The 288,358-nt window shown below is 45.6% G+C and overlaps 2 protein-coding genes across 5 annotated transcripts in view; one reads left to right on the top strand and one right to left on the bottom strand.

Moving 5' to 3' along the window:
* Positions 1-50,316, top strand: part of TRMT1L (tRNA methyltransferase 1L) — a 313,438-nt gene extending 263,122 nt beyond the window's left edge. For 2 of the 4 annotated variants that reach the window (XM_082272087.1, XM_082272089.1), the window contains 3 exons: positions 6,469-6,522; positions 38,091-38,217; positions 49,951-50,316. In XM_082272087.1, coding sequence (XP_082128213.1) covers positions 6,469-6,522; positions 38,091-38,217; positions 49,951-50,182 — 413 coding nt within the window. In that variant the 3' untranslated portion in view covers positions 50,183-50,316. The remainder of the gene's footprint in view (positions 1-6,468; positions 6,523-38,090; positions 38,218-49,950) is intronic. The other 2 variants (XM_082272088.1, XM_082272090.1) reach the window with 2 other exon arrangements.
* Positions 50,317-120,091: 69,775 nt separating this feature from the next.
* Positions 120,092-276,154, bottom strand: NBR1 (NBR1 autophagy cargo receptor). Its single transcript, XM_082271980.1, has 22 exons — positions 276,002-276,154; positions 260,891-261,002; positions 237,667-237,729; positions 228,684-228,702; positions 223,479-223,501; positions 221,953-222,156; positions 200,689-200,763; positions 193,806-194,014; positions 183,804-183,953; positions 183,533-183,721; positions 173,219-173,378; positions 171,775-172,062; positions 171,484-171,612; positions 164,298-164,373; positions 164,097-164,189; positions 161,344-161,502; positions 151,713-151,886; positions 141,011-141,365; positions 136,568-136,659; positions 129,523-129,598; positions 123,108-123,213; positions 120,092-120,738 (listed from the first exon to the last, which is right to left on the bottom strand). The coding sequence occupies exons 1-22, from the start codon at positions 276,031-276,033 to the stop codon at positions 120,565-120,567; spliced, it is 2,958 nt and encodes a 985-aa protein (XP_082128106.1). The 5' UTR covers positions 276,034-276,154; the 3' UTR covers positions 120,092-120,564.
* Between the last annotated feature and the right edge of the window lie 12,204 nt (positions 276,155-288,358).

Genomic DNA, 288,358 nt, shown 5'->3' with positions numbered 1-288,358 from the left:
CCGGCGCCCGCTCCGGCCGCATGGTTTACATGCACGGCGGCCATTTTCTTGTAGCCTCCATAGGCTTACATAGAGCGCCCTGGCAGCATCACTTCCTCTCTCCTGGAAGCACCGATCGAGGCAGCAGCAGCAGCGGAGTCTCCTCAGGTTTTATCCTTCTATTCCTGTATTCCATTGCCTGTATTCAGTCTGTATATTCCCTGTGGGGGTCTCATTGTGCCTGAGTGTGGTGCGGTGGGCTGCGCTTGCCGCGCTTGCTGTAAGGGGGCAGTTAACCCTTGGTTGTCTGGCATACAGGGGCAATGGATTCTCAGGAGGGCAAGTTTCCCACAGTATTGGTGGAAAGCCAGGGGACCGCTGTTTCCCCCCCAGGGGGGGATTTGGCCACTATTGTGGCTGGCCTTGCTGCACAGGTGCAAATGCTGGTGGCTGCTCAATCTACTAAACGGCCCAGAGTTACTCTGTCCTCTGATTCTGAGGGTGAAGGTGATGGGGCTGTTCTGGCGGGGACCCCCCTATCGGGGTCCCGCTCCTCTCTTGATCTAGTGGGGTCTGAGGTAGAGGCTGAAGTTGAGGGGGTTGATAATTCTCCCCCTGGCTCGCCTGAAGAGCTTGCTATCATGGATGAGTTGATTGCTTCCATTAAGCAGACGCTACGTTTGCAGGACGAGGTGTGTCCCCCAGCTGCCTTGGCGGCTTATGGGACGCAGAGAAAACGCAGGACGCCGCAGGTTTTTCCCTGCAATGCTGATTTTCAGCGCGCTGTTAAGGACCAATGGCGCGATTTGCGCAAGCCTTTTGCGGTACCAAGTAAATTTAAGCTGCGTTATCCTTTCTCGCCTGCCACTGATGAACGGTGGTGTGTGCCTCCGCCAGTGGATCATGCTATTGCGGTTTTGAACAAAGCCACTGCGATCCCTGCAGAGGGATCCCCTGTTTTCCGTGATGCCACGGATAGGAGACTGGAGTCTCTTGCCCGTCATACTTATTCTGTTACGGGTTCTATGCTTAAGGCTCTGTTTGCTTCTCTCATGGCGGCCCAGGCGATCGCAAGTTGGACGCAGATGCTTAGGCGCGTCCTAGTGGCCGATTCGGCCTCGGCGGCGACCCTGGATATGGTGGATCAGATCCACCAGGGTGTCATGTATCTGTGTGATGCGGACCTGGACCTGATTCCGTTGGCCGCGCGTGTGCACAGCGTGGCGGTGTTGTCTCGCCGCCTGGTTTGGTTGAAATGTTGGTCGGTGGACCAATCTTCACGTAAAACCTTAGCCAATCTGCCTTATGATGGGTCTCGCCTTTTTGGGGAGTCCCTGGATGTGTTGATTAAGGGGATTACCGGGGGTAAGGGCACTCTCTTGCCCCATTTCCCCAAGGCTAAGGGGGCTTCTGGGAAGAAGCATGCTCATTTTCGGCCCCCTCAGGGGTCCTTTCGTGCCTTTCGGCCGCACTACAAGGGCAAACCGTTCAAGGGCCAGGGCTCTCAGAAGAACCCCTGGTCTGGGAAACAGAAGTCCGGCCAATCCGGACCTGCGGCCCATAACAGTTCGGCCTGAAGGGGCGCCCTCACCCAGTTTTGGGGTGGGGGGACGCTTGCTCGGTTTTCTTCAGCCCTGGTTGGCCCGTGTGCGGGACAGATGGGTTCTGGAAATCGTTCGATCTGGTTACAAGATCGAGTTTCTCTCTCGGCCAGAGAGCAGATTTTTTCCCTCAAATCTACAACTGTCTCCAGAGCGCCTGCGGGATCTGCACCTGGCGGTGCGGGACCTGAGGGCTCAGGGAGTGGTGGTTCCGGTGCCTCATCGGGACAGATTTCGGGGGTTTTATTCCAATCTGTTCACCGTGCCCAGAAAGGAGGGCAAGGTTCGTCCAATTCTGGACTTGAAAGCTCTGAACCGCTCTGTGCGGGTTCGCAAGTTCCGCATGGAATCCCTGCGCTCGGTGGTGGCTGCCCTGGTTCCGGGGGAATTCATGGCCTCCATCGATTTGAAGGATGCGTATCTTCACATCCCCATATTCGAGGGTCATCAGAGATACCTTCGATTTGCCATTGCGGAGGATCACTACCAGTTCGTGGCGTTGCCCTTTGGGCTCGCCTCGGCTCCGCGGGTCTTCACCAAGGTGCTTGCACCGGTTCTGGCATTATTGAGAGCCCAGGGCATTTCTGTCCTGGGGTATCTGGACGACATTCTGATTCGGTCTGCGACCAGTCAGGGTCTGGAGAAGGACCTGTCTGTCACGATGCAAACTCTGCAGGAGTTCGGTTGGACGATAAATGTTCCAAAGTCGACACTGAGTCCGTCGGTTCGTCTTCCCTATCTGGGAATGATACTGGACTCGGTGCAGGCGAAGGTCTTCCTGCCGGAAGACAAACTCAGGAGGAAGTCAGGTCCCTCAGGGACGTTCCGAACTCGTCTCTGCGGACGTGTATGAGATGTCTGGGATTGATGGTCTCGGCTTTCGAGGCGATTCCTTTCGCGCAGTTTCACACGCGGGGTCTCCAGGCGGAGATCTTGTCCAAGTGGGACGGGCGACCTCAATCTCTGGATCTTCAGATCTCGTTGAGTCATCGCACCAGGGAAAACCTTCTGTGGTGGCTCCAGTCCCCGTTGGTGTCCGGGGGCAAGTCGTTTCGTCCGATCTCGTGGACGATAATCACCACGGATGCCAGCCTGTCGGGCTGGGGTGGTGTTCTGGGCGTTCTGTCCGCCCAGGGGACCTGGTCGGAGGGGGAGTCTTCCCTCCCGATCAACATTCTGGAATTGCGTGCGATAAGGCTCTGTCTTCATCGCTGGACGGACCGGCTGCAGGGCTGCCCGGTTCGGGTGCAGACGGACAATGCCACGGCGGTGGCCTACATCAACCACCAAGGGGGCACCAGGAGTGCCCGAGCGGCTCGAGAAGTGGCCGACATTCTGTCTTGGGCCGAGACTCATGTCCCGGCGATAACGGCGGTTCACATTCCGGGAGTGGAGAACTGGCAGGCGGACTATCTGAGTCGCCAGACCCTGGATCAGGGGGAATGGTCTCTCCACCCGGCTGTCTTCCAGATGTTGTGCGCGAAGTGGGGTCTTCCAGATGTGGACCTGTTCGCGTCTCGCCTCGACTACAAGGTGAAGAGGTTCGTGGCAAGGACGCGCGACCCTCGGGCAGACGCGTCGGACGCGTTAGTGGGCCCGTGGCATCAGTACAGGCTGATGTACGCGTTTCCACCGATTCAGTTGCTGTCCCGGTTCCTTCGCAGGTTACACTCGGAACGCAGCACGGTGATTCTTGTGGCACCGGACTGGCCTCGCCGGTCCTGGTACGCAGACCTCGTGAATCTGGCGGTCGACGCCCCCTGGCGTCTGCCTCTTCGGGACGATCTACTGTCTCAAGGACCGATTTACCATCCTGCTTTACAGTCGCTGGCTTTGACGGCCTGGCTGTTGAGACCGAGGTCCTGAAGGAGAAGGGTCTCTCTCCAGAGGTTGTTCATACCTTGATCAACGCGAGGAAGTCTTCCTCGGGAAAGGTTTATTACCGTACTTGGAAGGCCTATTTTGCCTGGTGTGAGTCCAGGGGGTTTTCACCCCGCACGTACTCGGTTTCCCGTGTGCTGTCTTTCCTTCAGACGGGTGTCGATCAGCGTTTGGCGCTGGCTACGATAAAGGGTCAGGTGTCTGCGCTGGCCGTTCTGTTTCAACGTCCCGTGGCTTCCAACTCCTTGGTTGGCACTTTTATTCAGGGTGTGCGGCATCTGGTTCCTCCTAGGAGGGATCCTTTGCCCCCTTGGGACTTGAATCTAGTCCTGTCTGTGTTACAACGTGCTCCTTTTGAACAGATCAGGGAGATATCGTTGTCTATGTTGTCCAAAAAGGTCGCCTTTTTGGTGGCGATCACTTCGGCTCGCAGAGTGTCGGAACTGGCGGCTTTGTCCTGCAAGTCTCCGTACCTGGTTGTTCATTTGGATAAGGTGGTCTTGCGACCTAATCCTTCTTTTCTGCCGAAACGAGTTTCGGAATTCCATCTTAACGAGGATATTGTTTTGCCTTCGTTGTGCACGAAGCCTAAACATCCAAAGGAGGTGAGACTACATTCTCTGGATGTTGTTCGGGCGATTAGGGTTTACCTTAAATCGACTGAGTCTTTTCGAAAGACGGACTCCTTGTTTGTTCTTCCAGAGGGTCCTCGGAAGGGCATGGCGGCTTCCGCCTCTACCATTGCCAAATGGATCAGGCGGACCATTGAACAGGCCTATGCCTTGCAGGGGAAGGTTCCCCCTGTGCCTGTGAAGGCGCACTCTACTAGATGTCTGAGTACGTCTTGGGCCTGTCGTCATGGGGCTTCTGTAGCCCAGGTGTGTAAGGCGGCGACTTGGTCGACCGTACACACTTTCACAAAATTCTACAAAGTAGATGTTCAGGCATCGGCGGATGCTTCCTTTGGCCGCAAGGTTCTTAGTGCGGCTGTTCCCTAGGGTCCCTTGTTGGGGACTCCTGGCTGTTGGGATAAGTTTTGTATCCCCTGGTTTTTTGTCTTTTCCTGGGTTGTTGCTCCTGTTGAGCACTTATTTTTGCTGTTGCCCAGCTGGTTTCCTTCCTTTGGTAAGGTTCCTTTCTTTGATGTGGAGACTGCGTTGCCTTTCGGCGCGGATGCGTTTCCCACCCCTCATGTTTGCACTGCTTTGGGACGTCCCCATATGTGACGAATATGAAGAGGCGGCGACTGTCGGAGGACGTAAGAGAAAACGGAATTTTTGTAAAATCTTACCTGTAAAATTCCTTTCTCTGAGTCCTCCGACAGTCGCCGCCCCCGCCCCTCTTTTGGGGTTTGAATGTATACTCTACTGCTATTCCACTAAAACTGAGATATGGTTGCAGGAAGTAGGAGGGTATTGACTGAGGGGACCACCCCTTGAGGGTGGGATATGTTAAAGCTTTATTGTTAACATATTCTGTTGCCTAGCTACTCCTTCGGAGCAAAGTCTAATACCCCATATGTGACGAATATGAAGAGGCGGCGACTGTCGGAGGACTCAGAGAAAGGAATTTTACAGGTAAGATTTTACAAAAATTCCGTTTTTTGTCTTACCGTAAAATCCTTTTCTCTGAGGTTCCATGACAGACACAGCACCCGCCCCTCTTTTGGGGTTGTGTTATTTGTTCTTCTGACACTGATTGTTATAAACTGGAAGTCCTACAGCAGGAGGTGATGGTATACCCTCTGGGACTGCCCCAGGGGCGTAACCAAAAAGGTTTCCGTCTAGTCCTACTCCTGAAGAGTGACAGTATAATACCCAATGGTCTGAAGACTTGAAGCTGTGTCTGTCAGTGAACCTCAGAGAAAAGGATTTTACAGTAAGTCAAAAATCCAGTTATTTTTGAAAACATTCCTACTTTACAGCATTTCTTTGCAACTTTTGCACAGTGTACAGCACTTACATCTGAGAGCTGCAGAAAAAAAGGGAAATGGTTTGCGTAATTTTTTGTATTTACGGCCAGAAACATAAATGTAAACTATTGTGGCCTATTCTTGTCTGCGCTGTTTGTTTGGTTTTAGGGGTAAAAAACTTTTGTTTAAACTTTTTTTTTTTTTTTACAGAATTATTTTTATTTAGGTAAAGGAGTAGCATTCAATTAGCTTAAACCGTAACTGTACATTGAATATCAATGAAACAAAGTAGCGTAACAGATGGGGTCTGGTTGGCCGTGCATAAACCTTACTGAATTGGATCTAGTCATGTTTCATATGGTAGGGTAAATGAACCTTCGGTATAAAGCAACATGCAAACTAAACCAGAGAATTTGTTCATGGTTTTGAAAAGAAGGTTGAGTTCTGAGTGTTTATAGGCATTGTTATGATATTAGAATTTTATGAGCCACTGATAGTTTTAGCTATAAGAAAGGACCATAAGTTGTGGTTCTCATGATGTGAATGAGGGTAAAGTGAGAGATGGGATGAATCCAACAGTAGAAAGGTTTCGCAATAGATTGGGTAAATGCAGACAAAAAGTAAGATGATCAGTTGTGTGGTTTATACTTTTATCTACCTTTTATCTACCTATGACTAGTTTCTTCAACAACTGGAAGAAAAAAAGTTTTCATGGTGGGTTTTTTTTTTTTACTTTGTGTAATGGAACTGTTACCGATCATGTGAAAGGACACTTACCTGTAAAATCCTTTTCTTGGAGTACATTACAGGACCCCTCCCTGTTCCTTATGATTTTACTCCTTATTGCTTGCTACCAAATGCAGGCTTACTAAATGTGGATGGGTTATGCTAGAGCTGTCCTTACAGATTTGTTTTCCAGTGTCAATTGCCTAAAGATTTCTGCATAACACATGGTCAAAGCCTAAGATCCTGTGTTTTGTGATGTACTTCAAGAAAATAATTTTACAGGTATGACAAAAAAACAGTTTTCCACTGTTGTGTTTTCTATTACTTTATATTGAATGATAAAGCTATGTGACCTATTATCTTTTGCAGAAGAAAGTGGCGTTTTTATTAAAGTTCCAGGTGCAGATGTACTGTCAGACCCTGGTATGTAACCTACACATTTTTTAATGTTACTTTGTTATTGAAAAATACAAGATGTTCCTTGTTCATATATAGTTTTATTTCCAGGATACTTGTTATCGCATTCAGATTTTTTTTTATACTTGGTGATTGTAAAGTTTTGTGTTTTTCCCCCCCTATAAAAATAATAAACATGCATTATCTCCGTTTATCATCCGCAAACGGATGGGATGATAAATGGACATACGGACCGGATGAAACAAGTGTCATAGTTACATAGTTACATAGTTACATAGTAGGCGAGGTTGAATAAAGACAATAGTCCATCCAGTTCAACCTGTGTAGGTGTGTGTGACTGTAATCATCTAACATAGCCCTCAATCTCCTGATCCTTGAGATGTAAGTCTAAGAGTCTTTTGAAAGTCACCATACTACCCGCAGAAACCACCTCTTGTGGTAGACAATTCCACAATCTTGTAGCCCTAACAGTAAAGAACCCCCCACGTTGCCTGAGGTTAAAACGCTTCTCCTCTAATCGCATTGTATGTCCTCGAGTCCTCATGCAATTCCTTCGAATGAACAGCTTTTCTTCTAAGCTGAGATCCCCATTAAGATATTTATAAATTGCTATCATGTCCCCTCTCAGACGTCTTTTCTCCAGGGAAAATAAATTGAGCGATTGCAGCCGCTCTTCATAGGTAAGGTCCTCCAACCCCCTAATCAGTTTAGTTGCCCTTCTCTGGACTTTCTCCAGCTCCAACACATCCCTCCTGAGGACTGGCGACCAGAACTGGACAGAATACTCCAGATGCGGTCGGACCAGAGTTTTATAAAGTGGAAGGATTATAGTCTTATCTCTGGAATACATCCCTTTCTTTATGCATGCTAATATTCTGTTGGCTTTGGAAGCTGCCGCTTGGCATTGCATGCTGTTGCCTAATCTATCATCAACTAAGACTCCCAAATCTTTCTCCATTTTTGATTCCCCCAAGGGTTCCCCTCCTAACGTGTATTGTGTTTTTATGTTTTTGGTCCCCAAGTGCAAAACCTTACACTTCTCCACATTAAACCTCATTTGCCATGTCGTTGCCCACTCCGTAATTTTGTCCAGGTCATTCTGTAGGATATCTGCTTCATGCTGTGCAGTTATTGCCCTGGCCAATTTTGTGTCATCTGCAAAAACTGATAACGAACTACTGATCCCTTCCTCAATGCTGTTTATGAATAAATTGAACAAGGTTGGTCCCAGGACTGAGCCCTGGGGCACCCCGCTTACTACCTCAGACCAGTCTGAGTATGCGCTGTTTATTACTACCCTTTGGACACGGCCTTTTAGCCAATTCCGTATCCAAGAGCAAACCCTGCTGTCGATACCTGCAGACCTTATTTTATAAATTAAGCGCTTGTGGGGAACTGTATCAAACGCCTTAGCGAAATCCAAGTACACCACATCCACTGGTCTCCCCCTATCTAGCTCACAGCTCACTTCCTCGTAGAATGCTAAGAGATTGGTTTGACAAGAACGCCCATTTGTAAACCCGTGCTGGTTACTACTGATGATGTTGTTGTCTTTAGCATACTCTACGATATAGTCCCTTATCATCCCCTCCAAAAGTTTACATATTATTGATGTCAGACTGACAGGCCTATAATTTCCCGGGATATGTCTCTGGCCCTTTTTGAATATCGGAATCACGTTAGCCTTCCTCCAATCCCCTGGTACATCTCCTGTCCTAATACTGTCAGCAAAGATCAGGAACAGTGGTCTAGATATAACCATACTGAGTTCCTTGAGCACTCTCGGATGTACGCCATCCGGGCCTGGTGATTTGTTTGTGTTAAGTTTATCCAGTCTTTCCCTGATTTCCCCCTCTGTTAGCCATAGTGGCAAGTCCTGTGTATTACTACTAACCATACAGTCATGGTCAGTGTACCCTTCCTTTTCCTGCGTAAAAACTGACGAGAAAAAAGAATTCAGCACGGTTGCTTTTTCAGTGTCCTCTGTAACCATCCTCCCATCATCGTTAATTATGTGTGCAATATGCACTGCCCTAGTTTTTTTGCTGTTGATATATTTAAAGAATTTCTTTGGGTTTTTTTTACTATCCTCCGCTATTTGTCTCTCAAAGTTGATTTTAGCCATCTTGATTTCGTGTTTACACTTCTTATTTTCCTCCTTGTATTGCTGGAAGGCCGATACTGTGCCCTCTGATTTATATTTCTTGAAGGCCAATTTTTTTCCCCTAATAAGTTTTTTAACGCTACGGTTTAGCCAGCCAGGTTTGGCTTTGTCTCTTCTAAATTTATTCCCCATAGGAATGCACTGCAAGATGCCTTTGCTTAATATTGTTCTAAAGCATTCCCATTTTTCCTCTGTGGTCAGTGATCCCAGGGTTTGGTCCCAGTTTACCCTTTCCATCAATGAGTACAATTTTGGAAAGTCTGCCCTTCTGAAGTTTAGGGTTCTTATGTTCCCCACTTGCCTTTTTATATTGTTATTTATACTAAATGTGATCATCCTGTGATCGCTAGAGCCCAGGTTGTCCTGGACTCCTACCTCCGAGATTATGTCTGGGTCATTAGTGATCAATAGATCCAGGATAGCATTCTCTCTAGTAGGGGAATCCACCAACTGCGACATGTAGTTATCCTGTAAGGTTTCCGTGAATAGCCGGGCCTTATGCGAGTGTGCAGTCCCCTCTTCCCAGTCAATGTCGGGATAATTGAAGTCCCCCAATATGATGACTGATCCTAGTTTTGCCGCTTTACCTATTAGTGCTAAAAATTCCAGCTCTACCTCCTCCCCTTGGTTAGGTGGCCTATAGCAAACCCCCACAACTACTTTTCCCTTATCTTCTTCCCTATCGAGTTCAACCCACACAGATTCTAAATCCATGCTCATCCCATCCGTAATGTCACTCCTTTCTAGCACCTTTATATTGTTCTTGACATAGAGACATACCCCTCCCCCTCTTTTACCAACCCTGTCCTTCCGGTACACCGAATACCCTTGGATATTGGCCAGCCAGTCATGTGAGGGGTCGAACCAAGTCTCCGCTATTCCCACAAGGTCTATGTCTTCCTCATGTACTAACATTTCCAACTCATCCATCTTATTAGCTAGGCTCCTGGCATTAGCATATACCCCTCTTAGTTTTACGGAAGTTAAACGTGATTGGCGGTTTTGTTTATTTCTGTTTGGTCTGCTGTTCTCCCGCACAGACCCGCCAATTGATGTTGTTGACCTACTGTCGCTGTTGACCCTACAACTGCCTTCAGTCCTCTGCTCCCTCCTGACTGATTCTACTTCTGAGCCCTCCCCCCCGTCTCCTAGTTTAAAAGCCCCTCCAACTCGGTGGCCATCTTTCTCCCCAAAAGAGCTGTACCGTCCCCATTAAGGTGCAGCCCATCCTTACTAAAGAGCCGGTAGCCGACTGAGAAGTCAGCCCAGTTCTCCAGGAACCCAAACCCCTCCTTCCTACACCAATTCCTCAGCCACTTGTTAACTTCCCTAATCTCCTTCTGCCTCTCTTGTGTGGCTCGAGGTACAGGCAGTATTTCAGAGAAAACCACCTTGGAGGTCCTTTTCCTCAATCTATTACCTAAGTCCCTGAAATCGTTCTTAAGGATCCTCCACCTACCTTTAACTTTGTCATTAGTGCCCACATGCACCATGACCGCTGGGTCATCCCCAGCCCCGCCCAACAATCTGTCTGCCAGATCTGCGATGTGCCGAACTCGGGCGCCCGGTAAACAACAAACTGTTCGGTTCACGAGATCTTTTTTACAGATTTCCCTCTCTGTCCTCTTGATAATTGAGTCCCCAACTACCACAACCTGTCTAACCTTTCCTGCGTTACGGCCCCCCTTCTTCCTGGAGCCGTCCCTCCCCTGGCAGCTGGGGGAGGGCGCATGCTCCAGCTCTGCCACCCCTGAGTTGATATCCCCCTCAACCTGCAACTCGGCAAACATGTTAGGGTGTACCAACTCAGGACTGGCCTCCCTGACTCTCCTCCCCCTAACATTCCTAACAGTCACCCAGCTGCGTACCTCTGCTGCTTGCGTCTCCTCTATTCCTCCCTCCTCTATGCTGACCCCTGCCAGCGCCTGCTGGGTAATGTCCAAGCTCCTTTTCAGGTTGTAGATGCCACGCAGTCTTGTCACTGTGTTCTCTAGATCCACGATGTGGGCTTCCAGAGCAACAAGTCGCTCACATCTTGCACAGCAGTATTCGTCCTCGATTGTTTCATCAAGGAACGCATACATGCCGCAAGAAGTGCACTGAGTGGCATCCCCAATCCTGTCGGACATTATTACCCACTACTCTATGGGGATAATATTAACAACCTGCTCTTCCTTACCTACACTACCTCTAACTTCCCTGGTACAAAACCTGGGGTACCCACCAGTCGCTAATACCCTCACCAGTCACTAGATACTCACCAGTCGCAAGGATCCTCACCAGTCGCAAGATACTCACCAGTCGCAAGATACTCACCAGTCGCAAGGATACTCACCAGTCGCAAGGATACTCACCAGTCGCAAGGATACTCACCAGTCGCAAAGATACTCACCAGTCGCAAAGATACTCACCAGTCGCAAGCTACTTCACCAGTCGCAAGGGTACTCACCAGTCGCAAGGATACTCACCAGTCGCAAGGATACTCACCAGTCGCAAGGATACTCACCAGTCGCAAGGATACTCACCAGTCGCAAGGATACTCACCCGTCGCAAGATACTCACCAGTCGCAAAGATACTCACCAGTCGCAAAGATACTCACCAGTCGCAAAGATACTCACCAGTCGCAAAGATACTCACCAGTCGCAAGGACACTCACCAGTCGCAAGGACACTCACCAGTCGCAAAGCTACTCACCAGTCGCAGGGATACTCACCAGTCGCAAGGACACTCACCAGTCGCAAGGACACTCACCAGTCGCAAGGACACTCACCAGTCGCAAGGACACTCACCAGTCGCAAGGACACTCACCAGTCGCAAGTTACTTCACCAGTCGCAAGGATACTCACCAGTGCAAGGATATTCACCAGTCGCAAGGATACTCACCAGTCGCAAGGATACTCACCAGTCGCAAGGATACTCACCAGTCGCAAGGATACTCACCAGTCGCAAGATACTCACCAGTCGCAAGATACTCACCAGTCGCAAAGATACTCACCAGTCGCAAGGATACTCACCTGTCGCAAGGATACTCACCAGTCGCAAGGACACTCACCAGTCGCAAGGACACTCACCAGTCGCAAAGATACTCACCAGTCGCAAGGACACTCACCAGTCGCAAGGACACTCACCAGTCGCAAAGATACTCACCAGTTGCAAGGACACTCACCAGTCGCAAGATACTCACCAGTCGCAAGGATACTCACCAGTCGCAAGGATACTCACCAGTCGCAAGGACACTCACCAGTCGCAAGATACTCACCAGTCGCAAGGATACTCACCAGTCGCAAGGACACTCACCAGTCGCAAAGATACTCACCAGTTGCAAGGACACTCACCAGTCGCAAAGATACTCACCAGTCGCAAAGATACTCACCAGTCGCAAGGATACTTACCAGTCGCAAGGATACTTACCAGTCGCAAGGATACTTACCAGGTACTCAGTTGCAGAGACAGTCACACAGCAGTCAGTCGCAGTACAGACAAACAGCTATTGATTTCTTACAGAGTACAGTCACACAGCTTTCCCCCTGTTTGCAGCTGCTGCTCTACTCACAGCTGCTGACACACACACACACACACTGGGACGGATGTCTCCTCCTCCTCACTGGGCACGGACGGTCCTCCTCCTCCTCTTCTTCCAGGCACTAAGGAAGGCGGGTTCTGACCTCCGCCGCCGCCGCTCTCTGCCTCGGCTCCCGTCCTCCACCTCCGCTCAGTTGCTGGTCCCGTGTCCGTAAAAAAAAAAAAAAGTGCCGGAGCGGATCAAAAAAAGGTCCGCTCCATGTGAAAGGACCCTTATACTTGTATCTGCTCTGTTGCAGTGGATTTGTACAGAGCAGCCCAGATCCTCCTTTTCTCGGGTCCCTCTTCTCTGATCCTGCCCCCTCCCTCCTGTTAAGTGCCCCCACAGCAAGCAGCTTTCTTTAGGGCACCCGAGCCGAGTCACAGCTCCCTGTGTCCATTCAGACATGGCGCCCTCTCTCCCCTGATTGGCTAACTGACTTTAATTGACAGCAATGGGAGCCAATGGCGCCACTGCAGTGTCTCGGCCGATCAGGAGGGAGAATCTAAGACGGCTGAGACACTCATGGACATCGCTGGACAGAGAGGGACCTCAATTAAGTGTTTGGGGGCTGAGGGGGGCTGCTGCACACAGAAGGCCTTTCTATGCATATCATTCTATGCATTATGATACAAAACCTGACTTTACAACCCCTTTAAAGGATAACTAAACCCAAGAACAAAAATGTGTTACATTACAGCTAACCAGTCCTAAGATGCAAGCACAAAAAAAAAAAAACTGTTGATCTTGCCAGAAATACTAAACAAAGCCAAAACAATCTTATTTTTGTTCTGTAATCCCATCACCCCCTTTTTCCACGTAATAGAGATGAGCGAAGACAAGAATGTTTGATTGAATAAGTAGCTAAATTAAAAACAATACGTGAAATGAATCCAAAAAAACAAAGTACAAAAAGATAATCGCATATCTACATCATATCATATATCTACATCAAATCTGGCAGTGGTGGGCTTTCATTGAACACCTAGTGAATTGCACACTCACCAGAAATATACTACAAACACAGCTTGATCAGTAAAGTAATTAACACTATAGCCATCTCTGTCTGCTCCATTGGGGAGCTTCATCACTAGCGCCCACATTGGCATTCTATTGTGTGGAGAGATGAGGATAGAGTCGAGGCATCCATTAGAAGGCTGGAGCTATGCAGAGGGACCATTTCTCCCTTGATTGATCTGTATTTCTGGTAAGCATGCAATTTACTCGGTGTTCAGTCAAACACGCTGGCAAATTGGATGGTGGAAGACACTTCACATTTCTCTATCCTTAACACTTGGTTTTGGACTTTAATAGAAGTACTTTTCTCACCATGAACTTGTTTTATACACGTGTCTTGTGACACATTTGGTAATATTGGTATAGTATTTGGTGTATAGATGCACTCATATATTTAACTTTTTTCTTTTGGATCTATTTGCTTATTCATTCATTCACCCACCCACATTTATTTTGATGGCACTGCAATTATTTATACATACCTCATACTTCAGGATTTATACCAGTCCTTGTTAGCAGCCAAAGAGGCAAAGTAATTTGTGCCTTAATTGATAAGGCTGTGTTTGCCGCTCTCATTGTAGCATCTTTCTGGTGAGTATGCAGTTCACTGGCCCACAAACTGACAGATTTGATGCAAATTGGATGGTGGAAGGCAATTTACGTTTCTCTACCCAGAACACTTTGTTTCTCTTACGTCCTCCGACAGTCGCCGCCTCCTCTAAGTCATCACTGTTGGGTATTGTCTTCCCATCCGCAGGAATAGCTAGGCATATAGACTTAGTCCAAAGACAAAAGGCATTAGCATATACACACCCATGGGGGCTGTCCCATCTGGTCAATACCCCCCCTGCATCACCACTCCCAACTCAGTTTTAATCTGCCTAGCGTCAGGAATAGTAAGGCTTCCCTTGTGCTGGGGCTTCAGTCTCAGCCTTCCTAATCTTTTATTTGATTTTCTTTGAAAATGTCAGTTTTTTTTACTAGCTGTTTATTTTGTCAGCTTCTAGTGTTAGTCTTCTCTTCGGATGAAGATGGATCATGCGGTGCTGGGATTCGGACTGGCCGCCCTGGTTCTCCAGAGCAAAAGGGTCAGATGGACCCCCAGCTCGCCATCGAGTGTTCAGCTATGGTTCGCCCTGGCATTACGAACGACCCATCCCTGTTCGCTACAGGGATGCAGCCGTGAAGTGGCTACCTCACAGGACTCGTCTGCGGTGCTGCAGCGTCATGTCCCTGGCTCACGGCACTCCCTGTCAGATGAGGACAGAGGTTTTCCGTGCATAGAGGCTCCCCACGCCATCTGGTACAGGTAAGTACTTTTCTGTGTGGGGCCTCTGTCTGGGGTGGCAGTCTGTGTTGCTGTGTGTTCCCCGTGTCTGTGCCTGTGTGACTCCCTGTGCGATCCCTGAGGGGATCGCTTGTGCAGATCTGTATGTTGCCTGGGGGTCCCTGTCCCTGTGTCACCTAGGTGCATTGTTGGGGGTGCAGACGTTTATGATTGTGCGGCGACCGCAGCGGTGCATTTTCGCGCGGTCCGCCATCTTTGCTATGGGCACACATGGGTAGCTCCTCTGGGGCGGTCCTGCATGTCATTTTGGCACCATCCGCCGCCATTTTGTGGGCGGTGGAACGATCGGTCCGGCCGCATGTCGGCGGTCATTTTGGCGTAGCCTCCAATGCATCCCTATGGGGCAGCCATTTTCCCAGGGTCTGGCATATAGTCCAGCCCTCTCCAGCAGCACTTCCTTTCCATCAGCAGCAAGGACACTGGTAGCAACGCTCTGCGGGCTCTGCAGGTTATCACTATCAATTTCCCTCTGTATATCGCTTCTGGCTCAGTTTCTTTCCTCCTTTGGGGGTCTTTCATCACTGTAGCAGTAGCAGTGGGCTGCGCACACCGCAGCGTTCTTAAAGGGGACAGTACACCGTTTTTGCACTGTAGTTTCTTCTGATAACTTGAGCCATGGATTCTCAGGAAAGCAAGTTTCCTCCAGCTTTAGTGGGGGGCCCCAGTTCTCCTGTGGCTCTGCTGCAACTGGATCTGGCTGCTGTAGTAGCAACTTTGGTGGCAAATATGGAAATGCTGATGTCTGAACGGGCTGCGAGAAAGAGGCCCAGGTTGTCTCTCTCTTCTGATTCAGATGGGGATATGGCTGCTGCGAGCGTGCCCTTTTCAGGGTCCTGCTTATCCTTAGACCCCCCGGGGTCTGAGGGGGAGGCTGAAATGGAGGGTGTTGATACATCCTCCCCAGGGTCACCTGAAGAACGGGCGACCATGGATGAGTTAATTGTTTCTGTTAAAGAAACCTTGCATTTATAGGATGAGCCCTGTCCTCCGGGCGTTGTGTCCTCATTTGGGACGCACAGGACCCGCATGTCTGCGCAGGTTTTTCCCTGCTCAGCGGATTTCCATTACACTGTTAATGAAATGTGGCGCGTTGAAACTGTCCATTCCTGGTACCTAGTTGGTTCAAATTGCCTTATCCTTTTGCGCAGGCTACAGAATCACGATGGTGTGTGCCTCCACAGGTGGATCACACTGTGGCCGTGTTGAACATGGCTACCTTGGTTCCTACTGAGGATACCCTGGTTTTCCGGGATCCCACGGACCGGCGGTTGGAGTCTCTTGCTCGCCATTCCTATACGGTGGCGGGTTCGTTGCTCAAACCCGTTTTCGCGTCCGTTCTGGTGGCTCAGGCGGTGGCTGATTGGACTAAGATGCTTAGGAGCAATCTCGTGTCTGATGACGTGCCGCCTGCCCGGCTGGAAATGGTGGATCAGATCCACCAAGGAGTCATGTACTTGTGTGATGCAGCCTTAAATGAGGCTCTCTTGGTGGCTCGCCTCTCTAGTGTTGCGGTACTTAACCGGCGACTGATATGGCTGAAGAGCTGGTCAGCCGACCAGTCCTCGAGGAAAACTGTTGCTGATTTCCCCTATGCTGGCTCTCGCCTTTTTGGCGAGGCGTTGGACATCTTGGTAAAAGGCGTCACGGGGGGCAAGAGCACTATGCTGCCCCAGAACCCGAAGAACAAGTCTTTCCGAGGCAAGAGGGGTTCTGCGCCTAGATCCACTCAGGGGTCCTTTCGTGCCTTTCGGAACCAATCCAAGGGCAAGCCCTTCAAGGCTCAGGGCAACCAGAAGAAGCCCTGGGCGGGTAAGCAGAAGGCCGGCAATGCCGGCTCAGCGGGACACTCCGCCTCTGCCTGAAGGGGCGCCCTCACCCGTTTCAGGGGTGGGGGGACGTTTGCGCGGTTTCCTCCAACCTTGGCTGCTCCGGATATCGGACAGGTGGGTTCAGGAAATCATTTGATCAGGTTACAAGATCGAATTCCTCTCCCGGCCGGCGGACAGATTCTTTCCCTCCAATCTCCATCTGCTTCCGGGGCGTCTGCAGGACTTGCATCAAGCGGTGCAGGACCTGCTTGCTCAGGGAGTGATTGTCCCGGTGCCTCATCGGGACAGGTTTCGGGGGTTTTATTCGAATCTGTTCACTGTGCCCAGGAAGGAGGGCAAAGTGCGTCCTATTCTGGACCTGAAAGCGCTGAACCGCTTCGTGCGTGTTCGGAAGTTTCGAATTGAGTCTCTCCATTCGGTAGTGGCCTCTTTGAGTCCAGGAGAATTCCTGGCTTCGATAGATCTGAAGGATGCAGACCTGCACATCCCCATTTTCGAGGGTCATCAGCGGTACCTTTGGTTTGCTATCGCAGAGGACCACTACCAGTTTGTGGCGTTACCATTCGGTCTCGCTTCAGCACCAAGGGTGTTTACCAAGGTGTTGGCGCCGTTTCTGGGCCTGCTGCGGGCCCAGGGCATTGCGGTCCTGGGGTACCTGGACGATCTGCTTCTGAGATCACGTGCCAGCCAGGACCTTGTGCGCGATCTGTCCATCACGGTACAGACGCTCCAGGAGTTCGGATGGACCATCAACGTTCAAAAATCGGCGGCGTCTCCATCGCTTCGCCTTCCCTATCTGGGAATGGTTCTGGACTCTGCTCAGGCAAAGGTGTTCTTGCCGGAGGACAAGCTCCGGACTTTGCGGGACGAGATCAGGTCCCTCAGGGACAATCCGTCCTCATCACTCAGGACCTGTATGCGGGGCCTGTTGTTGATGGTGTCGGCCTTCGAGGCGATTCCCTTTGCCCAGTTCCACACGCGGGCTCTCCAGACGGAGATCCTGGCCAGGTGGGACAGACTACCTCAGTCCTTGGATCTGGATGTCTCCTTGAGTCGCCAGACCAGATTGGCTCTTCTGTGGTGGATCCAGTCCCCGTCGGTGGCGGAAGGCAAATCCTTCTGTCCGTTGGTGTGGACGGTGGTTACCACGGATGCCAGCCTGTCGGGCTGGGGTGGAGTCCTGGGCAACCTGTCTGCCCAGGGCACTTGGTCGGAGGAGGAGTCCTCCCTCCCGATAAATGTGCTGGAATTACGAGTGATCAAACTCTGTCTCTTCCAGTGGTTGGACCGTCTCCGGGGGCCTGCCTGTTCGCGTACAGACGGACAATGCTAACTCGGTGGCTTACATCAACCACCAGGGGGGCACCAGGAGTGCTCGAGCGGCCCGGGAGGTGACCGACATTCTGTCTTGGACCGAGACTCATGTCCCGGCGATCTCAGCAGTTCACATTCCGGGTGTGGAAAATTGGCAGGCCGACTATCTGAGACGCCAGACCCTGGACCAGGGGGAATGGTCCCTACACCCGGAGGTCTTTCAGATGCTGTGTGCGAGGTGGGGATCCCCAGACGTGGATCTGTTCGCATCCCGGCTAAATCAAAAGGTGGAAAGGTTCGTGGCAAGAACGCGCGATCCGTTAGCGGACACCTCGGATGCGTTGGTGGCCCCTTGGCATCAGTATCGTCTGATGTACGCCTTTCCTCTGATTCAGTTACTATCCCGGTTCCTTCGCAGATTGGTCTCGAAACTGCACATGGTGACTCTGGTGGCGCCGGACTGGCCTCGCCTGTCCTGGTACGCCGATGCTGTTCACCTGGCAGTGGCGCCTCCGTGGCGTCTGCCGCTGCGGGAAGATCTCCTGTCTCAAGGCCCGTTCTTCCATCCTGCTTTACAGTCGCTGGCTTTAACGGCCTGGCTGTTGAGACTCATGTCTTGAAGGACAAGGGTCTCTCCCCTGAGGTTATCCCTACCCTGGTCAAGGCTAGGAAATCCTCCTCTGGTAAGATCTATTACCGTACCTGGAAAGCCTATTTCGCCTGGTGTGAGTCCAGGGGGTTCTCCCCCTCGTTCTCACTCGGTGTAGAGAATCTTGGCTTTCCTCCAGTCTGGAGTGGATCAGCGCCTGGCGCTGGCCACGATAAAGGGCCAGGTGTCTGCACTGGCTGTCCTTTTCCAACGCCCTGTGGTGTCTCATTCCTTGGTGCGCACCTTCATTCAAGGTGTGCGACATTTGGCTCCTCCCAGGAAGGAGCCTTTACCCCCATGGGACTTGAACTTGGTTCTGTCCGTGTTACAGCGTGCTCCCTTTGAAAACATCAGGGAGATATCGTTGCCTCTGCTGTCGAAAAAGGTTGCTTTTCTAGTGGCGATCACTTCGGCTCGCAGAGTGTCGGAACTGGCGGCGTTGTCTTGCTGCTCCCCTTACTTGATAATTCACAAGGATAAGGTGGTTTTGCGACCACCCCCATCCTTCCTTCCCAAGGTGATCTCTGAGTTCCACCTTAATGAGGACATTGTCCTGCCTTCGCTTTGTACAAAGCCTAAACATCCGAAGGAGATTGCCTTACATTCCTTGGATGTTGTCAGGGCGATCAGGGTTTACCTGTCATCTACGGAATCCTTTCGGAAGACGGATTCCCTGTTTTTCCTTCCTGAGGGATCTCGGAAGGGCAGGCTGCGTCCACAGCGACTATTGCCAAATGGATCAGACAGACCATTGAGCAGGCTTATGCCTTGAAGGAACAGGTTCTGCCCTTCCCTGTTAAGGCGCACTCTACTAGGTCTTTGAGTGCATCCTGGGCCTATTGGCATCGGGCCTCGGTGGCCCAGGTGTGCAAGGCGGCGACTTGGTCGTCGGTGCACACCTTTTCCAAATTCTACAAAGTAGATGTTCTGGCATCAGCTGATGCTTCTTTTGGCCGCAAAGTTCTCTGTGCGGCAGTGCCATGATGGACCCTTGAATTGTTTTCTGGTTCCCTGGCTGTTGGCATTTGCTTTCCTGGGCTGTTGCTCCTGTTGAGCATTGTTTTTTTCTGTTACCCAGTTGGTTCTCTTACTGTGCATGTAAGATTCCTTTCTCTGATGTGGGTACTGCATTGCCTTTTCTACGGTTGCGTCTCCCACCCCTCATGTCTGTACTGCTTTGGGACATCCCAACAGTGATGACTTAGAGGAGGCGGCGACTGTCGGAGGACGTAAGAGAAAACTGAATTTTTGTAAAATCTTACCTGTAAAAAATCGCTGCCCCCGCCCCTCTTTTGGGGTTCTTATTACCTACTGCTATGCTACCAAACTGAGTTGGGAGTGGTGATGCAGGGGGGGTATTGAACAGATGGGACAGCCCCCATGGGTGTGTATATGCTAATGCCTTTTGTCTTTGGACTAAGTCTATATGCCTAGCTATTCCTGCGGATGGAAAGACAATACCCAACAGTGATGACTTAGAGGAGGCGGCGACTGTCGGAGGACTCAGAGAAAGGAATTTTACAGGTAAGATTTTACAAAAATTCAGTTTTTGTTCTATAATAGAAAGATTTATTTGACCGTAAACTATTTTTATATATTGTCTAGATTGGAACAGGGAAAAATGGACTTTAATGGCACACCAGAACCCGAATGCCATTAAAGGTTAAATATTTTATTTATACATAAAATGATTAAAAATTCCATCACATACACCAACACAATTGCTGGTAACCACTATCAGCACCAGTATAAGGTGAAACCCCCCAAGCAAGGTAGGTAAATATAGGGGTTGTGGGGGAATGAAGCCCAGACCCACTGTTTTACGGGGTTAACCACTTATTGGAATGATGAGACCCAGCTTGAACCCGTGCTCAATATATTTTGCGAAAAATGCGCTTCTTTAGGAGCTTAAAAGTGGTTGTAAAGGCAGAATGTTTTTGTCTATGCATTAGGATAAAAAAAAGCCTTCTGTGTGCAGCAGCCCCCCCTACCTGAGGTCTATCTAGCTCCAGCGATGTTGCACCAGACACAGTGGCTAAGACAACAGCGTGGCGACATCTGCTTTCAATTTAATTGATGAGAGAAAGGGGGCGTGGCCAGGCCGCAGCTCCATGTCGAATGAACACAGAGCCACAGCTGGGGTGCCCCAATAGCAAGCTGCTTGCTGTGGGGGCTCTCAGCAGGGAGGTGGGACCAGAGGAGAAGAGTATCTGGGCTCCTCTGTGCAAAACCACTGCACAGAGCAGGTGATTATAGCATTTTTGTTATTTTAACGAAAAAAGGGAAGAATAATACAATCAGTGTCATATACCTGGTGGTAAGTACTGTACGCAATGGCTATTAATGCCAAAAGGGCTATACTTACAGTATAGGAAGGCAGGTGGAGAAAGGCAGCCAGGCGAATGAACACCCCGGGTCCCTAAATGGTGGATATGGGGCGCATCTTTGGACTATGGCAGGGAATGGTACAGCAAAAAAAAAATGTATTTTGTATTAAAGAAACTTCCACGGTGTTAATTGTTACTTACATAAGGTTCTAATAGTGTCTCAAATTTAGGAGAGGTATAAATCGGAATCACCCCAATCATGGAATGTGTCCTGAAAGCAGTAAGAGGTAACCTGTAATTTTTAAAAATCAGGCGGCAAATGATGTAATCCTTCCGTATTTGGTTTCAGGTAACACATAGGTTATATGCAGTGGTGGGATTCAAAAATTTTAGTAACCAGTTCCGACTTTCCCAGCAGAATGACCAGCGTGCCCCCTTTTAATGCACAGTGACCAGTGTGCCCCCTTTTAATGCACAGTGACCAGCGTGCCCCCTTTTAATGCAGAGAGACCAGCGTGCCCCCTTTTAATGCAGAGAGACCAGTGTGCCCCCTTTTAATGCAGAGAGACCAGCGTGCCCCCTTTTAATGCAGAGAGACCAGCGTGCCCCCTTTCAATGCAGAGAGACCAGCATGCCCCACTTTCAATGCACAGTGACCAGCACTGTGTACCCCCCTTTCAATGCACAGTGACCAGCGCAGCGTGCCCCCCTTTCAATGCAGAGAGACCAGCATGCCCCCCTTTCAATGCACAGTGACCACAGCATTGCCCCCAATCATTGCAGAGTACCCACAGCATTGCCCCCAATCATTGCAGAGTGCCCACAGCATTGCCCCCAACCATTGCAGAGTTCCCACAGCATTGCCCCCAACCATTGCAGAGTGCCACAGTATTGCCCGCAATCATTGCAGAGTGCCCACAGCATTGCCCGCAATCATTGCAGAGTGCCCACAGCATTGCCCGCAATCATTGCAGAGTGCCCACAGCATTGCCCGCAATCATTGCAGAGTGCCCACAGCATTGCCCGCAATCATTGCAGAGTGCCCACAGCATTGCCCGCAATCATTGCAGAGTGCCCACAGCATTGCCCCCAAGTATTGCAGAGTGCCCACAGCATTGCCCCCAATGATCATTGCAGAGTGCCCACAGCATTGCCCCCAATGATCATTGCAGAGTGCCCTCAACCATTGCAGAGCGCCACAGCATTGCCCCCAATGATCATTGCAGAGTGCCCACAATCATTGCAGAGTGCCAGCGTTCCCCCCACGAGACCCCTTTACTTACCTCACAAACGGTAATCACAGCAGCTTCTCTTCGGTCGCCGGCTCCCCGCGTCTCCTCAGTCTTCCCGCCTCCTCGGCCAATGGCACGGCCTTTGCCTTTCGGCCAATCAGGAAGCAGGAGGACCCGCTCCCTGATTGGCCAGGAGGAGGATCCATGTGACAATAGCGAATTTTCATTCGCTATTGTCATAGAATGGGCGGGCTCGGCCTCGGGGCGCACTGCTCTGCTGCTCCCTGGCCGCCAGCTTAGAGGGATTCAGCTGGCTCTGCGAACTTGCAGAAAGTTTGCAACCGGTTCCATAGAACCGGTGCGAACCGGCTGAATCCCACCACTGGTTATATAGGTCAAGGGCTTTTCATGACCATTTCAGGTGTAAGGCTCCATTCACACGAATGTGTTTTTTCATGCTTTTCGCAGAAATGCATTTAATTTTTTCAACCTGGGCTCCTATGGAACATGTTCACATCAATGCATTTTGGTGCATCTGCGGTTTTGGAAATGGTCAGACTTTTTTTCCTGCTTAATGCAGAGTTTTGCATGTAATAGTCTTCAATGGAGTCGCATCCAAAATGCAAGTATTGCAATTTTACCACGTGTTTGCGATTTAGATTTTTAAATCTGTCCAACAACAAATTTTCCAAAAAGAAACAAACACAAATCGCAGCAAAATCGCTGTAAAAAAAACTTGGAAAGCACCGCAAAAAGAACTACAGAAGTGCTCAAAAGCAACATGCATAGCCTAAGATGCTACTTATACTTGTTCTTTGGTGCCCATCTTGATTTGTTTGTTGCAAGGGCATGTTTACTTTGCTGTATTGTCCATCGCATACTAGCTCATTCTGAAATACTTACCTTAGAACGAGCCCCCGCCGTGCCGCTCTCTTACCTGTATGACGAGCGACATGTACAGTCGCCCGTCTTCCGGGATCGCGGCATCCGGCCATCTGATTGGCCGGAGCCGCGGTGACGTCACTCCCGCGCACGCGCGCGGGAGCCGACGGTCACGGCACGGGGCTCTGAAGGAACGGCACGATCAGCCGTTCCTTCAGAGCGCATGCGCCAGTGACGTCACTGGCTGCATTAAAGGTAAATATCTCCTAAACCGTACATGTTTAGGAGATATTTACAGTACCTATAGGTAAGCCTTATCATAGGCTTACCTATAGGTACAACTTCCTGAGGAGGGTTTACTTCCTCTTGAAATGAGCTCGGTACCAGACCAGGCGGAAACTCTGGGTTACAAAAGATGGGAGCGAAAGCACATCTTGTTTGTTTCATTTCAAATCCATTGTGGTGGTGTATAGAGCCAAAAAGATTAGAATTGTGTTGATGTCCCAATATTTTTGGACCTGACTGTACATGATCCCAATTAAGAGAGTTGCCAATTCTTTCCAGCCCCTTGTTAAGCCACCACTGAAATGAGCTCGGTACCAGACCAGGCGGAAACCCTGGGTTACAAAAGATGGGAGCGAACGGTGTATGTGGGCACGATGAAGAGTTGCGGTGACCTATTCTGTCCCAAACTGCTAAAGAATGCGATAAAGAGGGACCTAGTATTGGAGGACGTAGCCAGCTAGGAAGCCACATTAACAATCCTATGGCAAAGGGATGGCAAGAAAGTGCCTCAATAGAGACCCACAGAGGAACAGAGCCTTAAGCAGTAGTGTAGGCTAATTGGGCAATTAGAGCTGCTTGAAAATATGCATTGTAGATTGGGAAGACCAAGCCCACCCCTAGATTTTGGGGTATATAATATTTGTTTCTGCATCAGAGGTCTCCTGTTACCCCGTATGAAGCGTAGAATTTTAGCTTGTAGATGTAAATCTCCCCTGATGACCGCCACAGGCAAAGCAGTAAAGTATTCTGGGTAAGAACGTCATTTTAACTGAGTTGACTCTGTCAAACCATGATAGGGAACAATCTACCCAATGACCAAGGTCCTCCCTAAGTTTTTTAAACAATGGGGGGGGGGGGGTGGTAATTTGCCTTAAAGAGAGTCTCAATGGAGGATGTAAATTGAACCCTTAACCGCTTTCGGACCGCCCGCCGCAGTTTTACTGCGGCAGGCAGCCCCTCCTGCGCGAACCGACGTAGGTCTACGTCAGTTGCGCGCCTGCAGATAGGGTGTGCGCCCCGCTGGCCCCCCACTCGTCAGCGGGGGCTTTGATGCACGGGGCAGGTGGCTCCGATTGCCGCCTGCCACCTACAATCGCTCCCCGCTGAGAAAACGAGAAGAACGGTCAGCTGCTGTAAACACAGCTGATCGTTCTTCTCTCTGGAATGATCACAGAATGCCTGTGATCCTTCTACGTAGGATCACAGGTCTCTATGATAATTTCAAAAGCCCCGCTCCCATACAGTTAGAATCACTCCCCTAGGCTTACATTTAACCCCTTGATCATAGTGTTAACCCCTTTCCTGCCAGTGTCATTATTACAGTAACAGTTCATATTTTAGCACTGATTACTGTAGTAATGTCACTGGTCTCCCCCCCCCAAAGTGTCAAAAATGTCAGTTAGGGGTCTCTGATCTGTCCGTCTCAATGACGCAGTCCCGCAAAAAAAAACGAAGATTGCCGCCATTACTAGTAAAATAAATAAATAAAAATGACAAATCTTTCCCGTAACCACTTCCATACCGAGTCATAGTAATATGACGTCGGCATGGTGGTTGTACGGATCCGGGCGGGCGTCATATGACGTCCGCCCGCTCTAGCTGCTACTGCGCGCCCCCGGGGGCGCGCAGCGCAGTGATCGGGGGTGAGGCTCGTCCCTCGGACATAGCCCATCCCTGATCAAGGTAAACTGCCATAACCCTGGTATTTTTTTAAACGGTGGACGGTTGGCTTTCCGATAAGGGTGGTCCCAGCGGCGGATTCGCCGTGGGATCACCCTTCCGGGGTGGCGGAAGAGGTGCCCCCCCTCCCGCCGCGTCCGGTTCTTTTCCCCGCTTACCGGACCCGCCGACAGCGGAGAAAAAGATCCGGTCCCGGATCCTCACAGACAGGATGTCGAGTGAGGCCAAGCTTGCCCTCACTTGACTCTATGGTCTTGGAGGACCGGAGCTACGGAAAATGTTGTTGCCTAGCAACCGGTTTAAAGGTCCTTTTTTTTTTTTTTTTTTCATTTTATATAATTTTTTTTTTTCTTTTTTTTTTTCTATCTTTTAGTGTACTTGTGAGATCTGAGGACTTTTTGACCCCAGATCTCACAAAAAAGAGGTCCTGTCGTGCCTTTTTCTATTACAAGTAATGTTTACATTTCTTGTAATAGAAATAAAAATGATCCATTTTTTTTTTTTTGTTAAACGGTGTAAAAATAAAAAATAATAAATAAAATAAATAGTAAAAAAAAAAAAAATTAAAGCACCCTGTCCCCGTTAGCTCGCGCGCAAAAGCGGCGCATACGGAAACCCCGCCGACATATGTAAACGGTGTTCAAACCACACATGTGAGGTATCGCCGCGATCGTTAGAGCAAGGGGAATAATTTGAGCCCTAGACCTCCTCTGTAACTCAAAGATGGCAACCTGTAGAAATTTTTAAATTGTCGCCTATGGGGATTTTTAAGTACCAAAGTTTGTCGCCATTCCGTGAGCGTGCGCAATTTTGAAACATGACATGTTGGGTATCTATTTACTCGGCGTAACATTATCTTTCACATTATGGAAAAAAATTGGGCTAACTTTACTGGTTTCTTATTTTTTAATTAAAAAAAGTGAATTTTTTCCCAAAAAATTGCGTTTGGAAGACCGCTGCGCAAATGCGGTGTGATAAAAAATATTGCAATAATCTCCATTTTAATCTCTAGGGTCTCTGCTAAAAAAGAATATATAATGTTTGGGGGTTCTAAGCAGTTTTCTAGCAAAACAACTGATTTTAGCTTGTAAACACCAAATGTCAAAAATAGGCCTAGGCAAGTGGCTAGGATGCATGATGATGCTCCTTGGATGTTGGGCCCCTCTATATGGCTAGGCTGTGAAAAAGTCTCACACATGTGGTATTGCCATACTCAGGAGGAGTCGCAGAATGTATTTTGGGGTATCATTTTTGCTGTGTACATGCTATGTGTTAGGAATATCCTATAAATTGACAACTTTGTGTAAAAAAAAAAAAAGTTTTCATTTTTTTCCCACATTTTCCAAAAACCTGTGGAAAAAAATATGTTCAAACGACCCATAATGCCTCATAGAATATACGTTGGAGTGTTTGCTTTCCAAAATGGGGTTATTTTGTGGACTTTTCCATTGTATTGGTGCTCTAGGGCCTTGAAAAGTGTGATAGGTAGTAAGAAAGTTTTATGTGTATTTATGCTCCTAGAACGCCTGAAGGTGCTTCTTGGATGTGGAGTCTCTTTTTGTGGCCAGGCTGTGTAAAAGTCTCACACATGTGGTATCGCCATACTCAGAAGGAGTAGCAGAATGTATTTTTGGGTGTCATTTTTGCTGTGTACATGCTATGTGTTAGAAATAGCTTATAAATTGACAACTTTGTGGGAAAAAAAAGAAAAAAAAAATTTTTTCTTCATTTTCCCAAGAATTGTGGGAAAAAATTACAACTTCAAAAAACCCACCATGCCTCTTACTAAATACCTTGGACTGTCTACTTTACAAAAAGGGGTCATTTGGGCGGTATTTGTACTGTCCTGACATTTCAGGGCCTCAAGAAAGGAGATAGGCAGTCAGTACATCTGGTGTGATGAATTTTCAGTAATTGGTACCATAGCTTCTAGACTCAATAACTTTCACACAGACTAAATAATATACACTAATTTGGGTTAATTTTACCAGAGAAATGTAGCAGTATACATTTTGGCCCAAATGTATGAAGAAAAATTAATTTTTTGCAACTAAAAAAAAGTGTTTTTTTTTCAAAATTTTTGCTCTTTTTTTGCATATATCACGAAAAAAAAAAAAACCCCAGTTGTGATCAAATACCACCAAAAGAAAGCTCTATTTGTGTGAAAAAAAATGATAAAAATTTTGTTTGGTTACAGTGTAGCACGACTGAGCAATTGTCATTCAAAGTGTGAGAGTGCTGAAAGCTGAAAATTGGTCTGGGCAGGAAGGGTGTCTAAGGCTGGCCATACACCATACAATTTTCTTATTCAATTTCCTTTAGATTTACCTTCAACTATGTAGTGCAAGGGCCTGCCTGATTGCATACAAATTGAAAGTGTTCAGGTTTGAACTTATTATATGGTTTTGGTAAATCTAAAGGAAAGTTGAACAAGAAAATTGTATAGTGTATGGCCAGCCTAACTGCTCTGTATGGAAGTGGTTAATAGACGCGATAACTTTTGTGCAAACCAATCAAAATACGCTTATTGCGATTTTTTTATTTATTTTTTTTTTTTTTAATCAAAAATATGTAACAGAAAACAAATTGGTCTAAAATGTTAATATATTTTGATTTTGATTTTTTGGGGGAATGTTATATAGCAGAATGTTAAAAATATTGTTTTATTTTTTTCACATATTTTGTTTATAGTGCAAAAAATAAAAAAAACAGAAGTGATCAAATACCATCAAAAGAAAGTTCTATTTGTGGGGAAAAAAGGACCTCAATTTTATTTAGGTACAGCATTGTACAACTGCGCAATTGTCCGTTAAAATAACGCAGTGCTGAATTGCAAAAAATTGCCTGGTCATTAAGGGGGCAAATCCTTCCGGTCCAGAAGTGGTCAAATATGGAAAGGAGTTCAATTGAACCCCTAAATATGTAAGGGAGTGCCCATTGAAAATTAAAAGTATCACAAAGGGCCTGTACCATTGCAGAGAATAATGAAACATTAAGTGCCGTTGTTTTTTAAGAATTCAGGTAAAGACCAGAAAGTTGCGAAAAATGGTCCAGAAGGGACAGCAAGTTAGGTAGAGTCACTTGAGGATAAGTGATCTACATAAGGACATCATCGGACATCATCGGCAAATAAAGCCCATTTATGCTCCTGTTGTCCACAATTAATACCGTAAACGTTAGGGTGTGAGCAAATCACCATAGCCAGGGGTTCAACTGCTTATGCAAAAAGTAAAGGGGAGAGTGGGCAGCCCTATCTTGTGCCACGTCTAGTAGGAAATGGTGGTGATTTATATCCTCTAATGGAAACCTGAGCTAACGGGAACTTTACAAGGTTTTCAGTAAGGAAGGAAATGTAGGGCCGAAACCCAAGCTCTCTAAAGTAACAAATAAGTAATTTCAATTTAAGCTATCAAAAAGCCTTATTGAGGTCCAATGAAAGAAGCAAACGTTCCAGAGTGAGGGAAGCATCCCAATTGGTATGTACAGCTGATACGTACAGCTTAAATTAAAGTTGTAGACCTGCAAATCTGATTTGCGTTTGATGCCCTACAATAAATCCAGACTGATCCTTATGCATATACTGCGCCAAAAAAGTATTGAACCAAGAGGCCAAAAGTTTTGTAAGGATTTTTAAATTGCAGTTTATTAATGAGATTGGGCGGTAATTATTGATGTCAGTAGTATCTTTGTTAGGTTTAGGAATAACGCTAATGTAGGCCTTATTTTCATCCAGAGAGACTGCTTCACCATCCCGCCAGGAATTAAAGTAAAGAGACCTATGTAGGACCAGCTGTTCAGAGAATTTTTTGTAATAAAAATTAGGAAGACCATCTGGGCCAGGTGACTTATGAAGTTATAATGTTTTGATAGTATTACAAATCTCCTTACATGTGGAGGGCTGGTCCATAAGGTCTCCATGTGCTTCCGCAATAGATGGGAGAGGCAGGTTCCCCAAAAAGTCTTTAATGGATGGGGGAGCAGCATCCCGGGGTTGCCCGTATAGATCAGCATAAAATTTGTGGAACTCCTGAATGATTTTTTGGGGCTCTTGGGAGATATGACCTCCCGAAAGTCTAATTTTAGGGAGTGCCATATGTGAGTGTCTAGGGGTGAGCTTGTGTGCTAGCAAGGATCGTGGAAGATCACGCTAAGTAAAAAACTTCTGATTCGTCCAACGCAATTGTTTTTTCGGCTCTTATGGTGAGACAGATGTTAAGTTCACGACGGGATTGTTAAAGTTTATTAATTATAATAGATTAGGGGCATTTATGTTGTGTGACCAGGGTTTCATACCCTCTAGTTTTGGCAGAGATCAACTCATTGTAAGCTTTTTTTAAGCCTAGAGGACAATTGAATAAAGAAACCTCTGCAGCCTCTAGCTGCAGGCATCACTCCTGTACAAGCACTTTCCCAAAATATCAGCAATATTGGTAACCTCCAGGGCCGATTCCGATACATCGGGGAAAGTGCATATCAGGCCTGCCGGTCGATCCCTACTATATACTATTCATGCTATATGAATAGATTATAATCTACAGTAACTAGCCATCTAATGAAGCTCTCGGCAGCTTTTCCTACTTTCCTTTGTTGAAAAAAGCTGTGGTTTGTGTAAATTTGAACTCCGTAAATAAGTGAATGAGTCCGTTATTTACTTCATCCTTATCCAAGGACTTTTTTATTATTGTCAGTCTCCTTTTTGGTTTTTAGATATGAGGGGCAGTCAATAGGAGGGAAGTGCTAGAAGGGAGGGGCCCGAGAAGAGGAGGTTTCAGGCTGCTCTGTTCAAGACCAACTGCACAGAGGAGTTTAGTATACCATGGTTGTTATTTAAAAAAAAATGAGACTTTACAATAACTTAAGATTGAAGAATGTACCATGTATAGACAGCTTCACCCTTCACAATAATTAAATTCAGAAAACCATTCAGAAGGCATATATAACAGGCTTCCTAACCATCTGTTTAACCCATGTATGCCTGAGGTTGTAATTTTTTGAATTTGTGCTTGTAATTCATATATGTGAAAAAATCAAAGAACAAGAACTTGGAGAGAATTTTTTTTTTTTTTTTTATTATTCCATTGTTGAGTTATGTAGTGTTCCAAAAATTGAACACTAGGCAAAACTACTGCTACATTGTACAGAGGTTGATTTACGAAAGATGAATAAATTATGCACTTTGCAAATTACAGTTGCATTCTGCAAGTGCAGTTGCCCCAGAGCTTAGTAAATGAGCAGAAACTCTTCTGACTACCGTCATCCAGTCATGTGCAAGCAAAAATGCTGTTTTTTTTTTTTTTTCCCTACATGTGATTGGTTATTTTTTGCAAAGCAAAGTTTTTATCTCCTTTACTAAGCTCTGGAGCAACTGTCCTTGCAAAGTGCAGTTTATTTTTTGCTTTTAGTAAATCAACCCCAATGTATAAAGTCATTTTTCTTGTCTCCGGAGGTGGTTACACTTGCTGTTCAGTGCAATAGTCAACATAACACGTCACATGTATGGCAACATCACATTTTTCACATCAAGAAGTGGTGTTCCAATGACATTCTTTCTCTTTGATGGAGGAGGTTGCTGCACAGTAGATGGAACTTCAGTGTCCGGAAAGTCATCACATACTTTTACATAGTGAGGTTGAAAAAAGACATTAGTCCATCCAGTTCAACCTATGATGTGTGTGTGTGTTTGCTGTTATAACCATACATTGTATACCCCTGTATGTTGTGGTCTTTAAGGTGCCCATCTAATAGTTTTTTTAAACTATCGATGCTCCCTGCTGGTGCATATGAGGGATCATCAGGTGCATATGAGGGATCATCTGAGTCAGGCTCAGCTTCAGAGCCATCATAAATGAGATATGCTGGTGCGTGCAACAAGGAACCTTGCAGATTATTTATTGTCCCACCTTCCTATCACCTGTTTCCAAGTCCTCATCATAAACAGGTGCTATAGCATTTTCAGGTGGTTGTACAGTATCACTGTAGCACTTCTATGCTGTCATCTGTCTATACTGGAACAGTATAATCGAGTGCATGAAAATCTCAGTGTGTGCCGAGCACACCCAGTCATAAAAAACTGGTATCTATTGTCTAGATAAGCACTGCACCAATAAGTCCGAAAAAGCATAATAATGGCGCCCTCTGCAGGAGCAGGCTAGGTAGTGAAACTTCTTCAAAAAAAACTTTCACTAGACACACCTTTAGGGGCTGCCCCTCTCGACGTTACCCCCAAACACACAGAGCTACTAATCAGTTTCTTGCTGCCTAGCTCAGGAGTAGGATCTAGGATACCCTGCTGGGACGCCGTTTTTTTATTTTCTTTGAAGAAATGTTTAATTTTAATTTTTTTAACTCACTAACGCTAGCTAGTCAGAGGGATCCTCCTGGCGAACTACAAGCGACAGCCGGGCTAGGCTTCGCACTGGATAATCTAGATCCTTATGGTACCCCAGCCTGGCCTACGAGCGTGCGCATGTTATGGTCCGCCCAGTCCTCGCCACGACGGTTCCCCCGACGGATGGGGACGAGCCTGCAGAGATTTTTCTTCTTCCTGGGGATGTCAGAGCTGCGTTCTCTGTGAGGTCCCCCCTGGCCGGTCTGAACTGATCCTGTCTCCCTACTCCTTATGGGGGCGCTCTAGTGGCATCCACTGCGTGGGGGGGTGTAGGACTACTACCTTGTCCTGGGGGGGCTTCCTTTAGTGGAATCCCGCAGTGGCCAGGGTCCCTGGGCTCCTGCTTGGCGGCGCCATTTTCGGACGCCATTTCGGGGGAGGGCAGCCTGGCTGCATCGGATTAAGGGCAGCAGCCATTTTATTTGCTTTTGGCGCCGTTTTCTGGCGCCATCTTGGATGATGTGGGCAAGCCGCATTGTGAGGGCGGCAGCCATTTTCCCTTTGCTTCCCTATACTTTCTATTGGCAACCATTTTTGGGTGGCTCAGGGCACTTCGGCCTCTAGTGATGTTTGGTCACTTCCTTCAGCCATCTTTCAGCTGCCAGAGAAGCGGTTTGTCTTTCTCTCTGACACTGTGTGGAGGCTTTTTAGTCTTTTGGGGGCATTCCCTCACACACTTGTACTCATTCAGTTAGCTGTTTCTATTAAGAGGGACTCCAGCAGCAGCGCGGGACTGTGGTGTGGACCGCAATCGCTGATTTAAAGGGCCAGCGCTCCTTTTTTTTTTTTATATATATATCTGCCTAAATGGAGTCCCAGGGTGAAAATTTCCCCACTGATCTTGTATGTGCATCGATCGCCTTCCCTAGCTTCTCTATCTGCAGCCATTAAAACATTGGCGTCCAAAGTTGATCTTGTCATGTCACAAGTTTATATTCAAAAATGGCCGATGCCCTCTCAGTATTCTGATACAGAGCCTGATATGTTTGCCACGAACAACGCCCTCCCTGAGGGATCCCAGTCCCAGCACTTGTTCGCTCCGTCAGGGAGACTTTGAACATTGATGATGAGCCCACCCAGTCACATAAGCGAGCTGTCTTCGGCTCCCGCAAAGCCCGGGTCAGGTTTTCCCCTGCCCCGAGGAGTTTCACGATATTGTAAACGAATGGTGGCGTCGCGTTAAGCCTGTGCCCAATCGTTTTCAACGCCGTTATCCCTTTTGCGGACCCGGTTTCCAATCGCTGGACGGTGTCCCCTAAGGTGGACCACACTGTTTCCAGGTTGAATAAATCCACAGTGGTACCCATGGAGAACTCCCCGGTCTTTAAAGGCCAAATGGACAGGCGCGTGGAGTCACTTTCCCACCACATGTACTTGGTGGTTGGCTCGCTCCTCAAGCCTCTGTTCGCGTCCGTGCTGGTTTCTCAGACGGTTACGGAATGGATCAAGGTGCTTAAGCGCAACTTGCTGGCGGAGTCGGTTCCCCCGACTCATCAAGCTCACGGACCAAATGGCCCAGGCCATGGTGTATCTGTGTGACGCGGCCCTGGACGAGGCTCCCCTGGTCGCACGGTTGTCTGCGGTGGGGATTGCCCTCCGCTGCATGGTTTGGTTAAAGAGCTGGTCGGCGGACCATACCTCTAAGAAGACTGTATCTGAGATCCCCTATATGGGGTAAATCTTTCAAGGCCTCTGGTGGAAATAGAGTCCTGGTCTGGTAAGCCTGAGGCCGGTCAGTCCGGTGCTGCGGCTCAGTCATCTTCCGCATGAAGGGACACCCTCACCCGTTTCAGGGGTGGGGGGCAGACTTGTATAAAGTACTCGAAACCCATACTTGAGTAAAAGTACAAGTGCTCGATCAAAAAGTGACTTGAGTAGAAGTGCAAGTGCTCTATCAAAAAGTGACTTGAGTAGAAGTACTAAAGTATTCAACATTTTTTGTACTTAAGTATTGCAAGTAGTTTTTTTAAAACATTTTGCTACTCAAGTACTGAAAGTAAAAGTACCAGTAGTTTTGAAAAAAAAATTGCTACTCAAGTACTGAAAGTAAAAGTACAAGTACTGTGTTATGTAGTTATTAAAGAAAGAAGTCAAAAGTTTGAACATCATATTGTTTTTTTATTATTTCAAATGCAGCTTTTATTTATACATACAGTAGCATTTATTTTCGTATGCGCTGACAATACACGTTTTGAGCTTCATGAAACCTGCCATCTACTGTTCTGGCAGTGGTAATTTTTATAATTGTAACTAGTAACTATGCAGCACAAAAAAAAATATTGGAGTAGATGTATTGAAATCATTGAAAAAATGTAGTGAAGTAAAAGTGGAAGTAGGAGAAAAAAATTCTACTCTAGGAAAGTACAGATACCGCCTTTCGGTACTTAAGTACAGTAGTGAAGTAGTTCTACTTAGTTACTATACATCTCTGGTGAGGGGACATCTGCGTTACTTTCAGGAACCCTGGATGTCTCTAATTCAGGACAAATGGGTTCACAAACTGATTCATTCAGGGTACAAGATCGAGTTCCGATCTCGCCCCGCAGACAGGTTCTTTCCATCACATTTCCTTCTGTCTCCCGGCTGTTTAGAGGATCTCAAGGGGGCAGTGCAAAATCTTCATGCTCACTGCGTTATTGTTCCGGTTCCTCAGTGGGACAGATTTTGCGTTTTTTATTCAAACCTGTTCATGGTGCCCAGGAATTTTCTCCTGGAGGAGAAACTTCTGACTTAGCAGGGAGAGATCAGTTCCCTCAGGGACAGCGATCTCTCCTCCCTACAGACCTGCATGAGGTCCCTGGGGTTGATGGTTTCAGCTTTCGAGGCAATCCCGTTTGCACGGTTTCACACAAGGACTCTGCAAGCACACATTCTTGTCAGATGGAACAGGGATCCACAATCCTTGGACAGGATGATATGTTTGAGCCGTCTCCCGAGGTCGGAGCTTTCGTGGTGGCTTCTGTCGCCCGCTTTGAGTCAGGGCAAAATCTTTTCTGCCCCTGTTGTGGATGGTGATCACCACGGATGCCAGCCTGACGGGCTGGGTGGGGAGTACTGGACATACTGTGTGCCCAGGGGACATAGTCGACTGAGGACTCCTTGCCGATAAATGTCCTGGAGCTCAGGGCGATCAAGCTCTGCCTGCTCCATTGGGCGACTAGGTTGCATGGTCGCCCAGTTTGGGTTCAAACCGACAATGCTACGGTGGTGGCTTACATCAGTCACCAAGGGGGCACCAGGAGTGCCCAAGCGGCCTAGGAAGTGGCTGAAATTTTTACGTGGGCCGAGGCACACGTTCCAGCTATCTCCGCGTCCCTGGAGTGGTGACCTTGCAGGCGGACTATCTAAATCATCAGTCCTTGGACCAGGGGGAATGGTTCCTGCATCCGGAGGAGTTTTGTCTCCGGTGGGGGACTCCGGGCGTGGATCTGTTTGCATCCCGTCTTAACAAAAAAGGTGGAAAGGTTTGTGGCCGGTGCCTGAGATCCTCTGGTGGACACCACAGACACGTTGGTGCCTTGGCACCGATATCAGCTGATTTCTGCCTTTCCCCTGATTCAGCTGTTGTCCAGGTTCCTCCGAAGGTTGGCGTTGGAACGGGTACGGGTGATTCTGGTGGCCCCGGACTGGCCTCGTCGGTCTTGGTATGCAGACCTCGTAGAGATGGTTGTCGAGCCTTCCTGGCGGCTGCCTTTTGAGAGCAGATCTGCTGTCTCAAGGACGGATCTTCCATCCTGCTTTACGTTCCTTGGCTTTAACGGCTTGGCTGTTGAAAGCCAGGTGTTGAGAGACCGAGGTCTCTCTGAAGCTGTCATTCCTACCTTGCTGAGAGCTCGGAAGGCTACCTCCAGGCTGATTTACCATTGTACCTGGAAGGCGTACATTGCCTGGTGTGAGTCGCAAGGGTTGCATCCTCGCTCCTTTTCGGTGGCAGGGATCTTGGCCTTCTTACAGGAAGGTGTGGAACAGTGTTTGGCGCTGGGTACTATTAAAGGTCGGGTGTCGGCCCTGGCCATTTTCTTCCAGCGTCCCTTGGCGACTAATTCCCTGATTCGCACCTTTATTCAAGGGGTGCGTCATCTGGCTCCTCCACGGAGGGCTGCATTGCCTTTGTGGGACCTGGATTTTGTTTTGTCTGTTTTGCAACGGCCTCCTTTTGAAACTATCAGAGAAATATCTCTGCCTGTGTTGTCCCAGAAGGTTGCCTTTCTGGTGGCTATCACCTCTGCTCGCAGAGAGAGTGTCTGAATTGGTGAGAGTGTCTGAATTGGTGACTATGTCCTGCCGCTCGCCTTATCTAGTTGTTCATAGGGATAAGGTTGTTCTGCGATCCAACCAGTCTTTTCTACCAAAGGTGGTGTCTGCTTTCCAGCCCAAGCATCCCAAGGAATTTGCTTTGCATTCATTGGATGTAGTTCGGACGATCAGGGTTTACCTGTCGGCCACGGAATCTCTTAGGAAGTCTGATTCTCTGTTTGGCCTTCCTGAGGGACCTCGGAAGGGTTTGGCTGCATTCCAAATGGATCAGACATACTATTGTTCAGGCCTATTCTCTAAAGCAGGGGTGGGGAACCTATGTCCCGGGGGCCGTATGCGGCCCTCAAAGTCATTTGGTCCGGCCCCCCGTGCAGCTGAGTCTGTGTCTCTCAGCTGATCTGTCATAATGGAGCCAATGCTTCCTGTATAGTTCCGGCTCCGTTGTGACTGTCTGAGTGAGTCACAGGCGGTGTGATATCAAATGCACTCCGCCTGTGACCAATACAGGAAACATCGTCTCTTCCTCCAGCGCGGCACCGCTGCTAGCCAGCATTGACCCGCCAGCAGCACACACAGCAGTACCAGCCAGAGCCAGCAGTACTCACAGCAGTACCAGCCAGAGACAGCAGTACCAGCCAGAGCCAGCAGTACTCACAGCAGTTCCAGCCAGAGCCAGCAGTACCAGCAGTACTCACAGCAGTACCAGCCAGAGCCAGCAGTACTCACAGCAGTATAAGCCAGAGCCAGCAGTACCAGCCAGAACCAGAAGTACCCACAGCAGTACCAGCCAGAGTCAGCAGTACCCACAGCAGAACCAGCAGTACCCAAAGCAGTACCAGCCAGAGCCAGTAGTACTCACAGCAGTACCAGCCAGAGTTAGCAGTACCCACAACAGTACCAGCCAGCAGTACCTACAGCACAGTACCAGCCAGCAGTACCAGCCAGAGGCAGCAGTACCCACCAGCAGTACCAGCCAGCTATGCCCACCAGCATTACCTGCCAGCAGTTCTTTTCAAAACATACCACCATAAAGTCGACTGCGCTCCAGACTGACCGACGCAAACCTGGAAAACCAGTTGCGAGTAGCATCATCATCAATACCAGCTAACATCACACACCTCACCAAAGAGAACCAGTTCCAGCCATTACACTAGGGGGTGAGTTAATTAAATGTTTGACCAAATATAACAGGCACATTTTTAAGTTGATCATTTTGTACGGCCCCCGAATGATTTTATAAATATCCAAATGGCCCTTGTCAGAAAAAAGGTTCCCCACCCCTGCTCTAAAGGGTCAGGTTCCTCCTTTCCCTGTGAGGGCACATTCTACTAGAGCCATGGGTGCCTCTTGGGCTTTTCGCCATCAGGCTTCTGTGGCTCAGGTGTGCAAGTGGCGACCTGGTAGTTTGTGCACACTTTTACAAAATTCTATAAGATTGACGTGATGGCCTCCTCGGATGCTTCCTTTGGCTGCAAAATTTTACACGCTGCGGTCTGTTGAAGGGACATGTTTGTCTCCTCTTGGGGTGAATTTTTGTTCTGGGGTTAGCTCCTGTTCAGCTTCTGTTGCCCTGTTGACTGAGTTTTTTTCTGGCCTGGTTGACACGCTGCCGTACTGTTGGTTGTGTCTCTTCCCACCCCCCACTATTAGGACATCCCAATAGTGAAGAAACTTGGAAGGGCTGCATCTGTCAGAGGACGTAAGAAAAAATAAAGTTTTTGTAAGAACTTACCGTAAAATTATTTTCTCTTGAGTCCTCTGACAGACGCAGCCCCCGCCCCTCTATCTTGGGGTTGGTTGTCTTCCTGTACTGCTTGCTACGAAACTGATTAGTAGCTCTGTGTCTGGGGGTAATGTCGAGAGGGACAACCCCTAAAGGTGTGTCTAGTGAAAGTTTTTTGATGAAGTTTCACTACCTACCCAGTAGTGAAGAAACTTGGAAGGGCTGCGTCTGTCAGAGGACTCAACAATTTTACGGTAAGTTCTTACAAAAATTCAATTTTTCTACAGTCAGATTGTATCGAGTGCCCATTTCTCTTGCTCTTCATCACAGCTGCTAAGCTCTGAACTTGAAAATGCAAAACCTACATCAAATTCCAAGTAACAAGATGCTGAATAAAGCATTATGTTTTTACCATTTCTGTGGTAAACAAGTAGGATTGTTAACCAGTGTCCTATGTTATCTGAGGTTTTCTAAAAATCCTGAGCGCTTTAGATCATAGTGATAGCAGAAATTTTATTATACAAATATATTTCATTTTGAATGTTCCCGCAGCTGTCAAAATACCTTAACAGTAACAGCATCCCATTAGCTGCTCTTGGGCTAGAGATTTTCCATCTGACTCTTTCAACTATTAGATCAAAGTTTGTCAAGACCGGTGGTGCCAATAGGGCCACCCATGGCTTAAAATTCAAGCTGTGTATGGTTTCTTCTTAAGATCTAAAAAAATATATTGTTAGGCTAATTAACTTAGTCATCCTAGTGTGGGTTTATATCTGTATGCGACTGGGAGGGTATGGTTGGTCATTTGTGTCTGATGTTCTCTTGTGGCTTATGACATCTTCCTCTGGAGCTTATGTACAATGTTTTTTGTGTGCGGTTGCCTGAACTTGAAGGGTTTTTTGTTATCTTTTTTTAGGTAAAAGAAAACGGCAGGACATGAACACAAATGTTCCTAAACGTCTAAAGAATGATACTCGAGCAGAACATCCTCCATTTTATTACAGCATTCACAGACATGCGATTGGTGGATTAAACATACCAAAGTAAGGTTAAAACTGAACTCCATGCAGATATAGAAGACTCAGTTATATAGCTCTGTAATCATCAATACATTATTAATGTACCGGAATTTGACCTGTATCCACCTCTTGTAGTGCACGTACAACAGAATTTGGGTGTGAGAGCCAAAATGAGTACAAAGATTAAAAAAATGTGCATGCTGTTCAGATCAGAAATCAGATGGACAGTGAGATTAGCTCTTCACTGTGCTGCTTCTTTTACAGTCCAGCCACAGGCGGGGCAGGTTCGGGGTGACCTTAACTCACAGAATGTGGATTGAATTATGCTGGGCATCTAGAAACAAAAAAAAAGTATTGTACTTCTGGACTGCAAGTGAATATTGCAACAAAAAACTGTTTTTATCTCATCATTATCTTAAAGTAGAACTATAGGCAAAATGTGTTTTTGTTTTGGTTTTTTTTTTTTGTTTTTTTTTTGGGATAGAGCAAGGGAGAGTTAAAACCTATGTCAGATTTTTTTTTTTTCTTATTTCACCATCTGTGTCCAATTGCGAAGATTTCTCTTCACTTCCTGTCCCATAGCCATTCAGGAAGTGAGAGGAACTGCCTGCAAAGTAAGGAAATTCCATGGGGACTTGCAGTTCACCAGAAAAAAATGTCCCCATTGGAAGATTTCCCTCTATTACTTTTCTGGGGACAACCCAAAATGTGGGATATTCTTTTACTTTTACATTCAGTGATAATGGTAAACAGGAAAAATAGAGAGGGTGAACCTCCTTAACAGGGGCACAGACTGCAAAAAAAACTGGTGTTCTAATCCCTTTCAACTCTATCCAAAACTAAAGTCTCTCTTACGTCCTCTGACAGTCGCCGCCCACTCATACAATCTGCACGTCTGGGTATTGGTCTTATCCACAGGAGTAAGCTAGGCAGATTTTGTTAGAAAACATTCACAAAACCTTTGTATAGACACACCTACAGGGGGCTGTCCCTCTGGTCCAATACCCCCATGTAGCTGCATTCCCAATTAAGTTTGTCTCTGCCTAGCATAGGAGTAGGCTGGCTTTTCCCTGGCTGGGGCTGCAGTCTCAGCCTTTTTTCTAATTATTATTTTTTCTCTCTGAGAAAGTGTTTTTCTTTCATAAGATAGCTTTTTCTTTGTTCCTGTGCTTAGTTTGTTGGGCTTCAGATGACTACAGCATTTGCGGAGCTGGGAATAGCACTGGTTGTCCTAGAGCCTTATGGAATCCCAGCCTGCCATTGAGCGTTAGCATGCTATGCGTACGCCCAGGCCTCGCAAACGACCATGTCCCTGTCCTCAGGGATGAGCCTGCGAAGTGGCTACTTCGCTGGGATGTCTCAACTGCGGTACGCCGCGTGTTGCTAGTGTCCTTTTCGGCTGACGGCACCACCACCCAGAGTGGGAGGCTTCCTGTCACAGAGCGGTACCCACGTTTTTCGCTGGAACGGTGAGTTCCCTACTACCCCTTTGTCTATGGCAATTGTCTGTCGGGGTGTGTATGTGGGCCCTCTGTTTTGTGGGCATGGCAGTTCAGTGTGGATCTGTAATGTCCCCCTCATGTCTGTCAGTGCGATCCCTGTGTGTCCCTTCCCGGTCTCTGTGGGGGCGCTGTGGTGGTTCTACCGCTATATGGGGCGTTGCGGGAGTCCCGGATAGCCCTGAGGTGCTTAGGCAACTATTTGGGGGTACAGACATGGTGTTTGGGAGCCGCAATCGGCGGGAAACCATTTTAGATGTGGGCAGGCTGTTTGGCCTCATTGTGAGGGCAGCAGCCATTTTCTGCAATGCTGTTGGCGCCATCTTTAGTGTGGGCACTATGTCCTTATGTGGACAGCGGCCATTTTCCCAGAGCTTTTCTCCATAGACTTGTATTGGCAACCATTTTTTTGTGGCTCAGGGCTGTGTTCTGCCTCTAGAGGCGTGAGGTCACTTCCTTTCTTCTCACATGCAAATCGAGCTGGCAGCGTGTGGCAAGTATAGATCACCTTTGGGGGGATTTTATGGTGTTTCCTGGCCTGCATTCCTGCTAGCATTCATTTTCCTTCAGTTTCTGGTAGCACAAGTCTGGTTCCTCATTGCGGTGCAGTTGTGGTGGGAACCGCGGAAATCGCCGATTTAAAGGGCCAGTGTCATTTAATTTGAGATTGCTCAATTAGCAAATTCCCCCCAGATCTGGTGGAGGGTTCAGGTACTCCTGAATCCTCTGCTATAGTCTCACTTACTGCTGCACTTGCGACTTTAGCGTCAAAAGTACATTTGTTGATGTCTGACCGGGCTTCTAAGAAAAGGCCTATGCCCTCTCAGTCTTCTGATTCAGAGCCAGATTTGGTTGTCACGGACAGTGCACCCCCTGAGGAGTCTCAGTCTTCTCAGTCGGATGTGGAGGAGGAGGAGGATTCCCCCTCCGGATCAGCAAGAGAACGCGCTGCAATGGCTGCGCTTATTAGCTCTGTGAAAGACACTTTAAATTTGGATGATGAGCCCCACCTTTGGGGTAAGCGGTCTTCTTTTGGGACCCGCAAAGCCCAGAAGTCGGGTCAGGTTTTTCCCTGTCCCGGGGAGTTTCACGAAACCGTGAATGACCAATGGTGCAATTTAAAATGTAATTTTGCGGTGTCCAAGAGATTTCAGTACCGTTATCCCTTTGCGGAACTGGTGAATTCTCGCTGGGCTGCGGCTCCTAAGGTGGACCACACTGTGTCCAGGTTGAATAAAGCCACTTTGATGCCCGCGGAGGATTCTCCGGTGTTTAAAGACCCGGCGGATAGGCGGGTGGAAACTTTTACCTGCCACATATACCTGGTAGCGGGTTCCTTACTGAAACCCGTGTTCGCTTCCGTAATGGTCTCTCAGGCTGTTGTGGAGTGGGCCACGGCGCTTAGGCACACTCTTATTGCTGACTCCACCCCTCCTGCTACTCTGGAGATGGTGGATCAAATTGGTCAGGCTGTTTTATACCTGTGTGACGCGGCCTTGGATGAGGCCCCTCTAGTCGCACGACTGTCTGAAGTCGCAGTTACGATTCGTTGCATTGTTTGGTCCAAGAAGACGGTGTCTGACATCCCTTATGCGGGGAGTCGTCGACTCAGTCCGCCTCGACCAGAAGGAGCGCCCTCACCCGTTTCAGGGGTGGGGGGACGTCTGCGCTGCTTTCCCAGACCTTGGCTGGCCAAGATTCAAGACAGGTGGGTTCAAGAACTCATTCGGTCAGGGAACAAGATCGAGTTTCGATCACGCTCAGCAGACAGATTCTTTCCCTCCAATCTTCATTTGACCCCCCAGATCATTTCCGAGATCTTCATCGGGCGGTTCAGGATCTCCTCGCCCAAGAGGTGATTGTCCCGGTTCCAAATCGGGACAGGTTTCGGGGTTTTTACTCAAATCTTTTCACAGTGCCCAGAAAGGAGGGCAAGGTGCGTCCGATTCTGGACTTGAAGTTTCTAAACCTCTTTGTGCGGGTTCAGAAGTTCCGCATGGAATCCCTCCGTTCGGTGGTAGCCTCCCTGAGCCCAGGAGATTTCCTGGCTTCCATCTACCTCAAGGATGCGTATCTACACATCCCCATATTCGAGGGTCATCAGAGGTATCTCCGATTCACAATCGCGGAGGAACACTATCAGTTTGTGGCATTACCTTTCGGTCTCGCTTTGGCTCCAAGGGTGTTTACCAAAGTGTTGGCTCCTGTTCTGGCCCTGTTTCGGGCGCAGGGAATTGCGATCTTGGGTTATCTGGACGATCTCCTGTTAAGATCGAGTGCCAGTCCGAGCCTGTTACGCGACCTGTTGACTACGGTTCAGACGCTCCAGGAGTTCGGGTGGACCATCAACGTTCAGAAGTCGACTTTGTCCCCTTCTGTTCGACTTCCCTACTTGGGGATGGTCCTGGATTCCGCCCAAGCCAAAGTTTTTCTGCCGGCGGACAAGCTCCGGACTCTACAGGACGAGGTCAGGTCCCTCAGGGACAACGAATCCTCGTCGCTCAGGACCTGCATGCGGTCCCTGGGATTGATGGTGTCGTCTTTCGAGACGATACCATTCGCAAAGTTCCACACACAATCTCTTCAAGCGGAGATCCTGGCCAGATGGGACAGGCATCCTCTTTCCTTGGAAAGGAGGATATCCTTGAGTCGCCAAGCCAGAGAGGATCTTCTGTGGTGGCTCCAGTCTCCGGCTCTGACGGAGGGAAAACCCTTCCGGCCGTTGTTGTGGACGGTGGTCACCACGAACGCAAGCCTGTCGGGCTGGGGTGGCGTTCTGGGCACTCTGTCTGCCCAGGGCACTTGGTCGGAGGAGGAATCCTCCCTGCCAATAAACATCTTGGAGCTGCGAGCGATCAGACTGTGCTTCCTCCGTTGCTCGGATCATCTTCGTGGCCGCCCTGTGCGGGTGCAGACGGACAACGCCACTGCTGTGGCTTACATCAATCACCAAGGGGGCACCAGGAGTGCCCGGGCGGCCCAGGAAGTGACCAAGATTCTGTCTTGGGCCGAGACGCACGTCCCGGCGATTTCGGCAGTTCACATTCCAGGTGTGGAGAATTGGCAGGCCGATTACCTGAGCCGCCAGACCCTGGACCAGGGGGAATGGTCCCTACACCCGGAGGTGTTTCAGATGCTGTGTGCGCGATATGGGCTCCCCGGATGTGGATCTGTTCGCGTCCCGGCTAAACAGCAAGGTGGGAAGGTTCGTGGCAAGAACGCGCGATCCTCCGGCAGACGCCTCGGATGCGCTGGTGGTACCTTGGAATCAGTATCGTCTGATTTATGCCTTCCCCCCGATTCAGTTGTTGTCCAGGTTCCTTCACAGGTTGGTCTCAGAACCGAAGTTGGTCATTCTGGTGGCCCCGGACAGGCAGCACCGGTCTTGGTACGCGGACATCATGCAACTGGTAGTCGAACCTCCATGGCGGCTCCCGTTGCGAGACGATCTACGGTCTCATGGGCCGATCTTCCATCCTGCTTTACAGTCACTGGCTTTAATGGCGTGGCTGTTAAAAGCCAGGTCCTGAGAGATCGGGGCGGCGGTCATTCCTACCCTGCTCAAGGCTTGGAAGGCCTCGTCCGGTAAAATCTATTACCGTACCTGGAAGACTTATTTTGCCTGGTGTGAATCCAGGGGCGTCCATCCTCGCTCTTTTTCGGTGGCGAGGGTGTTGGCCTTCCTGCAATCTGGTGTGGACCAGCGTCTTGCGCTGACCACGATTAAGGGTCAGTTGTCTGCACTAGCAATCCTTTTCCAGCGCCCCCTTGGCGTCAAACTCTTTGATACGCACCTTTATTCAATGGGTGCGTCATTTGGCGCCTCCCCGGAGGGCGCCTTTACCTCCTTGGGACTTGAATTTGATCCTGTCTGTTTTGCAACGTCCTCCCTTTGAGAACATCAGGGAGATTACTCTGCCTATGATGTCACGGAAGGTTGCGTTTTTGGTGGCGAGTGTCGGAGTTGGCGGCCCTGTCTTGCCGCTCCCCTTACCTGGTTGTTCATAGGGATAAGGTGGTCTTGCGAACCTAACCAAGCGTTCCGTCCTAAGGTGGTTTCCGAGTTTCACCTTAACGAGGATATTGTCTTGCCTTCGCTATGTGCGAATCCTAAGGAGTTTGCCTTGCATTCCTTGGATGTAGTCCGGGTGATTAGGGTTTACCGGTCGTCTACTGAATCCTTCAGGAAGTCGGATTCCCTTTTTTTCCTTCCAGAGGGCCCTCGGAAGGGTATGGCTGCATCTGCGGCAACCATTTCAAAATGGATCAGACAGACGATTGTACAGGCCTATTCTATTAGGGAACGGGTGCCGCCCTTCCCTGTCAAAGCGCACTCTACCAGAGCAGTGAGTGCGTCCTGGACCTTCCGGCATTAAGCTTCGGTGGCCCAGGTGTGCAAGGCGGCGACTTGGTCGTCCGTGCACACATTTTCCAAATTTTACAAACTTGACATTATGACATCGGCAGATGCCTCCTTTGGCCACAAAGTCTTGTGCGCGGCCGTGCCTTGAGGGGGACATGGCGTTTGCCTGTCTGTTAGGGTTGTTTCCCCCTTTGTTTGATTTGCTTTCCTGGGTTTGTTGCTCCTGTTGAGCTTTCTTGTTACCCAGAGTTTACCTTTCTGGTTCAGATAAGGTTCCTTTCTTTGACCTGGGTGCTGCGTTGCCTTGTGATGGTTGCGCTTCACACCCCTCATGTCTACACTGCTTTGGGACATCCCATTGGTGAAGACTATATGAGGGTTGGCGACTGTCAGAGGACGTAAGAGAAAACAGAATTTTTGTAAAACCTTACCGTAAAATTCCTTTCTCTGAGTCCTTGGACAGTCGCCACCCCCGCCCCTCTTTTGGGGTTTTTGGACTATTTACTGCTTGCTACCAAACTGAGTTGGGAATGCTGATAGCAGGGGGGTATTGGACCAGTGGGACAGCCCCTACAGGTGTGTCTATGCAAATTGTTTTGTTTTTAACAAGTCTTATGCCTAGCTTGCTCCTATGGGTAAGAGGTCAATACCCATTGGTGAAAACTATATGAGGGGCGGCGACTGTCGAGGACTCAGAGAAAGGAATTTTACGGTAAGATTTTACAAAAATTCAGTTTTCTTCCTCCAACATTTTAGCATCAAGCATTTGTTGCTCAGCTTCTTAAGGCCATCGCCTGATCTAGGTTACACTAGGTGAATATCCAGGCCTCTGCAGATGCAGCTTTCTGCTGCAAGTTTTTTTTTCAGTATCACTCTGTGGTGGGTTCTTGACCCTTATCAGATTGGTTGGGTCAATTGTCATGGTTCTGTTGTTTGTTGCCCACCTTTCTGATTCATTGCTTTTGGAGGGCTCAAGGTCTATGAATATACAGCCTGCATCCTGTGCTGTACTTTACTTACCTGTAAATATCCTAGAATATAGTACAGGACAAAGTCCACCATCCCATTTGTTCCAGTGTTAATCAGCATTGATTGCTATAAAACAGGGGTCTCAGGGTTATGCTTAGGGCAGGGCATATCCAAAAGCCTTTTTGGAGTAAAATCACCTAAAGGTAGCAGTCTATAACCCAGGGTTATATCCTTTGAATATCCTTTGTCTTGTACTGCACTCCAAGATATATAATTAACAGATAAGTCGTCATTCTTTATATATATATTTTTTTTTTTTTTATAGAACTGTTTTTAGGGCAGATGTAAATCAATATTAGGCTATAAGGCTTTATTTCCTGTTATACCAAAGAAGCTTTAATCAGAGCATGGTTCCATCAAATGAGCATGTGTGTTTTTATATAGGACTGCAGTACACCAACAGATTGGATCAATTGTGGTTGTTTATGGCAATTTGTACGATTTCTACATTTGCAGTTTGTTTTATTTAATGTATTATAAATTATAGAATTTATTTTTGGCATGAAGAAACCCACTGGGTGTAATGCAATATTGTATTGGGTACATATATGATATGGCATTATAAGGCAAGGATAGGTCCAGGTTGATATAAGTTAAGAAATATTGTCGCTCAGGATGAATATAACGTGTGATTTAAAAGGAACAGTGCCTTGAAAAAGTATTCATACGCCGTGAAATTTTCCACATTTTGTCATGTTACAACCAAAAACTTAAATCTATTTTATTGGGATTTTATGTGATAAACCAACACAAAGTGGCACACAATTGTGAAGTGGAAAAATGTTGATAATTGGTTGTCAAAATTTTTTACAAATAGATTTCTGAAAAGTGTGGTGTGCATTTGTATTCAGCCCCTTTTACTCAGGTACCCCTTACTACAATCTAGTGGAAGCGGTTGCTGTCAGGAGTCAACTTATTAGTAAATAGTCGACCTGTGTGTAATTTAATCTCAATGTAAGTACAGCTGCTCTGTGAATCCCTCAGAGGTTTGTTAGAGAACCTTAGTGAACAAACTGCATCATAAAGGCCAAGAAAACATACCAGACAGGTCCAGGATAAAGTTGTGTAGAAGTATAAAGCAGGGTTAGGTTATAAAAAAAATATTCCAAGCTTTGAACATCTCACGGAGCACTGTTCAATCCATCACCTGAAAATGTAAAGAGTATGGCACAACTGCAAACCTACCAAGACATGGCTGTCCACCTAAACTGACAGGCCAGGCAAGGAGAGCATTAATTAGAGAAGCGGCCAAGAGCCCCATGGTAACTCTAGAGGAGCTGCAGAGATCCACAGCTCAGGTGGGAGAATCTGTCCATGGGACAACTATTAGTCAACACTCCACAAATCTGGCCTCTATGGAAAAGTAGCAAGAAGAAAGCCATTGTTAAACGAAATCCAGTTTGCGAGTAGCCATGTGGGGGACACATGTAGAAGGTGCTCTGGTCAGATGAGACCGAAATTGAACTTTTTTTGCTTAAAAGCAAAACGCTATGTGTGGCGGAAAACTAAGTGCACATCACCGGGAACACACCATCCCCACCCTGAAACATCGTGGTGGCAGCATCATGTTGTGGGGATGCTTTTCTTCAGCAAAGACAGGGAAGCTGGTCAGAGTTGATGGAAAGGTGGATGGAGCCAAATACAGTAAAACCTTGGTTTGAGAGTAACTTGGTTTGAGAGCGCTTTGCAAGACGAGCAAATTTTTAAAAAAAAATTTGACTTGATATACAAGCGATGTCTTGATATGCAAGTAGCGTCATGTCACAACTGGGTATAAAAGAAAAGAGAGGCGCCTCTAAGTGTAGCAATATTGTTACATTTAATGACGGTTCAATATTTAGCAGCTCACATGGTTGATGATTAAAACAGGCACATCTAAGTATGCAGGCATCCGGGCTAAAGCTTTCCACATAGACCATCCTCTGCACTGCCATCTTCATCACACCCTTTCACGCTGCACTCCAAAGTCTCGCTTTCAGATCACTCTACTGCAGAGTAGTCTTCCCAATCACAATTGCAGACTGACATCGGTGAGAGCCAGTGGTTCAGAAGATGGTCTATGTGGACAGCTTTACCCCATATGCCTGCATACTTAGATGTGCCTCTTTAATCATCAACCATGTGAGTTTCTAAATGTTGTACCTTCATTAAATGTCCCCATACTGCTACACTTAGAGGCACGTCTCTTCTCTTTTATACTCTTTAGCTCCTGCTGGATTTTGCTTCTAATCCCCTTGTGGAGGCTGCCATTTGTGGATGGACATTTTATGATGACCCAACCTATCACATTGCTATAATCTTTGTATATGGACTATAAACTGAAAGACTTATAAATAGTTGTGGAACGGATCATCTGAGTTTCCATTATTTCTTATGGGAAAATTTGCTTTGATATAAGAGTGCTTTGGATTACAAGCATGTTTCTGGAACGAATTATGCTCGCAATCCAAGATTTTACTGTACAGGGCAATCTTAGAAGAAAACCTTTGAGACTGGGACGAAGGTTCACCTTCCAGCAGGACAACAACCCCAAACATACAGCCAGAACTACAATGGAATGGTTTAGATCAAACAGATTCTTGTGTTAGAATGGCCTAGTCAGTCCAGACCTGAATCCATTTGAGAATCTGTGGCAAGACTTGAAAAATGCTGACAGCAATGATTTACACTAGATTGTAGTAAGGGGTACCTGAGTAAAAGGGGGCTGAATACAAATGCACGGCACACTTTTCAGAAATCTATTTGTAAAAAAAAATGTGAAAACCATTTATCATTTTCACAGTTCCATAGTTAGTCAGGTTGAAAAAAAGTCCATCTAGCTCAACCAATAAAAAAAAAAAAATCCCATATACACAATCCAATAACCGCAGTTGATCCAGAGGAAGGTGAAAAAACCCCAGCAAACCCAGCAGTTTACTACAGCAGGGGAAAATAAATTCCTTCCTGATCCCCCGAGAGGCAATCGGATATTCCCTGGATCAACTTTACCTATAAATATTAGTACCCATTTATGTTCTGTACACTGAGGAAAGAATCAAGGGCTTTTTTAAAGCAATCTAGTGAGCTAGCCAGAACCACCTCTGGAGGGAGTCTATTCCACGTTTTCACAGCTCTTACGGTGCAGAAACCCTTCTGTATTTGGAGACTAAATCTGTTTTCCTCTAGATGTAAGGAGTGTCTCCTTGTCCTCTGTGTTGACCTTAAAGTGAATAACTCAACACCATGTTCACTATATGGACCCCTTATGTATTTATACATGTTGATCATTTCCCCTTTCCATTTCACAATTATGTGCCACTTTGTGTTGGTCTATCACATAAAATTCCAATAAAATACATTTACGTTTTTGGTTGTAACATGACAAAATGTGGAAAATTTAAAGGAGTATGAATACTTTTTTCAAGGCACTGTATATGGTGGAAAGAATGCATTTATCAGTTGTCATTTTAAATAAGGTGGTGCATTATTTAAATAGTTTAAATGCATTTATATGTCAGGTGATTATTACAATTTTTTTTTGTTTCTGAGCTTTGGTCCTTCGGTTTTTAAGTTCTTCTAAAACGTCCTGCGTTTAATTTGGTCTTCATTCTTCTGGGTTGAGTGGTGCTAAGCATCATTCAACTTCGGTAACTGAGTGCTGGGGTTGGCACTGAAGAGGTGAACATTGCAGCCAGAGTGCTTTTTCTTTTTTTTTCAAACTTTCAGGGACTATTGAAAAAATAAAAAATGTAATTTAGCCTAGAGTTGGGCTTTAACCACTTAAGCCCCGGAAGATTTTACCCCCTTCCTGACCAGGGCCTATTTTGCGATTCGGCACTGGTTGACTTTAACGGACAATTGCGCGGTCGTGCGACGCTGTACCCAAATTAAATTGACGTCCTTTTTTTCCCACAAACAGAGCTTTCTTTTGGTGGTATTTGATCACCTGTGCGATTTTTTGATCATGCGCTATAAACAAAAAAAGAGCGACTATTTTGCAAAAATAACAATATTTTTCACATTTTTTATATATGAAATTCCCCCAAAAAAATGTAAAAATCTAATTTTTTTAACATTTTAGGCCAATTTGTTTTCTGCTACATGTTTGGAAAAAAAAAATTGCAAAAAGCGTATTTTGATTGGTTTGCGCAAAAGTTATTGCATTTACTAACTAAGGGAAAGATTTTTGTCATTTTTATTGTTTTTTTTAACGAGTAATGGTGGCGATCTGCAATCTTTTTTATTGCGGGACTGCGACATTGGGGCGGACAGATCGGACCCTTGATTGACATTTTTGACACTTTTGAGGTTACCAGTGACATTACTACAGTAATCAGTGCTATACATATGCACTGTTACTGTAAAAATGAAACTGGCAGTGAAGGGGTTAACTTTATTTGAGAGGGAGGCGTTGTGTGTCCCTAGGGGCGTGTTTCTTACTGTGATTGGATGTGGCTAGTGGTGTAACAGCACAGATCAACGGTCCTACATAGCAGGACCGTATGATCTGTGCTGTTACACTGGGGAGAATGACAGGCGGCTTTGTTTACATTAGCCGCCTGCCTTTCTCCCTCTGTAACCGACTATCGCGAGTGACCGGCAGACATCGGGTCCACCGGTCACTCGTGCGGGGGGGGGTCCGTGACCGAGCAGGAGCGCGCCTCCAGCGGCGCGCGCTCGCTCCCTAGACCCTCACAGGCTAGCAACGTAGACCTACGTCGCTTTGCCTGTGAGGGGCTGACTGCTGACGTAAATCGTCGTTAGGCAGTCGGCAAGTGGTTAAGCAAAGGTACTTCTAAGTCAAAAATTCTCAGCTCCCGTTATTGTAAGAAAAGCCCTGTTAAAGATTATTTTAAGGCTAAATAAAATCTTATTTTCCTATTGCAGATTAAATAAAATATTGCAGTATCTCTCAGAAGCTGGATTTCTGGTGAGCCGGACCCATTTTGATCCAACAGGAATCCGAACAAATGCTACATTGGCAACACTTAAAGCAATTCTTGAGAAGAACAGCTCTCACTCCCACACTTCACAGTCCAGTAGCTGCAAAGATACCTCAGAGACAATAACAGAAGAATTACACACTGAAGAGATGGCCTCTGCGTCCGATGTCAAATAGCATCCACATCTTTGAATGAGGAAACAATCCTTTATCCTTGTAGAATGTTTTCACACATAAGACTACGTGATGCAACTTTCATACTTTCTCTTATTGCTGGTTTTCATTTAGACCAGCCTGTTGACCAACAAAGCTAATAATAAATAGCTGTTTAAAAATAAGGTCAATTGCTTCATTTTCTAAAACATTGTGTGTGTGCTAGAAAAAGATCATTGGGTACAAGGCAACAATTCAGCACTAGAATATTCATTATATTAGGAGTTGACCTCTAGGAATCATCTGGAGAAATGACATTGGTGTAGTAGTAATGTAAGCTCTACTAAGTTCAGTCAAATCGCTAGATTTTGAGCAATTCTGTTGTATATAACATTTTTGCTCACTATGAGATAAACATTTGATAAATTTGTGCCTTAAAATAACCCCTGCAGTATTTAGTTTTAAAAGTAGAAAGAAAAAAAAAATAACAGCTGTATTAAATATTTTTGTGATATCGAACACTTTAATTTAGTACATTTTAACGCCATTTTTTTTTTTCAAAGGCTAACACCGGACCAGAAGGAGATTATTCTGTGAATGCGGATGCACAGAAACATTGTGACACTAAGAACGTTTTAGTTAACTATGAATACCCACGCTATATGTTGAAAGTAAAAGACTCTTTCTGTTTTTAGTTAGCTGCTGTTATACTGTGTTCTATTGAACATCAGATAGTAAAAAAAAAAACAAGTTAAAAGCGCTGCCTATATATCACGTATAATATAAGTGCAAAACTACCATATATAAGTCCACAAAACAAGTGTCCATGTGATTGTGATCATAGTGCTTCAAAGAAAAAAAGCGCTTCCACAAAGGAACATTCCTCTGAGGAAAAATCTAACATGGATTCACACCTCACTCACCGGATGGAGTTGACGTGCTTTTAGCAAGCAAGTCAAAAAGACTTGTGTGTAGAAGAACAGAAATAAATAGCTGTCAGTTCTTTCACAAATATTCCTTCAGCTCTATGTTAAATTGTCCCAAAACAGTTGTTCTCTACATAGATAATACAAAGGAAAGGATCCCCACATACTTTCTGACACTTCACTCCTTCATGTAAAAATCTACTTATCTATTACGTCCTCCGACCGTCGCCGCCCACTCATACAGTCTTCACCAATGGGTATTGATTTCCTCTCCTTAGGAGTAGCTAGGCATAAGACTTGTTAAAACAAAAGCATTTACATAGACACACCCATGGGGGCTGTCCCACTGGTCCAATACCCCCCCTGCAATAGCCATCCCAACTCAGTTTGTCTTCTGCCTAGTCAAGGAGTAGATAGGCTTCCCTGTGCTGGGGCTACAGTCTCAGCCTTCTTCTTCTATTTTATGTTTTATTTTCTGCAAAATGTCATTTTTTTCTTTGCATTACTAGCTGTTTATTTTGTCAGCGTTAGTCGGATCTTCGGATGAAGATGGCGTTGCGGAGCTGGGAATCGGACTGATCGTCCTGGTTCTCCAGGACAGAGGGTCAGATGGAATCCCAGCCCGCCATCGAGCGTTTAATAGGCCATGTGTTCGCCCTGGCCTCACAAACGACCCATCCCTGTCCTCAGGGATGCAGCCTTGTGAGGTGGCTACCTCGCCGGACACATGCACGGTTCGTCCGTGCACTCCTGGTGTCCTGCGTTTTTGGCTGACGGCACTCCCCTGCCATTTGAGGGTGGGCGGTTTCCCGTTTTATATGAGGCACCCCACGCCATTGGGTACAGGTAGGTACACTCTGTGTGGGGCCTCTGTCTGGGGTCGGCAGTCTTGTATGTCTGTAGTGTCCCCTATGTCTGTGCGTTTTTGGTCTCCCTGATCCCGGTCCCTGCGGGGGGTTTTTCTCTCACAGCCAGCGCTGTGTGGGGTTTTGGGGGATCCCTCTCCTCTGTCACTTTAGGGTGCTTGGAGGTACAGACACGTGCGGCGACCGCTGCGGGGTTAAAAACCGCCGGTCCGCCAATTTAGGTGTGGGCAGCATGTCTGGCTTCACTATGGGTGCTTATACAGCATTGTTTGTAGTGTATTTTGGCTCCTTGCGGCGCCATCTTGTGTGTGGCAAACGATCGTTCCGAGCACATGTCGGCGGCCATTTTGCAGAAGCCTCTCATTACTTTGCATAGGCATCCATGTTTCCTTAGCCTGCAGCCTCAGTTCAGTCTCTGGCGATGACATGACTTCCTTCCTTCACTCAGGAGCGACCGACGGCGGTGGTAACACACTTGTGGGGCTCTGTTCTGCTGTCCTTTCTTTCCTCCCTTGTGTAATCTTCCTGGCTTTCAGTTTGTCCCTGCGGGGGGTCTGTGTTCCACTGTCATTGTAGCGGGGTGCTGCGGGGTCCGCGGCGCGCTTAAAGGGCCAGTACCTTAAAGAGGAAGTAAACCCTCCTCTGCAAGTTGTACCTATAGGTAAGCCTATGATAAGGCTTACCTATAGGTACTGTAAATATCTCCTAAACATGCACCGTTTAGGAGATATTTACCTTACATGCAGCCAGTGACGTCACTGGCGCATGCACTCTGAAGGAACGGCCGCTGGTGCCGTTCCTTCAGAGTCCCGTGCCGTGACCGTCGGCTCCCGCGCGTAAGCGACGTCACCGCGGCTCCGGCCAATCAGATGGCCGGATGCCGCGATCCCGGAAGACGGGCGACTGAACATGTCGCCCGTCATAGAGGTGAGCGGGCGGCACGGCGGGGGCTCGTTCTAAGGTAAGTATTGCATAATGAGCTAGTATGCGATGCATACTAGCTCATTATGTGTTTCTCTTTCAGGGTGAAAAAAAAAATTGCGTTTACAACCTCTTTAAAAAAAAAAAAAAAAACCTTTTTTTCTCTAGCGCTCATTGACAGACGTAGTCCTCGGTGATACACCACCTTCGGGTTATGTTGCCTCCACAGGAGCAGGACTAGACAGGAAATTAAAAAGCTCTGGCCACACCCTAGGGGCAGTCCCAGAGGGTATATCCTCTCTCTCTCTGCCTCAGCAAATCAGTTATTTTCTGTCTAGTTAGGAGTAAGGACCTAGATACCTTGCTGGGATCTTAGGTCCTGGCAAGATTTTTTTCTTAAAGGATTTTTTAGACAGCTTTTTTTCTCCAGTTTTCCTGTGAGATCTTCAAGCAAGAAAGCTGAACTGGGCGACGGGCTGGATGTTGAGATCCGGTGGTCACCCCAGTTCAGCCTACGAGCGCGTGCAGGCCATAGCTCCGCGCTGGGTCGGCCGCGACAAAGTCCCATTAAAGGACTGACCCCGCGAGTTAAACGTCTCGCTGAAACGCCAAAGACCATGAGTCACGGCGTCCATATCGGTCGACAGCCCTCCCGCCCCGGTGGAGAGGGGTACTGTCAGGAGTTGGTGCCCGCCTGGTTCCGGTATGGTGAGTAGTATGTTCCCCCTTTTCCCCTGACGGGTCTTGTGGTGAACGCGGGCCCCTCTCTGTATGGTACGACAGAGTCCCTCTCTATCCTATAAATGACACAGATCCTCCTACTTTGAGTGTGATTTTATGTGCAAAAAGCCAGGAGGCTTGGTTTGGGAGCTAACAATCTAATTGTATACATGTTAAAAAGATTATAATCTGTGGCATTCTGGGAATCTTACGGTGATAAGAATAAGCTACCTACCAGTCAGAAGCCACGGACATGTAGACTGCCTTCCTAATCAGATCTCCAGCTATTAGCAGGCCTCCCGAATGGCCATGCGGTCCGCCAGGGCCGGTACCGCCAACCACGCCAAATCCCCATGCAGAGAGAGTGTTGTGTGCCCTGCAGCACACCGCTATTCAGTACAGGCCGCCGCCATTTTTTTTTTTGCTGGATCACACGAGCCGCCATTTTGGCGTAGCCTCGTGTCTCCAGCATGGGGGCGGCCATGTTTGAGGTGATCCAAACACCTCGTGGAGCTAGGGGAGGCGCCGGAAGGCGTGCAGAGGGGCGGAGCCGCCTCCTTTCTTCATGGGCAGCCAGCCAAAAGACTTCCTGTTTGTCAAGACAGCGCTGTAACCTGTTGCAGTTAAACTCTGAGCATCAAGTGGTGAGCCTGGGGGTCTATCTCTCTCTCGATCGATAGGGATCCCTAGCAGGTAACACTAAGGGGCTTTTTGTGTCTGGAAAAAAAAAAAAAAAAAAAAAGTTTTTTATTTTTGAATTATATTATCCAGGAAGTGACTGGAATTATCATGGACCCTGCCACACATATTCCCCCACCTGTTTCCCTCGAGGGGGCCACGGGACCCGCCGGTGCACAGAGTGTAGAGTCATTTACAGCAATTTTGGAGTCTATGGTGGCTCGGGTGGAGGCGGCCTGTCAGGGACGGGGGTCAAGGAAGCGACCCCCGCCTACCCCTATACTATCTGACACCTCTGACTCTGATTCAGAGATGGTCACTGCAGTTGCAGGTTCCTCTGCAAAGGCTGTTATCCCAGGTAAAGCCCCCTCAGACAGTGAGGAGGACGCTTCTTCTCCTGCTATAATTCAGGAAGAAGCATTGGTGGACGCACTAGTTGTGGCAGTGCAGGAAACCTTAAAACTTGAGGCTTTACCGGCAGAGGCAACTGAAACAGAGATTCCTTTTGGTACTAATAAGCCCATCAAAACGGTGAAGGTTTTTCCTGTACCCAAATGTTTCGGTAATCAGATTAAAGGAGAATGGGAGCATTCTAAACGTACCTTTACTATTTCCAAGCGTATTGCTAGATGCTATCCGTTTGAGGAATCCATCATTAAGAAATGGACGGTACCACCAGTGGTGGATCCACCTATTTCCAGGCTGAATAAAGCCACGGTTATCCCAGTGGAGGACACTTCGTCCTTTAAGGATCCGGTGGATCGAAAGATGGAAGCAGAGTCCCGCACCATCTTCTCTCTGATAGGGTCAGCATTTAGACCAGTAATTGTTATTGGTCTAGTTTCCCAGACACTTACGGAATGGGCGAAAATGGTACGCCAAGACCTTAGGGGAAAAGATATTCCCCAGGAGACATCTGATTTGATGGAACAGATTATACAAGGGCTACAGTTTATCTGTGACGCAGCCTTGGACACTACTCCCTTATTAGGGCATGCATCTATGTCAGCGGTGATCCTCAGACGTGTGCTGTGGTTAAAATGCTGGTCAGCTGACCTAGGTTCCAAAAAGACCTTGACAAATCTCCCTTTTCAGGGGAATCGTCTATTTGGGGCCAACCTAGATGAAATCATCAAGGATGCCACTGGGGGCAAGAGCACTTTTTTGCCACAGGCTGCTAAAGCTAAGGGACCTCGCAACAAGCGAGGACCTTTCTTTACCGCCCATAAAGGGCGCCCGGCTGGTACTAGCGGGAAAGGCAAGACTCCTCCAGGAGGGTTCAAGAAGGGCTGGTCGGACAAGCAGAGGACCAACCCAGCCAAACCCGAAGCAAAGGAGTACACAGCCTGAAGGTGCGCCCCCACCCGGTTTCAGGGTGGGGGGACGTTTTCACCGGTATTCAGGACATTAGATCGAGCTTCAACCACTACTACCGGTGCGATTCTTCCCTTCCAACATTTAACCGGTTGCCGACCGCCGCACGACTATATACTGCGGCGGTCAGCCCCGGCCAGGCAGAGTGACGTATCGGTACGTCACTCGCCTGTCACTGACTTGCGAGCCTATAGCGAGCGGGCGCGCGCCCGCCGAGGCGCGCGCCCGCCGCGGCTCGTTCACAGGCAAGTCAGTGCGTGTGACCGGCGGACTCGATGTCCGCCGGCCACACTACGATCGCTCCTGTGAAGGGAGAAAGACAGAGCAGCTTGTGTAAACAAGCTGCCTGTCAGTTCTCCCTGTGTAAAAGTAAAGATCTGACCGTTCTACTATGTAGAACGGTTGATCTTTGCTTTTACACCAATAGCAATGTCCCTACACAGTAGAAAGCACGCCCCTAGGACACACTTAACCCCTCCCTTCCCAATAAAGTTAACCCCTTCCCTGCCAGTGTCATTTTTGCAGTAACAGTGCATATGTATAGCACTGATTACTGCAGTAATGTCACTGGTAACCCCAAAAGTGTCAAAAATGTCAGTCAAGGGTCCGATCTGTCCGCCGCAATGTCGCAGTACCGAAAAAAAAATCGCAGATCGCCGCCATTACGCGTTAAAAAAAAAAACACCAAAAATGACAAAAATCTTTCTCTTTGTTAGTAAACGCGATAACTTTTGCGCAAACCAATCAAAATACGCTTTTTGCGATTTTTTTTTACCAAACATAGGTAGCATAAAACAAATTGGCCGAAAAATGTTAAAAAATTTTGATTTTTACTTTTTTTTTTGGGGAATTTCATATAAAAAAATGTGAAAAATATTGTTATTTTTGCAAAATTTACGCTCTTTTTTTGTTTATAGCGCGTGATCAAAAAATCGCACAGGTGATCAAATACCACCAAAAGAAAGCTCTGTTTGTGGGAAAAAAAGGACGTCAAATTCGTTTAGGTACAGCGTCGCACGACCGCGCAATTGTCCGTTAAAGTCACGCAGTAAAAAATCGCAAAAAAACCCCTGGTCCTTTAGCAGCCAAATCCTCCGGGGCTTAAGTGGTTAAGTACTACAGGAAGCGGTAGTTACCGTTCCCTGAATAGATCTTTTCCTTTATCTTTTCCTAAGATTAGTCCCTATACCTCACAGGAATCAGATCTGGTTGACCAGATAGGCCAAGTAGCCTCTAGTCGGGTGACTTCGGTCCCTGAGGTTCAACCAGAAAAGATCACCCTTCCTGATAACAATCAGGTATCTGATAAATGTGTGGGAACAGAAAACGACCAGACTTTCTCGGATGGTCAGGGCCAGATACCTCTAGGGACGCCTGGTTCAGATTCTATCAGCGCCAGTGGTCCTAGAAATTCTAGGCTGGCCTCCTCAAGCCGGCCTGGCCGACTTGGACATGCTAGTCGCAGACGTTCCGTGGGAACTTCGTCTCAGGGAGTGTCTGTGGTCTCAAGGACCAATTTACCATCATGCTTTACAGTCGCTGGGTTTAATGGCCTGGCCATTGAGACCCAAGTACTGAAGGACAGAGGTTTGTCTACTTCAGTCATTCCTACCCTTATTAAAGCAAGGAAAGCGACTTCCAGCAAGGTCTATTATCACACATGGAAGACTTATATTGCGTGGTGCGAATCTTTAGGATTTCCTCCACGTACCTATTCGGTGACTCGAATATTGGCCTTTTTGCAACAAGGGGTTGAGCAGAAGCTAGCCTTGAGCACCATCAAGGGTCAAGTTTCAGCATTAGCAATCTTCTTTCAGAAACCTTTAGCTACCAAGTCCTTGGTGCGGAATTTCATCCAGGGGGTGCGGCACCTGGCTCCTCCAGTCCGCGCGCCCTTACCGCCCTGGGATCTTAATTTGGTTTTGTCGGTTCTACAGAAACCTCCCTTTGAAAACATCAGGGAGATTCCCTTGCTTACTTTATCCCAGAAGGTGGCCTTCTTGGTGGCTATCACTTCTGCTCGCAGGGTGTCAGAACTGGCTGCATTATCATGCCAGTCCCCATACCTAGTGATTCGTAGGGATAAGGTAGTACTTCATCCTAAGCCATCTTTTCTTCCTAAGGTGGTTTCAGATTTTCATCTGAATGAAGATATTGTACTACCTTCCTTGTGTCCTCAGCCCAAGCATCATCGGGAACATGCGTTGCATTCCTTAGATGTGGTTCGGGCAATCAGGGTATACCTGAAAGCTACGGAATCATTCCGTAAGACGGATTCACTTTTTGTGATCACGGATGGCCCCAGAAAGGGTTTGCCTGCATCTGCCGCGACCATTGCCAAATGGATTAGACAAACGGTGGTACAGGCTTATTCTATTAAGGGTCAGAGTCCTCCGTTCCCTGTTAGGGCGCACTCCACTCGAGCGCTCAGTACTTCCTGGGCCTTTCGCCATCAGGCGTCAGTGGTCCAGGTATGTAAGGCGGCCACCTGGTCGTCGGTACATACCTTTACAAAATTCTATAAAATTGATGTGACGGCATCGGCGGATGCCTCATTTGGCCGCAAGGTTTTGCAGGCCGCAATTTGAGGAGACCGGTGGTCTACCTCGAGGGTTTTTTTCTGTTTGAAAAAAAAAAAAAATTTTCTCTTTTTTGTTGAGTCTCATCATTAAGGATGAGCATTGTAAACTTCTAGTTGGCACCGGTTGGGCCTTCTAGATTGGGATTTGATTTCCATTTTCCCACCCCTCATTTGTGATACTGCTCTGGGACGTCCCGAAGGTGGTGTATCACCGAGGACTACGTCTGTCAATGAGCGCTAGAGAAAAATGGATTTTTGTAAAATCTTACCGTAAAATCCTTTTCTCTTAGCTCATTGACAGACGTAGTCCCCGCCCCTCTGTTTTTGAGTTGGGTTGGGTTAAAATCTCTAAAGACTGCTTTTTCACATAACTGATTTGCTGAGGCAGAGAGAGAGAGAGGATATACCCTCTGGGACTGCCCCTAGGGTGTGGCCAGAGCTTTTTAATTTCCTGTCTAGTCCTGCTCCTGTGGAGGCAACATAACCCGAAGGTGGTGTATCACCGAGGACTACGTCTGTCAATGAGCTAAGAGAAAAGGATTTTACGGTAAGATTTTACAAAAATCCATTTTTGCAATGGAATCCCAGGACAGCAAATTCCCTCCAGCTTTGGTGGGGGATTCAAGTTCCTCTGAATCCTCTACCCTGACTAATTTGGCTGCTGTAGTGGCGACTTTGGTGTCCAAAATGGATGTGCTGATGACTGAACGTGCTGCTAGAAAAAGGCCTAGGATTTCTTTTTCTTCTGATTCTGAATGTGACATGGTTGCTGTAGGTAGCGTGCCCCTTTCAGGGTCTCGCTCTTCTCAGGACCCACTAGAGTCTGAGGGGGAGGCGGAGGTCACGGGGGTGGATGAATCCCCCCCTGGGACGCCCGAGGAACACGCAGCTATGGATGCGCTGATTTCTGCCATTAAAGAAACACTACATTTAGAGGATGAGCCCAATCCTCAAGCATTGTGTCCTCTTTTGGTACACACAGGACCCACAAGATGGCGCAGGTTTTTCCTTGCCCCGCTGAGTTTCATCACACAGTGAATGAGCAATGGCGCAATTTAAAACACACCTTCACGGTGCCTAAAAGGTTTCAACTTCTCTACCCTTTTGCGTCTACTACGGTTGCACACTGGTGTGTGGGCTCCTCAAGTGGATCACACTGTGGCCAGATTGAACAAGGCTACTCTGGTTCCCACCGAAGATTCTCCAGTGTTTAGGGATCCTACGGATAGGAGGCTGGAATCTCTCCATTGGTGAAGACTGTATGAGTGGGCGGCGACTGTCGGAGGACTCAGAGAAAGGAATTTTATGGTAAGATTTTACAAAAATTCTGTTTTTCTCTTACGTCCTCTGACAGTCGCTGCCCATTCATACAGTTTTCACGATTGGGACGTCCCAAAGCAGTGTAGATGCGAGGGGTGGGAAGACGCAACCTTAAAATAGGCAACGCAGCACCCAGGTTAGAGAAAAAACTGAACTGAACCAGTTGGGTAAGTAAAGCTCAACAGGAGCTAACCCAGGAAAAAAAATGAAATAAACCCCATGACTAAGAGACATTAAAAAAATAGCATGTCTCTTTAAACCACTGCCGCACTCAAAACCCTGCGGCCAAAAGAAGCATCCGAGGATGCCAACACATCAAGTTTGTGGAACTTAGAAAAGGTGTGTACAGGCGACCAGGTCGTCGCTGTGCACACCTGAGCCACCGACGCCTGGTGGCGAAAAGCCCAAGATGCACTAACCGATCTAGTGGAGTGCGTCTTAATAGGGAGGGGAGGAACCCGATCCTTAATCGAATAGGCCTGCACAATCGTCTGTCTGATCCATTTTGAAATGGTTGCCGCAGACGCCGCTGTACCCTTCCGAGGTCCTTCAGGAAGGACAAACAGACAATCCGACTTCCAGAAAGAGTCAGTGGTGGAAAGGTAAATCTTGATCGCCCAGACCACGTCCAAGGAATGCAAGGCAAATTCCTTTGGATGCTTAGGCTTCGCACAAAGCGAAGGCAACACAATATCCTCATTGAGGTGGAAGGCTGAAACCACCTTAGGAAGAAAAGACTGATTTGGGCGCAGGACCACTTTACCCCTATGAACAACCAGATAGGGGGAGCAGCAAGACAGAGTCGCCAACTCAGACACTCTGTGAGCAGATGTTATCACCACTAGAAAGGCAACTTTCTGTGACAACACAGGCAGAGGGATCTCTCTGATTCTAAGGGTAGTGGTGCGCTTCAGGGATAGGCTCTAATGCGTTTCTATTTGGGTTGATGGCAGTGATGTGTACAATTCTTGCTATCAAAGTGCTCCGTGAAATAAATATAAAATATATATTTTTTAAATAATTAGGTCAACCCAAATAGAAACGCATTAGAGCCTATCCCTGAAGCGCACCACTACCCTTAGAATTATATGATTTACTGCCTTAGTAACAGTCCCAGTGGTGCTGCAGCAGGGAGTCTCTAACCATCTCAGACAGCGCAGGGATCACACACCCCCCGATCTCTCTGATGTTCTCAAAGGGAGGTCGTTGTAAAACGGACAGAACCAAATTCAGGTCCCAGTGAGGTAAGGGAGCCTTCCTTGGGGGGGAGCAAGATGACGCACCCCCTGAATAAAGGTGCGAATCAAGGAATTAGACGGCAAAGGGTGCTGAAAAAGAATGACCAAGGCCGATAACTGGCATTTGATTGTGGTCAGGGCCAGGCGCTGATCCACCTTAGTCTGTAGGAAGGCCAAAACCCTCGCCACTGAAAAGGATCTGGGGTGAAGACCTTGTGACTCACACCAGGCAAAGACCAAATATGCCCTCCAGGTGCGATGATAAATCGTCCCAGAGGAAGCTTTTCTAGCTTTTAGCAAGGTAGGAATGGCAGCCAACGGGGTACCCCTGTCTCTCAAGACTTGGCTTTCAACAGCCAAGCCGTCAAAGCCAACGACTGTAAAGCAGGATAGAAGATCGGTCCCTGAGACAGGATCGTTTCTTAGTGGAAGCCGCCAGGAAGGTTCGACAACCATCTGCATAATGTCTGCGTACCAAGACTAACGCGGCCAGTCTGGAGCTACCAGAATCACCAGCATCCGTTCCGAGGCTAACCTGAAGAGGAACCTGGACAACATTTGAATCGGAGGAAAGGCATACATCAGCCGATACCGATCCGCCAGAGGATCGTGAGATCGAGCCACGAACCTTTCCACTTTTTTGTTGAGATGGGATGCGAACAGATCCACATCCGGAGACCCCCACCGGATACAAAGAAGGCGAAACATCTCCGGATGTAAGGACCATTCCCCCTGGTCCAGGGTCTGGCGACTCAGATAGTCCGCCTACCAGTTTTCCACACTTGGAATGCAGATGGCCGAAATCGCCAGGAAGATGCGATTCGGCCCAAGACAGAATCTCGGCCACTTCCCTGGCCGCCCGGGCACTCCTGGTGCCCTCCTGATGATTGATGTACGCCACCGCTGTGGCGTTGTCTGTCTGCACTCGTACAGGGCAGCCCTGAATCTGAGCCGACCAACGGAACAAACAGAGCTTGATTGCCCGGAGCTCCAGGACATTTATCGGTAGGGAGAACTCCTCCCCCGACCACGTCCCCTGGGCACAAATTGTGCCCAGAACTCCACCCCAGCTCGACAGGCTGGCATCCGTGGAGAGCCCTGTCCACAATAACGGCCGGAAGGATTTGCCTTGTGTCAGAATCGGTGACTGGAGCCACCACAAAAGATCCGATCTCACCTGGTGGCTTAGAGAAATCCTTCTGTCCAAGACTGAGGATGCCTGTCCCACCTGGTAAGGATCTCTGCCCCGTAGCAGAGCCAACACAGGAGCCAAAACCTTGGTGAACATCCTTGGAGCCAAAGCGAGACCGAAGGGCAACACCACGAACTGGTAATGCTCCTCTGCGATTGCGAAGCGAAGATACCGCTGATGACCCTCGTAAAAAGGGATGTGCAGATATGCATCTTTTAGGTCGATGGAGGCCATGAATTACCCTGGACTCAGAGATGCCACCACCGACCGGATGGATTCCATCTGGAACTTCTGTACCCGCACGAAGCGGTTCAGTAACTTTAGGTCCAAAATCGGACGCACCTTGCCCTCTTTTCTGGGCACTGTAAACAGATTGGAGTAAAACCCCCGAAACCTGTCCCGCGGAGGGACCGGCACGATGACCCCTTGGGCGAGAAGATTTTGAACGGCCCGTTGTAGATCCCGGAAACGATCAGGAGTCAGATGGAGATTTGATGGAAAGAATCTGTGGGGCGAGATCGGAACTCGATCTTGTACCCTGAACGAATGAGCTCGCGAACCCACCTGTCCTGAATGTCGGACAGCCAGGGCTCGGGAAAACCAACGCAGACGTCCCCCCACCCCTGATACGGGTGAGGGCGTCCCTTCAGGATGGGGTGGACTGGGTTGCCTGCCCAGCTTGACCCGTTTTGGGCTTACCCATCCAAAATCTCTTGTGACCACCGGAGGCCTTGAAGGACTTACCCTTTTCCCGTGCCCCGAAGGCACGAAAAGACCCCCGATTAGTCTTAAAGGAGGGACCCCGCTTAGCGTAGGGAGATTTAACTTTCAAGTCGTGAGGCAAGAGAGTACTCTTACCCACAGTAAGCCCCTTGATCAGCTCATCCAGAGAGTCACCAAAAAGACGATCCCCCACATAAGGGATGTCAGACACTGTCTTCTTAGAAGCGTGGTTGGCAGACCAGCTTTTCAGCCAAATAATGCGGCGGATTGCAATCTCGACCGCAGATAGACGTGCGACCAAAGGAGCCTCGCCTAAAGCCGCGTCACACAGGTACATCAAGGCCTATGCCATTTGATCAAACATGTCCAGCGCAGCAGCAGAAACCGACTCTGCTACCAGAGTGCGCCTAAGCACCTTGGCCCATTCTGCAATAGTCTGGGAGACCATCACTCAGGCGAACACCGGTTTCAGCAGGGAACCCGCCACCATATACATGTGGTGGGAAATCATTTCCACCCGTCTGTCCGCCGGGTCCTTAAACACCGGGGAGTCTTCTACGGGCATCAAGGTGGATTTATTTAGTCTGGAAACAGTGTGGTCCACTTTAGGAACCACAGTCCAGCGAGTATCAACCGAATCCGCAAAGGGATAACGGTACTTAAATCTCTTAGGTACTACCAGCGTCTGCTTAATGCAATGCCATTGGTCATTTACCGTTTCCTGAAACTCCTCGGAACAAGGAAAAACCTGACCCAACTTCAGGGCCTTGCGGGTCTCATCATCAAGATTTAAAGTTTCCTTAGCGGAGCTAATAAGTGCCTCTACTGCAGCGTGGTCACGTGCTATCCCAGAGGAAGAATCCTCCTCCTCATCTGACTGAGAAAATGGGGACCCCTCAAGGGGGACGTCGCCCCGTGGCAACCAATTCAGGCTCTGAGTCAGAAGACTGAGAGGGCATAGGCCGTTTCTTTGTAACTCGGTCAGACATCAGCAGATCAACTTTTGACGCTAAAGTCGCAAGTGCAGCAGATAAAGAGACTAAGGAAGTGGGATCAGGAGTATCTGAACCACCAACTAGGTCTGTGGGGAATTTGCTATCCTGGGACTCCATATTCTCAAAGTGCAACAAAATGACACTGGACCTTCAAAATGGTGGTTCCCGCGGACCCCTATCGCAAACTACAGGTGGAGACCCTTCTCTTAACTAAAGCTAAACTGACAAAAGTGTGCTAGCAGAAATATAGTCAGAGAAAACCAGTAAAATCCCCCCACAGTGTCCCTATACTTGCCACGCTGCTTTTGAGAAAGCTGATTATAAAGAGGAAGTGACCTCATGCCCCTAGAGGCAAAAGCCAGCCCTGAGCCACAAAAAAATGGTGCCTGATAGAGTCAAATGGAGGAAAAGCACTTAGAAAATGGCCACTGTCCAGACAGGACATCCGCCCACACTAAAGATGGCGCCTGATAGGCGCTGGGAATGAGGATGGAAAATGGCCGCCCTTACCAAACATGAAAGAGTGCCAAACGCCACAGAAAACGCCCGCACTGGCCCCCACCGGGATCTGCACAGAGCACCCCTGGGGAGAAGGAAGCCTCCACACCCCCCGTATGGCGGTCTGCACCGCAGGAGCGCCCCCCCCAGGGGCAGGGAAGGTAAGACGCAGGGGGCCATCCCACGGCCATGAGGGGGATATTACAGCAAACTTTACATGTACCGCCATCCTCAGAGTGGGGCCCACTTAATACCCCCTCAAAAACCTGTTCCCAGGGACAGAGGGGTAGTAGTACTCACCATACCACGAACATGGGCACGGCTCAGACACGGGACACCTCCCACCTGGGTGGGGGTGCCGTCAGCCAGAAAGGATGCTAGCAACCCCGGGCGTTCCGACGTTGAAACATCCCAGGGAGGATAGAAAAACTTTGCAGGCTCCTCCGTGCTTCTAGGGGCTCTGTCGTTGCGAGGCCTGGGCGTACCAAAAGCCTGCAACGCTCGATGGCAGACTGGAACTCTATTAAGTTTTATATTAACCAGTACGAGGCCCAGTTCTGTTGACGCTTGTAGTCCTCCAAATTCTGACTACCTAGCGTAGGTGAGAAAAAATAAAAAGCTATTCTTAAAAGAAAAAACACTTTTCAGAAATAAAACAAGAAAAAAATGGAGACACTAGGTCCCAGCAGGGAAAACCTAGCCTACTCCTGATGCTAGGCAGCAAAGAACTGGATTAGAGTGGTACTGGCTGGAGGATATATGCCAGAGGGACGGCCCCCTGCGGGTGTGTCTATATGTTAATGTTTGTTGTATTAACATAATTACTGCCTAGCTTGCTCCTGCGGAGAAGGCCAATACCCCAATCGTGAAGACTGTATGAATGGGCAGCGACTGTCAGAGGACGTAAGAGATATCCCATTTTCTCTTTCATTCATTGATGGCCATAGCAACTGATCTTAACCTTTGGGACATCCCAAAGCAGTGTTAAACATGAGGGGCAGGAACAGTGAAAAATACATTTCCAAAGCTAACTATAGCCAACCAGTTAAACAGGAGCTCGACCAAAACAACTGGAGCTCACCTTAACCACTTGCCGACTGCCTAACGCCGATCTACGTCGGCAGTCAGCCCCTCACAGGCAAAGTGACGTAGGGCTACGTCACTAGCTTGTGAGGGTCTAGGGAGCGAGCGCGCGCCGCCGGAGGCGCGCTCCGGCGTGGTCACGGACCCCCCCCCCCCGCGCGTGTGACCAGCGGACCCAATGTCCGCCGGTCACTCGGCGATCGGCGGGGGAGAGGGAGAATGTCAGGCAGCTTGTGTAAACAAGCCACCTGTCATTCTCCTCGCTGTAAAGACACTGATCACACGGATCTAGTATGTAGATCCGTTGATCAGTGTCCTTACAGCTCAAGCCACAGCCAATCACAGTAGAAAGCACGCCCCTAGGGATACACACAGCCCCTCCCTCCCAAATAAAGTTAACCCCTTCACTACCAGTGTATTTTTACAGTAACAGTGCATATATATAGCACTGATTACTGTAGAAATGTCACTGGTAACCCCAAAAGTGTCACAAATGTCAGTCAAGGGTCCGATCTGTCCGCCCCAATGTCGCAGTACCGCAAAAAAAATCGCAGATCGCCGCCATTACGCGTTAAAAAAACCAAAAATGACAAAAATCTTTCCATTTGTTAGTAAACGCGATAACTTTTGCGCAAACCAATCAAAATGCGCTTTTTGCGATTTTTTTTTTTTACCAAACATAGGTAGCATAAAACAAATTGGCCGAAAATGTTAAAAAATTTTGATTTTTACATTTTTTTGGGGGAAATTTCATATAAAAAAATGTGAAAAATATTGCTATTTTTGCAAAATTGACGCTCTTTTTTTGTTTATAGCGCGTGATCAAAAAATCGCACGGGTGATCAAATACCACCAAAAGAAAGCTCTGTTTGTGGGGAAAAAAAGGACGCCAAATTTATTTAGGTATAGCATCGCACGACCGCGCAATTGTCCGTTAAAGTCACGCAGTGCCGAATCGCAAAATACCCCCTGGTCGGAATGGGGGTAAAATCTTCTGGGGCTTAAGTGGTTAAAAAAAACAATACAAGCTCAGAGAGGACCAGGTCCTCTAAATATTGGCCTGCAAAACCTTGCAGCCAAATGAAGCATACGCAGATGCCAACATATCCACTTTATAGAACTTTTTGAAAGTGTGCATTGACAACGAGGTGGCCGCCTTTCAAACCTGCATCACTGACACCTGATGATGGAAGGCCCAGGAGGCACTGAGCGCCCGAATAGAATGCGCCCTGACAGGGAAAGGAGGAACCCAACCCTTGATGGAATAGGCCTACATCACTATCTGTCTGATCCATCTGAAAATGGTCGCTGAGGAAGAGGACAACCCTTTCCAAGGCCCATCCATAAGCACAAATAGGGAGTCTGGCTTCCTAAAAGACTCTGTAGCTGCCAGGTACACCCTAATCACCCGGACCACATCCAAGGCATGCAAAGCAATTTCCTTCAGATGTTTTGGCCTGGGGCACAGTGAAGGCAATGTATGCATGTTGAAATACAGCGCCTACCCTCTAGTTCTCTATATATATATATATATATATATGGTAATTTCGACGTCAATTTAAGTATGTGCTTAAATGAAGTGTTGTATATGGTGAGGAGATATTATCCTTTAGTAAACAAACATTTCGAACCATACAATGAATAAAATATATATAAAGTGGCTACAGTATTGAAAAAGTGCAGAAAGGTGCTTCCAACGCACAATGGGTGTGTGCAAATATGCAATGGTTTCCAAAGTGCAGAGAGTAAAGTAAATGTGCAAAATAAGGTATCCAAATATCTTAAAAATTCACATATATTATTCCATTGTTTGGCAAAACACTGTGAAATCTATATGCAATGCATTCCAAAGTGCTCAGAATAAATGTGTAGAAGGCGGAAAGCACGCTACGAGCGGTGCTTCCCGAATGCTTCACAGAAACCCTCCATAGTTAGTGCTACTGGAAGCACTATTAAATTTGAGTTTTATGCACTTTGATTGTACCATGCACCTTTACTTAATAAATACATCTGCACAATGACACTTTTATTTGTTTAATATCCCTGAGCATTCATTCCATTGGGGTTAACCCATATGACGGGGCTTTATTACACCCAAATCCAAACCTCATTACCTGGTAATCTAGGAGACATATTTACAGCTCTGTAGGTCATGGGGGCCTGAATAACTGGTAAGTGGCCAATACTTACCAAGGTGGAGGAGCACAATATACCCACATGACAGCACCTTTTTGAAGCACGGATCACTTTATGGGGGAATGAGGAGACCACAAACCCGTTTTGTCTAAAGAAATATGAACTTTATTATGAAGTCACAATACTTTACACTTAATGAATCTAATTTATCTCAATAGTTCTTTGGTTTTTGATATGAAATCATTTTAACACTTCTACATATTTATTCTGAGCACTTTGGAATGCATTAGTTACATAGTTAGTGAGGTCGAAAAAAGACATCCGTCCATCCAGTTCAACTTATGATGTGTGTGTGTTTGCTGTTAACCATACATTGTATACCCCTGTATGTTGTGGTCTTTAAGGTGCCCATCTAGTTTTTTGAAACTATCGATGCTCCCTGCTGATACGACTGCTTGTGGAAGAGAATTCCACATCCTTACTGCTCTTACAGTGTTAAAACCGCCTTTCCTCTAGTTTTATTGAGTGGCCACATGTCTTATTGTATTCCCTTTCTCTGAATAGTTTGTTCCTTATGCTACGGTCGCCAGTACAGTATTTGTACATTGATATCATATCCCCCCTCAATCGTCTCTTCTCCAGAGAGAATAAGTTCAGTGCTTGTAGTCTTTCCTCATAGCTGATGTCCTCCATTCCCCTAATTATTTTTGTTGCCCTTCTCTGGACTCTCTCCAGTTCCAGCACATCCTTCCTGAGGAGAGGTGCCCAGAACTGGACAGCATACTCCAGATGTGGCCGGACCAGAGTCTTGTAGAGAGGGAGAATAATCTCTCTATTTCTGGAGTGAATCCCCTTTTTTATGCATCCCAGTATTCTGTTGGCTTTGCTTGCAGCGGCTTGGCATTGCATGCCACTGCCAAGCCTGTCTACCAGTACCCCCAGGTCCTTTTCCATCCTAGACTCACCCAGAGGTCCCCCCCCCTAGTGAGTAGCTTGCTTTCTGGCACCCAAGTGCATTACTTTACATTTTTCAACATTAAACCTCATCTGCCATGTAGTTGCTCACCCCATTATTTTGTTCAGGTCCGCTTGTAAGGTTTCCACATCCTGCATAGAAGATATTGGCATGCTTAGTTTAGTTTCATCCGCAAATACTGAGATTGTACTAGATATCCCCTCCTCTAGATCATTTATGAATAAATTAAACAGGATTGGTCCCAGGACAGAACCCCGGGGGACCCCACTTTCCACACCCGCCAAATCCGAGTACTCCCCATTAATCACCACCCTTTGCACTCTCCCCTGGAGACAGTTCTCTATCCAGGTACTCACCTTATGGTTCATACCTACCTTCCTTAGTTTGAACAGTAAGCGTTTGTGGGGAATGGTGTCAAAGGCCTTTGCAAAGTCTAGATACATCACATCCACAGGCTTATCTTTATCTAGGTGGCAGCTCACTTCATCTAGAAGGTTAATAGATTGGTTTGGCAAGAACGATTTTTCATGAATCCATGCTGATTACTATTAATAATACCATTTTCTTTTTTTTTTTGTAAATTCGTTTATTGAAACAGAGAAATAAGGCACATAACAAGCCACCAGATAAACACCGTAATCAGTAACAGCGTAAATTTAGGAAACATAGCTCTCGATTGATACAGACATCATGGAGTAACGGGATAACAACATAGTGGAACTTGGGGGCATACAGCCCCTGATATTCAAACACAAGCATTCCGACCCCCTAGAACCCAGCCCATACGGGAATATGATACTAAGTGTATAGTCAGGAGCCCAAAGGCCATCACGGGGCCAACCCCGGGCACCACCGGCATCTAACACATGGCCGGCATCAGGCGCGCGGGGTCCGCCCCCCAACAGTCTCTCAGGAGCTCCCCAGGGGCAGGGGGGGACGACACCAGTACGTCCGTCCGGGAGCAAGGTGTGGATCTCGACAGAGAAACAGGAAAATATGCCTGTAAAAGTAAGCTAGACAGAACCATAGAAAATAATAAAAAGAGAAGAAAAAAAAAGAAAAAAAAAGGGGGTATAGAAAAGACAGCAAAAAGAGAAAAAATAAGAGGAAAAAGGAGGGGAAGGGAGAGAGATAAAGGAGGGGGGGGGGGGGCGGGGTACCGTGCGGCCCATCAGCACCATAACTACAGAGCATCAAAGCAGCAGATCACGGTACTCTGCCGAAAATGTAAATTCGTGCCAGTAGAACCAGCGTTTCGTAAATTTCTCTCTGGTTCCCCTCTCCGTCGCCATCAGATCTTCCATTTCATTAATGGATTTGACTTTATTAAGCCACATGGCCACGGTCGGGGGCTGGGTCTGCTTCCAAAGGGGGGGGATGCAACTTTTCGCTGCCGTGAACAATAACGGCAAGATGGATTTCCGATAAGACGCCCTCGGGAACTCGTGATGGTGGAGCAGGAATAGCGCAGGGTCCAGTGCCAGAGAATGGTCTGTGAATTTTTGGGCAATGAGGCGCACCGATGTCCAGAACGGTTGAACCCGTTCACATGACCAAAAAATATGGAGGTATGTCCCCCGCTCCCTGCCGCACCTCCAACAAGTGTCAACACTGGACGGGAACATCCGACTCAGCCGCACCGGGGTATAATGCCATCTGGTCAGGCATTTATATCCTACCTCTTGGTAGCGAGAGCATATCGAAGTTTTGTACGTGAAAAACAGTAGGCGTTCCACCTGCTGATCAGTGAAGGACAGACCAAGATCACGCTCCCAACGTGCAACGTAGGGAGGTCGGAAGGATGCCTCAGGGGTGACCAGAGTCTTGTACATGAGGGAAATAGTGTGACGTAAAGGAGACAGAACGGAGCAAAGTTCCTCAAAGTAGGTGAGACGTCTGGCGAACTGGGACGCCGCTGGAAGAGACTGCAAAAAATGCGAGAGTTGGACCTGTTGCCAAAATGTCAGGTCGGAGAAGGCGGCGTCTGATTGAAGGTGAGACCTAGTGATCCAGGATCCCTCCCGCACAAAGTGGCGGGCCTGACCACGTCCCGCGTCTCTCAGGGACCTAAATCCCGGTTGGTCCACCCCAGGAGGAAAATCAGGGCTGTCAACCACCTGGAGAAGGGGGGACGGCAGGGTAGCTAAGAAGCCCCCATGACACAATCGCCTCCCCACTCGCAAGGTGGGGCCAATAGTGGGGTGCTCCGACAGTTCCCTCTGGACGGCTGAGGGAGTCCACAAAGAGGCCTCAGGAGGGGTCCCCACCAAGCTCCGCTCCAGCCGTACCCACTGTTTCAGGGGTCCATGGCGGTACCAGTCCAAAACACGGGACAAGTGACATGCCTCATAATATGCGATAGCATCCGGTAGTGCCATGCCGCCGCTCAATTTAGGCATGCGCAGAACGCGCAGTGCCAGCCTCGGGGAGCCCCTGCGCCATAGAAACTCCCGGAACACTCGATTAACCTTCCGGAGGAAGGAGGTCGGGACGGTCACCGGCACCGCCTGGAACACATATAATAGGCGGGGCATCACGTTCATTTTTATGATATTGCATCGCCCGAACCACGAAAAACGGCCCACATGCCAGTCATCGAGATCTTTTTTAATTCGGGTCAACAAAGGAGGGAAGTTGCAGTCAAAGGCTCCGTCCAGTGAGCGTGGCAAGGAAATCCCCAGATATCGAATATGGGTCGATCCCCACTTAAAGGGGAAATCCGCCCTGAGAAGAGCAGAGAGAGCGGGTGAAATTGCCACCGGATTTAGATTGATTTATTTTGTAGAACGAAAGGGATTCATAAACTCGGAACTCCCTCAGCAAATTGGGTAAAGAGGTCAAAGGTTTCGTAAGAAAGAAGAGGAGATCATCCGCGTACGCCGCTACCTTAGGGGAAAGCGTCGGGGAGACCGACACCCCAGTAACATCTGCATTGGCCCTCACCGTACGCAGGAAAGGCTCGAGGGTCAGAACAAAGATCAGCGGGGAGAGCGGGCAACCCTGCCGGGTCCCATTAGAGATTACTAGAGGGTCAGATAGGTGACCATTGACCCTCACCCTCGCAGAAGGGGCTGAGTATATAGCTCGAACCCAAGACAGGAGCCGCACCCCCGCGCCAACGTGCTCCAGTGTGGCAAAGAGGAATTCCCAGTTCACCCGATCAAATGCCTTCTCCGCGTCGGTGGATAAAAGCAGAGTCGGGATTCGGCGGGTATTGGCAAAGTGCACCAGGTCAAGCGCTTTGGTGGTGTTGTCCCGGGCTTCCCGAGAAGCGACAAAGCCCACCTGGTCGTCGTGGATCAATTGCGGAAGCAGCGGGGTCAACCTGGAGGCCAGGATCTTAGTAAAGAGCTTCAGGTCGACGTTCAAGAGCGAGATAGGCCTGTAGCTGGCGCAGACCAATGGGTCCTTACCTTCCTTCGCGAGAACCGCGATGTGTGCCCTAAGTGAGTCCGTCGGGAACGCGGATCCTTCACCCGCGGCGTTATATGCAGCGAGGAAATGTGGAGAGAGGATGTCATTAAAGCTCTTGTAGTAACGGACGGAATAGCCATCCGGGCCTGGAGCCTTCCCCGACTGTGTCGCCTTCAGAGCTAACAGCAGCTCCCCAGGGCGCAAAGGTTCATCTAACTTCTCCGCCTCCTCCATCGGAAGGGAGGGGAGGCCCGAAGCACTAAGATAAGATCGGATTGCATCGACACGCCCAGCCCCGGAAGGGGGCGGTGAGTCCGGCGACAAGTTGTAAAGAGACGAATAATAGTGACGGAAGGCTTCAGCGATATCTATTGTAGAATGCACCCTGCGACCCCCCGGAGTCGAGAGCTCAGGTACGAAGGTGCGGGCCCTCTGCGTACGGAGCGCTCGAGCCAGCAATTTTCCACATTTGTCTCCATGCTCGTAAAAGGTCCGTCTGCACTTAGCCAGCGCCGCCTTTGCCCGGAAAAGGACTAGAGTTCGCAGTTGCTCCCTCAAAATAGTCAGCTCCTGCAGTGCAGCTTGAGCCAGAGAGCGCTTATGTGCCAGTTCCAGAGTACTGATTTTAGAGAGGAGATCACTCAATTGCTGAGTACGTTCCTTTTTGCGGCGTGACCCTATCTTGATGAGAACGCCACGCATGTAACTCTTATGCGCTTCCCACACCATTAGGGGAGGGCTCTCGGATGTGGCGTTAGTGGCGAAAAAACCCCTGAGCTCCGAGCACAGTTCCTCTACCACAGCGCTGTCATGGAGGAGACTATCATTCAGCCGCCACTGCCACTGCGGGCGGTCTGAGGAGCTTAGATCCAGATCCAGAAGGACCGGGGCATGGTCGGAAAATGTAATAGACCCGATGGAAGCCGCGATGACGCGCGGCAGCAAGGCCTGGGGCAACAAGAAAAAGTCAATGCGGGAGTAAGAGGCATGTGGGGGGGAGTAGAAGGTGTAGTCCCGCATGTCCGGATGGAGGACACGCCAAGGGTCAACCAGACGGAACCCCTGGTACAGCAGCTTGAAACGCTTCAAGGCAGCGTAAGAAAGGTGAGAGGACCCCCTAGAAGTGTCCACCACCGGATCCAGAGCAAGGTTAAAATCCCCACCCATGATGATCTGACCCTCCGCAAACTCCTCCAGCCGCGAGATCAGGGATTCCATGAAAGCCACCTGACCAGTGTTCGGGAAATAAAGGTTGACCAACGTAACCGGCAGGACCCCCAGTCGCCCCTTAACAAAGAGAGCACGCCCCGCACCGTCATTCCACGAGTCCGAGAACGTCCATGGGGCACGACTATTGATCAGTACACATACCCCCTTAGATTTGGAGTCAGAAGAACAGCCGTGATACACCGTGGGGTAGCGTCGGTCTCCCAATTTAGGAAGCTTGTCCGATCTGAAATGAGTTTCTTGTAAAAAACCTACCTGCGCCCGGAGACGGTGAAGATCAGAGAGAACCACAGAACGCTTTTCGGGCGTGTTTAACCCTTTGACATTCAGGGATACAAAACGTAGCGGGTCCACCCGCGGGGAGGCCATCGTCCCTCGCCCCCAAGGCCAAAGGCGGGTCTGGAAGGAGGGAAAGAGGTAAAGGGAGGGGAAGGAGAAGGAAAAAGGAAAAGTGGGAAAGGGAGAGAGAAGAGAAGAAAGAAAAGAGAGAAAGAAACAAACAAAAAAAAAAAAAAAAAAACTCAGAGAGGTGCACTTCAGTTGCACGGAGGGAGGAACTATAGTGCCAAACGCACTAAGGAGACCAAGTCTCAAGGTACCAAGAGGCTCGACCCGTGCCGCCTAAACCGCGGGCAGAACAGGTGGGACCTCAAGGGACACCCTACTGGGGGAACGAGGAGGGCCACAGCAGATAGGAGAAGGTGACCACTACCCAGAACCCCCCCACACCGGCAAGAAAAATTAAAACATTAATAATATCAAATAGGTAGGCATAACAATGAACAAAGTGCAAAAGCTGAGGAGCAGCAAGCGAAAAGCCCGTGAAGGCAAAGTGACCGCGCAACCATGGTCATGAAAGTACATACAAAAACAGTAAACACAGAAAAAAACCCCCATGTGAGAAGGATATGGCCCCCCAGTGGGGGAAGGGAGAAGGGGAGGGGAGGGAGAGAGGTGGAAAGGAGAGGAACACAGCACACCAGGAACTCCCGCCAACCCGCACATAGAACTTTGCCAAGCCCCTGCAGCGGCATGGCAGCCGACAGATTCCCGCTCCCGGGACCCAATGGGGGGGAGAAGGGCAGGGCAGGGAGAGAAGGGAAAGGGGGAAGTGGAGAGGGGGGAGTAGAGATGGGGGAGAGGGGGAAGGAGTGGGGGAGTAAGGAGGAGGGGAGTAGGGAGGGGGGGAGAGAAGGGAAGGGGGGTGGGGGGAGGGGGGAGAAGGGAGGGGTGGGGGAGGGGAGGTGGGGGGGGTAAGGCGGGAGGGGGGGGGAAAGACGGGAGGGGGGGGAGAAGGGAAAGGGGGGAGCAGGAGGGGGGGGGAGAAGGAGGCTGCGATCTATAGCAATTGAAGCAGAGAGTATGTATCAGCTAAGCATAACAGCATAATGAAAGTGCAGAGCCACATCACATATGTAGCAGGGCCTCTAAGATCCCACTAGCAGCACATCTATCCTGAAGCAGCAGTCATCAAGTCCAGCAGGAGGGTCCCAAGGCGACATTGGGCAAGGAGTACCCCACAGAGCTTCAAGGCAGGAAGGGATAGGGACCAACCCGCGGAGTCCATGAGCAAGGGGCCAGCGGGAATAACAGCAGGAGGGTCACTTGGCATCAAGCAGGACCGGGCAAGCAGGTAAAAGCAGGGAGCAGCCAGGGAGGGGGATGGGCAGTTCAGAGCACCTGCGGGACAAGGCTATGGGGCAGTGCATGGAACACCTGGGAGGGGAGGGAAGGAAGCAGAGCAGAGGGGTACCACAGGGCCACAGTCAAACTCACGGTTGCGGGCAACAGTAGGCTAATCTTCTGGGGAGGCTTCCGCCGGACCGGTGGAGCCAGAGTTCAAGGACCCATGAGAGCGTTGCGATCCCCGCGATCGAGCCCGCGAGGGGCCACCGCCCGGGGGGCGAGCCGCACGATCCGGGAGCCTCGCCATCCAATCCGGTAAGTCCTGGGGAGCCAGGCCTGCGAATCGATACAAGGCCGGGAGATCCGCATGTCTACGGAGGGTGAACGAAGATCCGTTCCGTCGGACTGTCAGTTGCAGGGGGAACCCCCAGCGGTAGGTGGCGTCTTGAGAGCGGAGCCTTTCCAGGAGAGGTTTCAGCATAGCCCGGCGAGTCAGGGTACCTCTGGAGATGTCCGGGAAAACGGCGACCTGCGCCCCATCAAAGTCCACCGGGCCGTGGGACCACGCCGCCCGCAGAAGCTGCTCCTTCACCGAGTACCTGTGTAGGCGGCAGATCACGTCCCGCGGTCTGTCCGCATCCATCGAGCGGGGGCCCAGAGCCCGGTGCACCCGGTCAAAAAGAAAGTCCACTGGGGGGTCCTGCGGCAGCAGTCTGGAGAAAATAGCTTGGACCGTCACTACCAGGTCCTCTCGCCCCGTCGCCTCAGGTAGGCCCCGGAGCCGCAGGTTATTACGGCGGCTCCGGTTCTCCATATCCTCCATCTGGAGCTGGTGTTCCGCCAGGGCATCAGCGTGGGAAGCCTGGGTCTTCTCCAGGAGGGCCACCCGGGATTGGAGATCCCCAAGTGCGGATTCACCCGCCGCCACTCGCCCCCGGACTTGAGTCACCTCAGCCGTTATGGCCGCAAAATCCCGGCGGTGCTGTTCTGCAACCTGGGCCACGATGTCCTCCATGTCCCGTTTTGTGGGAAGGGAGCGGAGTAGCGCCCAAATGTCTCTCTCCTCCTCCGGGGGAACCAGCAGGGAGGACTGTGACGAAGGGAGGGTGTTCCGAGACATCGCTGCGGAAGCGTGGAGTCCGGGAGAAGCAGGCAGCCGTGTAGGCGAGGCGGCGGTCCGGGCAAGGCCGCTGCTGAGGCCTACTGTCGGAGATAGCGGTCCCGGGGTCGGGGAGCTCTGGAAAAAACTGCGGATAGGAGCCGATGGCGTGGCCCGTGAAGCAGCCCTCGTCCTCCTCCATTTGTGGGTGCTCATGACAGACTAGGAATGCCAATATAAGCCGGTTAGGGGGGCCAGGAAGCGGGAGCACCAGGAAAGCACGTCTTCACACCGCCATGACCTAGCCACGCCCCCGACTCAATAATACCATTTTCATTACTAAAGTCTTGTATGTGGTCCCTCAACATCCCCTCCAAAATCTTGCAGACTACTGATGTTAGGCTGACCGGCCTATAGTTACCCGGGATATATCTCGGCCCTATTTTAAATATTGGTACCATGTTGGCTTTTTTCCAATCAGCTGGCACCATACCCGTCTGTAAACTATCCTTAAAGATCAAGAATAATGGTCTGGCAATCACCTGGCTGAGCTCTTTAAGAACCCTCGGGTGCAAGCCATCCGGTCACGGTGATTTATTTATGTTAAGTTTCTCTAGTTTAGTTCTCAGGATTCTATCCCATTTGATATTTTCTAGCAGAGAGCGCAGTTTTGGGAAATTGGCTCTTTTGAAATTCAGTGTTCTTATATTACCCTTATGTTTCCTATTACTATGATTAATACTGAAACTAATTGACCTATGGTCACTGTTTCCTAAGTTCCCCTGTATTTCTATATCCGTGAGCAGGTCTGTATTGTTGGTAATCAGTAGGTCAAGTACCGCATTGTTTCTTGTCGGTGCATTCACCATCTGACCCATGAAGTTGTCCTGCAAAACATTTAGGAACTGCTGAGCCTTGGCTGAATGCGCGGTTCCTTCTGCCCAGTCTATATCTGGATAATTAAAGTCCCCCATTATAATGACATTTCCCATCCTTGCTGCCAATCCTATCTGTAAAAGGAGGTCCGCCTCCCCCTCCTCCTTCTGGTTGGGGGGGCCTATAGCATACGCCCAATATTACTTTCCCCACAGTGCCTTCCCTTTGAAGTTCTACCCATCGGGATTCTACCTCGTCCATAGCTCCATTATTAATATCATCCCTCATATTTACCTGTACACTGTTCTTAATATACATACATACCCCTCCCCCTTTTTTACCTTCTCTATCTCTGCGATAAAGGGAATACCCCTGAATGGTCGCCATCCAGTCATGAGAGCTGTCAAACCAAGTCTCTGTTATTCCCACAAAATCTAAGTCCTCCTCAAACATCAGCAGCTCCAGCTCTCCCATCATGTTGGCCAGGCTTCTGGCATTGGCATATAAACCTCTTAATTTTGACCAGTTACATATATCCTCATCCCCTGCTTGAGTCACTCCAGGCTGCGGGCCTCACCTACCGCTGGGGCTTCCCCTTCTACCTTCAAGCTACTAAAGGTGATGTCTCGGCTACCCTACGCACCAAAGATGATCTCCCGGAGTTCCTGTCTGCCTTGGGCCTGGGTCCTGTGGACTTTCCGGACTGGAGGGCCCTGCCCGAAGTGTCACCCATCCAGCTACCTCAACCCTGGCAACCGGCTCCCCGCCGGCAACGCAGACGTAATCGCCCTCGCCATGCTGAGGGGCCTGGTGTGGCCTCCTCTCCTTCTGGCTCCTAGTTGCCCGTGACACTGGTCCACTGCACTTTTTTTTGGCCTCTGGCACTTCTGACTCTGTACAGGGATCCCCCCCAGATCTAGGTTCTCCCCCCCCCTTTTTTTTTTCTCTTTTTCTCTTTTTTTGCCTCTCCATTTGGGGTGGCACACTCGGCCTGGCCTTTAGTTCCCTCCCCTATTGGGGTCAGGGTGGTTGATCGGTCTCTCGGTCAACCTTTGTTTTTGTTTTTTTATTTTATTGCCTGTGGTATTACTGTCATGCATGCTGTGTTTTTCTCACCCTCCTTTCTTTTTTTCCTTTCCTCCCTTGTGCCTGCGCATCCGGAAGCCGGTCCTCCTCATCTCTCCACATCGTCCCTGCCGCCTCCTAGCTGGCCCGTCGCGACCCTGGTCTCAAGATGTCATCACTTAAGGTAATGTCGTACAATGTGCAGGGCCTGTGCTCCCCGCACAAACGCAACAGATTATGGTGGGAACTGAAGAAGCTCGGGGCGCAGGTGGTTCTCCTACAAGAGACTCACTTCACCCCCGCTCCCTCCCAAAGCTCCCTACGCACCTCTATAGTCAATGGTATCATAGTCTTTCCCCTGTTAGAAAATCCCGAGGTACGGCTATTGCTATACACCGGGCCTGTCCTTTTCAGCGACGAGCGTCGACCACGTGGTTGACCCTCAGGGACGCTACGTGTTCCTTAAGGGGACGCTCCAGGGCAAAATGGTTACGTTGGCGTCACTCTACGCTCCCAATACGGGGCAACTCTCTTTTTTAGATGACACTCTTTCACGTTTAGCGGACTTTAGGGAGGGGTCCCTGGTAGTAGGGGGTGATTTTAACGTCTGCTTCGATCCCCTCCTGGACACTTCCCATGGCAGATCCTCCCACTCCTTCGCTTTTCTCGAACATTACCGCAAGACCCTCCAATCTCTCCGCTTGGTGGACTCATGGCGGATTCTCCACCCCCAGGACAAGGATTTTAGCTACTATTCCTCCTTGCACAATGTATATATACACGTATAGATGTCATTTTATGTTGATCAGCTTTCCTTGGAGTGCTTGCAGAGATCGTCGATTAGTAACATCACGATCTCTGATCATGCACCGGTCCTGATGGAACTCGCCCTGCCTGCTAGCACCCATAGGTCCTGGACGTGGCGGTTGAACGAAAATTTGTTAGATGACTCACAGGTTTTCTCTAAAGTTTCGGAGGTCTTACGGTACTATTTTGCTGAGAACAGGTCAGACGGCCTGCATGAGGGGGTGGTGTGGGTGGGCCATAAAGCGGTTGTCCGAGGGGAATTGATTTCCCTTGGAGCCAAACTTAAGAAGGAACGACAAGGCGGACTTCGCTAGAGTCCTGGCTTCCCTTCAACAGGCCGAGCTTTCCCATAAACAAACTGGTGACCCTGAGGCCTTGACCCGCCTGACAGAACTACGAGTACTCTTTTCCGCCTCTTGGACCGCGGCATCCGGGCTCGTCTTCGCCACATTTCCCATAAGTTCTATGAGCATGGTAATAAATGTGGGAGGATGCTGGCCCGGGCGCTGCGTAGACAACGGGCCCGACTTTGCGTGCCTAAAATGCGGACCCCCTTGGGAGGACTGGTATACAGGCCTTCGGATATAGCGGACTGTTTCCGGACTTACTACGCTGACCTTTATGACCTGACCAGCCGTGACTCCTCTGCCGCTCGCCGCGCTAAGACCGTTGCGATACAGAGATACCTTTCTGATCACGCCTTTCCCTCCTTGACGGCTGAACAGCGCTCCGATCTGGAGTCCCCGATCACTGCGATCGAGTTGGAAAATAACTATCCTCTCCCTGCCCAACGGTAAGAGCCCGGGCCCGGATGGCTACACAAAGGCCTACTACAAAACATTTCTTCCGTTGTTGCAGGTGCCGATGTGTAATTATTTTAATTCCCTGGCCACGGGTGGGTCGATCCCCTCTAAAGCGTTGTTGGCGCATATTACGGTGCTCCCTAAGGAGGGCAAAGACCCTACCTCCCCGCAGAGCTATCGCCCCATTTCGCTGTTAAATACCGACGTGAAGATACTTGCTAAAATTCTGGCCAACCGCATGAAATTTTTAATGCTCCAGCTCATCCACCTAGACCAGACGGGTTTCATTGCTGGCAGAGAGGCCAGAGATAAGGCTATTCGGGCGGTGCAGTTGATCCACTGGGCCAATTCGCACCCTGATTTTCCGCCATTCCTGATCCTCTCGACCGACGTCGAAAAGGCGTTTGATCGGGTGGACTGAAATTATATGCGGGCGGTGTTGGAGTCCCTGGGCCTAGGCTCCCATATGATGGCTTGGATCCTGGCACTTTATGCAGGCCCCAGGGCTAGGGTTCACGTTGATGGCTGCTTGTCGGCGGAATTCCCAATCAGGAACAGTACCAGGCAGGGGTGTCCCCTTTCACCCCTTCTTTTTGCCCTTGTTCTGGAACCTTTTCTGAGCAAGGTCCGGGCGAACGGTGATATTAGGGGTGTGACGGTCGGCAACATGGAGCACAAGCTCTCGGCCTATGCTGATGACGTATTGTTCCATCTCACTGAATCCTTGCTCTCGTTGCCGGTCCTGATGCGGGATCTGGAGCGCTTTGGCGACGTTTCCAACTTTAAAATAAATCTTACCAAATCTGAGATCCTCCCAGTATCCGTTTCCCCATCTCTCTCTCCGGGTCCCTTAAGGCTGCCTTTCCCTTTACGTGGACCACCACATCTTTGACGTACCTCGGCATCAAACTTGCCAACAGTTTTGACACGCTCTATGCCTAGAACTACCCCCGACTGGTATCTAACATTAAACAGGACTTCCTACATTGGACTAAGATGGCTTTTACATGGCTGGGGAGGGTTAATATTGTTAAAATGACTGTCCTTCCTCGGGTGCTGTTTTATTTGCAAATGCTACCCATCCCACTGCCCCGCAGTTTCTTTACCCACTTGGACGGCATGCTTATTGACTTTGTTTGGAACGCGAAGCGTCCCCTTATAGCACTGACTACTCTGAAATGCCCGAAACATCTGGGAGGCCTCGGCCTGCCGGATGTACGCCGCTATTATAGGGCAATTGTTCTTCAACGTATCCTGAACTGGCGCTTCCATACCCACTCCAAGCTTTGGGTCTCCCTGGAAAAGTGCATGGCGGGTAGGAACCTGTCCTATGCTCCCTGGCTGTCCCGGGAATACAGGGGGCTTTTGGCTTATACTTCTCCTTTGACGACCCAGGTCCTGGATACCTGGGATCGCATCAATAAGCTCTTGGACCTGGCGCCCCCTGTTTCCCCGTTGGCATCTCTGGGGGGTTTCCTCTGGTTCCCTCCGGGAGAGGAGATGTCGTTCTTTGACCCCTGGGTGGATGATGGGAACGCTAGTTGTGGTAAGCTGTTGGAGGGGGGCAAACTGCTGCCTTACGAGAAGCTGGGGGGCCGCCGTGGTGGTTCTCCACTGAACTTCTGGAAATACCGACAACTCCATCACTTCTTCCGGGTTCACGGCCCCTCGATTCGCCCTCCTGCCTCTCTCAAACCTTTTGAACGCTTGTTCATTCAGGATGAGGCTACCCCTCATCTTGTGTCAGAACTCTATCAGCTATTGGGAGAGGCGGCTCCTGTTTCCAAGCCTATATTTGTCCGGGCATGGGAACGGGATTTGGGCCAGGAATTCTCTGAGACGCGGTCGGCTCATCTCTACCAGCTTACGCACTCGAGCTCCATAGATTCCAAAATGCAGGAGACGAATAATAAAGTAATGACTCGATGGTACAGAGTCCCTGCCGACCTTCATTGCATTTTCCTTCCGTTCCTGATACTTGCTGGAGGGGCTGTGGTGGCCGCGGTACTCTCCTCCACATTTGGTGGGAGTGCCCGGTCATTGCCCCTTTTTGGTGTGACGTCCGAGACCAGATTAGGGTCATTCTGGACATTGAGGTTCCCTTTGACCCTCTCCACTTCTTGCTGCACGTTCCATGCCTGCCGATTGGCCTATACAGATGCAGTGTACTGCCCCATCTCATCAATGCTGCCAGGAGACTGATCCCTATGTACTGGAAGCGGCCGCAGGTGCCGGGCGGCTCGGAGTGGAGGCGGGTGGTTGACGGCATCAGAGACGCGGAAGAATGGCTTGCTAAATGCAGGGGGACCGTAATGCTGAGAAGTGGAGACCTTGGCTGGATCACGTTGGTGACCCTGCCCTTGTACCCTCCAGCCTGGATAGAGCTTTATTGATGCTTGCCGATCCGGCCTTGGCTGACTTGGCCGGACCCTCGCCCCCGGCCCAGCCCCTGGGTCAGGACCCCCCCCTAATCTTGGGTTACAGCCGGGCGCTGCTTGCCGTCAGCAGCTGGTGCGCGATGGCCGGGACATGTGGTGGAGATAGGTGTGCTCCGGACGTCAGCAGGTACGATTCCCTCCCCTTCTCTTCCCCACTGTTCCCCCTCTGTTTTTTCCCATTTCTGCTATTCCTTCTCTTTCTCTTTTTGTTTCACTATCTGACTGTATAATGCCAACCGCGTGTGTTGTATGTGCCCTGTGACAGGCATGCTGCCGGCGCCGTGTCTGTTGACCCCCTGGGTCGTGGGTGCCCTATCTGGTACCAGTATTGGGTGCTACGGTGCGCCGTGTACCTGGCCCCCCCCCCGCCGCCCGGCTTGGGTGGTGGGCTGAGGTGCGGGACTGTCCTCTGCTGGGGTGCTTGCCCGGAGAGCGGTCTGTTGGAAGCTTTTTTGGCCCCCCTCTCTCTGGGTGTACCCCGCTGGGGTGCTGTTCCCCATTTTTTTTATTTTTATTTCCCTTTACACGCCTGGCAGCCTGAGCGCTCAAGTTTTTGTGTTTACCACTGGCGCCCGGTGGCATGCCTCTTGCCCTGGGCTATGGATCACATGCCCTTGTTGTTTAACAATGTTTATATACAGAGCTACTGTACTTTTGGATGCTTGGGATTGTTGTTCCCCACACGCGACACCTGTTACCTTGACTGTTGGTTACTTCGCTGTTTCTATTATGCCTTTTCTCCCTTTTTTTTTGTAATGTGTGTTTTTGTCATACGTTGAAAATAAAGATTGTAAAAAAAAAAAAAAGGTTTTTAATCTTTAGGAGTTTTTTAAAATAAAGATAAGGTTTTTATGATCCTTTTAAACTATACCAGATTAGGCGCACCGACAGTGGAAGGCTCTTTTTAATTCTCCCAAGAGCCTCTCTGTGTGGCCAATCCAAAGAAACCTCCTATGCTCTTTCTAATTGACAAGGCATCAATACACCGGAAAGGTAGTGAATCTACTTCCGGTTCAACAGTGATGTCATAGGAAGTGTAACCTCGTATTAAGTCGACCGCTGGTAGCTATAGGTAAAGCACCGGAAGTGAGTCATTGCACTTCCAGGTCCCCGCCATGGCTGCCCCGGAAGTCTTCATTCGGACAGTCATTTAAGGAGAGAGATTAGCAGCGCGGCTTTTAGCTCCAATCCCAGAAACGGACTGATTGTTTTGGTAAGAGGTTAGTTCACCTATCACCAATCAAGTTGGTCCGTTTTACATGCATCACCTTGGGAACACTCCCCTTTAGATGGGATAGACTCCTCATTGTTTTCTGCATTGTTTTTTGGATTTTTTCACATATGGACAATGTTTGTTTTATTGTTTAGTAAAAGCGCACTTTTGTAATTTTCAGTTACAATTTTTTTTCACACATTCACTTCATCACAGTGCTGCTTTTACACTTTCATATTGGTTCGCACACCTTTTTTCATTATCATTTCATAACAAGGAATTCATTGAAAGGTGTGAGTTTGGAATAAGATTGAGACAAAACATGTTTGATGACCGAGATGCCCTGTTGGTGTGGGATGGAGCTGTAAAGAGCTTCCACATCTACAGCCACCTACAGGGCATCCGGAGGTATGGTAAGGTCTTCAATGATTTGCAATAGGTGGATGGTGTCCTTGACATAGGACTGAAGGTTTTCTACATGGGGTCTTAGTTTCTCATGAATTCGTTTTCTCAGGTTTTCAGAGATGCTACCCCTACCTGATACAATCGGTCTACCTGGCGGCGTTTTGAGATCCTTATGTATTTTGGGTAAACTATAGAAAGTCTGAATTTTTGGGTGGCTGGTGCGAATAAAGTCCTAACATTGTTTGTCATGATATTGTTGAAATATGCATTATCCACTAGTAGATAGAATTGTTGGTGGTATTTTTCAATAGTTGACTTAATGATGGGTCGGTACCAGTCTTTGTTCTGTAAGATGGTGTTACAGGAGTCTATATTGGTTGTTATGCATAATCACAATATTGCCGCCCCTGTCTGAAGGTTTGATGGTGAGTTAGGATTTACTTAAGAGTGTTTCAAGGGCTTCTTTTTCTAACGTAGATAAGTTGGAACAGGGTGCTGACGTTTTGATTTTGTTTATTTCTTGAATGGTCCTAGTGAGAAAAGCGTTAAGATTGGGGTTGAGGGTGGGAGAAGGAAATTTATCAGATTTCTTTTTGAGTTTGGTTGTGCTGTCAAGTTTTTCTACAGGTGAATCGACATGCGCATTGAGGAGGGCTTCGAGATCGATTTTATCGATTAGGTCGAGGCCTTCTTGTTCCTCGAGAAGGGAAATAAGTGTATCGAGAGCCACGTTCTCAGTTGATTGAGGGTGAGTGTACTTTTGAGTAGTAGTTTTCTAGCGAAGATTTGAAGATCTTTTGTCAATTCAAAAATGTCGGTATTGGAGTCGGGACAGAAGCTTAAGCCTTTGGTCAGTAAAATCAATTGGTCATCAGATAAGGGATAGTCAGATAGGTTAATGATGTTGAGAGAGTTGTCAGTGGACGTGTTGGGGAGTGTCACGTGTGATGTGATAGTGCCGGAGGAAGTGGGGAAAAAGACCCTTCTATGTCATTGGAACATGCACTGGGGGGTGCCACTGTGCTCGTGTTTCTAAATATAGGTGCTGTGGTTTGTCTACTAGAACCGTTACGTGAAGTACCTGAGTTACGTGAAGTACCTGAGTTACGTGAAGATGAGATTCCTGTCGGTACAGGTGCTAGTGGTTGTGAAGGGACGTGAGATTCGGTGATGTGTTTCTTGAGTGATTTATCATCGTTGCCTGGAGATGTCCTTTTCACTTTTTGTTTTCTTCCACCATAGGATTGCTGTGAGGAGGAAGAAACAGAAGAATTAATAGAAGAATCTGAACTGTAATGGTGCTGATTGTATACCTTTTTGTTGTCTCTACTGTTGCGTGTTTGGGGGTTTCTGGTTTGCCATTTATAGGCCTTTTGTTCACAAAATGCTATTTTGTCCCGCCAAAATTTACGTTCCTTAGTGGTTACAGTTTCCTTAACTATATGATCCAAGTGGAGTTTGATGTTCTCCTCTTGTTCTTTATATTAAGAAAGTTGTTGAAAGGGGGAGAGTTTTTCATAGATTGTGTTGGTTTCTGAATCTAATATAATGATGCGTCTACGATATTCTTCGATCAGCAGTTGCATCATGGTCTTAGTACATTGTTGGAGATTTTTCTCCCACTTTTGTTTGAATTTCTCATCAAGGTTGTCTAAGGTGGGGAAGATTTGATATTTGTAGACCAAAGGGGTTTATATTCTCCTGAATATATTGGTCAAAGCTGTCTATGTGAGGGGGCATGGATCCGAGCTATGTGATGGCTGCTTAACCACTCTACAACCGCTCACAGTAATACTACTGCGGCAGAGTGGTTCGTTATCGTCCAGCCACGTAGTATTAACGTCGTTGGACACTCCCCCTTCTGGGCGGCGCTTGCGCGCCGCCGGAGGCTCGCTCCCGCTGTTTTCATTCACAGCGGGAGTCGGGCCAGGGGAGGAGCAGCGGCGATCGCCGCTGCTCTTACCCGATCGTCGGGGATCGAGTCTGGAGATCCGCCCGCTGTGTGTAAACACAGCGGGCGGATCTCCATAGTGACAGGGAGTGACAGATCGGACTGTTCAGCATAGCTGGACATCCGATCTGTCCATGACTCACACAGTCACCTCCCCCCCTACACGTCAGTAAGCACCAGGCATACATTAACCCCTCCCTCTCCAATAAAATTAACCCCTTCCCTGCCAGTGTCATTTTTACAGTAACAGTGCATATTTATAGCACTGATTACTGCAGTAATGTCACTGGTACCCCCAAAAGTGTCAAAAATGTCAGTCAAGGCTCCGATCTGTCCGCCGCAATGTCGCAGTCCCGCAAAAAAAATCGCAGATCGCCGCCATTACGCGTTAAAAAAAAAACACCAAAAATGACAGAAATCTTTCCCTTTGTTAGTAAACGCAATAACTTTTGCGCAAACCAATCAAAATACGCTTATTGCGATTTTTTTTTACCAAACATATGTAGCATAAAACAAATTGGCCAAAAATTTTTAAAAAAATTGGTTTTTACATCTTTTTTGGGGGGAATTTCATATAAAAAAATGTTAAAAATATTGTTATTTTTTCAAAATAAACGCTCTTTTTTTGTTTATAGCGCAAAAAGTAAAAATCGCACAGGTGATCAAATACCACCAAAAGAAAGCTCTGTTTGTGGGAAAAAAAGGACGTAAATTTCGTTTGGGTACGGCGTCGCACGACCGCGCAATTGTCAGTTGAAGTCACACAGCGCCGAATCGCAAAAAGTGGCCTGGACGGAAGACAGCAAAATCCTCCGGTGGTAAAGTGGTTAATCACAGAGCTCTGCCGGGCCACTGAGATAACCGCTGCATAGAGGGCTCCTAACTAACTGCAAACTGGCAAAAAATGGACAGTGAGCCTCCCACATACCCTGGGAATGCCTTAGAGAAGGAAAGGAGGGCAAACTCAGCCTCATAAACTGCTGCCATTCACAGGCACCGGACTGCTCCACAGGCCTCAAAATGGCGGCGGCCCGCACAGAAAGGGTCCTGAGGTAAATCAAATATCTAATGCTAATTTAGGGGCTCATACACCTCCTACGCCACATAGTGAGGGGAGTTCTCATTCAGGGACCAATACTCCATCTACTAGGGGCCCTGCAAGGTCCCGACAGAGAATAGACCCCACAGCAGGCACCACCTGGGACCCTGACATGGAGGTTGGTAATGTTTTACCTCAGCAACAACAAGCGACCACCATCACTGACCCTATTGCTGGAGTCCCTACAACAGGCCAGCTGGTCTCAGACATAGTGCTGAAAGACATGTTAATGTCCCTTGGGGACTCAATTCATAACGACCTTACAGCTTCAGTCGCAAGATGTCGCAAGGAGGTATATGAATTAGGTGACAGAGTTGGCCAAATGGAACAGACCATGGGTGAATATTCCACTTCATACACTACACTGGTTATATGCCCAAACGGAAGACATACTATGGATTAAAGATAAATTGGCAGACCTGGAAGACCGTTCCCGTAGGAACAATTTAAAACTCAGGGGAGTCCCAGAAACAGTTCTGCAGTCCCAACTTCCTCAGTATGTCCAGGAAATGTTCCGTGCGATTGTCCCTTCACTTTCTGAACAGGACCTTACTGTGGATAGAGTACACAGAATTCCCAAACCTTCTTTCTTGGCTGACGACATCCCTAGAGGCATCCTCCTGCGGGTACACTATTATAAAACAAAAGAGGCCATTATGGAGAAATTTCGAAAAATAGACCAGAGACCCCCAGCCTATACATCTGTCCAGATTTTGCCGGACTTATCCCGCCACACTCTTCAACGTAGGAGACAATTGGCCAACATTACTAAGGCTTTGAGAAATCAAATTTCTCATAAATGGAAATACCCCGCAACATTGCTCATATCACATAATGGTACTACTGTCCCTATTTTCACAATGGATGAAGGTCTTGCCTTCCTAAGGCAATGGGACATAATACCTGAAATGTCTCACTCTCCAAACTTCATCCCCATTCAACCGAGAAGTACATCTCAATATGACTGGCAAGTAGTAACCTGAAGACACCCTCCACACAGGATGAGACATGAAGCGGGGCCCTCTCCCACTCCTCAACGTACCACCTAATCTCAGTGGCTCTTAGTGGTTCTTCCACCATACCATATTCCTAAGGATATCAGTTAGTATATCCCCGGTTCCGTTCCTGGTTCCTATTTTTTATTTAGCTTTTTTCTCTGCTCTTTTTGTTTGTTATCTTAACACAGGATACCTTACACAGCTTACATGGGACCCCTTACAGTCATCATCTATCCCAAGTGATCTAGGCCTTGACGCTCAAATGAGGAACCTCCCACTGCACGCCTTGGATCCAAGTAAGGCCACATGTTCTCCTGCACAAACTTTTAATCCATCTTTTCTGTGATGATTACATGCTCATCACTTAACGTTAAGGGATTAAACCATCCTGCCAAACACCGCTCCATGTGGCAAGAAGCCCTCACACATAAAGTGGACATCTTATGTGTTCAAGAAACACACTTTGAAGCCTCAAAGTCTCTAATCACAACTTCCCCCATGTTTTCATCTCCTGTGCAAGTAATAAAACAAAAGGAGTCTTGATTGCGGTGTGGGATACAGTTAGTTTCCACCTTCATAGCTCCACCATTGACGAAAATGGAAGATTCATCATACTGATATGTGATATCAACTCCAAACCCTACACGATTGTATCCCACTCAGTGTTGCCAACCGCCCGTAGATTTACGGACAGCCCGTAAAATCAGGGCACTTTTCTCCTGCCCGTAAATGCCCGTAGCAGGAGAAAAGTGCCCGTAAATCTACGGTGGCGGCGGCAAGGTTAGAACTGCGCGTGCGCGGCGCGCAGTTCCGGACTCGGAGATCCCCGAAGCGAGCCGAGTTCTCTTCTCTCGCAGATGGAGACCGTGTGACGTCAGCGGCAGCTTCCCCCCTCCCTCTTTCGCACACCCAGCGCTGCTGCGCGTCTCGGCCAATCACAGCCTCCCTGTCCTGGACGGATGGGATGATCGTCGGACGAGACTAGTGCAACGGCCCGCCTGCGCCCGCCCCTGCCTCCGCCCCCGCCGTCATTTAAGTTTTCCCGCCGGGCCGGCCGCCAGGCGCCGGCTAGGGAGTGGGACAGTGTGGAGTCTGATAAACTGTGCCTGGCCCTGTGGGGTACAAGAAAATGCAGCTGGAGTCTGGATGGATGCGGATGGTGGAGTGGACAGAGCAGCAGACTGACAGAAGAGGCAGCCACCCGCAGAGCACACAGAAGAGAAGAGGACTGGTGAGTGGGTCTCCGAGCCTCTGACAGATAGCAGAGCAGACTGGAGTAGAGAGATGAGTCAGGGGGCAGAGGACATCAGTGTCCTGCTCCTGTGCCCCCTTCACCTCTCCACAGGCAGTGTCACAGCTTCACTCTGCAGTAATGTCACTGATATGGCTATGGAGAGGTGAAAGGGACTTAGGAGGAGGACTCTGATGTGCTAATATGAAGGGGGACATAGGAAGAAATTACTGTGAGGGGTGAGGATGGCACTTCCATGTCCGCAGTCTCTGACCACCTCCTGTCCCATGTCCGCAGTCTCTGACCACCCCCCTGTCCCATGTCCGCAGTCTCTGACCACCTCCTGTTCCATGTCCGCAGTCTCTGACCACCTCCTGTCCCATGTCCACAGTCTCTGACCACCCCCCTGTACCATGTCCGCAGTCTCTGACCACCTCCTGTTCCATGTCCGCAGTCTCTGACCACCTCCTGTTCCATGTCCGCAGTCTCTGACCACCTCCTGTTCCATGTCCGCAGTCTCTGACCACCTCCTGTTCCATGTCCGCAGTCTCTGACCACCTCCTGTTCCATGTCCGCAGTCTCTGACCACCTCCTGTCCCATGTCCGCAGTCTCTGACCACCTCCTGTCCCATGTCCACAGTCTCTGACCACCCCCCTGTACCATGTCCGCAGTCTCTGACCACCCCCCTGTACCATGTCCGCAGTCTCTGACCACCCCCCTGTACCATGTCCGCAGTCTCTGACCACCCCCCTGTACCATGTCCGCAGTCTCTGACCACCCCTCTGTACCATGTCCGCAGTCTCTGACCACCTCCCTGTACCATGTCCGCAGTCTCTGACCACCCCCCTGTACCATGTCCGCAGTCTCTGACCACCCCTCTGTACCATGTCCGCAGTCTCTGACCACCTCCTGTTCAATGTCCACAGTCTCTAACCATCTCTTTTCTTTTATCGTGTCTGCAGTCGAGTCTGGAGAGGAGTCAAGAGTGAGAGCGCCGAAGGGATGGGGGTCACGGGAGAATCTAGTTGTGTTGGGCCCCGGCCTGCGGAGTGGAGACCAGAGCCGTCTGACTGAGCCCTGCACAGTGCACCTGAGGGGAGGTCAGTGACAGCACCGCCAGACCAGTCTGATGGGGGGGGGGTCACTGATGTAAGGGGGAGAGAATACAATAATGTAAGTGGGCACTGACTTTTGTTTAACTTAAACTCATTGCTAATAGCACTATCTACATGTTTATAGTTTAATTATTCATATTTGCATGGTTTAGCGCTGAAAACGGCTATTTTATGTACATTTTTGCAGTGCCAGTAAAAAATTGGAGCCGTCCGTAAATTTTGGACGTTCTGCCAGTAAATTTCACTCCGGGGGGTTGGCAACACTGATCCCACTACGCTCCCAATGTCCACCAGATCTGTTTCCTCAACAAGCTTTTCAAAAAAATACAACGTCTGAAATACGGTGGAGTTATTGTTTGCGGAGATTTCCATGCTGTACCTGACTCAGTTCTGGATGCTTCCAAAAGGTCCTTCTAAAGGTCGCCAGGAACTTGATAGTTTGCTCCACAGAGAGGACTTATTTGACGTCTGGAGATGCAACCATTCCAACGAGAGAGACTACACCTTCTTTTCTCCCAGACACAACTCATACTCCCGAATAGACCTGTTCCTAACGGATAAATGGCTACTCCAGAAGATTGCAAGATCACATATTTTCGATATCACATGGTCTGACCATGCTCCCATTTTGATCTCCATTTCTGATGGTCCGGAGGGCGGTAACCCCAACCTAGTTTGGCGATGTAATACTAAACTATTACAAAACCCTGACTGTATTAACAAAGTATCTGCTAGTCTTACTTCCATTTTAATGTCCCCTCCACTTCTGATGCTTTTATCTTATGGAACGCCCATAAGGCGTATATTAGGGGAATGTTGTTGCAACAGGGGGCCAGATTACGGAGATGCTATAACTCTCGCCTTGACTCGATATTAGATGATATTCATACCCTAGAACAACAGAACAAATTGAACTCATCTGGCGCATTCACAAACTCTTCTGCGACTGAGGGAGGAACTCCATCTCCATCTTGCGCAGAAGTATGACACACACCTCAAGACGATTGAAACTCGCAACATATGCTAATGCCAATAGAGCTGGTAAATACCTGGCTAATCGCTTGAATGCCGTTAGAACTAAAAACAGGATTGCGTCTCCTATACATCCTTTATCCAAACAAAAAATTCATAATCCCCAAGATATAGCAGACCACTTCGCCGAATATTATGGTACCCTTTATATCTTAAGAGACAATAATACTATGTCTCATCCTACTGAATCCCAAATTTCAGATTTTTTTGAATACTCTTAACCTTCCTTCTTTGACCCTGCATCAATTGCAACTACTGAGTGACCCCATTTCAAAGCAAGAAATCTGCAGAGTTATAGCATCTCTCCCACAGGGTAAATCCCCTGGTCCTGATGGACTACCCAATGAGTATTATAAAGCTTTTTCAACGATCCTTGCTCCTCATATGTCATCGGTGTTCACCCGAGCGACTGCCTCTTCCGCCTTTCCCAAGGAAATGTTACAAGCATACGTAGTAACTATTCCCAAACCAAGGAAAGAGCCAACTACACCGGCTAATTTTAGACCCATATCCGTCTTAAATTTGGACATTAAAGTCTATGCAAAAATTCTTGCCCTTATATTATCAGATATTATTCCACTCTTGATTAAGAATGACCAACAAGGGTTTATAAAGGGGAGGCAGCCCTCAGGCGCAACCCGAAGAATTTTGAATTTGATACATTGTGCAGAAACCTCCCGAACGCCTTCTCTGCTGTTATCCCTTGACGCAGAGAAGGCGTTCGATAGGGTGGAATGGCATTACATGGACATGGTGCTATCCCGATTCGGGTTTTGTGGGGAAATTAAGTCTGCTATAATGGCCCTGTATTCTTGCCCGTCAGCCAGAGTATACACATCTGGTCTCCTATCTAAATCCTTTCTAATGGAACCCGCCAAGGGTGTCCGCTTTCGCCCATCATTTTCGATCTCATGATTGAACCACTAGCTGAGTCCATTCGCCAACACTCCTCAATATCTGGTTTCCAGATTGGAGAGGAGAATCATGTGGTCAGCCTTTTTGCTGATGACGTGATCCTCCTTTTGACCGAACCAGAAAAGTCCCTACCTGCAGTGACCAATTTACTCAATGTTTTCAGTTCCATATCCTATTATAAAATTAATTATTCGAAATCTCTTATTCTTGACTTGGGAACGACCCCTACAGTGAAACTTAAGCTTCAGTCTTCATACCCATTCACGTGGGCGCAGGACGGGATCCCCTATTTGGGGATCACATTATCCCCCAAACTACACCTAATGGCCCGCGCGAATTACGAACCTTTGATAGCTAATATTCACTCACAACTAAATAACATGACACGCTCTATTATATCATGGATAGGTAGAATAGGCATGTCTATCCTCCCACAGACTCTATACTTCTTTAGAGTCCTTCCCATCCCTATTCCAAAAAAGTACATAGCGGCCCTCACAAAATTATTAACCCAGTTCATTTGGCTACACAAAAAACCAAGGTGCGCAAGAAAACATCTTATTGCTCACAAAAAAACAGGCGGTATGGGGCTCCCGGATTTACATGATTACAGGTTAGCGGCCATTTTAGAACAACTAGGCTATTGGTTTGAGCTATCTGATAGACCTCGATGGGTAGACATGGAGACGTCACTCTGCAATGCTCCGTATCTGTTATCAGTTCTATATGTGGATCATTTAGTCCCTGGAAATACTTTCTCCACCCATGGAAGCTTCTGTAATGGCATGGCGCCATATTATGACCAGTGCCAATAGGGAACCCCCTATTGATATTCCACCTATACCAATACAAAACTTGGAATCCAGAATACCCTTTCTATATACTAAACTTTTGCTCAGTTATGGGATCAAATATGTTCAAGATTTTTACAAAGACGGTCATCCACGTAAGTGTTCAGATATACAGGGTCGTTTTTCCCTCCCTCCTAAATTATATTTTATTTGCTTTCACACTTCACAATATTTGTCAAAATACCCCTTACCTGCTTTATATGTCTTTCCTTCTGTTTGGGCTTTCCTCATGGCTCCAACACATAGGAAAGGTGTAATCTTTCTTATTTATAATGCTCTCCAATATAAAACAGAATTCCAACTTTATATGGCTATTCAGAAATGGAATAAAGATCTGGACTCGTCATATTCATTGTCAGACTGGCAGAGGGCGATTCAATCTATCGCTTTTCTGGGGCGTGGCCGAACTGCGGATGTGAGAGGACGTGCATGCTGTGAGCTCCGCTGCTGATCCTTGCCATTATCCTGTGTAACTTCATATCCTGCTCCGATTTCTGCAATCCGCCGGTGCCCTGTGTCCCCTGGAGTGCGGTGATCACCCGGTGAGTCCCCCATCTTCTTTCCATGATGTCTAAAAAGGGTAAAGAGGGGAAATCTGCACAAGCCGGCCCAATCCAAGATGGCGGCGCCCCGCAGCGCGCGGCACAGAAGGCCACTTATCTGGAGGCTGCACAGAAACTGTTTGCTAAGCCTGCTGCCCGAGACCCCCAAGTACAGTCTGGGGACCATCTATCCGGCTCACCGGGGTCACATTCGGATACGGATGACACTGTACCACTGGGGGATCTTTCCCGCCAGATTGCTTAATGGGAGGCTGCTGATGTGGACCAGGCCCCGAGGCAGTCATCTCCAACCCCAGACTCAGAACCTACGTTGCGGGATATTATGGCTGTACCACTTTGATTACGGCCCTGACAGCGGAGTTGAAGGGGGTTAAGGCTGAGATCGTTCATGCGACATGATATGCAGAATCTGAGGGAGAGGACAGCTGCGGTGGAAACTACTGTGTTAGACGCGGTGACTAGGGCGGAGGAAACTTATGTCAGAGACCCATCAGAGGATACTCAGAGGTCATGGCTGGCTGCCCAATCTATGACCAAATCGGTCTCGATTCAAAAGGCTGAGAACAAGCGCTTCTTCTTGCAGCAGAGGTATTTTGAGGAGGGAGAAAACACGGGTCATATGTTGGCCATGCTAGTTTGCTCGCAGCAACCTGCGGCCTTTATACCCACAATTAAGGATCCTCAGGGGGTGCTCTGGCACGCCACGGCCGACATAGGGAGAGTGCTTCGGGAGTTTTATACGGATCTTTACTCCTCTAAAATTTCGGCTGACTCCCAAGAAATTGCTGATTTTTTAGCCTCCTGTGATTTGCCTTCTCTGTCTGCCTCGGACGTGGCTGTGCTTAGGGCTACCCTTACGGAGGACGAAATCTATGCGGCCTTGCAATCTACTAAGCCTGGTAAATCTTCGGGGGCAGATGGTATCCCGTCGGAGGTTTACAGTCGCTACGCTGAACAGTTGGTGCCTATGCTACTACGTGTATAAAACGAAGCCTTTCGAACTGGCCGCCTTCCTGCCTCTATGTCCAAAGCCATCGTTGTTTTACTACTGAAGCCCGAAAAGGATCCGCTGTTGGCGGATTCCTATAGGCCCATATCTCTACTCATAGTTACATAGTTAGTGAGGTTGAAAAAAGACATCAGTCCATCCAGTTCAACCTATGATGTGTGTGTGTGTCCGCTTTTAACCGTACATTGTATACCCCTGTATGTTGTGGTCTTTAAGGTGTCCATCTAATAGTTTTTTGAAACTATCAATGCTCCCTGCTGATACGACTGCTTGTGGAAGAGAATTCCACATCCTTACCGCTCTTACAGTGAAGAACCCCTTACGCACTTTAAGGTTAAACCGCCTTTCCTCTAGTTTTAGTGAGTGGCCACGTGTCTTATTGTATCTCCTTTCTCTGAATAGTTTGTTCCTTATGCTCGGGTCACCAGTACAGTATTTGTACATTGATATCATATCCCCCCTCAATCGTCTCTTCTCCAGAGAGAATAGGTTCAGTGCTTGTAGCCTTTCCTCATAGCTGATGTCCTATATTCCCCTAATTATTTTTGTTGCCCTTCTCTGGACTTTCTCCAGTTCCAGCACATCCTTCCTGAGGACCGGTGCCCAGAACTAGACAGCATACTCCAGATGTGGCCGGACCAGAGTCTTGTAGAGTGGGAGAATAATCTCTTTATTTCTGGAGTGAATCCCCTTTTTTATACATCCCAGTATTCTGTTGGCTTTGCTTGCAGCGGCTTGGCATTGCATGCCACTGCCAAGCTTGTTGTCTACCAGTACCCCCAAGTCCTTTTCCATCCTAGACTCACCCAGAGGTTCCCCCCCTAGTGAGTAACTTGGTTTCTGGCCCCCAAGTGCATTACTTTACATTTTTCAACATTAAATCTCATCTGCCATGTAGTTGCCCACCCCGTTATTTTGTTCAGGTCCGCTTGCAAAGTTTCCACATCCTGCATCCTCCATATTGGCAAGCCCAGTTTAGTATCATCTGCAAATACTGAGATTGTACTAGATATCCCCTCCTCTAGATCATTTATGAATAAATTAAACAGGATTGGTCCCAGGACAGAACCCTGGGGGACCCCACTTTCCACACCCGCCCAATCCGAGTACTCCCTATTAATCACCACCCTCTGTACTCTCCCCTGGAGCCAGTTCTCTATCCAGGTACTCACCTTATGGTCCATACCTACCTTCCTTAGTTTGTACAGTAAGCGTTTGTGGGGAACGGTGTCAAAGGCCTTTGCAAAGTCCAGATACACCACATCCACAGGCTTTCCTTTATCTAGGTGGCAGCTCACTTCATCGTAGGTTAATAGATTGGTTTGGCACGAACGTTTTTTTATGAATCCATGCTGATTTCTACTTATAATACCGTTTTCATTACTAACGTCTTGTATGTGGTCCCTTAACATCCCCTCCAAAATGTTGCAGACTACTGATGTTAGGCTGACCGGCCTATAGTTACCCGGGATATATCTCGGCCCCTTTTTAAATATTGGTACCACGTTGGCTTTTTTCCAATCAGCTGGCACCATACCCGTCTGTAAACTATCCTTAAAGATCAAGAATAATGGTCTGGCAATCACCTGGCTGAGCTCATTAAGAACCCTCGGGTGCAAGCCATCCAGTCCCGGGGATTTATTTATGTTAAGTTTCTCTAGTTTAGCTCTAAGTCTATCTTCTGTACTCACAACAGATGTTAAAATTCTAGCTAAGACACTGGCCACTAGGCTGTCCTCTGTTGTCCAGGGGGTTGTCCATAGGGATCAATCGGGGTTTATCCCAACCAGATCGACGGCACTTAATCTCCGCCAGCTATTTCTGAACCTTCAGATCCCGGTGGACAATCCTGGGAACCGTGCAGTCTTTTCGCTAGATTCCGCTAAGGCATTCGATAGTGTTGAATGGGTGTACCTTTGGGAAGTTCTCAAACGCTTTGGTGTGGGAGAGAACTTTTTGAACTGGGTGCGGGTACTGTATGCTGCCCCCACGGCCAGACTGAGAGTGAACGGGGAACTTTCTAGGCCCTTCTGTTTGCACAGGGTGACTAGATGCGCTAGAAGCCGCTAAGGCATTCGATAGTGTTGAATGGGTGTACCTTTGGGAAGTTCTCAAACGTTTTGGTGTGGGAGAGAACTTTTTGAACTGGGTGCGGGTACTGTATGCTGCCCCCACGGCCAGACTGAGAGTGAACGAGGAACTTTCTGTGCCCTTTTGTTTGCACAGGGGGACTAGACAGGGCTGCCATCTATCTCCATTGCTGTTTGCCATGGCACTGGAGCCCTTAGCTGCGCGGATTCGGTCCTCCCCTGACATAGTGGGGTTCAGAAGGGGCTCACATGCAGACGTTATCTCACTCTATGCGGATGATACACTGCTCTACCTAGGTGATACAGGGGAATCCTTACGGGCGGTAATGTCCCTTATTAACTATTTTGGGTCCCTATCGGGATTTTCCATAAATTGGGATAAATCAATTTTGATGCCCCTTGATCCCATAACTCAGCCTCTTCCTGACTGTGCATCCACAGTGCGAGTGGTTGACTCCTTCAAATATTTGGGGATCCATGTGTCTACTGATCTTGCCCAGTATATCACACTGAACCTCATACCCCTGCTGCAAAGGTTTCGCTCTAAATGCACGAGTTGGTGCAAACTCCCCTTGTCGGTGGCTGGGCGAGTCAATCTGATTAAGATGGTGTGGGCTCCTCAACTTCTTTATGTCTTGCATAGCTCTCCAATTTGGATACCCCGGAAATGGTTTTATAGGATAGAATCCCAGTTTCGGGAACTGATCTGGTGCAAAAAGGGGGCTAGGATTAAGCTTGCTACTCTTCAGATGGGCAACGATAGTGGTGGGTTGGCAGTTCCTAACCCCAGAGTATATTTTCTGGCCTCCCAGGTTCAACATATGGGGGGCTGGGGTCTTTTGGATCCTTTAGATCCTATCAGGTCCCTTTTGGTCCCTCCTGACTCTCCTCACCCTGTCCTTGTCCATCTTGATGCGGGGTTTTCCAATATGGTGACGAAGTTACCAACACTCACCTTGATTCGCATGGTATGGCGCTGTGTCAAGGGGATGTTGAAGATCACGGGTTATCTTCCTCAGACTCCGATTTGGCATAATCGCAACTTTTCAGAACTGTTCCGTTTAGAAGGCACAGAGGTGTGGGAGGCCCATGGTGTATATTTTATGGCACAACTGTTCCGAGCTGGGGTACTGAAATCCTTTCAAGATATACAGAGGGAGTTTGATGTTCCTAGGCACTGTTTCTTTCGCTACCTACAATTGCGACACGCGATTACGGCCCAGGCAGGATTGTCTACCTTGATACTCGACACTCAGCGCCTGATGGGTGAGGTATTTCAGGTCTCGGACAAAAAGGGTATGATATCACAGGTTTATGCACTTCTGTTGGGATCCTTGCAGGACCCCTCTTCCCTCCCTGCTCCGGCGGGGTGGGAGGGGGATCTTGGACCCATAGATGGGGAGACGTGGGATCTGTGCCTCTCATCGATCCCTATGGTGTCGGTCTCCCATAAGATATCTCACTTATTTCTGTTTCACAGAGCATACAGAACACTGGTACAGCTGTTCCGTTGGGGACGCAGATCTACTCCTTTGTGCCCCAAATGTGAACGGGACCAGGGTACACTTATACACGTTGTGGAGATGTCCCAAGCTCTTTCGCTACTGGGGGGAGGTGATTGACACGATCTCTAGAGTATACAATTTTCAGTTGCTGAGGGATCCTGTGGTCTGATGATCCAGCCTTGGCTCCCTCCCAGCTGGTTTTGGATCGGCTGCTCATGGGATAGGGTGACATTTCTTGAGACGGTCTAGCATGCAATGTCTTACCATCCTTTTCTTTCCTTTCCCCCTTTTTTTGTTTTTGTTTTATTTCTCCTTTTCCCTTTAAGTTTTCTGCCACTGTTCTTTCCCTTCCCTTTTCCTTTGCACTTAGTACTACAGGTGGGTTTTTGCCAATATACGGAGGTATGTGCTATACCGCTGGATGTGTATGGTTCTATTCCTAATATGTGGGAACGACTGAATGTTTTTGTTTATACCTATCTTATGCACATACTCAGGGTTGTTTACTTTGATGCACTATACACCTGAGTGCGATATTTTATAGATGACGTTTTCCTTTATTGTTGGTGTTATATCCTTTATACTTTTGTATTTTTCCGAACACTGGTTCTGTAACTAGTTATGTCTACCGTTAATGTTATTTATACAGTGTACTGTTTATACTCAATAAATAATATATTTTTCTTGAAAATAAAAAAAAAACGATCGCTTTTCTAAATGTGTGGGACATTGGGAAACGATGCTTAAACTGCTTCATGGATGGCATTACATGCCGTACAATCTCTCCAAATTCTCGCCCCATCACTTTGACCAATGCTGGAGAACTGCAGGTGGGAAATTTAACCCATGTTATGTAGGAATGTCCATGTCTAATGGGATACTGGAAGCTTATCTTTCAAACGATTTCCTCCTTAACTGGGATTATACAAAAACCCTCCATGGGTTTTGCCCTACTCAATCTTGGGATCGATGGGTTTTCATTATCCATGAGACAAGTAGTATGTCATATATTATTAGCGGCACGCCACAACATACTAGTTAATTGGGGCACTCAAAACTAGGGCTGAAACAACTAAATCGATAATGACAATCGTTGTCAACGATTGTCATTATCGATTAGTTGCTCCGTCGATTGGTTGTGCTGCTTTCTGAACTTTCCCGCCTGTCAGCGAGCTCTGTCTCCTCTGTGAAGCCGACAGCTGCATTTCATGTTTCTCTCACAGCTCTGCACTTCTGTGACCTCCCTCCTCCCCCCTCCCCCCTCCTTTCCTCTCTGCCTTTCCTCCCCGCCCTCTTGCTGATGTCAGTGAAGGAGTCAGTAAGTCAGATCGAGGTGAGGGAGAAAAGAGCACAGAAGGAGCAGAACGTGAGTCGAGCTTAGTGCTACATTGTCCTGTGACTGTCCATGCAATGCAGCCTGCCAAAAAATATAATAAAAGCTTCTCCAGAGAAAAGAGTTAATATTCCTTATAAAGTGCAATATTCTAATAGAAAAATAAGTGATTATAAACGTCCATATAGCACATATAGGTGGTCTTTCTATGCTGCCTATTTCATATCTATGGCTGACAGGGATGTTTTTATTCACTTATTTTTCTATTATAATATTGCACCTTATAAGGAATATTAACTCTTTTATCTAGATAAGCATTTATTATATTATTTACAGTATATAGGAGCTTAATTAAAAAAAAAAAAAAGTTTTTGGTATAAGGCTCGGTTCACATTGGTGCGATGCGGGAACGCTGCGAATATGCAGCGTAATCCCGCATCGCATCCGCACATCTGGCAGTTCACACTGCCATATGCGATACGCAGGGGGTGTCAATTAAATGTTAACGACACCCCCAGTTTGATCGCATATCGCAGTGCAATCTGCAAGTTTGCACAGAATCGGATCGCACTAGTGTGAACCACTGTGCGATCCGATTCTGAGGCGGCTCAAAAATGCCTCATGTGCGAGTTTGCTGCGGATGCGCTGCGAATTCAGCCATACAAAGTGTATGGCTGAACTCGCATCCGCACATGAGATCGCATGTAATTTAGGAGCAGTGCGCTCCGAATTACATGCGATCTTGCAAACCGCACAAGTGTGAACCGGCACTAAGTGCTGGTTCACACTACTGCGGGTGCACTGATTGCACAAAAGTCGCACATGATCCTTTTTTTCAGCCGCATCAGAATCGGATCGCACAGTGGTTTACACTTGTGCGATCCGAACCTGTGCGAACTGTCAGATCACACTGCGATATGCGATCAAACTGGGGGTGTCGTTAACATTTAATTGACACCCCCTGCGTATCGCATATGGCAGTGTGAACTGCCTCTTGTGCAGATGTGATGTGGGAACAGGCTGCGAATTTGCAGCCTTCTAGCATCGCACAAGTGTGACCCGGCACTTACACTCTGTTTGCTCATTATTATTTTAAATAAATGAAAAAAAAGGCATATTGAGTTTTTTATGATTTTATCCGATTAATCGAAAAAATAATCGGCAACTAATCGATTATTAAAATAATCGTTAGTTGCAGCCCTACTCAAAACCTCACTTAATATATCAGACGTTAGATTAGCGGTTAATCGTAATCACCTGTTTGAACGCTTACTAGTGATCAGGGCTCATGTGCAGCCTTCGATAACAGATGGAAGATATGGACTGACTTTAAAGGGTAACTCAACTGACTGATTACTACTTACTAGAGGTTGGCATTTTGTTACAATGGGGCCTGGTCGGGAAGTCAATGTTCCCTCCCCTCTTGTACAGCTAGTACCCATTGGGGGTGCAGGAGGGGAGGGGATGTCGGGGCATCGCCTCCACTTTCAACTAGATATTATCTTCTTTTGTGTCATTTGATAATTATATCCTGTGTATTTTTCTTTTATTTGTGCATGTTGCACTACATTGAAATTGTCATGTTCTTTGATTCTTGTCTGTTTAACCACTTTCCCACTAGCCACTGTGCTGCTACTGCGGCACAGTGGCTTGTTATCGTCTAGCGACGTAGACCTACGTCGCTAGACTCCTCCCCTGTAGGCGGCGCTCCCGCTGTTTTCATTCACAGCGGGAGTCGGGCCAGGGGAGGAGCGGCGGCGATCGCCGCTGCTCTGCCCCGATCGTCGGGGAATCCAGTTTGGAGATCCGCCCACCTGTGTAAACAGAGCGGGCGGATCTCCTAAGTGACAGGGAGTGATAGATCGGAGTGTTCAGCATAGCTGAACATCCGATCTGTCCCTGGCTCACACAGTCACCCCCCCCCCCCACACATCAGTAAGCACCAGGCATACATTAACCCCTCCCTCTCCAATAAAATTAACCCCTTCCCTGCCAGTGTCATTTTTACAGTAACAGTGCATAATTTATAGCACTGATTACTGCAGTAATGTCACTGGTACCCCCAAAAGTGCCAAAAATGTCATTCAAGGGTCCGATCTGTCCGCCGCAATGTCGCAGTCCCGCAAAAAAAGTTGCAGATCGCCGCCATTACTCGTTAAAAAAAAAAAACACCAAAAATGACAAAAATCTTTCCCTTAGTTAGTAAACGCAATAACTTTTGCGCAAACCAATCAAAATACGCTTATTGCGATTTTTTTTACCAAACATGGGTAGCAGAAAACAAATTGGCCAAAAATTTAAAAAAAAATTGTTTTTTACATCTTTTTTGGGGGGAATTTCATATAAAAAAATGGTAAAAATAGTTATTTTTTCAAAATAAACGCTCTTTTTTTGTTTATAGCGCAAAAGTAAAAATCACACAGGTAATCAAACACCACCAAAAGAAAGCTCTGTTTGTGGGAAAAAAAGGACGTAAATTTCATTTGGGTACGGCGTCGCATGACCGCGCAATTGTCAGTTAAATTCGCACAGCGCCGAATTGCAAAAAGTGGCCCAGACGTAAGACAGCAAAATGCTCTAGTGGTAAAGTGGTTAAGCAAAACCAAATAAAAATGTATTGATTAAAAAAAAGTCTATGTTGAGTGATTGTGTTAATTTCTTTTCAACTGTTTTTCTAAGTTGTATAAATAGTGAAATCATCTCTGATTCCTGTGCACCTTTTTTGCCCTGTTCTCTATAGGTGGTCATGAGTTTGGCAAAGCTTTGTTCCTTGAACATGGTGAAACGATGGTAGTGGGGTCAGCAAGCGACTGACTAGAAAGGTGGGGAGGGATGATGTAGATGTATGCACAAGAGACGGGTAATGAAGAGTGTCAAAAAAAGTTGATTTTCAAATAACTGGGGCAAAAAGCAGGAGATGGGTATTTGCTACCCTGTATACAGACAGTAATGTGTCCCCAATTACAGAAAAATCTGAAAGTGGGTTGCCAACATTCCTATAGAATTGTAACAAAACAGAAGAGGGTTCCCCCTAGGGGTGGGACTTTAGCAGCAATCACACTTTCAAGAGGAGTAAAATTAATTACATAGTTACATAGTTACATAGTTAGTGAGGTTGAAAAAAGACATCAGTCCATCCAGTTCAACCTATGATGCGTGTGTGTGTTTGCTTTTAACCGTACATTGTATACCCCTGTATGTTGTGGTCTTTAAGGTGTTAATATTAATTTATTAGAAATCAACAAGATAAAAATGGATCAGACAGGACCCAATATTATAACATATTATATAGCATATACAAAAATGCGATGTGTGGGTGTGTAACCATAGTTGAAATGTAAGTAATACATATACTGTGGAGTATATGATGATATGGATAAGGAAATCCTCCAACCCGATATTGAATATTTACTTTGGAGCCCCCTTTCCAACCTCCGATAACCTTCTGGCATCTCCCTTCAAGGTACCTGACCTTATACCCCACCATCCATTGTATACATCAAGGATGGTCATACGAATATAATGATACCACCACTTCCTCCTTTCTATAATCTATATGCTATAATCCCTCTTACATATGTTACCACAGACGCTATGGCAGCCTACATTATTTGTGGGATCCTTGTTGGAGCCATCTGAGGGGAGGACACTTCTTGGCAGGACACTCCGGTCCACTGACATCTTCCTCTTCAGCAGACTTTCTCTCTGTCTTCTTGATTTTACCTGCTGCGACTCTTGTTGCATTTGGATATCTATTTGGTATGCACTATTTATGCATATTTCCCTTTGATTGATCATCTTACTATATCCTAATTAGGAATGTTATTTACACATGATTGTAATCTAAGCAACTAACATGATATTATTTACTGCATTGTTTAGGAAATCAATGTTCTCCATCTCTAAACCCCTGAAGAAAGGCCTATTCGCCTGAAACGCGTCGGGTTGGAGGATTTCCTTATCCATATCATCATATACTCCACAGTATATGTATTACTTGCATTTCAACTATGGCTACACGCCCACACATCACATTTTTGTATATGTTGTATAATATGTTATAATATTGGGTCCTGTCTGATCCATTTTTATCTTGTTGATTTCTAATAAATGAATTAATTTTACTCCTCTTGAAAGTGTGATTGCCGCTAAAGTCCCACACCAAGGGGAAACGCTCTTCTGTTTTGTGAAGGGAAGAACCTTGTCGGGGGACAAGAGTGGAACTTGATCATGTAGCCGGACCTAATACCTTTGTGGACCCACTTGTCTTGTACCAGGGAAGTTCACGGGTCCGGAAACCAGAGAAGACGTCCCCCCACCCCCAATACGGCTAAGGACTCACCTTCATGCTAAAAGAGCCTTGTCCGCGGGTCTGGAGAAGCCCGCTCTTGGCTTGCCAGACCAGGTTTGTTTGGATTCTCCAGCGGAGGCCCTGAAAGGCTTTGAGCCCTTGGCAGTCGACCCTCAGGGATGAAAAAAAACTTCTTGTGAGCAGAGAAGGAGGGCCCATGTCTACATCAAGGGTCCTTGCCCTTAGTAGCCTGCAGAAGAAAGGTACTCTTCCCCCCTGTGAGATCCTTGATGTCATCCAGGCTAGCTCCAAACAGGCGATTTCCTTGAAAGAGAAGATTAGTCAAGGCCTTTGTTGAAGTCTGGTGCGCAGACCAGCATTTGAGCCAAAAGACGCCGAAGGAACACTGCCGAAAAACAAAGACCTGAGCCACTAGGGGAGCCGCATCCAAAGAGGCATGACAGATAAACCGCAGCCCCTGGACCAGCTGGTCCACTAGCTCAGCAAAGGCAGGAGAGAGCTGTTCTCCCTCCAGGTCACGACGTAAAAGCTCAGTCAGAGTTTGCGACACCAGGGGAATGGTGAATACCGGCCTCAGTGCTGAACAAGCCAGAGTGTACATATTGCGGGCCACAGCCTCCGCCTTCCTGTCAGCCAGATCCTTAAAGGCTGGGGCCTCTTCAACCGGAATCATGGTTGCCTTGTTCAAACTGGAAACCGGAGGGTCAACCACTGGTGGAACAGTCCACTTCTTAAGAAGGGACTCCTCATAGGGGTATCACCTAGCAAATCGCTTAGGGACCCCAATGGGGCGCTTTGGTCATCCTCACTCTTGAGTGACAATTCTGTCAAAATAGGCGGGGAAAGGGAACACCTTTCCCGCTCTGGATGGCTTGTGAGTGCCAAAGGGAAACTGCGCCTCCATCGCAGCTGCGTCCTTGATTTTTAAGGTCTCACACACAGATACAATCAGTGCTTCCACTAGCTCCTTTTCGTGCGCAGTTGCAGAGGAATCATCCTCACTATCTGAGGATTCTGGGTGCGTGGTCGCAGACCCAGCAGGGTGACCAACCATGGCGTTCAGGATCTGATGAGACAGATGAGACAGGGGAGGGCGGGGGGCGCTTTTTGCTAGCCCGTCGCCCGAAAACCACCTCCACCCGGGACACAAAGGACTCCAGGACCGCCGTCAGTACATTGATAGATGGTTGGAACCCAGAGGGCCCTGTAGCCTCAGAGTGGGGATTAGGTGGGGAGATGTGCTCCAAAAGACTCCATGAGTCATCAGGGGCACCCCGCAAAAAGTGTAAAACACTGCAAAGGGACCGCCCCCACTGCACTGGTAGCACCACCCGGTTGCCAGGCACAAAGCACCAAGTGATCCTCAGCAGAGAGGGAGAGAACCCCACCAGACTCAACACCCAGCAGAAACAGGCACCCGCAGCCACCAGGATAATATGCACTCCTTGTGCAGCAATCAGGAAGTAAAGAGTTCCAGGAGTCATGCACCGCAGGATTAGGAGGGGTTTCCACCAACAAAATTCCCGCCCAGAGGGCTCCACAGTCATGGCCACTGCTATTTTCAATGGCAAACCACCGCAAAATGGCCGCTGGACTACACAAATGTGGCCGCCATGCAGTGGAGCACATAATCTACATCAAAATGGCAGCCCGGCACTATGAGGCTTCTAGGGACCCAGGAGGGATCTTTGGGCCTCATGGACAGGCCCAGGCAGGATGAAGGGCCCTGGCAGGAGCCCCTAACAGGTACAACCCCCCTGCACAGCTGATCATTCAGTTGCCAGCAGCACACCCCCCCCCCCCCACCATCGCGCTCTGCCCCCACCCCAGGAGATGGACCAGACCACCCACACAGCCCTACCATAGGTAGAGGTGGGTAGGATGGGGGAACAGATGAAGGGGGGGTGCCTGAAGAGGAGGGGAACCCGGGGGTCAAAACATCCCAAGGAGGGGCCCACGTCCACCCCAAAACCCTCCAGGGGGAGAGGGGGAACAGCTACTCACCATCCTAGGAACCAGACAGACACCATTCCAGAACCCCTCGCCATCAAAATGAGGGGGGCTGTCGGCTAGGAGAAACACTGCGGCTCGGGCTGAGACCCAGTCCTATGCGACCTCACGACGCATTTATCCCACAGGCCAGCCCCCATCTGGTGGGGCTATGTCGTGGCCGACCTAGTGCGGAGCTGAGGTGTCTGCACGCGCTCGCTGGCTTGACCTAGATTATCCAGCCCGTCGCCCAATCTGGCAGTTGATTGCAGATCTCACAGGAAAAAAAAAAATCTATCTAAAAGAAAAAATTGGCAGGACCAGAGATCCCAGCAAGGAACTAGGTCCTTACACCTGACTAGGCAGTACCTATAGCAGAGAGAGGGAGTATACCCCCTGGGACTGCCCCTAGGCGTAGCCAGACTTTTTTTCTGCCTAGTGTCCTACTCCTGTAGGGGGCAGTATAACCCAATGGTTAAGTAGATAAGGAGCTGTGTCCATCAATAAACGAAGGGGAAAAGAGATCTATCCTCCACATACAAAAAGACTTCTTCACAGTAAGCTGTGAAAATTAGGAATAGACACCCTCAAGAACTACTATATTACCAAAAGTATGGGGACTTCTGCCTTTACACACACATGAACTTTAATGGCATCCCAGTCTTAGTCCATAGGGTTAAATATTGAGTTGGTCCACCCCTTTGTAGCAATAACATTTTCAATTCTTCTGGGAAGACTCCCCACAAGGTTTAGGAGTGTGTCTATGGGAATGTTTGACCATTCTTCCAGAAGCGTATTTGTGAGGTCAGGTAGTAATGTGGACGAGAAGGCCTGGCTCAGTCTCTGCTGTAATTCATCCCAAAGGTGTTCTTTTGGGATAAGGTCAGGACTCTGTGCAGGCCAGTCAAGTTCCTCCACTCCAAACTCACTCATCTATGTCTTTGGACCTGGTTTGTGCACTGGTGCGCAGTCATGTTGGAACAGGAAGGGGCCATCCCCAAACTGTTCCCACATTTTGGAAGCATTAAATTGTCCTAAATGTCTAGGTATGATGACGCCTTAAGAGTTTTCTTCACTAGAACTAAGGGGCCAAACCCAACCCCTGAAAAACACCACACCATAATCCCCCCACCACCACATAATTTGAACCAGTGCACAAAGCAAGGTCCATAAAAACTTGAACTTGGTGTTGAGTTATTCACTTTAAGGTCATCACAGAGGACAAGGGGGCACTCTTTACATCTATAGAGGAAAAGAGATTGCGTCTCCAAATACGGAACAGTTTTGTTCACCGTAAGAGCTGTGAAAATGTGGAATAGACTCCCTCCAGAGGTGGTTGTGGGCAGCTCAGTTGATTGCTTTAAAAAAGGCTTGGTTTCTTTCCTATGTGTACAAAATATAACTGGGTACTAATATTTATAGGTAAAGTTGATACAGGGAATATCCAATTGCCTCTCGGGGGACCAGGAAGGAATTTTTTCCCCTGCTGTAGCACATTGGATCATTCTTTGCTGGGGTTTTTTTTTTTTGCCTTCCTCTGGATCAACTGTGGGTGTAGGATTGTATGGTTGTGTTTTCTTTTTTGTTTTTTTTATTGGTTGAGTTAAATGGACTTGTGTCTTTTTTCAGTCTAACTATAAACTATAGAATATATATGATCTCAATGAGAGATTAAATACAGCGCTTGCTTCGAACTCTATATTCGGTGAATATAATGCCAATATAAATATCAGAGCATACGATTACCACAAGATAAATTCCACTAGTTAGTATTGCGAGTCAGTGCAGGGTTGTGCAAATCAGTGCAAGATAACACAGCATAAATATATATAAATACAAAATTCATTCAATAAATAGAGAGTAAAACACCATACAATGAGCGCCGGTTCACACTACCGCAACGCTACTTTAGGTGGCGACCTCCGAGGTCGCGGTGCGAGCAGCGCGCCGCGACCTCGGAGCGGCCGCCACGGACTTCATAACATTGAAGTCTAGGGCGGTCGCCTCCTGGTCGCCCCAAACCCTTTTTCTAGGTCAGAGCGACTTGTGTCGCTCCTATTAGAACGGGTCCGTAGCTTCCCTATGGGAGGCGACCTGTGAGGCGACCAGGTCGCCTCACAGGTCGCCCTAGTGTGAACCGGCACTAAATATAATAGAATAAATTATGATAAATCTCTCTATAAATGTATAAATAGCAAAAAAAAATATGTCCACAATGTATAAAGTGACTGCTGTGCTTCCAGTTAATAAATTCTACAAGTAACCAAGAATACTTATTCCAAATGTTAAAAAGGCTTCTGTGCTTCGAATTTTTATATATATATATATATATATATATATATATATATATATATATATATATATATAGTCATAGGGAAAAAGTCCACTATATATAAAGTGACTGCCGTGCTCCAAAAATGATAAATTCCAAAATATTAAATTGACTCCAGAATATTTAAATGACTTGACTTTTGTGCTCCCAGAAATGTCCTTAATGGCAGATGTATTCTCAATTTCACGGTATAAATAATCTATCCTTGACAAAATTTCCTTTATGAATGAGTGAAATGAATCACTTACCAGATGAAGTATGTTCTGAGTGCCATATGGCACCAGAACCTTTTAGGCTTGTAAAGCCCACTGGGCTTAAAGGATACCTTTCCCTCTATTGCAGTCCTCCGGGGTCCTGGAATGCCTCTGCATTCTGGGGTACTCGGTCCCAAACACCATATAGGAGAGAAGAGAAAAGGCTCCAAATGGTATAGTACGTTTTGAAAAAAAAATGGATTTTTGTAAAATCTTACCGTAAAATCCTTTTCTCTTAGCTCATCGACAGACGTAGTCCTCGGTGATACACCACCTTCGGGTTATGTTACCTCCGCAGGAGCAGGACTAGACAGGAAATTAAAAAGCTCTGGCCACACCCTAGGGGCAGTCCCAGAGGGTATATCCTCTCTCTCTCTGCCTCAGCAAATCAGTTATGTGAAAAAGCAGTGCTTAGAGAATTTAACCCAACCCAACTCCAAAACAGAGGGGCGGGGACTACGTCTGTCGATGAGCTAAGAGAAAAGGATTTTACGGTAAGATTTTACAAAAATCCATTTTTCTCTAGCGCTCATCGACAGACGTAGTCCTCGGTGATACACCACCTTCGGGACGTCCCAGAGCAGTATCACAACTGAGGGGTGGGAAAATGGAATGTGTGGCAGGGTCCATAATAACTCCAGTTACTTCCTGGATAATATAATTCAAAAGTAAAGAAAAAAACTTTTTTTTTTTTTTTTTTTTTTCCTGACCCCCAGCGCCACAAAAAGCCCCTTAGTGTTACCTGCTTAGGGATCCCTATCGATCGAGAGAGAGAGAGATAGACCCCCAGGCTCACCACTTGATGCTCAGAGTTAAACTGCAACAGCTTACAGCGCTGTCTTGACAAACAGGAAGTCTTTTGGCTGGCTGCCCAGGAAGAAAGGAGGCGGCTCCGCCCCTCTGCACGCCTTCCGGCGCCTCCCCCAAGCTCCACGAGGTGTAGAATCACCTCAAACATGGCCGCCCCCATGCTGGAGACACGAGGCTACGCCAAAATGGCGGCTCGTGCGATCCAGCAAAAAAAATGGCGGCGGCCTAAACTGAATAGCGGTGTGCTGCAGGGCACACAACACTCTCTCTGCATGGGGATATGGCCTGGTTGGCGGTACCGGCCCTGGCGGACCGCGTGGCCGTTCGGGAGGCCTGCTAAATAGCTGGAGATCTGATTTGGAAGGCAGTCTACATGTCCGTGGCTTCTGACTGGTAGGTAGCTTATACTTAACCCATAAGATTCCCAGAATGCCACAGATTACATCTTTAAAACATGTATACAATAGATTGTTAGCTCCCAAGCCAAGCCTCCTGGCTTTTGCACACATAAATCACACTCAAAATAGGAGGATTTGTGACATGTTATAGGATAGAAAGGACTCTTTCTTACCATACAGAGAGGGGCCCGCGTTCACCACAAAACCCGTCAGGGAAAAAGGGGGAACATACTACTCACCATACCGGAACCAGGCGGGCACCAACTCCTGACAGTACCCCTCTCCACCGGGGCGGGAGGGCTGTCGACCAATACGGACGCCGTGACTCATGGTCTTTGGCGTTTCAGCGAGACGTTTAACTCGCGGGGTCAGTCCCTTAATGGGACTTTGTCGCGGCCGACCCAGCGCGGAGCTATGGCCTGCACGCGCTCGTAGGCTGAACTGGGGTGACCACCGGATCTCAACATCCAGCCCGTCGCCCAGTTCAGCTTTCTTGCTTGAAGATCTCACAGGAACACTGGAGAAAAAAGCTGTCTAAAAAATCTTTTTAAGAAAAAAATCTTGCCAGGACCGAAGATCCCAGCAAGGTATCTAGGTCCTTACTCCTAACTAGACAGAAAATAACTGATTTGCTGAGGCAGAGAGAGAGAGGATATACCCTCTGGGACTGCCCCTAGGGTGTGGCCAGAGCTTTTTAATTTCCTGTCTAGTCCTGCTCCTGCGGAGGTAACATAACCCGAAGGTGGTGTATCACCGAGGACTACGTCTGTCGATGAGCGCTAGAGAAATGTTTATTTTACCATTAGGTGAACAAAAATTAAAATACAGTGTTACTGGTTGTCTAGCGGTGCGAGTTGCTCGTCTTCCTCGCGGAGCAAACGAAAAGGCAACTCACTTCCGGCTTGCGTTCCACCCACGTCGTGACGTGGTATATATACAGCAGCTGCTACTTTTTATCTCTTTTAGCCAGAGTCAATTTTTTAATAAATATATTTACCATTTTAAAATTCCTAGGCGCGTGGAATATACTCTGTATATAATTTTTCAGTTTAACTATAATGTAAAGACATGTATGAGCGAGTCTGGGGTGAAGGAACTTGACTGGCCTGCACAGAGTCCAGACCTCAACCCAATAGAACACCTCTGTGATTAATTAGAGTGGACACTGCGAGCCAGGCCTTGTTCACGTCAGTGCCTGAGCTCACAAATGCGCTTCTAGAAGAATAGTCAAACATTCCTATAGGCACACTTCTAAACCTTGTGGTTTAGCCTTCCCAGAAGAGTTGAAGCTGTTATAGCTGCAAAGGGTGGGCCAACTCAATATTGACACCTACAGACTAAGACTGTTATGCCATTAAATTCCATGTGAACAATGTATCCTCAAAGATCGCAGGACTGCACTCGCTGTGGGGATGGGGTAGGTACCCATTTTTACATGGAGTTGTCCGCGGGTGGCCTGATTTTGGGGGGCGGTGGTGAAACTCATCAACTTCCACCTCCAGCTGTCCCTCCCGGTCTCTCTCCTGAAATGGCTCCACTGGGGATCCAGGATAATGAACAGAGGCCTAGATACCCCAAGCTGTTACTTTCATACTTGTTTTATTATGAAAAAAGGGAGATTGTTCTGAAATGGAATTCCAGTTCCCTTCCCTCGGTTGGTTTGTGGGAAAAGTCGCAATGCTGCTCTTCCTCTTTATAAGTTAATGAAAGGAGCTGCCCTAACAAGTTTGAGTGGGTATGGCAGCCATTGACCGCTTAATTGGGGGAATTTCTCCCCCATGGTTATTTTTCTTAACTGTTGGTGGCTGTGATGCTTATTCAAGATGGCTTGCGTAACATATAGATTACGTGCCGTTTTTTTTTTTTTTTCTATTCAGCATTCTTTGCGAAGGATGTATTTATTTTCTGCTGTTGGAGTTTGTCACTTCTGTCATTGTCAAATGTGCGATGTACTACTTTAATTATTTCCATTCTGTTAAATTTTTGTACCATGTCTTTGGCTCAAAAAAGAAACATTTGGTTTTGTAAAAAAAAAAAATTTAAAAAAAGTTCACGTGCATGTAAAGGTAGGCGTCCCAATACTTTGGGTAATATAGTGTAGTTTGGATCAGCTTCATAGACTGTTTGGAAAAAGCCAGATGTTAACATTTATAGGTAATAACACCAGGGATCGATTGCCCCAGAAAGGAATTATTTCCCCTGCTGGAGTGAAATGGACTATGCCTTAACCAGTTCTGGACCGGAAGGATTTGCCCCCTTAATGACCAGGCCATTTTTTTGCGATTCGGCACTGCATTACTTCAACAGAAAATTGCACGGTCGTGTGACGCTGTAATGAAATAAAATTGATGTCTTTTTTTTCCGACAAATAGAGCTTTCTTTTGGTGGTAGCAGGCATTTGGATAGGTGATTTTTATTTTTTGTGCTATAAACAAAAAAAGAGCGACGATTCTGAAAAAAAATATATATATATTTTCACATTTTTCACATTCTGCCATAAAACATTCCCCAAAAAAAAATTAAGTATCAATTTTTTTATCCTTTTAGGCCAATTTGTATTCTACTACATATTTTTGGTAAAAAAAAAAAAAAAACGCAATATGCGTATTTTGATTAGTTTGCACAAAAGTTATCGCTTCTACAAACTAGCGGAAAGATTTGTCATATTTATTTTTTACTGGTAATGGCGGCGATCTGCGATTTTTAGCAGGACTGCGCCATTGTGGTGGACAGAGCAGACCCCTAACTGACCTTTTCAAAACTTTTGGGGGGACCAGTGACATTACTACAGTAATCAGTGTTATAAATATTCACTGTTACTGTAATAATGACATTGGCAGGGAAGGGGTTAACCTAGTTGTTGATCAAGAGGTTAAATGTAAGCCTAGGGGCATGTTTACTAACTGTGGGGGGTTGGGCTTTGGAAATGATCATAGAGACCTGTGATCCTATATAGAAGGATCACAGGCGCTCTGTGATCATTTCAGAGAGAACGGTCAGCTGTGCTTACAACAGCTGACCTTTGTCTCTCTCAGCAGGAAGCAATCGTGAGTGGCCGGCGGCAATAGCGGTTGCCGGCCCCATGCATTGGCATCCCTGCTGCCGAGTGGGGGCGTAACGCCGGCGCACACTCGCCCCCTATAGCACCAGGCTTGCGACCGGCGTACCCCTATGTCGGTTCCCGCAGGAGGGGCTGCCTGCTGCAGTATGCCTGCGGCAGGCGGTCCGTTACTAGTTAAATGAGGTTTTTTTTGTTTTCCTTCTTCTGGATCAACTGGATTGTGTATATGATGGTTTTCTATTGTTCAACCATTTGAGGGAGGAAAAAAAAAAAAACTGAACTAGAATTACTTTTGTGTTTTTTTAATCTGACTATGTAGCTCCCCAAAAAACTAGTTCTGGCAAGCTCAGTAGATTTAAAAAAAAAAAAAAGTTGAATGCATTCCTAAATGCACAAAATATAACTCATTGTCTGGCTGAAATGTCCACCCTCATCTTCATCATCCTGGTAGTTGGCAGCAGATTTTTATCAAGAATGTCTTGTTACATAGGTTGTAAAACAATATTCCCTGGATCAACAATCCCTGTGGTTATTAGTTATAAATGTTAATTTATAACATATATCCACATGGATAGTTACTCACAAGGCACTTTCTGGATAGGTGTGACAGGTTGCCATGACAACATTTCAGGGGCATACCCTACTTTCTCAAGTCTTGTGTACTTGCAACACAAGGGGGAGTAGCACAGGCTTGGTAGCAAAAACACCCTTCAAAAGATGGTGTAGCATCTATTCACATCCAGTGTTGCAGCATAGAACATTACCCCGAGAGGAAGTAGCCAGAGACACGGTTAACACACACACACACTCCCTAAAAGACTTACCACTGCAGTGGTCTGGAAAGGGCCAAGCAACAACACTGTAGCCGTACACAAAGTTAAGCCGATTTCAGACAGTATTTGCCTTGTGATGGGCATCCTCTCTAGGCTGTTTTCAGGGACAGGCTTGCACCAGTAGGGGTATCATGGGCCTGGGTTTGTACAAGGCTCTGTGGTTAACACACAGTACATTAGGTGTCCTGGAGGGCACCACACACATTGCTTGGTGCCCAAAGATCACATTCCAGCCAGGCCAGCATCTACGTTATGATAAGGCTTTCAAAGCAGCATCAAGATTTAGCAGATCCAGAAGTCTTGATTGAAGAAAAATTCTTCGGAAAAAAAAATGTTATTGGCTAACCCGCTTTCTTTTTTTTGCCAATTCTACTGTAGATGGCAGTTTCCCCATATGTTTTAGAATTTTTTCTCTGACCCTGTGTCCCTTGATGGAAAATTTCCAAAAATTGCACTTCTCTCTCTGCATGCACAGTTTATGAAGATTGTAGAAGAAATGTATACACCAGTTGTGCTCCGAATTATATAAAAGGCTCTTAAGATACAGAATTTTAGTGAATTAGAAAAAGGTTCAAGTGAGCAATTCGATAAACAAGAAGTAAAAACACATTAAACTTGATACACAGACTACACAGGTATTAATGTTTTGATTTTAATAAATCATTTTAGCATAACAGGTTGAATTTGTACATCACATTTTAGAGTTTGATATTTAAAAGTGGTGCCGCACTCCCAAATGCTAATGTACTACTAGTACCCCTTTAAATCTGTTTGCATAGCAATTTTCAGAATCAACATATCATATCAAACTATTATATATATATATATATATATATATATATATATATATATATATATATAATAAACAAAACAAAGCATCAGTCTATTAAAGTGTCCTTTGGTATGAATTTGATATGCTCAATCTCTCATAATAAACAGGCTTGTGCTCACATATCCAAATTACTTCTTCCTTAGTGTTCACCACTAAGTGCTCCAATCATCCATATACATTAGTAATAATCCCCTCACCTGGGGGATAAGACCAACCAATGGTTTATATGTGCTTTTGTCCCTCTCTGGGGATCGGTTTTATACTGTTTCACTCCTTTGGTGGCAATCTTGAATTTAGAATCCCCCTTCTCTTACACTAATCTCCCAAATCATAAAGAGAGAAAGCTGGACATAGGGCTTTATCTTTTAAAACAATCGGTTTATTAAACACTAAATATAAAAACACTCACATTTTCCTGATGCTTAGAGAGCACCAAACTGTAAAAAGTATTTAGTCCTCACAGTGCGGGTATAAGCCAATCAGACAGTATTTCCACGGTATGCTCACAATGGGCGCCTCAGCATGACGATAGATTGGCCCCTTCCCTACTCCACTGGGTCATGTGACTTCCTCAGGGGCATACTGCGTAGAGGAGGGGCCAATCTGTCATGTCACTGAGTCACGCATTGTGAGCATACCATGGAAATACTGTCTGATTGTCTTATACCCGCACTGTGAGGACTGAATGCTTTTTACAGTTTGGTGCACTCTAAGCCCTAGGAAAACATGAATGTTTTTATACTTAGTATTTATTGTTTTAAAAGATAAAGCCCTATGTCCAGCTTTCTCTCTTTATGATTTGGGCATATGGAGATTAGTGTAAGAAGGAGGATTCTAAATTCAAGATTGCCACAAGAGAGTGAAACAGTATAAAACTGATCCCCAGAGAGGGACAAAAGCACATATAGACCATTGGTTGGTCTTATCCCCCAGGTGAGGGCACATCAGATGAGGGGATTATCACTAATGTATATGGATAATTGGAGCACATAGTGGTAAACACTAATTAAGGAAGCAGTCATTTGGATATGTGAACACAAGCCTGTTTTTTTACTAAAGATTGAGCATATACAAGCAAACTCATACCAAAGGACACTTTATGGACTGATGCATTGTCTGTTTTATTTTTTTTATGTTATATATGGTTTGATATGATATGCCGATTCTGAAAATTGCTATGCAAATAGATTTAAAGGGATACTAGCACATTAGCATTTGGGAGTGTGGCACTTTTTAATATCATTTTGCACATTGATACACGTTTAGAGAGTGTGTATAGGTGTGAGCGATCTGCTTTTTTAGTTTTGTAGACTTATAGTACTCAATAGCACAATATAGCAGCGCGCAAGTACACCCATTTTTAAATTGACATTTTAGAGTTTAAAGTGCTTATTCTAAATAATAAAACAAAATTCTACTCTACACAGGAACATTTCTGAACAGCATGCAACCTGGACAAAACCAAACAAAATCCTAATGTTTAAAATAAAGTGAGTTTTGAAATAATTTTAAGTGCTGGCTACTTGGAAATGCTGGTCAGCTCTGCAATGGACTGTATGAAGCAAAAATGCCCACATAATAAGGAATTAATGAATTGACTTGGCTAATAGCCTTCTCAGGTGCAATATTTCACACACTAGTTTACTGGGAGGAAGTTACCATAAGTCCCATTCCCAACAGAGGTCATTAGTTCCAGGAGAACAGATAGGGCCAATTTAATACTCTAACACACAATGGTCTACTTGACTTCTAACACAAATGGTCTGAACTTGGCCACTTTGGACCTGTGGTAGAGCTTGCTTTATTCACACAGCTAGACTACAGTATAGTGGGTTGTATCCGGACAGAGTTTAATGCATTGGTAAATGCAGAAAAGTATTTTAAATTTGGTTATGCACAAAAAGATTGATTATTAAACTCTGACAGCAGCAGGCTAGGGCTTTGGTCATATGAGTAGATATGAAAAAAGCTAGACTTTCACTAATCAAATGGGCCATTTTGTGCAACAGCAAAACAGACTATAAGATAGAACCAAACAAGACAACTCTACATTCCTGACTGTTGCACATTCACATCATCTGTGGAAGGAAACATCTAAGGACAGTAGTGTACATTTTAAAACCGTTTATTATAAATGGTCTGTGTATGGGTACATAAATTAATCATTTTGCCCACCCAAAGAAAAAAAAAAATGGATATTGTAATATCCTTCCCCAAAATGTAAATATAACTTTTACTAATAATATTATAAAAAGATACCAATGCATATGACTGCTATCCATGCTGAAAATGCGATTTCTTTTGCTATGGATACACTTCTATTACTTTCATACTGAAAATCAAAATTGGTGGTTATATTTAGTCGTGTATTAAAGGGTGGTCCATCTGTAGCCGAATTGGGCAGCCTGAATAATATTTGGGGGTAGCTATAAAATAATTCACATAGCAATTCACCCAGTGAAAGCACATGTAAAAAAAAAAAAAAAAAAAAAAAAAAAAAAAGAATAAAAACACATTTTATTAGGCCATTTCCCTTGCTGGGCTGTTTTTCATTGATTTAAAATGGAAAATGTCACATTTGGCTACTAGATGGCCATTAGTGTCATAGGAAATTCTTATATCCAAATGTGGCATTTTCTTTTATTTTCAATAAATACACCATCAACATATGGTATGGAGTGATCCATAGCCTATGCTGATGGATAACAAGAAGACTGCAAATTTATATTAAGCTAGGTGCACATGTATTGAAATTCAGCAGAAATCGGATGAATTTTGATCCTTGTGTAGCCCCATCTGTATAACAAGATAAGTTGGTTGTTAGACTGGTTTCTGTCAAACGGTCCTACTATAAAACAAGCATTTGAGCAGCCTGATCAGTGTATTCTGACTCAGATTTTCTTCTTTTTTTTTTTGTTCAGCCCAATAGTTGAACTAAAAAAAGAAAAAACTCAGCATGTACCCAGCTTTGGCGTAATGTGAAATAATTCCCTGTCTGTGCAAAGGTTCAAACTTGTACACATATATTTGTTAAGGGCATTGGTAACTTTTTACATAAATTAACTTTACAGAATTGCTGGTTTGCTAGCAAAATACATATTTCTGCAATATCAACTGGCCTTGGTACAGTATATTATTAATAAAGTATTCTTAAGTTTAAAGTGCCCCTCAACAAAACACACAAACTAAGTACAACGAAAAAAAAAAAAAAAATCTGCACAAGGGACATATATTACAGTCAGTAAGATGTGTCTCTTGTGTTGATATATCTATCTCTGTTACTTGAAATTCTCCTCCATCCATACTCCCCTACCCCCCCCCCCCCCCCCACAGTATTCTGGTGCAGTGGGAGCTTAACTGAACTGAGGGAGCAGTGACAGGCACTCACTCAACAGAAAGTGCCTGACTATGCCTGCCCCTTCTCGCCATTCATAGAAGCCATAAATACAGTTTCTCTGAATAAGAAACAACGTATGAATGGGGGATCATGAATGATGTAAAGGTCCACCCTATCAATGCATAGATCACTTTTTATTTATAGAAGCAGTGGTACAGCTTCCATGAATGGTAGAACTGGGCGGGCATAGTTGGGCACTCGATGAGTGCTTGTCCCTTCTACCTCAGTTCTATGAACCCCCGTCACTTCTACCTCAGTTCTATGAACCCCCCAATGCACTGGAAGATTACAGTGACGAGGGGCGATAAATGGAAGAGTATTTCAGCTAACAGAAAAGACATCAGGACAAGGGACACATCCAACTGACTAAGTATTGGCTCAAGTGCTGACTTTATATTTTCACTGCCCTTAGGCTTTAAAATGTGTCATTTGGGGCAATATTCCATAAACAAATGGATAAAGCAAGCTCAACAGCTCCATGGTTACTAGGCCTAAAATACCTTCTACTAAATCTGGTCACATTAGCTGGTGACATTATGTTCAGGTTTCAAATGCAGGAATCTATAGTCAAAACGCAGGAATCTATAGTCAAACGCTTCTATAAAAGAATCAACTGATGTAAAAAAAAAAAAAAAAAAATGCTCTAGCAGTCAGTTTTAAATAAAGGCTACCCTAAAATGAAATTTGATTGGTCACTCTAATTTGCAAATCACTGTTTGCTGTACTGCCGTACTAAATAGCCTAAATTTAGATAAAAGGATCTCTGGCAAAACACTTAATATACAGCTAAAATACATACGTATCCACAGTTTAACCTGCTGGAGTACTTGCAGTTTAGGTCAGTAATTATAGTGATTTATACCCATTCCACAGATTACGTTACACACACAGTTCACTCAATTGGGAGGACACCTCTTACTCATATAGTAGGGCAATACAGCGATTAAAACAGTGTCTGCAATGCATATACTATAAAACCATAATGACTGCAGCACAAAAATGTAGAAAGAAATCTTTATTTATTCACATTAAAAGCAACAGCAGCAAATGACTGTAAACATATCACTGCTCCTAGATCTCAACTGAGCTGTGAGCAGAACACTTGGAAGGTCAAAACTTGTTTGCTGCCATTTCTGTTAATGCTGTGACCAAATAAAGAGATATGTTGCGCTGACTGTTCTGCTTTGTTATTTTGACACACAGTTTAGGTAATTCAGCATTCTATGTAACCTCTAGCCTCTTAACTGTAACAGTTAATCTATGAGCATGGAGATGGAGGAAGCAGTAAAGTTGACACGGAGTAGGAGACACGGATTAGCAGAGGTGTGTGATGATCCAAAGAATGGCTGACCAAAATTACAGCCAAAACAAACCTACTGTATATGTATACATTGGTTTGCTTAGAGATTTACTTTAAATATCAACTAAATTCTGTAGGGATTCACTCTGTATGTCAACAGTAATAAACAATTCCCTAGATATAATAACCCTGTCAGCACTGAAAAAACTCTACTTCCTGTGTAGAAGGAACCCTATGGCACCTATACTTCTCTTTCCTGCTTCTGTCTGCCAACCCCATTCCAGATCCACTTGCACTCTGCTATACACTCAATCCTCCAATCGAAAGGTCTGGAGATTGGCCGCTTAGGTACCTAAAACTGCATTGTGGAAGAGCAGAAGCAGTACCAGAATTTACACCAAGGTTTGGTGTGGCAGAACAGCAGGGAAGGGAAGTAATAGCGCCACATGGTGCTTTCCACATTGGGGTCATCTTGATTTAGGATGTCTAAGCACATATGCCCAAGTACATTTTCCTATGCAAAAGTTCTGAATTCTGCAGGACAGTGTACATGCATCTGAATGTCCTTTGCATTATGTGCACTCTATATTAGCGGAGTTCAGGCCCAAACTGAGCACTACCATAACCTCCGGTAAACAACATAACCTTTGTTATAGTGTTTAGGAGCACAAGGATCTATCTCTATGCAGGACATTTAATGCTAAATAAATCATTCTATACTTATTACTTACTTACTTAGTGGTGTTATATTTTTTTTATTTTTCAGCTAAACGTAAGCCTTAGGCCAGCAATGTCCAAACTTTGGCCCTCCAGCTGTTCAGGAACTACAATTCCCATCATGCCTAGTTAGGTCTCTGAATGGCAGAGATTTACAATGCCTCATTGGAATTGTAGTACCTGAACAACTGGAGGGCCATAGTTTGGGCACCCCTGCGCTTAGGGCAAAGCGGTTCTAAGCCCAGACTATTAAGAATAAGCATAAGGTACAGAAACAGAGGTTACCTTTATCATATGTTCAGCTTGAATTGCTCAAATCTGTGACATGTATTTTTTTAAATTACTATCAGGTACATGCAATTTTAAGTTCCTTTCTAACATAAAAAAAAAAAAATCTTTACTCAAATGTGAAATCTTTGGGAGAAGTATATTTAAACATAAATCAGATAAGACCTTTCAGAACATAAAGATCTGAACATGTCACTTCTCCAGAAGCCTTCTCTTTGGACTACTAGCAAACGTATGTAAAGTGTACATGCTCCCCTTAACTCTGTCTCTCAATCACATCACAAAGCAGGCAATGCCACTGCAAATCTATTAAAGTACTGTAAACTTATGTGCAGCAAACCAATATAAAGGCAGATTTCAGAACACTTTTGAAATTAGATGTGTGAACTACATTTTATATAATGGGTGTTTTTATGAATACAGTATATTTTAAAATCTTTACCCATGGCCTAATGTCAACTTTAAAAGAGCACATCCTAGGTGTGGCACTTGTCTGAAACTTATATTCTTAACAGTTTTTCACAGATCCTCTGTGTTCTATGACTGGCAACAATGGGTTTCAAAGAAAGAAATGTCCTTACTCAAAGAATAAGTAGGCAAACGTGAAATTATTTTCTTCTAAAGATGAAGCACAATACCAACTGCTAATTGCTTTTAGCACATCAAGTAATTTTATCTGCTCATAGAGGATCTAAGACCTTTCAGCTATAATCGGTCTTTCTAGGTAGGCAGACGTCAAATCACATAAAATGTGTAGTGAACAGACTGGTTGGCACTGCACAATCATTTCCAATCTTTAAACCAGATTAAGAGTTTTTGCAGATAGCCTGTCAATCTTAATGAGCCAAGCCAGGAACAGAAATAGAAACAGAAACACTTGGACACGAAAACCTATAGAAGAACTAAAAGGTAAACAAAAAGGGTAAATTACACTCTGCCCATGTCTGGTCTCTACTCTGAAACCCTAATGACCTCTGCTTTCCCCCTACTTCAGTAGCGGACAGAATACCAGTCATTATCATTAATCTGGATAAGTTCAGTAACCACATCCATGAGGTTGCAGTTATGTTTTCGCAGAAGTCGCTGGTTGAGTTGTCGGTTGCAGAATCCCATCTCTATAAGCACAGCCATCATGGCTTCAAACTGATCCTCTGAGCATGGAGGCTGAAAGAAAAAAAGTATCTCATTAGTACACAATTGAACTGAAAGTACAGATTTTAAAATTCATAGTCTTCATCCTATGCTATACACTGTACAGTGCCATGGAAAAGTATTCAAACCCCTTGAAATGTCCACATTTTGTCATGTTACAACTAAAAAAGTAAAAGATTTTTTGGGGATTTTATGTGATAGACCAACAAAAAGTGGCACATAATTGTGAAGTGGAAGGAAAATGATAAATGGTTCTCAAAATTTTTTCCAAATAAATATCTGAAAAGTGTGGCTTGCATTTGTATTCAGCCGCCCTTAATCAATACTTTGTAGAACCACTTTCGCTGCAAGTCTTTTTGGGTATGTCTTTACCAGTTTTGCACATCTAGAATGTGACATTTTTGCCCATTCTTCTTTGCAAAACAGCTTATGCTCTGTCAGATTGGATGGAAAACATCTGTGAACAGCAATTTTCAAGTCTTACCAAAGATTCTCAATTGGATTTAGGTGTGGACTTTGACTGGGCCATTATTCTAACAGAAGAATATGCTTTGATCTGAACCATTCCATTGTAGCTATGGCTGTATGTTTACAGTCATTGTCCTGTTGGAAGGGACTCCACCCCAGTCTCGAGTCTTTTGCAGACTCTAACAGGTTTTCTTCCAAGATTGCCCTGTATTTGGTTTCATCCATCTTCCCATCAACTCTGACCAGCTTCCCTGTCCCTTCTGAAGAAAAGTATCCCCACAATATGATGCTGCCACCACCATGTTTCACGGTGGGGATGGCGTGTTCGGGGTGATGCGCATTGTTCGTTTTCCGCTACAAATAGCATTTTGCTTTTAGGTCAAAGTTTAATTTTGGTCTCATCTGACCAGAGCACCTTCTTCCACGTTGTGTGTCCCCCACATGGCTTCTCGCAAACTGCAAACGGGACTTTTTATTGGCGCTTTCAACAATGGCTTTCTTCTTCCATAAAGGCCAGATTTGTGGAGTGTACGATTAATGGTTGTCCTGTGGACAGATTCTCCCATCTGAGCTGTTGATCTTTGCAGCTCCTCCAGATTTGCCGTGGGCCTCTTGGCTGCTTCTCTGATTAATGCTCTCCTTGCCCAGCCTGTCAGTGTAGGTAGACGGCCATGTCTTGGTAGGTTTGCAGTTGCGCCATACTCTTTCAATTTTCAGATGATGGAAAAACAGTGCTCTGTGAGATGTTCAAAGCTTGGGATATTTTTTTATAATATAACCCCAGGATGAATTCTGAAGTGTTTCGGGCAATATTATCTGCTCATATTCAGCCAAATGCTTCAGAACTCATTGGACGGCGCTTTACACTGCAGATGAACAATGACCCGAGGCATACTGCGAAAGCAACCAAAGAGTTTTTTAAGCAAAAGAAGTGGAATGTTATGCAATGGCCAAGTTAATCACCCGTCCTGAATTAGATTGAGCATGCATTTCACTTGCTGAAGACAAAACTGAAGGGAAAATGCCCCAAGAACAAGCAGAAACTGAAGACAGTTGCAGTAGAGGCCTGGCAGAGCATCACCAGGGATGAAACCCAGTGTCTGGTGATGTCTATGCGTTCCAGACTTCAGGCTGTAATTGACTGCAAAGGATTTGCAACCAAGTATTAAAAAGTGAAAGTTTGATTTATGATCGTTAATCTGTCCCATTACTTTTGGTCCCTTAAAAAGTGGGAGGTACATATTCAAACTGTTGTATTTCCTACACCTTTCACCTGATTTGGATGTAAATATCCTCAAATTAAAGCTGAAAGTCTACAGTTAAAGCACATCTTGTTTGTTTCATTTCAAATCCATTGTGGTGGTGTAGCCAAAAGATTAGAATTGTGTCAATGTCCCAATATTTATGTACCTGACTGTATGATACCTACTGTGACTATGCCATGTGTTTATGAGAGGTTTGGCAGCAGCTATATTATAGACTAGTGGGGTACAAAATATAAGAAAATTGGGCGAACGATCAGCCAGTATTCCTCTGTGTTTCACAGCATGTCTAAACCGAGGATAGAAATAATGTACGAACATTCTCATATGACAAATGCTTTTTTTTTTTTTTTTTTTTTCTGATCATGCCCAGTTTGATATTTCTCGTACAAAAACAGTAGTACACATTAAACAAAAAGCGTTGGTTCTGTTCACATGAGAAAAATTTTGGAGTTCGTCCCTTCGGAAATTTTTATTTACAAAGTCGGAATCGGATGTCACAGGTTGTGTATACACTATACGAAAATCGAACGATTGTGCCTCACACTTAATTTTTCTTCCGATTTTCTCAGTGTGTAGGGGGCTTAAGTTTGTGAGGTTGTGATGTTCATCTCATATTTTGTTCATCAAATATAAAAACTATTAACTTACCATCGGATTCTCTTGTTGACCAACAAAAAGAGCCTTGTAGGCAGATGCAGCCACAGACAGGGCTCCCTTCACCAGACCACCTGCAATACTTCCTCTAGTTATCTGCCTGGTGGGACAGAACAGACAGCATTATTATACTGACATCCAACATCTTTTGCAGTACTCTATATCTAAAAAACATTTTTCTAAACAGATAAATATCATCTAAATCTGATTTTATATATTTGCATCTCTAGACACAAGAGGAGATGAGAATCCCCAGGAGCTGCATACAGAGGAGAGGGAGAGGTGTAAAAGGTCCTAAAAGCTAACAAAGGAATAGGTGTGACAGATCTCATGTGCTGAAAATAGAAAAGCAGGTATGGAGGTCCCTGAAGCTGCACACAGGAAAGTCCAGTGAAAGGTCTTAAGAACTGCACACAGGGAAGCAGGGTAGATTCTACTTAAAGCAGAACTAAACCCATCGATTAAGGGCCAATTTACATTATGTAAGGTGACATACGCAGTGAAAAACGTCTGTCACCACAGGGACATGCAGGAAACAAAAGAAGTCCAACAGAAGAGCGGGCAACACAGGCCTACAGGTCCAAAAAAAGAAAGGAACTCACGGAGCCCACTGCGACACTTGAGTCCAAAGCATCTGCTGTGGACCAAGTGTCAACCTTATAGACCTAGAAAACTGAGACCTGATGCCAAATTGCCCAACATGTGGGCACAGCAGTAATGGAGTGAACCTTTACAGGAAAGGCAGGGACCCCGTTCTTGAGACCATACATTTGTGCAATGATCTGATGGATCCACCTGGAAATCATGGAACAGAAAGCCAGGGTGCTCTGCCATGGCTCATTCAAGATGACAAATACAGAGCAAGTCTTCCTGAAAGAAAGAAGCTTGAGAGAACACTGGGAGTTCTAAATGAACAGCTTGGATCACATTCACGCACAGTTGGAGCGGGATGGCAATAAATTATTCTGGTTGACGTGAAAAGCCAAGACCACTTTCGGAAGGAAGGAAGGAAGGCCTAGGTCTTAGGACTACCTTATGCCTGAAGAACCAGTAAGGGTTCTTTACAAGACAGGGCTGAGGTGATAGCCACCTTGTTGGTCAAGACAGAAATAAGACTGTCATTGATCATTTCAAAGGAATGCCTTTGAAGGACCAATAGAACCAAGTGCATATCACAAGAGGTAACAGGGATTTACTTACAGGGCCACACATGGGTGACACCCTGGACGAAAGTCGTAATCAGAGAGTATGATGCTAGGGCTCTCTTTAAAAGGAAAGGCAATGCAGAGAACTGACCCCCTGATGATAGTACTAAGGACCAAATGCTGGTCCACACCTAGCTGCAGAAGAGAGAAAGTCCAGGGGTATGGATGACGGATTCCATGATGCCCCTGTCCCTCACAACCCAAGTATAAAAATACAATCTGAGAAAAAGAGAAATTGGAAACATGGGTGGATACAGCAGTTTAATAATCTACATCTTAACGGGAAATTAAACATTAGGGCACAGTATGGTTTTTGAACTAAGGAGACTGGTAGTTAAAGGATACGTTTACCCTTTTTTCTCTAAATTCCAGCTCCCTTATGAACCAATACACCATACAGTTTGCTTCTGTGAGTTAATTTTAGGTGAACAATGGTGGCCATACACTATATAATCTGATTGTTCGATCCCTGTACAATTTTCTTCAGAATTATCAATATTATGTAATAGGAGGAGATACCATCTATCCAATCAGGCAGCCCCTTGCGCTACATAGTTGATGGTAGATCGAAAGGAGATTGTACAGGGAGCTTTACAGAATCCATGACATACTTCTCCTGTTTCCAATTTTACAGTTCTATCCACATAGGTTGTCTGATTGCTCAGCTCCCACACACTCTGCCAAGTAAACAATCTACAGCTGTGTATTTAGGGAGCACAATATTCATTGACTGCATAGAAAAAACGTGCAGCTAATAAGGGATTGTAGTGATGTGCTGGAGTAAGAGGTCAGCTGATGCAGGGTGTGTTCTAATGAGTTCATCTGGTAAACGCCTTCCTGGGTCATGCCCTAAGGTCCATCCAGGAAGTAATGGAGACATTTTTTCCATATCCTCAGCGGGGATATGTTTGCTCTGTGAAGTCAATATCATTTCGATGTCTATCTTCCTTTATGAAGGGATACACGCTCATGTCTTTCTACTGTGCCTGGTCACCATGGTGGAAACAGCATGGCTCTTTCCCTACAGATAGACTCACGTCTATAGGAACAGTAGTATGATCATATTAGGCATTGTTCTCTGAGCCTTACTGAGTGGGATTTAGGCCAGTAGTACACGCTGGTTTCATTGTGAATTGTTAGGCGCGAATTCCGCTACACGTGGGTTTCGTTGTTAACTAAGGTGTGTGGATTTCCAAACACCAACAGCGGGAAGCTGTGCACGCTGTTCTGCTCATTCACGATCGTATACTCCCCCTTTCTATTGTATATTTGAATTTATACAGGTGTGTCATTGGCTGATTCTATGTGAGTAACTTATGTCATGTGACTGTACATTTGGAACCAATTGGCTGATGTTGTATAGCCATCACTTCCTGCTGTTATCCCTATGTTGTCCCATAAATAAACAGAGCTCATTGCTTTAGGCAGCATTCTATCGAGCATCTAATGTGATAACAGCCTTTGTGTCTGTATTACTGGGTACTGCTGAGCGCACTCCATTATCTTATACAAAAGAGCCGATAACTGTACTAACCATGTAATATAGTTACATAGTCAGGTTGAAAAAAGACACACGTCCATCTGGTTCAACCAAAAAAAAAAACAAAAAAAAAACAGCATTGAAAACCCAACCAAAGTTACCAAAGTACCAAGTTGGTTGAGCGATCTCCACTGCTGTGCTATTGTTTTCTGACAGCAGGACGGTAATGCAGTCTTCAGTGAAAGGAAATACCTGCAAATTAAGGGAATTCCTTGGGAACCCCCAGGTCACCATAACTATTATCCCCATTATTACTTTTCTGGGGACAACCCAAAATGTTGGGTTTTCCTTTACTTTCAATAATAATGGTAAACAGGACAAATAGATAGGCTAGCTCCGGGTCACATTTGTGCGATTCCGGATATCGCATGTAATTCGGAGCGCACTGCTCCTAAATTACATGCCAACTCATGTGTGTGGCGAATTTCAGCCATATACTTTGTATGGCTGAATTCACACCACATCAAACTCGCACATGAGGCTTTTTTTATTCGCAGCAGAATCGGATCGCATAGTGGTTCACATTAGTGCGATCCGATTCTGTGCGAACTTGCAGATCGCACTGCGATATGCGATCGCAACTGGGGGTGTCGTTAACTTTTAATTGACACCCCCTGCGTATCACATACAGCAGTGTGAACTGCCAGAGGTGCGGATGCGATGCGGGATTACGCTGCATATTCGCAGCATTCCCGATTCGCACAAATGTGAACCGGCACTGAATCTCCTTAATGGGGATGCAGACAGCAATAAAAACTGTGTTCTGTTCTCCCTCTCCACTCTATACAAAACTAACAAAGTTTTGCCTTTAGTTATACTTGAACCCATTTCCGCACCTTACTTTGAGTACCCCAAAGTATTAGCACCCCAAAGTAAGTCTTCATTTCTGAGCTCTATCCAGTGGAAAAAGTTCACAAAAAATCCTGTAGTAGACCCTGCCATCTCAGTCTTCAGCAAACATCCTACTGTACCTAAAGAAATCAGACCTCCAGAATGCCTCAGATTTCTATTTACATGCAAAATCTTGTGGCTCAAAGCCTGTTCAGCTGAAGCTGCCTGTAAAAAAACGCCTTTATAAATTAATTAAAGATGTCACAGGAGGACCACAGTGGAAGGCTCCAAAGCTTACCGCCTTACAGAGCACCTAAACACTCTACGCAGGCTTCAACTTCTAAGCCAAAATTCAGCCATACCTTTCTGTGCAAGACTTGGAACAAAAAATCCACCAAGTCCTTCCTACAACACAAAATCAATGCAGCCCCAATGTGATTTGGATGACTGTACATCTATATATATTCATGTCCAGGAGAGTATAAATATAGCCGCTGGCAATAATCGTATGAAAGGTCCGACATGCTCGTTGTACCCAAATCGACTGATGATCGACTTGGGTACACAATCAGCCTGTCCATAAATGGTTAGAAATTGAATCTCGGCTGGTCCCTGCTGAACTGGTTGAGATTCGATCATCTATGGCCGGCTTAAGAATACAGATGGTTAATATTCAATATTAATATGACTAAAACAATGTAAACGTATAAAAGGGTGTGGGAGAATGAGCAGCACCATAGGCAACTGGAAAGCCATGCTAAAACCACAAGCAAAACAAGTAAACCAAATAAATTCACTACTTTATTTTTGTCTCAACTGTAGAAAATTACTGACAACATTAAGCAGATTTTGTACTGGGTAATTTAATAGGAAGGTGCATAACTGCATACAAAGACTGTGCCTTTAGTTGATTTTGCTGTTGCAAAAACAGATTTTTTTTCTTTATTTTGGTTATTCATGTCAAATTCACAATCCAAATGTACTCAAAATATACTAAATTTAAAATGCATTATTTCAGTATGTTATTATTATTTATGTTAACCACTTGCCGACTGCCTAACGCCGATCTACGTCGGCAGTCAGCCCCTCACAGGCAAAGTGACGTAGGGCTACGTCACTAGCTTGTGAGGGTCTAGGGAGCGAGCGCGCACCCCCGGAGGCGCGCTCCCGCTCCCGCGTGGTCACGGACCCCCCCGCACGTGTGACCGGCGGACCCGATGTCCGCCGGCCACTCTGCGATCGGCGGGGGAGAGGGAGAAAGTCAGGCGGCTTGTGTAAACAAGCCACCTGTCATTCTCCTCGGTGTAAAAACACTGATCACACGGATCTACTATGTAGATCCGTTGATCAGTGTCCTTACAGCTCAAGCCACAGCCAATCACAGTAGAAAGCACGCCCCTAGGGACACACACAGCCCCTCCCTCCCAAATAAAGTTAACCCCTTCACTACCAGTGTATTTTTACAGTAACAGTGCATATATATAGCACTGATTACTGTAGAAATGTCACTGGTAACCCCAAAAGTGTCAAAAATGTCAGTCAAGGGTCCGATCTGTCCGCCGCAATGTCGCAAAAAAAAATCACAGATCGCCGCCATTACGCATTAAAAAAAAAAAAAAACAACAAAAATGACAAAAATCTTTCCCTTTGTTAGTAAACGCGATAACTTTTGCGCAAACCAATCAAAATACGCTTTTTGCAATTTTTTTTACCAAACATAGGTAGCATAAAACAAATTGGCCGAAAATGTTAAAAAATTTAGATTTTTACATTTTTTGGGGGGGAATTTCATATAAAAAAATGTGAAAAATATTGCTATTTTTGCAAAATTTACGCTCTTTTTTTGTTTATAGCGCGTGATCAAAAAATCGCACAGGTGATCAAATACCACCAAAAGAAAGCTCTGTTTGTGGGAAAAAAAGGACGCCAAATTTGTTTAGGTACAGCATCGCACGACCGCGCAATTGTCCGTTAAAGTCACGCAGTGCCGAATCGCAAAATACCCCCTGGTCAGGAAGTGGGTAAAATCTTCCGGGGCTTAAGTGGTTAATGGAAATTCAAACTTATCAAGGAAGAAAAGTATGAAAATGTATCTTTAGCAGAAAATAACTTTATCTTTAACTATTGATAGGTCTGGATCTTTTAGAAGATTTGGCAATAGACATCAGAGCTAAAATACCTTTCAGACAACTAGACTGTGTACATATGTTGCACATTCCTATTTATTGTAGCCTATGGACCCCCAAAACTGACCCCAATGAAAGTAATCCATCAAAAACCTTTTTACATTTTGTCAGATTCATAGCAGAAAATAATAATGCATCACCACTGATTGTTTTATTACTTAAATGAAGATTTGTCTTAGAGAACAATTTTTCTTTAGGGCTCTTTCACACGGTCCGCCTCCGCAGGCGGATCCGTGTTGCTCAGCGGGGATCGATCCGCGATCCCCGCTGAGCCGGGCGGATGACAGCTCCGTCTCCGCTTGCAGAGCGGAGAGGGAGGTGTCTCAGCACCCGCTGCCCTCTATGGGGGATCGGAGGAGAGCGGACCGCTTGTCCGCTCTCATCAGATCCACTCCGCTCCGATTACTGAACGGATGGAAAAATAGGGTTTCCATCCGTCCAGATTTCAGCACAGGATCGGATGCGGAGGGCAGCGGGTGTCAGCGGAGGTCACCTCCGCTGACACCCGCTGCCCTATAGAGCTGCATGGAGGATCCGATCAGATCCGCCTAAAAAACTGACAGGCGGATCTGATCGGACCGCCCGTGTGAAAGAGCCCTTAAACATGCAGTAAATTAATTCATAGTTGAAAATTCAGAATGAATTACCTTGTCTGATCAAAGCACACTCTGGGGGCAGAAAAATCTTCTGAGGGCTGGGGTCTTGTTGAAGTCTCATACCGGCCTTTAAAAAGAAGCAAATTTATGTTAAAAGCAGTAGATCTATATCTGTAGGCAGATAGTTGACCTGAAAATTGAAAGGGACAGAATAAGGCTAGCTATACAAAAGTATAGTTTTATTTTGTTCAACTGGGAGCTGAACAACAGAAATCATTTGTTTCTCCAACCAAGCTAAATAACACAGGTGATGCAATCTCCCCTGCTAATGTATTTTGACAGCCACCGTTCCTGTGGCTGTCAGAATACCTGAACAGTGGCTGCATTTAACGGTCTACAGTCACTGTTCAGCTGAGAATTTTCAGCCTGGATACTTTGATTTTCAAAACTGAAGCTGGTGCCAACAGGGTCACCCACAGCTCGAATTTAGTATGATTAAGCAGGAATCCGCCAAAATTTGAGCTGTGTATGATTAGCAAGTCATCAGAAGAGCCTGACAACAAGTAATACAGTTCTGTGAAAAACTATTTGCCCCCTTCCTGATTTTTTAGCATATTTGTAACACTTAACCAATTCAGATCATCTAACAAATTTTAATAATTCACAAAGGAAAATCTAAAATGCAGTTTTTAAATCATGGTTTCATTAAAGTAGAACTATAGCCAAAACTTTTTTCATTTTGGATAGAGTAAGGGGGAGGGGGGGGTTATAACCCCAATAAGATTTTTTTTTTTTCGCCATCTGTGTCCCATTGCATAGATGTCCCTTCACTTCCTGTCCGACAGCCAAACAGGAAGTGAGAGGAAATCCCTGCAAATTAGGGGAATACCTTGGGGATCCCCAGGTCACCAGAACTAGTGTCCCCATCAGAAGATTTCCCCTCTATTACTTTCCTGGGCACAACCCAAAATTTGTGATTTTCTTTCACTTTCAATAATGGTAAACAGGAGGGTGAATCTCCTTAACTGGGGCACAGACAGCAATGAAAAACAACAGGGGGTCTAATCTCTCTCCACTCTATCCAAAACAAAAAAGTTTTGCCTTTAGCTATACTTTAACTACCTCAGCTCCGGAAGGTATTACCCCCTTAATGACCAGGTCATTTTTTGCGATTCAGCTTGTTATAATGTTATAAAACATTCCCAATAAAAAAAAAAAAAAAAACTAAAAAAAATCTAATTTTTTTTAGCAGTTTAGGCCAATTTGAATTCGGCTACATATTTTTGTAAAAAAAAAAATCCCAAATTGTATATTAATTGGTTTGCGCAAAAGTTATAGCGTTTACAAACTATGGGATAGATTTTTGTAATTTTTATTTTTTTTTTGTTATTATTTGTAATGGCGGCGGTTCGCGATTCTTAGCGGGACTGCGACATTGTGGCGGAGAAATCTGACACTAAGTGGCACTTTTTGGGGGCTAGTGACACCAAAAGTGATCAGAGCTAAATAGTATGCACTATTACTGTATAAATGACACTGGCAGGGAAAGGATTAATACTGGGGTTTATGAAAAGGTTAAGTGTTCTCCTAAATTATGCTTACTAACTGTAGGGGGGGGGGGGGGGGGAAGATGGGCTCTGTGACAGGAACACAGAGATCGGTGTTTCAGCTTAGCTGAGACACACAATCTCATTGTGCCTGTCTGACAGGAGAGCCGCCTGTCTTGTTTACATAGGTAGGCGACTCTCCTGGCAGTTTCCCTGAAGATTGCGGGAGGCCGGCGGCGAGCACGTCCACTACTCCCGCGTTCTGGATTCCCAGTGTCTAATTATAGCGGGAGCGCGGCCGCCGAGATCACATGCACATAATCACGTAGATCTACATGATTATGCGCAGCCGAGCCGCCTTGCCGCAGTCAATCTGTGTGGGGCGGTCGGCAAGTGCTTAAGGGGAAAAAAGCTGTTTAAACCTGCCTGGCACTAAGTGAGTGTTAAATGTCACTTGCCACACCTAGGCCTGATTACTGCCAGACCTCTTGAATCAAGAAACCACTTAAAACAGAAGCTGTCTGACAAAGTAAAGCAGGTAAAATATCTAAAAAAAAGAAAAAAACATCATGCCACAATCTAAAGTAATTCAAGAACAGATGAGAAACAAAGTAACTGACATGTATCAGTCTAGAAGGGTGTACAAAGCAATTTGTAAGGCTTTGGGACTCCAGCGAACTATGATGAGAGTCATTATCCGCAAAAGGAGTAAACTTGGAACAGTGGTGAACCTTCCCAGGAGCAACATCTAAAGAACTGCAGGCCTCACTTGCCTCAGTTAAGGTCAGTGTTCATGATTTAACAAAAAGATTCAACTGCTGACTAAAAAGAACACAAAGGCTCATCTCACATTTGCCTCAAAACATCTTGATTAACCCCAAGACCTTAGGGCAAATATTCTGTGGACTTAGGAGACAAAAGTTTAACTTTTTGGAAGGTGTGCGCACCGTTACATCTGGCGTAAAACGAAAACAGCATTTCATAAAAAGAACATCATACCAACAGTCAAACGTGGTGGTAGTGTGATGGTCTGGGGCTGCTTTGCAGCTTCAGGACCTGGATGACTTGCCATAATTGATAACCATGTTTTCTGCACTCTACCAGAAGGAGAATGTCCAGCCATCAGTTTGTGACCTCAAGCGCACTTGGGACACTGGCAGGGAAGGGGTTAACTTTATTAGAGAGCAAGGGGTTAAGTGTGTCCCTAGGGGCGTGCTTCTAACTGTAAAGGGGTGTGGCTTTTGATGTAACCACAGAGACATACGATCCTGTATGATCTCTGCCGTTACACCAGGGAGAATGACAGACGGCTTTGTTTACATCAGCCGCCTGCCTTTCTCCCTCTCCAGCGGGAGATTGCGAGTGACCAGCAGACATCGGAACCACCGGTCACTCGCGCAGGGATGCCCGTAAACAAGCGGGGGCGGAAGCACTCCTTCGGCAGTGCGCGCTCGCCCCCTATTGGCTCGCGGGCGAGTGACGTACCCATGCGTCACTTTGCCTGCACGGGGCTGACCGCCGCAGTATATGTACTTGCGGCGGTCGGCAAGTGGTTAATAATCAGTCTATAATTTCAATGGTAGGTTTATTTTAGCAGTGAGAGACAGAATAACAACAAAAATATCCAGAAAAACGCATTTTAAAAAAGTTGTAAATTGATTTGAATTTTAATAAGTGAAATAAGTATTTGATCCCCTATCAATCAAGATTTCTGGCTCCGAGGTGTCTTCTATACAGGTAACAAGCTGAGATTAGGAGCTCTTAAAGGAAGTGCTCCTAATCTCAGCTTGTTACCTGTAAAAGACACCTTTCCACAGTAATAATCAATCCGATTCCAATCTCTCCACCATGGCCAAGACCAAAGAGCGGTCCAAAGATGTCAGGGACAATATTGTAGACCTACACAAATGCTGGAAATGGCGAGGGCTACAAGACCATTATCAAGCAGCTTGGTGAGAGGATGACAACAGTTGGTGCAACTTTTCACAAATGGAAGAAACACAAAATAATTGTCAATCTCCCTGGGTCTGGGGCTCCATGCATGATCTCACCTAATGGATCAATGATCAATGATCATGAGAACAGTGAGGAATTAGCCCAGAACTACACAGGAGAATCCTGTCAATTATCTCAAGGCAGCTGGGACAATAGTCACCAAGAAAACAATTGGTAACACACTACGCCATGAAGGACTGAAATCCTGCAGCGCCTGCAAGGCCCTGCTCAAAAAAGCACATGTACAGGCCCAACTGAAGTTTGCTAATGAACATCTGAATGAATCAGAGGAGAACTGGCTGAAAGTGTTGTGGGAAGAGGAGACCAAAATCAAGCTCTTTGGCATCAACTCAACTCGCCGTGTTTGGAGAAGGAGGAAGGCTGCCTATGACCCCAAGAACACCATCCCCACTGTCAAACATGGAGGTGGAAACATTATGCTTTGGGGTGTTTTTCTGCTAAGGGAACAGGACAAATTCACAGCATCAAAAGGTTGATGGACAGGGCCATATACCATCAAATCTTGGGTGAGAACCTCCTTCCCTCAGCCAGGGCATTGAAAATGGGTCGTGGATGGGTATTCAAGCATGACAATGACCCCAAACACACGGCCAAGGCAACAAAAGAGGGCTCAAGAAGTAGCAAATTAAGGTCCTGGAATGGCCTAGCCAGTCTCCAGACCTTAATCCCATAGAAAATATGTGGAGGGAGCTGCAGGTTTGAGTTACTAAACGTCAGCCTTGAAACCTTAATGACTTGGAGAGGATCTGGAAAGGGGAGTAAGACAAAAATCCCTCCTGAGATTTGAGCAAATCCGGTGACCAACTACATCTGACCTCTGCGATTGCTAACAAGTACTAAGTCATGTTTTACAAAGGAGTCAAATAATTATTTCACTCATTAAAATGCAAATAATTTTATACATTTTTTGAAATGTATTTTTCTGGATATTTTTGTTGTTATTCTGTCTCTCACTGTTAAAATAAACGTACCATTCAAATTATAGACTGATAATTTCTGTCAGTGGGCAAACGTACAAAATCAGCAGCGGATCAAATCCTTTTTTCCCCTTACTGTATGTGAATGCTTTATCTGACAATATATTTCCAATACTGTTCAGTCTAGTGTTTCACAGCTATGCTAGAATACATAGCAACAAATAGGATACCATTGTTCACAATATGTGCCCTTGCTGTTTCCCAGCATCAAGACTACTCTATGAATAAACACGTCCATTGCGGGGTCCTCCTCTTCTCAAAAATAATACAACCATAGGCCTTCTCGTTGGCTACCAGTGCCTGAAGCATGTTGCAGCAGAGGGCACTGCAACACAGTCGGATTCATTCTCTGTGCTAGCACTCTATAGAGCTGTACATGTAAATTCACTCAAAAACCTGTACAATCAATGCTTGACAGTGCAAGCGGCATTTACAACAAGCTTTAACCACTTAACCCCCGGAGGATTTGGCTGCTAAAAGACCAGGGGGTATTTTGCGATTCGGCACTGCGTGACTTTAACGGACAATTGCACGGTCGTGCGACGCTGTACCCAAACGAATTTGATGTCCTTTTTTTCCCACAAACAGAGCTTTCTTTTGGTGGTATTTGATCACCTGTGCGATTTTTTGATCATGCGCTATAAACAAAAAAAGCGTCAATTTTGCAAAAATAACAATATTTTTCACATTTTTTTATATGAAATTCCCCCAAAAAAAAATGTAAAAATCAAAATTTTTTATCATTTTCGGCCAATTTGTTTTATGCTACATATGTTTGGTAAAAAAAAAAAAAAAAAAAACGCAAAAAGCGTATTTTGATTGGTTTGCGCAAAAGTTATCGCATTCACTAACAAAGGGAAAGATTTTTGTCATTTTTGTTGTTTTTTTTATGCGTAATGTTGGCGATCTGCGATTTTTTTTGCGGTACTGCGACATTGCGGCGGACAGATCGGACCCTTGACTGACATTTTTGACACTTTTGGGGTTCCCAGTGACATTTCTACAGTAATCAGTGCTATATATATGCACTGTTACTGTAAAATTACACTGGCAGTGAAGGGGTTAACTTTTGAGAGGGAGGGGCTATGTGTGTCCCTAGGGGTGTGATTCTAACTGATTGGCTGTGGCTTCAGATGTATGAACAGTGATCAACGGTTCTACATATCTACATAGTAGAACCGTATGATCATCATTCATACACCGGGGAGAATGACAGGCGGCTTGTTTACACTAGCCGCCTGACTTTCTCCCTCTCCCCCGATGATCGCCGAGTGACCGACGGACATCGGGTCCGCCGGTCACACGCGCTCGCTCCCTAGACCCTCACAGGCTAGCGACGTAGACCTACGTCACTCTGCCTGTGAGGGGCTGACCGCCGCAGTAAATAGTCGTGCGGCGGTTGGCAAGTGGTTAAGCTTTACAACATTAAGTAATCTTGACAAATCTATAATTTGACTAAAATTTGTACTTCTTTATAATATAATTAAATAAATGCAGTTTTTGGTGGCAATTGTAGCCTACTGAGCACACTAGTTTCTTAGGAAAAGAAAATAGCTGATGGATAGGGGTTTGGTAGGAAAGGCTCTAAATGCAAGATTGTTCATCTTACTCCGAAATGTGAAAAACCTCTTAGAAAGGACTACATTTAGTATTTTTTTTGCATGAGCATAAAACAATTGTACATATTCTTAAAAGGACTATTATCACATTAAAAAAATGTAATGCTCCTGTCTAAAATACAATTAGTTTCCACTTTGTGTACTTTTTTTATGGCCTTGATCATCAATTTTTATCCCCTTAGAGTTTGTGACCATTTCACATAGCCCTAACCAAAATAAATTTTGCAGGGACTAGATTAAGTGATAATAGCTTTTCAGCATATAGCCGATGTCATTTTAAAAAAATACATATCTATTCAGAGTAACTGCAGCCCAGTAAGTGTCATCTCTTTTGTGTACAAATGATTTAAAAGTATATTGAGAGAAGAGATTCAAAAACATGCACAATGATTTCAATAAAGTATTTTCCACATTTTTCTGGCGGTATGGCCTTTCCAAATGCCCTGCCACCAGTTACAGTATGTTAAGAGTTATGACCAACTGTAAGTTGGCATACGCAGACAGGCAGAGTGCCTGTCCCTGTACGCTGTGTAGTAGGCAGCATATTTGCCGCCACAACCACATTCCTACCGGTCACTGGTTTTAAGAACACTTTCAGCTTCATGGCTGAAAAGCCTCATAGCAGACAGTGTTGCTGACAGTGGGCAGAACCTTATGGAGAAGCTTAAGGACTAGTTCCCTATCAGGTAGGCCCTAAATTTGTAGTTCAAAGCAGGCAGTGAGCAGATTCTATTGTCAACAGGCTATATATTGGCTATGGATCAACCCAATTTGGAGGCCATCTCATGGCTGTAATTTTGAATATATTAAAAAACTGAACAATGAGCCCAAAGATACCTCTCTCAATTTCGTCAAGCATTATTCCCATTTATGTAACTGTCCCTTATAGTACACAATCTGGGTAAATTATTCCTTAAATTGGGTACTGATAGATTACCTGTGTCGGCTGGCTCAGGAATTGATGCTGCCACATGTTCAACCCTCATATATTCCATCACTTCAGAGACTGCTGGAGCATCTTGAGAGGACCTTAAAAGAGATATGCATAATTTGGTAATGAAAAGGGCATCTTAAAAGTTGTTCCTCTTTGTAAGGGAACCTCAACCCACACAGTACTTGTGGACTTCTGTCAGTATACGGCTTCCTCCCAGTAGTGAACATAGATACCAGATTTTCCCAGCCGCCCCCATACAAAGCTAGCCAACAACTTAGCTTGTACTGGAATCTCCTTTTGTTGAACAGTCACACAGAATTTATATACAGCATGGACCTCCCCCTCCTGATCAGATTACCACACACAGGTCAGGGGTTGCCTGATTACATTATCCTATACAGATGAAATTGTATACAGAAATAGAATTACCTGAACTAATTATCTAGCCATCTGGACAGAAACAATGTGAGGTCATTAACATTTAACAATGGAACAGACAGACTTAACACAATCCACATTGCGCCTAAATAGACAGACAATAGGAAAAGACTGCCAGTGACAGTCTGTCTGTCTCCTACATTGAAGTACATGGAATACACATCTAAGCATGGCTTTGGTTATTTAGGAGTCACAGACGTCTTGGCAACAGGCTATAGGTCTTACAGTGTATAGTGGGATTAAATCTTTATATTTCTTGAGAGATATTGTTAATAACTATTACTCTCCCATTTGAATTTATCCAAACCCTTTTCTGAGTGTCCATTAAGTATCGGTCTTTCACTCCCAGTGACGGGGAGTACCATCACACTCTTCTTGTCAATTGAGGGACACATTAAGCCTTAAACCTTGTTATACTGCTGCCTACAGGAGCACTTTTTTCTTCAAAATGTATCTCAATCAAGACTCAAGACCACTGCTGGAGGATTGCCCACCTTGCAGCAGCTATCTGATACAGTCATCCTCAAACTAGCTTTTGGACCGTACCACATCGATGCCCCACTGGACTGGATGTTGAGGGGCTGACCAGGATGTGACCTTTGGGCACTGGATTCTGTGTAAGGCACTTTCCAGACCCAACTTTATTAAAGGTTAGCTGTTGAGTATTTCCAGGTCCTAAACTGCTTTCATTATCTCCAAGTTTGCTCTGCCTCTGAAGACTCAGTGAGTAGGCCAGTCGGACAGAGACCAACGAGCAGCTTGCTTTTTCATGTTTATTGGTTACTGGATGCCATTATCCCCAGTTTCCAGCTGGCTTTACTGTGCAAGGGGGTTACAGTTAGTTTAGTTGAAAAAAAGACACAAGTCCATCTAGATCAACCAATAAAAAGGGGAACAAATGTTTACAATTCTATATACACAATCCCATACCCAGAGTTGATCCAGAGGAAGGCAAAAAAACACAGTAAAGCATAACCCAATTTGCTCCAGCAGTGGGAAAAATCCTTACTGATCCCCCAGGAGGCAATCGGATATTTCCTGGATCAACTTGACCTAGAAAATGTTATATTATGTACATTTAGGAAAGAATCCAAGCTTTTTTTTAAAACCATTTACTGAGCTGGCCAGAACCAGCTCTTGAGGGAATCTATTCAACATTTTTACAGCTCTTACTGTGAAGAAACATTTCCGTATTTGGCGATTAAATCTCTTTTCCTCCAGATGTAAAAAGTGTCCTTGTCCTTTTGTGATAAACCTTAAAGTGAATAACTCAACACTAGGGTTGCACCGATATCGGTATTGATACCGATACTAAGCATTTGCACGGGTATCAGTACTCGTGCAAATGCTCCGATACCCGAAACTGATACCTTCTGGCCTCGGTTCTTTCAGCCGCCAGCGGGATTTCCCCCGGTAACAGCTGAAATGTAAAGAAAAGAAAACCAGCAATTATTGGTTGTTAAGGAGTGAGGCTGCTGCGTCCTTAACAACCAATGGCATTTCAGCTGTCCGCGGGGATTCCCCTCTCCGCTTCCTACTCCCCTCCTGCCAGCTGTCACTTCTGCCCCATCTCCATGCCCACCGCTTTTACCACACCAGCCCACAGCCCTTCAGTTCGGCTTGGCAAACTCAGTGAGGGGGCAAGGGGTAGAGCAGATGGGAACAAAAATTCTGTGTACTAATAAGCTAATAAACTTCTCCGGGTCCCCTATGTTTAGTGGGTGCCGGAGGACAGAATGTTAACTGTTTAACCACTTTCGGGTTTAGGCGGATAAATCCGCAGCAGCGCTCCACACAATTACATTGAAGGCTGGCCTCTGAATATAGGGGACCCAGAGAAGTGTTTTTTAAAAAAAATAGATGCACAGGGGGGATTAGCTCATTGGTGTACAAAATTTGGAGTCCCTCCCCGCTCTACCTTCGGCCCCCCACTGAGGTACTCCTAGCCCCAGTTGCACAGGAGGAAGGGACAGGACCAGATGTATTAGCAGTGCTCAGCTGCTCCCAGGCTCTCAGTTGGCCCAAGGCTTCCAGCTCCAGAGGATCCACCTGCATGAGAAGCTGCATCCCAACCACCCCAGTCCTCAACCCTTATCCCACCCCACTCTCAACAACCCTGCTACTCCCCCCAAAAAACCCTGCCCTCACTTACCCCCCCCCCACCTTGCCCTCACCCCAGCCTCAACTAACTCCCTATAAAACCACATGAAACTTTGATCCTCAATCTATTCCTACTGCCAATCACTTCTAGCCCTCTGACCCTCTGGTCACTGGGCCCCACCTGCTACCAGCTGCTTAGCCTAGATTTCATGAGAATGTGAGGCATCATATCCTGAGCTTATATGCTGCCATCGCAGCAAGGGACAGTCCTGCTGTACCACGTGCCTCCAAGCTCAGTTTCCATTAACAGGTTGGGAGCTAAAGATAAAGATTTTTGATAAAATTGATAAGGTTTTTGATCTACATTACTCAGCTGTTTGCCGACTTTGATTGTGGAGGCAACAAAAACATTCCTGTGCCCTCACCAGCACATTCTTTAAGCATTTGGTCGCAGAAACCCTGCTCGATTCTGAATCCCCCAACCTTGACTAGTAAGCTTGCCTCTGATGATTCAAAATCTATTGCCATTACTCCCAAATTAAAAAAAGACTATAGCAGCTCCTATTGATGCAGTCCACACCACTCTGAAATTAGATTAGCCTGTTGCTTCTATCAGTACTGTTTCTATCAAGTCCTGGGTTCTTTGTGACCCCCTTAGGCCACAAAGGCTTTCCCTATGGAGATTGGAAGCAACTTTTTCTCTACAGGGATTGGAAGCACTTGGATATAAAAGATTTGCTACGCCTAATTGGCTTTGTATCCAGTTTTTGGATGCTGTTCAGAAATAATCCATTCCCTCAGAGAGTCCTTTGAGTGAGCTCCCTTTGGCCCATCTCACTTTAGACATCTGCAACTCAACATCTTGTCATTATGGGGCAATTCAGTCCTGATTCTAGCTATCCTTGGCTTGGTGGCTGAGGAATTAGATTCTGGATTAAAGTGCTTTCTTCCCATTTGTTGGAAGATTTTTATGACATAGGCCAGTCTATAAAGCTGCGGAGGAGGAGTTCTAAGCACCCTGCCAGTGCAGGAAACTTTGTCATCGAAGAAGCTGCCCAGCCTCCAGATTCTTGTCCTAATCCTTTAATGCTATATGCCCGTTAGGGTACTACCAACCCTCCTTACTTTCAAGTTATGACCATTAATCTTGTGTCATATGTGGGATACACTCTGATTCTACCCCTTACTTGTCCAATCTATTTTCCATTAGTTTCCATCCCTCCCACTACTTGATGCCATACCAACTTTCCTAGTCAACAGCATTTGTCAGTCAAGGTCCTACAATTCAATCTAATCAGATACAAAGCCACTAATTCTTTATCTTTTTATCTCCTTTTTGGATCCTACTCTAGTCTCTTGTCATAAACACCATTCCTCCTCCTATATGCTCTCTTCTCACATTTGAGGAACTATAAATTTCTTAATTAATACAGAAATCGATGCCTGCACACAGGATTTGAAGATGCTACAAAAGGCAGAGTACCAGAAATGCAGGTATATACTCTATGTGTAGCTCGAAATTAAGCAAACCTGGATCTAGTCCAAGCAAAGTACAAGCTCACTTTTTTTTCTTAAGCCCACTTCTCAGAATTCTCATACCCAGTTTTGTGAGTGATGCCTCACATTGATATTAATAGGACAGTCTTGGACAGGATAATGTAAGTAACCACAATGACTGCTATTTAAAAATGTGACAAATGTTTGCTAAAGACACAAAAGTCAAAGTTTCAGTGAAATTATCATAGCTGGTATGATATATAGCCATATTCTTTTTTTTTTTCTCCACTGATCTTAGTAATGCAGTTGCAAGAAAAGCAATAACATTCACTAGCCTTCCTATCAAACATCAGCCCTTTTGGCAAAAGCAAAATTACAAAACTATCAGGTTGGACCTAATATTTTTCATACCTCAGGTAAGGCGATGGTGTCAGTACTTCTGGGGTAAGTGGTACAGTGTCCAGAGTCTGTGATGTTGTAAGCATGTCATTAATAGTGTGAGTTTGGACAGGGACACTATCCTCGCAATTCTCTTCATCCACTGTAAGCTCTGTATCGTTCTCCTGGTCACCTTGGGACTCAGAGAGGGCTGAGCAGTACATGGACTCCCCAAGAGGCTTGGTGGTGTCAAAGCACTCAGGCAGAATGATGATGTAATCTTCAGAGGTGTCACTGGAAGCCTGGCTTTCCACTTCATCTCTCGGATTCTCCTCTGGAATTGGTTGTTCCACTTCATATAGATCATCTTGTTTGATTTCAGTCACTGCTGGAACAAGTAACAATCAAAAATGTGTAAGGAGCTTGCAAATATTTTTCGATCACATCTTCAGATAAACTCAAAACATTTGTTCCATAGATGGTCTGCAACACACTGTATATATACATGCCGTACCAATATCAAACATACAAAAAGACGCAACCAATTATTAGGAATTGTGTGTAGCAGTTTATTGCAACAGTCTAAATTGTATCTAAAGCCAAAACTCTATTTTTTCCTTTAAAAGGTGTGATGAAGGGTAAAATCCCTTGCAAGCTAGTTATTTTATAGTTATCTGCCTCTCTGTAAAAGAGATTCCCTCTATATGCAGTATATCTGTTCTGGAAACTACCATTATTAAAACCTAATTTGGGCTAAAACTACAACATTTTGAGTTGTATGCCACAGGCTAACACTGGAGTCCGCGCCTTGGTGAAAACCTGAGGTACACAGGAGAGGCTGAAGCAGCAGGGCCACAAACTAGTAGTGTAGGGGCCTCATGGAAAACATATCAAACTGTCATGATCACTTCCATCTTTTCCTGGTCTTCCTTTGGGTTCGAATGCTTCAGCTATTTTATTGGCAGGGCTGCAATAATGTCACTCCCACACATGCACACAGAAGCCACATCATCATGTCACAGGGACATGCCAAAAATGTACGCTGAGCTGCGCAAGCGTGGCACAATGTACACAAATGCTTACAGGCAGGGAGAAGAGTTTATGACCAAATACAAATTCTTCCGGTCAGCAATTTGTTACTTTTTAGGTTTAATTTCACTTCAACCACTTGCCGACCGCACTATAGCCAAAAGATGGCTACAGCGAGGTTGTCCAGTTCTGGGAGGGCATCTATTGACGTCCTTCCAGAACCCTGCCCTTCGGGTGCACTCTATGATCGCTGTGTCCTTTGGTCAATCACAGAGGCCCCTTACCCTGTGATCAGCTGTGTCCAATCACAGCTGATCCCATGTAAAGAAATGTCAGTGGGGGGTGCGGTCTGGCTCTGCATGTAAGAGGACGCTGAATCTGCAGATTCTGCCGGGACTTGGCTTGATATCGGCTCTGAAGGCTTCCCATACGACTGAAAATCGCCTGCCTAAATGAATGGAAGAGAAAAATCCTGCAGAGTTTATCGAAAAATTGCTTTTGGATATTTTTGATCTAACCAACTTTTACATCATTCTTTGCTGTGAAGCGGGCTCATAGAATACCTGCACGGCCCCTTCCCCCGGGCAAAACTCCAAGGCCATTTATATTGAAATTTCTACATTACAAAGATCGTGATACTATCCTAGCATTAGCTCACACAAAAGGCGCAGTTGAGATCAATGGCTCCAGGATTTCTTTTTTGCCAGACTTTTCTAAAGCAGAGAGCTCAATTTTAAGATGTTAAACGGCATCTCCACTCCCTACAAGTTCAGTATGCCATGTTATAGCCAGTGAAGCTTCGAGTGGTTGCACAGGGAGAGGTGCTCTTCTACGAGCAGCTGCTTCTTGGTTAGACCGGAACGAACAACATTCAGTCTCTGCTCATAAAAATGTTACTACATGAGTGATTAGTGCCCTGTAGTTATTCTCTACCTCTCTAGATTTGGGAGGCCTTTACCGTTATCAGCCAATGGCGGATCAAACATGACATTTATGATACCACTTTCAAGTTTTCTGGCTAAGAGGATAACTAGCTGGACGTTATGGTTCCTTATGCAAAAGGCATGGCGTTGTTCTTTCCTGCCCCCAGTTTGACTGGTTTGGTTAGCTGGACCGTTTCCATTTGTCCCACAATCTGGTTGCCTAACTCTCATTCAGCATCTCCTATATGCCATGGATTTGATTACTTCCTTTTGGTCGTTGCTATACTGCCTGAACTACATTACCTTAATCTCCAACAGATCGAGACTTCGCCTGCTTTTTCAAGACATTGTATGGCATTCTCCAATCTCCGCTGGGTCTCTCTGATCCAATGTAGTAGTTATTTTCCTTTAATATTTCATGGCTACTGATTTTACATTAACCTAATGGAATGTTCGTGGAATCAAGGACCCCATCAAGAAAAGAGTTATCTTTAATACTCTGTCACAAACAGGAACTGCAGTTCTATGCCTGCAAGAAACACACCTTACTGGCGAAACTGTGATTTACTGTGGACAAGAGCGTTCCCTACGCAATATCACTCTGTTTATTCTAAATATGTAAGAGGCACTAGTATACATTACCCCCCCCCCTAAAGTCCCATTCTCCTGCACAGGTACCCTCATTGATCCACAAGGAGGTTATGCATTTTTGGTTTTTAAGATTGGCACTTTGCACTGTATTTTGGGCTCTATACTGTATATCCCCCCCCCCCCCCCAATACAATGAGGTGATTCAGCGTTTAGACACCTTTTTGGCAGAATATCCGGGTACACCCCTGCTGATTGTCGGGGATTTTAACAATGTATACAATCCTGGTATGGACGGTCACCCTGCGGGACCACAGTCCGAGATCTCCTTTTTTTGGCAGCTTCAGGAGCTGGGTTTGAGAGACCTGTGGCGTTCACGTAATCCCCTTTCCTGGGTCTACTCTTGCAATTTGAGCACATACCAACCATTATCACAAATTGATTTACTATTGAGCTCTGATACGATTTCTCCCTGGGTATCAGACTTGGCATACTTTCCAAAAGGTTAATCTGATCACTCAGCTCTGACTGTAGTTACATAAAAACACTGCCCCCTAAAGAAGCCCAACTGGCTTGCGAATCCCTTTTGGTTGACAGTACTATCTTGACCCTGGCTGGTGTCCCATCGTCTGAATAAAATTTTATTCTCATTTTACTCTCTATCAGAGCAAGATGACATACCACACTACCCAACTTGCAGACTTCTTCCACTAATTGACCCTACGCAGATTTTCCCCTACAGACAGGGAATGATTACACACTACTATATCTGTCAGGCAAGACCCCAGGTACTGATGGCCTTCCATCAGAAATATACAAGATATATGGGGATGTATTACTATCTGAAATGGTAATGACTCTTAAGAGTATGTGTCCCTTACTTTTCCAAGCTCTATGAATGATGCGAATATAGTTGTTATCCCAAAACCAGACGAAGACACCCTTTACCCGGAACAGATCGTCCAATTTCTCTTTTGAACTCGGATGTTAAAATTTTAGCCAAGGTATTCGCAACTAGGCTTAGCACATACATGCAACAACGATTAACCCATCCAGATCAGTCTGGGTTTATACCCACTAGATCCAGAGCAATTAACTTCCGAAGGCTCTTTTTAAATGTTCAAATTCCCTCGGACAATTCTGGTACTAGGGCGATACTATCGCTAGATACAGCAAATGCTTTCCCCAGCGTTGAATGGCCCTATTTGTTGAAAGCGTTAGAATTATTTGGACTGTGCAGACGATTTATAAGGTGGGTCCAAACTGCTTTATTTAGCCCCTAGGGCGTGCATGCAGATCAATGGGTCGGTTTCACATTCTTTTCCACTATATAGAGGTACTTAACAGGGGTGCCCCCTGTCACCACTCATTTTTGCCTTGGCCATCAAGCACTTGGCAGTGGCAATTTAGCAATCAGATTCCATAGTGGAATTCCATAGAGGGGATAGAGTTGACAAGTTGTCATTTCACTTATGGGTCCAATTTGGGTCTTTTTCAGGCTTTCCTATTAATTGGGACAAGTCTGCCCTCTTCCTTCTAGATGTACCTAACCCTATTCTGCCCTAGTGCAAGTCAAACTCTGGTGGTATTCTCCTCCCTTAAATATTTGGGGATTTGGGTTCACCCCCAGGGTTGAAGACTTCCTAAAGTTTAATCTAACTCCACTCTTAACTACATTTAGGACTAAAAGTAAAACATGGGTTAAACTACTCCTGTCAGTAGTGGGACATACAAATCTTATAAAAATGATCTGGGCTTCCCAATTACTATATATACACACTACACAATTACCCTGCTTGGATCTTGCACGCCTGGTTTAAAAAAAAAACAGACTATCTATCGCACCCAGATCAGGAAAGGTAGGAGTCCCAGAATAAAATTGTATATCTTATAGCCTCCCAGCTGCAACATTTTGCTGGATGGGATACGATAAATTTAACTGATCCTGTTTAAGGCCTCTTACTAGGACGTTCTTCAATGTACAGTCTAATGTCGCAGCTGAAATCAGGCATCTTTGTGAAGACTACATCGGGCCCTACATTCAAACTTATGTACAAGGTCTGGAAAGAAATGAAGGCTATTATGCAATATGATGGTATATCTGTGATTACACCCTTGTGGGAGAATTCTAGACTGGAGGAAGTGCAGAAACTAGAAGGGTTTCATTGCTGGTACACTCATGGTATTAGATATGTAGCTCAAATGTACACTCAACAAAATAGAAGGTCCTATCAGATATACAAGAGACATATCAATTACCTACCTCTAGATTCTTTCAAGATCTCCAGTTAAGGCACGTCTTGATGGCCCAAGCCCAGAAAACTAACCTTTCCCTTCAAAATATGCCATTACTTTCCTCTCTGGAGGCTACTGCTTGAAAACGGGGCCATATCTCATCCCTATACAAACAGTTGCTGGAAAAGTTTCTGGCTAGGTTAGTTTCAGGTGGGAAAGAGACCTAAGTGAGATATCAGATGAATCCTGGCTTACTATATTAGAACAAGTGAAAAGTGGTATGAAGGGTGCGCTGATGTGTCTGTAAGCCGCAACCAAAGGTCCTATTTACCTAGTATAGAATAATATGTGAATAAATTGTCTGGTGCGCTATAAACAATAAATTATATTCAAATGTGATAAACACAAAAAAAACTTTTGTTGATATATATATACACAGAAATCGTGGTCCAGCATATATATGAGGTATATATTAAATGTGACTAATATTCAAACAAAGTCCATGAGTGTCCATAATATATAAATGATGATGGATCCAAAAACGAGAACCAACAGGTGCTCAAAATAATTCCAAATGAAATATCTGTGATCCACCCACCTGTGAGGTATCTTCCTTACCAGATGGATGAAAGTAAGGTGCAATAATCTCCCCAAAAATATATCTCTGTGAAGTGAAAGAAATCCAATGGTATGTTCACCACGTGAAAAAAGTCAATTAACCAAGCCTCTTACCAGGTGGATAAAACAATGCACATGGATGCGTCCCTATAGGCGCTGCCCTTTCTTCAATCACAGCAGATCAATCTAGGTATTCTCAGAAGCCTACACTTAACTTACGGCTCCCACACTCTTCCACGATGTTCCACCAATGTTCACCCTTTCTCCTTCACAATCTTAACGCACGTGATTGTGAAGGAGAAAGGGTGAACATTGAAGGGAACGCCGTTGGAAGAGTGTGGGAGCCATAAGTGTATGCTTCTGAGAATTGAGAGAACAACAAATCTACTCATGAACAGGTACTCATAAGTTCTGGGAACCTTGGATAGCGATGCCAGGCTTTGCCCCTTTTTCCTTGGTCTCATTATTCTAGTGCTAATTTGTTCACTATTGAAAGCATCAACACCATGGCATGAGGAACTCAATGAGTGGTGCTATACTTAACCACTTCCATACCGAGTCATGTAAAATGACGTCGGCAAAGTGGTTGTCTAGATCCGGGCCGCCGTCATATGACGTCGGCCCGTTCTAGCTGCTACTGCGCGCCCCCGGCGGCGCGATCAGGGATGAGGCTCGTCCCTCGGACATAGCCCATCCCTGATCAAGGTAAACAGCCAATAGAAATTGGCAGTTTACCACGTGATCGGCTGTGTCCAATCACAGCCGGTCACAAATGTCAACAGAGAACACGGTAACTAGCTGTCACCGTGTTCTCCTCCTCACACACTGATCCTGTGTGAGGAGGAGATTGTAACAGCTAGTTACCAACTACAGTGCACCCCAACCACACCGATTGCCCCCCCCCCCAATAAAGAGCACCTGTCACTAGCCCATCAAAGTACCCGAGTACCTGTCACCAGCCCATCAGGTACTCAGATGACAGGTACTTGGGTACTCTGATGGGCTGGTGACAGGTATTCGGGTACTCTGATGACAGGTACTCAGGTACTCTGATGACGGATACTCTGATGACGGGTACTCGGGTACTCTGATGACGGGTACTCGGGTACTCTGATGACGGGTACTCGGGTACTCTGATGATGGGTACTCGGGTACTCTGATGACGGGTACTCGGGTACTCTGATGACGGGTACTCGGGTACTCTGATGACAGGTAATCGAGTACTCTGATGACAGGTACTCGGGTACTCTGATGACAGGTACTCGGGTACTCTGATGACAGGTACTCGGGTACTTTGAGTACCTGTCAACGGAGTACCCGTCATCAGAGTACCTGAGTACCTGTCACCTACCCATCAGAGTACCCGAGTACCTTCCACCTGCTCATCAGAGTACCTGACGCCTGAAGTACCCAAGTACTTTCCGCCTGCTCATCAGTACCCATCACTACTCATCAGTACTCATCAGTACCTATCACATATCAGTACTGATCATCAGTACCCATCAGTACAGTATCACCTATCACCTATCAGTCAGTGAGTACTACTCATCAGTACCTATCACCTGCCTGTCACCTGCCCATCAGAGTACCCGAGTACCTGTCACCTGCCTATCGGAGTACCCGAGTACCTGCCACCTGCTCATCAGTACCAGAGTACCTGTCACCTGCCCAACAAAGTACCCGAGTACCTGTCACCCTTCATACAGCCACCATGTCCAAGTCCAAAAAGGTTTATATACGTCCTCCGTTTAAACCTAAATACCGGTGTTATGGCAGCAGATAGCTGCCATAACCCTGGTATTTTTTTAAACGGTGGACGGTTGGCTTTCCGATAAGGGTGGTCCCAGCGGCGGATTCGCCGTGGGATCACCCTTCCGGGATGGCGGAAGAGGCGCCCCCCCCCCCTCCCGACGCGTTCCGGTCCTTTTCCCCGCTTACCGGACCCGCCGGCAGCGGGGAAAACGATCCGGTCCCGAATCCTCACTGACAGGATGTCGAGTGAGGGCAAGCTTGCCCTCACTTGACTCTATGGTCTTGGAGGACCGGAGCTACGGAAAATGTTGTTGCCTAGCAACCGGTTTAAAGGTCCTTTTTTTTTTTTTTTTCATTTTATATTATAATTATTATTTTTTTTTTTTTTTTTCTATCTTTTAGTGTACTTGTGAAATCTGAGGACTTTTTGACCCCAGATCTCACAAAAAAGAGGTCCTGTCGTGCCTATTTAATTACGAGGAATATTTACATTTCTTTTAATAGAAATAAAAATGATCAATTTTTTTTTTTTTTTTTTTAAACGGTGTAAAAATAAAAAATAATAAATAAAATAAATAGTAAAAAAAAAAAAAAAAAAAATTAAAGCGCCCTGTCCCCGTTAGCTCGCGCGCAGAAGCGAATGCTTACAGAAACCCCGCCCACATATGTAAACGGTGTTCAAACCACACATGTGAGGTATCGCCGCGATCGTTAGAGCAAGGGGAATAATTTGAGCCCTAGACCTCCTCTGTAACTCAAAGATGGCAACCTGTAGAAATTTTTAAATTGTCGCCTATGGGGATTTTTAAGTACCAAAGTTTGTCACCATTCCGTGAGCGTGCGCAATTTTGAAACATGACATGTTGGGTATCCATTTACTCGGCGTAACATTATCTTTCACATTATGGAAAAAAATTGGGCTAACTTTACTGGTTTCTTATTTTTTAATTAAAAAAAGTGAATTTTTTCCAAAAAAATTGCGTTTGGAAGACCGCTACGCAAATACGGTGTGATAAAAAATATTGCAATAATCTCCATTTTATTCTCTAGGGTCTCTGCTAAAAAAAAATATATAATGTTTGGGGGTTCTAAGCAGTTTTCTAGCAAAACAACTGATTTTAGCTTGTAAACACCAAATGTCAAAAATAGGCCTAGGCAAGTGGCTAGGATGCATGATGATGCTCCTTGGATGTTAGGCCCCTCTATATGGCTAGGCTGTGAAAAAGTCTCACACATGTGGTATTGCCATACTCAGGAGGAGTGGCAGAATGTATTTTGGGGTGTCATTTTTGCTGTGTACATGCTATGTGTTAGGAATATCCTATAAATTGACAACTTTGTGTAAAAAAAAAAAAGTTTTCATTTTTTTCCCACATTTTCCAAAAACCTGTGGAAAAAAATGATATGTTCAAACGACCCATAATGCCTCATAGAATATACGTTGGAGTGTTTGCTTTCCAAAATGGGGTCATTTTGTGGACTTTTCCATTGTATTGGTGCTCTAGGGCCTTGAAAAGTGTGATGGGTAGTAAGAAAGTTTTATGTGTATTTATGCTCCTAGAATGCCTGAATGTGCTTCTTGGACGTGGAGTCTCTTTTTGTGGCCAGGCTGTGTAAAAGTCTCACACATGTGGTATCGCCATACTCGGAAGGAGTAGCAGAATGTATTTTTGGGTGTAATTTTTGCTGTGTACATGCTATGTGTTAGAAATAGCTTATAAATTGACAACTTTGTGGGAAAAAAAAGAAAAAAAAATTTTTTTCTTCATTTTCCCAAGAATTGTGGGAAAAAATTACAACTTCAAAAAACTTACCATGCCTCTTACTAAATACCTTGGACTGTCTACTTTACAAAAAGGGGTCATTTGGTCGGTATTTGTACTGTCCTGACATTTCAGGGCCTCAAGAAAGGAGATAGGCAGTCAGTACATCTGGTGTGATCAATTTTCAGTAATTGGTACCATAGCTTCTAGACTCAATAACTTTCACACAGACTAAATAATATACACTAATTTGGGTTAATTTTACCAGAGACATGTAGCAGTATACATTTTGGCCCAAATGTATGAAGAAAAATTTATTTTTTGCAAAATTTCATAATTGAAACTAAAAAAAAGTGTTTTTTTTTCAAAATTTTTGCTCTTTTTTTGCATATATCACGAAAAAAAAAAACCCCAGTTGTGATCAAATACCACCAAAAGAAAGCTCTATTTGTGTGAAAAAAATGATAAAAATTTTGTTTGGTTACAGTGTAGCATGACTGAGCAATTGTCATTCAAAGTGTGAGAGTGCTGAAAGCTGAAAATTGGTCTGGGCAGGAAGGGTGTCTAACTGCTCTGTATGGAAGCGGTTAATATCTACTTTGGTATTGGATGAGGAGAATGAGATGCGACATGGTTTACCTCTTATCTTTATTAATGTTTTTTTTTTTTTTGAGTTTGTAATACTGGCATTATGATGATACTGGGTTCTGTTTAAATCACCTTTATACCCATTTGTTTCTTGTACAAATAACCTGATATCCCTGTTATTATTAATGTAACTGTGCTTATTATGTGACTTTTATATGGATGGGTGTTTCATAAGCTTACTGATCAATAGTTGTGTATGTACACTACCCACTTCGATGTAAGCGTCCATTCAGAGTAGCGCGACTTGTCAGGCGACTTGGTCGCCTGACAAGTCGCGGTCGGTCGCTCGCCATTGAGTAGTACAGGACCCGTTCTAATAGGAGCGACACAAGTCGCTCCGACTTAGAAAAAGGGTCCTGTACTACTTTGGGGCGACCTGGAGGCGACTTGCATTGACTTCAATTATATGAAGTCCGTGCAAGTCGCGCCGAAGTCGCGGTGCACCCTGTGCACCGCAACTTCACAGGTCGCCCCACAAAGTCATGTCACGCCAGTCTGAATGGGCTGCCACAGTCATGTTTATCTTTACTTTTCTTTATTTCCTTTTTATTTTATGTATGTATTGTTCAAGTTCGAAAACATTTCAATAAAAAGTATTTGTTTAAAAAAAAAACACAAACAAATGCAGGTTATCGGCATTTCCTTTCCTCAGCACTGTCACTGTTTGGGGAAAGGAAAGCCTGTGACAGGGGACATTTACACTAATAATCAGGACACTGATCATCATCAGTGCCCTGATTATCAGTGCAACCATATTAGTGTCTATTAGTGCAGCATATCAGTTTCTATCACTGCATCCCATTAGTGCAGCCCATCAGTGCCCATCAGTGCAGCCCATCAGTGCACATCAGTGAAGAAGAAAAATTACTTCTTTGCAGAAAGGAAAAATTATTTATTTTTTTTTCAAGGTATTCGGTCTTTTTTTGTTTAGCAAAAAATAAAAAACCCAGTGGTGAGTAAATGCCACCAAAAGAAAGCTCTATTTGTGTGAGAAAAAAAATATAAAAATTTCATATGGATACAGCGTTGCATGACATGTTGCATGTGCAATGGTCATTCACAGTACGACAGCGCTGAAAGATGAAAATTGGCCTGGGCAGGAAGAGGGTGAAAGTGCCTAGGACTAAAGCTAGGCATGAAGGCAATAATCAAATCAGGCTTCCCATCATCCATACCCACCTGTCAAGTGTGCAATCTTACCTGTATTAGTTGTCTGATCCAGATTTTGTGTATCTGTGCCTGTGGACTGCTGTGAAACTTGTCTACAATCCGCAGAGAAGGACTTCTGAGTGATATCATCTTCAGACTTCTTACTGTAGGAGAAACTTGACTGTGGTGATGACTGCTGGGAACCTAGAGATGGGAGATTACATTCATTACCATGCAAGGCAAATTTAAAGAGGCCATGGAGACACTCCACTAAGAAATACTTTTAAATGGTATTGTCATTATCACTGCCTGCTTAAAGTAATAAAAATGCAGTACTTAAAGAGAAGCTCCAGCCACCTATAAAAAAGAGAAAACCAGCTACTCACCTGTCCCACGATCCAGTGGTGAGCTCACCCCAGCGTCTTCATCCTCCATATCATCCTCCCTCGGTGGCGCCAGCATCTTCACTATGGGCACTCGGCTGTGACAGCTTGCGGCATCACAGCCAGGTACCCACTGTGCATGAGCGAGTCGCACGGCACATCCTGGATTGGTGGATGCTGTCTTCTGGGACATGTCAGTGTCCCAGAAGACTGCAGGGTGGAGGGAGGGAGGAGAGCCGCGGCTCTTGGAATGGAAATTGGAGCAGGCACCTGTCAAAATCGGGTACCTGTCCCTCCCCCTGCTCCTCAAAAGTGCCATTTGTGCAAGAGGAGCGGGGAACGAGTCCTTAAAACTGAACTTCCCCTTTTGGGTGGAGCTCCACTTTAAAAAGGGAAGTATAGCCAAAGCTTATTTTGCTATACTTCTCCTGGGGATCGCAGGAATGCAGTTTGTTCTGCACTTCTGTGACCCGTTATTAGCCAACAAGGGGCTAAACCCCACTGTCGGCTGATATCACTCAACCAGTCCAGGCTCTGGATTGATCCCAACTTTACAGTCGGGATGGCAGCTGGCTCAGCCACTCAGCATGCCAATAGGAGACTGAGCCAGCTGCTCTCGCCCCCTTTACAGCCCGGCACTTCAGTGAACACTGGAGGGGCAGAGAAAAAAAACTGAGAACTGAGCAATCAGTGGTCTTTGATTGCACAGTTCTCAGTCTTAGAAGCTGCGAGGGACAGCCACCTAGTGGAGTATAAATATTTATTTATTTTTTTTAAACCCATACTTCTCTTTTAGATGACATATCCATTCTAAAATAAGCCAATTCTACTGTGGCGGTATCAAAAACTGATCAAAATTTGTATTTTGCTACTGGTTGACTTCAGGTTTTGCATGCATTGTTTTCAGCAGGGGAAAAAATATATATACACACACATATACACACACACACACACACACACACACACATTTAGGAAAGAATTCAGGCCTTTTTTTAAAAGCAATCTACTGAGCTGGCCAGAACCAGCTCATGAGGGAGTCTATTAAACATTTTCACAGCTCTTACTGTGAAGAAACCTTTCTGTAATTGGAGATGAAATCTCTTTTCTTCTAAATGTAAAGAGTGCCCCCTTGTCCTCTGTGATGACCTTAAAGTGAATAGCTCAACACCAAGATCACTATATGGACCCCTTATGTATTTATACATGTTGATCATATCCCCCCTTATCTCCTCTTCTTAAGACAGAATCAATTTAGTTCCTTTAATCTTTATTCATAGCAGAGCTCCTACATGCCTCTTATCAGTTTGGTTGCCCTTTTCTGCACTTTCTCCAGTTCCCCGATATCCTTTTTGAGAACTGGTGCCCAAAACTGAACTGCATATTCCAGATCAGGTCTTATTTACGATTTGTACAGGGGCAAAATAATGTCTTTCTCTTTGGAGTCCATGCTTCTGTAAATACAAGAAAGGACTTTGCTCGCTTTGGAAACCGCAGCTTGGCATTGCATGTTAATATTAAGCTTATGATCTACCAAAGCCCCGAGATCCTTCTCCACCATCGATTTCCCCAGTTGTACTCCCCCAGTATATATGATGCATGCATATTCTTAGCTCTCAAGTGCATAACTTTTATCAACATTAAACTGCATTTGCCACCTAGTTGCTCAATTAACCACTTAAGGGCCGAGCATAAACTTGACATGTTTACAAGTTAAAAATCAGTATTTTTTGCTAGAACCCCCAAACATTATATATATTTTTAGCAAAGTCTCTGGAGAATAAAATGGCGGTCATTGCAATATTTTTTGTCACGCAGTATTGGGAAAAAATGGATTTTTGTAAAATCTTACCGTAAATCCTTTTCTCTTAGCTCATTGACAGACGTAGTCCTCGGTGATACAGCACCTTCGGGTTATGTTGCCTCCACAGGAGCAGGACTAGACAGGAAATTAAAAAGCTCTGGCCACACCCCAGGGGCAGTCCCAGAGGGTATATCCTCTCTCTCTCTGCCTCAGCAAATCAGTTATGTCAAACAGCAGTCTTTAGAGATTTTAACCCAACCCAACTCAAAAAACAGAGGGGCGGGGACTACGTCTGTCAATGAGCTAAGAGAAAAGGATTTTACGGTAAGATTTTACAAAAATCCATTTTTCTCTATCGCTCATTGACAGACGTAGTCCTCGGTGATACAGCACCTGGGACGTCCCAGAGCAGTATCACAAATGAGGGGTGGGAAAATGAAAATCAAATCCCAATCTAGAAGGCCCAACCGGTGCCAACTAGAAGTTTACAATGCTCATCCTTAATGATGAGACTCAACAAAAAAGAAAATTTTTTTTTTTTTTTTTTTTTCAAACAGAAAAAAACCCTCGAGGTAGACCACCGGTCTCCTCAAATTGCGGCCTGCAAAACCTTGCGGCCAAATGAGGCATCCGCCGATGCCGTCACATCAATTTTATAGAATTTTGTAAAGGTATGTACCGACGACCAGGTGGCCGCCTTACATACCTGGACCACTGACGCCTGATGGCGAAAGGCCCAGGAAGTACTGAGCGCTCGAGTGGAGTGCGCCCTAACAGGGAACGGAGGACTCTGACCCTTAATAGAATAAGCCTGTACCACCGTCTGTCTAATCCATTTGGCAATGGTCGCGGCAGATGCAGGCAAACCCTTTCTGGGGCCATCCGTGATCACAAAAAGTGAATCCGTCTTACGGAATGATTCCGTAGCTTTCAGGTATACCCTGATTGCCCGAACCACATCTAAGGAATGCAACGCATGTTCCCGATGATGCTTGGGCTGAGGACACAAGGAAGGTAGTACAATATCTTCATTCAGATGAAAATCTGAAACCACCTTAGGAAGAAAAGATGGCTTAGGATGAAGTACTACCTTATCCCTATGAATCACTAGGTATGGGGACTGGCATGATAATGCAGCCAGTTCTGACACCCTGCGAGCAGAAGTGATAGCCACCAAGAAGGCCACCTTCTGGGATAAAGTAAGCAAGGGAATCTCCCTGATGTTTTCAAAGGGAGGTTTCTGTAGAACCGACAAAACCAAATTAAGATCCCAGGGCGGTAAGGGCGCGCGGACTGGTGGAGCCAGGTGCCGCACCCCCTGGATAAAATTTCGCACCAAGGACTTGGTAGCTAAAGGTTTCTGAAAGAAGATTGCTAATGCTGAAACTTGACCCTTGATGGTGCTCAAGGCTAGCTTCTGCTCAACCCCTTGTTGCAAAAAAGCCAATATTCGAGTCACCGAATAGGTACGTGGAGGAAATCCTAAAGATTCGCACCATGCAATATAAGTCTTCCATGTGTGATAATAGACCTTGCTGGAAGTCGCTTTCCTTGCTTTAATAAGGGTAGGAATGACTGAAGTAGACAAACCTCTGTCCTTCAGTACTTGGGTCTCAATGGCCAGGCCATTAAAACCAGCGACTGTAAAGCACGATGGTAAATTGGTCCTTGAGACCACAGACACTCCCTGAGACGAAGTTCCCACGGAACGTCTGCGACTAGCATGTCCAAGTCGGCCAGGCCGGCTTGACGAGGCCAGCCTAGAATTTCTAGGACCACTGGCGCTGATTGGATCTGAACCAGGCGTCCCTAGAGGTATCTGGCCCGACCATCCGAGAAAGTCTGGTCGTTTTCTGTTCCCACACATTTATCAGATACCTGATTGTTATCAGGAAGGGTGATCTTTTCTGGTTGAACCTCAGGGACCGAAGTCACCCGACTAGAGGCTTCTTGACCTGTCTGGTCAACCAGATCCGATTCCTGTGAGGCATAGGGACTAATCTTAGGAAAAGGTAAAGGAAAAGATCTATTCAGGGAACGGTAACTACCGCTTCCTGTAGTACTTAAATGTTGGAAGGGAAGAATCGCACCGGTGGTAGTGGTTGATGCTCGATCTAATGTCCTGAATACCGGTGAAAACGTCCCCCCACCCTGAAACCGGGTGGGGCGCACCTTCAGGCTGTGTACTCCTTTGCTTCGGGTTTGGCTGGGTTGGTCCTCTGTTTGTCCGACCAGCCCTTCTTGAACCCTCCTGGAGGAGTCTTGCCTTTCCTGCTTGTTCCAGCCGGGCGCCCTTTATGGGCGGTAAAGAAAGGTCCTCGCTTGTTGCGAGGTCCCTTAGCTTTAGCAGCCTGTGGCAAAAAAGTGCTCTTGCCCCCAGTGGCATCCTTAATGATTTCATCTAGGTTGGCCCCAAATAGACGATTCCCCTGAAAGGGGAGATTTGTCAAGGTCTTTTTGGAACCTAGGTCAGCTGACCAGCATTTTAACCACAGCACACGTCTGAGGATGACCGCTGACATAGATGCATGCCCTAATAGGGGAGTAGTGTCCAAGGCTGCGTCACAGATAAACTGTAGCCCTTGTATAATCTGTTCCATCAAATCAGATGTTTCCTGGGGAATATCTTTTCCCCTAAGGTCTTGGCGTACCAATCTCGCCCATTCCGTAAGTGTCTGGGAAACTAGACCAATAACAATTACTGGTCTAAATGCTGACCCTATCAGAGAGAAGATGGTGCGGGACTCTGCTTCCATCTTTCGATCCACCGGATCCTTAAAGGACGAAGTGTCCTCCACTGGGATAACCGTGGCTTTATTCAGCCTGGAAATAGGTGGATCCACCACTGGTGGTACCGTCCATTTCTTAATGATGGATTCCTCAAACGGATAGCGTCTAGCAATACGCTTGGAAATAGTAAAGGTACGTTTAGAATGCTCCCATTCTCCTTTAATCTTATTACCAAAACACTTGGGTACAGGAAAAGCCTTCACCGTTTTGATGGGCTTGTTAGTACCAAAAGGAATCTCTGTTTCAGTTGCCTCTGCCGGTAAAACCTCAAGTTTTAAGGTTTCCTGCACTGCCACAACTAGTGCGTCCACCAATGCTTCTTCCTGAATTATAGCGGGAGAAGAAACGTCCTCCTCACTGTCTGAGGGAGCTTTACCTGAGGTAACAGCCCTTGCAGAGGGACCTGCAACTGCAGTGACCATCTCTGAATCTGAGTCAGAGGTGTCAGATAGTATAGGGGAAGGCGGGGGTCGCTTCCTTGACCCCCGTCCCTGACAGGCCGCCTCCACCCGAGCCACCATAGACTCCAAAATTGCTGTAAATGCCTCTACACTCTGTGCACCGGCGGGTCCCGTGGCCCCCTCGAGGGAAACAGGTGGGGGAATATGTGTGGCAGGGTCCATGATAATTCCAGTCACTTCCTGGATAATATAATTCAAAAATAAAAAACTTTTTTTTTTTTTTTTTTTTTTTTCCAGACCCCCAGCGCCACAAAAGCCCCTTAGTGTTACCTGCTAGGGATCCCTATCGATCGAGAGAGAGAGAGAGAGAGAGATAGACCCCCAGGCTCACCACTTGATGCTCAGAGTTTAACTGCAACAGGTTACAGCGCTGTCTTGACAAACAGGAAGTCTTTTGGCTGGCTGCCCAGGAAGAAAGGAGGCGGCTCCGCCCCTCTGCACGCCTTCCGGCGCCTCCCCTAGCTCCACGAGGTGTTTGGATCACCTCAAACATGGCCGCCCCCATGCTGGAGACACGAGGCTACGCCAAAATGGCGGCTCGGGCGATCCAGCAAAAAAAATGGCGGCGGCCTGTACTGAATAGCGGTGTGCTGCAGGGCACACAACACTCTCTCTGCATGGGGATTTGGCGTGGTTGGCGGTACCGGCCCTGGAGGACCGCATGGCCGTTCGGGAGGCCTGCTTATAGCTGGAGATCTGATTTAGGAAGGCAGTCTACATGTCCGTGGCTTCTGACTGGTAGGTACCTTATTCTTATCACAGTAAGATTCCCAGAATGCCACTGATTACAATCTTTTAAACATGTATACAATTAGATTGTTAGCTCCCCCAAACCAAGCCTCCTGGCTTTTTGCACATAAAATCACACTCAAAGTAGGGGGATCTGTGTCATGTTATAGGATAGAGGGGGACTCTATCTTACCATACAGAGAGGGGCCCGCGTTCACCACAAGACCCGTCAGGGGAAAAGGGGGAACATACTACTCACCATACCGGAACCAGGCGGGCACCAACTCCTGACAGTACCCCTCTCCACCGGGGCGGGAGGGCTGTCGACCGATATGGACGCCGTGACTCATGGTCTTTGGCGTTTCAGCGAGACGTTTAACTCGCGGGGTCAGTCCCTTAATGGGACTTTGTCGCGGCCGACCCAGCGCGGAGCTATGGCCTGCACGCGCTCGTAGGCTGAACTGGGGTGACCACCGGATCTCAACATCCAGCCCGTCGCCCAGTTCAGCTTTCTTGCTTGAAGATCTCACAGGAACACTGGAGAAAAAAAGCTGTCTAAAAAATCTTTTAAGAAAAAAATCTTGCCAGGACCGAAGATCCCAGCAAGGTATCTAGGTCCTTACTCCTAACTAGACAGAAAATAACTGATTTGCTGAGGCAGAGAGAGAGAGGATATACCCTCTGGGACTGCCCCTGGGGTGTGGCCAGAGCTTTTTAATTTCCTGTCTAGTCCTGCTCCTGTGGAGGCAACATAACCCGAAGGTGCTGTATCACCGAGGACTACGTCTGTCAATGAGCGATAGAGAAATTACATTTCACTGCATTTAAAAAATACTAAGGTAGCCCATTTTTTTGTATATTGTGAAAGATGATGTCACGCCGAGTAAATAGATACCCAACATGTTATGGTTTAAAATTGCGCACACTCGCGGAATGGCGACAAACTACGGTCAATAAAAATCTCCATAGGCGACGCTTTAAACATTTTTAACAGTTACCAGTTTAGAGTTACAGAGTAGCTCTTTTTTTAAATTATCGCTCCCACTCTGGCGATCACGGCAATACCTCACATGTGTGGTTTGAACAGCGATTTCATTTGCGGGCGCAACTTCCTTATAAGTTTTCTTTCGTGCACAAGCTCACGGCGACGGTTAAAATGTTTATTTTTTTTCCTATTGATTTTATTTTTTAATTTTAGCACAGATTTTTTAAAAAATAAATAAAAATCTGATCACTTTTATTGCTGTCACAAGCAATGTAAACATCCCTTGTGACAGCAATAGGCAGTGACAGGTACTCTTTATGGAAGGATCGGGGGTTTAAAAGACCATTCCACTACACTTCCATGTATTCAAAATGCTGAAAACTGCATTTCTGAATACAGTCACTTTTTAAATTTGGCGCCTTTAGTAGCCGAGTAACCCGGACATGACGTCATGGACGCCGCCTCCAGGTTACGTTATCGGACCCGCAATCGAAGCCGCATCCGGGTGGCATGGGAGACCCGGGCAGAGCCACGGAAGGCGGCGTGAGGCGTCCCCTCCCGCTCACATGGGTAACGACCAAGCGGCTCCCGAGCCGCATTGGTCGTTACTGCCTAAAAGCCGACCGCCGGCTCTAAAAAATGGTAACTGGATGATGCCTCTAGCGGCAGGCCACGTAGATTTGCAGTAAGTGGTTAAACGGTGCATTGCGGATGGCTTGTAAGTTGGAGACATCCTGTAAGGGCGTTATTCCACTGCATAGCTTGGTGTCATCTGCAAAGACTGAAATTGTACTTTAATCCCAGACCCTATACCAGTTGACTAGCTGTCATGCTAATCCAATATTATTAGGTTCCAAGTTACTAACTTGTATCAAGTATCCAGGAGTTCTGACTTGACTGCACAAATGTTTCAGGTCAGGTATTAAAGTAGAATTAAACTTTACAGGTCCCCCAGGAGCTTTTGCCCTAATGTGCAAGTATGAACAACATATTTTCCCATTTTGTCACTCTCACCATAATGTGTCCCCATCCATTGCTGCATAATCGCTTTCTCCCTTGTCGCTTTGTCACTGGTGTTTCCATGTTTTTCTGGGTTTAGAAGTCTTTTGTCTTGTAAAAAACATGCTAGCAGATAGGGTGGAGATTTTATGGCAGAAGACACATACATATTTGCTTCCACCATAATTATCTGCTTGCAGCTTTTTAATTTTTCAGGCTTGGTTATGCTTAACAAAAAACTGTATTACAATCAGGGAACCATTATTTTGAGAGCTATAGCAGCAATGGCAGCCTTCATATTTCTCTCTGCACAGGTTTCCTTGAAACTTAGATAAATAAATCGGTGGTGGCTGCATTTATTTAGGCAAGGATGAGCCTCATATAGTGTAAATTATATGATTTAGCAAAAATTTGATTTTTTTTTTCCCTTTAACCGGTTGCCGACCTCCGCACGACTATATACTGCGGCGGTCAGCCCCGGCCAGGCAGAGTGACGTATCGGTACGTCACTCGCCTGTCACTGACTTGCGAGCCAATTGCGGGCAGGCGCGCGCCCGCCGAGGCGCGCGCCCGCCGCGGCTCGTTCACAGACAAGTCAGTGCGTGTGACCGGCGGACTCGATGTCCGCCAGTCACACTGCGATCGCTCCTGTGAAGGGAGAAAGACAGAGCGGCTTATGTAAACAAGCTGCCTGTCAGTTCTCCCTGTGTAAAAGTGAAGATCTGACCGTTCTACTATGTAGAACCGTGGATCTTTGCTTTTACACCAATAGCAATGTCCCTGCACAGTTAGAAACACGCCCCTAGGACACACTTAACCCCTCCCTGTCCAATAAAGTTAACCCCTTCCCTGCCAGTGTCATTTTTGCAGTAACAGTGCATATGTATAACACTGATTACTGCAGTAATGTCACTGGTAACCCCAAAAGTGTCAAAAATGTCAGTCAAGGGTCCGATCTGTACGCCGCAATGTCGCAGTACCGAAAAAAAAAAAAAAAAAAATCGCAGATCGCCGCCATTACACGTTAAAAAAAAAAACACCAAAAATGACAAAAATCTTTCCCTTTGTTAGTAAACGCGATAACTTTTGCGCAAACCAATCAAAATACGCTTTTTGCGATTTTTTTTACCAAACATATGTAGCATAAAACAAATTGGCCGAAAATGTTAAAAAATTTTGATTTTTACATTTTTTTTGGGGGGGAATTTCATATAAAAAAAAATGTGAAAAATAGTTATTTTTGCAAAATTTACACTCTTTTTTTGTTTATAGCGCATGATCAAAAAATCGCACAGGTGATCAAATACCACCAAAAGAAAGCTCTGTTTGTGGGAAAAAAAGGACGTCAAATTCGTTTAGGCACAGCGTCGCACGACCGCGCAATTGTCCGTTAAAGTCACGCAGTAAAAAAATCGCAAAAAAAACCCTGGTCTTTTAGCAGCCAAATCCTCCGGGGCTTAAGTGGTTAATGCTGTGATAGCTGGTTTACCACAAACATGTTTGTTTTACTCACTATGAGGGGAATTCTTCTTTTGTGGTGGATTGTAGTCTGGAGCTGCATCAAGGGTTAAACTCCTCATAACTGTTTCACATACAAATTGAGTCCCACTGATGTCCTCTTCTGTTTCTTCCTGAGTGGTGCCACCCTCCACATCTTCCTTGGACCTTTTCACTGTTGGGGTAAATCATTTCTTAAAGTTAATACAATAGATTGACTCATGCTGCCTTGTGTCTTAAAGTGGAACTAAAGGGGTTTAAAAAAATGGTGATGGGTAGGCTTTTATTGACAGAAGTGACATTTTGTCCTCAATCATAAATCATCCTGTCTGTAAACATTTTTTTCTAGCTATACACAGCCATGCACGCACATCTATGGACCATTTTGCACTGGGAGAGGTAGCTCCCAAGTGCTCGTGTATGAGTTACGTCATCCTAGCCTGATCAATGAAAACAGCCAAAGACTTCGAACGAGGAGGAAGAAGAAAAGTGTATGAAGAATCAGTAGTAAGAGGAGATCACGTCACTTGAAAGTGGTGTGGTAGAGGGATGGTTTGAGAGGGAAGTGTGACATAATGTGCAAATATGCTGTTCATACATGCACATTTTGTTAAAAGCTTCCTAGGACCATAGATTTTTATATGATTGAGTTCCACTTTAAATCAGATAAAAACAGAGAAATGCAATGCTACTATTGCCCCTTACAATTTGTGCCTGTACAATCTATATGCTTTACCCATATTATGAACAGCATCACCAGCACATTGTGGAATGCAGAAAAATCATATTGTAAGGGGAATAAAGAAATGCATAACTTCCAGGTTTGGGCCAGCCCTGTACATCACAAATGCATTTATACGTTTTGGCTCATTTGTAAGGCTTATGTAGCAAAATATCAGATTCAGATTGAAGACCCAACTGGATAATGTGGTGGCTCAGCAGAGATTATACAAAGCAATTCTAAAAAGCAATAAAAATGAATTCAATGAGCTACAAATCTATGGGATAAATGCTGCTTTTGCAAAAAAAAAAAAAAACGTAAAAAAGGGAGAGAAAATTCACTTAATTTACTTCATTATTCATCATTCCTATGTCACTTCTTAGATAAAAAAAATTAAGCTGCGATCAGGTAGAACATACTGGCACCTGGAGCCCCACATACCTGCAGCAGCTTTTACTGCCCCCTCCACAACAAAATGCTAAGTTTTTCTAAACAGGCAAAGCTCTAACACTCCCAAGTATTGTCAGTTTCCAAAATCCCTCTCGCCTCCTATGTATTCAAGTATAATGGGTTGCCTCCCTCACCAACAGGAATATGTGGAAATCAGGAGAGGCTCCTTCCTGCATCACCAATAATATTCCAAGAGTGGTTTCAAGCTAATTAGGTTTTTTTAAAAAAAAAATGTTGTAAAATCTTTATTTTCATCGGTCCTATGAAACCCCTATCAGATTATTCAAATATAGGGCTAACTATGACCCGACATGCCCTAGATGCGGAAACCTTGGTAGCACCTTTAACCACCTCATGTGTTCCTGTCCAGTTATCCAGGGATATTGGTCTCAGGTAGTAAGATTATTGCAGGACCATATAGGATCTTCTATAACTCTATCCCCCAAACAGTGTTTGCTTGGCCTTCTACCCACCTCTGTAGATGATATACATTTCAATATCTTTTTACAAGAATCACTTTTTATGGGAAGATTAATAATAGCACAGGTTTGGCTAAGGGAGTCTCCTCCAACTGTACAACAGTGGATTGCAACCGTTCTTAATACTCTTCCTAATAAAAAAAAAAAAAAAAGTTCTCTATATTCACAGGGGTTGCCCAAAAAAATTCAACAAAATTTGGGATAGATGGGCGGAAATTGCCTCTACTTGTAATGTGGATTTATAAATCAGTTAGCAAATGTCTACTCTCCAGGTTAATTAACCTAGCCAAAGTATACTTCATGTACATTTTCATACCAATTTGCATTGTATAAGTATCTGCAAGTAGTACTAACAGTTTATGTGTTATGGTCCTTAATACTCGCACTTTGTATGTATTTGGGAACATCTTTTATTCTGATGATGGTGCCTGTTGCACCTTACTATATTTGTCTTTTTTTTTCATTTAATAAAGACGTTTTGTTAAGGAAAAAAAATGAAATGAAAAATGGAAAGATATATATGTTTCACTATATAACACTATAACACTCAGTGCCATTTAAAAGGTGAATGCAGTTATTCTTTACATTTATTTTTTTTTTTCCCAGGTAATAATGTGAACAAGTTATGTGCCCATACACAAAAGTAGGGTGTTGGCACATTAGATCTGTCACAGCTTTTGGCTGACAGCTGGTTATTGAATCATCATGTATCGTGTGCAAATAATGCAAACTAATGGCGCTTTTCCACTGCATGGAACCAAACGGTTCGGCTCGCTTTTGTGCTTTTCCACTGCTGGTACCAAACTGTACGGCTCTCAAAAACAGTACCACCTCGATTGTGGTTCCAAGAGGTTCCATACCCGGTACCATATCCCACAATCCTTTGCATGCAGTCACTACTAGCCACTGATTGGTCAGAGAATCCCACCCACCCCGTTGTTATCCCACCCACTTAACTTTAGTACTACTACCGTACCGAACCGCTCCAAACACCATACCATGCGGTACCAGCAGTGGAAAAGCAAACTGGGCCAAGCAGGGCCGAGTAGAGCCGAGCCGGTACTTGCAGTGGAAAAGTGCCATAACTGCAATTCATTCTTTCTTCGATTACATACTCACCAGTACCATCGCTCTCCTCTTTTATTTGCCCCAATCCTGGCTTTTCAATTAAAGGTCCATCATGTGGCAGAGGAGACATACAGGGTGTCATATCTGAAGAAGAACAAACTATTAGGATATACTACATGAAAAAAAATAATAAGAATTTACACACTGACAGATTAAGATAACCACTATTTTTTTTTTTTCTTACAGACTCACCTACAGGTGTATTGTGGGGAACACGCTCCAGTTCTTGGACAATATTTATATCCAGCAATTCAAATGACAGTAAATCCTGAACAAAAAAGAAGTGATAATGAACTGCTTATGAAGACAACTCAGTTTAGCCAATTCCATATTTTACAACACGTTTTTTCTTTCGCTTCTGGTTGGCATTTCATTTACATGCTGGACCAGTGAAAACTGATTGCACTGATCTTCTGAAAACCAAACGGAAAGTCTTTATTTTGAATTATGCTACAACAGAACTCACAGAAACCTGTACAGATATATGGAAACTCTGCCCACTTCTTCCTTTATCCAAGAGAAGAGTATAGCAGAGGGGATGGTTTAGGATAGGTTTCCTGAACTGGGCTGTTCCGTTTTAGGTTTCTAAGCTAAAAAAGGACAGAAAGCGGCAGGCACCCAAGGTATATAAAATATGCAGGTACCTGAAGATGCTTAGGATACACCCCAGCTGTAGTTTAATTGGCTTTTTGTGAAGACTAGTTTACTTTTAATGCAACTGGAGTATAAAGAATGACATTTTATCTGCTGTAAAGTCTAAATTATTCAATCCATACACCACAAAGTGAATCAAATAATATACAATCTCCACATATTACAGTGAAAAGTCCACTTTACAGACAAATCTTAATATTTTTTCGCCTCAAATAATACTCTGGCGCACACGTAATCTCTTCATCTAAAGTCAAAAAACTCACCGTTTATTTTACAGGTCTCTCAAAGAAAGGTAAAAATACTCATGGGCTTGGTAGCAGATTCTTCTGAATAAATACACTCCACTCCCTTTTCAATATTAAAAAAAAAAAAAAATACTCTAGATTTCCCACCATATATCTTTACCAATTTAATACTAAACTGAACTCTGGTAGAGTAAATCCTTTAGGTTAATAAAAGCTTAAAATCTTCACATATATTAATTCGCATGATCCTAATGGATGCCAACAAGCCAAGACTATAACACAAAAATATCAAAATCCAATTTAAATTTCACTTGTTTCTAGGTTGGTTCCCGTGGATCAACTGTGGGTATATGATTGTGTATATGGGATTGTATTTGTTTTTCCCTTTTATACGTTAAAATAGATGGACTTTATTTTTTAACCGACTAACTAACTATGTTTTACCTGATCATTTTACATGGCTTGAAACATTTCATCAAAACTGCCTTCATCAAGTATACAGCCCAGTCGTGCATTGCAATTATTACACAGCACATTGTTATGGCAATCTGACCATCATAACTTAATCTCAGCTAAAGGATACAACTCACATTCTAAAATCACAGAAACCCTTGCTATATGCCTAATATTTTTTTTTTTTTTTATCATAGGATACGACACATGTAGTGTATATGCTACAGGCTATAAGCAGCCTGCAATATCTGGGTCATACAACCAGACATTTGAGGAAAAATATTGAATTATGATATTGGTTCTAAAAAAAAAAAAAAAAAAAATCACAAAAATATCATACCAAGGATTCAAAACGGTTACAATTTTAGGGAGACTAACAGGATTAACTGATGTAATCTACAATTAGAACATTTTATCCTTTAACACTGACCAAAGGTGTGTGATGGGAATTAGTCTTTTCCCACATTATCATTTAATTATGTATGTAGATTTTCTAATTAGTTCCCTTCCATACATTTTTTTAATCAGTTATGAGAAAGTAAGCTAATATGTATCAGACAAGATTGATCAGGTTGACATGGAGAAAATGGGATCTTTTTTGACTTCCCAAAAAATCAATTTCTCTGATGCTCATTGATGGGCTCCTGATTCTTCTTAACCATTGGGTTATACTGACCCCTATAGGAGTAGGACAATAGGCAGGAAAAAGATTGACTACGCCTATGGGCAGTCCCAGGGGGTATACACCCGCACTCACCTATATGCACTAAGTTTTGTTACAAGCAGTGTCAGAAGGAAGCCAACTCCACAGAGGGGTGGGTGCTGTGTCTATTTATGAACATCAGAGAAATGGATTTTACGTTAAGTCAAAAAATCCAATTTTCTCTTTTATTCATTGACGGACACATCTCCTGATTCTTCTTAACCCAAAGCAGTGTTAAACATGAGGGGTGGGAAAACAGCAAAAAAAAAAAAAAAATTCCCAACGCTATTCATAGCCAGCCAGGTAACACGGAGCTCAACCAAAAACAACAACAAAACCTCACCTGGAAAAAAAAAAAAAAAAAAACACCCTCAAAGAGGACAAGATCCTCTAAACAGCAGCCTGCAAAACCTTGCGGCCAAAAGAAGCACCCGCAGATGCCAACACATCCACGTTATAAAACAAAAATGTGCACAGATGGCCGACTTGCAAACCTGTATCACTGATGCCTGCTGACAGAAGGCCCAGGAGGCACTAAGCAACCGAGTGTGCGCGAACAGGGAAAGGAGGAACCTGACCCCTAACTGAATAGGCCTGATTAACAGTCTGTCTGATCCATTGGGAAAAAGTTGCAGCAACCCTTTTCGAGGTCCAACCGGAGTACAAATAGGGAGTCTGACTTTCTAAAAGACTCTGTAGATGCCAGGTACACCCCGATTGCCCGAACCACATCCAGAGAATGCAGAGCAATTTTCTTAGGATGTTCAGGCCTGGGACATAGGGAATACAACACAATGTCTTTAGTTAAATGGAAAACAGAGACGACCTTTGGAAGAAACAAAGGACAGGGACGAAGAACCACCCTAGCTCTGTAAACCAACAGGCAAGGTGAACGATAAAACTACGCCGTCAGCTGCGACAACCTGCATGCAGAAGTAATAGCCACCAAAAAGGCCACCTTCTGGGACAACGTAAGCAGGGGAACCAATTGTGGCCAAGTCCAGACCCCCCTGAGCACAATCTGTGCCGAAGACGTCTCCCCCACCCGGACAGGCTGGCATCCGTGGTGACAATTGCCCAGTACACGGGGAGAAGCATTTTCCTGTCAAAGTGCCAGAGAACTAAGCCACCTCTAGAGACTGTGGATTCTTGTCCTGTTTCACCAGAATCTCATTTTGCAGAGATCTCGGGTGGAACTGTGCAAACAGAACTGCTTCGAAGGTAGACACCATCAGGCCCAGCACCCACATGCAAGGCCGGAGGGAGAGATGCTGGACAACAGAAGCTGAATTGCCTCCTGCAATTTCTGAAGTTTTTCCAGGGGAGCAACACTCTGGCTGAGGCTGAATCCACCCAGATAGTCCTGTTTTGTGGACGGAACCAGAGCAGACTTCTGAAGGTTCAGAATCCAACCGAACTCCCGCAGAGGTCGCAGAGTAATCTCCAAGGTGTCCATCAGAGTAGTCAGAGACTCTACTCGCAGAAGAAGATCATCCAGGTACCCCAGTACCGCGATCCTCCGCTGACAACAATGCTAGCACCGGGGCTAACCCTTTGTGAAGACCCGAGGAGCGAAGGCGAGACCAAAGGTAAATGCCACAAACTGATAATGCTCCTCGCCCACAGCAAAACGGAGGAAGCGCTGTAGACCGGCACATATTGGAATGTGAAGGTAGGCATCCTTGATGTCGATGGAAGCGAGAAAATTCCCCAAATGTAGGGACGCCACTACCATGCGAATGGACTCCATTCGGAACTTCTGTACGTGCATAAAGCAGTTTAGAGCTTTGAGGTCCAGAATTGGACGTACCCTGCCTTCCTTCCACGGAACCATAAACAGGTTTGAGTAAAACCCCTGAAAACATTCTGAGCTGGAACCGGGACAATAACACCATTAAATAACAAGTCTTGCACTGCCCCAAAGTGACCCCATAAGCGATCTGGTGTCAGTGCAGTTTGGAAGGGAAGAACTTTTCCGGAGGAAAACACTGAAACTCGATCTTGTAGCCGGACCGAATTACTTTGTGGACCCACTTGACCTGTACCAGAGAGGGTCCCGAAATCACAGAAGACGCCCACGCACCCCAGATACGGGTGAGGGAACCCCCTTAAGGAAAGAAAGCCTTGTCCGCAGGTCTGGAAGAGCCCCTCGTGGCTTCCCAGGTCCTCTTGGAACCTCCGGTGGGAGGCCCTGAAGGACTTTTATTCCTGAGGGATGAAAAAGGCCTCTTATGAGCCGAGAAGAATGGCACACATCTACGACGGGGCTCCTTGTTCTCTGTAGCCTGGGGAAGAAGAGTACTCTTCCCCCTGTGAGACCCTTAATGATGTCATCCAAGGAAGCTCCAAACAGGTGATCCCCCACAAAGGGGAGATTAGACAAGGCCTTCTTAGAAGTCTGGTCCACAGACCAGCATTATCAGTCAGAAAAGATGCTGAAGGACCACTGCTGATAAAGCCTAAAATTAAAGGAGGCACATTCAAAGAGGCATCACAGATAACTGCAGCCCCTGGATCAACTGATCCACCAGCTCCTGCAAAGACAGGGGGAAGCCGTTTCCCCTCCAGGTCCTGGCGTAAAAATGTAGCCAACTAGTCAGTTTAGGACACCAGGGAAATAGTAAATACCAGCCTACGCCGAATCAGCCATAGTGAAACATATGGTGGGCCAGTGCCTCCGCTCTCCTATCAACCGGATCTTTAAAGGTCAAGGACTCCTCAACCAGAATAAAGGAAGCTGTATTTAAACTGGAAACTGGCGAATCCACTACAGGTGGGACCGTCCACTTTATAGGCAAGAAATCCTTATAGGGATACTGCATAGCAAAACTGTTAGGGTCCACAAGAGTGCGTTTTGGACAAACCCCCCCCTCGTTATGTGACTATGTTGTCAGTAAGAGGGAAAGGGCAAGACCCCACCACAGTAGAGGGCCTGTGGTGCCAAAAGGGACCGGCGCCTCCGACGCAGCATCTCTGCCATGTTTAAAATTTCAGGCTCTGACACAATCAGTGCATCCACCAGCGCCTTTTCATGCATGGCTAGAGGAGCAGAGGAAACATCCTCACTGTAAAACAAACACAAAGAAAGGGCACCCCAGCCTAGCGCATTATCCTCAGCAAGCTTTTTAATAGCAATTATTTAAAATCATGTCTCATGTAGACGGAGGGCTGACGCGTTTCGAGGCCTTGTCTCTTCCTCAGAGCCTGAGGGCCATGACCGAGACCATGCATGGAAGAGGCAAGGCCTCGAAACGCGTCAGACCTCCGTCTACATGAGACATTGGACTTTTCCATTTGATGCTGTTCTTTGGAATTGATATGCTGATCTACCACACATGTTTGTGAGTAGTTGATTTTAAATAATTGCTATTAAAAAGCTTGCTGAGGATAATGCGCTAGGCTGGTGCGCCCTTTCTTTGTGTTTGTTTTACAGTGTTTTTGACCACCCCGGTCGTAGGGGGCAGCAAGGCTTAGCCATACAGGATGCCAAGTGTGGGTTCCTAGATTGGAACAGCCTGAGGATCTGGTTTTGAGCACAGGAGCAGGGTGCTTAGCATCACTCTTTTTTTTCTGGAAACATCCTCCCTGCCTGAGCACTCAGGGCGCTTGGACGCAGACCGGGTAGGGTGATTCGCGTCCGCAGCAGCCAAAACAGATTCAGGATCTGATGGACAGATGAGGCAGGGGAGGGCAGTGGATGCTTTATACTAAGGTCACCTGGAAAAATATAATCAGGGGAGGGCCGCCGACTGCGATCCCGGAAGGGGGGCGCCAACCCAGGGTCAACAAATGGACCACCTACCCTGCAAAAAACAAGGGGGTCGCCCTCCGTAGAGGCACGCACAATAGGAAATAGCCCCCTTAAAAGGGGGCCACCCGCCATGACATGGACACGCAGGCAGGGTATCCAGATAGTTCCCCAGTGCTAAAAGGGGTAGGTGCCCTCCACAATAATGGGGGCATGGTTGCCATCAAAAATTAAACTGCCTCCACACGCCACCCCTTCCGAGGGAGGTGCCAAGCTAGCCGCATGGCTTAATAGGCTGCAAGCAACTGCCTCAATTTGTGCGGAGGACAGGGGGTCAAAAAGGATATCGGGGAACTGGACAAAGTGCAGAGAAGGGCAACCAAACTAAAAAGAGGCATGGAGGAGCTCAGCTATGTGGAAAGATTAGAGGAACTGAATTTATTCCTTCTTCAGAAGACAAACTTAAGGGGAGGGATAGGATCAACATGTACAAATATATAAGGGGTCCATATAGTGAACTTGGCATTGATTATTCACTTCAAGGTCATCACAAAAGGACAAGGGGGGAAAAGAGATTTCATCTTCAAATACGGAAAGGTTTCTTCACAGTAAGAGCTGTGAAAATGTGGAATAGACTCCCTCATCAGCTGGTTCTGGCCAGCTCAGTAAATTGCTTTAGAAAAGGCCTGGATTCTTTCCTAAATGTACATAATATAACTGGGCACTAACATTCATAGGTAAAGTTGATCCAGGGAATATCCGATTGCCTCTCGGGGGATCAAGAAGGAATTTTTTTCCCTGCTGTAGCAAATTCATGCTTTGCTGGGGTTTTTCGCCTTCCTCTGGATCAACTGTGGGTATAGGATTGTGTATATGGGATTGTAAGGTTGGGTTTTTGTTTTTTTTTTTACTGGTTGAGCTAGATGGACTAGTGTCTTTTTCAACTATGTAATTTTGGATCGTTAGTACAGCGGCCCCACTGGGTTGAACAAAAAAACGGATATATAGTGTGTAATAGACTTTAGCCTAGGTTCACACTGAGGCAGTTTTGAAATTGTGCGAGTTCAGCTGAACTCGCACGATTTCAAGACATTTCAGTCCGACTTCAGGGGCAATTTCACAGACATCTGTGCGGGTTCCTGCACAGAGGTCTATGGAAATCACCCCCCAAATCAGCAAAAGTATTACCGAAACTACTTTTGTGAATCAGTGCGGCGCCGCAAAGTCTGTGTCGCACCGATTCGGACAGTGCCATTGCCTGTAATTTGCTCCGATTTGTCAAATCGGACCAATGTGAATGTGGGCTAATTGAACAAGCTGAAGCTTTGACAATAAAACCTAGAAGCTGATGGTTTACCATGCACAGCTTCACCAGATTTTGTGTGCACCACTTTTAGTAAATTCCACCCCCATTGTGTTCCTAAATGAATGAATTTTGTGCTGAGAAAATGTAAATAATAATAAGAAAATAGTAAACTTGAATAGACCCCAATTAGTTACTACATAGAAGAGTAGAAAGAATAGTAGAATACAAGAATAGTAGAATACAATTAGTAGAACTAATATGAGGCTTACCTGAGCGGTGAGAAGATCAACAGAAGGAATGTACATTTCTCGGTCACTGTCTGTGCTCAAGTGACTGGAAGTTGTGGTTAGTGACTCCTTAACTGGACATCCCCTGATCTGGGGAGTACTGTATTCCTCCTGCCCATTACAAATAGTTTTATAGGTATTTATATAGTTCCAGCTCAAAAAAATGACATACTGGTATAAACAATATATTGGCAAAAATGTCCAATAAATATCAGATATAAAATTAATAAGATCATGGCTGCGTCGTTATTACGAAGTGCTGCCGACACTCACCTCTTCCTGGTCTTTCTGGCTACCGATTTTGATGGAAGACATCTCTTTTTCCAGATCTTCAAGGTTGTCCGTACAAGGAAGAGAATCCACTGTAATGCTACACCAGATCCGAGGTCCAAACTGTTCACCCTTATGTGCAAGCCTCCAGTGTGAGGTGTAGGTTCCCTCCAGTGCTGGAGCTACAAATTCCACTGACAGAACGCCCACTTGACCAGGAAGCAAGGATGGTACAGGAGCATCTTTTCGGGATGAGGATGCTAATGTCAGATTTCCCCACATGAACTTCAGCTGGAAAAGGAGGAAATACAGGTGATCAAATACCTGACTGACAAGTTATCCCTTTGTATTGTTTTCTCATAATATTTACTAGGAGCCACAAAAGCAGTCTTTAAGGATGCACAGTAAAGCACTAAAACAATATAATGTCTGCGACTTTGATCATTCACACAGGAACTGACAAATTTTGGTACTGCAATAATTCACACAGGAACTGACAAATTTTAGTACTGCAATAATTCACACAGGAACTGACAATTTCAGATACTTCCATAATTTAAACATGAACTGACAAATCCTGCTACTTTAGGGCTCTTTCACACGGGCGATCCGATCAGATCCGCCTGTCAGTTTTTTAGGCGGATCTGATCGGATCCTCCATGCAGCTCTATGGGGCAGCGGATGTCAGCGGAGACACCTCCGCTGACACCCGCTGCCATCCGTATCCGATCCGGTCCGTGAAATCCGGACGGGTGGAAACCCTATTTTTCCATCCGTTCAGGGATCGGATCGGATGGGAGCGGACAGGCTGTCCGCTCTCATTCCGATCCCCCATAGAGAGCAGCGGGAGCTGTGACACCTCCCTCTCCGCACCGCAAGCGGAGACGGAGCTGTCATCCGCCGGCTCAGCGGGGATCGATCCCCGCTGAGCAGCACGGAACCGCCTACGGAGGCGGACCGTGTGAAAGAGCCCATACACAGGAACTGGTCATTTTTGGTATTTTGATAATTCACGCAGGAACTGACAGATTCTGAAACTGCAATAATTTACACAGGAACTGAGAATTTCTGGTACTTCGATTATTCACACAGAAACTGACAATTTCTGGTACTTCGATAATTCACCCAGCAACCGATAAATCCTGCTACTTCGATTATTCACACAGGAACTGACAATTTCTGGTACTTCGATAATTCACACAAGAGCTGACAATTTCTGGTACTTCGATAATTCACACAAGAGCTGACAATTTCTGGTACTTCGATAATTCACTCAGCAACCGATAAATCCTGCTACTTCGATTATTCACACAGGAACTGACAATTTCTGGTACTTCGATAATTCACACAGCAACCGGCTATCTCTGGGACAGCAATGATTCACACAGGAAGTGATGTCATTTGTATCCTCCAATGATACTAAGAGGGGAAAAAAAAAGTTATTTACCTTTGTTTCCATGTTCCATTTCACATTCCCTGTGTTCCTCATCCTCCAGTGTTTGATAAACCTGGTTCCAGGCTGTAGGTGAGTCCCATCAGGCAAATTCTCATCCACAAACACAGCACTAAGTGTAGGGATGAACTGGGTGCAAGGTTCCATGGGAATTCTACAAAGGTAAGATTAAAAGAATGGTCAGTACCATTAACGTAGTAAACGGACCCGTCTAGCATCCGTGTCGATCTCAGATTGATGTAATATGTCAGTTTCTACACTCATTTAACCTTACACTGAGTGGATAGATAGACTGCCCCTCGGAGTGATAGTAAAAAAGTAATATGTGAAAGAGAGAAGGCTGGCTAGTTCTCAGAACTAACATGAATTATAAAAAATGGAATGTTATGTTATAACAGCGCAGAATTTCCCCATTTAAAAGATATGTAAAAAATAGACCACTAGCCAGTGCACTGTATCTTTGCAGCCTGTTCATATACTTTTTAAACTACATGAAAAATAGAATGGTAAGTAAATATTAACCCCTTTACGCCAATGTAACGCAAATATGTGGACTCCTGCTTCAAGTGGTCAGCTTTCTTGTAATAATAACCGATGATCATCGGCTAATCAGCCGCTCGGCTGTTATTACAAGGGGATGCCCCCCTCCGCAGCTCGCTCAGGTTCTCCCATTCCTCTGGGAGGCCTGAGCGACCAGCCGGCACATCCGTCAGCTGGCCGGACACCCGAACAAAGCCGGAATCGGGTCTCGGATCTAGTAACCTGGACGCAATGTCAGGACATCATTTCCAGTTTATTGGAGCCTTTCAAGGCACCAGATTTTAAAAAAAAGTCAGTTCAAAACAGCCAGAACCCCCATCCCTTCAAAAAAAAAAAACGAAATATACCTGACATGTGACTATTGCTGTCACAAAGGATGTTTACATTCCTTGTGACAGCAATAAAAAAAAATGTAAAAAAGGGACAGTGTAAAAATAAAATAAATAGAAAAAAAATTTAAAGCGCCCCCATCCCTCACGCGCAGAAGCAAATGCATACGTAAGTCGTGCCCGCAAATGTAAACAGTGTTCAAATCACACGTTCGGTATCGCCGCTATCGTTAAAGCGAGAGAATTAATTCTAGCACTAGACCTCCTCTGTAACTCTAAACTAGTAATCGTTAAAACATTTGAAAGCGTCATCTTTGGAGATTTTTAAGTACCGTAGTTTGTCGCCATTCCATGAGTGTGCGCAATTTTAAAGCATGACATGTTAGGTATCTATTTACTCGGCAGAACATCATCTTTCACTTTAAACCGTAAAGTTAGCACAATTTTTTGTATGTTTTTTTTTCAAATGATAAAATTAATTTTTTCCCCAAAAAATTGCGTTTAAAAGACCGCTGTGCAAATACAGTGTGACATAAAATATTTCAACAACCGTCATTTTATTCTCTAGGTAGAATGTTTAGGGGTTCTAAGTAATTTTAGCAAAAAAATACTGATTTTAACTTGTAAGCAACAAGTATCAGAAAAAGGCTCAGTCTTCAAGGGGTTAAACCCTTTAGCTCTCGCACCTGTACACTTCTTATGAATCAGTGCAAATTTTACCTATCTGCTATGGATCTATTTGACTTTACTTTGTCATCGCTTAGGCCCCTTTTACACTATCGGTCCTTCGGACGGATTTCGTTTTTCTCAGCGGGGGGGATCGATTCGCCGATCCCCCGCTGAGCAGGAGGGTGACAGCTGTGTCTCCGCGCTGTGTGCGGAGACATAGCTGTCAGTTCCCCATGCATCTCTATGGGGGAAATCGCTGGACAGATGGAAAATAGGGTTTCCATCCGTCCAGATTTGACGGATCGGATGTCAGCGGACATGTCTCCGCTGACATCCAATGCCCCATAGGAATGCATGGGGGGACCGTTCAGATCCGCCAAAAAAACGGACAGGCGGATCTGAATGGTCCGCCTGTGTGAAAGGGGCCTAACTTGCATTCCGGGTATTCATCCCTGACGGCACATTTCGTTTGACAGGCTGCCGACTTCAGGGCTATACAATGCACACCTCTGCCCTAAATGTCCAGTGTGCAGGGAACTTAGTGGACAAAAATCTCCAGAGTAGGGCTGAAGGTATTTGACAAGGGTGATTACAATGGGTCTGAGCTGGATAATGTGAAAGATACTATAAAAAAAAAAAAAATGGGATTTTTGTCTTACCGTGAAATCCATTTCTCTGATGTTTATTGATGGACACAGCACTTCATCTTGTTGACTGTAGGGTTATACTGCCCCTTACAGGAATAGGACACTAGGCACAGAAAAAGCTTGAACACACCTATGGGGCAGTCCCTGGGGGTATACTCTCACTTTCTGCTATAGGTATTCAGCAGTGTCAGAAGGGAAAAAAAACAACTCCATAGAGGGGCGGGTGCTTTGTCCATCAATGGACATCAGAGAAATGGATTTTTGGGTAAAACAAAAATCCCATTTTCTCTTTCGTTCATTAACTGACACAGCTCTTTATCTTCTTGACCGTAGGGACGTCCCAAAGCAGTGTCAAACATGAGGGGTGGGAACTGCAGAAAAAACAAACTTCCCCAAGGATAAACATACCCAATCAGGTAACTTGGAGCTCAACTGTCAGCAATTGGAGCTCACCTGAAAAAAAAACAAACACATTCAAAGAGGACAAGTCCTCCTAAACAGCAACCTGCAAAACTTTGCAGCCAAAGGAAGCATTCGCAGATGCCAACATATTCACTTTATAAAACTTTGTGAATGTGTGTACAGACGACCAGGTAGCCACCTGCAAACCTGCATTACTGACGCCTGATGACGAAAGGCCCAGGAGGCACTAAGCGCCCAAGTAGAGTGGGCCTTGACAGGCAAAGGAGGAACTTGACCTTTAATAGAATAAGCCTGAACCACAGTTTGTCTGATCCATCTGGAAATGTTTGCAGCAGAAGCAGCCAGCCCTTTGTGAGGACCATTCGCGAGGACAAATAGTGAGTTTGATTACCTACAAGACTTTGTAGCTGCCAACTACACCCTTATTGCCTGAAACACATCCAGGGAGTGCAAGGCAACTTCCTTAGGATGCTTAAGCTTGGGACACAGGGAGGGCAACACCATGTCTTCATTCAGATGAAAGTCAGAGAGGAAAGGAATCGGGGGGCTACACGAAACCCGCTTGTAAGGCCGAACTAAATAATACACCTCAGGAAGTGCCGCCATGGCTAACAGAGGATAGACTTAGAGCTAAACTAGAGAAACTTAACATAAATAAATCCCCGGGACCGGATGGCTTGCACCCGAGGGTTCTTAATGAGCTCAGCCAGGTGATTGCCAGACCATTATTCTTGATCTTTAAGGATAGTTTACAGACGGGTATGGTGCCAGCTGATTGGAAAAAAGCCAACGTGGTACCAATATTTAAAAAGGGGCCGAGATATATCCCGGGTAACTATAGGCCGGTCAGCCTAACATCAGTAGTCTGCAAAATTTTGGAGGGGATGATAAGGGACCACATACAAGACTTTAGTAATGAAAATGGTATTATAAGTAGAAATCAGCATGGATTCATGAAAAATCGTTCGTGCCAAACCAATCTGTTAACCTTCTACGATGAAGTGAGCTGCCACCTAGATAAAGGTAAGCCTGTGGATGTGGTGTATCTGGACTTCGCAAAGGCCTTTGACACCGTTCCTCACAAACGCTTACTGTACAAACTAAGGAAGGTAGGTATGGATCATAAGGTGAGTACCTGGATAGAGACCTGGCTCCAGGGGAGAGTCCAGAGGGTGGTGATTAATGGGTAGTACTCGGATTGGGCGGGTGTGGAAAGTGGGGTCCCCCAGGGTTCTGTCCTGGGACCAATCCTGTTTAATTTATTCATAAATGATCTAGAGGAGGGGATATCTAGTACAATCTCAGTATTTGCAGATGATACTAAATTAGGCATGCCAATATCTTCTATGCAGGATGTGGAAATCTTGCAAGCAGACCTGAAGAAAATAACGGGGTGGGCAACCACATGGCAGATGAGGTTTAATGTAGAAAAATGTAAAGTAATGCACTTGGGTGCCAGAAACCAGAAAGCAAGCTATTCACTAGGGGGTGAACCTCTGGGTGAGTCTAGGATGGAAAAGGACTTGGGGGTACTGGTAGACAACAGGCTTGGCAGTGGCATGCAATGCCAAGCCGCCGCAAGCAAAGCCAACAGAATACTGGGATGTATAAAAAGGGGGATTCACTCCAGAAATAAAGAGATTATTCTCCCGCTCTACAAGACTCTGGTCCGGCCACATCTGGAGTATGCTGTCCAGTTCTGGGCACCGGTCCGCAGGAAGGATGTGCTGGAACTGGAGAAAGTCCAGAGGAGGGCAACAAAAATAATTAGGGGAATGGAGGACATCGGCTATGAGGAAAGACTACAAGCACTGAACCTATTCTCTCTGGAGAAGAGACGATTGAGGGGGGATATGATATCAATGTACAAATACTGTACTGGCGACCCTAGCATAAGGAACAAACTATTCAGAGAAAGGGAATACAATAAGACACGTGGCCACTCACTAAAACTTGAGGAAAGGCGGTTTAACCTTAAAGTGCGTAAGGGGTTCTTCACTGTAAGAGCGGTAAGGATGTGGAATTCTCTTCCACAAGCAGTCGTATCAGCGGGGAGCATAGATAGTTTCAAAAAACTATTAGATGTACACCTTAAAGACCACAACATACAGGGGTACACAATGTACGGTTAAAAGCAAACACACACGCATCATGGGTTGAACTGGATGGACTTGTGTCTTTTTTCAACCTCACTAACTATATCATATCCCCTCTCAATTGTCTCTTTTCCAGAGAGAAGAGAGGATTCCCTGTGTGTAAATAGCTGCAGCTGTCAGATTTTACCTGAAGGAACGATGGACATGGAGGCAGAACCACCTTATCCCTGTGAACCACCACCAGGTAAGGTGAATGACAAGACAACACCGCCAGTTCAGACACCCTGCGCGCCAAAGTAATGGCCACCAAAAAGGCCATTTTGTGAGACAACGTAAGCAGGGGAATCTCCCGAATATTTTCAAACGAAGGCTTCTGGAGAACTGACAACAGCAAATTGAGGTCCCACGGCGGCAATGGAGACCGCACTGGAGGAACCAAGCATCCCACACCCTGGAGAAAAAGTACGCACCAAGGAGTGTGTGGCCAACAGGTGTTGAAAGAAAACCGCCAAGACCGAGACCTGGCCCTTGATGGTATTCAAAGCCAGGCGCTGCCCAACCCCTCTCGTTAGAGGAAAGCCAAGACCCGAGCCACCGAGGGATTCACATCACGCAATGCAAGTCTTCCACGTACGATGGTAAATCTTCCTAGTAGATTTTCTAGCTTTTAACAGCGTAGGAATCACCTGGCTTTCTTTTTTTTTTTTATACCAAATTTTATTGGAGTTTTTTTGAAATACAAAATAAGAAAGAACTTGCACCTGGCTTTCAAACGGCCAGGCCGTCAAAGCCAGCGACTGTAAAGCAGGAAGATTGGCACTTGGACAGCAGTTCTTCCCTGAGAGGGAGTCTCCAAGGAGCATCGGAGACCAGCCGTACCAGATCGGCTTGCCAAGACCAGCGAGGCTAGTCTGGAGCCACACTAGGATGATCGGAATTCCTTCTGCCTCAATCCTGCGTAGTAGTCTCGGCAGAAGCTTGAGAGGAGGAAAGGCATAAATCAGATGATACTGATTACAAGGAGCCACTAAAGCATCTGCAGCGACGTCTAGAGGATCCTGAGACTGTGCTACAAACTTCTGAACCCTCCAACAGATCCTCCTCTGAAGTACCCCACCAGAGACGCAACTGATGAAACACCTCTGGATGAAGGGACCATTCTCCCTGGTCTAACGCCTGTGGACTGAGATTGTCTGCTTGCCAATTCCCCCCCACCCCCCCCCCCTGTAATGTGCACAGCAGAGAGGGTTGGAACAAATCTTTCTGCCCACCTTAGAATGCCGGCTACTTCCTGAGCCGCCAGGACACTCCTTGTGCCCCCTTGGTGATTGACATAGGCCATGGCCGTGGCATTGTCCAATTGAATCCACATCGGACACCCCTGGAGATGACTTGTCCAATGATCCGGACAAAGTCTGATCGCTCGGAGCTCCAGTACATTGATCAGTAGTCTGGACTCTTCCTGAGACCAAACCCTCTGAGCACAATCTGTGCCAAGGACGCCTCCCCACCCGGACAGGTGCATGCAAGTCCAAAGAGGCGACTGTCTGCTGGTCAGCAAAAGCCAAATTGTCTCCTGCAACTTTTGAAGTTTTTCCTGAGGAAGAAACACTCTGGCTGAGGACGCGTCCAGAGATAGACCCAGATAGATTAGAGTTGTGGACGGAACCAGGGCAGACTTCTGAAGATTCCTAGAAGCCTAGTCCGCAGACCAGCATTTCAGCCAGATAATACGCCGCAGGACCACTGCTGAGACAGACCATCTAGAAAGCAGGGGGCGGCATCCAAAGAGGCGTCACAGAAACTGTACCTTATGGACTAACTGATCGGCCAGCTCCACCAAAGCAGGGGGGAGCTGCTTCTCCTCCAAGTCCCGGCATAAAAGCTTAGTACCACTCGGTCAGAGTTTGGGACACCAGGGCAATAGTTATTACCGTTCTAATCGCTGAACCAGCCACAGCCAAATATGGTGGGCCAGAGCCTTCCGCCCTCTTATTAGCTGGACCTGTAAAGGCCGGGGACTCCTCAACTGGAATGAAGGTAGCTCAATTTGACCCGAAACCGGCAAGACCATTACAGATGGAACCGTCCACCTGTAACGCAGCTAATCCTCATAACAATACCGCAAGCAAAAATGCTTAGCAACGACTGCATTTTGGACAACCCCACTGTTTTGTGACAATGTTATCATGGTAAGCGGAAAGAGAACACTCTTGCAGCTTTGGAGGGCCTGTGGGTGCCAAAAGAAACCAGTGCCTCCAATGCGGCATTAGTCGCAACCTCCTTTTTTAAAGTTGCAGGCACTAACACAAACAGTGCATCCACCAGCGCCTATTTAAGCGTGACTAGAGGAGCAGAGGAATCATCCTCACTATCTGTGCACTCAGGGTGCGTGGACGCAGACCCAGTAGGGTCGCTTTATACTAAGGTCACCCCGAAAAATATACTTAGGGGAGGCCGCCAACTGCGCTTCCGCAAAGAGGACGTCGGCCAAGTTCCCACAATGGACAACCTATCGGACCCCTCAAAAAAACAAGGGGGGTCACCCTCCGAACCCTCCATAGAGGACCTAATAGGACATAGCCCCCTAAAGGGGGCCGCCCGCCGTGATGCGGAAGCACAGGCAGGGTACCCTCACTAAAGCAGGGCAGGTGTCCCACACAATAATGGCGGGAAGGCTGTCATTAAAAAAAATTAAGCGCCCCCACAGCACTACCCTTTCCAAGGGGGGTGCCAAGCTGACCACATGGCCTAGCAGGTCGCAAGCCACGGCCTAAATTTTTGTGAAGGCCCAGCCGCAATTGCATGGATCCTCAGGCCAGCAGATGCCCAAAAGAAGAGTGGGGGCTTCAGCTACACACACCGAGGCCGCCCCCAATGGTGGCGACCGATTCGGCCATATGGCCTAGTAGGGGCAGCGGGGAGAGAGGCGGATCGCCAAACGGGAGGCAGTGGGATCAGCCACCCTCACAGGAGCCGCCTCACAGTTTCCAGCGAGTAGGCCGCAAAGCCGTGGCCTAAATTTTGGCCAGATCTTGCCGTATGAGGCGCGTACCCGCAGATGTTAAAACACCTGCTCCCCCAACAACCACCGTGGGGAGCCCAGAGGACATCCCTGCCCTACTCACCAACCCCCAGGGTGGCAGGGAACATTGCTCAACCCCCCGTTGCGCTCCAGGAAAACTCGGTCAGCAGAAACTTCAACCAGCCCCCTTTAAGAGCATGTGCTAACAGCCAGCTCATAACAGCACCCGGTGGAGAGAGGGAGGGGGGGATGAGGGGGCCCAAAGACAGTGACCGATATTTAAGAGGGGCTGGGGGGAGAAGGATGGGGTCTAACCATCCCAGGGAGGGGCCCACGTCCACCCCAAAACCCTCCAGGGGTAGTGGGAGGGACAGCTACTTACCATACCAGGAACATGGTGGGCACCGCTCCGGACAGGACACCGCTCCATCGTAATGTGGGTGCTGTCAGCCAGGAGGACCTGTGACTCAGGTCGAAGCCAGTTTGTATGCGCTCTCACGAGACATTTAACTCACAGGCCAGCCCTCGTCCAGTGGGGCTATGTCGCGGCCGACCTAGCACAGAGCTGCGGTCTGCAAGTGCTCACTGACTGGACAGGGGGGACCCTAAAGATCTATATTATCCAATTTGTCGCCCAGTCAAGCACTTGATTGCAGCTCTCACAGGAACAAAATAATAAAAAGAAAAAAACTTCCATGTAAAAAGAAAGAATTACTAGGGCCAGAAATCCCAGCAAAGAACTAGGTCCTTACTCCTGACTAGGCAGAAAAAAACTAAATACCTATAGCAGGAAGTGGGGCTATACCCCCAGAGACTGCCCTATAGGCGTGTTCAAGTTTTTTCTCTGCCTAGTGTCCTACTCCTGGAACTCTTTGTCTTTTTGGTAAAATAACCCTACGGTCAAGAAGATGAAGAGCTGTGTCTGTCAATGAATGCAAGAGAAATGTATTTGTTGCTTTATTTGTAAGTATGCATAATAAATTGGATACATTGATATTATTCCTGAAAAAAAATTTGGGGAATGGGTATCTAGCTATAATGACAGTAGAAGTCTATACAGGTCATTTTTATTAACCACTTAAGCCCCGGAGGATTTGGCTGCTAAAGGACCAGGGGTTTTTTTGCGATTTTTTACTGCGTGACTTTAACGGACAATTGCGCGGTCGTGCGACGCTGTACCTAAACGAATTTGACGTCCTTTTTTTCCCACAAACAGAGCTTTCTTTTGGTGGTATTTGATCACCTGTGCGATTTTTTGATCACGCGCTATAAACAAAAAAAGAGCGTAAATTTTGCAAAAATAACAATATTTTTCACATTTTTTTATATGAAATTCCCCAAAAAAAAAAGTAAAAATCAAAATTTTTTAACATTTTTCGGCCAATTTGTTTTATGCTACCTATGTTTGGTAAAAAAAAATCGCAAAAAGCGTATTTTGATTGGTTTGCGCAAAAGTTATCGCGTTTACTAACAAAGAGAAAGATTTTTGTCATTTTTGGTGTTTTTTTTTTTAACGCGTAATGGCGGCGATCTGCGATTTTTTTTTCGGTACTGCGACATTGCGGCGGACAGATCGGACCCTTGACTGACATTTTTGACACTTTTGGGGTTACCAGTGACATTACTGCAGTAATCAGTGCTATACATATGCACTGTTACTGCAAAAATGACACTGGCAGGGAAGGGGTTAACTTTATTGGACAGGGAGGGGTTAAGTGTGTCCTAGGGGCGTGCTTTCTACTGTGTAGGGACATTCCTATTGGTGTAAAAGCAAAGATCAACCGTTCTACACAGTAGAACGGTCAGATCTTTACTTTTACACAGGGAGAACTGACAGGCAGCTTGTTTACACAAGCTGCTCTGTCTTTCTCCCTTCACAGGAGCGATCGCAGTGTGACTGGCGGACATCGAGTCCGCCGGTCACACGCACTGACTTGCCTGTGAACGAGCCGCGGCGGGCGCGCGCCTCGGCGGGCGCGCGCCCGCCCGCGCCTCGGCGGGCGCGCGCCCGCCCGCGATAGGCTCGCAAGTCAGTGACAGGCGAGTGACGTACCGATACGTCACTCTGCCTGGCCGGGGCTGACCGCCGCAGTATATAGTCGTGCGGCGGTCGGCAACCGGTTAAAATAAGAGTCTAATACTACTGGGTATGGGTGAAGCAAGGCTAACAGACATCCAAACAAAATTTTAAATGTACATGACATTTAAAAATCAGTCATGAGGCAATGATATGTGTTTATGACTTTTTAGGATCTTATTGATCCATTATATTTTAATGATGTAATAAAAACGTGTATATTGTTTTAAAATTTAGCATTATCTCGTTTATTCTGCTTAATGGACAATCCATTGCCAGGCTATAACATCCTTACATGGCTTCATATTTCTCCCCACTGAGGTCCTTGTGAGATACTGTTAGAGAAGCCAGCATGTGTTTTAATGTGCCAGTAACACAAATTTTAAACATTTGTTTTGAAAAGATATCGCTGTGATCAATAAGGGCTTTCAGTATACAGTATTAGTCAAGTTATTTCCTTGTTTCAGGAAATAGATCTCTAAAGAGTCAATTCATTTCTTACACAAGAGGACTGCTTGGCGAGTTCTCTGCTGGTGGGTTTGGGGACTCTAAGGAATGCCAACGATGGAATCTACGATGGAGTTTTAGTTGTTTCTCCAACTCCTTCATTTCTGCTTTACGTTGCCTTTTTTCTGCTCGCAGACGTTGCTTCTCTGCTTTCAGGAATGTCTTGTGCATTTGTTTCTGTAATCTGAGACGGAAAATAAATTAACAGCGACTGCACATAAACACAACTGCAATGCTAAACCCATTACAAGACAAGCATGACATACTTGACATGATCCATGGAGAAGGTAAGAGGTGGATGCGGTTCTTCTGCACTGGGTTCCAATGCTCTCCTCATTTTCAAAAACAAGTGGTTGGGATCATGGTCACATCCTCCAGCCTCACATGACTCACAGATGCTAAATGATGGGCAGGTGCTGTTAGGGAGTAAAAGGTACTTTTATTACTTTTTTTTACATTTTTCCTTGAAGAAAACCAATCCACTATATGAATTGTAAGCAGAAATCTCTGCAGCTGTAACAAAACTATGGATCAAAGTGTGTGTATAACCAAAACCTGTGTTTATTTTTTATAGAGTAGGAAATGGTAAAAATCACTGTCATAGGATTATGCACTTAGACCTTAAAGCACTTAGGGATACATTGCTAATTTTGGGATACTGGTGATTGTGTTCTCAGATCAAAGGGACACTTCCAAGATCCACAAAAATAAAAGGGAAATAGCAGGCATACAGAGGCAATTCCTTGTGTATAGCAGTAATAACCCTAAAAAAGAAAATATAGTGCAGCTCACCAGTTCATAGATGTGGTGGCTGCATTAGTTTCATTTTGTAGGCTTTTTCCTTTTTTCAGCTGGTGATCCAGACAGTAAATGTGTTATTTTTCAACTTCCTTTAACAGACCAAGCTATCCAGCAAAAGTTAGAGGGATATAAACCATTTACCACTGGCTTTTTTTTTTTTTTTTTGGTGCTGAAACCCAGGAAAAAAAAAGGCTTTTATTCAAACAAAACCTTTAGTCTCCATTCACACTACCGCGACTTGTCAGGCGACTTGCCAGCCTGACAAATCGCGGTCCATGCAGTGCTACAGGACCCGTTCTAATAGGAGCGACACAAGTCGCTCTTACTTAGAAAAAGGGTCCTGTACTACTTCGTGGCGACCTCAGAGCAACTTGCATAGACATTCATTATATGATGTCCGTGCAAGTCGCACCGAAGTCGCGGTGCACGCGACTTCACAGGTCACCCCCGACGTCGTGCCACTTCAGTGTGAATGCGGTCTTATCTCAAAAGGAAAAAAAACAAACAAACACCTGTTGTAGTAACTGCTTTATCTGTACCACACTCCAGGTCTTTCAGGCAGCATGCGGGAAACTGAAACTTTCCTCCCCCCCAGGCCCTCTAACCCCAATTAAACAAGATCCGGAGTTCCCCCCGGTCTCTTGGATTTGGTCCTTCAAAGCCCTAAACCCGAGGCACGAATCTGGGCTGAAAGCTTCTTTAACAAATGTGTACTTCCGTCATAGAACGCTTTAACCTCCCGATTCCCAGGCCGATTCTTCCCTTTTTACACTTATCTGCAAATTAGACAATTCCTGACCTGCTCTAAACCCCTCTCCATATGGTGCAGAGACCATCTGAATCCCAAAGACATCTGATATCTGATCTGCACACACTCATGTTCTCCAACTACGACGCCAAACTTAACAAGGCCAATCAACAATGGGAAGGGGACCTCTCTTTGGACCTCTCGGCAGAGGAATGGGAGCAGGTTTAAACTCATATCCATAAAGACTTGACAAATGTACCCGCACAAGAAAAAGGGTTCAAAATCTACTCAAGATGATACAGAACCTCAGATAAACTTCACTGCTCTGCTGGAGGTGCAACATGGAACCCAGCTCATTATTTCACATCTGGTGGGACTGTCCAATACAGTGCCTTGAAAAAGTATTCATACCCCTTGACATTTTCCACATTTTGTCATGTTACAACCAAAAATGTAAATGCATTTTTTGGGGATTTTATTTTAATAGACCATCACAAAGTGGCACATATTTGTGAAGTGGAAGGAAAGTTATAAATGGCTTTCAATTTTTTTTACAAATAAATATCTGAAAAGTGTGACATGCATTTGTATTTAGCCCCCTTTACTCTGATACCCCCTAACTAAAATCTAGTAGAACCAATTCCCTTCAGAAGTCACCTAATTAGTAAATAGAGTCCACTTGTGTGCAATTTAATCTCAATATAAATACAGCTGTTCTGTGAAGCTCTGAGAGGTTTGTAAGAGAATCTTAGTGAACAAACAGGATTATAAAGGCCAAGGTACACACCAGACAAGTCAGGGATAAAGTTGTGGAGAAGTTTAAAGCAGGATTAGGTTATAAAAAAATATCCCAAGCTTTTAACATCCCATGAAGCGCTGTTCGATCCATCATCCGAAAATATAAAGTATGGTATATACTAAAGATACGAAAATATAGAGTATGGCACAACTGCAAACCTACTATGACATGGGCGTCTACCTAAACTGACAGGCCGGGTAAGGACAGCATTATTCAGAGAAGCAGCCAAGAGGCCCATGGTAACTCTGGAGGAGCTGCAGAGATCCACAGCTCACATGATAGAATCTGTCCACAGGACAAATATTAGTCGTGCACTCAACAAATCTGGCTTTTATGGAACAAGTCCCATTTGCAGTCTGCGGGAAGCCATGTGGGGGACACAGCAAACATGCGTAAGATGGTGCTCTGGTCAGATGAGACCAAAACTGAACTTTTTGGCATAAAAGCAAAACGCTATGTGTGGCAGAAAACTAACACTGCACATCACCCTAAACACACCATCTCCACCGTAAAACATGGTGGTGGCAGCATCATGTTGTGGGGATGCTTTTCTTCAGCAGGAACAGGGAAGCTGGTCAGAGTTTATGGGAAGATGGATGGAGCCAAATACAGGGCAATCTTAGAAGAAAACCTGTTAGAGTCTGCAAAAGACTCAAGACTGGGGCTGAGGTTCACCTTCCAGCAAGACAACGACCCTAAATATACAGCTAGAGTTACAATAGAATGGTTTAGATCAAAGCAAATTCTTGTGTTAGAATGGCCCAGTCAAAGTCCACACCTAAATCCAATTGAGAATCTGTGGCAAGACTTGAAAATTGCTGTTCACAGATGTTCTCCATCCAATCTGACAGAGCTTGAGCAATTTTGCAAAGAAGAATGGGCAAAAATGTCTCAAACTAGATGTGCAAAGCTGGTAGAGACTTACACAAAAAGACTTGCAGCTGTTATTGCAGGGGGGGCGGTGAATGCAAATGCATGCCACACTTGTCATATATTTATTTGTAAAAAAATTTTGAAAACCATTTATTAATTTTTCTTCCACTTCACAATTATGTGCCAGTTTATGTTGGTCTATCACATAAAATTCCAATAAAATATATTTATGTTTTTGGTTATAAAATGACAAAATTTAGAACATTTCAAGGGGTATGAATACTTTAAGGCACTGTAATACAACCCTTGAGTTGAGCTGCAGCTCTGTGTGTCCATTCAGACACGGATTGGCTAACTAACTTTGATTAACAGCAGTGGGAGTCAATGGCGCTGCTGCTGTGTTTCAGTCAATCAGGAGAGAGAGAGTCCAAGGCGGCCGAGGGACTCGTGGACATCGCTGGATAGAGATGGAGCTCAGGTAAGTATTAAGAGGTGCTGGGGTGGCTGCTACAAACAGAAGGCTTTTAATCCTAATGCATAGAATGCTTTAAGATAAAAAAAACCTTGTCTTTGCAACTCCTTTAAACAACTTTAAGACCGGAAGGATTTGCCCCCTTCCTGACCAGGCCCTATTTTGCGATTTGGCACTGCGTAAATTTAACGGACAATTGCGCAGTCGTGCGACGCTGTACCCAAATAAAATTGATGACTTTTTTTCCCACAAAGAGCTTTCTTTTGATGGTATTTGATCACTTGTGCGATCTTTATTTTTTGTGCTATAAACAAAAAAAGAGCGACAATTTAAAAAAAAAAAAAAAAAATAATAATATTTTTCACATTCTGCTATATGACATTCTCAACATTTTTTAATATATCATTAGGCCGATTTGTTTTCTGCTACATATAAAAAAAAAAAAGTCGCAATAAGCGTCGTTTGATTGGTTTGCGAAAAAGTTATTGTGTCTACTAACTACGGGAAAGTCATTTTATTGTTTTTTTTTTTTACTAGTAACGACGGTGATCTGCAATATTTTGCGAGACGGTGACATTGCGGCGGACAGATCGGACCCCTGACTGACATTTTTTACACTTTTGGGGGGACCAGTGACATTACTACAGTAATCACTGCTAAAAATATGCACTGTTACTGTAATAATGACACTGGCAGGGAAGGGGTTAACTTTGTGGGTGATCAAGGGGTTAAATGTGACCCTAGGGGAGTGATTCTAACTGGGGGGGGCGTGGCTTCTGAAATGACCATAGAGACATGTGATCCTATATAGAAGGATCACATGGGCTCTATGATCATTCCAAGGAGAAGAACGGTCAGCTGTGTTTAAATCGGAGCCGCCTGCCCGCTGCATCGGCTTCCCCGCTGACGAGCGCCCCCTAGCCTCAGGCTCGCGAGCGCCATACATGGATAACTGCGGCGGGCGGTCGGGAACAGGTTAAGAAAACTGCCGAAATGGAGGACCTAGTTCATCAGGACAGAGAGACCCCCACCAAATTCTGTAAAACCTTGGCCTGCTGGCTGAATTTTGCAGATTTGTCGGAATTCTCTAGAATACTAGCAACCACAACAATAATAACCAATAAGAGCTTGACCCATGGGAATAGGGAAAGGGGAAATTGGAAAAGAAGAATGAGATTTCCCCAAACCCCCTTATCCCGGCCCAGCACTCTTACTCTCCCATCTCTCACACCCAGGCTTGACCTTACCATGTTTACCCTCATAAAACCCACACACTACCCCTCAACTCCAGGCAGTCTGAACACCACCAGCTAGGCCTTCTCCATCTGCTACACTTTCATTTTATAACTTCAGCAATGTGAGAATAATGCAAACAATAGTTCTTTTTGACAATCCAGTATAAGCTTGCTTACAAAATCTACCTTCATGTTTTGAGTTCTGCCTGTCTGCTGGTGATCTCTTTCCAAAACTTTCTGGGTTCCCCTACATATCCCAGGGTACGTTGCTGCCTGCAAACAGTGATTACTGTACTGACTCCACCTTCTGAAATCCCTCCTCTCAGCAATTCTGTAGTTCAGAAGGCAGGCTATGTAAAAATGTGTGACACAGCAGTGCCTACTCACAGGTCATGTATTAACAGAGGCATGTACTCCAGAGATACTTTTGCCCCTGTACAAATTATTAAGACCTCATCTGGAATATGCAGTTCAGTTTTGGGCACCAGTTCTCAAAAGGATATCGGGGAACTGGAGAAAGTGCAGAGAATAGCAACCAAACTGATAAGAGGCATAGAGGAGCTTAGCTATGAGAAAAGATTAGAGGAACTGAATTTATTCTCTCTTAAGAAGAGGAGATTAAGGGGGGATATGATCAACATGTATAAATACATAAGGGGTCCATATAGTTAACTTGGTGTTGAGTTGTTCAATTTAAGGTCATCACAGAGGACAAGGGGGCACCTTTACATCTGGACGAAAGGAGAGTTAATCTCCAAAATATAAAAAGGCTTCTTCACAGTAAGAGCTGTGAAAATGGGGAATAGACTCCCTCAAGCGCTGGTTCTGTCCAGCTTAGTAGATTTAAAAAAAAACAAAAAAACAAAAAGGCCTGGATTATTTCCTAAATGTACGTTATATACCTGGATATTATTATTTATAGGTAAAGTTGATCCAGGGAATATCCGATTGCCTCTCGTGAGATCAGGAAGGAATTTTTTCCCCTGCTGTAGCAAATCGGATCATGCTTTGCTGGGCTTTTTTTGCCTTCCTCTGGATCAACTGAGTATAGGATTGTGTATATGGGATTGTAAATTGTTTTTTTTTCCCCTTTTATTAGATGAACTGGATAGACTTGTGTCTTTTTTTCAACCAGACTAACTATGTAACTATGTCACAGAATTCAAGAAAGAAATTGTTTGGGAATCTTCACAAATTTAGTTTACAGACTTGATCATTCAGATGAATATTACTAGGTTGGAAATAATTTAAATACAATCTAGAAATTAATTTATGATTTTACATTAACTTTAGATACCCTTTAAAGCGGTAGTATACTCCGCTTTTTAACTTTTACCTACAGGTAAGGCTCCATGTACACGGGACGCTGGAAATGGCCGTTTAGGAGCAGTTGGGCGTTTTTTTCAGAAGTCCCTGAACGCAGCTCCATGTTATCTTATCTGTCCATGTACACATGGTAGTTTACAGTCATTTGCAGGCAGTTGCGTTCAGGGACTTTTTTTAGAACGCAATTATATTGCGTTCGAACGTGTGTTTCCAAACGCAGAAACGCTGCCGAACGTGACTAAACGTGACTGAACGTGATGAACCTACGTTCAGCCACGTTATACGTTTTTTTTCTTCCATTCAAAATCAATGGTTCCCTATGGGAGCCTATTGATTTGAATGGAAGTCGCACCGCAAGTCGGATCCGACTTGCGGCACGACCTGCACTGTGAGAATCTTGAGGGGGAACTCCACGCCAAAAATGGGAAAAAAAACTGCGTGGGGTTCCCCCCCAGGTTCCAAACCAGGCCCTTCGGGTCCGGAATGGAATTTGAGGGTAGCCCCACGCCGAAAAAACAGCGTGGGGTCCCCCCCAAAATCCATACCAGACCCTTATCCGAGCATGCAGCCCGGCAGGCCAGGAAAGGGGAGGGGACGAGCGAGCGGCCCCACCCCCCCTGGACCACACCAGGCCACATGCCCTCAACATGGGGGGGTGTTGGTGCTTTGGGGCAGGGGGAGCTCTGCACCCCCCACCTCAAAGCACCCTGCCCCCATGTTGATGAGGACAAGGGCCTCATCCCCACAACCCTGGCCGGTGGTCGTGGGGGTCTGCGGGCAGGGGGCTGATCGGAATCTGGAAGCCCCCTTTAACAAGGGGGCCCCCCAGATCCCGGACCCCCTCCCTGTGTGAATGGGTATTGGGGTACACTGTACCCCTACCCATTCACCCCATAAAAGATAGTGTATGTAAATAATGACAGGAGACGTTTTGGAAAGTTTATTAAAAATCTTCATCCGGCTCTTCGGGGTCTTCTCCTCTCCGGGGGTCTTCTGCTCTTTTGCTGTCCGCCCTTCTGCTGTCCTCTCTTCTTGTCTTCTCCTCTCCGGGGGTCTTCTGCTGTCTTCTCTCCGTGGGGTCTTCTGCTCTTTTGCTGTCCGCCCTTCTGCTGTCCTCTCCTCTCCGGGGGTCTTCTGCTGTCTTCTCTCGTGGGGTCTTCTGCTCTTTTGCTGTCCGCCCTTCTGATGTCCTCTCTTCTTGTCTTCTCCTCTCCGGTCTTCTGCTCTTGTGCTGTCGGCTGTCGGCTCTCCTTCTTCCTCCGGTCCTCCTCCGACGACGTCTCCAGCGATTATGCCGGCCTCTGGTCTCTGCAGCTTATTATATAGCCATTAGGGGCGTGGCCGCCAGATGACGTCATCGGGAGACCACGCCCCTTGTGTCACATGTGACGTCACATGTGACACAAGGGGCGTGGTCTCCCGATGACGTCATCTGGCGGCCACGCCCCTAATGGCTATATAATAAGCTGCAGAGACCAGAGGCCGGCATAATCGCTGGAGACGTCGTCGGAGGAGGACCGGAGGAAGAAGGAGAGCCGACAGCCGACAGCACAAGAGCAGAAGACCGGAGAGGAGAAGACAAGAAGAGAGGACATCAGAAGGGCGGACAGCAAAAGAGCAGAAGACCCCACGAGAGGAGAGGACAGCAGAAGGGCGGACAGCAAAAGAGCAGAAGACCCCACGGAGAGAAGACAGCAGAAGACCCCCGGAGAGGAGAAGACAAGAAGAGAGGACAGCAGAAGGGCGGACAGCAAAAGAGCAGAAGACCCCCGGAGAGGAGAAGACCCCGAAGAGCCGGATGAAGATTTTTAATAAACTTTCCAAAACGTCTCCTATCATTATTTACATACACTATCTTTTATGGGGTGAATGGGTAGGGGTACAGTGTACCCCAATACCCATTCACACAGGGAGGGGGTCCGGGATCTGGGGGGCCCCCTTGTTAAAGGGGGCTTCCAGATTCCGATCAGCCCCCTGCCCGCAGACCCCTACAACCACCGGCCAGGGTTGTGGGGATGAGGCCCTTGTCCTCATCAACATGGGGGCAGGGTGCTTTGAGGTGGGGGGTGCAGAGCTCCCCCTGCCCCAAAGCACCAACACCCCCCCATGTTGAGGGCATGTGGCCTGGTGTGGTCCAGGGGGGGTGGGGCCGCTCGCTCGTCCCCTCCCCTTTCCTGGCCTGCCGGGCTGCATGCTCGGATAAGGGTCTGGTATGGATTTTGGGGGGGACCCCACGCCGTTTTTTCGGCGTGGGGCTACCCTCAAATTCCATTCCGGACCCGAAGGGCCTGGTTTGGAACCTGGGGGGGAACCCCACGCAGTTTTTTTTCCCATTTTTGGCGTGGAGTTCCCCCTCAAGATTCTCACAGTGCAGGTCGCGCCGCAAGTCGGATCCGACTTGCGGTGCGACTTCCATTCAAATCAATAGGCTCCCATAGGGAACCATTGATTTTGAATGGAGGCAGAAAAACGCTGCTAAAAGCAACGTGGCCAAACGTGCAATAACGCAAATGGAAAAAGCTACTGAAAGCACGTTTAACAGCTGCTTTTTCCCGGCGTCAGAAATAGCTTTGCAGGACGTTTTTTCTAACGTCCCGTGTACATGGAGCCTAAGCCTATAAGGCTTACCTGTAGGTAAAATTAATATCTCCTAAACCTGCACGGTTTAGGAGATCTTCACCCTGCATGCAGCCGCTGACACCAGCAGCGCATGCGCTCTGAAGGTCCGGCGTATCTTGCCGGACCTTCAGAGCTCCTTTTCGACTCCTTGTCGGAAAAGTGAGATGGTTTGAGCTTTGTGACATGGTGCATTATCCTGCTGGAAGGAGCCATCAGAAGATGGGTACACTGTAGTCATAAAGGGATGGATATGGTTAGCAACAATACTCAGGTAGGCTGTGGCCTTTAAACGATGCTCAACTGGTAATAAGGGGCCCAAAGTGTGCCAATAAAAAATATTCCCCACACCATTACACCAACAGCCTGAACCATTGATACAAGGCAGGGTGGATCGATGCCTTCGTGTTGTTTTCGCCAATTTCTGACTCAAACATCTGAATTTCACAGCTGAAATCAAGACTCATCAGACATATTTCCAATCTTCTATTGTCCAATTTTGGGGAGTCTGTGCAATCTGTAGCCTTAGTTTTCTGTTCTTATCTGACAGAAATGGCACCCGATGTAGTCTTCTGCTGCTGTAGCTCATCTGCTTCAAGGTTCGATGTGTTGTGCGTTCATAGATGGTATTCCGCATAACTTGGTTGTATCGAGTGGTTATTTGAGTTACTGTTGCCTTTCTACCATCTCGAATCAGTTTGCCCAGTCTTCTCTGACATCAAGAAGGCATTTTAGTCCACATAAATGCTGCTCACGGGATATTTTCTCTTTTTCTGACCATTCTCTGTAAACCCTAGAGATGGTAGTGCGTAAAAAACCCAGTAGATCAGCATTTTTTTAAATACTCAGACCAGCCCGTCCGGCACCAACAACCATGCCACATTCAAAATCACTTAAATCCCCTTTTTTTCCTATTCTGATGCTCCGTTTGAACTTCAACAACGATCAAACATCCTTTTTTGGTGCCAAGTAGATAGTATGTAATTTGCAAATGAATGGCAGTAAATAGGCCCCCTGCCGCGAATAAAAAAAGAGCCCCCCCAGCAAAAATAAATCCCTACCAGCAACAAAAGACAACCCTCAGCAAAAATAGATCTCCCTAGCGACAATAGATCCCTCCCGACAAATATAGTTCTCCCAGAAACAATAGACCTCCCCCAGCTACGATAAATCCAGTCTACAACAATAAATCTCCCAGTAGACAGCAACAATAGACCCTCTAGCACACCCGGTTCTGGAGGTGCATACTCCGCGTTCTCACTGAAAATAATCCCTGGATATACTTACCCAGCGATTACAGATCTAGGTAGGGAGTGTTGCGGTCTCTCCATTTGGTTGTTTGTAATATAGACAGTGACAAACTTTCCACATAGCCTCCAAATACAGAACCAACCTTACCTACACTTGTAACGAATGCCCAGTATCCTCTTTTTGCAATTACTGCAGGTCAAAAGCCAGTCATACAGAGAGCCCAGAGAACTGGTCTGTTCTGGTTCCGGTGCTGAAGAGGAACTGCTGTCTGACATCCAATCTGGGCTCTGCGACAGCCTGTCCTTCATTACTTCTGTTACTTTTACTACTGTTTCATGTATGATTTGCTCCTTAAACTGGACAAAGGGGAGAAAGTGAAACATTAAAAAATCGGTTTTCATGAACTATTTTACAAGTAGCAAGAAACTACATTTTTCGAATTTAGTTAAATAAATAAAAAAAAAAAGACACAACACTAGTACGCCCATGATTAATGAACATGAATCAAACTCATTTTGCCACTATTTCTTACAAGTTGGCATTCTCAGGCATGATGGGACACAGGGAAGGCGAACAGCATATGGATGTAAACCTCTTACAGGGAGCCACAGGTGCAGCGTACAGCCCTGCTGCAAGCAGCATGTTAAGAACTATGACAAGCAGAAATATGCAGAGGCTGTAAGCGTATGTGCATACATCCACGCACGCAAGTACCACTCATATGTGCATATACAGCCTCTGCTTATTTCAGCCTGTCATTGAGCTTGACAGGCTGCTGGCAGCAGGCTGTACATGTGAAATCTAAACACAGTAAACCCCCTTCCATCGTGGGGGTTACGTTCCGGACCCACCCGCGAAAAGTGAAAATCCGCGAAATACAAAAACACTATTAAAATACACTGTAGGCATGTTTTTTTTTACTGTCACTGTACGTGTAAAAGCATTTTGAGGTCTTTAAACATGCTTTTAAAACAATAGAAACTCATTTAAAACACATAAAAGATACTAAGGGACACGAGCAAAAGCTATGGAAAAACACAAAAATATTTCATTTTCAAAGATTTATATAGTAAAATAACATTACAGAAAAAAAACGCAATATACCGGGACCGCAAAAACTGAACCGCGATGGAGCGGGGGTTTACTGTATACTGATTTGGTTTAACATATGGTTTGTAACCAAAACTGAAAGATTTTTAAACAATTAAAGTTGTTAATACAGAAAACTAAATCTAACCCAAGCTGTGGTTTGGAATTCAAAGCAAGGAAAGGCAAGTTCTGAAAAGAAAATGCAATACTTATGGCCGAAATACACGATAAGAAAATCGGCTGAAAATTTCCGTTCAGCGAAGGATAGGCCGATATTCTACTCGTTAATGCCCAGCCATCAGTGACCGATATCGATATTGTGAACGAAAAATCCCGTTTGAAAAAAACGAAAAATTCTGTCGTCTCGTTTGCGAACGAACAATATTCTATACGTTGGTGTTAAGGTCGTTCATTTAAAATCTGTAGGACATCATCACGCATGCACTGTTTCGATGGTCGGCGGTCAAACAGTCGGGCGATATTCGGCCTGTGTATGTTGGCAACGTTTTCGACCAACGAACACTTTTTCATGTCGGTGGTCGAATGATCGGGCGATATTCGGCCCGTGTATTCCAGCCATTAGAAAGTACATTTTACTAACCATGTTTGAATATTAATTAGAAGGTAAACAGAAGTTTAAAAAGTCAATCATTTTGAACGAACACAACATTTTCATATCATAGCTTCTTCCACTTCTAAGTGACCTTTTTTTCCCCAACCTTACCAAAGGGTCATGCTGACAAATGAAGAGGACATAATGTCTTTAATGCTTCTGTGTCGATTATTTTTTATAAATCCAAAATAAATCAAAAAGATGCAAAACGTGTAGTCAGTGAATGTATAAAAAGTTTGTGCACAAACTTAGAAAAGTCCAATACCAACATAGTGAATCTGGACTACAACATATAGAATATCCGTGTTTATAAGCTTGACTTGTTGAAGTAGAACACCTCGTGTCCTTACACCTAGTATACAGTGCATCCGGAAAGTAATCACAGAGCTTCACTTTTTCCACATTTTGTTATGTTACAGCCTTATTCCAAAATGGATTAAATTATTACACTGCCTGGCCAAAAAAAAAAAAGTCACCACCTGGAATTAACTAAGCAGCTAACTAAACTAAGCAAGTTACTGGATAGTTACTGCATGTGCCCAAAGAATGAGGTCAGCTGACTACCTGAATATACTGAATGACCAGGTTATTCCATCAATGGATTTTTTCTTCCCTGATGGCACGGGCAGATTCCAAGATGACAATGCCAGGATTCATTGGGTTGAAATTGTGAAAGAGCAGCATGGGACGTAATTTTCACACATGGACTGGCTACCACAGAGTCCAGAACTTAACCCTATTGAAAATCTTTGAGATGTGCCGAGAAGTCTTTGCGCAGTGGTCCGACTCTCCCATCATGAATACAAGATCTTGGTGAAAAATTAATGAAATAATGGAAATAATTATTGTGACATTGCAGAAGCTTATCGAAACAATGCCACAGTGAATGCCAATCAAAAGCCAATGAAATATTAGAGTGTGCAACCATTTTTTTGGTGGTGACTTTTTTTGGCCAGGCAGTGTATTTTTCTTAAAGTTCTACAAAAAATACCCCATAATGACAACGTGAAAAAAGTTTAAAATCTTTGCAAATTCATAAAAAAAAAAAAAATATGACATGTACACAAGAATTCACAGCCTTTGCCATAACACTTAAAATTGAGCTTAGGTGCACCCTGTTTCTACTGATCATCCTTGAGAGGTTTCTACAACTTGGAGTCCACCTGTGGTAAATTCAGTTAATTGCACATGATTTGGAAAGACACACACCTGTCTATATAAGGTCCCACAGTTAACAGTGCATATCAGAGCACAAACCAAGCCATAAAGTTCAAGGAATTGTCTGCAGACCTCTGAGACCGGATTGTATCGAAGCACAGATCTAGGGAAAGGTACAGAAATATTTCTGCAGCATTGAAGGTCCCAATGAGTACAGTAGCCTCCATCATCTGTAAAAGGAAGAAATTTGGAACCACCAGGACTCTTCCTAGAGCAGATCGGGGGAGAAGGGCCTTAGTCATGTAACCAAGAACCTGATGGTCACTCTGTCAGAGCTCCTGCATTTCTCAGTGGAAAGAGGAGAACCTTCCAGAAGAACAACCATCGCTGCAGCACTCCATCAATCAGGCCTGTATGGTAGAGTGGCCAAACGGAAGCCACTCTGATTAAACTCTTTGGCTTGAATGGCAAGGGTCATGTCTGGAGGAAACCAGGCACCACTTATCACCTGGCCAATACCATCCCTACAGTGAAGCATAGTGATGGCAGTATCATGCTTTGGGGGTGTTTTTCAGTGGCAGGAACTTATCAGGGAAAGATGAATGCAGCAATGTACAGAGACATCCTTGATGAAAACCTGCTCCAGAGCTCTGGACCTGGACCTCAGACTGGGACAAAGGTTCATCTTCCAACAGGACAACAACCCTAAGCACACAGCCAAGATAACAAAGGAGTGGCTATGGGACAACTTTGTGAATGTCCTTGAGTGGCCCAGCCAGAGTCCAGACTTGAACCCGATTGAACATCTCTGGAGAGATCTGAAAATGGCTGAACATCGACGCTCCTCATCCATCCTGATGTAGCTTGAGAGGTCCTGCAAAGAAGAATGGGAGAAACTGCCCAAAAATTGATGCTACAAGCGTGGCACATCTTACTCAAAAAGACTTGAGGCTGCAATTGGTGCAAAAGGTGCTTCAACAAACTATTAAGCAAAGGCTGTGAATACTTACAGTATGTACATGTAATTTTGTTTTTTTTTAAATAAATTTTCAAAGATTTAAAATAAACTTCTTTCACTTTGTCATTATGGGGTATTGTTTGTAAAATGTTGAGGAAAGTAATGAATTTAATCAATTTTGAAATAAGACTGTAATGTAATAAAAAGGAGGAAAATGAAGCGCTGTGAATACTTTGCAGATGCACTATAGATGTAAGCTTACCAGAATGTGTGACTCTCAATCATTAAAAAGTCAAAATGTGCTTGTGCAAGTGAAATCTCACTGCAGTGATCCAAGGTCTTCCCTCAGGCCTCCGCACACAAGTTCTCCACCGTTCAGAGTTCCCGGGAATGAACAAAAAACAGAGCACCAAGCTCGTTTTTTTTTCCCTTCTATATGTTGTAGTCCAAATTCACTGTTGGTGTTGGACTTTTCTAAGTTTATGCACAAACTTTTTATTCATTCACGGACTACAAGTTTGCATCTTTATGTTATTTATTTTGGTTTTATGAATTTTATTTATGCATCTACTTTTGCACTCATTATCTCTTTCTGTTAGCGTGGCACGATGTTGATAGAATTATTCTTAGTGTATGTTACCTATACATAATACTTGCCTCACCTTACTCATATTGATTAAATGTATTTTACCTTTTGCGTAGTATCACTTTCTGGTTTCGTAACAATTTTTTACATCTGGTTTCCTAATCTTCTGAAGAAACAAATGAATCACTAGGCCAACAACAAATCATACCAATCACTGATTTCTTTTCCTTTTATGAGCACTACAAACATACAAATTTGATTTATTCTGGATGTGGAGCCCTTTAACCATTTTTTTTCTCTGATCGAAAAGGAAAAGAAAACACAAATTGAAAAAATAAAAACCTTTCCCTATTTTCTGTTTAAAATAAAAATCACAGAATAGCATGAAAAGCCTCCAAATGATCATCCCAAGATGATCTCATTTTGTGCCATAGTTTTTTCTTTTTTGGAAATGCAGAAACATGCCAGTACTGAGGAGGTTAAACATGGAGCTTGAGCAACTGTGCCTTGGCCGAACTCCCATACCACACTCTTTATCACTCTTTTACTCCTTCCCCCTCACCCCTTTCCCCATGTCACTTCCTCTACTTATCTTACCTAATCTTGTTTCTCCCTACTTCAGTTTTATTCTCTTTTCTAAAAGGTTCTTACTGGACCTTCAAATGAACAAAAATGGTAGCATGAGAGGAAAGATACCCTACTCTATTATGATATTAAAGATACCCTACTCTATTATGATACTTCATAATTTACTGCTCTGCATGTCTGCGAATCATTATACATGTTTACATTCTAGACTGTTCTTTCCTCTTAAATAAAGAATTTAAAAATGGTGTATAAGAATGGTGCACTAGATACATTGTACAGGTCATACACAGAAGAAGAAGGTCGTGAAGTGGTTAATTTACTGGTTACATACAGTGGCAGATGAAGGGGTTAATGTTCAAATAGGCAGGAAAAGGGAGGTGAAAGGTTAATATACAGGTCCCTAAAGACAGCATTGTAGCTAGTATGTGTAAGAAAGGGTTAAAAAAACAAAATCTGTTTCACGGCAACAGTTGTATCAGCAGGGAGCATTGATAGTTTCAAAAAACTATTAGATGGGCACCTTAAAGACCACAACATACAGGGGTATACAATGTACGGTTAACAGCAAACACACACACACATCATAGGTTGAACTGGATGGACTGATGTCTTTTTTCAACCTCACTAACTATGTAACAGAATGAATAGAGCAGCCACTGACCCATTCATTCTGTTTCCACTGAAAAGGGCTGATCTCTCTCCTCCTCCTGTTGTAAGAGGAAGGTGAGGGATTAGCAATGTAAATAACATGTGATCACTGTGACGACCAATCACGGCGATCACATGGTACCCAGCAGCTTGGATTAGCTGGGTACAGTGTTTCTGTGCATCCATACAAAGTGATCACTCAGGGAATCAGCCACCCGACAGCTATTTACCCAGTCATTCATAAAAAGCACTGGGTAAATAAAGGGCACCAATCTGATGTAGATAAATGTACAATCGTACACAAGTGGTTAATTTGCACTCATTTTCAAAATGCACAAGGGTGACCTTTTCATAGCTGGGTCTGTTCTCCTCTACACTGAAAAAACTGCATTCCATTGTGAATTTAATCATTTAAGTCTTGTGACAAGGGCTAGGTCTTTATTTTTAGCTCAGGCATACATGTATATACATATGCACACACACATACACACACACACACACACACACACACACACACACACACTGAGCAAAATTATAAAACGCAACACTTTTTTTTTTGCCCCCATTTCTCATGAGCTGAACTCAAAGATCTAAAACTTTTTCTATGTACACAAAAGGCCGATTTCTCTCAAATATTGTTCACAAATCTGTGTAAATCTGTGTTAGTGAGCGCTTCTTCTTTGCCGAGATAATCCATCCACCTCACAGGTGGGGCATATCAAGATGCTGATTAGACAACATTATTATTGCACAGGTGTGCCTTAGGCTGGCCACTATAAAAGGCCGCTCTAAAATGTGCAGTTTTATCACACAGCACAATGCCACAGATGTCCCAAGTTTTGAGGGAATGTGCAATTGGCATGCTGACTGCAGGAATGTCCAGCAGAGCGGTTGCCAGTGAATTGAATGTTCATTTCTCTACCATAAGCCGTCTCCAAAGGCGTTTCAGAGAATCTGGCAGTACATCCAACCGGCTTCACAACCGCAGAGCGCGAGTAACCACACCAACCCAGGACCTCCACATCCAGAATCTTCACCTCTAAGATCGTCTGAGACCAGCCACCCGGATGGCTGATGCAACAATCGGTTTGCATAACCAAAGAATTTCTGCACAAACTGTCAGAAACCGTCTCAGGGAAGCTCATATCTGCATGCTCGTCATCCTCATCGGGATCTCGACCTGCCTGCAGTTCGTCGTCCTAACCGATTTGAGTGGACAAATGCTCACATTCAATGGCGTTTGGCTCTTTGGAGAAATGTTCCCTTCATGGATGAATCCCAGTTTTCTTAGATCTTTGAGTTCAGCTCATGAAAAAAATGGGGGCAAAAAGAAGTGTTGCGTTTATATAAAAAAAAAAAAATACATAAATGTGCAGACTAGGAGACTTACTCTGTCCATGTATCTGATGAACCAATCTGGAGGAAACTGAGAGGGTACAACATCCAAAGTTGCATTGCTCTGTTCCTGTAAAACCAAAAATATTAATAGTATGCTTTTTTAAGCATAGATAAGAGCACCCACAATTCTGTGCACAGGATAACAAAATCATTGGTCTTCTGAATTTATTCTAAAATATTTTCATCACTCATACCCATCTTTTCACAATGCACTGCTGCATAAAATTACATGTCACCCAAAAAGTGGTATTTTAGCTTTGAGTAAATGAAAAGGTTAAATTACCACATACCTTAAATATATATTGGAGACTACAATTGCATGATTTTCCCGCACAATGTGTTTCTACCCTCTCCTGCAATGGCTACCTGTAAGTAGTGACTGGAAATTCCCTTGCTTTTTTGATCTACCTGGAAGGCATCTGCATTTGCAGTTCATTTCCACCGGTTCTTTGCACGGCTCATTCAAAATAATAGTATTGAATTACTACAGATTGGGATTCAGATTCCAAAATCCAATCTTAGAAATTGTATAAGGACTGGCTACACATTTTACAATCTGATTGTATATTACATAACACAAAAATGTAAAAGGGGTTTGGACTTACATAGGTTCAAATGCATTCAGTAAATTCAGATCAAGTTATATGAAACAACAAGTAAATGAAGACACCACCATCGTGTTTGGCCAATCCCGTACACAATCAACTGACTCTTGCTAGATCAGCCAACATTAGAGTAGTTGGCCCTGTCTGAACCACCAGGCTCAACAAAAGTTTGATCTAAAAATGGAGATGACTGGGGGGCGTGGCCTGGCGCAGCATGTAAGAGGACGCGTGTGAGAGGAGCTCCGCCGGACCGATATCCTTTACCGCTAATCCTGCAGCCCTCCGGGCACAATAATCCTCTCTTCACCTCCCACACACCCGCGGCACCGACCTCCGCATGTCTCCACCGAAGAAAGGCTCCGAAGCTGCGGCGAAACTAGCTGCATTCCGGAGACTGGAGAAGGAGGCCCCGATCCAAGATGGCGCCGGCCCGCCGCTCGTGGTGGAGGCGCCTGAGAGCCCTGCTACATCTAGGGTATTGGAAGCGATTGCCACTTGCCAGACCATGCTGACAACTAAAATCGAGGAGGTGAAGGTAGATATATCATTGATGCGCCAGGATATGCAGAAGCTAAGGGACAGAGTTGGTGAGGCTGAACACAGACTTAGCGAGGTGGAAGATTCCCTCCCCCCATTACAAAACTCCTCAGACAGGCTGCAGCATCAAGTAAACCTTATCCTCCAAAAACAGGATGACATGGAGAATAGGCTGCGCCGCTGTAACCTGCGGTTCATTGGCCTCCCGGAGGGCTCTGAAGGTGCAGACCCCTCATCCTATTTGGAACAATTGCTCATTCAGACATATGGAAGAGAATCCTTCTCACCCACTTTTGTTGTGGAACGTGCACATCGCCTCTCGGGGCGTCCCCCCCCTCAGGGTGCACCCCCCCGCACATTCATCGCTAAATTCCTGAACTATCGGGACAGGGATGCCATATTACGCCTGGCCAGAGTTAAGGGGAACATTCCATTTGGAAATCACAAAGTAGCGATTTTCCCCGACTTCTCTGCTGAGGTCCAGAGACGCAGCAAGAGCTTTCTGGAGGTCAAACGCAGGCTGCGTATCAAGAATATCAAGTACTCCATGTTGTACCCAGCCCGTCTTAGAGTGGAGGGTGAGGACCGAGCCCACTTCTTTGAGGATCCGGAAACCGCCATCTCCTGGTTGGAAGGATTGGAAGCCAGAGCCTGACCACCTTGCCCTGGCGACTTCATGACACTTTCTCCCTGATTGCCTATGCCTTTCACTGCTGCAGGGGTGGAGGGGGTTTTGTAGATCCTGCGGAACTCAAGACTTTGCGTCCCCCTCCCCCCCCTCCCCCCTCATTTCCCTGGCCTACTGCTCCTGTGTTTGACCGGCGGAGCGTCCTAGCTCCATGAATGGAACTGTCTTTTCTGTTCTCTTCCTATGGATTTCCACCTGCCCATAGGCTTTGCTACCCAGCGATACACCTGTTGGTTTTCGCCCCCTACACCCGCTCAGGCGTGTGTTTGCGCCCAACTCCCCTGTTGCCCCCTGCGACTTTTGTTGGACCTGGGCCCCCGGGTCCCCTTGCTTATCCTAGCTGTATTTTGCTGTATTTTTGCTGACTATCCTGGGGGTCCCTGGCTCCCTGGTTTTGCTCTTTTCCAGTCGCATGTGGGCCTGTTCTGGTTGAGGCGCTTGTTTGGGAACATGCCCGCACAAGTTGGGGTTGGTGCAGGGCAGGGTGGGGGGATTGGGGTATTACCATTGTTTACAGTTTATATTTGGTACAATCTCTATACTGTTTATGTTCTATGCACATTGACCTCAAGTAATAACTGCCTGCTCTTTTACTGCCGTTTATTAATGCCAGTGTATGACCGTGAAATTGTTAGTTCTGTGGCCTTATTGCCTGAGATCCTGGGAGCCTCCGCTCCTCGCTCCGTATTACCCCTGCCATGGCCGCATTGAAATTGTTGACGTGGAATGTCAGGGGTATGCGCGATAAGATTAAACGGACGGCTGTCTTTAATGTCCTACGCCGTGTCCGGGCTGACGTTATAGTACTGGTGGAAACACACTTGGAGGGCCGCGTACAGCAGTCTCTCAAACGACCCTGGGTTGGCTGGGTGCAGCACTCCGCATATAGCTCGCACTCCAGGGGTGTGGCGCTTCTGGTGGCCAAGTCGGTACATTTCCAGCTCCTAGGGTCTCAGGTCGACCCAATGGGCAGATATGTCTTTCTCAAAACGTCAGTCTATGGGGAGTTGATGTTGCTGATGGCTTTCTATGTGCCCCCCCCCTTACTCTACTGTGGTAATAATGGAGGGATTGGCGTTTATGGCACAATGCCCGGGGGCCCCGGTGATCTGGCTGGGCGACTTTAACAATGTGATGGACTCGGGTCTGGATAGATCCGGTGGCGCCTCTCAGGCGCCTCCGGGGTCGTCCCCGACCAGGTTCTCCCGATTGTTGGAGGGCTTTGGTTTGGCCGACTCCTGGCGCAGCAAATACCCCACTCAGCGTGCGTACTCCTGCTTCTCGGCTGCACACCATTCTATGTCACGCATTGACATGATATTGTTGTCTCGAACCCTGCTCCCCAGGTTACTGGCGGCGGGCTTCGCCCCACGGACTGTCTGATCACTGCCCTTTTTGGATACTGTTGTCCTTGCCCTGTAATAGACCTCCCCCGGCCTGGCGCCTGAATCCCGCCTGGCTCCCCTTGGTGTCTGATGGGAACGACATTGAGGGGACCTGGACACAATTCTTTTCTGATAATGAGGGCACTGCCTCCCCGGCTGCGGTGTGGGAGGCATTTAAACTGTTTGCCAGATCCACTATGATTTCCAAAATCAAAGCTGTTAAGGCGCGGGCTGCCGAGGAGATCTCAAGGGCAACGACAAATTTAACTGAAGCTGAACAGGCCTTTATGGCGGACCCGACTCCGACACATGAATCCCAGTATAAATTGACCTCTAAAGTCCTTTCCCAACTTGAATATGAGAAGGCGAAATCTAAGATGTTTTTTCAGAAGCAGAATCTGTTTGCACATGGAGAGCGAGCGGGGAAACTACTCGCATATTTAGTCCATTGTGAGGATAGGCCCCCGGTAGTTATTACTTTAAAGGATGACCTGGGTAATGAGATCACTGATCCTGCTGCGGTGACACAGTGTTTCCGATCATTTTTTAGTACACTTTACACCTCTAAGGCCCCTGCTGACTGTACTGACATGCATGACTTTTTGGACTCTATTGACTTTCCCACTTTGACATCCGACCAGTTGGCGACCCTCGAGGCACCCATTTCTGTGGAGGAGATTGCAACAGCCGTGTCCAAGTTCCCTAGATCTAAGGCCCCCGGCCTAGACGGCCTCCCGATTGAGTTCTTCTCCCAATATTCGGAACTCCTTTCTCCTAAATTATTGGCTTTGTTTCAATCCCTGTTCAAGGATGCAGTCCTGCCTCTTTCTATGCGGGAGGCGTTAATTGTACTCATCCCCAAGCCGGGCAAGGACTTACACGCCCCGGAGTCTTACCGTCCCATCTCTTTGCTCCCAGTTGACACTAAAATCCTTGCGAAAATTTTATCCCTTCGTCTTAACAAGGTGATCCTTTCGCTCATACACTCGGACCAGGCCGGGTTCATGCCTGGGAGGAACACCTCATTTAACCTTCGCCGGTTATTCATGAATCTCCAGGCACAACACGACGGAATGGGTGGCAGGGTGGTGGTCTCCTTGGACACGGCTAAAGCATTCGACTCGGTAGAGTGGCCTTTTCTATGGACCTGCCTGGACTGATATGGCTTTGGACCTAATTTTATTAAGTGGGTCAAACTCCTATATAGCGCCCCGGTAGCTAGGGTCCTGGCCAACGGCTGGCAGTCGACCGCCTTCCCTTTATCCCGTGGCACTCGACAAGGGTGCCCCCTCTCCCCTCTGCTGTATGCCCTGGCCGCGGAACCCCTGGCGATGGCCATTAGAGCACATCCCGGGATTCGTGGCCTACGTAGGGGACCACTAGAGGAGAAAATCAGTATGTATGCTGATGACACTTTGCTGTATTTGGAAGACTCTCGAGAATCCCTGCTCACAGCCCTTTCTTTAATTGAACGGTACGGACGATTCTCCGGTTTTCAGATAAACTGGGATAAATCACAAATTCTTCCACTCGACGAGAGCCCGCAGGCGATCGCCCCCGCAAACCCGGCCTTACAATGTGTATCCCGCATTAAATACTTAGGGATTCAAGTGACAACTAGCTCAGCAGATTATGTCCCGGATAATGTTCAACCCTTGTTCCCTCTGCTTAAGGCTAAAATTCAAGTATGGTCTAAATTATCACTGGGAGTGATGGGTAGAGTCAATTTAATTAAAATGGTTCTCCTTCCCAAAATTCTCTATGTTGTATGGCACTCTCCTATTTATCTGCCACTCAAGCTGTTTAAGCAGATGGAATCGCTCCTCAAGACCTTTGTTTGGGGTGCTAACCGGCACAAGATCTCCTGGCGCAAGCTCAAGAATCCTACAAATCTAGGGGGGTTGGCCCTGCCGGATTTTAATCTGTACTATCTGGCAGCTCAGTTGTCCCAGTTCTTTCATATAGATTAAACGGATAGAGAGAGCTTCCTGACCCTGCTCTGCCCTGGGTGGGCTCATCCCCTCGGGGGCCCCTTCTAGTTATCCTTAGGGGCGTCAGGGGCTCGTTGGAGCCCCTGTGCCCCAGATCACTTCTATATCACTATTGTCGGATCTGGGAGGTAGTAGCGTCCAGGCTTCGATGCCCTCCATTCCACACCCTTACCCCTCTGTGGCATAATAGCACATTGCGTGAGTTTCTTTCCATCCCTGATCTGTCTGTATGGAGTGGGAGGGGTATTCTTCTCCTTAGCCATATCTCCACGACCACTGGTCTGCGGTCTTATGAGACCCTGCGAGACCAGTTTGCGCTCCAGGGCCCCATGCACTACAGATACTTGCAGCTCTCCCATGCCTATAGATATCAATTCCCTGATGGCCCTCCTGAGATGGAATCGATTACCACCCTTGAGATTGTTAAAAGTACAGAACCCAGTCACCTCATTTCCATGTTCTACTCTGAGCTCCACACACCTTCTTCGACCACTTTAGCTTTTGCACTTAAGACCCGCTGGGAGCGTAGTGTGGGGGCCATGGAGGATGAGGAGTGGGAGGATGCCCTGGAGACGTGCCGCAGAGTGTCGCCAAAACTGTCGGATCGCCTAACCCAGACCTTTATATTACACCAGGCTTATCTCACCCCACTTAGACTGTCCAAATATCACCCAGACTTGGCCCCCTCTTGTCCTATGTGCGGAGACCCTGATGCTTCCTTCTTTCATCTACTGTGGAGCTGTCCCCAATTACAGACTTTATGGCAACAGGTAGTCACATTTCTACATGACAAAATGGGGTCTCCTCTACAACTCTCTCCTAAAGAGTGTCTCCTGGGGGTCTATCCGGATGGAGAGATGCCCAAATCCACTATCATATTTCTTCAGGAAACCTTATTTATAGCACGAAAATTGATAGCCAGACGGTGGATGAGACCCACTCCTCCCACTTTAGGGTTGTGGATTAAGGAAATTAATAGTGTCATCCCATTTCATAAACTTCTATATAAACACAGGGGGTGCCCTCAGAAGTTCAACAAGATTTGGGACAAATGGGTGCAATGCCCTGATACGGCTCAGTAGTGATGTGGGTAGCTACTTTATGCTGACCGTCCTTGTTAAACCAATATTGTTTGCTTGAGTGTTGGGCCGCATGAAAGTAACTGACTACTGCCTTATTTTTTTTGTGTCTGTTCTGTCTCTAAGTGTTAATTACTGTGAATATTTGTATTCTTGTACCCGTGTATTATGAATATGGTCGAAGTTTCAATGCACGGTTTATCTTTGTATTGTACCAAAAGTTTCAATAAACCTCACTGTTTTGAAAAAAAAAAAAAAAAAATGGAGATGACTGCACCTGGTGCAATGATATCGTCTGAACAGCGACCGCATCCTATGAAATGCAGTCACAGGTGCCACTGCTGCTTAACACAATAGCCAGCAATGGAGATTCCTCCATCCACGAGGTTAACTTGGATGGGGGAATGGGCTGATTTTCTTTAGTTTAGCCGAAAGGCTGAACAAAAGAAAACAAAACATGTATAGGTAGCGTAAGATATTTACATGCTTCTAAGACAGTGCACTGGGCTATTTTTTTTTTTTTTTTTTAAAAAACACATCCGCAACAGTGGCACATTACACACAACAAACTAAAAAAAAAAAGTATACAGACAAACAGCAACGGTTCAAGTAATCCAAACAAAGCCGCTGGCAGCTACCGTAAGCATACAGACACCCATAATCAGCAGACATTAGCTTGAAAAAAAAAAAAAAAAAGGAAAGAAAAAAAAACTAAAAACTGAACTTAAAGTGTAAATCCGCTTTCGTGGGGAAAAAAAAAATCAGCGAATAAAGAAGAAAACAATATAGCGTATACAATTGCGACACAAATCATATTGTAATTGAATGTTATTAAAAATGAACTTTTCTTTTCAATCTGCAGCTGTTGTAATTTTCTGAAAATGCAATGCAATATGGCTACCTGGAGCTGTTCTGTACACAGAATTTTCTCAGAAGTCTGCCTAAGATACAAGTCAGATTTCTGGCATGCCCTGCAACAAACATGTCATTTTTAGTGAGATACTCCCAGTAGGGACACGTCTAAAGGGATGCAGGCCCAGCATCCTGCTACGTAGGATCGTATGTCTCTGTGGTTACATCACGAGCCACGCCCCCCGTTAGAATCACGCCCCTAGGGATACATTTAACCCACTGTTTACCAAGTTAACCCCTTCCCTGCCAGTGTCATTTTTACAGTAACAGTGCATATGTATATAGCACTAATTACTGTAGTAATGTCACTGGTACCCCCAAAAGTGTCAAAAATGTCAGTCATGGGTCCCATCTGTCCGCCGCAATGTCGAAGTCCCGCAAAAAAAAAAAAAATATCGCAGATCGCCGCCATTACTAGTTAAAAAAAAAACAATAAAAATGCCATTCCCGTAGTTAGTAAACGCAATAACTTTTGCGCAAACCAATCAAAATACACATTGCGATTTTTTACCAAAAATATGTAGCAGAAAACAAATTGGCCTAAAATGTTAAAAGTTTTTGATTTTTTAATTTTATTTGGGGGGGGAATTTCATATAAAAAAATTTTCGGGTACAATTCCTATGCTGGTATACAAACTTTTAATGGGAGATCACAGTATTAACTTGGTTTTTCCACTCTAACACTAAATGCTGAACTCTAGCTGCTGTCTTCCTGCAGCTACTCTGTCCATTTGTCCTTCTTACATCACTGGCCGCTATGTGCTCTATAAACCAATAATTGCTGTATAGTGATAGACTAAATATGGGTCTGCTTTAACCGTATATCCAGATAATTTTAGGACTTCCATATATAATTGCCCTGGAATTCTAGACAAAAAGTAGGCCTAAAGATATGCAAGTCCAAGTGCTGGAATGACACCTGTTAGTCCATTTGCTACTTCTGTCGGGTCCAATTATTGACCATAGATGTTGGCTGCTGGTATAGTCACCCTATGTGTCTAACCATTTCAGCTGTTTCCTATATCGCAATATACTGCACAATGCTATCCATGTATTAGCCGGCTTAACCTGTGAGTGTTGGCATTTATGTGACCCTGGGCTTATTTTAGATGTAACAATGTTGTCATTTTTAATATTCAGTGTGGAAACCACCAAGGCATTTTGTATTTGAATTAAACATATTAAAATTTTGAAATGGATAAAGGTTTTTTGCGGTTTGTCCTTGTGTCAGAACTACTTGATGGGGTCTTTCCCACAATCATTGTTAGGAGTCTGTCCCAGTTCTGAGAGTACCACCAGCGTGATTGGCAAGTCAGTATCCTTCTTTAAAATGGTCAATATATACTAGGTACCATTTTGGATCCCCGTATGTGTTTGAAGAGAAGTCAGTGCCTGCTCCCATAAGTCTCCTGTTAATGGGCCACAGTAGAAAGGATGAGGGTACGGTTTTGTTTCTCAGCCATTAAAATTCCATAGAGATGGGAATAAAATTGGATTTTTGGCTTACCGTAAAATCCATTTCTCTGATGTTCATTGACGGACACAGCTCCTGATCTTCTTAACCATTGGGTTATACCGCCCCCTACAGAATTAGGACACTAGGCAGAAAAAAAAAGTCTAGCTATACCTATGGGCAGTCCCAGGGGGTATACTCCTCCTCTCTGCTTTAGGTAGAATTAGGAAGAATTACAACACCACAGAGGGGTGGGTGCTGTGTCCGTCAATGAACATCAGAGAAATGGATATTACAGTAAGTCAAAAATCCAGTTTTCCCTTTTATTCATTGACAGATACAGCTCCTGATCTTCCTAACCATTGGGATGTCCCAAAGCAGTGTTAAACATGAGGGATGGGAAAAGCAAAGCTAAACTATAGCCAACCAGGTAAACAGGAGCTCAACCAGAACAACTGGAGCTCACCTGAAAAAAAACAATACACCTTCAAAGAGGACCAGGTCCTCTTAACAGCAGCCTGCAAAACCTTGAGGCCAAAAGAAGCATCCGCAGATGCCAACACATCCACTTTAAAGGAACTTTGTGAAAGTGTGCACCGACGATCAGTTGGCTTCCTTGCAAACCTGTAGAGTAGAGTGTGCATTGACAGGGAAAGTAGGAACCTGACCCTCGATGGAATAGGCCTGAATCCCAGTCTGTCTGATCCATCTTGAAATTTTCTGACTTCCTAAAAGACTCCTAGCTGTCAGGTACACCTTAATTGCCCGGACCACATCCAAGGCATGCAAAGCAATTTCCTTTAGATGTTTTGGCCTGGGGCACCAAAAAGGAACGAGGATGAACTCAAAGAGATTCACACCACACGATGTACGTCTTTCATGTACGATGGTAGATCTTCCTAGAAGTAGATTTCCTAGCTTTTATCAGCGTTGGAATCACCAACTCAGGCATTCCTCTTTTTCCGTACCTGGCGTCCAAGCCATCAAAGCCAGCGACTGTACAGCAGGATGGAAGATTGGCCCTTGGGACAGCAGATCCTCCCTGAGAGGAAGTTTCCAAGGAACGTTGGCGACTAGCCGTGCCAGATTGGCGTACCAAGCCTGACGAGGCCAGTCCAGGGCCACCAAGATAACCGGTATCCCTTATGACTCGATCCTGCGTAGAAGTCTTGGCAGAAGCTTGAGAGGAGGGAAGGCGAAAAATCAGACGATACTGACCCCACGGGGCCACCAGCGCGTATGTGGCATCCGCTGGAGGATCCAGTGACTGAGCCACAAACATCTGCACCTTTCTGTTGAGCTGAGACACCAACAGATCCACCTTGGGGATGCCCCACCGGAGACCCAACTGATGAAACACCTCTAGATGAAGGTACCACTCCCCTTGGCCAACACCTGCCGACGGAGGTTATCCTCCTGTTTTCCACCACCACAATGTGAACAGCAGAGAGTGCTGGAATGAGCTGTTCTGCCCACCTTCGAATGCCAGCTACCTCCAGAGCCGCCAGGACACTTCTTGTGTCCCCCCGGTGACTGACATAAGCCACGGCCGTGGCACTGTCCAATTGAATGCACACTGGACATCCTTGAACAGAATCCGTTTAATGTTCCAGGCACAGTCTGATTGCTCGGAGTTCTAGGACATTGATCAGTAGTCTGAACTCTTACAGTGTCCAGACCCCCTGGCATCCGTGGTGACCACTGTCCAATATAAGAGGAAGGATTTGCCCAGCCCCTTCGTTCTACTGGCTCAGTGTAATGTTCTGGTACCTCTGGTACCCTTATTTCCACATTCTCTCTTAAATATTGCGTCCCATCTTGCTATCCAAATGGAACGCATACACCTTTAAGGGCAATGACGTCATCGCCGGGCGCCGCTATGAGCGGCTATTTCAATCGCCGGCTTTCTCTCACTCATTGCTCGTTCAAACCGCATGTTGCCTTGTCTTGTCCAATGCTGCCGGAGCTTCAAGCTATTCCCCTTGCCTGAACAAGACCGGAACCTCGCTACCGATCCAGTATCTCGCTACCGGATTACTCCATTACTCTTGGACCTTGCTACTACTAACCCATCTAGTGATAAGTACCCCGCAGGGGATTCCTTCCTCAACCTAACTTTCACTATCTACTACTGCATACTAAAGGGACTATTACTATCTAAGCTATTTCTATCATCTGCATAGATTGCTAGCTCTTGGGACTACCATCACCTATCATTGCACTAGGTTACTCTCTCTTGCATACTTCATCTGCGGTCCCCTACCACCTGTTACTATACATGATTGCTAGAACCTATCTGCATACTATCATCACCTACCACTCTCCTGAATACTACTACTAAGTGCTCACCATTCTATTGCCTGTCTCTCACCTCTATTCTATCATATACATTCTATCACTCCAGGAACATCATATTGAGTGTATGTATATTTGCATAACAGGCTGTACACAGTGATGAAGTCCTGAGAGTTGGATACGTTGTTCAACACATTCTCTACATGACTACTGAGTGTAATAATTCTGCAGCTGCAAATCCATTCACTAACAAAAAACGCATGAGCGTTACAGATTGAACGAGCCTTACAAAATATGGATTCAGCAGAATTACCCACTCAAGTAATGCAACTAAAACAACAAGTAGATGCATTGATACTTGCTCTTACAGAGGTAAAAAACGAAAATCAGGCTTTAAGACAGCAGGTTGGCCGTCTTGCGCAGCTCTCTGCTGCTCAGCCCCGTGAGCCTAAGATAAACCCTCCTCTAGTGTTTACTGGTGATCGGAGTAAATTTTGTGAATTTAAAAACGCATGTCGATTGCTATTCTTGTTGAAACCTCATACCTACCCCACTGACCAAATCAAAGTCTGTACCACTATTTCCTATCTGACGGGTGATCCCCGGGCCTGGGCAGACTCTCTCTTTGAGAAAGATGACCCACTTCTTAACTCCTATCCTTTATTCCTAGCGCAACTCGCTAGTTTATATGAAGACCCCAATAGGCAGAGTACTGCTGATACCCAATTGAGGGCTTTAAAACAAGGAAGGAGACCTGTTGAGGATTTCGTGGCGGATTTCAAAAGATGGTCCCTTGATTCAGGGTGGAATGACACATCCTTGCGAACGCAGTTCAGACTCGGCCTATCAGAAGCCGTTAAAGACGAGCTCGCCCGAGCGGATTTACCTGACACCTTGGATGGCCTGATACAGACCAGTATCAATATTGACAGACGACTGCGAGAAAGAAAGGCTGAGAAGATGGGATTGCCATTGTCCAGTCCTTCTCGGATGTCGCCTGTTGACCCTACTCCTATGGAGGTAGGAATGATACGCCCACCTTTGACCTTTTCCGAACGTGCCAGGAGGAAAACCGAACATCTCTGCATGTACTGCGCATCCCCGGATCATTTGATAAACGGCTGTCCCCTTGTCCGCAAAAAAGAGGGTGAGTGTTCAAATGTCTTGCTAGGGGGACTAACAACTTCATTTTCTAATCCTTATCTTTTTATTCATTTGACATTACAGTGGGACCAAACTAGGATCACCACCAAGGCTATGGTCGACACAGGATCTTGTGGGAACTACATTGATACTTGTTTTGTTACCTTAAATAAAATACCTATTATTTCAAAACTTAAACCTGTCTCTGTTAGTTTCATTAACGGTATTCCGTTATCCTCTGGTCCCATCACTAATCAGACACAGGCACTCCTTGTCACTGCTGACGGGTCTCATGTGGAGACCACCACTTTTGATGTACTGACCTCACCACATTTTCCCATTATTTTGGGACTTCCCTGGTTACACATACATCAACCAATCATCGATTGGAAAACAAGAACTCTAACCTTCTCTTCTCACTACTGCGAAACCACGTGTAATCTCTCATCACATGGAAGGATCCTGTCTGTGGTGTCAGATGAGATTATACCAATATGTTATCAGGATTTGTCGGAAGTCTTCCTTGAGAAAAACGCTCAAGTGTTGCCTCCCCATAGGGACTATGATTGTTGTATCGATCTACTCCCTAATAGCAAATTGCCTTTCGGTCACGTTTATCCTCTTTCACAGGATGAACTCTCTCATCTCAAGGAATACTTGGATGAAAATTTGGCGAAAGGATTCATCAGACCTTCTACTTCCTCCACTGCTGCAGGACTCTTCTTTGTCCGCAATAAAGATTCAAGTCTCAGGCCTATTATTGATTTCAGACAATTAAATACCATTACAATAAAGGATCCTTATCCTTTACCTCTTATTCCTGAACTTATAGAACAGGTGCGCGGAGCTTCCTACTTTTCGAAATTGGACCTAAAAGGGGCATACAACTTAATTCGAATCCGTGACGGGGATGAATGGAAGACAGCATTCAGAACCAGATACGGACTGTTTGAGTACATCGTGATGCCATTTGGGTTGTGTAATGCTCCCGCAGCCTTCCAACGATTTATAAATGACATATTCAGAGTCTTGCTTGATGTTTGTGTTGTAGTATATCTGGACGATATACTTATCTATTCTCATTCCTTATCTGAACACATAAAACATGTAAGACTCGTGTTTTCAAGACTACTTGCACATAATTTATATGTTAAATTAAAAAAATGTTTATTTCATAAAGAGGAAGTACTATTCCTAGGATACATTATATCCAAAAATGGAATCAAAATGGACATGAGCAAAATATCCTGTATTCTGGATTGGCCTGTGCCAACAACTCGCAAAGCATTACAAAGATTCCTCGGATTCTCTAACTACTATAGAAAGTTCATCAAGAACTTCTCTGCTATTGTGAGACCTCTCACACAACTCACAAGTACAAAAAAACAATTCAAATGGTCAGAAGAAGCAAATGGAGCTTTCTGCTTGTTGAAATCAAGCTTTACTTCTGCTCCCATACTACGCCATCCAGACCCATCCCTTCAATATATTTTGGAGGTAGATGCGTCAAATATGGCAGTAGGAGCAGTTCTCTCACAACGACCAACAAACACTTCACCACTTCACCCAGTTGCTTTCTTCTCAAAGTCACTAAGCAGCCCCGAGGTGAATTACCCAGTGGGTGAAAAAGAGTTACTAGCCATAAAACTGGCATTAGAGAATTGGCGACACCTACTTGAGGGTACTCGATTGCCAATCCTTATATACACAGATCACAAAAACCTTCAATACCTTCAGACTAATAGAACTCTTTCCCACCGGCAGGTACGATGGTCATTATTCTTTTTGAGATTTAATTTTCTAGTGACCTATACACCTGCAGACAAAAATAAAAAAGCGGATGCGCTTTCACGATTAACCGAAGATAGCTACGCCGAGGTTCCCTCAGTTCCTATAATACCCTATGAACGTATTGTCGGTGTTGTCCGTTCCCTGAAGGAAGAGATTTTGCACAGCATAGGACTGGATTCACCTCCACCACAACTAAATGCTGATGCAGAAGGCTTCCTCTATTACAACGATAAACTATACATACCCCCTACTATGCGAACCAAGATCTTGGAATTGTCGCATGATGTACCTATGGCAGGACATATGGGTATGACTAAAACATTTAATTTACTTACTAGGCAATTTTGGTGGCCTGACATGAAGACGACCGTACAAAAGTTTGTTTCATCTTGTGACATCTGTGCAAGGTCCAAAATTGACACTACAAAACCATCGGGTCTACTTTGTAGTTTACCAATACCCCAGGTTCCATGGGAAGTGGTGTCCTTAGACTTTATAGTAGAACTACCACCTTCCAAAGGATTCAACACCATTTTAGTGTCAGTGGACCATCTGACCAAGATGGCACATTTCACTCCTATCCGAAGACTACCTTCATCCAAACAAACAGCGGAATTACTTGTGAAACATGTCTTTAAGTTACATGGTATTCCAAAAACACTTCTGTCTGACCGTGGTTCACAGTTTATCTCAAAGTTTTGGCAAGCTCTATGTCAGATTCTACGAATAGAGCGAAAACGTACTTCTCCTTACCACCCTCAGACCAACGGACAGACAGAAAGAGTCAACCAGTGCATTGAGCAATATCTACGTTGCTATACTTCATATCTACAGGACGATTGGGTGGACCTCCTCCCGCTGGCGGAATTCGCCTATAACAACGCGACCCACAGCACTACTAAACAAAGTCCATTCTACTTAAACTATGGGTTTCATCCCACACTTCTTCCACCACATATCTTGCCATCAAGTAATCCAGTGGCTTCTGATTATCTTACCCAAATAAAGGATTCCCTGGGTTTACTCAACACCACCATCTCACATGCCCATAGCCAACAAAAGAGGTACTACGACCTTCGTAGAAAACCCTCTCCCCAATATGCCATTGGGGATCTTGTTTGGCTTTCTACAAAAAAATTGAGATTAAAGATTCCTAGTAAAAAACTTGGACCTTTATTCCTGGGACCTTTCCCAATAAAGAAGCTTATTGGAAAAGCTGCAGTACAACTCACATTACCAACAGACCTCAAGATACATCCCATCTTCCATGTGTCTCTACTAAAGCCCCATGTTCCTAACCAAGGAATAAGGCCTACCATCTCACCTCCACCTCCTGTACAAGTTGAAGGCGGAGAAGAATTTGAGATAAAGGAGATTCTGGATTCTCGTATCCATAGAAGAAGACTCCAATATCTAGTACGATGGAAGAACTATGGGCCCCAAGACGACACCTGGCTGGATACCTCCGATATACATGCCCCTAGACTGATTCGCAATTTCCACTCGAAATACCCGGAAAAACCAGTTCTAGAGGCCTTCCGGAGCCGGCCTTAAGGGGGGGGGGGGGTACTGTAATGTTCTGGTACCTCTGGTACCCTTATTTCCACATTTCTCTCTTAATATTGCGTCCCATCTTGCTATCCAAATGGAACGCATACACCTTTAAGGGCAATGACGTCATCGCTGGGCGCCGCTATGAGCGGCTATTTCAATCGCCGGCTTTCTCTCACTCATTACTCGTTCAAACCGCATGTTGCCTTGTCTTGTTCAATGCTGCCGGAGCTTCAAGCTATTCCCCTTGCCTGAACAAGACCGGAACCTCGCTACCGATCCAGTATCTCGCTACCGGATTACTCCATTACTCTTGGACCTTGCTACTACTAACCCATCTAGTGATAAGTACCCCGCAGGGGATTCCTTCCTCAACCTAACTTTTACTATCTACTACTGCATACTAAAGGGACTATTACTATCTAAGCTATTTCTATCATCTGCATAGATTGCTAGCTCTTGGGACTACCATCACCTATCATTGCACTAGGTTACTCTCTCTTGCATACTTCATCTGCTGTCCCCTACCACCTGTTACTATACATGATTGCTAGAACCTATCTGCATACTATCATCACCTACCACTCTCCTGAATACTGCTACTAAGTGCTCACCATTCTATTGCCTGTCTCTCACCTCTATTCTATCATATACATTCTATCACTCCAGGAACATCATATTGAGTGTATGTATATTTGCATAACAGGCTGTACACAGTGATGAAGTCCTGAGAGTTGGATACGTTGTTCAACACATTCTCTACATGACTACTGAGTGTAATAATTCTGCAGCTGCAAATCCATTCACTAACAAAAAAAGCATGAGCGTTTCTAGGAACTGCGGATTCTTGTCCCATTTGCCCAGAATCTCCCTTTGCAGGGACTTCTTATGAAACTGTGCAGACGGAACCGCCTTGAAGGTAGACACCATCAGGCCCAGCACCCGCATGCTAGTCCAGGGGGATGACCATCTGCTGGACAGCAAAGACAAATTACAGCCTGCAGTTTCTGGGGTTTGTCTACAGGAAGAAGCACTTCGGCCAATGCCGAAGCCAGAGTCAGACCCAGATAGTCTAGCTTTGTGGACGGAACCAGAGCAGACTTCTGAAAATTCAGCATCCAGCTGAACTCCCTCAGAGTTCATATGGTGATCGCCAAGTTTTCCACCAGAGCAGTAGGAGACTCCGCTCGCAGAAGGAGGTCATCAAAGTGGCCCAGACCCACGATCCCCCACAGACATAACAAGGCTAGCATCAGGGCCAACACTTTTTGATTTTGATACTTTTTCAGTTGCCCCTGAGGGCCGAAAAAACGTATGAGCCGAGAAAGATGGCCCATCTCTATGACGAGGGTCCTTGCTCTTACTAGCCCGCGGAAGAAAAGTACCCTTCCCCCGTGAGACCTTTAATGATGTCATCAAGGGTAGCTCCAAACATGCGATCTCCTTGAAAAGGAAGATCAGTCAAAGCCTTTTTAGAAGTCTGGTCCGAAGACCAGCATTTGAGCCAAAAAATATGCCAAAGGACCACTGCCGAAACAGAGAGACTAGCAACTTTTTTTTTTTTTTTTTTAAGCCTGTAGCGTGTGAAACACACTCAAAAGACTTCACCCGGTGCATAAAAAAGTGCACACACACACAAACGTGAGGAACACAAAAAGTGCACAGGGTGTGCGAAACAAATGGTCTTCCCTCCGAAGAGGTAGGACCCGAACCTCGATCCCCCGGGGCGCAAGACTCCTGACAGGGATTTAAGGTACTCATGGTCTGTCTGGCCGGAACCAGACTGACCCCGTTCTTCAGGGGGACTGCTGAAACAGCCCACCCCGAGTACTAAGTGGGGCTCCCCCAAAGGGAGACCCCATGGGAGAGGGCGAACTAAGCCAAAAGGCCATATCCACCCCCTCCCAAGACTCAAGGCTGGGCCCGAGGACCCACACCCTACAAGTCGTGCAAAAAAGAAAACAAAGGTGATAGTGCAGGTGACAAACTACAAAGAAAAAGAGATGAACAAACAAAGAAGTGGGGGAAGGGGAAGTGGGGAAAGTGCTATGGTGCCATGTGAGGAACCAAGGCAGGCCTTCCAGCCGGAATAAAAAATTCCTCTGGTGCAAGCCAAAAGGCCTGTCCCAAGAGGCAGGTGTGAAAAAGGTGTGCATAGTGCAGTGACCAAGGTGCCGAAAAAACTCACAGCGAGCTGCCCCTCACCAGTGAGAAATTAAGGCACCCCTGGGCTGCCACCCCAGGGGCACTTACACTACGGGCTTTTTCAGTCTCAGCCCCTGGCCAGACCCAGTGTAGCCCTTACCTACCAGGAGGTTTGGAACATGTACAGCTTAGGGAGAGCCTGCCTACAACTGGGGACAAGCCTTTTGCAAGGCCAGATTCAACCCAGGAGGAAAGGCCCACGCACCGCCATCCACATTCCTCACCAATTACATCCGGGAGCAATACTAACCGTCTTTTCCCAGCATTCTTGCTCCCTTCAAACTGGTAGGGGCGGACCCATTCAAATCAGGAAGGCAATGGAACCATCCGGCTTTCTCTGGTTTGGCCTACTCCGGTCCTCCAGTTACGCCCAGAGCGCCCCGGTTAACTTCGGCCACCACCGATACTAACCTTCCGGTTCCATACCAACACTGATAAGAACAGATACTACACTTGATCTTAGCCAAAAGGCCGAGAAGCGATACTAGCAACTAGGGGAGCCGCAACCAAAGTGGCATCACAGATAAACTGCAGCCCCTGGACCAACTGGTCCGCCAGCTCAGCAAAGGCTGCTCCCCCTCCAGGTCACAGCGTAAAAGTCTCCTATCTCGTGGAAGTCTTGTCAGAGGAAACGTGTCGCGCCGTCACTCGCGTCATCCCGCTCGTCCGCGCTGCAGCCGGACGCGGGACCGCTCAAGGCTCAATTCTGCTACATGCCCGTACTCTTGTTGATACATGCAAGTGTAACTGCCTGAATTTTATGTAATAAGCTGGGGGTAATGCACTATTGTTGGTCCACTTGAATCTTTTTGCATATGGTAATTGCGGAGCCATAAGGAGACAGGACACCATCCACCTATCAATCTTAGGATAGTTATATCAGCTAACAGCTATACTCTGGAGAGAGGGGAGCTTTATTCCCTAGACTATGTTCATCTGACATCTGGAAAGCGGCTTGTAGTGTGCTCACACGCCGGGTGAAGGTGCATGGGAATTGAGTTGGCATTGTTGTATGCAAATTTCTCACGCTATATATAGATCTATCTGGTAAGAAGACTAACCTGTTGGTGGTGGGGACCGTCTCATGTGGATATCACATTTATTGAATTGAGTTACATTATTTACATCATCATCCAAGTCACAGAAGTTTAGTGGTTCATTTTTGCACGTTATTACACACGGGTGGACTTTCAACCTCTGGATTTTTTTCTCTTCATATATGTTTTAATCATATTTGCACCATTGTGATTAGTGGTATATTTATTAAGTCTAGCGCACCAATTATTTTCTACACATATTTAACCACTTAACGACCAGCCACGTAGATCTACGTCGGCTGACTTTGAGTGGTTATACCGGGATGATGCCTCTAGCTAGAGGCATCATCCCGGTACCGTTGTTTGAAGCCGGCGGTCGGCTTTCCGTCGGTAACGATCGATGCGGCTCGGGAGCCGCTCGATCGTTACCCGGGGGGGCGGGAGGGGACGTCCCCCCCCTCCCGCCGCCTTCCGCGGCTTTGCTCGGGGCTCCCGTCCCACCGGGAGCCCCGAGCACCCAGCCGGCACGTCCGCCGGCTGGATGGAGTCCCGATGAATGCCGGAAACGGCATTGATCGGGTCTCCGATGACGTAACCCGGAGGCGGCGTCCATGACGTCACCTCCGGGTTACCGTGCCGCAAAAGGCGGCAGATTTAAAAAACGGCTGTATGCAAAAATGCCGTTTTTGGCGTTTTGCATACAGGGAAGTGTAGTGGAGGGGTCTAGGGTCTTTTAGACCCTCGATCCCTCCATAAAGTGTACCTGTCACACATATTGCTGTCACAAGGGATGTTTACATTGCTTGTGACAGCAATAAAAGTGATCAGATTTTAAAAAAACCTGTAATAAAGTTAAAAAAAAAGAAAAAATAAATAGGAAAAAAAAAAAAAAATTAGCCGCCCCCGTCACCGTTAGCTCGCGCACAAAAAAAACGTATACGCAAGTCGAGCCGCAAATGAAATCGCTGTTCAAACCACACATGTGAGGTATCGCCGCGATCGCCAGAGCGTGGGCAATAATTTAAAAAAAAGAGCTACACTCTAACTCAAAACTGGTAACCGTTAAATAAATTTAAAGCGTCGCAGATTGAGATCTCTATTGACCGTAGTTTGTCGCCATCCCACGGGGGGGGCGCAATTTTAAACCGTAACATGTTTGGTATCTATTTACTCGGCGTGACATGTTCTTTCACAATATACAAAAAAAATGGGCTAACTTTACTGTTTAGTATTTTTTTAAATTAGTGAAATGTGATTTTTCAAATTTTTTCCAAAAAAATGGCGTTTTAAAGACCGCTGCGCAAATACCGCGTGACAAAAAATTTTGCAATGACCGACATTTTATTCTCCAGAGTCTTTGCTAAAAAAATATATATAATGTTTGGGGGTTCTAAGTAGTTTTCTAGGAAAAAATACTGGTTTTAACTTGTGAACAAAAAGTGTCCGAAATAGGGCTGGGGGTAAAGTGGTTAAGCACAACACCTTGGTAGCAGTTTTACGGAGTTTATCAGCGCACCCTTTATTTTACACATGTTTTGAAAGCTAGCTGTGCTGTTGCTGGATAGGATTGAATGAATCACAATTAGAACTCAATCCTGCCCAGTTAAATATGCTGATCAGTGTGATGAAATTTTATTTAACAAATCTAATTTACCAAGGGCCAGTATAAAGATTTGGCAGATAGGCCTTATATCCAAAAACATTATACAGTGGTGGACAAATTTCTTAATATGGGGGGCTTCAAGTGCAGGTCCGACGTCACTAAAGGGCCACACACTCATGATACAGGAGATGGCCAGAGACTGTGGACATAATACAAGAGATGGTCAAAGATTGTATTTGTGATGCAAGAGATGGCCAGAGATTGTGGACATGATAGAAGACATGGTCAGAGAGAGCAGATATAATACAACAGATGATCATAAACCGCAGACATGCTGAAGCAGATGGTCAAAGACTGAACATGCTGTAGGAGTTGTTGGAAACATGCTTTAGGAAACTGTCAAAGACTGGACACATTACATGAGACTGCTAAAAATCACTACTATAACAGGGCAATAGGGAAAGGGTCTGCAGGGGGCCCAAGGGCTACACAAAAAGTGCCAAAGTGCAGCAGGCTGGGTCACCAGGGACATATATTATTTACTATGAAGGAAAGGGTAATAATATAGCAGTATAGGAAAGATTTATTCATGGGAAGATAAATTAAGCTACAGAATGTCCTAACGTAGCAGGGAAATGAATGGCCCGTTTACCTGTTTACAAAGCAAAGGGCAACTGGCTTGTGGGCATAATAAAGAATAATTTTTCTCCTGCGCACAATGAAAAGTATGTATATCAGTTTTTTCCCCATTTATTACATATTTTTGTCACTGCAGAAGCCAAATTAACTCCATGCAGTGAACCCCCTCTACATTTTTAGGCATATAGGAATGCTGTGCTATTGTATAGGAAATAGTCATAGTTATAAAATTACATATTTTACATGAAGCCAAAGGAACACTGTAAAACAACTAAAGCTACAATGTGTATTAGAGTTTCAGGTAAAACATATGAACATGAATGTACATAATTGTGTAATTACCATCATCACTGTAGAGGTTTCTTCGTTTTGCCTCTCCGGTTCTGCTGACCTATGTACCAGGGTACACTGTGCCAGGGACCTATTGACAGCACAAACTGCAGTGGCTGTGCCTGACTCTGATGTTTTAATGGACCGGGTGGTCTGAAACTGTGGATTCTTGTCATACACAATCATCTGAAGGATTCCTCCCTGCTTTACCGCAATCTAAATACAGGAAGAAATATTTAGCACATCATGTAGGTCATCATAAAACAAAAATTTTCACAGATAACTAATATAACCAGTAAAAAACTAATATGCTGGCCAATGAAATGAACGAATGCCCAAATACTTGAAGCACCTGAATGCATCTAAACGCACCCAAACTCACTGAAAAACGTAGCTTGAGGAGCATTTTAATGCTGTCAGGAGAAAGGCCTAGTGTGCATGAGGCCTAATAATGAAGATCTGCCTGAACAATACAGACAGGGTTAAGTATGACAAATACAGCTGCCAGTCCCTTCAACAAAAAGAGTTACCTAAGATTTTTCTTTGCTGGAGGTCCAGAATAGAGAATCTAAACAAGGTAAGCTGCAATTTGTAAACTATACTATGTCAATGGGGACATGTAACAAATATAAAGAAGGCGTTATCCCAATTTGACTGCAAAAATGAAAATGCACTTTAAGGCCCCTTTCACACTATCTGTCTGTCGGACGGATTCCGTTTTTCCCAGCGGGGGATCGAGCCGCCAATCCCCCGCTGAGCAGGAGGATGACAGCTGTGTCTCCGCGCTGTGTGCAGAGACACAGCTGTCAGTTCCCCATGCATCTCTATGGGGGAAACCGGATGGGAACGGACCGTTGGTCCGTTCTCATCCCATCCGCTAGGCGGATGGAAAATAGGGTTTCCATCCGTCCAGATTTGATGGATCAGATGTCAGCGGACATGTCTCCGCTGACATCCGACGCCCCATAGGGATGCATGGGGGGACCGTTCAGATCCGCCAAAAAAACGAACAGGCGGATCTGAACGGTCCGCCTGTGTGAAAGGGGCCTTAGATTCATCCCATCAACACCCTTAGGGTTAGTCTAACCAACTAACCTAAGGGTTAGCATTTAAGTATAGCTAAAGGCAAAGCTTTTTTTTTTTTTAGTTTTAGATAGAGGCGGGATGGATTAGAAAACCTGTCAGATTTTTATTGCTATCTGTGCCCCCATTAGGGAGACTCATACTCGCTATTTGTCCTGTTTACCGTTATCGCCGAGAATGAAAGTAAAATCAATATTTTTCCCACCAAAATAGGAAGAGAGGGGAAATCTTCCAGAGGGGACACTAGTTCTGATGGCAACCAGGGAAACCCTCAACTAAAAACCTAATCACTAACACCAAATTAAACCGCCGCAGCAGTATACAAATAGTACCTAATGCCTAAAGCATTGGCACCAATAGATACCTCTCTGCACCAAAAATTAACCGCCTTTCCTCAATGATCACCGTATTACAGAAAACGTCATAAAAAACAAAACCGTATTATATTTGCATACCTTTAAAGCTTCTTCATATTCATCTGTAACAAAACAAAAATGATTTCTTCATAAATGGCTTTGTTAGTTTTAAAGCACACAAAATAAATCAGATACATACTGGTTCAGTTTTATAGCTGTAAAGTAGGTTTTCCTTCAATTGGGTTCAAGTGAACGTTTACAGCACAGAAAAATGTGAGCTGCCATTGCCGACTTTCAATGACAATGGCTTTACTACAAATACTTAGCAAGTCACTGACCCAGAACATGTATGGAGCCAGTTACATCAGCAAAATCTATACCTCTGCCCTGTATACTTGTTTAAAGTCAGTGACTCATTAGGTAGTGAGGCCTTCAGGGTGACATCTCTGAAATCCGTACCTTTAAAATCAAAGCCAGCAATGGTAGCTTCCGCATTTCAATCCTCGGGTTTTCTAAGCTGGTATTTTCTCATTCTGGTTTACATATGTCATTTTTGTGTTTGCACCTATGTGACTAAATGACAATTAAATTCAGAATCTTACAGATCTGATGTAAACCAGCTGGCAAATCTTCACCAGGTAATCAAACAACTCTGCTATTCACTTTCACCTTTTGATCAGAAAGCAACCTGCAGTATGATTCTAGTCTGATTTGTATAAATGACTATTATATATATATATATATATATATATATATATATATATATATATGTACAATACAAGCTGACTGCAGATCCTGGCAATTCTCGCCAAAATGAATAAAAATCCAATCAATTGCTTTTTCCTGGCATGGGTTTTCCCACTAGGGGCCAATTAACCCTAAACATAGTATTGGTTGATTTCGGTTTACCTCGATTCACACCTATGCATGTTGCTTTTGAGCGTTTCTGAATTGCTTTTTACTGTGCTTTCAATGTTTTTTTACCACGATTCTAAAGAGATTTATGTTTTACCTTTGTTATGCTTTTTGGTTTTTTTTTTAAAGAAATTAAAAAAAAAAAAAGAAAAAAAAGAAGGCGTCTGCCTCTTGCAATCCACTGTACAGCAGAGCTCAGACTGAGATGGATAAGCAGCAAAAGAAGATATGCTGAAGAGCTCATGTGCTGACATGGAGCATGGTGATAGTAGTGTAGAGTATAGCAATAGAAAAATAAGCTGCTTCTCCTTTCACTGTCCAGTTACAGGCTTGGGTGGGTGGCACCAGACCTGTATATGTTACAGCAAGGAAAAAAAAAAAAAAAAAAAAAAAAAAAAAAAAAAAAAAAAAATCGGGTCCCATCCCAGCCAGACAGGTTGTGGCGCATTGTTGAGCAATGTAGATCTCAGATCAAAAATAGATAGACTGAAATACAAATCCTTTTGGCTGAAAACAAAAAAAAAAAAAAGCTTCCATGTATAGCTGTGTATTAGCTTATAATTTCAGCTATGATTAAGCACGAAATAGGTTGTGAAACGCTTTAGCTGTATTGTATGCTGTATCTGCTTACCTTGTTTGCTGTATATAGTGTCGTGTTTTTGACTCAAAAAAAAAGGTGTATTTATTGGAGTGCAGCCATCCACACATTTCTTCATACCACATCACCTGCTACGAGCAAGGTCAGCACCCTTTGTTTGTGCAGTGGAGGTAGAACACATAAGGGTGACTACTTTGAGCGGTGTGCTACTTTCCCCTGATCACTGTTTGGCCACAGCAGCCTACTCTAGGAAGAGTCCATTAATGGATGATGGAGGTCACTGTGCTCATTGGGACCTGCTGCATACATTTTTCTCTACCCTTCCCTAGATCTGTGCTTCGATACAATCTTGTCTCGGAGGTCTACAGACAAATCCTTGGACTTAATGGCTTGGTTTGTGCTCTGACATGAATGGTTAACCGTGGTACCTTATATACACAGGTGTGCGCCTTTCCAAATCATGTCCAATAAACGTAAGTAACCACAGAAGGACTACAATCAAGTTGTAGGAATATCTCAAGGAATATGATCAGTGGAAACAAGATGCACCAGAGCACAATTTTGAGTGTGATGGCAAAGGCTGTGAATACTTTTGTACACGTGATTTTTTTCGTTCTATATTATTAATAAATTTGCAAAGATTTCAAACAATTTTTTTTCACATTGTCATTATGGGGTATGGTTTGTCGAATTTTGAGGAACATAATGAATTTAATCTATTTTGGAATAAGGCTGTAACATAAGAAAAGGTGGAAAAAATGAAGTGCTGTGAATACTTTCCGGATGCACTGTATATGACCCAGGTCATAGCAGAACACAGTTCTCATCAAGAACACAGAATAATGAAGAAAAAACTACCGGCTAAGTCATCATGGGACTGGAACTATGACTCTATGTTCTGTTAACATTGTTACTCGAATTTAAAAAAACTCATCAGTCCACCTAGTTCAAGCAATCTAACAAAAACAAACACATTGCAAACCTACATATATCTCTAAATTCACAACTATAAGAGCCCATTCACATTAGGGCGACTTGTCAGCCTGACAAGTCACGGTATGTCGTGGTCCATTAAATAGTACAGGACCCGTTCTAATAGGAGCGACACAAGTCGCTCCAACTTAGAAAAAGGGTCCTGTACTACTTTGGGGCGACCTCGGAGCGACTTGCATAGACTTCCATTATATGAAGTCTCTGCAAGTCGCTGTGCACGCGATTTCACAGGTCGCCCCCCGAAGTCGTGTCGCCTCAATGTGAATGGGCTGTAAAACCACAGTTGATCCAGATGAAGGCAAACAAACCTATTCCAATATGCTACAGTGGGTGAAAAAATTCCCCCTGGTGTTATTACCTATAAGGTTTTGTTCACATGTATGCGAATTGGATATGATTTGAACTGCATTCAATTTGTATGATGTAAATTAAACCGGCTTTCTATGAAGCCAGTTCACATACTGCATGTTTGATTTTATGCTGCAGCACTATTTTGTATCTTTTTTATTACAATTTTTTGCACAGAGTCTGTCCTTATTGGAGTCTACCAAGCCACCCTACAGATCTGAACAGGATGTCACCGTGCTCCATAATAACAGTTCAAGGCATGTCTACTTTAGGCATCTGATGGAGTGTACAGATTGGTGGAGGGACTTTACGGTGAAAGGGCACCTGGTAGCAGTTTTGGTCTAAGTGTGTATATCTATATGCTGGAAAATATTTACTCTATGGTAAGTGGTTTAGGCATACTGCACTAATACAGCAGATTTTGGATTCTGAGAAGATTCCTTTGGTAACGTCACAATTTTATCCATGGGACTAGATAGGTTTACATAATTTATGGACAACGCAACGCAAAACGGTCTGTGACAAGGGGTGCACATCTGTCCCTGTATGCATATAAATGCTTGGATGTGTGGTTACCAGCATACAGCAGCTTCTCATTGATTTTTACAGGCACTGTATGCAAACACCCCTGTACTCCTAGGCACAGAAACATAGGTTTATATCCTTGGTGTATGGCCACACCGAGAATCTGATCATAGGGATTTAAACCAAAACTCTTTGGTTACACTGCCTACACTTCAGTCTTTACCAAGAATGGTAAGTTACAAGTCCTGAATAAGAGTGAAGCTTGAAATACACATATAGATTTTTTGGAACAAAAATGTAAGACTCCAACATCCATGCTACACAATGTAGAACGGATGAATCTCAAGCCGTGGCTATCATATTTTGACAGTTGTCCCTGCCAGCCCTCAACATACCTGAATACTGCCTGCATCTGATTGGATGCAGGCGCGGTTTGGTTGACAATTTTCCACCTGAATGCAGGAGGTAAGGGGAAGGACAGGTTCAACAACTGAGCGACTTTCAGCCAGTTCATTAGGAGCCAGCCAAAATTTGCTTCCCGTATGGCACAGGGCTAGCTATGGTTGCCATCGCATTCCTTTAACCAATTGCCGACCACCGCAAGTACATATACTGCGGCGGTCAGCCCCGGCCAGGCAAAGTGACATATCGGTACGTCACTAGCCTGTGAGCCAATAGGGGGCGAGCGCGTGCCACCGGAGGCGCGCTCCCGCCCCCGCTCGTTCACGGACACCTCCGCGCGAGTGACCGGCGGACCCGATGTCCGTCGGTCACTCGCGATCGTCCGCTGTGAAGGGAGAAAGGCAGGCGGCTAATGTAAACAAAGCTGCCTGTCTTTCTTCCCTGTGTAACAGCAGAGATCTAACGGTCCTGCTGGATCTAACATCTCTGCTGTTACATGTAAAGCCACATCCCTGCACAGTTAGAATCACGCCCCTAGGGACACACTTAACCCCTCCTTCTCCAATAAAGTTATCCCCTTCCCTGCCAGTGTCATTTTTACAGTAACAGTGCATTTGTATAGCACTGATTACTGTAGTAATGTCATTGGTAACCCCAAAAGTATCAAAAATGTCAGTCAAGGGTCCGATCTGTCCGCCCCAATGTCGCAAAAAAAAATTGCAGATCGCCACCATTACTTGTTAAAAAAAAAAAAAAAACAACAAAAATCTTTCCCTTAGTTAGTAAACGCAATAACTTTTGCGCAAACCAATCAAAATACGCTTATTGTGATTTTTTTTTAACAAACATATGAAGCAGAAAACAAATTGGCCAAAAATGTTAAAAAATTTTGATTTTTACATTTTTTGGGGGGGAATTTCATATAAAAAATGTGAAAAATAGTTATTTTTGCGAAATTGTCGCTCTTTTTTTGTTTATAGCGCGTGATCAAAAACTCGCACAGGTGATCAAATACCACCAAAAGAAAGCTCTGTTTGTGGGAAAAAAGGATGTCAAATTCGTTTAGGTACAGCGTTGCACGACCGCGCAATTGTCCATTAAAGTCACGCAGTGCCGAATTGCTAAATAGGGCCTGGTCAGGAAGGGGGTAAAATCTTCCGGGGCTTAAGTGGTTAAAATCCCAACACAATAACTACACATGTTCTGAGGCTATTATAATGCATGTAGGGCACAAAGCCAGTTTAATTAGCACCTTAATCAGCCACAGAACCTGTGTAATTAATAGGTGTTCAGTTTTAAAGGGATGAAGTGGCAACTTATACTGCAGACTCCATCTGAAATGACTCAGAGATTAGCACTTCAGTTACTACAAAGCCCATAAATCTCTTTAGGCAACATATGTTCTTAATAGGAATAGAGAAGACTTAAATGGACAGGCAGATTGTAATAAGGAAACAAAAGCAGATAAAATCAATATTAAAGAAAAACTAAGACAAAGCCTTTTATTTCCTCTAATCGCTCACCTTGACTGTTCACAGACACCTGAAATAAAAAGAATGATACAGCGGTGTTAAAAAAAAAAAAAAGATTTTTTTCTATGAGCAATAAATGTGTTAAAAAAAGAAATAAAATGTTTTGTCTATTTTCACAGGAGTAAATATCTTGCTAGACTTTATAGGCCTTTTTTTTTTTTTGTCCATGCCAGAATCGTATGGTTATGTACACTATACCATAGTTAAAGTGAAACTAAACAAGATCATTAGTCTCCAAACAAATCCATTACACATTCACTACTTATTGTCCCTGAAATCAAGATTTCATGAAATTGTTTCTTAGGCTCCAGGCACACTGATTTAAAAGCCGCTGCTACTACAGGAATTTTGTGTTTTGCTTGTAGAAGCAGCGCAATGTTATTTTATGCGTTCATGCACATTCCGACATTAGAGGCATATTTTAAGCTCAACGTTTAGATGCAGGAAAAAAAGTCCTTCCGGTTTGCATTTCTGATTGGAGCCTTCAGGCAGGAAAAAAAAAAAAAAAAAAAAACACAAAACCCTCTTAAACTCGTCTAAACTGTGTACAAAAAATGCTCTATATGAGCATTTTTTTTGTGCCAAGGGAACTGTCGTTTTTTAAGCCAACTGTGCATGAAGCCATCTGCTGACATCCAATTTTCGTCCTTTCAGTTCTATTCCATTTTTTGGAACAGAACCCTATTTTTCTTCCGTTTAAAAAACGGAAAGGATGCAAAATCGGATGTCAGCGGTGTCATCCGCAATCCCCATAGACTTACATTATGTCCGTATATCATCCGCAAACAGATGGGATGATATGCACGGTCCGCTGTCCGTTGTGGACCGTTCTCTGCTCATCAGGGATCGATCTGCTGATCTCCGCTGAGCAGGCAGGCGACAGCTCGGTCTCTGCACTGTGTGCAGAGAGGGAGGTGTCAGAGCCCTGCTGGTCTCTATGGGGGAATCGGATGAGAACGGACCGCCTTTCTGCTCTCATCCAATCCCATCTGATCCGATCCCCTGGACGGATGGAAAATAGGGTTTCCATCCATCTGGATTTCACGGACAGGATCGGATGCGGATGGCAGCGGCTGCCCCCTAGGGATGCATGGAGGATCCGATCAGATCCGCCTAAAGAACTGACAGGTGAAAGTGGCCTTTGGGCTCTTTCACACGGGCGGTCCGATCAGATCCGCCTGTCAGTTTTTTAGGCGGATCTGATCGGATCCTCCATGCAGCTCTATGGGGCATCGGGTGTCAGCGGAGACACCTCCGCTGACACCCGCTGCCATCCGTATCCGATCCTGTCCGTGAAATCTGGACGGATGGAAACCCTATTTTTCCATCCGTTCAGTAATCGGATCGGATCGGATGAGAGCGGACAGGCGGTCCGCTCTCATCCGATCCCCCATAGAGGGCAGCGGGGGCTGAGACACCTCCCTCTCCGCTCTGCAAGCGGAGACGGAGCTGTCATCCGCCGGCTCAGCGGGGATCGCGGATCGATCCCCGCTGAGCAACACAGATCCGCCTACGGAGGCGGACCGCGTGAAAGAGCCCTAACTGTGATTTTCTGCTTCCTTGTAGCATCCTCTGTAAACTATCTAACCTCTCATTTTCCCCGACAATTTTGTTCGTTTGGAATGAGCAGTGCTTGTTGGTTGCTCTCTGCACACTACAGATCCCATAGTTCATAACACCTAGACAGACAGACAATTTCAGGAGCCAGCAAGAGAGGGTGGCTACACTCATACATACAGTGGGACCATGGAGAGCGAATGTAGCCACCCTCTGGCAGGAAGTAAGATCACAGTAGCAAAAAAGGAATTTGGAGATTTGAAGGGGACTGAGAGCAATCAAAGGGACTTTTTGAGTTTAGAATACATTTTTTTCCTTTACACCACAGTTAGTGTCAGTTTTAACCCCAAATGACCAATTTTCCACCTTCTTCACACTTCTTAGCCTCCATTCACACCTGAGCGTATCGTTTTCCGGCGTTTTTTGGGGGCTTTTTTCATGCGTTTTTTTTTTTTTTTTGGGCTTTTTTTTTGGGGGGGGGGGGCTTTTTTCAGGTGTTTTTTCTGGCTTTTTTTCCAGGTGTTTGGAGGCAGGCATTAACAGCTAACAAAAACGCTTGTAATCTGCCAAAAAAGAAGCTCATGTACTTTTTTGAGCTTCAGGCGTTTTGCTTCAGGTGACAAAACGCTCATATTTGAACAGGGACCACTGAAATGAATGGGATTTTGCTTGTTGGGTGTTTTGAGACTTTAGAGATGAGCGTTTTATGAGCTGAAAAACACTCAGGTGTGAACAGGGCCTAAGAGTTCAGAACGGAATCGGATATGGTCTGAGAGCTGCCAAATGTAGTACTTTTAGATGCAATATACAAAGGCTTGATGTGCTATTGCTTATTCCAGGGCATGAAAAATGGAAAAAAGAAATTAAAAAAAAAAAAAAAAAAAAAAAAACACAATATATTGCTTTTATTAGAGCCTATTCCCAACAAAATGCTGGATGGTTAAAGTGACCACAATCATGTCCTAGTAAGAATCCCCCTCCCCCCACCTTTTTTTTTTTTTTTTTTAGGTCACAAAATTAGACTTGCACAATGATGGGTAATCAGGATCAGAGTAAACATAGCTTCACCTTATGTACTAAGCAAAGTGAAAACGGAATTTTTGTAAAATCTTACCTGTAAAATTCCTTTCTCTGAGTCCTCCGACAGTCGCCGCCTCTTCATATTCGTCACATATGGGGTATTAGACTTTGCTCCGAAGGAGTAGCTAGGCAACAGAATATGTTAACAATAAAGCTTTTAACATATCCCACCCTCAAGGGGTGGTCCCCTCAGTCAATACCCTCCTACTTCCTGCAACCATATCTCAGTTTTAGTGGAATAGCAGTAGAGTATACAACCAAACCCCAAAAGAGGGGCGGGGGCGGCGACTGTCGGAGGACTCAGAGAAAGGAATTTTACAGGTAAGATTTTACAAAAATTCCGTTTTCTCTTACGTCCTCCGACAGTCGCCGCCTCTTCATATTCGTCACATATGGGGACGTCCCAAAGCAGTGCAAACATGAGGGGTGGGAAACGCATCCGCGCCGAAAGGCAACGCAGTCTCCGCATCAAAGAAAGGAACCTTACCAAAGGAAGGAAACCAGCTGGGCAACAGCAAAAAACAAGTGCTCAACAGGAGCAACAACCCAGGAAAAGACAAAAAACCAGGGGATACAAAACTTATCCCAACAGCCAGGAGTCCCCAACAAGGGACCCTAGGGAACAGCCGCACTAAGAACCTTGCGGCCAAAGGAAGCATCCGCCGATGCCTGAACATCTACTTTGTAGAATTTTGTGAAAGTGTGCACGGTCGACCAAGTCGCCGCCTTACACACCTGGGCTACAGAAGCCCCATGACGACAGGCCCAAGACGTACTCAGAGATCTAGTAGAGTGCGCCTTCACAGGCACAGGGGGAACCTTCCCCTGCAAAGCATAGGCCTGTTCAATGGTCTGCCTGATCCATTTGGCGATGGTAGAGGCCGAAGCCGCCATGCCCTTCCGAGGACCCTCTGGAAGAACAAACAAGGAGTCCGTCTTTCGAAAAGACTCAGTCGATTTAAGGTAAACCCTTATCGCCCGAACAACATCCAGAGAATGCAATCTCACCTCCTTTGGATGTTTAGGCTTCGCGCACAACGAAGGCAAGACAATATCCTCATTAAGATGGAATTCCGAAACTCGTTTCGGAAGAAACAAAGGATTAGGTCGCAAGACCACCTTATCCAAATGAATAACCAGGTACGGAGACTTGCAGGACAAAGCCGCCAGCTCCGACACTCTGCGAGCCGAAGTGATCGCCACCAAAAAGGCGACCTTTTTGGACAACATAGACAACGAGATCTCCCTGATCTGTTCAAAAGGAGCACGTTGTAACACAGATAGAACGAGATTCAAGTCGAGATTCAAGTCCCAAGGGGGCAGAGGATCCCGCCTAGGGGGGACCAGATGCCGCACACCCTGAACAAAGGTGCCAACCAAGGAATTGGAAGCCACGGGACGTTGAAACAGAACGGCCGGTGCAGACACCTGACCCTTTATCGTAGCCAGCGCCAAACGCTGATCAACACCCGTTTGAAGGAAAGACAGCACACGGGAAACCGAGTACGTGCGGGGTGAAAACCCCCTGGACTCACACCAGGCAAAATAGGCCTTCCAAGTACGGTAATAAACCTTCCCTGAGGAAGACTTCCTCGCATTGATCAAAGTATGAACGACCTCTGGAGAGAGACCCCTCTCCTTCAGGACCTCGGTCTCAACAGCCAGGCCGTCAAAGCCAGCGACTGTAAAGCAGGATGGTATATCGGTCCTTGAGACAGTAGATCGTCTCGAAGAGGCAGACGCCACGGGGCGTCGACCGCCAGATTCACAAGGTCTGCGTACCAGGACCGGCGAGGCCAGTCCGGTGCCACAAGAATCACCGTGCTGCGTTCCGAGTGTAACCTGCGAAGGAACCTGGACAGCAACTGAATCGGTGGAAACGCGTACATCAGCCTGTACTGATGCCACGGGGCCACTAACGCGTCCGACGCGTCTGCCCGAGGGTCGCGCGTCCTTGCCACGAACCTCTTCACCTTGTTGTTGAGACGAGACGCGAACAGGTCCACATCTGGAAGACCCCACTTCGCGCACAACATCTGAAAGACAGCCGGGTGGAGAGACCATTCCCCCTGATCCAGGGTCTGGCGACTCAGATAGTCCGCCTGCCAGTTCTCCACCCCCGGAATGTGAACTGCCGTTATCGCCGGGACATGAGTCTCGGCCCAAGACAGAATGTCGGCCACTTCTCGAGCCGCTCGGGCACTCCTGGTGCCCCCTTGGTGGTTGATGTAGGCCACCGCCGTGGCATTGTCCGTCTGCACCCGAACCGGGCAGCCCCGCAGCCGGTCCGTCCAGCGATGAAGACAGAGACTTATCGCACGCAATTCCAGAATGTTGATCGGAAGGGAAGACTCCCCCTCCGACCAAGTCCCCTGGGCGGACAGAACGCCCAGAACTCCACCCCAGCCCGACAGGCTGGCATCCGTGGTGATTACCGTCCACGAGATCGGACGAAATGACTTGCCCCCGGACACCAACGGGGACTGGAGCCACCACAGAAGGTTTCCTCTGGTGCGATGACTCAACGAGATTTGAAGATCCAGAGATTGAGGTCGCCCGTCCCACCTGGACAGGATCTCCGCTTGGAGACCCCGCGTGTGAAACTGGGCGAATGGAATCGCCTCGAAGGCCGAGACCATCAATCCCAGACATCTCATACACGTCCGCAGAGACGAGTGCGGAACGTCCCTGAGGGACCTGACTTCCTCCTGGAGAGTCCTGAGTTTGTCTTCCGGCAGGAAGACTTTCGCCTGCACCGAGTCCAGAATCATTCCCAGATAGGGAAGACGAACCGACGGACTCAGTGTCGACTTTGGAAAATTTATCGTCCAACCAAACTCCTGCAGAGTTTGCATCGTGACAGACAGGTCCTTCTCCAAACCCTGGCTGGTCGCAGACCGAACCAGAATGTCGTCCAGATAGCCCAGGACAGAAACGCCCCGGGCCCTCAATAATGCCAGAACCGGTGCAAGCACCTTGGTGAAGACCCGCGGAGCCGAGGCGAGACCAAAGGGCAACGCCACGAACTGGTAGTGATCCTCCGCAATGGCAAATCGAAGGTATCTCTGGTGACCCTCGAAAATGGGGATGTGAAGATACGCATCCTTCAAATCGATGGAGGCCATGAATTCCCCCGAAACCAGGGCAGCCACCACCGACCGCAGGGATTCCATGTGGAACTTGCGAACCCGCACAGAGCGGTTCAGAGCCTTCAAGTCCAGAATTGGACGAACCTTGCCCTCCTTTCTGGGCACGGTGAACAGATTGGAATAAAACCCCCGAAACCTGTCCCGATGAGGCACCGGAACCACCACTCCCTGAGCCCTCAGGTCCCGCACCGCCAGGTGCAGGTCCCGCAAGCGCTCTGGAGACAGCTGAAGATTTGAGGGAAAAAATCTGCTCTCCGGCCGAGAGAGAAACTCGATCTTGTAACCAGATCGAACGATTTCCTGAACTCATCTGTCCCGCACACGGGCCAACCAGGGCTGAAGAAAACCGAGCAAGCGTCCCCCCCACCCCAAAACTGGGTGAGGGCGCCCTTTCAGGCCGAACTGTTATGGGCTGCAGATCCGGATTGGCCGGACTTCTGTTTACCAGACCAGGGCTTCTTCTGAGAGCCTTGACCTTTGAACGGTTTGCCCTTGTAGTGCGGCCGAAAGGCACGAAAGGACCCCTGAGGGGGCCGAAAATTAGCATGCTTCTTCCCAGAAGCCCCCTTAGCCTTGGGGAAATGGGGCAAGAGAGTGCTCTTACCCCCGGTGATCCCCTTAATCAACACATCCAGGGACTCCCCAAAAAGGCGAGACCCATCATAAGGTAGATTGGCTAAGGTCTTACGTGAAGATTGGTCCACCGACCAACATTTTAACCAAACCAGGCGGCGAGACAACACCCCCACGCTGTGCACACGTGCAGCCAACGGAACCAGGTCCAGGTCCGCATCATACAGATACATGACACCCTGGTGGATTTGATCCACCATATCCAGGGTCGCCGGCGAGGCCGAGTCGGCCACTAGGACGCGCCTAAGCATCTGCGTCCAACTTGCGATCGCCTGGGCCGCCATGAGAGAAGCAAACAGAGCCTTAAGCATAGAACCCGTAACAGAATAAGTATGACGAGCAAGAGACTCCAGTCTCCTATCCGTGGCATCACGGAACACAGGGGAATCCTCTGCAGGAATCGCAGTGGCTTTGTTCAAAACCGCAATTGCGTGATCCACTGGGGGAGGTACACACCACCTTTCATCAGTGGAAGGCGAAAAAGGATAACGCAGCTTGAATCTACTTGGTACCGCAAAAGGTTTGCGCAGATTGCGCCATTGATCCTTAACAGCGCGCTGAAAATCATCATTGCAGGGAAAAACCTGCGGCGTCCTGCGTTTTCTCTGCGTCCCATAAGCCGCCAAGGCAGCGGGGGGACACACTTCGTCCTGCAAACGCAGCGTTTGCTTCCATTAAGCAATCAACTCATCCATGATTGCAAGCTCTTCAGGCGAGCCAGGGGGAGAATTATCAACCCCCTCAACTTCAGCCTCCACCTCAGACCCCACTAGATCAAGAGAGGAGCGGGACCCCGATAAGGAGGCCCCCGCCATAACGGCCCCATCACCTTCACCCTCAGAATCCGAGGAAAGAGCAACTCTGGGCCTTTTAGTAGATTGAGCAGCCACCAGCATCTGCACCTGAGCAGCAAGGCCAGCCACAATAGTGGCTAAATCCCCCCCTGGGGGGGAAACAGCGGTCCCCTGGCTTTCCACCAAAGCTGTAGGAAATTTGCCCTCCTGAGAATCCATTGCCCCTGTAATGCCAGACAACAAAGGGTTAACTGTCCCTTTTAAGCAAGCGCGGCAAGCGCAGCCCACCGCACCACACTCAAGCACAATAAGACCCCCACAGGGAATATGCAAACTGAACACAGGCAATGGATAGCAAGAAACAGAAGGATAAAACCTGAGGAGACCCTCGCCGCTGCTGCTGCCTCGATCGGTGTTCCTGGAAAGAGGAAGTGATGCTGCCAGGGCGCTCTATGTAAGCCTATGGAGGCTACAAGAAAATGGCCGCCATGCATGTAAAACATGCGGCCGGAGCGAGTGTAGGCAAAATGGCGTCGTTTGGCGCCGAAACCGCCGCTCCACATGCATTAAAAACACACATTACATTCCAAAATCAGAATACATGTCAGATTGCCGCAGCGATCGCTGTATATGCCCAAACATGCCAAAAAAACATGCCTCACAGCACACAGCTTCTCACACTGACCAGTCTGACACACACAGTGTCATACAGCTCCCCCCCCCCCCCCCCCCTTGCAGCCCACAGCATGCAGCCGAGAGATAGGGAGACAAGCAGTGTGAATAGAGGCAGGTTACACAGTCCCAGACTGACACCCCCCCAGACAGACAGGTCCCCACATAAATACACTTACCTCACATGGCGTGGGGGACCCGCACAGGCGAACAAGCCGCTGCACATGAGGCAGGGAGAGTCGCATTCAAGACGCACACAATGGGGGTTAAGAAACCGCACAGCGTCCAGTGAGGTAGCCACCTCACCAATCATCCCTGCACCGAACAGGGATGGGTCGTTCACTGTGCCAGGAGCGTTACCTGGCTGAACGCTCGATGGCAGACTGGGAAGCCACTGACCCACGACCTGCGACCAGGGGGGATCAGCCCGAGACCCAGTCCGCATGATCCTCTTCATCCGAAGAACTAACTAACGCTGACAAAATAACAGCTAAGTAAAGGTAGAGAGAAAACTCAAACAAAATATTAAAAAGAAGAAAGAGTCTGGGACAGAAAGTCCCAGCACAGAGAGAGCCAGCCACTCCTGACAAGCTAGACATTAAAACTGAGATATGGTTGCAGGAAGTAGGAGGGTATTGACTGAGGGGACCACCCCTTGAGGGTGGGATATGTTAAAAGCTTTAATGTTAACATATTCTGTTGCCTAGCTACTCCTTCGGAGCAAAGTCTAATACCCCATATGTGACGAATATGAAGAGGCGGCGACTGTCGGAGGACGTAAGAGAAATGTTTTTTGAAAAGCTTGCACTTTGCTAGACCTCAATTGTGCATATCAGAGAAAAGCAAGTTCACACATATGTTCTGTTATGAACAATCACTAACCTTATGTTCTCTATAATAAATGTACGGAAATAATTTTGTATTATTCTAAAACATAAATTGGACCGTATATATGAAATACTGTATTCTGGCTACAAGCACATCAATATACTAGTAAATTCCAAACTCTGGGGACATTTTAGGGGTACACAGAAGGTGAACAGTTAGTTCATGTTTATACTGACATGCAAATAAAATAACCCATCTTACCTCTTCATTGTCTTCATCGATATATTTTATCTGTATGTCACTTAAATCAAACGACACAAGCACCTATGAAGGCAAAACCAAAATTAATAAAAAGGTTTCAATCGTATTTTCTTTATGTTGTAAAAGTACAATGAAAAGGATAAAAAAAAAAAAAAAAAAACTGTTTCAAATCTTGCCTCCCACAACATATACAGATGGCATCCCCAAAAATTTGAATATTATCAAAAAGTAAATTTCTTTCAGTAATTCAATTTAAAAAGTGAAACTCATATTATATAGGATTCATTACACACAGAGTGATATATTTCATGTATTTATTTCTTTTATTTTTTAGGATTGTTGAATACAGCAAGAGGAAACCTAAAATAAAGTAGCTGAGAAAATTTGACTATTGTGAAAAAGTTCAATATTGTAGATTCATGGTGTCACTCTCTAAGGCTGCATTCACATGTCAGCTTATAATCGTGGGCAGAACCGCCGCGGTTCCGCTCGCGATTCGGAGATTTATTGCAAATCGCGGGACGCCTAGCGTTGCCCGTTGATTTGCAATAGCCCCCCAAACGCCGAGCGATGTTGCCGCGATTTACGCCCGCCGAATCGCGGCAACATCGCGCAAACAAAATCGCGGGATGCAATACGCTCCAAAGAAGCTCTTGTACTTTTTTGTAGCGTATTGCGTCCCGCGATTTTGTTTGCGCTATGTTGCCGCGATTCGGCGGGCGTAAATCGCGGCAACATCGCTCGGCGTTTGGGGGGCTATTGCAAATCAACGGGCAACGCTAGGCGTCCCGCGATTTGCAATAAATCTCCGAATCACGGGCGGAACCGCGGCGGTTCTGCCCGCGATTATAAGCTGACATGTGAATGCAGCCTAAGAGTCGGTTCACACTGTAGTGATGCCAGACATCTCATGTGATTCACACCGCACTGCTGTGCCAAAAAAAATGCGACGTCTGTGCGATGCAAATTCAGCCATACAGATGGGTGAATCTGCAGTGCATTCGGACCAAACTCGTGCAGGACCCTTTTTTTGGTCCGCACCAGAATCAGACTGCATGGGTGTTCACCCCCAGCAATCAGATTCCTGTCAGAATTGACAGTTTGTACTGCGATATGCGAACTGATCTGGGGCTGTCATTCATTTTTGTATTGACACTACCAGAGGTTCGAATATGGCAGTGTGAACTGCCTGCAAGTTGGGTATGATGCGAGAACCCGCAGTGGATTTGCAGGGTACCTGCATCACACCATTGTGAACAAAGCCCTTAAAATGGTCTCTTAAGGCCCGTACACACGTACCAATCGTCGGCAGACAAGCGTCGGCCGACGAACGATCTGCCGATTGTACGCTTGTTAGTATGATGCCTCCGACAGCCGTCAGCGCACATTCTGCCGACAAGAATCTGTCATGCAAGCATTAAAATTTTTGTATGCCGACACCAGAGCGGCCGATTGTTCGCCAGTCAGTACAGAATTCGGCCGACAGACCGCAGATTTGCAAGACTGGGCATGCTCAGAAAAGAAAAAACACAGGGAAAGTTAACCATTACATGACACCACTTCTGCAGTCGGCGGACAAAATTCTTGTGCTGTCTTTGCACTTTTCAACAGACACCGACAGCCCGGGAACAAAAGACGGCCGATCGTTCGCCGACGATCGGTACGTGTGTACGGGGCTTTAGTGTGGTTCAGTAGTTTACACAATCATGGGGAAGACTGCTGACCTGACAGTTGTCCAGAAGACAGTCATTGACACCATCTACAAGCAGGGGGAAGTCACAAAAGGTCATTGCTAAAGAAGCTGTGTTCACAGAGTGCTGTATCCAAGCATATTAATGGAAAGTTGAGTGGAAGGAAAAAGTGTAGTAGAAAAAAAGGTGCACAAGCAACAGGAATAACCGCAGCCTTGAGAGGATTGTGAAGCAAAGGCCATTCAAGAATTTGAGGGAGACTCACAAGAAGTGGATTATGGCTGGTGTCAGTGCTTCAGGAGCCACCACTTTGTGACTTTGTGTTTTATCAATTCCATAGTCAGCGCAGCCCTCTTCTAAACAATTCTAAAGCACTTCATGATTCCCTCTGCTGACCAGCTTTATAGAAATGCTGATTTCTTTTTCCAGCAGGTCTTGGTACCTGCCCACTCTGACAAAAAAGTACCAATACCTGGTTTAAATGATCACAGTATCACTGTGCATTATTGGCCAGCAAACTTGCCTGACCTAAACCCCATAGAGAATCTGTAGGGTACTGTCAAGAGGAAGTTGAAAGACACCAGAACCAACAACAATGCAGACGAGCTGAAGGCTGCTATCAAAGCAACCTGGGCTTCCATAATACCTCTGCAGTGCCATAAGCTGATCCCCACCCTATGACACACCTAATTGATGCAGTAATTCATGCAAAAGGAGCCCTGACCAGGTATTGAGTGCATACTATACTGTACATGGACATACTTTTCAGTAAGCCAACATTTCTTTTCATTTTTTTTTGTGGTCCTATGTAATATTCAAATTTTCTTAGATACCAAATTTAGGGTTTTCACAAGCTATAAGCCATAATCATCAAAATTTAAAGAATTGTTTGAAACATATCACGCTGTGTCTATTGAATCTATAAAATATACCAGTTTCACTTTCTGAATTGAATTACTGAAACAAATTAACTTTCTGATGATATTCTAATTTTTTTGAGATGCACCTGTATATGATGTATACCATTTGTAAACAATCTTATGTGTATACACCTTTTTTCCTTAAGACCCCATTCAGACTAGCGCGACTTGTCAGGTGACTTGTTAGCCTGACAAGTCGCGCTCGGTCGCTCGCCATTGATTAGCACAGGACCCGTTCTAATAGGAGCGGCACAAGTCGCTCAGACTTAGAAAAAGGGTCCTGTACTACTTTGGGGCGACCTGGGAGCGACTTGCATAGACTTCCATTATGTGAAGTCCCACAGCTGCACCGCGACTTCACAGGTCGCCCCTCGAAGTCGGATCGCGCCAGTTTGAATGGGCTGCAGATCTTCTTTGGACCGGTCACGTAATTGCAAAGCTCCAACTTCTCCGTTTCTATGAGCGACTGCTGGGAGACGGAATGGTACTCTCGCCCCAACGACAACAGGGGGACAGTGAAAGCTGGTGGGTGATGCCACGGCCCTGGGCAATTCAGTCCCACTGTCAAGGCATGCACTGACAGGATCAGGAGCTGTGCGATCACATGACTGCTCTGAAGAACACAAAAAAAAAGGAATTGACTCTGATTTCTTACAAACTGTATGCAGTGTGTATATGAGCAGGAAGGAGGCAATATTTAAATCTTAATCATGTACTTCGAAACATATTAGTTCAATATTAAGGACAACTATAACAAACTTAAGTAAATGTACACATAAGGCCTAGTCACACAGTTTCCCATTTTCTAGGTAGGGTTAGTACAGCCTCTTTAAAACCCAACACCACCAATAGTCATCAGGAGAACATGTTGGCTGGGAGAACCACCAGTAACAGAGAGCCTATTAATGAAGGAAATTGAAAAGGTTTAAAGGAAACTTGTCACAAGAGACATGCAGATTGCCACTGCTCTTTCTGAAAATACTAGCCCCCAGGTTGTTGTTCTGACACTTCTGAATCACTGATCTGAAACAAGAATGCAAATTATTCAGACAGTGACGAAAAGAATATTGATGCCGGAGGGTCAGATCAGCCAGGGGACAGGCATTTTCATAAGAAGGTCACTAAAAGGGTCTTTGAAAGAGTCTTTTGAAAGCCACCATACTTCCCGCAGAAAACACCTCTTGTGGTAGAGAATTCCACAATCTTGTAGCCCTAACAGTAACTGTAAACACTAAAGAAATGGCCGCACTCCAAGATCCATCAAAATTCTTGTTTAATAAACGAACATCCTGAGTGTTACAAGCAGTACAAATGGTAGACGCGTTTCACACACTCACAGGTGCGCTTATTCATTAATAGTAATGAATAAGCGCACCTGTAATGTGTGAAACGCGTCTACCATTTGTACTGCTTGTAACACTCGGGATGTTCGTTTATTAAACAAGAATTTTGATGGATCTTGGAGTGCAGCCATTTCTTTAGTGTTGATCGTATGCGGAGGCGAGCCGAGGCAGGCACCCGTGACATCACTAGGCTTCCTATTTCACCTGGAGCAGCGAGTTCTTTTGAAAAGGGTAACTGTAAATTGAATCGGACCTGCCATAACTATATTTCTAAGGTCTGAAGGCAGGGCAGGAATGTTGTGATGTCTGCAAGCACCTGATTTAGTCTCCAGACATATCCCTGTGGAATCCTAGACCCAGGTGCTACATGAGACTGTTGGCATATCCTACAGGAACAATAAACACCCCTGCCAAGGGATACTTAAAGAGAAATGGAAACTGGATGCCAAAATAGCCTCTAAAATGGTTTGCACAAACATGTTTAACAATAGAGTCCCTGATTGATTGCATTTAGCACTTCTAAACTGGTGATGTGTAATTTTCTACTACTTTAAACACAAGTGCTATATTCTACACAGAGCCTCAGCATTCTGTTGAAGTCAATATTAATCCAACCTGTCAATTATTTATGGCTGTCTTCCATCTGGGGGTTCTCTTCATTTACTTTCCAAAAGCAGGAAGCAAAACGAGATATCTACAAAGCGAGGGGATAACCCCTCTTAAAGAGGTTGTAAACTCGTTTGAGTTTTTTTTTTTTTACACCCTGCAAAAGAAAGACATAATGAGCTAGTATGCATCGCATATTAGCTCATTATGCAATACTTACCTCAGAACGAGCCCCCGCCGTGCCGCTCACTCACCTCTATGACGGGCGACATGTCTAGTCGCCCGTCTTCCGGGATCGCGGCATCCGGCCATCTGATTGGCCGGAGCCGCGGTGACGTCGCTCCCGCGCACGCGCGCTAGAGCCGACAGTCACGGCACGGGGCTCTGAAGGAACGGCACGATCGGCCGTTCCTTAAGAGCGCAAAGTTCAGTTGACAGCAGACACAGGCACATTTATCGCCAGGTATATGCTCTATATGTAATCAGAAGGAAAAAAAGGCAGCTGAACACAGACTGGAAAGGTGTGGAGCTGCACTTAATAGCCACCTGGGATCCTGCATGAGTATATACTACAACTCACCATCTAGAGACATGGCAGGACATATATCTCTGTGTAAGGATTTGCTGCACATTGAGTACACCATTTTTTTCATCTTCACTGTGGTGCCAAGCAGGCTATTTAAGGAGGTACTTCACTCCCCACTTTAATAACTTGTCCCCTGGTTTGTCAAAAAGAAAACCCCCATACAGCAAACCTCACCCGCCCACAAATCCAGCATTATCTGGTGTAAATCTTCGTTGGATCTGTCATATTGTTATCCCAGAAGGCTATAAGTGTATAAGTGGAAGTGGGGGGGGGGTGTAATTTTCTCCTAGATGGGATAGGAAGTGTACATCCTGGTCCAGCAGAAACACCAAATCCCTTTTAATATTTTAAATATCCAACTAGGTAACAGGGTGAGGAGGAAAATTATGGCAAGTTAAATAAGAGGCTGACGGTAAGTTTTAGGGCCCAGATCTCCGCAGCTACTTTGCCGAGTGGTCTTCAGCTCTTCCTTTGCCTGACTTGACATGGTGAAGCATTGTGTTGATTCAGCTTACATTCATGTCCCACTTTTGGATTTCCCCCCTGATTAATCGCCTGAACCTCCTGTTACTGACCTTAGCCAGGGGTCTTCAGGGGTGCCTTGGCAAAATGCCTACACTTGATCAAATATTGTACACAGGCCAGCAGTTGGATGAAGCCTGCCTTTTAGTTACACAAAGCCACAGGTTTTCATTGTGCACCATTATGACTTTCTAGACACTGGCATGCTAACAACTAGTGGTGTCATCAGTTGATAAGGAGGATGTCTGTCGCCTCCACAGCATCCTTGACCCTCCTCTGCCTCTCTCCTTCAGCACTGGGGTGACATTAGCTAACTATCGGAGAGAGATTGAGGGACAAGAGAAACAATGGAATACTAGACAGTACCAGTGTGAAAAAGTGTATTTGCTTTGGAAGAAACAAAAAAAAAAAAAAAATCACCTCGAACGTTCAGTGTCCTCTATGCTTGCAATGCCAAGCTGCTGCAAGCAAAGCCAACAGAATACTGGCATTTATAAAAAAGGGGATTCACCCCAGAAATAAAGAGATTATTCTCCCACTCTACAAGACTCTGGTCCGGCCACATCTGGAGTATGCTGTCCAGTTCTGGGCACCGGTCCTCAGGAAGGATATGCTGGAACTGGAGAGAGTCCAGAAAAGGGCAACTAAAATAATTAGGGGAATGGAGGGCATCTGCTATGAGGAAAGACTACAAGCACTGAACCTATTCTCTCTGGAGAAGAGACGATTGAGGGGGGGATATGATATCAATGTACAAATACTGTACTGGCGACCCTAGCATAAGGAACAAACTATTCAGAGAAAAGGGAATACAATAAGAAACATGGTCACTCACTAAAACTTGAGGAAAATCGGTTTAACCTTAAAATACGTAAGGGGTTCTTCGCTGTCCAAGCAGTAAAGATGTGGAATTCTCTTCCACAAGCAGTCGTATCAGCAGGGAGCAACAATCGTTTCAAAAAACTATTAGATGGACACCTTAAAGACCACCACATACAGGGGTATACAATGTACGGTTAACAGCAAACACACACACACACACACACACACACACACACACACACACACACACATCATAGGTTGAACTGGATGGACTGTCTTTTTTCAACCTCACTAACTATGTAACTATGTGAATGTTGCTGCATTGTGTAAAACTATTGGAATAGTTTTTTACATTTTGTAATGGGGTGCCTCGAGACTGGCCATAATTTTAGAGGATGCCTTAGGATTGTCTATAATTTTAAAGGGTGAAAAGGGTTGAGAAATACTGATCTAGACTATGGGTGCTCAACCTGTGTCCCTCCAGCTGTTGCAGAACTACAAGTCCCATAAGGAATTGCAAGGCTGACAGTTACAAGCATGACTCCCAGAGGCATGATGGGACTTTTATTTCTGCAACAGCTGGAGGGCCACAGGTTATTCACGCATGAACTAGACCCTGTAAAATTCTGGCTTGTCCCTTGATATCACACCTTTCTGTTGGTTAGTGTTCCTGTGCGCCCACCAGTGACCTCCTGCTGAGGTCTGCTTGCCTAGATAAAAAATTCTCCATGTCTGCATCAACCCTGCAGTTTAGACTTTACTACAGCTGCCAGCACTTGTGGCCCCCAATTAACCCTGTGTCAGTGTTACCTGTCACCATTATCAGACTCATTAGGGCTGTAGAAGCAAGAGAGCCAACCACCCGCCAGGCTCACAATAACCGGTATACATTCCTTTTAAAGTGTAACTAAAGCAAAAAAACCTTTTTGGTTTGTAGAGAATGAGAAAAAGATTTAAACCCCAGTCATGGTTTATTGCTGGGTCCCCTCTAGGGAGATTCCCTTTCTAAATTTGTCCTGGTAGCCATTATCATAAGACAAAGTGCAGAGAATTCCAGTTTTACAGTTATCACTAGAACAAGAGACGAGGGTAATCTTCACATTAGGAGACCGGTTCCAGTAACAATGGTGTATGAGGGAAATTCTTCTTACTTTGCAGAGGTTTCCTTTGACTTCCTGTTGCATCTTCAGGACAGGAAGTGAAATCTCCCCAATGGGATACAGAAAATAAACTGACATACCTTCCCACCTCTATCTTATAAATACAGGGTTCATACACATTTTTACCAATAAAATTCCATGACTTTTCCATGACTTCACGTAAATATTCAGGACCTAAAGTTTCATGAAATGTCTATGTATACATATTAAATAAGAAGAAAATCCATGTCACACCCAGCATGTTTTTACTAAAATAAATGAAAATCTTTGTAGTGTACAGTACCTCTGCAGTTAGGGTTTCGTTTCTGGATACAGCGCGAATCAAAATGGTCCCTTGTTTTACAGTGGATGAGATGGAAGCACCACTGCAGCAGCTGGGAGCGGGTGTCACTTCAGGCGCACGGGTGAAAAAGCTGAGAACTCTGATGTAGGGGGGACTCTGGTGACCAGAGACCACTTTCCACAGAGTGAATGCACTAAGGAAGGGAGGGGGGGGGTCCTGATATAAGGAGGAACCTTTATAACAGTTTCCCCTTACATCAGTGACCCCCCCCCCCTCTCAGACTGGCCGGGCAGCACTGTCACTGACCTCCTCTTAGATGCACCATGCTCTGGTTTTATCCTGTAGTCTCCTCTCCCCAGTCCACACATGTCTGACTTCTCCTGTGATCCCCATCCCGACAGCACTCCCACTTTTGACTCCTCTCCAGACCCCCTCAGAGACTGCAGACATGATAAAAGACAAGAGATGGTCAGAGATTACGGACATGATAGAAGAGATGGTTAGAGGCTGTGGACATGGAACAGGAGGTGGTCAGAGGCTGTGTACATGGTACAGGAGATTTTCAAAGGCTGTGGACATGGTACAGGAGGTGGTTAGAGGCTGCGGACATGGTACAGGAGATTTTCAAAGGCTGGGGACATGGTACAGGAGGTGGTCAAAGGCTGCAGACATGGTACAGGAGATGGTCAAAGGCTGCAGACATGGTAGAAGAGATGGTCAGAGACTGCGGACATGGTAGAAGAGATGGTCAGAGACTGCAGACATGGTAGAAGAGATGGTCAGAGACTGCGGACATGGTAGAAGAGATGGTCAGAGACTGAAGACATGGTAGAAGAGATGGTCAGAGACTGCGGACATGGTGGAAGAGATGGTCAGAGACTGCGGACATGATACAAGAGATGGTCAGAGACTGCGGACATGATACAAGAGATGGTCAGAGACTGCGGACATGATACAAGAGATGGTCAGAGACTGCGGACATGATACAAGAGATGGTCAGAGACTGCGGACATGATACAAGAGAAGGTCAGAGAGTGCGGACATGATAGAAGAGCACTAGGGGGGGCCGGAGAGCACAGGGGAAGCAAAGAGCACTGGAGGAGCTGAAGGGCATGGGGGGGGGGGGATAGAGAGAATTAAGGGGGGGGTTGGAAGGCGCAGGGGGGTGGAGAGCACTGGGGGGGGGCAGGCAGGGAAAACCAGGGGGATGGAGAGCACAGGGGGAGGGGGGAACTGGAGAGCACTGTCTGGGGGGGGGGACAGGAAATCACTGAGAGGGGAGCCAGGGAGCACAAGGGGGGTGGAGAGCACTGGGGGAGCCAGACTAAGAGCACGAAGGGGGCTAAGAGCAGGGGGGAGGTAAAGAGCATGGAGGGGGCTAAGAGCAGGGGGGGAGGTAAAGAGCACTGAGGGGGTGGGGTTAATAGCACTGAGGGGGTGGGGTTAATAGCACTGAGGGGGTGGGGTTAATAGCACTGAGGGGGTGGGGTTAATAGCACTGAGGGGGTGGGGTTAATAGCACTGAGGGGGTGGGGTTAATAGCACTGAGGGGGGCCAGCAAAGGAAGTTGTATAGGAGGGGGATGGGGCAGCTGCATATAGATGAATTGAACTTTCCATATTCCTAGTGCAGCTTCTGAGAGAGTAGTAACAAGCATTCAGCGACATGAGGAATATGGAAAGTTCAATTCCTCTCTATGCAGCTGTCCCATCCCATCCCCCTCCTATCCAGCACACGAGACTCCTCAGGCACTCTCACTGACCTTCTTCCTGCCGCTGCAGCTGCCTTCTTCATACGGAGATGCGGGCGGCCCGGCGGACACCGGCCTGACACCCCCCAGTGCACACGCTGCCCCCCGCGCTGGTACGCCCCTGAGAGCGGGACAGTAAGTGCACTATTTCTCAGTTTCAGGTTTCAGTGGATTAATCCGCCGCAAAGTTCCCAGCCTGTCACAGTCTATTCATATTGAAGAGGCCAGTGACCAGGCTTCAGCTGTGCAGTGCGCTGCGGCAGATTAATCCGCCTAAACCCAAAACAGAGAAAATAGTCCACTTACTGTCCCCCGCTCCCACAGAATACAGGGGGCCCGGAGACAAAATTAAATAGTTGCACAAAACAATTCCATTACTTTTCCAAAACTTAGTGGGTTTACTCATTTTCCAGGACTTTTCCAGGCCTGGAAAGTGTCATGTCAAAATCCCATGACTTTTCCAGGATTTTCATGACCGTACGAACCCTGTAAATAGTGTGAGTGAAGACTGATTAAAAGGAGATGTACAGCCAAAACTCATTTGGCTGTACATCTCCTATGGATCACAGAAATGCAGATGGTTCTGCACTCCTGTGACCCATTTTCAGCAGAGAGCGGGCTGAAGTCCGCTCCCTGCTGACAAGTTGGTCCAGCCACCGCGTCGTCATGACCACGGAGTCAGGGTCCGCCAGGTGCCTGAACTGACACGCGGCTTAGCCTCTTAGCAAGCCGCTGAGAGCCCGAGCCAGCCGCTCCACACCACTCCACAGTTCAGCACTCCAATGAGCGAGGAGAGGGCAGAGCAGAGAACTGCTAACAGACAGCAGCTCTCTGTTCGGAGAGCTGTCAAAACCGAGCAACTTGTGGTGTTCGATTGTTCGGTTCTCAGTGTAGAAGAGCCAGGGGAAAGGTGCAGCATCGGACTGATACTTAATCCACCTAGGTAAGTATAAATGGGGGGAAAAAAAAAAAAAAGGAAACCCCATACCTCTCTTTTAAATGTGTCACATCAAAAGCACCAGCAGCACCTAAATGAAACGCTACCTACCAGAGTTCCATTTAGTCTCACTGTAAGGGTAGATTTAGACATGTGGGTAAATTTCCTCCCTTGCCACTAAGGCAGAATCCGTGTTCGGATCAAGCTCCAGAGGCTAATGACAGGCGGTGAGGAAGTGATGCGATGCCTACTCCCTACCTGTTTTAACCCTTTCCTTTGCCGACAAATGTGTCAAAATTGTGTTAATTGCTTCCCTATTTACTTGAACATGTAGTGTTGAATCAGTACACGTTGGGTCTACTTTGTCACAAGTGCAAAGTGAAGTATTGTGGCAGCGGCATGTAAACATCACCATCTGCTGCCAATTGCAGCTTAAAGGGAGGCGATTGGCAGGTGGCAAAAACACAGCTCAACCGCTCAAAGCTCTAGCATTAGTTATGGATAGATATATATTTAGTATCTCCTTCACAAATTCAAGGACGCAAAAATGGACAGATTGCAAAACATAGGACAAACCCCAAAAAATTGTTCAAATATATTAATAGTGAAAAGGTTAAGTCTGAGCATGTAGGCCCTTTACAAAATAATCAGGAGCGGGTGACTAAGGACAAAGAGAAGGCAAATTTATTAAATACTTTCTTCAGCTCTGTGTATACAAAAGGAGCATTGGGGAGCTCATGACCATAATGAGGACGGTATTGACACAGCCCCAAATGATCCACAATGGCTCAAAAGTGATATGGTCCAGAAATATTTAGACAGAATAAGGGTGGATAAAGCGCCTGGACCAGATTGCATCCACCTACGCATCCTAAAAGAATTGAGCGCTGCAATTTCAAAGCCTTTGTTTCTAATTTTTAGGGACTCATTAAGGACTGGAACAGTACCGCCAGATTGGCTTAGGGCCAATGTGGTGCCTATATTTAAAAAGGGATCAAAGTTTTTGCCAAGTAACTATAGACCTGTTAGTTTAACCTCTATAGTCGGGAAGATACTGGAGAGTTTAATAAAAGACCACATAGATGAATTCTTGCTGGAAAAAAATATTTTAAGCAACAGACAGCATGGGTTCGTGAAAGACAGAAATTGTCAAAGAAACCTGATTTCTTTTTATGAGGAGGTAAGTAAAACCTTGGACAGAGGGGTGGCTGTGGACGTAGTATACTTGGATTTTGCAAAAGCGTTTGACACAGTTCCCCACACACAGCTAATGTGTAAGGTAAAGTCTACAGGCTTGGAAAGATCAGTTTGTAAATGTATAGAAAATTGGCTAAAAGATAGAATTTAGAGCAGTGGTTAATGATTCTTACTCTGAATGGTCTAAGGTTATCAGTGGTGTACCCCAAGGTTCAGTGTTGGGACCCTTACTTTTTAAATATCTTTATAATTGATATAGGGTCTGGGATTAAAGGCACCATTTCAGTCTTTGCATGACACCAAGCTTTGCGGTGGAATAACTTCCTTACAGGATGTCTCCAACTTACAAGCTGACCTCAATGCACTGTACCATTGGGTAACTATGTGGCAAATGAGGTTTATTCTTGATAAATGTAAAGTTATAAACTTGGAGGCTAAGAATATGCATGCATCATACATAGTAGGGGGGGAAGGGGGGTAGAACTGGGGCAATCCATAGCAGAGAGGGATCTGGGTGTTCCGGTAGATCCTAAGCTTAATAATAGCATGGAATGCCAAGCTGTGGTTTCCAAAGCAAGCAAAGGGGAGAGAGAGAGAGAGAGAGCGAGAGAGAGAGAGAACGAGAGAGAGAGAGAACGAGAGAGAGAGAGAGAGAACGAGAGAGAGAGAGAGAGAACGAGAGAGAGAGAGAACGAGAGAGAGAGAGAGAGAGAGAGAACGAGAGAGAGAGAGAGAGAACGAGAGAGAGAGAGAGAGAACGAGAGAACGAGAGAGAGAACGAGAGAGAACGAGAGAGAGAGAGAGAGAGAACGAGAGAGAGAGAGAGAGAGAGAGAACGAGAGAGAGAGAGAGAGAGAACGAGAGAGAGAGAGAGAGAACGAGAGAGAGAGAGAGAGAGAACGAGAGAGAGAGAGAGAGAACGAGAGAGAGAGAACGAGAGAGAGAGAACACGAGAGAGAGAGAGAACGAGAGAGAGAGAGAACGAGAGAGAGAGAGAACGAGAGAGAGAGAGAACGAGAGAGAGAGAACGAGAGAACGAGAGAACGAGAGAGAGAGAACGAGAGAGAGAGAGAGAGAGAGAACGAGAGAGAGAGAGAACGAGAGAGAGAACGAGAGAGAGAGAGAGAGAACGAGAGAGAGAGAGAGAGAACGAGAGAGAGAGAGAGAGAGAGAGAACGAGAGAGAGAGAGAGAGAGAGAGAACGAGAGATAGAGAGAATTTGCCCCAGTACAAATCATTAGCAAGACCTTATCTGGAATATGAAGTTCAGTTTTGGGCACCAGTTCTTAAAAAGAAGGGCAATGGGAGGCATGGGAGGAACTGAATTTATTCTCTCTTGCGAAGAGGAGATTAAGGGGGATATGAACAACATGTATAAATACATAAGGGGTACATATAGTGAACTTGGTGTTGAGTTAATTAATTCAAAGGTTATAGGTTAACACAGGAAAACAAGGGGGCACTCTTTACATCTAGAGGAAAACAGATTTTGTCTCCAAATACGGAAAGGTTTCTTTACTGTAAGAGCTGTGAAAATGTGGAATAGACTCCCTCCAGAGGTGGTTCTGACTAATATTTATAGGTAAAGCGGTTCCAGGGAATGTTCGATTGCCTCTCGGGGATCAGGAAGGAATTTTTTCCCCTGCTCTAGCAAATTGAATCATGCTTTGCTGGGGGTTTTTTTCACCTTCCTCTGGATCAGCTGCGGGTATAGGATTGTGTATATGGGATTGTATGGTTGGGTTTTCTTTACTGTTTTTTGTTTATTGGTTGAGCCAGATGGACTTGTGTCTTTTTTCTACCTGACTAACTATGAAACTATGTAATTATTTAAGAAGCAAACAGCAACTGCTATTTTGCTTAAACTTAGAAACATTTGTAAAATATTTTAGGCAATAGGACCTTGTGTTAAAGGACACAGTCACAAAGGAAAGAGTAAAGGCAATCCATATTGAGGGGAGATTTCAAGGTAAATGATCCACCCGTGAACGAAATTACAAGTCGTCATATGATTTCTCTGTTCATAGCATTGTCATGCTGTACCTTGTACCTGGCTGTTATGAAACTGCATTACAACAACAAACCTGGTGTGACTCAATAGTTCTTGTTGCCAAGACATGGATAAGTTTGCTTTGCAATTACAGAAGAATAAAGTCACAAGGCAAAGTCAGCCCTGCAGCACAAACCAGCCCTACATGTATAACAGATGCACCCAAAACAATGTTAGTTGGACTGTGTGAACTGAATAAAAAAAAAAATCACAACATTAAAACCATGTCTGATAAGTTCTAGCCCAAGGTTCTTTTATTTGCAACTATTGATAATGTTTATTCATTATCTTGCGGTATGTATTGTACAGTAATGAATTTAATTTCATGTAAAAATAATGGTGTAAACGGATCTTACAGCAACACAGTCGGGTTGAGAAAAAATAAATAAATAAAAATAAGAAGGAAGGAAGGAAGGAAGGAAGGAAGGAAGGAAGGAAGGAAGGAAGAGGACACATCCATCTTGCTCAACCAATAGAAAAAAAAAAATAAATAGAAAACTTCTATATACACAGTTTGATTTGGCTGCTAAAAGACCAGGGGGTATTTTGCGTTTCGGCACTGCGTGACTTTAACGGAAAACTGCGCGGTTGTGCGACGCTGTACCTAAACAAATTTGACGTCCTTTTTTTCCCACAAACAGAGCTTTCTTTTGGTGGTATTTGATCACCTGTGTGGTTTTTTGATCACGCGTTATAAACAAAAAAAGAGCGTCAATTTTGCAAAAATAACAATATTTTTCACATTTTTTTTTATATGAAATTCCCCAAAAAAAAAAAAAAGTAAAAATCAAAATTTTTTAACATTTTCGGCCAATTTGTTTTATGCTACATGTTTGGTAAAAAAAAAAAAAGTTTTTTGTCATTTTTGTTGTTTTTTTTTAATGCGTAATGGCGGCGATCTGCGATTTTTTTTTGCGGCACTGCGACATTGGGGCAGACAGATCGGACCCTTGACTGACATTTTTGACACTTTTGGGGTTACCAGTGACATTTCTACAGTAATCAGTGCTATATATATATATATATGCACTGTTACTGTAAAAATACACTGGCAGTGAAGGGGTTAACTTTATTTGAGAGGGAGGGGCTGTGTGTGTCCCTAGGGGCGTGATTCTAACTGTGATTGGCTGTGGCTTGAGGTGTAGTTACACTGATCAACGGTCCTACATAGTAGAACCGTATGATCAGGGTTTCTACACAGGGGAGAATGACAGGCAGCTTGTTTACACAAGCTGCCTGCCTTTCTCCCTCTCCCCCGACACGATCGCAGAGTGAGCGGCGGACATCGGGTCCGCCGGTCACACGCGCGGGGGGGGGGGTCCGTGACCGGCGGCGCGCGCTCGCTCCCCAGAGCCTCACAGGCTAGTGACGTAAATATACCTCACTTTGCCTGTGAGGGGCTGACTGCCACAGTAAATCTACTGACGGCAGTCGGCAAGTGGTTAAAGGACAGTCATAGAGCGCACCCAATGTTCATTGATGCCCTCCCAGAACTAGAGAGCTGCACTGTAGCCGTCTTTTGGCTATAGCGCAGTAATGAGGTGGTTAATAGGATGTGTAATCTAACATTGCAAGAAATAGTAATTTTTTTGGCTTTTTTGTTCAAAGTGACCATACATGTGCCAATTATCAGCAAAGTCAGGCTATGTCAGACCAAGAACACTAATATATGCTCTTATCAGATAACAAACAACGTGGCAAAGTGAGTTGTACAAAGATTGCCTCGGGCTTTGAGATTTCATTACACCACCATTATACTGCTGCTTGTACAGACACAATCTGGATGTTTTCCCCCCATGCCTCTGGATGCTCTTGTTTACAAAATCCAAAAACATACACATAGGTTAAATGACTTTCCTGATGCCAACATGGCAGCATACCTATATCCACCCACAGGACCTGTCCAAATCTATAAAAGTCTGATTGAGAGCAACCTCCCCCATCCTCCTCTTTTTGTCCTCAAGATACACCTCCACAAGGCCGTGATGTTGTGACAAGTCCCTACCTGCTGACTGTGTCGGAGTCCGTCTGAGTTCAGCCTCTCCCAGACAGTCCCACATCTCACGTTGTTAAATGTACCAACAAGGTGGGGAGCCCCTCCTGGTGGTCTTTTGAGGCTGAGGAGTTCTCCAACTAGAGACGTCAGAACCTCGTGTGTTGCACCTGAGCTGGTATTTGGATGCTGGAGTCCATGATGCATGTGTCCCCCTGCACACCTGAACTGGTATTTGGGTGCTTGGAGTCCATGATGCAAGTGTCCCCCTGCACACCTGAGCTGGTATTTGGATGCTGGAGTCCATGATGCAAGTGTCCCCCTGCACACCTGAACTGGTATTTGGAGTCCATGATGCATGTGTCCCCCTGCACACCTGAACTGGTATTTGGGTGCTTGAGTCTGTGATGCAAGCGTTTCTCTGCACACCTGCGCTGAATCCTGGTGCCAGTGTCATTGCTGCATTTTCTTTTCTCCTACAGGTAAGGGTTATCCTTTTTTGTTTTCCTCCCTTGCCTCGAACTTCGTTAGGTTAAAAATCTGATTGCAGATCTCCCTCCACTTGTTGTTTTGTGCTGCATACACACCACAAGATTAGTTCTGTCCTTGTCAGTTTGCCACTTGAATTCAACCCATGATCCCATGCACTATTATTGGTGAAATGTGTTTTTTGATCATAAAACAAAGACACGAGTTCACAATTCTCATCGCATATTGCACATATTCCATTAGATGGGGTAAGAATTTCCTCTCACATCTGATTGAAAAGAACACACCACACACTGTACAATTTTCACAGGATCATTTCACAATGGTCTGGTGTACTGGTATTAGTATTTGGGGGGGGGGGGGGGGCTTCTTCTTTCCAAGCTTTTCCATGAACGTGGCCTTCATCTCCTGAAGCAACTTAGCACGCTCTCGCTCTTGCTTTAAGTCAAGCTAAAAGAGTAATGCCATGTCATGAGAAGTCCAGTGTCGACAGTGGCTCATCTATCTCCGCAGGTCTCGCCCAGGAGGCGCAGAAAGTTACCAGCGAGTGCCAGCATTCCTCCTCTCCTGATTGCTAATAGTAACAAAAGTGTAGGAAGTGCTGGGCCTGCAGCACGGACCTATTACCAGGCTAACATGTCTGTGGATATTGCTGCTGAGTGCTCTCTAAAAAAGACAATGGATACGGTCAGCCAGCAAGTCATGGCTGTTCATGAACAAGTAGTTAGTGAGTCTGAGTTTTCCAGCCATTTTGCCAGCAAACTTCCAACCCAATGTCAAGGACACAGTCCTGCAGATGAGTTCAGAGCATCACAATTAGCCCTTCTAACCATGGAGGCCACGAGCTCATTACAGTCAACTTTGTTCCAGGCTCTGGAGGGCACTTTTATCAAAGCCATTCACCCCTGCCTTACACCTGGCTTCACCAGAGGTAGAAGCAGGTCACTTGTCCTCCTTGAAGGGGCTAAGCAGGTTTTGAGTGTCTCTTGGGTCCAGTCATTCATTAGGGCGGTTAAACAGGCATGGAATGGGATGACCCAGATGACTTAACATAAAACATAACATAAAAGTGAAGTCAGCGCCTTAAAATAAAATACTTGATTTTACTGACCCAGATGACTGCCTTCGAAGTCAGAACATACTTCACATTTTCAAGACACAGCCTTCCATTTTCCCCAATGAATGGAAAGTTGGAGACTAGAACAGGTTCACTGCCTGAGCAGAATTTTTATCCTCGCAAACCAGAGGTTGCCAAGTTGCTATAAATTTTCTCACATGGATCTGGATTTGTTTCTCAGCCTAGTTCGGAAAGGGCTCAACATTTCAGCCATTTCAGCTTTTACCAGGGAAAATGGGTGTGTGAGCTGCCAGGGGAATGCTTCATGAGGTCGGTCCTAAAACTTTTACCCTGAGGAAGAAAAACTTTCCCCAGTAGGTTTTAATTCTGGTCCTGGATTTCCTTGCCAGGACTCTGTTTATATGATCAGAAAGCAGTCCTCAGTGGGACATCACTGGAGAGGAAGTGTCCCTCGATAACTTCAAGGGGCAGAGTATCAGCTCTGCAAGCACTTATGCCCCATACACACACGCAGATTATCTGCAGACTTTTGTCTGCAGACTTACCAAAACCATATAATATGAGGTCAAACCTAAACACTTTCAATTTGTATGCAATCCGGCAGGCCCTTGCACTACATAGAAAAGGTAAGTCTGCAGACAAAAGTCTGCAGATAATCTGCACGTGTGTATGGGGCATTAGAGATACAGAGTCCTACATCTTATTCCTTCTGGACAAGTTGAGGCCTATGCCCCTCGAGCACCCTTGTTCCCAAGGTGGCTCCTGTTTTCATCCTACAAAGTGGCGGTTCCATCCTTTTCGGCAGAGACAGTACCTAACCTACACTAGATGAAGTGCCTAAAATGACGGTTTGTGTTTCCATTAGGAAAATTTGGAGGAGGAATCTACAGAGTCAAGGCCATCCAAAAAAAAGTGTGGCCAGGCAAGAGCCTTCAGAAGTGATACAGGCTTATTCAGCTAGGTCTATTTTTACATCAGTAAAAATTCAGGTATTTGCCTATGGAGACATCTGCAAAGCAGCAGGCTGATTGGCATGGTGCACATGCCTACGGCACTACAGGGAAGATCTAGGGGCTTTTACATCAATGGACTTCAACAGAATGATGGTCCAGGCTTTCATGTCCATTCCATGTCCATTGTAATAAAGTTTGATTATACATTTTAGTCCTCCCTGTTGAGCTCGCTATTTATCATATGTATGCTGCCATGTTGGCGTCAGGAAAATGGAAAATTGTATCAAATACTTACCATAATTTTCCTTTCCTTACGCCAATCCATGGCAGCATATGATCCATCCATTTTTTTACTTGTGATTTTTACAGAGAATGGGGGAAGGTTGCTCTAAATCAAAATACATTTTGGCTAATGCTCTGGATCAACATATGACAGCGTGTTCCAGGTCATGTCAATATCAAGCAACTTCGCACAGCCATTGAAGAGGAGTGGACCAACATTCCATAGGCCACAATCAAGAACCTGATCAACTCAATACGAAGGAGCTGTGTTGCATTGCATGAGGCAAATGGTGGTCACACCAGATACTGACTGGTTTTCGATATATTTGAGAGAAAAAGTCTTAGATCTTTGAGATATACAGTATATATAGCGCTATAGCAGGTTAAAAAAAAAAAAAAGTATTGAACCGGGGGCTCCTCTTAGGCCACGCACTTTATGGTAGGGGGCTCGTGGCCCTCCATGGAGAGTCTGACCAGGTTGGATGGGAGCTTCCAATTGAAACTTTGGCAAGCCCTCCAACTGTCACACTTCCTTCGATCGCTTCACCTCCAAGAGACCTAAGGCTGCCAGCTTACGCTGTTTGAATCCTACTGTACGGGAGAAGACCCTTTGCCTCACTCCTTCTCTAAGATATTTACCATACTTGTGTCTCCTCCAGAGGGATTTGAGTTGCCGGGCTTGGTGAAATGGGAGAGTGCATTGGGTAGGTCCTTTTCGCTCGCCCAGCGTCAAAATATCGTCCACCTTGCCCTGAAATCATCCATTTGTACACGGACACAGGAAATTAACTACAAACTCCTGTCCCACTGGTACTAAACTCCATCCACGCTCTGCCGGTTCTTCCCGAACACATCCGATGTGTGTTGGAGATGCCGAGGGGAACCAGGAACCCTGCTCCATATATTTTGGAGCTGCCCTAGACAAACATTACTGGGCGGAAGTCCGGGCCATTGCCCAACGATTTACTGATCTCCCTATACCCGAGGACCCTGCCTTCTTCTTGCTCCACTGTACCCCAATGTCTCTCAGGAAATACAAAAATCGATCCTATGTCAATTGCTGAACTCGGCGAAGTCATGTATTTCCCTGTGCTGGAAGAGCCCCAACCAGCCCACTGTTGCCATGTGGCTTAAGAAGGTGAGATCAATTAATACCCTCGAAGACCTAGTACAAACTTCCCAAAATAGATGGGAGCAATACACAAAAACCTGGGGCGCTCTGGGATAGGTTTATATACTCAGATGAGGGCAAAGCCCTACTAGGTGATTGACCGCAACGATCCTAGGGCGAGCTCATACCCGGGTGCATCCCTCACATATCCTCCTCCCTCCCCCCCTTTTTTTTCCCCTTCTTCTTTTCCTTCCCCTCCTCTCCCCCTCCCTATGGCTCAGTCTCCCCTTTCTGCTCTGTCCCCCCACTATGTAGCCCTACTCACACTTCCCCTCCCTTCCCCTAATTCCCCTAGAGAATAATAGATCCGCCTCCCGTTCCTTTCTTCTGGACTCCGATTCATCGACTTTAAATTTGAATTTAGACTTCAGCTAATGTCCACTCATTGTGCTTTATTATGTATCTCCGAGACCATGACTGGTTCTATCTCGTGCTTTTCAAAATTTACTCGCTGTGTTACTAATGTTGGCTGCTGCCTTGTTATCTGTATGATGTTTCTTACACAAATAAAGAATTTGAAGAAAAAAAAAAAAAGTATTGAACACGTCACTATTTTTCTAGGTAAGCATATTTATTTACTTTATTTTCTTTGCATGTATAGATTGCATGGGTTGTTACCAACATATGGTGAAAATATGTCAGTAGCACCTTTTAATATACACTGCTCAAAAAAATGAAAGCAGCACTTTGAAAATATATCAGATCTGAATGGGGAAAAATATCATGCTGGAAATTTATACTGATATGGACTGGGTGATGTCTTAGGAACGAAAAGGATGCCACATCGTTTGATGGGAATTAAAATGATCACCATACAGAGGACTGAAGACACCACGAAAATACATGTGAAAAAATGATGCAGCAGGCTAGTCCATTATGCTGAAATTTCAATGCAGCAACTCTAAATTGTACTACCTACAAACATTGGGGCATGCATATAAGCACATGGGGGCGTGGGAGACGACGGATGGTGTCTTTGGGCATTTCCTTCCAGATCTGGACCAGGGCACCTCTGAGCTCCTAAACAGACTAAATTGCAACCTGGCGGTGTCGGATGGCTCGAAACATAATGTCCCAGAGATGATCTATTGCATTTAGGTCAGCCAAGCGTGGGGCCATTCAATGGTATCAATTCCTTCATTCTCCAGGAACTGGCTGCATACTTTCGCCACATAAGGCCGGGCATTGTCGTGCATCAGGAGGAACCAAGGATCCACTGCACCAGCATAGGGTTTGACAATGGGTCCACAGAATAGGGTTTGACAATGGGTCCAAGGATTTCATCCAAAATTCCTAATGGCAGTCAGAGTGCCATTGTCCAGCCTGTAGAGGTCCGTGCGTCCCTCCATGGAAATGCCTCCCCAGGCCATCACTGACCCACCACCAAACTGGTCGTGCTGAATGATGTTACAGGCAGCATAACTTCCTCCACGGCTTCTCCCGACCCATCTTTCGCATGTGCTCATGGTAAACCTGCTCTCACCTGTGAAAAGCAAAGGGTGCCCGTGGCCAACCTGCCAATTCTGGTGTTCAATGGCAAATGCCAATCAAGCTCCATGGTGCCGGGCATTGAGCACAGGGCCCACTAGAGGACCAGGCAACCACATGAAGTCTGTTTCTGATTGTTTGGTCAGAGACATTCACACCAGTGGCCTGCTGGAGGTAATATTGTAGGGCTCTGGCAGTGCTCATCCTGTTCCTCCATGCACAAAGGAACAGATACCAGGCCTGCTGAGGAGTTAGGGACCTTCTACGACCACATCCAGCTCTCCTTGAGTAACTGCCTGTCTTCTGGAATCTCCTCCATGCTCTTGAGACTGGGCTGGGAGACACAGCAAACCTTCTGGCAAATGGCACGTATTGATGTGCCATTCTGGAGGAGTTGGACTGCCTGTGCAATCTCTATAGGGTCCAGGCATCGCCTCATGCTACCAGTAGTGACACTGACCCTAGCCAAAAGCCAAACTAGTGAAAAACAGTCAGAAAAAGTAGGAGTAGAAAAAAAAAAAAAACAACATTCCTGTTTTGTAGGTTGTCTTGTTGTTGCCCATCTAGTACACCTGTTAATTTATTAACACCAAAGCAGCCGAAACTGATTAACAACCCCCCTCTGCTACTTAACTGACCAGATCAATATCCCAGGAGTTTGATTGACTTGATGCTGTACTCCGATTAATAAGTGTTCCTTTAATTTTTTCGAGCAGTGTATTTACCAAGATCAATATGCTTTGTTATCATCTGCCTGTAGGAGTATATGTCTGAAGAAGCCCTAGTGTGCAAGGACACATTGGCTAACATGGAGGGGAGTTTCTAGGCAGAAAAAATAAGGAGCTCAAAAGCCTGTAGGAGTTGCTTCACTGAGCTCCTTTGAACTGCATTGTGCATGAGCCCTTAATGCAGAGTTCCAACCGGAAATGGCAGGGGCAGCACCCGACAGGTAAGTGTCGTAATATTCAAAGTCAGCAGCTACTGTATGTGTAGCTGCTGACTTAACTTTTGGAGGGGGGGGGGGGGGTGTTACTCCGCTTTAGGGACCTTTTTTCTACTTTTTAAACGACCTGCACCTTATACCAATTTGACAGGAAGACAAATGTTTATCTAGAGGACTTTGTTACAGTTAGGTTATTATTTGGAATGTATTTATACGTGTGGATGGTGTTCCAGAAGTTTTATTTTTGTAGAACAGGTTTAGCCCGATCTATAATGCTAGCAACTATTTTTTTAAATGTTCCATTCCATTTCTCAAGGAATGAATCACTGCTCTGATGGCAAATTCACAAGGTCTGCAAGGCTAGGTTCACACTAGATGCAGCCGCGGCTTATTGAATCAGACTACAGAGGCCAGCCTTCTCTCCCCACGTGCATCAATAAACCTTGGGTGCCCATGACCCTGTCCCCAGATTTCCTTCCTTGGACCTCTTTTGGTAGGTCCTACCACTGCAGACCATGAACATCCCAAAAAAATAGCAGTTTTGGACATGCTCTGACTCAGTCGTCTAACCATTACAATTTGGCTCCTTGTCCATATCACTCAAATCCTTACACTTGCCCATTTTCTCCGGCTTTCAACACACTGACATCAGAACTTTCTACCTCGTTACTTGCTGCCTAATATATCCCACCCACTTTCAGATGCCTATGTAATGAGATAATCAAGGTCATTCACTTACCCTGTTAGTTGTCATAATGTTATGGCTAATCAGTGTATATTCCTTGACACTATACTTGACAATCTAATCACATTTCAGTATGAAGGCGGAGAGATTTAAATAATGTTAGTCATTGGGATAATATTAGTTACTTGTCATGACCTTCAGAAAAGTATGACACTGTGTTCACAGCTATAAAAGATTTTCAGAAAATAAGTGCAAGCGGGCCAAGTAAAGCTCACCATTGCCTCCACGTCAGCCCAAGTTGTCTTTTCACAATCGGACACAAGGAAGCTCTGAGTCTCTCCCTTGCAGCTCACACACAGGTTCACTGGAGGTTCCATGTTTCTAGGCCTAAAAAAAAGTAAGAACAGGTAAGTGAATGTTCATAAAGTAGATGAAAGAGCAAACAGTAGGCCAGAAACTTCGATCGCTTTGACTATATACGACTATCTGTCTAACCAGCTGCAAAAAAATATCAGCCCCTGATTTTGTATCACGTTGTTTAATGTGTCCAATAATCAAAGTTACAATACGGTTATATAAATCACCCCCTACAGTTGATTATTCCAGATGACAGTATAATATTTTCCTAATCATACTACTACACAACCTACCCTACTGGGTGCACATTCACACCGTTCCAGTGTGGTGAATTATGTTGTTAACATACTTGTTAACGCAAATGCATTAACGCATTGTGGTGCTCTTCAGTCTGAATGGCACCCCCACGTACTAAGGCAACACAGCTGAAACCCACATGTACTGCAGTGCACCACAACACATGATAAAGTACTACTGTGTGGTGTGCACTGCATTGCCAAAAATTATTTTGTTTTTTTCACATTTTAGTTTAATGTCAGGCCATTCACTTACCCAGTGCACGTTAACGCATAAAGAAAAAAAAAAAAAAAACACATGCTTTAGCTCAACACATCGGGACATCAAGGTCTGATGGGCCCCAACACTGTTATAAGGCTCCCCAGAAGCTGATAATCTCACTTGTTAAAAAGATCGTTGGGACCTGTCACAATCAAAGACAACTCCAAAGGCCCGTACACACTATATGAAAATCAGAAGAAAAATTTTGTCTAATGAACGATCTGCCGATTTTCAGATCATTGATATGGTGCTTTCGACAGCCGATTCAGAATTTTAGGATGACCAAAACAAAATGTGCGTGCTATAAAATGGTTATCGTACGTAAACACAATGTCCAATTTTCGTTTAATTAGCACAGTTTTCATCCGAAAAAAATCATAAAAAGCAAGATTACGTATGCTCGGAAATGAAAGAACATACAAAACAATTCAACACGACATCACTTCTGAAGATAAATTCTGTCGTACGAGAATTTTCGTATGTTGAGTAACCTCTTCACTTTCCATATGAGACTAGGAACAAAAAAAAGGACAAAAATCAGCCCGATAATCTGATCGTGTGTGCGAGGCTTTATACTTGTAGCCCCTGTAGCAAATGACATTGCTTGTCACCGGTGAAAATTGAACATTTCAGATCAAAGCTTAGGCTGTGTTCACACTAGTACGACTTGTCATGCTATTGAGTTCAATAGCACCCGTTCTGATCTATACTACCTACTTTGAAAAAGTGCACTACTTAGATGTGACTTGAGTGCCAGAAAGTGTAAAGACGCAAAGTCACATTGCAGAGTCGCATGACAAATTGTGCAACTTTGTGTGATACTAGCCAGTATCAAGCTTTGTGGGATTAACTATAGATTAACAAATTCATGCACAAACCTCCTATGATGCAAGCATCACATTAATTCATCGATAGGGTTACCAATTAGATTCTGACACCGATGTGTACATCTAAATCATACCTGTCAAACTGGTGGTTTTCAAGCCCCATGTGGATCTCGGACTTACATCTTTGTGGCCCCAGCAGGTTTAAGGCTGTAAATTAAAACTCAACTCCAGAAACCCTAATAATCCTCCCTTTGCCCAAACTGCAAGGGTTAACTGCTCGCTTACAGTGGATATAGAAAAGAATCACCCTCCCCCCCTCTAAAATAATCATATTTTACAGTTTTATCCAGCTGTATTTACTCACTGAAACTTATACCACCCAAGTGAAAGATATAACACCAACATGTCAGAAAAAAAAACAAAACCAATGAGTTGGAAAAAGGATCACCCCCTTATGTTAGTATTTTGTTGAACCACCTTTTGCTTTAATTACAGCCTTTAGTCTGTTGGAATATAATATAATAACTTTGCACATCTAGACTTTTCAATATTTGCCCATTCTCCTTTGCAGAACTGCTCAAGTTCAGTTTCATTTAAAGGTGACCATTTGTGGACTGCAGTCTTCAAGCCATTGCACAGGCGTTCAATGGGGTTTAAGTCTGAGCTCTGACTAATAGGCCATGCAAGGACATTCAGCCTTTTCTTCTTCAACCAGCGCGTGGTAATTTTTGATGTGCGCTTTGGGTCATTGTCATGTTGAAAGGTAAGCCTTGCCATTGACAACTTTCTGCCAGAGGGCATCAGATTTTCCTCAAGAATTTGATGGTATTTTGCCCCATCCATTTTTCCTTCTATCCTGACAAGTTCTCTAGTCCCTGCAGCAGAGAAATACCCCCATAACAAGATATTACCATCTCCATGCTTTACCGTGGGAACGGTGTTATTTGAATGGTGAGCTATATTGGATTTCTGCCAGACATATTGTTTAGTAATGAGCCTAAAATAATTAAATTTTAGTCTCATCTGACCATAATACCTTTTTTCATGTGGTCTCAGAATCTTCAAGGTGCGCTTCAGCAAAGCTCAGTCATGACTGCATGTGGCCTTTCTTGATAAGTGGCTTTTTTTCCTGCAAGCCTTCTATACAAGCCACATTTGTGGAGAATTTGTGATATTGTTGTCACATGCACACAATGACCACTCTTTGTCATAACTTCCTGCAACTGCTTCAGAGTTGCTGTAGGCCTCTTGGTAGCCTCTCTGACCAGTTTCCTCCAGTTTTCATCCTGTTTGACATCCTGATCCAGGGAGGGTCTGTGTTGTACCAAACACCTTCCACTTCTTAATAATAGACGTCACTGTGCTTCTAGATATTAATAACGCCTTTGAAATGTTTTTGTATCCATCTACTTACTTGTGCCTGTCCACAAATTTATCCCCAAGATCTTTGACAGTGCCTTGCCACCCATAGTTGATTGTTTTCTTCTGTACTATCAGTGACTGAAAAGCTCCAGGAAAGCTTGTTTTCATACTGAGCTAATCAAAAGGGCCACAGCTGATCACAGTTGAAAGTAAAATGGCTTTGTGTGCCATTGAGAAGGTGATTAGCTACACCTGATTTAGTTTGCAAGTAATTTTTAGGGGGGGGGGTGATCCTTTTTCCAACTCCATGATTCTGTTTTTAATGTTGGTGTTATATCTTTAACGTGGATGTTATAAGTTGCACTGAATAAATACAGCTAGGTAAAACAAAAACTGTCTGCCTTCTTTTCAGGCAGGCTGAAAAGCAACAAAACAGGATCATTTTAAAAGGGGATGTGTCAAGATATAAAAATATATGAAGACCATATCATTATATAGTCAAAGAGTCCCCTTTAATATACTAAAAAAATATATTCTTCTTAACGCTTAGAATTCTAGTTGGTATGTTTTAAATACTGTGTCTCACGTTGTCCCAGAGGATATGAAATGTTCTGCCAAAAAAGTTCCCGGAAAGAGATGTTTATTAAAATAAGCCCTTATTACCGTAAAATGTTATTTTCCCTAACATATTCAATCTTTTTTAAAGCGGAGTTCCGGGCACAAAAAAGATTTTTTTTTTTTGTGCCCCTCCGCTAGGTATGCCGCACCTGAAAAGGAATTGGATAGTTATTTTTTTTTTTTTTGTTTACTCACCTTTTATTGACGATCGTAAATACTCACCTATGACAGCTTCCTCCTCCAGCGCCGCGGCTCACCCCGTCACTTCCTGCCTCGCGATGATTCCTGGGAGCTAAACGTCATAGCTCCCAGGAATCAATGCGCCGCACCGGCCCCACTCGTCATTTCCGGGCGACGCCGCATTCCCCTGCTAAACAGCTTCTGGGCATGCCCAGAAGCTGTTTAGGAATGCGGCGCCGCGCCGGAAGTGACGAGAGGGGCCGGTGCAGTGCATTCTGGGACACGAAGACGCGGAAGAAGACAGAGAAGAGGACCGCACCGGCTTCAGCTGCCCACAACCGAGATGGAAACGCTGTGGAAGAAAATTTCTAAGTAAGTATTTCTTCTAAAAGGTAAGTGCGAACCGGGACAGATCAGAGGCTAGCCATTGTGGAATGTGCTAGCCCTGACTGTCCCGGGGGTATGTTCAACAAAAAAACGTTTCTCTGCCCGGAACTCCGCTTTAATTGTCAGACTAACCTGTCACTACGCCCTTGCTGGGTCAAGATGACCCGATGTGTAATTGGGATTTTCCACAAGGAATGTATTGTCATGCGCCTAGACTGTATTGTGAAATATTGTGTAATCTGTAACTTGGGCTTGTGCCCGCTTATGTACTATAAAAGCTGTAACCAAAATGTAATCTGGGTCACACATCCGTTGAAGGATGGTGTGAGCCGTTGTACGGCCGCTGTATGGCGTATATTCTGAGTAAACATATGGAGACGAATGCAAACCTGATTGGCATAGATGTCCGTTATTTCAAGACTCAAACTTAACATTTGAACTCAACAGATGATTCTTTCCTATACCCATTGTATGTCTAAGGTAGGATATAGACGGAGCAAATTTCTTTCCTGTAACTCCCTTCTATGAAGCCATTGTGTTCTCCTGACAGGGGAGGGGTTTGGGTAAACTGTCCCTGTTTGGAGAACACAGTGGTTACTCCTAGCAGCTATAACAACCACTAGCAATAAAACACATATAATATTCAGCAGGCTGGTCCATTCAGCCTGCCCATACATTGTTTGAATCTGGGCCGATTCCTGCTGAACTGGCCAAGCTTCAAACCATCTAGTGCCAGCTTAAGAGGACAAAAAAATCTGTTTTACTTAACTGATCTACCACTCCCCAATGCTCTGGCAGTGGGTGGCTTCTCGGTGTCCTCAGGTCTAATGTCGGGCTCTCTGCCCTGCGTCAGTCTTGATGACATCAGAGGACCTTGGACCGCTAGAACATGGGGTAAAAGGAGCTGTGGGGACTAGACTAGTAGCACAGAGAAGCCTGCAGGAGCAGAGGATCAGGCAAGTATAAGGCTCCATTCACATATAGGCATCTGGGATCCTGCCCGCGATCTTGAATCATTGCAAATCGCAGGACACCTGAGCAATTCTGGTGACTTGCAATGGTACCGCAATTGTCGCCCAATGAATCGCAGTAAAATTGCGCAAACAGAATCGCAGGACGCCTGTTGCCCAAAAAAAGTATAAGACTTTCTTGTTGGCGACGGGCGACGTGCAATTCTGTTTGCATAATTTTACCACGATTCGTCAGGCGACAATCGTGGGAAAATCGTGCCGTGTTTGAGGTGCCATTGCAGGTCACGGGAATTGCACGGGCATCCTGCGATTTGCAATGATTCGGGGTTGCGGGCAGAATCGAGGAGATCCGAGACGCCTATATGTGAATGGAGCCTTATACTTACCTGATCCTCTGCGCTACGAGTCTAGTCCCCACAGCCCCCGTTTACCCCATTCTCTGGTGGTTCAAGGTCCTCTGATGTCATCAAGACTGATGCAGGGCAGAGAGTCCGACATTAGACCTGAGGACAAGAGAATTACCAAGTCCCCTAGGCCAAAACGAGCAGTTAACCCTTGCAATGGTAGGGCAGCCCCATGGCAGGGGGGGGGGGGGGTATTTTTAGCTTTCCTAGAGCTCAGCTATAAATGATGTTCTATCTGTTCCTCGGTTGGAAAAAAGCTACACTTACAATCTGTGCTGCTAAATACTTCAATGTTTTATGCTCTGTCTCCGGGAAGAAGTATTGTTGGTTGCCATTCTTACTACAGTGTCAATTACCAAAGTGCTTTAAATTTTGCTGGAAAGACGCAAGTGTAGCCCCCAGCGACCTAGCGTGGCCCATTAAAAACTTCTTTCATTCAATTCGGCCCAATGTTTAATATTCAAGTGCAGTTGTAGTTACTTTCCTTAGTAAATGTAATGTGGTAAAGCTTCACTTTGTAAAAAAAATATCTAATCAGGTGCAATATAAAAAAAAAAAAACAGAAAGCATTTTTTGCTTGCACATGAATAGATGATGGAAACCAGCAGAACGTTACAACATTTACTAAGCTCTAGGGGAAATGAGTGCAACTGCACAGACTATTTGCCTTTAGTAAATCCAATACTGCAAAACAAAATAGATGGGTTGAGAGAGTGATGGGTAGTTTAGATTGGGGGGGTAAGCAGGGTTCCCCCTTAGCTTGTCATATGCGTGTGTATAATGTTTATATATATATATATATATATATATATATATATATATATATATATATATATATATATATATATATATATATATATATATAGAGATAGATAGATATAGAGAACTTTTTTCAGCTGGAACTCTCAGGCCCTCAGCAACCTGCTCACCACGATCACTAGTAAACACAAAAGTCAAGCTTGTCTCCCAGTGGCTCCCATTGAGTGCAGGATGGGGGCAGGGGAGATGCCGATGCCTAGGGTGCATTGCGGATGTTGACACCCCCACTAGATGATCTCCCTGCAAGTGAGAGAAGCAGAGCCTACAGTGGGGAGGTACTAGAGACGGTTGTGTGATTTAAGTAAGACATGTGGAAGATGGTGGAGCTTTTAAGGGGGGAGGGCAGTGGAGGGGGGTTTGTATGCAGAGGTCAGAGCTGAAGAGGGGTGAAAGTGAGATGTGGACGGGGGATGCAGGAGGTAAGCAGCTGTGGATGACGGCCGAACTCTGCACTCTGTGTGTAGCGCACCCCCAAACTCTGTATGTAATGCACTCCTGGTACTTATTGCCCCTTTTAGACCCTCGCATTGTTTGTGAAATTTGAACACACCCACTATCTGATTGGTTTGGAGGGTATGTGGGGGGGGGGGGGGGGTCGTGGTTGAGTTCCTGCACCTATTTTCTGAGGGAAAAAAAGCTATATATAAAATTCAAGTATGACCAAACCATGCCTACAGACAGTTTCATTTTTCTCAGGTATGAGCAAACCAGAATGAAATGTGTGGACTTCTTTATTTATGGCATAGGAATGGCGGACAGGGTTTTGAATAGAAATGTATTTGAGAAAGGGGTAAAAAGACGTACACAGCTGGGGCCAGCAATCAGAAGAGGGCAGTGGGCATAGGCTTTTGAGACAACAGATAATAGTGGGTCGTGTTGTTAAGGCTATGTTCACACTAGTTCATGCTACATTCCGCTGTTCAGGAAATCTAGTGCTAGGTCTGGCACAGGACAGAGTAATGCACATATCTGAGCACAACACTGCTTGTTTTTTTATTTTTATTTTTTAACTTTATTTGAAGTGTCACGTTATGATGACACTTCATTCATGTCAGCGCACAGCAGCGCAGGGCATAGTTTGGTGACGAAAAATGCAAAAATGATGGATTTTTCAGAACCGCACATCACACCAGTGTTACGAAAACAATGGTTTTCTAGGTGTGGTCATCGTAATAGTGTAAACGCAACAAATCAGCCATGCTGAATGTTAGAAGGGCGCTACAGATGGTGGGAATGGAATCAGGAAACAGATGGGTTGCTGTAATGCACAGCAGAATACATACGTATGTATGTATGTATGTATGTATGTATGTATGTATGTATGTATGTATATATATATGTATATAGTTAGCACAATTCTCCAAATGGCCTAAACTACAAGTTCCAGCGCACAAAGGATATCTTGTAGTTCTGCAGCAGGCAGGCTGGACTTTGTTACATTAGTGTGAGTTATTACAATACGTTAGTAAACGGCCCCCTATTATAAATTGCCCTGGAGTCCCAGCTGCCACTTCTTCAATTCCTCCTCACAATGTCTGGGCCATTGCACACTGACTTGAGCTAAAAATGTACATTTTCATGCATTTTAGTCGCGTTTTAATGCACGCGGACTTTCCTTGAAATCCATTTTGACGTCCGTTAATATCCATTTTGCATTTTAGTGCAACGCAAGGTTACGATTTGAATAGGACAAATTAGAAATGATTCTTTTTCGGATGTCCTTCTGTTGGTCTGCATTTACAGCTGCGCTAAATGAACTGGTGTGAATTGGCCCTTAGTCATTGCTAATTACCAGATTTCTGTGATGAGGAGGTTCTGATTGTCTACTAAATCTACCAGAATATTTACCTCACACAAATCCAGTCCTTCACTAAGGGCCGGTCCCCATCAGTATGGTGTGTATTTTGTGCGGTGAATTTTAGGCTTGTGCAATACCAAAGTACAAAAATTCAGCCCAGCGCTCACTCCGAATGGGAAGACTGGCGTGCTGCTCTCCTCAGGCAGGGAACTCCAATACGGGTACATAGAAAAGAAAGAAAGAGGAGGCGCAAACACCTAGTGCATTACCCGTGGTCAATTTGCAAATTGTTCCTCAGAGCAGCTCTGAGGAAGGGGGCCAGACCCCCGAAACGCGTTAGCGGTCCTGACTGAAGGACGTGTCCCAGTTCACACATGGTGGATTCTTGTAACATGTTTTTATCTTTACGTCTGTGAGTATGCATTTGGCATTTTTTATTAAACAATTTGCAAATTGACCACGGGTAATGCACTAGGTGTTTGCGCCTCCTCTTTCTTTCCTTTCTTAATTTTAGGCTTGCTACCACTGAATTCTATATAATGTGCATTATGGTGAAAAGTGCATCATAGATGCAGCCTGCAGGACTTTTCTTACCTACAATGCACAGGTGTGAATGGGGCCTAACAGAGGGAGAGAAAGTGAAGCAGCAACAAATGCAGTTCCCCAAAGTAGCAGCTTGTCTAGCAGAACTCGCACAGCCTGTAAGAATATAGCAGCGATAACGTATTCTCCATATTAGTTTTGTCTCCTGTAATGTAGTGGCGGTCACTCAATCTCCTTTAAGGTACCTGCAGTAACTCAGTCTTCTATATGGTGACAGCAGTCCCCTGCAGTGTCCTAACACACGGGAGTGATTACTTAATCTCTTGTAACATGCCAGGGGTCAGAGTCTGTAACTTTACACAGGTAATTCAGTCTCCTGCAATATGGCAGCCATCTTAGGGCTTGTTTTTACTTGCGGCCTGTAAAAAGGCCGTTGAGCCACATTTTTACTGCCCTCTTGAGCTGCAAAGGCAGATGGACAGGGTTTTACACAGGCCACTGCAAAAACGATGCCCCCACTCCATCATACTCCGTGGGCAGAACCTCCGCTAACCCAGTGTATGGGGCCACACCGCAACTGTGTGCGAAATTTATAGGGTTAAAGCAGGCGACGAGGAGACGACATTTCACATCCTCATTGTGAAAAGCAATCCACCACAAATAGCTTTACAGAAGGGCAGCAAAGTCTGCTGCATGAGGAAACATAGCAGCAGACCTCTTCCTCAGCTATTAAGAATGTCCCTCATTCTTTACCATCTTTTTTTTTTAACACATACAGTGAGAACAGAAAAAAAAGGGGGAGTCTATAAACCAAGTTCCTTACATATACCCAGTAAAGTTACTGGTCTCAGGTGATACACCAAGATGAAACAAACCCTCCTGCATTCAGTAAGTTGTACCTGTTTTCCTGCAGTCTTCTCTACATCCGTTCAGTGTCGAGATTATAAAGCTTGTCTGAGCTGTCACAGAATAGGGAGCGGGTAACTGAAGTTACACACTGCAGAGCTCAGTGAGGGAGAGCTTACAGCTGATTGGAGGGGAGGGAAGGGACCCCCCCCCCCCACTTTCACACAGCAACAAAACTGAGGCTGTCAATCAGCTGGAGATCCCTCCCTTGTCACATTTCTTTCCTCCTGGTGTCAAAAGAATTTGGCAGAGGGGACTGATGCTGACAGTAGAGGAAGGAAGCAGCAGACAGAAATTACACTTAGTGCTATTGTTGGTATCAGTGAACGGAATTACGCCCCACTGTTGGTGTAGAAGGAATAATATGTTGTATCAGTGGGAGAAATACTGTCACAGGGGCCTGATAAAGGCAAGTAAAGGCCACATCCAGCCCCCAGGCCACAGTTTGAAGACCACTGTTATAAGTCATCAGCTAGATACTGTAACATACATTATTTGTAGTAAGGACTTTAAGTCTTGTAGCACTGGGTCCCATGGTTTGAATACCAGCCCAGACACTGTCTGCATGGAGTTTGCATGTTCTGCCTGTGCTTGTGGGAGTTTCCTCCCACACTCCAAACACATGCTAGTAAATGAAAGCGGCGTTCCGGCCGCAAAATTGTCACAATAGATTTTGTGCTATCCGCTTCCTTAGTGTCACCTAAAAAACAATTGGATATTCCCAATTTTTTTTTTTTTTTTTACTTACCTTGTTTCAGAAGAAAATATACTTACCTTCCTTCCACTTCCTCCCTTTGCGGCCACGGCTGGCGCCGTCACTTCCTGTCCTGCAATGTGTCCTGGGAGCTCTTACTCATCACTCCCAGGAGGCAATGGGCAGTGACGTAGGCGACCGGCCGCTCCTCTCATCGTGTTATTTGCAAACAGGAAATAACGCGATGATAGGCGTCCCTATGGAAACCCTTACTATGCCGATCGCATAGTACTGGGCATGCGCGAGATTTCGCGCTGCATTCATCTGCCCCATCCAGCAAAAACCAGGAAGCAGGGCATACAGTGACCACAACAAAGATGGCAGCGCTCAGCAAACGATTTCTAAAGTAAGATTTTATGATTGCAAATCACTTATTAAAACTGTGTAAAACCGGATTAGCGGATGTATGAAGGGCGGTGGATCACTATTAGGGAAGTATTTAAAAAAAAAAAAAAAAAACACGATTCTGTGGCCAGAACTCGGCTTTAAATGACTCTAGCATACATTTCCCCAGTGTATGTATGTGAGATACATAGATTCTAAGCTGCCTGAGGGCAGGGATGAATGTGAATAATGACGGTGCAAAATAAATCCCTGAAATACAATAAAATAAAACCACCGTTGTTTCTGTAGCAGATACTCCCCTTTCTTTTGCTCTACCTCTGTAAAGCTACAAGTTGCTCAGCTCATGTCATTGCCAATATATAGGGCTATGGATACTACTCATTGGTATTGGTTCTTTTACATGGAGGGAGTTGCATGCGCCTCCATACCTGGAAGTACCATGTATTTTCTTTGCTCCCAGCAGCTAAATCAAGTGCTGGCAGAATAAAAGACAGGAGAGCATGAGTTTCTGGGGTAAAGACTTTAGAGAAAACCCGATGCCTTGCTCTTCATAGACAAAGCATGGCTTTCTGAATGAGAATTATCTCTGTTTTTGAATTGGTGATGAAGGTCAAATGTATACACAAGGGGGAATTTACTAAAACTAGAGCAGGCAGAATCTAGAGCAGCCTTTCTCAACCTTTTCGACACAGAGGAACCCTTAAAATAAATTTCTGGTCTCTGGGAACCCCTGCAAATAAATAAAAATCTACAACTCATGACACATTAGTGTGACAGTCAGTGGGAAGAATGCTCCTTACTCTTGTCATCATTGGGAAGAATTACCCCCTTACAGATAGCTAAAAGGAACAATGGTGTCATTGGGAACTTATCTGAGAGGCAGAAAATGCCCATTACTCAAGGGACCCCTAGCAACCTCAAGGAACCCCTAGAAAGCCTGATCTAGAGGAAATGTACATAGTAACCAATCAGCTTTGCGTGTAAATCACAAAAAAATATAAATAAATAAAAAAAGCCAGCTGCAAAACGTGTTTCCGCTATGCGAAACGTGAACAGGGCCTAACTCACAAAACTCCCTTTAAGGCCGCCTTCACACTTGTGCGACTTGTTCTGCGATTTGGGACTGAAAAGTCGCATGACAAGTCGTATTCGATGATTTCCAATGAGTACCGTTCAGATCTGTACGACTTAAGTCGCAATGACTTCAAAGTATTCTCTGCACTACTTTGGGCCGATTTTAATGCGTTTTGAGGTCCATAGACCTAGGTATTTCTTCAAGTCCAGTCAAAATCGCTGTAAAATTGCAGCAAAAAACAATTGCGGTAAAATCGTTCAGCGTTAGGTTGCATAAGTGTGAAAGGGGCCTTACTGCTCTCCACCTTCTCTAAATCTCCAATTTTTTCCTGCCATGATCAGACTTCCTGTTAGGCTCCATTCGCAGGGCGTCTAGCCATGCTGCGAATCCCAGCTGCAAGAATCCATGGATTCCTGCTGCTGTGTTGAAAGCTGCGTGCAGATAGCGCCCTCTGAGCCCAAACACTGCAATGACTGGCTGTCAGCCGCTGCAGCTTTTTGTGCCTGTTCATCACCCGTGCTAATCATCAGCTGGATGCACTTTTTGCTATACGCACGCAGCTGTAAATCTCAGCAGCAGGGATCAGTAAATTCCTGATGCTGGTATTCACAGCATGGCAAAATTTGTGAATGGAACCCAACAAGAAGCCAGATCACAGCATTGGAGATGTAGAGGAGGCAGGGAGCAAGAGATGTTACTTTGCGTGTTATAGAATTTGCTTCTTTTAGTCACTTCAATACAGGGCACTTTCACCCGCTTTCTGCCCAGGCCAAATTTCAGCTTTTAGCGCTGTTGCACTTTGAATGACAATTGTGCGGTCATGCAACACTGCACCCATAGAAAATGTTTTCATTTTTTTAACCACTTGCCGACCGCCGCCCCACTATATACGACGGCGGTCAGCCCCTCCCAGGCAAAGTGACGTACCGGTACGTCACTAGCCTGGGAGCGAATAGGGGGCGAGCACACGCCGCCGGAGGCACGCTCCCGCCCCCGCCCGTACCCAAAGAAGCCGGCGCGTGTGACCGCCGGACCCGATGTCCGCCGGTCACTCGTCGGGTGGAGAGGGAGAAAGGCAGGCGGCTAATGTAAACAAAGCCGCCTGTCATTCTTCCCTGTGTAAAAGCACAGATCACTCGGTCCTGCTATGTAGGACCGTTGAGCTCTGCTGTTACACACATTGCCACATCCAATCACAGTAAGAAACACGCCCCTAGAGACACACTTAACCCCTCCCTCTCCAATAAAGTTAACCCCTTTCCTCCCAGTGTCATTTTTACAGTAACAGTGCATATGTATAGCACTGATTACTGTAGTAATGTCACTGGTACCCCCAAAAATGTCAGTCAAGGGTCCGATCTGTCCGCCGCAATCCCGCAAAAAAAAAAAAAAAGGAAAAAAAAAAAGAAATCGCAGATCGCCGCCATTACTCGTTAAAAAAAAAGAAAAAAAAAGACAAAAATCTTACCCTTAGTTAGTAGACGCAATAACTTTTGCGCAAACCAATCAAAGTACGCTTTTTGCGATTTTTTTTTTTACCAAACATATGTAGCAGAAAACAAATTGGCCTAAAATGTTAAAAATTTTGATTTTTACATCTTTTTGGGGGGTAATTTCATATAAAAAAAATGTGAAAAATATTGTTATTTTTGCAAAATTGTCGCTCTTTTTTTGTTTATAGCGCATGATCAAAAAAAAAAAAAAAAAAAAAAAAAAAAAAAAAAAAAAAAAAAATCGCACAGGTGATCAAATACCACCAAAAGAAAGCTCTGTTTGTGGGAAATAAAGGATGTCAATTTCAATTGGGTACAGCGTCGCACGACCGCGCAATTGTCAGGAAGGTGGTACAATCTTCCGGGGCTTAAGTGGTTAAGACAGATAGAGCTTTGGTTTGAGGTATTTATTCACCACTGGGATTTTTATTTTATTTTTTTTTGAAAAAAAAAAAAAAAGACTGAAAATTAAATAAAAAGTTTTTCTTAGTTTCGGTTATGTAATTTACCAAAATAGTAATATGTCTTCTTCGCAGATGAAGCTGCACGGATAATCAGGCTACTTATGAACGGCGTCCTCATTATCAGTGTAAAGAATGCACTGAGAGCCTTGAAGGGTATCATCTCTCCTTTCCTCACAAAGGCACGGCGCGTGAGGAAAGGACTGCCGATAAGCGGCAAGTCTGTTTGAATTAAGGACATTCGTTTTGGACTATTGTGACACTATCGCACTATTATCACTGGGATTTCACACACAGTGTCATTTATTTTTTATTTTATTGTGGTGGCACAAGTTACACATATTTTATTATTTTACAGAGATTAATTGAGTCACTATATTAATTATTTCCTTATTTATTTATGTATATGCACTAGTGTGATGTGTTAACACTGATTGTTTGCAACCTAGGGTTTTGTTGTTTATTTCACATTTATTACTACTTTTTTTGGTGTTACGCTGATTATATCCCTATTCAGTCTGTTTACATGTGATCAACTGTGATTGGGCACAGCTGATCACATGGTAAAGGGCTGCTGTGATTGGCTCTTTAACCTTTGTTCACATTGGAGCAATTTGTCATGCGATTTAACAGATCAAGTTGCAGCCTATTGCCAGCAATGGAACAGTGCGACACCGCACCGTTTTACAAAAGTAGTTCCTGCAACACTTTTGCCGATTTCGGGGGCGGTTTAAATAGACATCTGTGCTGCTTCATGCACCTGTGCTGCTTTCAAGTAGCACGATTTCAAAGTAGAATCAAGCAGGGCTTACCGTAATCTGTGATCACAGGGATGGAGTTCTGGGAGGACGTTTATGGATGCCCTCCCAGAACTAGAGAGCGGCACAGTAGTCGTCTTTTAGCTATATGGTGGTACTAAAGTGATTAAACCAGAGTTAAGCGTCACTTTAAGGGCTCGTTCACACCACACGTATCTGAAAACCAATGGGAAAACTGCGATTTCACTTGCGGAGACATCAGTTTTCATACGCGTCCGTTATGTGCCCTATTTACACCAATGTTAATGTCATGTCAGTTTTTTCCTGTGCGGAAAACTGTATACACGCTGCAGATTCCTACGTAGAATAAATCTTCACGTGATCCCAGTGTTGTGGTGTGAACAGGGCACATAGAGAACAATTGTTTTTTTGTGCCTTTGCAGAATGTGTGAAGAATTGTACAGATTGTATAGTGTAATGCCAGCCTAACACTATAGTATTCCTTCCAAGTAAGAAATCCATACAAAGCTGACAACTACAACAAAGGAATGAGGTTCCTGGGTTGTCTGATCGTGTATGAATTCAGACAGAGGTCATGGGAGACAGCCAAGCATCTGCAGATATATCTGTATACAAGTATTCGTATACATAGGATGATGATGTCACAGGTGAATAGTACAACTTGAAGAAAACGTATTGTGATCACATCTTGCCATATTACACACGTATATAAAACACTGACAGTCACTAAGTACGATCACAAGTCCTACCTGGTGCAGTCAGTGGTCCCAGGATCCAGCATTCCCCAATCAAGCAGCGGATCCCCCCCCAACTCCAGCTGCTGCAGGTCTACGGCCTCCTTCAGCGCAGATTATTACCTACAACATGGCGAGCTGACGTCTACAGGATACCAAAGCGACCTCGTGATTGGACGGTGCCTATGTCACTCATCCACCGCAAGCAGCTGATAGGAGGAGGGGCGGGGCTTATAGGACAACACAGTCACCCCCTTGTTCCTTCCTGTAAACACGGGGGCGTGGCGCTATTCAAGACATGACGGCTTATCAGTGTATATGACGTAACGTCAGACAGCGGGCACGTAGGAAAACCGTGATCACCAGTTAGGGAGAGTGAATGATACGTAGAGGTGCGATGGTGTTATTGGACCCACCAGTGGGCGGGCATTAGCTGCTTAGTTTTCAGGCTTTGGTATCCCAAAGCTTTCAGTGTTTTGCACTAAAAATTCACCAGGAAGCTTGTTTACTATACACACAGTATCTCACAAAAGTGAGTACACCCCTCATATTTTATTATATCTTTTCATGTGACAACACTGAAGAAATAACACTTTGCTACAATGTAAAGTAGTGAGTGTACAGCTTGTATAACAGTGTACATTTGCTTTCCCCTCAAAATAACTCCACACACAGCCATTAACCACTTAAAGCGGAGTTCCACCCAAAAGTGGAACTTCCGCTTTAGGGAGTCCTGACCCCCCGACATGCCATGTCATTTTTTGGGGGGGGGGGGAGCGGCAACCTAGTTTTGACAGGTACCCGCTCCCACTTCCGCTCGGAGCGCCGCGGCGCCCTGAACGGAAGTTCTCCTCTCCCCCTCCCTCCCTGCAATCTTCTGGGACACGTCAGAGGTCCCAGAAGATTGCCAGCCAATCACGGCGCGCAGCGCGACTCGCGCATGCGCAGTGGGTACCCGGCTGTGAAGCCGCAAACTGTAACAGCCGGGTGCCCACAGCAGTGATGCCGGCGCCGAGGGAGAGGATCGAGGCTTCGGGCGGCCGCATCGCTGGACTATTGGACAGGTGAGTAAATGGCTGGAACTCCGCTTTAAGCCCCAGGAGATTTTACCCCCTTCCTGACCAGGGCCTATTTTGCGATTCAGCACTGCGTGACTCTAACGGACAATTGCGCAGTCGTGCGACGCTGTACCCAAATGAAATTGACGTCCTTTTTTTCCTACAAACAGAGCTTTCTTTTGGTCGTATTTGATCACCTGTGCGATTTTTATTTTTTGCGCTATAAACAAAACAAAAAAAGAGCGTCCATTTTGAAAAAATAACAATATTTTCCACATTTTTTTATATGAAATTCCCCCCCAAAAAATGTAAAAATCTAAATTTTTTAACATTTTAATCCAATTTGTTTTCTGCTACATATTCTTGGTGAAAAAATTCGCAATAAGCGTATTTTGATTGGTTTGCGCAAAAGTTATTGCGTTTACTAACTAAGGGAAAGATTTATGTCATTTTATTTTTTTTAACTAGTAATGGCGGCGATCTGCATTTTTTTTTGCTGAACTGCCACATTGCGGCGGACAGATCGGACCCTTGACTGACATTTTGGACACTTTTGGGGGTACCAGTGACATTACTACAGTAATCAGTGCTATACATATGCACTGTTAAAAATGACACTGGCAGGGAAGGGGTTAACTTTATTAGTGATCAAGGGGTTAAGTGTGTTCCTAGGGGCGTGATTCTAACTGTAAAGGGGCATGGCTTGTGATGTAACCACAGAGACATACGATCCTGCATAGCAGGATCATATGATCTCTGCAGTTACACCAGGGAGAATGACAGGCGGCTTTGTTTAAATCAGCTGCCTGCCTTTCTCCCTATCCAGCGGGAGATTGTGAGTGGCCGGCAGACATCGGAGCCGTCGGTCACTCGCGCGGGGATGGCCGTAAACGAGCGGGGGTGGGAGCGCGCCTCCGACAGCGCGCACTTGCCCCCTTCAGGCTCCTGGGTGAGCGACGTAGTACTACGTCACTTTGCCCAGGAGGGGCTGACTGCTGCAGTAAATATACTGTGGGCAGTCGGCAAGCGGTTAATGTCTAAACCGCTGGCAACAAAAGTGAGTACACCCCTAAGTGAAAATGTCCAAATTGGGCCAAATTAGCCATTCACCCCTGGTGTCATGTGACTCCGTGTTAAAAGGTCTCAGGTGTGAATGGGGAACAGGTGTGTTAAATTTGGTGTTATTGCTCTCACTCTCTCATACTGGTCACTGGAAGTTCGACATGGCAAAGAACTCTCTGAGGATCTGAAAAAAAGAATTGTTGCTCTACATAATGATGGCCTAGGCCAGTGTTCGACAAACCCCGGTCGCCAGGTCGCCATGGCGACCAGAAACCACGTCCTGGCTCCTGATTTGCCGCCAGCCCACTCTCTGACTTACTGCCCGGACACGCAGCTCAGAGTGTCAGGCAGCTGATGCTCCACTCTCCCCCTCCGTGTTTTCCCTGGAGCCGTGCAGTAATCTGAAGTCCGGCTGTAAGTAACATGAGCGGGGAGGGGCCGGCCTCCTCTCCTCTGCCAGAGTAAGGTCCGTTCCTGAATGGCTGCTCTCTGAGCTCTCCTATGCTGCCTGTAGCGTCCTTATCAGGCTGGCCTTCCTCCCCCCAGAGCGCACAGTATTTCAGACCTTGGAGAAGAGTGAGGAGGAGGAGGGGGACCCGGCAGCCTGTGTGGCCTTTACCCGGCCCTGCAGGCAGACTGTCACTACTGTGAGGGAGGGGGGGAGAGTTGTGGTGGAGGATAGAGCACGGGGGCTGCCTGTGTGTGTGTTCTGTGTCCATGCTGTGACACACTGAGCCGCTGTTCTGCAAAGTTGTTTAAGGTGTGCTGTGAGGTGGAGGAGGGGAGATGAGGCTGGCATGCTTTAAAATTATCTTTTTATGTCCTCTGATAAAGCCCTGTGTACTATCAACAATCACCACATGGTGACACACAGGCAGGAAGTAGCTGCAAAGAGGCAACAGAAGATCAGCAGCGCTGGGATACTTCTTTCATCCTTTTCTGTGTTTTATTTAAATGTCACAAAGGCTTTATTTAGATGTGCAGTTGGGTGGTAAAAATGTGCTGTAAAGACATGTTTTTGCCACCCACCAACAGCCACCCTTACGCTACAATAGGCAGCAGATGAGGGTATTTTACATGCCGCAGTCATGATGCATTCGCATAAAAGGAGTTTCCCCTATAACAGGATTTTAATGTCATTCTTTCTGGCCAGCCCATAACCTTGATGTAATGCGTTACATTGGAGTTATTGACTGACCGCTCTGCTGTAAGTTAGAGTTAGGGGGCGCAAATTACTTGCCCTGACAACCCACGCTACCAAAAAAAAAACTGGCTCCTAACTTTTTTAGCTGGCTCCTAGATTCATAGCAAATTTGTCAAGCCCTGGCCTAGGCTATAAGAAAATTGCCAAGACCCTGGAACTGAGCTGCAGCACGGTGACCAAGACCATACAGCGGTTTAACAGGACAGGTTCCACTCAGAACAGACCTCACCATGGTCGACCAACGGAGTTGACTGCACGTGCTCAGCATCATAGCCAGTGATGTATTTAGGTTTTGTGCTGCCCTAGGCCTGACTAAACTTGCGCACCCCCTAATTTAAATATGATCCACCCCTTCCTACCAAAGCCACACCCCTTCCTGTTTAAGACCCCCCCTGTCATCTGCAAACCACCCCCTCCCTCTTAAGGCTTCACCAAGGCAGCAGGTGGTGTGAATGGACCCTAAGCTGTGTTGAGAGGCTTTTGCTTGCTTCAAGTAGGTTTTCCATACCTATGCAAGTCTATTGGAATGCAAAATCTGCATAAAGCACAGGTAAATGCAGGTCATAAGGAGGTCAAGAGCACCTGTCAATGAATTCTGAATGATCACTGAAACATCTCAAACTGAATGCCAGCGTTAAGTGATAACAAAAGCACTTCCAGTGTTGGAAGTGCTCATATTCACCTGCTAAAATACCCCTAAATGGCATCACATTGGGCCAGCAGATAGGGTTGGGCTAAATCCATATTTATGGAATATTGGACATACAATGCTGATCTGACAACACAGGTATCGCTCTTGGCTGTCAGTGCCACTTATTGCAGGAGGAACACCGAGGATGGGGATCTGTCCAGCTACAGTTCCATCTGAAGGTGTTCATGTGACATTCACAAACCAGTTTAATAGTCAAAGCATTAGGACCCAATCAGGCCAAAAAAGACCCCAAAATTTGTCCACACACATACTGAAAGATCTTTTACCTGTGTATGTTTATTTACAATACATTTTGCTTAATAAAACAGGATTAACTGGCATTAAGATGTTCCTATAGAGAACCTAAGACAAATCAGCAGGTTGCAAAAACCATGACCAAAAAAAGTATGTTCCAGCTTTACTTCTCATCCAGAAGACTACAAAAGCCCGGTATGGCGCAGAGGAGGGTAGGCGGAGCATTAGGCTGCTAAGACCTGCTGCCAGTGCCACACTTAATGAAACTGGCGGCCGCCAATACTAGTAAGTGTGACCGCCGGCCAGTATTATCATACTGGCAGCAGAGCGGCCGCTTTATGGGGGTACCAAACCGATTTGCCTCCTAGGCCCTGCCACCCGGCCCAGTCCGGTCCATAAGACTGGCAAGTGGTGGGGACTCTTTTCGCGCAGGAGCCAGGAGGAGGCTGTTTTTTTTCATGCGGGGGCAGCTTTTTTGACGCCACCCGGCAGCTTTTTTGACGCCACCCTGCATAGTGCTGCCCTAGGCCTGGGCCTTGTTGGCCTAGACCAAGATACAGTGTTGATCATAGCCAGAGGTATTCTTTGGGAGTTAGATGTATGAGTGCTGCCAGCATTGCTGCAGAGGTTTGAAGGGGTGGGAGGTCAGCCTGTCAGTGCTCAGACCATACACCGCACACTGCATCAAATTGGTCTTCATGGCTGTAGTCCAAAAAGGAAACCACTTCTAAATATCTCCAGACTCATCCACCTCACCAATCGCTCAGTGTCTGCCTGTAATGTTCTGGTACCTTTGGTACTCACATGTGTTCTTTCAAACTGCTTTGTGCCTTGATGCTAACCTGTCTTGAAGCTCTCATGCTTGCAAGCATACCTCGCTGTCGGAACCACGCTGCGCTGATCCCTGTATCCCGCTACCGGATCATCCGCTCTTGCCGAACCTCTCCTCTGCTACATTGCTATTAGTGATAAGTACCCGACAGGGGAAACCTCTATAACCTATATACTAAAGCTTACACTATCTAGCTCTGCATACTAAGGACTATTACTACATCTGCATTATCTAAGATTGCTAGCTCTTGAGCCTACTACCACCTGTTCTTGCACTGGGTTGATCTCTCTTGTATGTTCACCTGCTACTCTGTCATCTGCTACCATACATGATTGCTAAACCTATCTGCATCCCATCTGCTACTATCTTACTTTCAAGAACATTTCCTTTCAAGTGTCTGTCATCTAACCATCTCTACCCAACCTGTCTCTTCAGCCTATCATCACTGTGTTACTATATACATAAGTCACTCGAGGAAACATCTTATTGAGTGTGTGTATTTACTTGCTGAATTGAGATCCTCCACACATGATGAGTCATTGGGAGTTGGGATTGGTGTCTCAGCGTTTCTCTACATGACTACTGAAGTGGAATATTTCTGCAGCTGAAAATCCACATCATACGTAAAACACAGGAGCGTTACAGATTGAACGAACCACAAATGGATTCAGCAGAAATAACCACTCAGATGACACAATTAAAACAGCAAGTAACTGCGTTAATACACGCACTTGCTGAATTAAAAGAAGACAGACAATCAGGCTCTGTCGCAGCAGGTAATTAGACTGACACAACTTACCACTGCTCAGTCCCTTGAACCCAAAATAAATCCTCCTTTGGTATTTACAGGCGATCGCAAAAAATTTTGCAAATTTAAAAACGCATGTGAGTTACTTTTCTTGCTAAAACCCCGTACCTACCTTACTGATCACATTAAGGTTTGTACTATTATTTCTTAGCTAACAGGCGATCCTCGGGCCTGTGCAGACTCTCTTTTTGAGAAAAACGACCAGCTTCTCAACTCCTATGCCTTGTTCCTAGCAGAACTCACTAGCCTATATGATGATCCCAATAGGCAGAGTACTGCCGATCTTCAATTAAGATCCTTGAAACAAGGTGGGAGACCTGTAGAAGACTTTGTCGCAGAATTCAAGAGATGGACCCTTGATTCAGAATGGAATGATGCATCTCTGAAATCCAAATTTAGGCTTGGCCTATCAGAGGCCGTTAAAGACGAGCTCGCCCGAGTGGATCTGCCAAAAACCCTGGATGCATTGATACAACTCAGTATCACCATAGATAGAAGACTACGAGAAAGAAAGGCTGAGAAAATGGGAACGCCATTATCCAGTTCTTCTCGGATCTCGGCCGTTGACCCCGTTCCTATGGAGGTAGGAACCATACGCCCACCTTTATCAACTATGGAAAGAGCCAGAAGACGATCTGGTAATCTCTGCTTGTACTGTGCATCCCCGGATCACAAGATAAACGTCTGTCCCCTAGTCTACAAAAAGAAGGGTGAGTGTTCACATGTCCTCCTAGGGGGATTGACAACTTCAATCACTAACCCTTACCTTTCTGTTTGCTTAACATTACAGTGGGACCAGAACAGGATTACTACTAAGGCCATGATTGACACAGGATCTTGTGGAAATTATATTGACATACGTTTTGCTGCTTTAAATAAAGTTCCTATTATTTCTAAACTTAAACCTGTCTCAGTGAGTCTTATTAACGGTGTTCCTTTATCCTCTGGTCCGATCACTGATCAGACACAGGCACTCCTAGTCACTACTAACGGGTCTCATATGGAAACCACTACCTTCGATCTAATACCTTCACCCCACTTTCCCATTGTTTTGGGACTTCCCTGGTTGCACACACATCAACCAACCATAGATTGGAAGGAACGGACCCTGACCTTCCTCTCTTGCTATTGCGAGGGTACGTGTAACCTCCCGTCTTTCGGGAAGATCCTGTCTGTGGTGACAGATGAGATTGCACCACTATGTTATCAGGATCTCTCTGAGGTTTTTCTTGAGAAAAATGCTCAAGCACTACCTCCCCATCGAGACTATGATTGTAGCATTGATCTACTCCCAAATAGCAAATTGCCGTTCGGTCATGTTTATCCTCTTTCACAGGATGAACTTTCCCATCTCAAAGACTATTTGGATGAGAATTTGGAAAAAGGTTTTATTAGACCTTCCACTTCTTCCACAGCAGCAGGACTCTTTTTTGTCCGCAATAAGGACTCAAGTCTCAGGCCTATCATCGACTATAGGCAATTGAATGCTATTACAATAAAAGATCGCTATCCTCTACCGCTTATCCCTGAGCTCATTGAGCAGGTGCGTGGAGCTACCTATTTTTCAAAATTGGACCTGAAAGGAGCATACAAATCTCATTCGAATCCGTGATGGACACGAGTGGAAGACTGCATTTAGAACCAGATACGGATTGTTCGAATATCTTGTAATGCCATTCGGGCTATGCAACGCCCCTGCAGTTTTTCAACGATTTATAAACAATATTTTCAGAGACTTACTAGATGTCTGTGTTGTGGTATATCTGGACGATATACTTATATATTCACGATCCCTGTCTGAACACATAAGACATGTAAGACTAGTATTATCGAGATTGCTTGCACACAAACTTTATGTGAAACTGAAAAAATGCTTGTTTCATAAAGAGGTACTGTTTCTAGGCTACATCATATCCAAAACAGGAATCGAGATGGACATGGACGGGATCAGTAGTTCAATATCAGTTTTTGCAGATGACACAAAATTGGCCAGGGCAATAACTGCACAGCATGAAGCAGATATCCTACAGAATGACCTGGACAAAATTACAGAGTGGGCAACGACATGGCAAATGAGGTTTAACGTGGAGAAGTGTAAGGTTTTGCACTTGGGGACTAAAAACATAAAAACACAATACACGTTAGGAGGGGAACCCTTGGGGGAATCCAAAATGGAGAAGGATCTGGGAGTCTTGGTTGATGATAGATTAGGCAACAGCATGCAATGTCAAGCGGCAGCTGCCAAAGCCAGCAGAATATTAGCATGCATAAAGAAAGGGATGTATTCCAGAGATAAGACTATAATCCTTCCACTTTATAAAACTCTGGTCCGACCGCATCTGGAGTATTCTGTCCAGTTCTGGTCGCCAGTCCTCAGGAGGGATGTGTTGGAGCTGGAGAGAGTCCAGAGAAGGGCAACTAAACTAATTAGGGGATTGGAGGACCTTGACTATGAAGAGCGTCTACAATCGCTTGATTTATTCTCCCTGGAGAAGAGACGTCTGAGGGGGGACATGATAGCAATTTATAAATATCTTAATGGGGATCCCAGCTTAGAAAAAAAGCTGTTCATTCGAAGGGATTGCATGAGGACTCGAGGGCATACAATGCGATTAGAGGAGAAGCGTTTTAACCACAGGCAACGTGGGGGGTTCTTTACTGTTAGGGCTACAAGATTGTGGAATTCTCTACCACAAGAGGTGGTTTCTGCGGGTAGTATGGTGGCTTTCAAAAGACTCTTAGACTTACATCTCAAGGATCAGAACATTCAGGGGTATGTGAGATGAATACAGCCACACACACCTACACAGGTTGAACTGGATGGACTATTGTCTTTATTCAACCTCACCTACTATGTAACTATGTAACTATGTATATATATGAGTAAGATATCCTGCATTCAGGATTGGCCTACACCAACCACACGCAAGGCGCTACAGCGATTCCTTGGATTTTCGAATTTCTACAGGAAGTTCATTAGAAACTTCTCTGCCATTGTGAGACCCCTCACACAGCTCACTAGCATTAAAAAAACATTCAAATAGTCAGATGAAGCAAATAAAGCTTTTCACCTGTTAAAGACAAGGTTTACTTCTGCTCCCATACTACGCCATCCAGACCCATCCCTCCAATACATTCTGGAAGTAGATGCGTCAAACATGGCAGTAGGAGCAATACTCTCCCAACGACCAACTCACACTTCACCACTTCATCCAGTCGCCTTTTTTTCTAAATCCCTAAGCAGTCCAGAGATAAATTACCCCGTGGGTGAAAAGGAACTGCTTGCTATAAAATTGGCTCTGGAGAATTGGCGACATCTACTCGAAGGCACCCAATTACCAATACTTATATACACGGACCATAAAAATCTCCAATATCTTCAGACTAACAAAACTCTCTCGCACCGACAGGTACGATGGTCACTATTCTTTCTAAGGTTTAACTTCCTAGTGACCTACACACCTGCAGATAAGAACAAAAAGGCGGATGCACTTTCACGACTAACTGAAGAAAACTACTTCGAAATCCCTTCCGTTCCTATAATACCTCACAAACGCATTATTGGAGTTGTCCGTTCCTTGAAGGAAGAGGTTTTGCATGGTATAAATTTGGATACACCCCCACCACAACTAAATACTGATGCAGAAGGCTTCCTCTACTACAACGACAAACTTTACATACCACCTACCATACGCACCAAGATCTTGGAATTATAGCATGATGTGCCTATGGCAGGACATATGGGTATGACAAAGACTCTTAATCTGATTACCAGGCAATTCTGGTGGCCTGACATGAAAACATCTATACAAAAATTCAAAAATTCGTCTCTTCATGCAATGTCTGTGCCAGGTCCAAAATTGACACTACGAGACCATCCGGTCTACTATGCAGTCTACCAATACCCCAAACTCCATGGGAAGTTGTGACCTTGGACTTTATAGTGGAATTGCCTCCTTCCAAAGGATTTAATACCATCTTAGTGTCAGTGGACCATCTGACAAAAATGGCACATTTCATTGCTATTCGCAGACTACCTTCGTCCAAACAAACGGCAGAACTCCTGATGAAACATGTCTTTAAGTTACATGGTATCCCAAAAACTCTTCTGTCTGACCGTGGATCACAATTTATTTCCAAGTTCTGGCAAGAACTATGTCACATACTACGGATCGAGCGGAAGCTCACTTCTCCTTACCATCCGCAGACCAACGGACAGACTGAAAGAGTCAACCAATGCATCGAGCAATATTTACGTTGTTACACTTCTTACCAACAGGATGATTGGGTGGATCTTCTCCCTCTGGCAGAATTTGCCTACAACAACGCAACCCACAGTACGACCAAGCAGAGTCCGTTCTACTTGAACTATGGGTTTCAACCCTCTATTCTTCCACCACGCATCTTTCCTTCAAATAACCCAGTAGCTTCAGACTATCTTACCCAAATAAAGGACTCTCTGGGTTTGCTTAATACTACCATTGCACACGCTCATAGTCAACAAAAGAAGTACTATGATCTTCCCAGAAGACCTTCTCCTCAGTACGCTATCGGGGACCTCGTTTGGCTCTCAACAAAAAATTTAAGACTGAAAATCCCTAGCAAAAAGCTTGGACCTCTGTTCTTGGGACCTTTCCCAATCAAGAAACTTATTGGAAAAGCTGCAGTACAGCTTACATTGCCAATAGACCTCAAAATACATCCCATTTTCCATGTGTCGCTACTGAAGCCCCATGTTCCTGACCAAGGAATAAGGCCTACTATCCCACCTCCTCCTCCTGTACAAGTTGAAGGTGGAGAAGAATACGAGATAAAAGAGATTCTGGATTCTCGTATCCACAGAGGAAGACTTCAGTACTTGGTTCGATGGAAGAACTATGGGCCCCAAGACGACACCTGGCTAAACACCTCTGACATACATGCCTCTAGATTAATCCGCAATTTTCATGCGAAGTACCCAGACAAACCAGCTCCAGAGGCCTTCAGGAGCCAGCCTTAAGGGGGGGGTACTGTAATGTTCTGGTACCTTTGGGTACCCTAATTACTCTTTCATAAGTGTATGCGCCCCACCGTTCTCTTTTGGTAAGGTGCGCATACACCTTTAAGACTTATGCTGTCATCACTGAGCGCCGGACTGGATGGCTATTTAGATCGCCGGCTCTCACTCACATGTGTTCGTTCAAACTGCTTTGTGCCTTGATGCTAACCTGTCTTGAAGCTCTCATGCTTGCAAGCATACCTCGCTGTCGGAACCACGCTGCGCTGATCCCTGTATCCCGCTACCGGATCATCCGCTCTTGCCGAACCTCTCCTCTGCTACATTGCTATTAGTGATAAGTACCCCACAGGGGAAACCTCTATAACCTTTATACTAAAGCTTACACTATCTAGCTCTGCATACTAAGGACTATTACTACATCTGCATTATCTAAGATTGCTAGCTCTTGAGCCTACTACCACCTGTTCTTGCACTGGGTTGATCTCTCTTGTATGTCCACCTGCTACTCTGTCATCTGCTACCATACATGATTGCTAAACCTATCTGCATCCCATCTGCTACTATCTTACTTTCAAGAACATTTCCTTTCAAGTGTCTGTCATCTACCATCTCTACCCAACCTGTCTCTTCAGCCTATCATCACTGTGTTACTATATACATAAGTCACTCGAGGAAACATTTTATTGAGTGTGTGTATTTACTTGCTGAATTGAGATCCTCCACACATGATGAGTCATTGGGAGTTGGGATTGGTGTCTCAGCGTTTCTCTACATGACTACTGAAGTGGAATATTTCTGCAGCTGAAAATCCACATCATACGTAAAACGCAGGAGCGTTACACTGCCGCTCCTCTCTGTCAAGCCCTCCACTGGCTTCCGCTCACCCAATGAATTAAATTCAAAATACTTACAACATCTTACAAAGCAATCCACAGTCTAGCCCCCAGCTACATCGCCAGCCTCATCTCAAAATACCAACCTAATCGCTCTCTTCGTTCTTCTCAAAACCTCCTGCTCTCTAGCTCACTCATCACCTCCTCCCATGCTCGCCTCCAGGACTTTTCCAGAGCCTCTCCAATCCTATGGAACTCCTTACCCTTATCTGTCCGATTATCCCCCACTCTATTAGCTTTTAGGCGATCTCTGAAAACCCTCCTCTTCAGAGAAGCCTATCCTACCAACCCCTAACAAAATGTACCTCCTTTTTCTCCATCAACCCATCCCCCACAGTTGTTGCCTTTTGTTTCACTTGACCCTCCCTTCTAGATTGTAAGCTCTAACGAGCAGGGCCCTCTAGTTCCTCCTGTTTTGAACTGTATTGTCTTCCTTCACATTGTAAAGCGCTGCGCAAACTGTTGGCGCTATATAAATCCTGTATAATAATAATAATAATATGATTCAAGAAAGCCCACAAACAGTTTGCTGAAGACAAGCAAACTAAGGACATGGATTACTGGAACCAT

Source organism: Pelophylax lessonae, assembly GCF_965119305.1.
Source record: "Pelophylax lessonae genome assembly, chromosome: 11".
In the NCBI taxonomy this organism is placed as follows: domain Eukaryota; kingdom Metazoa; phylum Chordata; class Amphibia; order Anura; family Ranidae; genus Pelophylax; species Pelophylax lessonae.
This window is presented reverse-complemented; position numbering and strand designations above follow the sequence as displayed.

What these genes read in the sequence shown, in the direction of transcription:
- NBR1 (XM_082271980.1), bottom strand. Translation starts at nt 276,033, where the DNA reads ATGCTGGATCCTGGGACCACTGACTGCACCAG. An exon ending in GCCAGAAAGACCAGGAAGAG is followed by an intron (nt 171,613 to 171,774) that starts GTGAGTGTCGGC and finishes TGTAATGGGCAG; the next exon opens with GAGGAATACAGTACTCCCCA. An exon ending in GTGTGCTTTGATCAGACAAG is followed by an intron (nt 123,214 to 129,522) that starts GTAATTCATTCT and finishes CTGTCCCACCAG; the next exon opens with GCAGATAACTAGAGGAAGTA.